Raw genomic sequence first — 288,358 nt, forward strand, 5'->3', positions numbered from 1 at the left:
CATACCATCACAAATGTTAAGTACCCGCTCTACATACAAGAGCAGTAAGAAAAGCAAGACTTACTGTGCTGAAGATAATTAAGGATAAAGTGAATCATAACTTTTTAATATATAAATCATCCAACTATTATCCAGATTTAAATCATCCACCTCAGCAATCCATAATAATTCTTTCTGGACACAAACACAATCTATTCACTAACACCAGACTTCCCTGGCAGTTCAGGGATTAAGATTCCATGCTCCCAATGTAGAGGGCATAGGTTTGATCCTTGGTCAGGGAACTAAGATCCTGTATACTAAATAGCATGGCCAAAAAAAGTGGATGAGCTATTCAGTAACACCATCTCTTATATTATAGTACTAACTTGAAAACAATACTCATTAAAAAAAATCCTTCAAGATGACTTTCAAACCTATCCACATTATCAGTAAATGTATAGTTTAAGTATTCAGATGAGCTTCTGGGGAAATGGTGCAAGTATCCTTTTGTCTTCATGGTTTCCCATGACTTACTGTGCGTGTGTGTGTTTAAGAAGTCAAAGAATAGACATTCTAGAATGTCACTACTTAATAAATATCTATCTATATTCTACAACTTACCACATTATGCTTCTTCCATTTTGGCTGAAAAAGACATATATGCTATAAAGTGGAAGTTTCTTCATTATGATGGCAAGATGTTTTTCTCCTCTCAGTATTTTCAACCACCTAGTCAGGAAGAGCATTTGACAATTCATCAATACAGTATTCAATTCTAATTCTAAAAAGTTAAATGAGAATGTTTCACTGGAACAATAATAAGTTAATGAGAATTGATAGAAAACATCATTTTTCTTTTTTTCTAGAAATTATTTTGGTTTACATAAGAAACAGTAATTCACAAGGGTGGACACTGTGAGACAGAAGGTAAAATTTCAGAGTGGGTAGCCATCCAATAATGCCATGAAATTCAAAGAAAACTAGAGTTCAGTGAAAAATGTATTTCTCATTTTATGCCTTGGTATATAAAGGCTAATACGAATCTTTCAAATATTCAGTGTTTATGCTTTTTATATTAAAATACAAGTGCCTCTTGAGACTTCATGTCCACTAACTATCACTTAATGTCATAAAATTTGCTAAGTATGGACTCGTGCTAATGGACCAAAGAAAACGTTCTGTGGAATGTGGGTAGGTAGTTGAGTGGGCACCAAGGGAAGGATGAGAATTGCTATGGAGAAGATGTAGGTCACTTAGAGACAAACCATATGTTTTGTAATTTCTTAGAGACACTTTCAACATCATACTACATCACAACTTTTTGGCATTAATGTATGGAATGCTGTATTGCCCCCAGACTGAAATGAGTGGTTTGTAACAAACAATGCTTGTGCAATTCTTTCTTGTTTTTCAAAGTGTAAAACATTTTGAAGGTCATCCTTTCCTCCCAGGATGATTATTTTTTATTTCACAAAAATCAGTTAATTTGGAGGAGAGCAAAGCTGTATGTCAATGAACTGGTTGCAATCTCATCAGGCAATCAGACGTGAGATCAACACAGCTGTTGGAACCAAAACAGCCAGGAAGATTATAGTTAGAGGACTATCAGGAACACAGAGGCAAAAAGCATTGTTGTCATATGGGGTGACACCAGCAAAGATTTATTAATATAGTCCTCCAAGAGATATTTAAAATAAGTGCTATGTTTTCAAAAATTATAAAACAGTATAGTAGTAATATGGGTAGAGTTTGGGTTGTTGTTTAATGTCTCCCTTCAAAAGCAAATACTACTTTCTTTTAAAATTAGGTGTATAAACTCTACCTTTGTCACTCTGAAGCCACAAACACCATATTACATGCTCAGATTTTGTGTATAATATATTTATTTGCATACAGAAATATGTATTTCTATTATACATTTTATTACTTTATTTATAGAATATGTATATTAAGCGTACAGCATATTCCAGGAAGATACATTAAATATGCACACAGTTCATGCTATAGCGTGCACCCTTTTAAGAGAAGCATATTTGAGAGGCAAGGTATTGTATATACATGCTGAAAATACACTTCGCACAATTCATCCAGCTTTGGGTGCTTCCCTAATCTATTTGCAACACCAGTGCTGTGGGTGTTGAAAGGGATACTATCAAACTGGGGGAAAGGCAACTACCAGTGAACTAGTAGGAGAAAATAAAAGTAGATTGCATTTCTAAGTATATGTTGCCATCATTTTGAACTCCCATCTCCCCCAATGTCATATCTTTAGGGTCAAAAAGCCATGAATGGACAAAGAGCCAGGAGTATGTGGAAACTCCAGCTTTAACATTCACCAAAAAGCATATCCTACATGACTTATTATATTGATGACTTTTTCCTACCACTTGGGGAGGTGGCGTTAAATTAATGATGAACTGGTAAAAAGGCAATCATTTCTTTTTTCAAGAAATGAACTGGCTTTTTCACATTCTTAAACTCTTCTTTTAAGACCACTCTGGGATATTTACATTATTGCTATGAGGAAAGAAGAAATTCTTGACAGATATTTACCTTTCCAGTGAAGACAAAGGAGATGAATCATGTTGTTTTTGAAAGAGGCTCTTAATGTTTTTGAGAGGAAAAACAGCAGCTCCGATAGAAAGTGACCATATTAATTGCAACCATTTTAATAGCCAGTTACTTCAATTAACTGGACTCCGTGCACTCCTAATTGGACATTAAAATGTTGGAAACAATGTGTTGTGTGCATGGTATGGTGATTTGTCCTGTGTTCCCAGTCTGTAAATTACAAATACACCAGACTCAACGGATGACAGTGTGTCTGGTATGTGGCTGGTGAAATTACTTTTTTCAAACAGATGAACAATTTGCACTGATGTCCTAATAGAGATACAGGATGATTTTTCCCACTTATATAAAGCAAGCTCTAGAATCCCTTAATACAGGATTTCCCAACTTTGACTCTACTGACATTTTGTACCAAAAAAATCCTTAGTTGTGGGGTCTATCCTGTGCATTGTAAGCTGTTCAGTAACATCCCCAGAGCCTAGTCACTAGATGCCAAGAGCCCTCCCTTGAGTTGTGACAACCAAAAACGTTTCCACACATTGTTAAATGTCCCCTGGGAGGCAAAATGGTCCCTGGCTGGGAGCCACTGAAATAAACAAATCCAGTAAATAGTTAATGCAAGCCTCTGGATACAGTCTCCACATCTTTCTAATCATCTACTATTTTCAGTATTCTTGTCACTTTTTCTGATTCCAGTTGACAAATCATCCATGATGTATCAGTCTATATTCAATTCCTTTCTTTAATTTTTGGTGATTTCTTTTTCAATAAGGTTGTGGTAGATATGGTGAAGATCAAGAACAGAAGAAAGAAAAGATGCAATGGCAATGGACAGTTAGAGGCAGTTTGATTCATGATGAGTTGGATTGTTAGAGCAGACAAAAAAAAACCCAAATCCAGAATCCTCAATCCTTGAATCCAAAGAGTTCAACCCAACTAAAGCTGAATCTCCATCATAACAGCACAAGTTAATATGTGAAATATTCAGCCAGTCAATTGTTTTGTATACAAGAAACCAAATAGCACATTTGCTTGATGTACTTTCCCCTCAATTGATGCATTTACTTGAAAAAACAAAAATAAATATGGATTTAAAATGTAAAAGTTTATATTAAGGTAGAAAAAAGATACCAGTATGAACTGACGCTGTATGTTTATAAATAGAAGATTTGGTTGGGAGGGATGACTGAAGTTATTGAAACAGAAAGTTATTTTTATAAAGGATAACTTATGTACAAAAATTATTGGCACTTTGCTTCTTACTAATTGTTCTTTTTTGTTGTTATTTGCTTTGTGCTTTTTTTTTTCAGCTCTCAAAATTGTTGAGATGCCATCAGTGAGGCAAGTCACACAAAAAAGTTCTAATTAAGGTGCTAAAGTCTAATACTGACAAATTCATCATGCAACTCATATGGATACTACTGATCAAGATATCGTAGAGCTCATAAACCTAAAATGAAAAATATGAAATTTGAAATGGGTTTTATAAATTTAATTTCTATTGATTGGACCATCTTAGAAAATCTGATTGGAAGACTATAGGAAATACCGTAAGAAAAAATGTTGAGGGGTAAAAATAACTAAGCTTGAATCAGTATAGCTGTATATTTATTTGGGATCCCAATAAAAATGTCTGTCTTAGATGGACAAGGGTAATTGTTCCTGATATAACTTTTCTATGGTCTAGAATTTTAAAATGGTGAGAAGTGGTATAGGTACAATAAGAAACTCATACACAGGTTAATTGTTCCTGATACGATTTTTTTGTGGTCTAGAATTAAAAAATGGTGAGAAGCAGCACAGGTGCAGCCACATACTCTCAGGTTCTGTTGTGCTTGCTTGGCCTGTTTAGTTATCCATGACTTTTCTTCCATAAAGATTACTACTTCTATCAACAGAATTTTGAAGTTAAAAAACTTTAAGGGGAATTGACAATTTGAGGAATACAAAACGTGTGGTTTCAGTAAGTGTTCTCTATTTTTTTTTCCTTCTACAGGTCATAAGACAGTTACAAATCTCACTTGACTATAAATTTAATATCATCCTTTATCAAGCATTGAAGAGAAAGTCTTATTTTCTTGGGATTGACCCCAAAGTCAGTGGTGTCATGTGAATAACTTAATCCTATTTAAGATTCCAGATGAATAAAGCAGCATTTTATTTCTGCTTGCAAAGGCCAAGAGTTCATGTTTTACAAGTTAGTATGTCATACATAGGTCAGGCAGATCAGGTTGAAACAGGATGCCCTTTCAACCTTCTATTTTCTTATCTCAAAATTCACCTGGCCTCAGTAAACTTTCTCTTAAAAAAAAAAAATGAACATTGTTGAATTTGATGAAACCTCATTTTAAAAAATTGACTTTGGTTTCTCAAGCATGTTTATATATTAGGTAGGCTATTCTATTAAAATAAGGGGCTTATTTAGTATAAAACCAGATTGATGAAAATATTTCACATAAAGAATCATAAGTGAATTAAATCTTCACAGTTTTATACCCCCAAAGAATGCAAAAGACACAGTGGGCAGGGGTGAAATTCGCTTTCTCCTGACTGTCTCTGCATTTAGTGAAAGTCCTGCAGATTTTGCACTTACACAGTGTAAAACATGGGAGTAAAAAATCCAATGCCATGTGACAAAAATAATGATGTAATCTAGCTAAGTTTTTGTTTGTTTGCTCTCTTTTTATGATGGGAAAGGGGAAAGATAAAAAAGATAAGCATTTATTATGTTGCAATTCTCCACATAAAATCGTAACAAAAGAATAATATATGTTTAACACTCTGGAGGCCATTTCTATATCCGGTTTTGATCTTGTTTCTTCACTTCCCCATCGTATAATGGCTTAAGTCTCCAGGTTAGTTTGTAACTGTGGCCTTTCACTTGGGAACACAAAAATGAAAAAACACAGCGAGGTTATTATTCTTTTTGTGCAGAGATAAAATTATAGATTCAGAAGCCCTTCTTCAAGAGAGTACAAGAAAGCATAGGTCACTTCTTAAATCCACAATTTCAACATGTCTCCTTTATGGTCTCATTGTTCCTCATCTGACAGGGTTTCTAAGGTACAAGTTTCTCAAACTGGAGCATAGGCACCAAAGAGTGTCACTGCTGGGCTCCTCAATTGCACATTCCACGATAAGACTATAAAGTGCAATGGCAGAGATTTGAGAACTAGGAGCTCTTTTATTCTTTCACGAGGCTCCCCTTGACTACCTTTCTTCTCTACAAAGATGCTTTACCTCGTAGCGCCTATGTTCTTATAATGACACATGAGAAGGTGTTTAAAGGTCTTCTTGAAGGTGGCATTACAAAGTGCATAGCAGGCAGGGTTGATAGTGCTATTGATGTAACAGAGCCAATAACCAATTGTCCACACTGTGTTGGGGATGCAGGGTGCACAAAAGGTGTTAATGAGCACCATGACATTGTATGGGGCCCAAGTGATGATGAAAGCCAACAGAATAGCCAAGATCGTCCGGGTCACCTTCTTTTCCCGGGAAGGAGGAGGCTTCTTTTTGGCAGGCTGCTTAGTCATTTTCACAATCTTGCGAGCAACGATGTTCTGTTTTTCATCTCCATTCTGACCTGAAGAACCAACTAGCTCCACAGTGGTATTAGTTGGGGTACATTGGTCACCTTTTGGGGTCTTGGTGACAATTTTGATGCATGTTTGCTTTGAGTTCTCATCTTTGGAATGGCCCACAGAAGTGGAAACTGTGTTTTCGTCCTGGGTTATTTCATCATCTCTCATATTAGAGGCAACAGCACTGACTGAGGTGGAATCATTGGAGCTCTCTTTCTCCTCCCCCTGGACACAGTTTTCAGTTACAGCATCTCTAGGAGTTTTGCCATTCTGGATTTTGTTGTGCTCCAAGCCATCATCACTCCCAGGCATGTTGTTGTTGTTTGGCTTCACTATCCTTCCTTGAACCAGACTTGGAGAAACTGGATCTTGATTGGCTACAGGCTCCTTCTTGTCCTTCTTGATCCTGCTCTTACTGGCCCGGGATATGTGCCAGTATAACACAGTCATGATGATCACAGGCAAATAGAAGGCTGCAATGGCCGTGCCAAAGGTGACAGCCGCATTGGAAAAAAACTGGATGTAGCATTCCCCATCCTCCACAGTTCTCACCCCTACGATGAACTGCCAGAAGAGAATGGCTGGAGCCCAGAGGATAAAGGAGAGGACCCAGGCAGCTGCGATCATCATACCTGCCATTTTTGTGGTCCGCTTGACGGGATAAGTGAGTGGTTTCGTGACGCAGAAGTATCTGTCGAAGCTGATGATGAGCAGATTCATTACTGAGGCATTGCTGACCACGTAGTCCAGGGCAAGCCAAAGGTCACACACCACAGGTCCCAAAGGCCAGTAGCCAATCACAGTGTAAAGGGTATACAAGTTCATGGAGAAAACACCAATGATGAGGTCAGCACAGGCCAAGCTGAACAAAAAGTAATTGTTGACGGTCTGGAGGTGGCGATTGACTTTAATGGAGACCATGACCAGGATGTTCCCAATAATAGTCACCAAACTGAGGGACCCAGCCACAAGGACAATAAAAACCACTTCAAATGTCTTATAAGGACTGGTCAGAGCCACATTGTTAGAGGAGTTTGTTGAGTTATTCATTTTGTGTTCTCTAATCAGTAGCCAAGTAGTCAAAAAACATTTAAACCTGTAGGGAAATAGAATAAAATTAACAAATACATAATATAAACACTGCTTTAAAATACATCAGTTTTCTCCTTTTTGAACCATATTTTTTTACTCCAAAATCTTCCTTATTTCTCCTACATGTTTATTGTGACTACCTACCTCAGTTCCCTGCATAAAAAGCAAAACTTTCAATGAAGGATTCAAAAGATCCTTTCCGGCTGGCAAAGTATTTGAAGTATGATAACATTTTGAATGTACTGTACTGTACTGTAAGTCACTTCAGTTGTGTCCGACTCTGTGCGACCCCATAGACGGCAGCCCACTAGGCTCCCCCATCCCTGGGATTCTCAAGGCAAGAACACTGGAGTGGGGTGCCGTTTCCTTCTCCAATGCATGAAAGTGAAAAGTGAAAGCGAAGTCGCTCAGTCGTGTCCGACTCTTAGCGACCCCACGGACTGCAGCCCACCAGGCGCCTCCGTCCATGGGATTTTCCAGGCAAGAGTACTGAAGTGGGGTGCCATTGCCTTCTCCGATTTTGCATGTGTTCATATCTAAAACTGAATATCTGTCATAAGTGAATTTAACTGAGCATAAGATTGATGAATTGAACTAAATAGGCCAAAATTGTACATAAAACTTTCCAAAGCTCCAAGGGCTTTCTGGTATAGACATAAAGAATAATAAACCAATAGGAGGACAAGATTGTGGAGGAAGCATAAAACAGGCATTGAGTGTATGATTTTTATAGTCAATATTGAGTGTGTGGCCTTTTCCACCTGATTGCTCTTTTTCATAATAATACTGATAATGATGATAATAAAGGAAAGATAATCATGATACTTTGTTAGCCAATGCATTACCCCAATGAGCATTATTTTTTCTGATCTTCATTTTACATTTGCAGTTAGTGTCCCATAGTTAGCATATTCTTTGTAGTTAGCAATATTCCATATCCTAAAAAAAGAAGTTATTTATTAAATGTATATTGATACGATTATATCAATTTTTTGAATTTTTTTCAAATCAGTGCCAAGTCTATCACCTTATTGTTCTTTCAGGCAAATCTTTGACACAGTCAGGCTAGAATTTAGATTTGTTTGGCAGAACAGGAAACTGAAGCCTGGAAAGACTGAGTAATTTATACAAGGTCACATATTAGATAGAGATAAGACTATGAACCTTAGTTTGTTCAACCATTCACTCATTCACTCTGTCCTCACATTCCTATTAAGCAACTCTGGATTAAGCACTGTACTATACTCTGGGTATTCCTTGATGATTAAGACAAGGTCCTTGCCTCTGAGAGGCATATGCTTTGGTGGCATGATGGGTTGATAAAGAAGCAGTTATTAAACTGGAGTGCACTTTCTGTTGCCCAACCCTATTGTGTTTAATAAACACACGTTCACCATTTTCAGATAATACTACTGAAGTCTGGGGACAATTGAGCAATCTTTCATAAGGGACACAGGAAAGAAAGCTGTTTATCAAATGAACTGTGACACGTTTCTGGAGACACAACATCTGAAGGAAAAAGTAGCTCATGTTGACAAAATCAACCAGTTGTGTGGATCAGAAAGTAAGCATTATTGAGAAATTATTTGTTGTCATTTTGAGATTCAGAAATCTCCACTCAGGTCCCACTACTTAAAAATAAATATGGATGGCACAGTGGTGTTCCCTGAAACTCATGTAGAAAATCAAGCTAAGCTAAGCACCTTCATAGTACAAATAGCATCTAAACAATTGGATTATTCTTAGAAAGCAAGTTATCTTCAAGTATTTTTTTTTTAAACAGTGACTTAGGAGGAGTTTGGCCTCAATAAATAAGACCCAGAACTCAGAGGCCATAAGGAAAATATATGTAAACATCATATAAATTACTTGAAATTTTTGCATGGAAGAGTAAAAATAAAAATTGGGAAACAATATTTGTAAAAGCACATGATTACAAAGTTACCTAATCTCCTTAATATAAAAAGCTGTGAAATGAAATAAGGAAAGATGAGAAGACTAACAGTCTAAAACATTGACATACAGTTAGATCAATAATAAATTAAATGTTAATATTTAATCATATGAAAAGATATTCAACCTCACAATTTAAAAATGCAAGCATGTTGTCATTAGGAGTCGGTTTAGTCATCCCTTGACCAACCGTTCTAATGCTAAGTCATCATTCTAAGTCTCCTTCAAAATCAAAGACACCCAAATCAGTCACCCAAAGACAAATTAATATAGACTAAGAAAAAATGCAAACACAAACATTGGAAAACATTTCTTCATCTGCCTTTCTTAAAATTATTGGATGTTACTGGTTGGACTATTGGGGTAATTTCCTTGGAGGGAAACATATAATATCTCTGAAAATGTAAATACATGTATTAAAATTTTAAATGGAGAAACACTTGTCTCATGAATACTACATATAGGAATTTATATTTCAGCTATAGTTATAAAAATGTGCAAGAGGTCTACTCAAGGATGTCTATTCAGAAATATTATAGCAAAAAAAAAAATACAATTAGAAACACTAAAAGAATTCATTGACAGAGGTCTCATCATAAATTTCTTAAGGAAGACATAAGGAATTTGAATTTAATCTCTAAGTCATGGAGAAACTTTGAAAAGTTTAACAAGGAAAATAGTTTTGATGGGATGGAACTTACTGCATTTTATTCCAAAATTCTCCATATTTTGCTTTACTCGTTTCTAGTGAATCCTATTACCATCAAGTTAAAAATCTGAGCCATCTCCTGGCCTCCTGCCTCCCCCGCACCTCTTGCAGCCATGACCTGTCAACTCTACCTCTTAAGTATCTTTTGCAATTGTACCTTGTTTGCATTTTCAGTCCCATTTCCTTATATTAGGTCCTACTTACTTGAATTCTTAAAATAATTAGGTCTTTGATAAAATTTATAGTCTTTCCCCCTTGCATCTTTCCAGAAGTATCTCAGAACCCCCCTAAATATCCCACATGTGTATGTGTGTGCTAAGTCCCTTCAGTCGTGTCTGACTCTTTGCGACGTTATGGACTGTAGCCCGCTAGGCTCCTCTGTCCATGGGATTCTCCAGGCAAGAATACTGGAGTGGGTTGCCATGCCCTCCTCCAGGTGATCTTCCCAATCCAGGGATCAAACCCACATCTCTTATGTCTCCTGTGTTGGCAGGCAGGTTATTTTTACCACTAGCACTACCTTTGAAGCCCTAAATATCCCACAGTAAAGGCAATTGCATGAGAAATTATCTAAACACAACATTGTATGTAACATCTTCATGTCATTTTCCATCCTGGTCTCCTATCTTGAAAGCATCTCCCCCGCATCCCCTTATCTTTACGGCCTCACATTTCTCACTTGTCTGCCTCCTATTCAGCCTTCAGGCATCATCAACTCTGTGAAACCCTTTTGATGGCTCTTGGACTATTAATAGTTGTGTTTTTCCCCATCTCTGCTTCCATATCATGCTTCATATCATTTTATTCTGTTGTTACTCTTATTTGCCTATTTGTCTAGAGCTATTTGAATGTCAAGTGGAAAGCTCAGTTGATTATATTCCTTAGACTTTACCCAACATCCTCATCAGTCTCTGCAAGGTCCTCATTTTAATTTTATCAATGTTTTCCTTCTTTTCATTTCTATTTCTCACATCCCATTTCTCCTTTAGAACTTGTTCAAAATTGTTCACGTTGCTTGTACTATTTCTTTGGCTAGATATGCAACTCTAGAAAATATACATTTCTCCCTTTATTATCTTAGTTTACTAAATGATACTGTGTTCTAGATGTTGTTTTGTTTCTTTTTATTTTTCACTCAATATCATGTTTTAATGTTGCTCCAGATATTTCAAATGGATTGCTCCTAATTCCATAGTAAGTAAATAATAGCGTCTTTTCTTTTACATTTCTCTAATGATGGGCATGCAGGTTGCAACCTCAAACTGCTTGAAATAGTGCTGAAATTAAAATTTTCCTATTGTGTCATGGACTTGAGTTGCAAATTTCACTATCATATAAGCCTAAGTTAGGGACCAAGGCACTGGACAAAGGAATGGGTATAAGCTTTCTTCTGACTAAGTCATATTATTCTCTTGGATAGCTGCAGGGGATCCTACTCTGACCAGGTAAGTTCCATTTCTTAATAAGCTTTAAGCAATTGTTATTATGCAGCGTCCTAATATTTGCCAATCCCAGAAAGCCAACATGTAGTTTGTTTGTTTTTCTCTTAATTTCTATTTCTCTGATTACTAGAAAGGCTGAGTACTTTGTTTCATACAGTTAGTAGCCTTTCGGGTTTCAATTTTTACAGATCCCTGTATATACCTTCGACCCTTACGGCACCGACTGATACACCATCTAATTATTTTTCTTTGTCGCTAAGAAAACAGTGAATTCTGACTTCTGAGTCTTTGTAGCTCTACTATCCAACTCACTGCCTCAAACATAACTGGTGCTCAAAGTGTTTGTTGAATTAATATAGGATCAACAACTGTTATTGTTAATTCAACCCCTGTTTACCTAATCAGTGGAATTGTTTCAATAGCACTGCTTTTGGTCATTATTCATACAGTTGTTTATTCATGTAATTTACTTGAACAAAATAATTTAACTAATCCAATCATTATTCTAATGAGTCCTTATTAGATAATATAACAGTAAGATCAGAATTCTGACTTGTTTATAAACTTGCTTTTGTCTATTCATTAGATAAATTCATGGACATTTTTGGAAATGAGTTATATGTACATTTCAAAATGTTCATTTTTTTAATACTCTGATTGAAAAGTAACAAATATTTATTGTCCCATAACTTTTTTGACACTTTATTCTTCACATTCATTCTAATAAAACATAGAGCAATATTTGTTTTACTTAAAATATTTTGGGTGGCTTCCTCTGGTGACTTCCTCTGGAGAATTTTATATATATATAAAATACTTAAAAATAAACTAGCTTGATCTCTTATTTTATGGAAATAAGAAACTATAAGAATGAATAAGGGATTTCTTTCTTGCCATAACTTGTGCTAATAACAATATCTATTATCATTCTAAAACTTTATAATAATGTAAAGCTGCAAGATTCTCACTCTACCTTTTTCATATTGTTTATTTGGTAATTTGTTCTCTCCTCTATTGTTTACCATGAGCATGCTTTACATTTTCAACTAAAAAAATATAACATTGATAAAAAAAATAATGCTAGGGTTCTAAACATATGTTATCTCACTTAGTATTAACATATAAACATATAAAATTACAGGACAGGTCTTATCCTCCCCTTTATCCTTAGAAGTAAACTCAGGCTATAAGAAGAGATTAGCAAATTGTCTCATTTTCAAGGCCAGTGAGTAAATGTCTGCAACTCAATTCAATGTCCTTACCCTTTGGTTGGATACTGTTTCTGTCCCATCTTGAGAACTATCCTTTATCCAATAAAGGATACTAAGACAAATTCCACTTGTGTGTCCTGGAATGCTTACCCAGGTAGAACATAGTAAATTTATACAGTGTTAGCATACTTAGTTGCTATCATATCCTCTAAACTTCCAGAGTTATTTGCTTGTTTATGACCCACTCCAGTATTCTTGCCTGGAAAATTCCATGGACAGAGGAGCCTGATGGGCTGTAGTCCATGAGGGTGCAAGAAGTTGGACATGACTGAGTGACTGCTGCTGCTGCGTCCCTTCAGTCCTGTCCAACTCTGTGTGACCTCAGAGACAGCAGCTCACCAGGCTCCCCCGTCCCTGGGATTCTCCAGGCAAGAACACTGGAGTGGGTTGCCATTTCCTTCTCCAATGCATGAAAGTGAAAAGTATCCAACTCTTAGCAACTCTATGGACTGCAGCCCACCAGGCTCCTCCGTCCATGGGATTTTCCAGGCAAGAGTACTGGAGTGGGGTGCCATTGCCTTCTGCAGACTGAGTAACTGAGCATGCACTAATGCTATATGTAAAAATGGAAAACATTTCACTCAGAAGCAAGCACAAGTATTTGAAGAACGGCATTCCTTTCTCCCCACATAATACACAAGCTAGCAAGTACTGCTTCTTTTCCATGAAAGAAAACAGCTTTCTTTTTTTGTAAAGCTCTAGGCATTTCTGTTATTTACATTTCTGTAAAAGTTTTTACCTCTGATGGGGCATCATAAGATTTTATTAAAGCAACAGTTTTTATATCATTGATGAAATAACATTATCACAACAGACTAAACAATGAAGAAGACTTTTAAAGGGCTCCATATCTTACTATGGCAAACATATAGTAATCCATTTGCATTTTACTATGTTAGTTTATGACTAAGTTCTGAAAGTACTACAAAACTTAGGAGAAGAAAATTTCTGTCCTTAGCTGCTTCACTACTTGAGTCCTCATACGTAGCAGTGAGGAATGTAGCACGGTTTAAGATTATCTTGGCAAAGCTGTGGGTGCTAATCTCTGCTCTTATTAGCTATGTGCTTTTTTGCCTTTTTTCCCTCAAACAAGAATAATAGCAACCCTATTTTTCTTCTAGACTTGTGGTAAAGGTCAAGTGAGACAATGTCTCTGAATTCTGATCTATAAATGTTAAACATTAAATAAACACTATTAATATTTACAATTGTTAAATGAGTTTAAATTAAACACATTTCTTAATAGTTAACAGAAAATTGTGTGTGTGTGTGTGGAATAGATTGAGAGAGAGGAGAAGTAGGTTATAGTGGTACTGGTAATACTTAATTATCATTATCAATGATATTGTTATTAGTCATATTAAATTCAGCATGATTACTCTTCACAGAAACTCCTAAGATAATTATTATTTTTATTATACATCTTTTCATAAATATTGAACTAAAGATCAAATAATTAAGAATTAAACCGACGTTCAAACCCAGAGAACCTGGCTGTAGCCTCAGCTACAAATATTCCTTGTTTGTCTGGGATTTACCTTTGGCCAGTGTGAAGGCGAAAGTGAAAGTGAGCTCAGTTGTGTCCCACAATCCATGGAGTTCTCCAGGCCAGAATACTGGAGTGGGTAGTAGCCTTTCCCTTCTCCAGGGGATCTTCCCAACCCAGGGATCAAATCCAGGTCTCCCGCACTGCAGGTGGATTCTTTACCAGCTGAGCCAAAAAGGAAGCCCGAGAATACTGGAGTGGGTAGCCTATCCCTTCTCCAGCGGATCTTGCTGACCCAGGAATCGAACTGGGGTCTCCTGCATTGCAGGCAGATTCTTTACCAACTGAGCTATGAGGCACCAGTGTGAGCCCCCAGATTTATCACTTTGACCTGCCATAACTGATCCAAGTTTAAGTTGGGTTGTTGGCTTAGACAACAGAGGATTATCATGTCCAGGCCAATACTGTGACTTTGGATAGATGTTCACAATAAGATAAACAGTTATTAAGCAAGATTCTGCACATGAAACTACATGATATTTAAGGTCTAGAGCATTTTTTTAAGTGCATCATCATAAAAACATATCACCAGGTAAACTGATATATAACTACTCACAAAAGTTTTCATGCCAATTATGTAGAAGTTCTAACACTGACAATCTTTTGGAACTCTTACAGAGAAAACGCTAATTTAAATGATTTTTAAAAAATTTCTAATGTATATTTGGATATGCAGTGGAAATTTTATTAAATAAATGGGGTTTTTCCCACACTGTGCTTGTCAGGCAAGATGCCTGATATGTAATGATTACTTCCATAGATGTATCCACAATGTGATAAGCTAACAAGAAACTTATTAATATATGAGCAACCTAAGCACTAAAATTTTCTGCACATTATTTTATTTAATTCTCACAATACTCTGAAAACAATAGTCATCTTTTCCAGCTTTACATCTGACAATGATCAGAGCTGGTAAGTACTAGGGCCAAGGTTCAAATTTTGGTATCTCCTATGGTCACATTCTTTCACTATGTCATACCAGGAAAGTGAGGCTGATTTATTTAAAAAGCCTCCTAGAAGAATTTTAAAAGTTGGAAAAAATGGAGCCTGTGATTGACAACAAGTGGAATCCAGGTAAAGAAAATACGCAATGCATAAAAATGCATAAAAAATTTCAGAACAAGAATTCACATAAACTTGAATTTACAATTGTTTATACTTATTTAGGGCTTCCCTGGTGGCTCAGAGGTTAAAACATCTGCCCTCAATGCGAGAGACCTGGGTTCGATCCCTGGGTCAGGAAGATCCCCTGGAGAAGGAAATGGCAACCCACTCCACTATTCTTTCCTGGAGAATCCCATGGACGGAGGAGCCTGGTGGGCTACAGGCAATGGGGTAGCAAAGAGTCAGATGTGACTGAGCGACTTCACTCATATACTTATTTAACTTTTAAAATGTAATCTTAACATATATACTTTTCACAGATTTCTAATTTCTTCTGCTATTTAAACACATTACCAAAAATGGCAAAGCTTTCTGGGTTTTCATTGTCCCTTTCTTTCAGACATTGATCTCTAAGAAGCGGCCTAATTACTGAGCAAACACGGGATAAATACATCAGCTTCAGTGGTTAGTGTGGCCTGAAATTCCCTCAAGTGAGTGCATAATAAGGCCCACTTTAGCTTTTTAAATTGCAAGTGTGCATGTGTGCTTGCTAAGTTGCTTCAGTCGTGTCTGACTCTTTGCGATCCCATGGACTGTAGCCTACCAGGCTCCTCTGTCCATGGGATTCTTCAGGCAAGAATACTGGAGTGGGTGGCCATGCCCTCCTCCAGGGGACCTTCCCGACCCAGAAATCAAACCCCCATCTCCTGCAGCTCCTACAGTGCAGGTAGATTCTTTACTGCTGAGCCACCAGGGAAGCCCTTTAAATTGTATACATGAGGGCTGAACACCACAATCCGTCCAGAGAGAATTAAAAGTTGACTTTGACAATATTGGGCTTACCTGGTGGCTCAGCTAGTGAAGAATATGCCTGCAATGTGGGAGACCTGGGTTCAGTCTCTGAGTTGAGAAGATCCCCTGGAGAAGGGAATGGCTACCCACTCCAGTATTCTGGCCTGGAGAATTCCATGGACTGTATAGTTCATGGGATCACAAAAAGTTGGACACTATTTGAGCGACTTTCATTTCATTTGACAATATTATGCCTAGATATCTAGCTGTCAATACAAAATAACCACTATTATTAAAAGATATGAACAAATATAAGGATGATAAAATATCAGACTGTCATCAGAAACAAGACTATACCAGGAACAAGGAACTAGTAGATAGTCTAGGAGTTGTTTTTGTTTAGTAAGTCATTTCTGACTCTTATGACCCCATGGACTGTAGCCTGCCAGGCTCCCCTGCCCATGGGACTTTCCAGGCTAGAATACAGGAATAAGTTGCAATTTCCTTCTCCAGGGTATCTTCTTGACCCAGGGATCAAACCTGTGTCTCCTGCATTGGCAAGTGGATTCTTTACTCTGAGCCACCCGGGATTCAAGGAGACTATTTAAACTATTTAAACTGATTATCTCTTCACTGCCTTAAGAACGAAATGCTAATATAATACCATGTTATCACCAGTTAGATTTAGAAAAGGATTTAGAAAAGGCAGAGGAACCAGAGATCAAATTGCCAACATCTGTTGGATCACTGAAAAAGCAAGAGAGTTCCAGAAAAACATCTACTTCTGCTTTATTGACTACGCTAAAGCCTTTGACTCTGTGGATCACAACAAACTGGAAAATTCTTCAAGAGATGGGAATACCAGACCACCTTACCTGCCTCCTGAGAAACCCATATGCAGGTCAAGAAGCAACAGTTAGAACTGGACACTGAACAACAGATTGGTTCCAAATCAGGAACGGAGTACCTTAAGGCTGTATATTGTCACCCGGTTTATTCAACTTCTATTCAGAGTATATCTTGTGAAATGCCTGAAGTATATAGTATATACTCTGTTTTAGATCTTCCACACTTTCCATTAGTCCCACTAATGTTTAAAACTTTTGGGATAGCAATTTAATAGGCCTGAAATTATTTATACATCAGTGAACAATCACACTGGCTAAAGATGGTGTTAGAGAGAAAAATAATGAAAAGAGAATTGGGGAGAGACTTTTTAAGGAAGTCTTGGGAAACAAAGTCCCTTTTCTCTAAAGAAAGGTTTCAACATACAGGGTTTTGATACTGATGCAATAGATGATAAAATTTGCGGATACTGTGATGATGCTTATGAATCTTGAAAGTCTTTCAATTTTACTTACAGGAAAAGAAGAGTTTTTTCCAGAGACAGTGCAGCTCTACTAGCTGATAATACTGACATTCCATACTCTGGTACTTTTTTGGCATCAGGGAGAAGTACAGTAAATTTCCACTTCTTTCCCTTTAATCGGGTTTTCTTTCAAGTGACACATCAGCAGTCAATACACATATTGAGAGCTTTTTAGGAGCTCCTGAATCTCACTACATGAGCAGCTATACTGGGAGTCGTGGCCTTAGAGAGTGATGGCAACCCTGCTAGGAAACCAGAGCTTTCTCTGTTTCTTTCTTGATTCTAAAACATCTTACTGAATTTCTGTTATGAACAGATCTTCATTTGCCTTCAAGGGCTGTGGAGGATCGCAGTGAAGGAGTAATGAGTGATGAAACAAAAAAATAGAACACATTCTTATCCACAAAGAGTTCATAATCTAGAGGACACACAAAATGCTGATGAAATATCCAGTTATGTAAAACAACCCTGGATTAAAACAATGACAAGTGTCAGGGCTAAGAATCCATGTAGTAAATTACAGAAGGCTTCCTGGAAACCTTTCCTAATATTTTGATTTCCCTTTTACTTCTCTTTTTTCTTTTCCTTCACCATTTGCTTTGCGTGACTTTTTGTTTTTTTTACTGTGTTCTCAAGATTGTACATAATATTTCTCAGGAAAGTACAATGTACTTTGGTGGAATCTACCCCAGTGCATTAGGCCTGACCACCTGCAGGTTCAGAAAGAGAAAATAAAACTTAGCCACTGGCTCACCTACACTGAGCTTTTAATTATATCTGAAAAGATGTGTTGAAAGTATTCTGAAAGCAATGTGTAGAGTTTTTCTCATTTAGAAAATTGCAGCACAGTATTGCAGATTTTACTGGATATGCATTACGTAAAACATTTTTAAAAAGAAAGTCTCACTTAAAACATTGCATTTATCAAGCCTTAAGGTTTATGCACTTCACTGAATGCAAGTTGAACTTTCATTTGAAAAAAGGAAAAAAAATGTAAAAGCAAATGGTAAATAAGCATGAAAGTAGCTGAAACAGCAATTTGATCCCCACATTAGTACAAATACAAAAGAATTCATGAGTTTTTTCAGTGTGAAAATCTTAAAGAATTTCTAAGTCCTTATTACAATGTAAACATGTTTGCAGTTTTGGCTGCCTGTCAAAAATAATACTATTCTTAGTGATGCTGGAACAAACTTCCATTCCCTGTTTGCCAAGCTATCTCCTGTCTTCTTCAAAACACATTCTAAACAGCACTTACTTTAGAAAAATGTCATGACTAAGAGGGAAAGAGAGCTAACAATGATTTAACTAGTACTCTTGTCCTTGTTTCTACGTCTATGCCTCCTTTTAGTTATCTTTTTTTTTTTTTTTTTAACACAACACACCTCCTGCCAAAAGGAAAAAGCAGTCTAGATAATTATAAACAAAGCACAATTTGGAATATATCATCCTGTTGACTTTTTAAAATGAAATTCCATCTGAATAAGTACTCCAGCCCCCATCCTTTTCTGTACCAGGAATTTGACTGAACTTCAACATTGATGATCAACATCATTCGGTAAATACGGCAGACAAAATAGTGTGTTCTAAACCAAACTTTAGCGAAAGTGGAGAAAGCCCTCTCTCTAAAGGTTGTTATGTCTTCACAAGGACAAGAAGTAAAAGGAAAAATGGAAGCAACTCTTGAAGAGCTACTGAAAGTTGTATATGATTAGGCAGCTGTATTTGAATTGATGTCTGTGTCTTTCTTACCATCTTGAGAAGCTGGAAATTTGTGTAGTCGGCTTTCTGTATTTTGTTTTGTCTTTTCCTAGTCGGCAGGCTGCTGGTTTAATAACTCTAAATTAGTTAATTCATTGCTTGAATTAAACATGCGAATCAGATTTTCAGAGGGATTGAGGCTTGTTATGACTCTGATAGAAGATTCTAGATTGAAAGCTGTTGTCCTAGAGAAGCTGAGCAATTTCAAACAATACATCCCTTCAGAGACTCTTTTCAATGGTGCACGTGCCTTCTGTTGAAAGCTGAGACTGAGCACAGCACAGGGCAATGTGGAACTTTGGACAGAACTCAAGGACAGCTTTGAAGAGAGGAATGACAATCAGTTTAGGCTCAGAGAAGTTAAAAAGTAAGTTAATAGTTTCCTCTGAAGAACAGACTGGAATTGTTAAGATAAATGGGATTAGAAAGGATTAGGAGGTACAGGAAGAAGTGAAATTTCTTCTGACTATAAATAAAATGCAAATTTAGATAAGACACATATAAAAGGTAAGTGGAGAAAAGGACACTTGGTTGTATTTAGGAATCTAGTATTTATTTTAAGCATATCTCTGCTTAAGGTTGCACTGCTTATGGAAAGAAAAAAAAAAGCTAATGCATGCATTGCTCTTTTCATAAAAATGCACATATGAAAAGTAAAGGTAAGTGGATTATATTTTACAGACAAAATTTTCTTGGCTATAACCTCCGAAGACAAATGCACCCACAGTGTAAGCTTAACTGACACCATCATTCCTCTGGTACTAAAACCTAGAACAGATAGAGTCCAAGAGAACAAAGGACTCCAAAAAGTTGACTCTTGAGTTTTCTAACTTTTCAATGACAGAAATGACACAGGCCTCATATACTGATGATTCACACCAGATTCAATAAAGCTGTAAAAATAAAGTAGTAACGAAGTATACAGAGTAATGGGCAGCAACTATTTTTATTGTTTCCAATCGAAATATAAAATGATTGTTTCCTCAGAGTCTGATTGCAGCCTATTTCTAGAACGGATCAAAATGACCACAGTATTATCCCACTAAAATGTGAAAAATGAGAGCATGAAGCAGATTAAAGTCTTTACTAAATGATCTAATGCCAATTGAGATGAGGAAACATAAAAAGCTACATCAACTCGGCAAGGATTTTTTGTATCCAAAGCACTAATTTAGAGTTAAAATAAAGCAAATTGGCCAGAGAGAATGAAGAACTTTATGTGGTAAATCAGGACAGTCAATTCTCCTACCTGATTAAAATGAAACCACTTTGTTCGTGATAACTACAGGCTAAATCATGACATAATTTACTATATGCGATACATGTGTCACATAGGTCATCACATGCGGTCTTAACTCTCTATTCCCCCAGTCCCACCCCCTTTCTTCTCCCAACACCATAAGTTCAAGCCCAACTATATATTTAAATTCCCTAACTCCCAATTCTTCAAGATAGGCTTCAACACTATGTGAACTGAGAACTTTTAAATGTTCAAGCTGGATTTAGAAAAGGCAGAGGAACCAGAAATCAAATTGCCAACATCTGTTGGATCATAGAAAAAGCAAGATAATTTCAGAAAAACATCTACCTCCACTTCATTGATTACGCTAAAGCCTTTGACTTTGTGGATCACAACAAACCGTGGAAAATTCTTAAAGAGATGGGAATACCAGACCACCTTAACTGCCTTCTGAGAAACCTGAATGCAGGTCAAGAGGTAACAGTTAGAACCAGACATGGAACAACCAACTGGTTCCAAACTGGGAAAGGAGTATGCCAAGACTGTATATTGTCACCCTGCTTATTTAGCTTCTATGCAGAGTACATCATGTAAAATTCCAGGCTGGATGAAGCATAAGCTAGAATAAAGATTCCCAGGGAAAATATCAATAACCTCAGATATGCAGATGACACCACCCTTATGGCAGAAAGCAAAGAGCCTGTTGATGAAAGTGAATGAAGAGAGTGAAAAGTTGGCTTAAAACTCAACATTCAAAAAATGAAGATCACAGCATCTGGTTCCAACCCTTCATGGCAAATAGATGGGTTAACAATGGAAAAAGTGAGAGACTTTATTTTCTTGGGCTCAAAATCACTGTAGATGGTGACCTCAGCCTTGAAATTAAGATACTTGCTCCTTGGAAGAAAAGCTATGACAAACCTAGACAGCATATTAAAAAGCACAGACATTACTTTGCCGACAAATGTCCATATAGTCAAAGCTATGGTTTTTGCAGTAGTCATGCATGGCTGTGAGAGTTGGACCATATATAAAGCTGAATGCCAAAGAATTGATGCTTTTAAACTGTGGTGTTGGAGAAGACTCTTGAGAGTCCCTTGGATAGAAAAGAGATCAAACTAGTCAATCCTAAAGGAAATCAATCCTGAATATTCATTGGAAGGACTGATGCTAAAGCTGAAGCTCCAAAACTTTGGCCAAAAATGTTGCAAAGAACTCACTCATTGAAAAAGACCCTGATGCTGGGAAAGACAGAAGGCAGGAGAAGGGGATGATGGAGGATGAGATGGTTGGATGGCATCACTGACTTGATGGACATGAATTTGATCAAGCTCCGGGAGTTGGTGATGGACAGGGAAGCGTGGCGTGCTGCAGTCCATGAGGTCGCAAAGAGTCAGACTGAGTGACTGAACTGAACTCCTCACCTTCAGACTCTCCAAACACTGAAAAATCAAAAGTCTCATTCAGAGGGAGCTAGAATTACAGGGCCTAACCATTTCTTTTCCCCAAGAAGCAATTTCCATATTGACCAAACCCAGTATGAAGTCTGACAAAAAATAACACCTGTTTTCTCAAACTATACCATCTTGGCTAATCATTACCCTCAACACAATTTATACGCCTTTATCCCTACTATGTTAGTGGAAAAAGTAGTTAACTTTGAGCGGTATATGTTATAGTGGTATTTACATACAATGCCTGGACCTAAATAATGCATGAGAAGGGAAGATTGTCAAATAAACTGCAAATGGATTGAGACTCATGCATAAATCTGCTAGGCAGGATGCTCTGTCCTTCAAGCACAATTGTACCATCAGCAAAGCAGTTTTAGTTTGTGCCATCTGCTAAGGTAGGATTACACATAGTTGGACCTTTAAGAGAACATGTTAGAAGAGGGTTCGGTAGGTAATTAACTCATTTCTGAAACATTGTAAAATCAGTGGAAACAGGAAGCTATGAGAAGCTGCCCTCGATTCCTTCATTTAACCAAGTATGTGCCAGTTGTCAGTGCCTTCACTGAAGAAGAATGGATATTGATCCCTTGAAAAACAAGTGAAAGAATGTCTCTGCTCTGAAAATGCTAATCGTCTGAGGAAATTTTCTCATAAAGTGTCACTTCCTCTTGAAGGAGAGAGCCGCAAAGACCCTCCGGGCCTAGATATCCCTCGAGGAGATGTGCTAGTGGAGGGCTGGCCTCTTTGCTCCGTCAGGGTGGGTCTAGCTTTTCTCTTTGTAGCTTTTATACTCAGATAACCATGATGGGCTTCTGGATGCAGGAGATAAACTTGAGGCTGAACTATGTCTGCTAGTTTCTAGCTGTCTGAACTTAAATGTGTAGAGCAACATGGTCATATGCTTTGTGAATATGTATAAAATGAATCTGTGACTTACATTTACCACATTCTCTAAATGCTGTTTGAAAAAAAAACAAACTATTTTTAAAATTTAACTCAGCAGTTCTGCTAATTGAATGAGAATACTTTCTAACAACAAAACAGAGTATTCATTCTGCCAAATGCTAGTTTTCTTGAGTTTTTCTAGGCCTTTTATTGTTTATCCATGCTATTTCTTGTGAGTTCTTAAGTGTTTATTCACTGTCCCTCATCCATCTTTTCTTCAGTGAGTATCCCAAGTAAGAGATAGCACAGGTTGTCTGAGGGATGATCACGAGGGGCCAATTCCTTAATCTCCAGTGTCATGCTATTCGTCTCCCATGACTGGCCAGAAATAAAGTGAAGTTGCTCAGTCGTGTCCAACTCTTTGCGACCCCTTGGACTGTAGCCTACCAGTCTCCTCTGTCCATAGAATTTTCCAGGCAAGAGTACTGGAGTGGGTTGCCATTTCCTTCTCCAGGGGATCTTCCCAACCCAGGAATTGAACCCGGGTCTCCTGCATTGCAAGCAGACGCTTTACCACCTGAGCCACCAGGGACTGGCCAGAAATAAGAATCTTTATTTATGTTATGGTTACTTTATACAAAGCATTTATTTAGAAATACTATTCCACAGACAGCAGACACAGCCTCATCATCTTAAAATCCAGAGGTCATGAATAGGTTAGAGCTGACCTCCAATAGCAAGATGAGGGGTTAGGACCCATTGCACGGACAGTCTTTGGGGAATGAGATGGCTCAACCCAACCTGCCGAGGAGGACCTCTCCAGGGTGCCATGGTGTACTTCCCATCCTTACTCTGGGTATGACGTCTATGCGTCTCTCAGTCCGTCTCCACTCTGGTTCATGCTTGGCTATCGGAATGGAAACATTTTGTCCAAGTGTTCCAAGGAAAGACTCATTTGTAGGCAGCCTCTCAGAGTCTGCTCTGCATAATAAAACATCCTCAGTTCTGTGTCTGCATTTAGGAATGTAACTTGTGAGCAGCCTGCCTCTGGCTCTTCCCTTGTTTGGTTCTTTCAAAGCCCACTATAAAGCTGAAAGGTGATCGCTTGACTCAATTTGCTACGTGTTGTGTTTTCTTTTTCTTTTTCGTATTGTTATTAAAATAACAAATGACGGTGCACAAAGCAGAACGTCACACTGGCATGGGCCTGTCTAAGGGAAAAGGGAGGGAAGATAAAGCGTCTAAACTACAGAAACACTCAAAAGAGGAATGTTGGGGGACAGGGACTGTGAGATGGAATGGGGTGAATTGTCAGTATTTTTGGCACAATGCCTAGTACACCCTCAGATTTCCAAACTGTTTTAAAATAAAGATTGGGAGCCACTTGAATAAAGTTTAATTTCTGTTTAAATATAATTCCAAGTTTGATAACCAAGTTTTCAAGAGCTGACTATAGTTAGCTTCATTTTTCTTACTATAAACTACAGACTCTTACTCAACTGAAAACAAACCTTTAAATGGCTACTTGAAAAGTTACTCAGTGGATTTACAGAACCCAAATAAAATTCTCACATGTTGAGGTTAAATACAAAAAATAAGAATCGTGTTCAAGAAAATGGTAATAAAATGGAAGTTGAATATAAAAGCCAGAAAATGAGAAATCATTAAATGTAGTATTGTACATGGTCAGGGTTTGGACAGATAAGAGCAACAAAATAGACAGACTCCTATTTTGTATCTCAACGGTAAAGCAAAGGGAAAAAAGGAAAGATGATTTCAAAGAAAGATTAGGGAAGTCTTCAAAAATATTTTGTTTAGATGCTTAAAAAAAGGATGACAAGGTGAAAAGAAGAAAATCCTAGTGATTGCGGGTCTAAACAATTAAGAACAATCAATTCCATTGGTGAAGCAGGAGCTTGCTGCTACTGCTGCTGCTAAGTCGATTCAGTCGTGTCCGACTCTGTGCGACCCCATAGACGGCAGCCCACCAGGCTCCCCTGTCCCTGGGATTCTCCAGGCAAGAACACTGGAGTGGGTTGCCATTTCCTTCTCCAATGCATGAAAATGAAAAGTGAAAGGGAAGTTGCTTAGTCATGTCCGACTCTTTGAGACCCCATGGACCGCAGGCCACCAGGCTCCTCCGTCCATGGGATTTTCCAGGTAAGAGTTCTCCAGCAAGAGCTTAAGAAAGCAGAAAAGAATGGTATATGGGCGATATGAGAGAACAGCCCCAGACTTAGTATTGTGAAAAGGAGAGAAGAGTTAAGGATCAGAGTAGATTCCATTAGTTTTGTGGATGTCGGGGAACTGGGTGTTTGGGAAACTTTCAAAAAGCTATCTATGGAGTATGGGAAAGGTGGGGTATGGCAGAGGACCCGAGGAGTATGGAGACTGATAAGTGGAGACTCCATAACAGTGAAGACCACTTATGTTAGATATTATAATAAACTATTGATAATGTTGATCAAGCTGGTATCATGAAATGTCATTGACCAGGATGTATAACTGGATTTCAATTTCAAGTTGATTTTTCTCATTGCCTCTGTCTCTGGCTTCAGCCTTGGCTGAGCCTATCCTTCCCATCATAATTTGAATACCTTCCCTTTGACAATCCAAAATTCCAATCTGGGCACATAAGCCCAATTTAAAGTTTTACTAAGCTTCTAAATTCTACAAGAGTAAGTTTTCTCAATGCTTATGTAGTGAAAATACCCTCTCAGCAGATCCAATTCAAGAATTAAATAACACAAAGGAATTTAAACCAAGCATACTAGCCAAGGATCCTCAACATTCATCTGCTGCTGCTGCTGCTGCTATGTCGCTTTAGTCGTGTTCGACTCTGTGCGACCCCATAGACGGCAGCCCACCAGGCTTCCCATCCCTGGGATTCTCCAGGCAAGAACACTGGAGTGGCTTGCCATTTCCTTTTCCAATGCATGAAAGTGAAAAGTGAAAGTGAAGTCGCTCAGTCATGTCCAACTCTAGTGACCCCATGGACTGCAGCCTACCAGGCTCCTCCGTCCATGGGATTTTCTAGGCAAGAGTACTGGAGTGGGGTGCCAACAACATTCATCTACAGGCATAAATAAAATCCTCCCTGGTGGCTCAGTGGTAAAGAATCCATTTGCAATGCAGGAGATATGTATTTGTTCCCTGGGTCAGGAAGATTCCCTGGAGAAGGAAATGGCAACCCATTCAAGTATTCTTGCCTGGGAAATCCCATGGACAGAGAAGCCTGGTGGGCTACAGTCCATGGGGTCACAAAAGAGTCAGACATGGTTTAGCTACTAAACAATGAAAATAATAATTAAAAGCTTAAAGTTAGCTTTGATTAGGTTGGGAGCAAAGGTGAAATGAGAATTACTTTCATAGTTTGCAAAATTGCCAACAGTACAATAGGTCTGTTGGAACTGTTGCTTAACTTCTTTCTGTTATTTAGAAAGTATATTCGTGAACTTTCTAAGCTCACATGAATTGCATAGCTTCCCTTGTGGCTCAGCTGGTAAAGAATCCGCCTGCAATGTGGGAGACCTAGGTTTGATCCCTGGATTGGGCGGATCCCCTGGAGAAGGGAAAGGCTACCCACTCCAGTATTCTGGCCTGGAGAATTCCATGGACTATAGGGGTCGCAAAGAGTCAGACATGACTGAGTGACTTTCATTTTCACTTTCTTTCCTCTACTTATCCATATGAGGACAATTTTCATGAAATCACAACCTCTCTCAAATAATCACCATTTATTACTGAATTCTACAAATTTGTTATAAGTAAATTTGCTAATAATTGTTTCTTGTTCACTAACATGAACCAGAAAATGATCTTAAGTTGCCAGATAGTATCAGTGTACCTATTAGAAAGGCAGTCTGTGCTATGTATTCTCTTTACATACCCTGTTATGTAGAGCAAATGGCATCAGATATGAATATCAGAGCAAAAATGTGCCGTGTGTTATGTATGACTGTGTGTGTGCTCACTTGCTTCAGTCATGTCTGATTCTTTGCAACCCTATGGACTGTAGCCCACCAGGCTCCTCTGTCCATGGGATTCTCTGGGCAAGAATACTGGAGTGGGTTCCCATGTATCCTGTGTCTCCTGCATTGCAGGTGGAGTCTTTACCTCGGAGCCACCTGTAAGCCCACAATTTACTATTAATGTATTTTTGAAGAATAATAAACAGTAAATGACTTTATTAATAATGACTCAAATGTTTTCCATTTTATGCTATATGATGAAAAATATATACATGACAAAGAAAAGAAGGATATAAGTACAAAATAGTGTGAATTGTACAGTTTAATGACCGAATTAAACAAACCTAACATGTGACATAAGCCTTGGCTCAAAATTATCAATTTATCTGAATAAGGGTTCCTCTAATTTTAAGATTTGATACTGTCTGATATTGGCAGCTGAATGACTCAGGAAACTCCCTTGCAGCCCTTACTTTCACCCCCAAACCCCCGTTTTACTTCCTTTTAGCTGGCTCTCTGCTGGTCCTATTGTATTCTCCTGAGTCACGGTGTGTGTGTTTTCTTATTTTAATTTAGGAACTTGGGGGATACTATCTGGGAGGGGTTTCTATTTTGAATCTGCTTCATCTCAAAAGAAAAATTTTCAGTTATGGATGATGACATCTATTTCAGGAATTCAAGCCAATCAACTGTAGACACATAACCACTTCACTCATGCCATTTCACATATTGATCTCTTTGTTTTTAAACAGCAGTGTGGGTCTACACTCATGACAAGAGCAGGGGTCTGGGATGTTAAATTATCTGCAGGCTCCTTCAGGAGATAGTACTTGCCTCCCTGGATTTGATTTTTGTCCTCTGTGCAGTGAGAATGTTCAACTCCAATGTCTCTTTCAGCTTAAATGCATTGTAGGACTCTAACTTTATGTTAATTTTCTTAGGATCCATATGGTGATGACTGGGAGGTCAGAAAGGATCATCAGTGGCTTTGGCCTTAGATCTATATTTTCCTTACTATTGTACTGCATGTAACTACAGGGAGAAAACTGCTCTGTCTTGAGTTTATCATATTTTGGTTTTGCTGTGCTTACTGAAGAGGCCTCTGCTCTGTGTCAGCTGGTTTTGTCACTGTCGCCATGCCTTCCACCCCCAACATCCTGGTGCATCTCAGCTTCCCTCTGTGACTTTTCATCCATGCAAGCCTGCAAATTAGATTCAAATTGCTATCTGTATCTTCATTTCACTCACAATATTGAAAAAGTACAAGCATGAACTAATTCTCTCAATCTAGCTCCATATTTACCTACCAACTCATTAAAAAAAATAGTGGCTTTAGCACTAGAGCAAGAGATCATGAATTAGGGAAGGAAAGTAATTTACTTGGCAAGTTTATTTGTGTATTCTCTCCAATGTCAGAGCAAAGGTTTGTCCTTGGGATAAGGGTATTTTCTCACAGTCTGGTCTCTCTAGCTGTCTGATTCCTCAATTAACTGACACCTCTGTGCTGGTGATTTCATCCTGGACTTACTTAGTGGACAGACTAGAAATGATCATTCAGTGACTTACATGCTGGTTTGATAGTATCATTATAATTATTGTCTAAATATCCCAGCAACAAAGGAGGGAAGTGAGAGGAAGGCTCTTGGAAAGGGTGTGTTTGAGATATGTAGCACTTTGCAGAGAGTAAGGAAGGGTATATTGGAGAAATCAAAACAAAAGTACAAAATCAGACAAGAATCAATTGGCTCTTGTATTGTGTTTTGTATTATACACAGCAGAATTCAGTGCCAAGGATTTCTGCATCATCTCAACTAATGATGCCGTTTTCTTTTTTACTTTATAAATACATGAGATTTATTTAATATATATTTTCCTTTGCTTACAGACTTCCTTCTGCCCTTGGATATTAAAAAAGTAAAAGTTATTGTGCATTTTCTTTCTTATTTTAAAATTACCACAGTAGAAATGTAATGCAAAAGAAAAAAAGATTCTGAATTATTCATACATGACAAATAAGAGCTATTATCTTCCTTACTTGACCATTCAACAATAATTTTCTTTTACCTAAATTCGAGAGATAAAATAGTGAATAATGTTGACTTGTTTCTTGTTACCAAAGACCTTACACAATGGTGCCTGTGAAGTTTTATTTCTATTGAAATTGTGTTGTATATCTTCCTATATGCACACACATGAGCATGCAATGAATATATTCACCTATGCACACATTTAATTTTAAAAGTTCCAGATCACATGGTAGAGATCAGTTCAGTATCTCAGTGGGGCAAGGTAGGGAACTGGAAGAGTGAGAAAAGTATGTTCCTGGCTGGTGGGCCTTGGGGGAAAGAGAGGAGAACTTCCACTGTCCAGTCCCAGTTGAGGTTGAAGTGTGGTCACAATATTGTTAGGTGTTCAGAACTGTAAAGATACACTGGAAATCTGGATTCCTATGTGTGTTCTCCTAATTTACAAATCTTGGCTCAGTGTTATAAAATACTGAGAAGCAAGCAAAACAAGTCTGTTGTGTGGACAGATTTGACCTCTAGGCCCCTACTTTATAACCTTTGACATTGACTCGCTGATAAAATTTTCAAATAAAGATAATAATGGACTTTAGGCAACTTTTAATGCATCATTCTAGTGGGTACCTAATATTTAGTTTTGTGATGATATCATGATTTAATTGAATAATCTTTTATTTGTGACATTTAGGTCCTTTTCAATTTTACACTCTAGTATACAATGGTGAAATGAGGTTTCATGTACATTTTTTTTCTTTTATAGATTGCTAATTGCTTTCTTAGGATAAACTCTTAAAACTTGGATCATTCGTCAAAATGATCTACACTTGCTGTTTTTGATAGTAAGATCCCACCAGCAATTGATGATTATGTTACTTTCCTACAGCTGTTTATAAAAATAAGAATTATCATTAAAATAACTTTGCAAACCAGGTAATAAAATATCCTATCAGTTTGAAGTTTTAGCTATGGACTATATGGAATATATACATGGCCTATACTTGAGAATAAGGTATGAAGATATGTAATCTTGATATTTTCCCCAAAGAGTTAAACAAATCACTCTAGGAACATTTATTAAATAACTTACACTTTCTCTGCAAATTTGAAAAGTTAATTCTGCAATCTACTAAATATTTCCAAAATTCAGATTTCTGGGCTTTCCATTCTATCCCATTATTTTATCCAGTTTATCTTTGTATCAATAATGTTAATTTTCCTATTTTAATTTTATATTTAGACACTCTAATTATAAGTAAATTCATTTATTAGTGAACTGTTTTAAATTATTTACTATATTTTCATGCTTTTAAATATAAACCTCAGAGTATTTTGTGAAATTTTCCTTATGGAATTTTTAGTGTGCTATTATAAATTAATTCGGAAAAAAATTAATGACTGTCTAGTAGTAAGTCTTTCCATCCAGTAATGTTTTCCTATTCAAGTTTTGCTTTTGTCCTTCTACAATGTCTTGCAGTTTTCTTCATATGTATTTGACACAAGTCATATTTATATATATCTTATTAAGAATGAACTTATTCTTAGTTGCACAATGAATATAATCTTGTCACCATATTTCTAACTGTGATATAATTCATATAGACTATGAGGGATATGTTAATGCAATTATTTTGTACTTGGCCATTTCTATATAATATAGATAGGATATATGCATATGGCAAAGCTATTGTTTTGCATCTGGCCACTTTCCACATACAGATAATTGATATTAAAAATCATGCTTATATATTTATTAAAGCTCATATTATTCCACAGCCTTCTCACCTTTGAATGAGGATTATTGAAATATCTTGTTGGCTAATCTCTTGCCTCCAAGTTTATTCTGCATAGAACTGAAGGTTTTCCAAAATAATGAATACAGTACATAAATCTGCACAGATCCTCTTTCCAATGAAACCAACTATTTCACCCTCTAATTAGCTGAGATTAAAGTTAAATTGCTTCTGTGTTAGGAGCAGAAAGTGACTGTTGTCTAATGACATCAGTTCAGTTCAGACGCTCAGTCGTGTCCGACTCTTTGTAGACATAAATACATCTATATTAAATAAGGTATTGATATGACTTATTTAGTGTGGCCCACCAGCAAGTTTGTAATAGTATATTTTAAGCTAAAGATATGATAGTGATTAAATTGCAATGCAATAGTACCTTTAAATAACTTTCATATGGAATAACCACCAAATGTCAATAAATGCAGACACAAAATACATTACTGACTCTTCTGAATTACCACTGATGTCTGAGCTCTGACACTTTTGACTATAAAAGTGACAGGATTATTTTTGTTTTAGAATGTCCCCTCATTTTCCCCGAGGTCTGTCAGATCGTGATGGGGAGGTCAGGGAAGGGGCTTGCACCCAGCAGCAGGTACACTCAGAGAGGCAGAAAGAGCATCTGGAACAGCAAAGTCCTGATTTCACCTTTCATTACTGAGTCCTCTGCATTTACATGACAGCACCACAGTCACAGAAATAAACAGCTTTTAAACAAAAGAGTGGAAACATGATCACAACAGTTTTTTAGCATTATGTTTATGAGCTAACCGATTGAATTTTTTGCTTTTCAGTGGGTGACTGTGACTTTTATGTGGACTGATTTTGTGAGCTCTTTCTTCTTCTGGGAAAAAAAACACACAACTATAGAAAGTATTTGGGGGTCTGTATTTCTCCTCATCTTACTTATGTCCTCTGCTTTTGGTTTCTATTTTCTTGATCACAGAACTTTGGAGTAAGAATTTGATGGCTAATGCATGTGAAAGTTTTTCTTTATTAGTGAAATATGGTCTAAATCTCACACTTACCCCATCTCCAAAATCACTGTAGATGGTGATTGCAGCCATGAAATTAAAAGATGCTTACTCCTTGGAAGGAAAGTTATGACCAACCTAGACAGCATATTAAAAAGCAGAGACATTACTTTGTCAACAAAGATCCATCTAGTCAAGGCTATGGTTTTTCCAGTGGTCATGTATGGATGTGAGAGTTGGACTGTGAAGAAAGCTGAGCACCGGAGAATTGATGCTTTTGAACTGTGGTGTTGGAGAAGACCCTTGAGAGTCCCTTGGACTGCAAGGAGATCCAACCAGTCCATCCTAAAGGAGATCAGTCCTGGGTGTTCATTGGAAGGACTGATGCTGAAGCTGAAACTTGAATACTTTGGCCACCTGATGTGAAGAGCTGACTCATTTGAAAAGACCCTGATGCTGGGAAAGATTGAGGGCAGGAGGAGAAGGGACGACGGAGGATGAGATGGGTGGGTGGCATCGCTGACTCAATGGACATGGGTTTGGGTGGACTTCGGGAGTTGGAGATGGACAGGGAGGCTTGGCGTGCTGTGGTTCATGGGGTCGCAAAGAGTCAGACACCACTGAGCGACTGAACTGAACTGATCCCATCTCCATGCTCTTCTTGGGCTTCCCTCATAGCTCAGTTGGTAAAGAATCTTCCTGCAATGCCGGAGACCTGGGTTCAATTCCTGGGTCAGGAAGATCCCCTGGAGAAGGAAATCCACTCCAGTATTCTTGCCTGGAGAATCCCATGGACAGAGGAGCCTGGTGGGCTACAGTCCATGGGGTCGCAAGAGTCGGATATGACTTAGTGATTAAACCACCAACCACCACCACCACCATGCTCTTCTTAGCCTGGGCTTATTTGGGTGATAAGTGGGAAGTCACTGGGCTAGAACTGGTTGCTTTCCCATCAGTTGCCATCCTTAACCCTTCACACACCTGTAAAGGGGCTGTGGCTTAACCTTCGAGGAAGTGTGTACATGTGCACAGCCTTCTGTCTCTCCACATTCCCCAGGGAGCTAGTACTGAGAAAAGCTGACATGTTTTTGGAATATCTAAAACAGGCCCGATGTCAAGGGTAATACTATTATTATCTTTTTAGATTTAAGAAAACTAAAGAACATACTGGAGAAGGAAATGGCAAAGGTAAGTAAATTTTCCAATGCCTGCTAGTAGTAGAGCTGACTTGAAACTAAGGGGCTCTAGTACGAAAAACTTTTTGCTTCTGATCAAGTAAACTTCCCACTTGTCAAAGCAGAAACATGCTTTATTTCTCTTTTTCTCTCTCTTTGTGTGTGTGTGTCTTTGTGAGAAGACGGTTATAACTCATCTTTAAACACCACTCAGTGAACTGGAATCATTATAAGTTCATCAGTATCAAATCTATAATGATTAATTTTATGTGTCAATTTGACTAGGCCATAGTATGTTATTTCACCAAATACAAATTTTTGGAGCTGCTGCTCTAAAACTATTTTGTAGATGTGATTAACATCTACAGTCAGTTGAGCTGAAGTAAAGGAGACTGTCCTCTATGATGTGACAGGCTTCATCCAATCAGTTGAAGTCTTAAGAGCAATAACAGGGTTGGAAAAGAAGAAATTCTGCCTCAGAACTGCAGCATCAACTCCTGTCTGAGTTTTTAACCCTCTGGCCTGCTCTACAGATTTCAGACCTTCTGGTCCCTATTAACTGTACCTCCAGTTCTTTAAAACCAATCTACATAGGTAGATAGATAGACATAGTACATCTTTGTTATTCTTGGTATCTAAAGTCTATAAAATCCACTTGACTACTAACCCTTGCTCCTAGGGGAAATATAGGGTTAGGTTTCTGCAAACCTCTGGTCACAACATTTTGTCACTTAATACATAATCTTGCTTTGTGTGTGTATGTGTTACTGTTTAAAGACAGCTTGCATTGTATGCCGCATGCATGCTAAGTCGCTTCAGTTGTGTCTGACTCTTTGTCACCCTATGGACTGTAGCCCACCAGGTTCCTCCTTCCTTGGGATTCTCCAGGCAAGAATACTGGAGTGGGTTGCCATGCCCTCCTCCAGGGGATCTTCCCAATCCAGGGATCGAACCGGGGTCTGTTGCATCTCCTGCATTGGCAGGCAGGTTCTTTACCACTAGTGCCACCTGGGAAATATCTAAAGACATCTTAGTCAACAAATACTGCTGATTCATTAACTATAAACTCACAGCCGACAGCACTAGAATTTATGTCTGAATGATGCTTATCTAACATATGTATTTTCCCCATAAGGTACATCACAGCTTTCTGGTGTCTAGGAATATTAGACAGCACTGCAGCACTATGCTTGAGGATCATTTTGAGCAGGAAGATAACCAAAAAACACAAAAATGAGACACTAAATGAACCAAGAAAAGGATACAAGAAGGCACAGTATCAATTTCTTTGACTTCAGCTGAGAACATATGTGTCAAGTGACTCAGATTTTCACTGCTCTGTGTGTGTCTGGAAATCACCATGAAATCACCAAGTGTTGAATTGAGGTTACAAAGAAATTTTAGCAAGTAGGTGCATTCACAAATACAGAATCCATTCATACTGCTACTGCTAAGTCACTTCAGTTGTGTCCGACTCTGTGCGACCCCATAGATGGCAGCCCACCAGGCTCCCCCGTCCCTGGGATTCTCCAGGCAAGAACACTGGAGTGGATCGCCATTTCCTTCTCCAATGCATGAAAGCAAAAAGTGAAAGTGAAGTCGCTCAGTCGTGTCCGACCATCAGCGATCCCAAGGACTGCAGCCTACCAGGCTCCTCCATCCATGGGGTTCTCCAGGTAAGAGTACTGGACTGGGGTGACAAGCATAGCCACCTCAATCTGAGTTTTAGAGGTCACAGCTAGGCGTGGAGAACCACTGAAAGAGCCGTGTGGCTTTCACTATCCAAGGCTGCCATGAGGTTGAATTGAGGTCTATTTCAGGTGAACAGGTGAACACTTTCTTGGAGGGTTTCCCAGAACCCTGCCCGGTGGCCCCACACACCTCAGCTGTGGTCTGGAACAGGTAACCCAGAGCCGTAGCGCTGAGCTGCTACAGTCCTGTCTGACTCTTTGTGACCCCAGGGGCTGAAGTCCACTAGGCTCCTCTGTCCATGGAGTTTTCCAGGCAAGAATACTGGAGTGTTGCCATTTCCTCCTCCAAGGGATCTTCCCCATTCTGGGATCGAACCAGTATCTCTTGCATCTCCTGCTTTGGCAGACACGTTCCCCATCACAGTCCTGGAATCCATTCATAATGAATATCAACTATATGTGCACGTGTGTGTGTGTATTCTCTTGGTTCTGCTTCTTTGGAAAACCTTGACTGACACAATGATGATACCAAAACAACCACAAATAAAGTGAAATATTTAATAATTATGAATAACAACATAGAAAATGAAACTAAAGCCTTGTGAAAAATATTAATATTATGCCCCATTTAACAGCAGAACTTACTAGAACTTATCTGATAATTTGCAAATGTACATCTGAATCAAGAAAACAAAAAAGAAAGATGTGAGAGACCTGGGTTTGATCCCTGAGTCGAGAAGATCCCCTGGAGAAGGAAATGGCAATCCACTCCAGTATTCTTGCCTGGAGAATCCCATGGAGGGAGGAGCCTGGTGGGCTACAGTCCATGGGGTCGCAAAGAGTCAGACACGACTGAGCGACTTCACTTATTATATTTCAACCATTGTATGGGGAAAACATCTCAAATTATTTGTTAGGTGCAAATTCAAAACCTCAGTTGTTAGGCTGCCGTTAATCATCGAGTATACTGAATCCACTTACACTAGCTTGTGCCTACGGACACTATATGTACTGATAAACTGAGCGGCATCGCTTCTTTCATTCCTCTTAGTTCTGTTGTTAGATAGTATCATCACATGTGAAATAAGCATTTACTGACTGGAAGGGTTTTTGCGGGTTTTTTTGGGCTTTATATGTGTGTTTGCAATATTATTATATATAAATTACAACCTAAACATATGCATATTGTTATATGTTTGTGATCTACATCTTTTGTAACCAACAATAGAATTTTGAAAATGATATTTCCTCAGCGTCAGTCTCACCCTCTTTATTTCCTCCTCTTTATGAACATGAAAGTCTCTGCTGCATGTTTCTCTGGCTTCCTCTTACCTCACAATTCTCTTTTCTTTGGTACTGAAATGAAGTTTATCTCTTTAGTAGTTAACAGATAAAGGTCAAGAGCCTATGCACTAATCAGAATGGAGGTTTGTTTGTTGATATCAAGACAAATATCCAAACTCAGAAAATTGTGATATATTAAGCAATGTGCTTAAAACAGTGTATGGACTCTCTTTCTGATAAGTAGAATCAGCTTGATTTGGAATAGCAGACACATCTTAATGAATAGGTTGTCTCTGGCGTGTGCTTAGTCACTTTAGGCTGCAGTTAATAAAATATCCTAACATGGCAACCTAGATTAATTGTTATTTTAAAAATCATAATAGTATCTGATGTTCAATTTGACCTGACATATCTATCTTTCCAAGGATTATTGTGACTTAATGCAGCTTAAAGTTGTGTCTATAAAATGTGTTCATTTTAGCAACTGAGGTTTGCTTTCATGATGAAGTGTATTCACCAAGTTCCCCTCACATAGCATCATTCAAAATTGATTATGCATATACTTCTATCAGGCATACATGTAGAAGAGTTTTCATCAGACAAAAAGAAAACCAGGAGAAGGCTATTAATTTGCATAAATATTCCCTCCAGACCTCTAGATGGTAGCTATAGAAAGCTAACCCAAGCCTGGCAATGTTCTGAAATGGAATAATTATGGAACCCAACTCAACAATTTGCTATAAGAACTAAATATGACCATGATCATGTGTTAGGGAGCAGACTGAGAATATTTAGAGTGACAAGAAATTACAGTACATAGATTCAGCAGTGAGGAAGTGCAAAATTGAGTCTGGGAAGGGTGAAAGGAGGTGGCCAAGAGTCAGAAAGAAATTAAATTATGGAACACTCTGGTGTCCTGCTAAGGAAACTCAGACTTTATATTGTAGACGATGGAGATCTGGCAACAGATTCTAAGCAATGAATAAATTTACATTTTAAGTAGATCTATGAGACCATCCTGAGGGGGTGGATTCGAAGACACAAGATCCCTAGTAGGGAGGACAGTACCTAGGTCACAGCAACAATCCATGATAAAGAATAGAGATAGGGCAGAAATGATGGGAAAGGAAAAGAGATGTTAGGTTTTAAAGTGTGTGACAATGCAGAGGACAAAGGAGAAGGAGTCAAAGATAATACACGCATTTCTATCATTAGTGCGAACTTGAATTAGCAGAGGGACTTAATCTCCCTACAAAAGGCTAATGAGACTACTGTGGAGATCACTGACGTGAATCTTTAGCAGTGAGCTTGCAGGACAAGGTAGATTTTATTCTCATTATATAAAATGCTTCTCAATTAAGCATCTGGCTTTGCATAGGTTTACATTTACCACATATCACACTGAGATAGAAAAAGTCCTTAGATCCTAATGACCTAAGTTGGAATTCTACTTCAGTCATTAATCATTGTGTGACCTTGAATAAGTGAAGTAACTACCTTAACCTTCATGTCTTTAAATATTAAATAAAGAAGATCCATTAAATGTGAGGAGATATATGAAGGCAAGATGCAAAAAGAAAAAAACATATAAGTAAATACTGAGTCCTTCACAGATCTTCCAGTAACATGCATAGAATAAATATGCAAAATACGGAGTCAGTGCAGCACTGTGATCAAGAGAAATGATTCCTAAAAGCAGACTAATGACGACTAGGTCCTGGCTCTATCATTTCTTAATCATGTGACTTTCAAAGCTGCAGAGCATCTCCATGTATTAAAAGTCCTCTTTTATAAAATGGGGAAAATGCTATCCAGCTAATTGGTGTGACAGAAAGACTATGGGAAATGATAAATATAAAGCATTGTGAATATTTGTTAAAATGCACAAAATAAGTGTTATGTATTATTATGAATGTGGAGATTTCTGTCTTTATATAACATACATGTATGTGTATATATATATAAAATATACATTTACATATGTAGACATTTATTTGGCTGTCCCATAGAAATTGCTAATATTAAATCATTTTGAAAGACAAAAATGGCAATGGCTTGTAGTTTAATCACATATATATGATAATATTAAATCATATTTTTGTATATATTTATATATTTAATTACTTTATTTCTTTTCTTGCTCATCTTCTCAGGCAAGCAATGGCTTCAGGACAGAGTTGAATTAACTGACCTCTAAATTATGGTTGCTTACTCTGTTACCACAGTTAGAAAAGCAGTAAAAAGCAGTAAAGAATGCAGGCTGAGGCAGACTGTATCCCTGGATTCTAACTCAGACATATATAACTTGATCAAGTTACCTAACCTCTCTAAGCCTCTGTTACCTCCTCTACAAAATGAATAAATTATAATATTGCCATAAGTATTAACTGAGCTAATTATGTAGAATGTATAGCATAGAAGCCAATAGAGTGAGCAAAGATGTTAGCTATTACTACACAAATTATTAATTATTCACTGCAATTCCATTTCAACAGATGACTACATTAATTGTTTCTGTCATGCAACTTATTTCTTCCCATGCCCCAGGGGTTCCTTTCATGACCTCACTTCCTCCTCTTCTCTCTTCTTCCCTTTAACTTCCTTTCCTTTTCAATGAGAAACCACTGTGATTACTACACCTGAATTTCTCTGGATATATCTGTCTATAAAACAAACTTTCCTAGAAGAAAATGCATTGATTTTTAATATATATTTTAATTTTTAGGGGGATGAGATGTTTGTGAATTTAAGTATGATATCCATACACATATTTCATCTTACACTAGAAGGGAAAAATACTAATACAAAACCAATCTATATGCCTTTGTTCCCTACCTACTGCTAAGTCGCTTCATTCGTGTCCGACTCTGTGTGACCCCATAGATGGCAGCCCACCAGGCTCCCCCGTCCCTGGGATTCTCCAGGCAAGAACACTGGAGTGGGTTGCCATTTCCTTCTCCAATGCATGAAAGTGAAAAGTGAGAGTGAAGTCGCTCAGTCGTGTCCGACTCTTCGCGACCCCATGGACTGCAGCCTACCAGGCTCCTCCATCCATGGGATTTTCTAGGCAAGAGTACTGGAGTGGGGTGCCATTGCCTTCTCCGGTTCCCTACCTAACTGCTTGTAAAAAATGTAATAAAATAAAAATGTTGGAACTCATGGGATCAGTAAAGCAAGTTACACACAGTCCCTGAAAGAAAGAAGGACATAACTAAAGCCTGAATGTATTTAAGAGAATATTTAAGTGTCCCCCTAGAGGACAATTTGGTTATGACTTCAGTTCAGTTGAGCTGCCCAGTTGTGTCCAACTCTTTGTATCCCCATGGACTGCAACACACCAGGCTACCCTGTCCATCACCAACTCCCAGAGCTTGTTCAAACTCATGTCCATCGAGTAGATGATGCCATACAGTTATCTCATCTCATCCTCTGTCATCCATTTCTCCTCCTGCCTTCAATTTTTCCCACCATCGGGGTCTTTCTAACGAGTTAGTTCTTGGCATCAGGTGGCCAAAGTATTGGAGATTCAGCTTTAGCATCAGTCCTTCCAATGAATAATCAGGATTGATTGGTTATGACTGGAGGGATGCAAATTTTGAGGTTGGTCTCCTGGAAATAGTCATTGGCACCCGTAACTGATTCACCCTTACCTGGGTACAGTTTATACACTTGCCCTACCTCAGCCCATTGGCACAGTTGTGGTCTCTGTGCAGAGCAGGGGCAAATGTACATACTTGAGAGGCCTTGAGGTCGTACTGCTAGGACCATGCTAAGTATATTCTGGGTATGCAATAAATGGTGTTCAGTTAATCTAATAACTAAAAGAAAACCTGGGTGTAGCTCTGAGAGAATTTTTCTCCAGACCCATCTTCTGACCTCTAATTCTGCATGGCAAGTCTCTGGTTTCAGAAAGCCCAAATGCAGGACACAATGAGTAAGCTATGAGACAGCCTCCATCTGGGGAAGAAAGAAGCAGAATCCTAGAGAGGATGGGGCTGAGGGTGAGTCTGAAGCAAAAGAGGGAACCCTCTGAGTGGTTGTCTGCAGCAAAAGAAAGACCTTCTGAAGGTGGGATGCTGCTGTTGTAACAATCCCCCTGTGCTACTCTGGAGGGGGGCCACTGAGAAAGGGGGGATGTGAGCCTGGACTTCAGGGAGAGGAGGAAAGGAGAAAGGAGACAATTAAAAAGAAAGAATACCTGAAGGCAGCAAGAAACTGTGTCAAGGACATTGGAGATATACTTACTCAAATAGAACAGCAAACCATTTTTGTTTGGTTTGTTCTGGTTTTACCTCCTTTGCTTTGGTTTAACTCAATACAGGGTATGGGATATTTTGCATAGGTTTACAGATAGAATTTAAGTTAATAAATGAAAGAATAAATACTAATAAAAAATTAAATCCAATATAGGATGTTTGCATCTCATAACAATCAGAGTGATTTTGAACAACATAAAACTGCCACTTTGCTACAATTGGAAAAGGTCCCTTTAGATAAAGGAGGCTCAGATAAGGTGTATATTATGCAGGTGGTGCTGACTGAACCTGATCAAGAATCTCTGGAGCTGCCCCAGAGATTGAGGGAAGCATTATTTGGCATTTTATTAGATGTAAGTCTTTGGACAGTCACATAAATTTTTAACAAGATAAACACTGTCAAAAAATTACGATGAGGCAAATCATGGAAGAGAAAATATAGCTGATTTAAACTGGCCCAATACATCTTAACAGATGAACCAGAGACATGAGAAGGAAGGAAGTCCATGTCTGGCAGACAGTTGCACGGTTTACAATGAATCGAACTAACCTATTTTCAGGACCTTGCAGAACCAGTATATATACTCTGCTCTTGTTGCATAAGAGCTTGTAGCTTAGGTTCTATTGATAGATACTAGGATAGAGTCCATATGCACATTGCTTAGATGTTTTTGGAGAATGAATGACACAGTAGGAAAGTATTAATATAAATAAAAAATGGATTACTTGGAGAAATAGAGTAGAATACTTTATACTTACGCCTTAAAAAAAAAAAAAAAACTGCCTAGATAAGGATGTGTTTTGGTTTGGTACTTACACAGACATTGTTGGTTCCACTTAAGAAATACTTATGGAGTGGGTTCAGAGGCTGCTGAGAAGGATAATTACTCCATTTCCACCACAGCCTAAATTAGTCATAAATCATCTGATTGTATCTGTTTTTAGAATGGTGGAAGGATGGGCCACTTGATGTGGTTATTGAAGATTCTTTATATCAAAGAGATGAAATACGAGGCACAATCCATACTCAAGATCCCTTACCCTCTAATCCTCTGTGCTATGGAAAAGGTATTAGATTTTGTTTGCCTCACTCATTGGTTAAAAAAAAATTACCTCATTGGGAAGCTGGTCTTTGCCAAATGAATAAGGAAAATATTGATGTAATCTTATATGTTCTTCATCCAAAATGGTTAGTAGAGTAATTGCTGCTGCTGCTGCTAAGCTGCTTCAGTTGAGTCCGACTCTGTGCGACCCCATAGACGGCAGCCCACCAGGCTCCCCTGTCCCTGGGATTCTCCAGGCAAGAACACTGGAGTGGGTTGCCATTTCCTTCTCCAATGCATGAAAGTGAAAAGTGAAAGTGAAGTCGCTCAGTCGTGTCCGACCCTTAGTGACCTCATGGACTACAGCCTACCAGGCTCCTCCGTCTATGGGATTTTCCAGGCAAGAGTACTGGAGTGGGTTGCTATTGCCTTCTCTGTAGAGTAATTGAGTCCCATATAAAGCAGCACATTTACTTTGATATAGGGACCTCTAGTGAAATACTACATAAGGAACTTATAGAAATGCTCACATTAAAATATGTCCTAAACACAAGATAAACAAGTTAGGCTACACTGGAACAATCTCTAAGTTGTTGATTTAGTTTCTCTTAGAGACATTCTTGGAGAAGGCAATGGCATCCCACTCTAGTACTCTTGCCTGGAAAACCCCATGGACGGAGGAGCCTGGTAGGCTGCAGTCCATGAGGTCGCTAAAGGTCGGACATGACTGAGCGACTTCACTTTCACTTTTCACTTTCATGTATTGGAGAAGGAAATGGCAACCCACTCCAGTGTTCTTGCCTGGAGAATCCCAGGGACGGGGAAAGCCTGATGGGCTGCCATCTCTGGGGTCGCACAGAGTTGGACACGACTGAAGCGACTTAGCAGCAGCAGCAGCAGAGACATTCTCGGGAGACAGAAATGTAACTTCACTGGTTTCTTAAAGATCATGACTCAGGATATTGAAGATATTAGAGGTGGCTTTCAAACTGAGTTCTAGCAATCTCTAAAATCCTAGTATCTGGTCAAAAATAATGTGGTTAAAATGCACATGTTTACCTTCAGATTTCATCTCAATATTGTGAGTTGAAAATTTGGAATCAGGGTCTCCAATACCTTCCATGATGCTAGACCAGCATTTACAAAGTATGGAGCACTAGTTTCAGGAGCTGTTAACAGATATTCTTTAGAATGACCGTTTATTTCATCATAAAATAAGTTTAGGAAAAGTTGCAGCCTCAATTCTTTTGGTGAGTCACTGTTTACACTGCTTTATTAAAAATGTTGCAGTCAAGAAAACATTAACTTAGCTTATTTCAATATTTCTCAAAATTATTTAACCAGAGAACAAACATTCTTATAAGATATATATAATTTATATAAATATATATACATATACACACAGACACATGAATATATGTTTATGGGCTTTCCCAGTTAACACTAGTGGTAAAGAACGTGCCTGCCAATGAAAGAGACATAAAGAGACAGATAATTCAATCCCTGGGTTGGGAAGATCCCCTGGAGGAGGGCATGGCAACCCACTCCAGTATTCTTGCCTGGAGAACCCCTTGGACAGAGAAGCCTGGTGGGCTACAGTCCATAGCATTGCAAAGAGCTGGACATGACTGAAGCAATGGGGCAAGCAAGCACATATATGTATATACACTATACCTACACACATACTGTATATACACATACATATTCCATGGTGGTGGTGGTTTAGTCACTAAGTCATGTCCGACTCTTGTGATCCCATGGACTGTAGCCCACCAGGCTCCTCTGTCCATGGGATTGTCCAGGCAAGAATGCTGGAGTGGGTTGCCATTTCCTTCTCCAAGGGATCTTCCCAACCCAGGAACTGAACCCATATTCCATAGAACACAGTTTAGGAGAACTATGCCAAATGAATCAATAAACTGATGGGACATCTGAATTGAAATAGTTGAAATTTCCTTGATATTCCCATAAATATTTTATCTCTTTGCATTTCTTTATACTGTTCCTTCTCCTTACAATGACTGTCTATCAACAGTAATCCACCCACTCCCCTGCCCTGTCCATATGTTGCATGAGACCTTTCAAGTTCCAGCTTAAAAATAATTTCTTGTGGAAAGCTTTTCCTAATACCTCAAGGCTACATGGGGTGCCCCTTCTCATATCTTTCCTAATACTGTGAACTAGCTCTGGATTAGTATTTACAACTGTTTTTACTTCTTTTATTTGAAGGAATTGGCTATAGCTTGTTCTTTATCATAAACTTGGTGCCTCTCATAAGACCCTGTATGTGGGAAATGATGAACAAACATTTGATAAATAGATGAGTGGGGGAAAAATCAGGGAGGCATTTCTTCAGACAGGTTTTGCTAATCAGGAAGAGATGTAATAAGATTTTAAGGAGAGAGGTTCAGGGAATCAGAGGAAACCACAGCTTCCCTTTAACATTAGAAACCTGTCCCAGAGGAATGGGTACCACACAACCAGTAAAATGATGGAATCAGTTCTAGGAGATGTTAAACTGTTAGTCGTGTGGACAAGAAAGCCCTTGGGAAGATTTATTCCGAAGTTGCTTACCAATCTGCTTTAGAAGGAAGCCATGTGGAGAGCTTCTTTTGGATTCCAAAGCAAACAGATGTTCTGTCTCCTACAATGATGCTGAGCTACTTATGTTTCTTTCCTTAAGAGCCAATAGTAGCACACATAGTACAATAGGAATTTTATGCATTTTCATGGAAAAGCAACTACACTATTTACATAGTCAATAGACTGAATCAGTTCCAGAAACAAAACTCTGTGAATGGAATTCAGAAAATGACTGTTCTTGAGGGAAATAAACTATTGCTGGTGGACACAGAGAATTAGAGGCATATTCTAGGGACCAAGTTAATTCGGGCCTGGGTGTGAGAGCAATCTCTGCAACAGGAAACAAGTCTCCTTCTTTCAATAAGCTTAAATTTGAATATTGCGCTCTGAAAAAAAGTAAAGCAAATGGCTCGTGGAGGGACCTCCTCTATAGTCACTAATGTTAAGTACCTCAAAATTTCAGACAATAGACTTGTCAGCTTTTCTTTTCCTTTTATTATATTTTACAAATAATAAACTTTATGCAGAGGTTAAGAGGCCAGCTTGTGCCCAATTCACACACCTGCTCTCCCATACATTGTCTGTGTTACTTGTGCAAATCCTCTGGTCACTTTCTCAGTCTACAAATCTGGAAAGTAGGGATGATAACACTATCACCTACATTATTAGGCTTGAGCAAGATTAAATTAGTTATTAGGTGTCTGGCATTTATAATAGTAAGCCCCCACTAAGTGTTATCTATTATAAATTTCACTTGTACTTATAATGCTAATGTTTATCATTTGTAAAGTGTTAATGTCACTCACCCTCTTTCTTATTCAAAATCTTCTAAGATATTTCCAAATCTAAACTTCTAACTTTGAAAATATTCTATCTTATATGCTGCTGCTGCTGCTAAGTCGCTTCAGTCGTGTCTGACTCTGTGTGGCCCCATAGATGGCAGCCCATCAGGCTCCCCCGTCCCTGGGATTCTCCAGGCAAGAACACTGGAGTGGGTTGCCATTTCCTTCTCCAATGCATGAAAGTGAAAAGTGAAAGTGAAGTCGCTCAGTCGTGTCCAACTCTTAGCGACCCCATGGACTGTAGCCCACCAGGCTCCTCCATCCATGGGATTTTCCAGGCCAGAGTACTGGAGTGGGGTGCTATTGCCTTCTCCATCTATCTTATATAGTACTTTATAAATCCCATTATTCCTTGCCATTCAGTCTAAAGCTCAGCCTGGAAGTTTCCTAAATATACTTCAGACATGCTTAGGCTTAGCCTAACCTTCAGGTTTTGTACATATGCCTCTTTTTTAAATAATATAATCCTTTTTTCTCTCTGACTGGTTAATATCTATCCATTCTTCAGGATCTAGTTCCAATGGAACTTCACTGGAAAGATTATTCTCTCATCTCTATAAACATGATACTTTATCTTCCAAACCAAATAAAACAACATTGTGTCACACACAGGTACTAATGTATCTTTCACATAGACATATCTCAATACACTCACCTTGAAAATATCAGTATAAACAAGAGCACCGTTACCATAGAGAGTATTGAAATTTCCTGATCTACCTACAGTGTGAGTGGAGAAGGTATTAAATTGCCCTACTCTATATTTTTGTTTTGTTTCTGTCAGTTGGCTCTTGTATTAAGAGCATTAATCATATTTTTTCCCAAACACTGCAACAACTTGCAAAAATGAGGCCAATAGGAAGAGATTAAATAAAGAAAAACATTATAGCATTTATAATGAAGCAGCAAATATTTGTTCCTTGATATTATAGATTTTGAAGGTAGTAAAAGAGAACATTTCAATATTTGAGAATGCCAATGTGATTACTTTATTGTTGAATTTTATCTTCTTTTATTGGGGACATTATAGGTTAGTTTTTTTCAAGCTAATCCCCAAACTGGGGCTTCCCAGATGGCATAGGAATCTTCCTGCAATGCAGGAGACATGAATATGATCCCTGGGTCAGGAAGATCTCTTGAAGGCGGAAATGACAACCTACTCCAGTATGCTTGCCTGAAAAATCCCATGGACAGAGGAGGCTGGCAGGTTACAGTCTAAAGGACAACAAAGAGTCGCACACTGCTGAATGACTAAACACAGCTCCTTTCTCTTTCCTTTCCTCCTGTCCTATTCTACTGGGATCTGTGATAGAGAAGGTATCAGTTCAGTTCAGTCACTCAGTCGTATCTGACTCTTTGCGACCCCATGAGCTGCAGCACTCCAGGCCTCCCTGTCCATCACCAACTCCCAGAGTTCACTCAAACTCACATCCATCGAGTTGGTGATGCCATCCAGCCATCTCATCCTCTGTCGTCCCCTTCTCCTCCTGCCCCCAATCCCTCCCGGCATCAGAGTCTTTTCCAATGAGTCAACTCTTTGCATGAGGTGACCAAAGTACTGGAGTTTCAGCTTTAGCATCATTCCTTCCAAACTGTACAAAAAAGATTTTCATGACCAAGACAATTATGATGGTGTGATCACTCACAGCCAGACATCCTGGAATGTGAAGTCAACCAGGCCTTAGAAAGCATCACTATGAACAAAGCTAGTGGAGGTGATGGAATTCCAGTTGAGCTATTTCAAATCCTGGAAGATGATGCTGTGAAAGTGCTGCACTCAAAATGCCAGCAAATTTGGAAAACTCAGCAGTGGTCACAGGACTGGAAAGGTCAATTTTCATTCCAATCCCAAAGAAAGGCAATGCCAAAGAATGCTCAAACTACCGCACAATTGCACTCATCTCACACGCTAGTAAAGTAATGCTCAAAATTCTCCAAGCCAGGCTTCAGCAATATGTGAACTGTGAACTTCCAGATGTTCAAGTTGGTTTTGTTAGGGGAAACCACCCACCCTGGCCAGGTAACCATTTGCATGAGTTATTTTATGACAGGAGATCCTGATAAGGAATACGGAACTAATAAGCCACCACCAACAGGAAGAGTTCGGGAAAGATCTAAAGGAGACACTACATGTCTGTCCACTTCCCAGAATCCCTCTTGCTAGCATCCACCTTGGCTGAGTGATGCGTGCACCACCAGGAAAGACTCTGAATTAGAAGGATTAGTCAAAGACCACCCGGAAATTAATCCTATCACCATAAAACCCAACATTGCAAGCCACGCAGCAGAGCAGTTCTCCTGGCGTCCCTTACCCTACTGGTCTCCACCTGGGTGCCCTTTCCCAATAAAGTCTCTTGCTTTGTCAGCACATGTGTCTCCTCAGACAATTCATTTCCAAGTGTTAGACAAGAGCCCAGTTTCAGGCCCTGGAAGGGGTCCTCCTTCCTGCAACAGTTTTAGAAAAGGCAGAGGAACCAGAGATCAAGTTGCTAACATCCACTGTATCATCGAAAAAGAGAAGGTATATATTTCTCTAATTAGAAATATAATTTTGTTTGGGAAAGGGCAGTGCACGATGTCTACACCCATTTACCCTACGTTTTCAGGGTAAGGAGAGTGAGGAGAACTTCTTCTGTGGGAGTCAAGTGACTCTCCGAAACATAAGCAGGAAAAAAGAAAGTGTGTCCTAAGTCACTTAGTAAAATTACTTTTCCAACAGAGTGTTATGTGTACCACTTCTCACATCATCTTACATCCTGACACATTCTGCGAGGAGTCTTCTTCAATTATTACTCACTCCTATAAGCTTTAAAGTACTTATTTTTGAAACTGCATAGTTTAGCAACTAATTATACACTGTCTTGCATTGTTCAGTCTGTGAACAAGCCAGAAGTCTGGAAATCATCCTTAAATTTTCCCACATTTAAGTTTTTCAACTCCTTAACATTCTATCTGCTTTATATTCTGTGCATTCGTCACCAACTTTTGTATGGTTACCGTCATTGTATTCATAGTCTCACCAGATCTCACCCTCAAAGGCCACCCAACTGATCTCTTGCTCTCAGGCTTACTGATTCAAATATATCCTCGACTCGGACCTCTCAAAGATCTTCCTAACTTACAAACCTAACTGTGCCAATCTGCTGTTGAAAAGTACTCGACAGAGAATGAAATCCCAACGTAGAATGGCCTACAAGGCTATTCAGGCAACCGTGCAATGGCTTCTGCCTGACTGCCAAGCCTTGTCTCAAGCCAGCACTGTATTCTCCCACACCACACTCTTACCTGAGTAATATACAATGGCGACATTAAGTTAACTACAGTGATTGCTATAAGGCAGATGTACTCAAGCCAGTGTGTTTTCATGCATTCTGTTTCTTCTAGTTGAATGCCTCACTGCTTAAATTTTCCTTCCAAGTCTTAGCTAAAGCATTCTCCCCTCAAATAAAGCCTTTTTTCACCACTCCAATAAAACTTAGATTTTTCTCCCTTATGATTTCCAGTACAATTTATGTATTTTCATTCTAACAAATTTCTTGCTGTGCAATGATGTTTGCAATTCTATGTACTCAGGGCTTGGGGTTAAGCACAGAATCTCCTCTTCTTAGCACAGTGTCTAGGGCCTAGAAGGTATTCAATATATGCATGCGTGCTGCTAAGTTACTTCAGTCGTGTCGGACTCTTTGCAACCCTATGGACTGTCATCCACCAGGCTCCTCTGTACATTGGCTTCTCCAGGCAAAAATACTGGAGTGGGTTGCATGCTTTCCTCCAAGGGATCTTCCCAACCCAGGGATTGGACCCATATTTCCTGCAGCTCCTGCACTGCAAGCGGACTCTTTCCCACTGAGCCACCAGGGAAGCCCATTCAATGTATGTTTATAGAATAAATGAATATCATATCTCTAGACTTAAAATATATTGACCTAAAATAAGGATCAAGATAATCTTCTCAGTGACAAAGTCAGCATTGTGTGTTTAGGAGAAGCTTAGATTGATTTACTCAAATGACATAAACACAAGCCACTCTCCAATTTTATTTCTTACATTTATCATGAAACACCCATAAAAATTAACAAAAACAGGAGACTGAAGCAGATGACATAAAAAATGTTTTCAAGGAAGGTAATTCAACTATTTTACTTTTTTGAGAATCAAATAGCATATTGATTATAAATTATTTGCTGACACATTAGACTATTAGACTATTGTTATATATTTTTTCCTCTATTATTCTATAATGTGATCAAATCATCCCAAGAATTAATTGGCTCTTTAGAAACAAAGGGCTTCCATGATAGCTCAATTGGTAAAGAATCCACCTGCAATGCAGGAGATCCTGGTTCAATTCCTGGGTTGGGAAGATCCACTGGAGAAGGGATAGGCTACCCACTCCAGTGTTCCTGGGCTTCCCTGGTAGCTCAGCTGGTAAAGAATCCACCTGCAATGTGGGAGACCTGGGTTCAATCCCTGGGTTGGGAAGATCCCCTGGAGAAGGGATAGGCTACCCACTCCAGTGTTCCTGGGCTTCCCTGGTAGCTCAGCTGGTAAAGAATCCACCTGCAATGTGGGAGACCTGGGTTCAATCCCTGGGTTGGGAAGATCCCCTGGAGAAGGGATAGGCTGTATTCTGGCCTGGAGAATTTCATGGACTGTATAGTCCGTGGGGTCGCAAAGAGTGGGACACAACTGAGTGACTTTCACTTTAGAAAGCAAGACAGACCAACAAATAGAGCATCATGAGCATCATCATCACAACCATTATTAATACTGCCAACACCACCATCTTACTTAAATCATCACTGTTACCACCATCATTAACACCACTATCACCATCACTGTTACCACCACCACTGTCACCATCATAACCACCACCATCGTTACCCACTACCATTACAACCACTGCTATACCTTCATCAGCAATAACATATATATGACATATAACATATATATATTGTCACAATATATATTAAATTCCAATCTAATTCATTCAAAGCTGAGTTCCATTTCGCAAAACTATCAGCCATAACTTTTTTTTTTCTTTTTTCTTTCTCAAGAAATTAAATCTGAGAAAATGCTAGGGGGAATGGAATCACTGGCCTGGAAAAGCAGAGTTCTTGGCAAGCGGCAGGCCATCATGTCACTGACAGAAGGAGAGAGAATAAATAATGGAAGTGCCACAGGCTATTGTTTCTGGAAACCAGATATATAAAGTATTAGATGCTGTTATCCTCCAGGTTGGACAAAACAAGGCAGAGATTCAAAGAAGGAGGACAGATGAGACAGGCTTAAAATGAACACAGATACCAGAAACATCCCCCAAGGCAGAAGGTAGAAGAGGCATTTAAGAAATAAATAAGGATTTTACTCTCACATAAAAAAATAAATCTTTTGGTTTTCTTTTAACTGTAAGTGGATTTATGTGCGTTTGAAAGATGGCCTTTATTGAACTTTAGGAGAAGAGCCAGGGTAAAAAAGAGTCATGCAGACATCCCCCAAACAACTGCAGTTCTATCCCTCTAAGGCTTACTATGAGTAGTGTCCAAATATCAGATCAATCAGGTACAAGACAGTCAAAGCGTTTTGCCCTTTTTAGAATCATGTAAACAAAGCCGCAGTTTTCAAATAGTTAAACATGCAGTTCAGAGTTTTTAATTACGCTTTCCTCCCTTTAGAGATAAACACCAAAAATACAGATAGTAGAGGATTCAAAAACAAAAAACATAAAAAGGATCTTGTAGCTTGTAAGGAACACAAGATTCATTTAGTTTGTTTTTAATGTAGAACTTCAGCAAACTCATAAAGAAAGCAATCACCAATTTCTTTTTCTTCTTTTCAAAGTACATCTATCCTCTTTCTTGTCATAGGTTTTCTTCCCGGTTCTTTTTATAACTATAGTTTTCTGTCATGTTTTCCCCAAACTTCTTCAGTGTATCTGTAACCTGTCAATCTACACTTATGGAAGTAGTGTGGTCTAAACAATGGGATGTAGTTAACAGAGTGTGGGAAGGGCAGAGTGAATCTGAGTCCCAAGCTATGCTGGCTTCTCTCTGTGTGAAAGTGTTAGTTGCTCAGTTGTGTCTGACTCTTGGTGACCTCATGAACTATAGTGCGCCAGGCTCCTCTGTCCATAGAATTCTCTGCAGTGGGTTTTCATACCCTCCTCCAGGGGATATTCCAGAACAAGGGATTGAACCCAGGTCTCCTGCGTTGCAAGCAGATTCTTTACCACTGAGCCACCACGGAAGCTTACGGTCAAACATTTTAGCTTCTGTGGACTTCTGGTCCATCATCAAGAAAATGAACAATTTGATGTAAATGATCTCTGAGATTTGGTCTTAATTCTAATTTCTGGTTTTTAGGCTGGGAAATTTCAGCAATTGTCTTGAGAATTCTTTTAGTCAACATTCAATCTATTTTTTCAGTGCTCATAATTGCCAGACACTGAACTAAATGTAATATTAATCAGGAAAATGGAGAAGAAGAATTAATTTATTTTGCCTAATTTTTCCACTATTTTCCTCAGATGTTTTGAAATTTGAGGAAATAAAAAAGAACATTTATTCACCTTCTCTGTTCACAATGAGGGAAAAAAATGGTGATCTTAGGCTTATGTCACCAGCAAAATCTCTGAAAGTCACCAGTGAGGCAGTGAGTAAAACAGTCTGTGTCAACCCATAAAGAAAAAAGTGAAGAGAGAAATACTTTTGTTTTTCCTCCAATATATTGGCAAGGGCATTTTTGGAGGGGTAAAATGTTTTGACAATCAGATGCCATGGTGGAGAATTATATTTAACCTGCTAGCAAAATATAGGTTTGTCATTAAATGCTGCTGGATGAATGAGGAACTTGAAGGCAAATCAAGCTGAAAATTACTTTCTGGAACCTAGGTATTCAGTGCAAGGAAGTCTATGACATGGTCTCTGCACTAAGGTAGAACTACAATGTAGTTTGGAAGAATTATGTGTTCCCTGCCCTGTGTAGTCATGTGCAAGTTAAGTAAAATACAGAATTGAAACAGTTTATAAGAATAATAGAAGAAATATACTAAGCTAAAGATGGGTAGGTTTGAAGAAGAGTGGAGGGATATAATTTGTAAGGGAGTCATGAAAGCAGAAAGCGTCATGAAGAAAGCATGAATAAACAGATTTAGTTGAAGAAGATGAAGTATGTAAAGAATTATAAGGAAATAAAGATAGAAATACAGTTTGGAACCAAACCATAAACACACTGTTATGGACTAAAGGTTTGTGTGTCTCCCATGATTTATACATTGAAGTCCTGGCCCCAGAGAGGTGGAATTTGGGATGGGACCTTTGGGAGTAATAAGGGTTAGATGAGGTCTTTAGGGAGAGACCTGCATGATGGGATTAGTACTCTTAGAGAAGAGATGGCAGACATTCCTCCACCTCTCTACCATGTGAGGACACAGTGAGAAATCTTCAACCTGAATGGGCCAACACCTTGATTGTGGACTTCCCAGCCTCCAGAATTCTGAGAAAAAACTTACATTGTTTAAGCTACCCAGTCAATGGCTGTCTGAGAGACCTTACAAATAGCTGTGAAAAGAAGAGAAGCAAAAAGCAAAGGAGAAAAGGAAAGATATACTCATTTGAATGCAGAGTTCCAAAGAATAGCAAGGAGAGATAAGAAAACCTTCCTCAGTGATCAGTGCAAAGAAATACAGGAAAAATAATAGAATGAGAAAGACTAGAGATCTCTTCAAGAAAATCAGAGATACCAAGGGAACATTTCATGCAAAGATGGGCATAATAAAGGACAGAAATGGTATGGACCTAACAGAAGCAGAAGAGATTAAGAAGAGGTGGCAAGAATACACAGAAGAACTGTACAAAAAGATCTTCACGACACAGATAATCACAATGGTATAATCACTCACCTAAAGCCAGACATCTGGAATGCAAAGTCAAGTGGGCCTTAGGAAGCATCACTATGAACAAAGCTTGTTGGAATGAAGCTTTGTTGGAATTCCAGTTGAGCTATTTCAAACCCTAAAAGATGATGCTGTGAAAGTGCTGCACTCAATAAGCCAACAAATTTGGAAAACTCAGCAGTGGCCGCAGGACTGGAAAAGATCAGTTTTCATTCCAATCCCAAAGAAAGGCAATGCCAAAGAATGTTCAAGCTATCACACAATTGCACTCATCTCACACGCCTGCAAAGTAAGTAATGATCAAACTTCTCCAAGCCAGGCATCACAGTACATGAACCATGAACTTCCAGATGTTCAAGCTGGATTTACAAAAGGCAGAGGAACAAGAGATCAAATTGCCAACATCCGTTGGATCATCAAAAAAGCAAGAGAGTTCCAGCAAAACATCTACTTCTGCTTTATTGACTATGTTAAAGCCTTTGACTGTGTGGATCACAATAAACTGTGGAAAATTCTGAAAGAGATGGGAATACCAGACCACCTGACCTTCCTCTTGAGAAACCTGTATGCAGGTCAGGAAGCAACAGTTAGAACTGGACATGGAACAACAGACTGGTTCCAAATTAGGAAAGGAGTACATTAAAGCTGTATGTTGTCACCCTGCTTATTTAACTTATATGCAGAGTACATCATGCAAAATTCCTGGCTGGATGAAGCACAAGCTAGAATCAAGACTGCCAGGAGAAATACCAATAACCTCATATATACAGATGACAGCACCCTTATGGCAGAAAGTGAAGAAGAAGTAAAGAGCCTCTTGATGAAAGTGAAAGAGGAGAGTGAAAAAGTTTGCTTAAAGCTTAATATTCAGAAAACGAAGATCATGGCATCCAGTCCCATCACTTCATGGCAAACAGATGGGGAAACAATGGACACAGTGAGAGACTTTATTATTTGGTGCTTTAAAATCACTGCAGATGGTGACTGCAGCCATGAAATTAAAACCTGCTTGTTCTTTGGAATAAAAGAACTTTGACCCACCTAGAGAGCATATTAAAAGCAGAGACATTACTTTGCCAACAAAAGTCTATCTAGTCAAAGCTACCGTTTTTCCAGTTGTTATTTATGGATGTGAGTGTTGGACTATAAAGAAAGCTGAGTGCTGAAGAATTGATGTTTTTGAACTGTGTTGTTGGAGAAGACTCTTGAGAGTCCATTGGACTGCAAGGAGATCCAACCAATCCATCCTAAAGGAAATCAGTGCTGAATATTCATTGGAAGGACTGATGCTGAAGCTGAAACTCCAATACTTTGGCCACCTGATGTGAAGAACTGACTCATTTGAAAAGACCCTGATGCTGGGAAAGATCGAAGGCAGCAGGAGACAAGGAATACAGAGGATGAGATGGTTGGATGGTATCACCATTGATGGACATGAGTTTGAGCAAGCTCCGGGAGTTGGTGATGGACAGGGAAGCCTGGTGTGTGGTAGTCCACGGGGTTGCAAAGAGCTGGACACAACTGTGCGACTGAACTGAACTGTCATCAGTGCATTGACAAAATTCTAATAGGGAAAACCTTGCAACAGTCTCACTGGGTAAGTTAGGCTTTATGGTCTTTTCAAGAAATAATTAGTCTTCTCTGGATAAAACATTTGAATCACTTTTGAGCTGTAGTTTATCCTCTTGCTATATTCTAGCCCAAACACAGATGCTGAAAAATATTGTCAATTGGCTATTTATAATGAAAATGTACAAGATATATGACATTCTTCAGTTTTATCCTTTCAAAAACTTAAGTTTTTATTTACACAGTGTTATGAATTCAAGATTGTTCCCTGTCATCACCAGATCCTAATTTTCAATCTGTGCCTAAGCCATCAACCTAAACATACAGTTTGCTCATAACTGAGGTCAAGTTCACCAGTATGTAGGTTCTTCAATTATTCTTTTTCTGCATTGTGAAATATCAAGTCAACATTTCATCCTCCCTGTGTTGTGACACTTCTTTCATCCTACAGCAATTTTAAGAACTTTTGACACTGATTTCACAAGTACATCAATATATTGTTTTTAATATCTAAATTTAGTTTCTACTCAAAATACAATTAAAAGTGGTTACCGTGTCCTGGAATGTTTATGGTCTATGCAAAAAAAGCAAGGCACAGATCAGTTGTGTATACTGTTATTTGTGTAAAAAGGGTAATTTTTACACAAATTCAAGAACCTGCGAAGAATTATGCACAGAATTCATTCCATTCATTGGCTTTCTGGGAGGAAACTTATAGGACTAGAATCTGGAGGCCAAGAGCAGGAAAAATTGTATGTGACTATATGTATCATGTCGATTTCTATCATGTGCATCTATTTTTCAGTCAACAAAACTTTAAAAATTGAAAAAACATCTAGCAACTCCCGAGTTGGATTTTAAGAACCAATACGACTTAAAAATAGGAACTATCATAACATTGCTAATGTTTAACTTCACTGTATAGAAACATTACAACTAACTTTATACGACACGTGAATGTGTATGCATACTTGCGTGCTCAGTCGTGTCCAACTCTGCAACCCAATGGACTGTAGCCCACCAGGCTCATCTGTTCATGGAATTCTCCTGGCAAGAATACTAGACTGGGTTGCTATTCCTTTCTTCAGGGATAGAACCTAGGTCTCCTGCATTGCAGGCAGATTCTTTACCACCTGAACTACCAGGGAAGCACATTATCAGACACAATCATTACATATACATTGCTTTTTATTTCATTATATAAAGACATTACAACTCACATCTACCACAACCATCATTTCATCAAAATAAAAACAAAAATATGTGAAATCTGCAAAAAAAAAATAAGGAAAATATCAGAATAAAGAGTGTCTTTTAAATTAGAGCTTTATTAAAAATTCATCTAAATTGTTTTTATTATTAATATTATTATGTTTTACTTTGCAGAAGACAAACACTTAGGAGTCAGTGATTCAAACCACCAAGACTCTTTTATGCTAACTTTTCCTTTTTTGGCATCGATTATTATTCTTCCCTTTCAAGTTTACAGTATATTCTCCTTCAGAGAAAAATGTAGAAGCAGAGCAATACTTTGTGTTCCATTTCCCTTTAGCAGTCTGTTAAAATTATACTGTATTCCACAAAGCAGGGGACCCAGGTTTTTCCTATAGCTCTTTCTCTAAATAAAATTTTGTGGTTATTTTTGCCATGTACTTTAGTCTTTCTCTCTCTCTTTTATTTTTAATAACATGTCTTAGATTTTTATGTATTTTACCTCTAAATACTATTCCCACATTCCGACATGTCATTTCTTTGTATTTATTTTTGTCTATATGCTTCACATCCCAATTTATATATGTACTCCTTTAATACATGAACTGATCATAATAATGGCTTCTGTAGCTGACCACTGTGAGCCTGGTTTATGGAACTGTGATATAGACTCACACAAAATCTCAGTTTAAATTAATTTTGTGTTTAGAGGAGCTTCTTTTTTTTCTTTATCGTGATGTTTTAATTATATGTATTCTTCTCATTTTATTTCCTGGGCCCTTCTATTTATTTTTGAGCTATTTTTTTTTTCTTTCAGACTATATGGTTTCTGCTGCTAAGTCACTTCAGTCATGTCCGACTCTGTGTGACCCTGTAGACGGCAGCCCTCCAGGCTCCACCATCCCTGGAATTCTCTAGGCAAGAATACTGGAGTGGGTTGCCATTTCCTTCTCCAATGCATGAAAGTGAAAAGTGAAAGTGAAGTCGCTCAATCATGTCCGACTCTTTGAGACCCCATGGACCGCAGCCCACCAGGCTCCTCCGTCCATGGGATTCTCCAGGCAAGAGTCCTGGAGTGGCGCGCCATTGCCTTCTCTGTCAGACTATATGGTATCTGGACATAAAAATTTTACTAATGCCTCCCCCTCTCTTTTGAAGTCTCCTTTGCAAAATATAATTCCTATTATGTATAATAAAATGGCTGAGTCACCCGGAGAAGAGAATGGCTATCCACTCCAGTATTCTTGCCTGAGATATCCACAGACAGAGGAACCTGGTGGGCTACAGTCCATGGGGTTGCAAATAGTCAGACATGATGGGAGTGACTAACTAACTAATTATAATAAAATAGCATGGCCATTCTTTCTGACAATTTCTTTTTGTTTTATTTCATCCATCAATTTGCTTTTGTCAATGAGAAGGAAATCCATAGTATCAATTCCATTTATTACTTCAATTTTGAGGTATGGAATTGACAGTGAAACATGACATTCCCTTTTAGATTGTTTCTATTTACAAAAAATTGACTCCTAACTAATATATAGATTTGAATTCCCTCACCCTTAATATATGTTGCTTCTGTATTTGGATACCTAAGAATGCATTTTGACAAGGCAGTCCGTATAAATCATCCTTAACACCATTGCTTCTGTTTCTCTATTCATTACAATGTTTCTCTGTATTAATTTATATATTTCTATCCTTTAATGTGGGCTTCCCTGGTAACTCAGTGGTGATGAATCTGCCTGCCAATGAAGGAGATGTGGGTTTGATCTCCTGAATTGGGAAGATCCCCTGGAGAAGGAAATGGCGACCTTCAGTACTCTTGTCTGGGGAATCCCATGGACAGAGGATTCAAACATGACTTAGCAACTGAAAGAACAGCAATAATTTGTTTCTAATTTTCTTTAAAATATAAATTATATATAGATATATTTATCCATTTCTTAGACATTGCAATTAACTGATATTTATAAATTATTTGAAAATTATAGTCTCATGAAAATATGATACTGTCAGAGTTTACTTTTGTTCACTAGATATACCTGGGGAAGAATTACTTGGTTTGCTGTGTTAAAATGTGTGGCCCAGCAGCAGACAGCCAAAGTTTCAAAATAAGAATATCTCACAAATGAAATCTATTTCAATGACCAAATGTCATACGGACTCAACCAAACAGTCCAGGATTCAAATGGGAAGTGCAATGAAAGGACATAAGTACCACCGCAAGAAGAGGCTCTTTATGTTTACAACATTTGGAACCAATCAGAAATCTTTGATAAACTTCTGCTATAGCAAGAGTCTATCCAAGTCTAGACAGATAGGTAGATAGGCTGTTCTCAATTCCAGAAGCACATTAGAATGACTTTAGAGAAGTTTTAAAATTAATGCTCTTGGCCAGTTTCCACCCAAGTGGTTTTGATTTAATCGTTCGAGCATGGGATCCCAGGCATTAGTACTAGGTAATCCTAGTGTGAAATCAAGGCTAAGATCCCTGGTAAGCAAAACCATGCCTCTAGGTGGGAACAGATGAGATGAACCACAGCTGACATATCTGAAGGAGATTATTGGGGAAGTATGTCTTAGACAAAGAAAAATCAACATCATACATTAATTTCAGCATATTTTTCCCTCTATATTCATCCTTAAAAACAAGATTTCTTAGATTCTGGGACATGCAGTAAATTAACTTCCTCTTGAGCTTCCATGAACACCTTTTTCTGGAGAAGCATCTATCACCCCCACCGCAAGGTAACTAATGTTTCCCCAGAATCACAAATTTTTCCAGGATAGGGCCTATGTGTTCTTTAATTCTATTTCTTCATTGCTCATCACCATGCATGGTGCTTATGAAATGAGTGATTGTTTAATAAATGTATTAGTTAATGGAAAATATAAAGAGAAGGGCAAGCATTCTGGCACTGACGTCGCCGTTATTTTGGCTACCCTCATTTCATCTTTGATTTCTTTTCTTCTGGTCTAAACCTTCTGAACTCTTCCCTTCTGTTTCTTTTTGTTTTGCTCTTCTTGAACTCTTGGACAATATTTTTACTCAAAAGTAATTCTCTTCCCTCTGATACACACTTTTGCTCCCTACTCCCACTCTCCCAGGTAATATCACAAATTCAGTTCTACTAAGTTTGGCTAGCATTCATTCTCTGTAAATACTAAGTTAGTAACAAATACTAACAAAGGTCCGTCTAGTCAAAGCTATGGTTTTTCCAGTAGTCATGTATGGATGTAAGTGTTGGACAATAAAGAAAGCTGAGCGCCGAAGAATTGATGCTTTTGAACTGTGGTGTTGAAGGAGACCCTTGAGAGTCCCTTGGACTGCAAGGAGATCAAAGTGAAAGTGAAAATGAAGTCACTCAGTCGTGTCCGTCTCTTAGCGACCTCATGGACTGCAGCCTACCAGGCTCCTCTGTCCATGGGATTTTCCAGGCAAGAGTACTGGAGTGGGGTGCCATTGCCTTCTCTGAAGGAGATCAAATCAGTCCATCCTAAAGTAGATCAGTGCTGAATATTCATTGGAAGGACTGATGCTGAAGCTGAAACTCCAATATTTTGGTCACCTGATGTGAAGAACTGACTTATTTGAAAAGACCCTGATGCTGGGAAAGAGTGAAGGTGGGAGGAGAAGGGGACAACAGAGGATGAGATGATTGGATGGCATCATCGACTCGATGGACACGAGTTTGAGTAAGCTCCGGGAGTTGGTGATGGACAGGGAAGCCTGGCGTGCTGCAGTCCACAGGGTCGCAGAGTCAGACGTGACTGAGCAACTGAACTGAACTGAACATAAGTTATAAGTTAACTCTGGTGGTTCAGATGGTAAAGAATCCGCCTGCAATGTGGGAGACCTGGGTTCGATCCCTGGGTTGAGAAGATCCCCTGAAGGAGGGCACAGCAACCCATTCCAGTATTCTTGTCTAGAGAATCCCCATGGACAGAGGAGCAAAGAGTTGGACATGACTGAGTGACTAAGCACACACACATATAAGTTAAACATCTAAGTTAATTATAATTTAATCATAACTATATAAGGAACTCTGCATGGGCTTCCCTGGCAGCTCAGGTGGTAAAGAATCTGCCTGCAATGTGGAAGAGCTAAGGAAGATCCCCTGGAGAAGGGAACGGCTATCCACTCCAGTCTTCTGGCCTGGAGAATTCCATGGACTGTATAGTCCATGGGCTCACAAAAAATTGGAAGTGACTGAGCCAATTTCACTTCACAAGGTACTCTGCATAAATGTATATTTTCATTAGCCCTCTACTGACTCTTGAAACAGAGATGCTGTTGTTTAGTCCTAACACAATGCCATTCTCTAGTATGCGAAGCATATCTTCTAAGTGTGTACTTTTTTTTTCCCCCAAACTGGTTCCAAGAAAATGAAATTCCTACTCTTTTCAAAAATTTTATTTGTCCATTAAGTTTGAATTGAAAGGATGTTTTCACATTTAAATATGAGAAGTCTAACAGATGGTCTGTTAACAGCGACCGGGGAAAGGCTTTCTGTTTTTATTTAGAGTTTACCTAATTTTTCCCTCCCCTCCCCTCTCTACCACCACTCTCCCTGCTACCACACATTCAGTTAACAATAACATTATTACTCTAGAGTTTTAAACATTTGTCAATATGCTCCTCAGTGTAGTCCATCCGAGGACCTCCAGCTGTTTCATTACCTTTTACAGATAGTGGGAAAAGTGGCTTAGTAGCTGGAACCTGAACCCTTTCTGGGACTGGCACTGATGCCTGGTGCTCAGTGGTGACCGAGTCTTCGTGCCTGTCTTCTGCTCACCCCCTTCCTCTTTTCTCCACATACAAATCCCTAGCTCTTCTTCTGTGAGCTCCTCTCCCCTTCTTTCTCTTCATATTCCTCTGCTTCTTCCTTCCTCTCAGCTTTCCATTTCTGGACCCCTTTCCCTACTTCTTTCCTCTAACAAAATTTATCTAGATACCTCTTTCAGTTAAAAAGAAAAATTTGAGAATTTACTCATCAATAAATTCACATAATTTTTAAATAAATGAGTAAAGGTAAATTTAATCCTGTCTTAATATTTACATTAAAATATACTCCAAAGTATAAATTTTAAAGAATGAGGAAAAACTAAAAGAAGTGATATTTTAAAATCTTACTTTTTAATTTGTTATTTGAATGGGAACTTTCATTAAAAAGGTAGAATTAGAAATATTTTCAGTGTGAGCAATTTGGTTGAAGACGTATCATCATAAAATTATCTTGGGGTAAATTTTAGAATACAGTAATTTAAAGGTTTAAAGTGTTTTACTTCTATACTTATGAGTCTGGTTTATTGAGTCTAACACAGTGAGCTATAAACATGAAATTGTAAATATTTTATTAAGCATCGGCTCAACCATGCTTGGTGAAAATCACTCTTTAAGGTTATTTGAAGGATATCCCAGCTGTTTTTGGTAACTACAATTTAGTCCATTCTACTTTAAGATATCCTCTGTCAGCAGGGACTAATTCTCTGGTTCCTGAGTGAGTTGGGTTGGCTCCTGATCTATTTGACTCCTCCCCCTACTTGAGCACTTCGGAATGAGTGAGTACAGTGTTTTGGCCCTAGGACATTGTTTCCTCTGTGTCCAGGACCTCGTTCCTCCGGTGGTGTTTGAATCATGAAGAGGGAAGAGAGAAGGAGGAGCTCCTCTCGCAGTTTTTTACACCGACACTAGGTAGAGGCAGCCCTAGGTCCTAGCTCATTCTGGGCTTCTGAAAACTTCTGTCAACATGGCAGTCTCCACAAGGATGACGGAAGCAGTTTTCTAGGTCAGTGAGCAGCCTTATTCCAGCCCTTTCTATCTCCTAACACCCAGTCACAGAGAAGCAGTTTTGTCCATCTTCAGCCACTGGCAATAGCTCACTCCTTCAATCCCCTCTCAGGTTGGAGCACAGTTTCTTGGTCACCTGGTTCTGGGACAGCCACTGAGTTCCTGCCTTCTGCTATCTGTTCTCCTTCACCTGGAGCCTCAGGAACCAATGGGGGTAGCATCTGTACCATATGAGGCTCCCAGAAATTGGGGTGGGATAGTCAGCCACCCTTATTTTATCTTCAGTGTATGCTCGCCCTTTATCACACACTTCAAAAATCTCTAGAACAGAAAGATGTGGGAGAGCTGCTTTCTGTCCAAGCACATCTTCCACATTCTGGGGACACTGTGAAGCTTCTCTAACAGCTCTCTCACCAGCATCCACTCTCCACTCTGATGGAGCTCAGTATGGGCCTGTTGGGTTGGCAATCTCAGAACTGGACATCAGTATCCATATGTCTCAGGCATCCTTATCTTAATAGACAAATTCCTTGTTACTCTCTCACCTGAGTCACTTATCTTGGGCAAAAGAGCACAGCTCCCTTTAAAAGGTATACACTGTGATATATTTTAATGTAAAAATTAGTTCAGTTTTAGATACACTATTTATTTATGTTATGCAAATTTACTGATGGATAAATTCTCAGCTTCTTATTGAAGTGAAAAGATGCTTAAAGTGATTTAGTCACTAAGTCATAACCAACTCTTGCAACCTCATGGACTATAGTCCACCAGGCTCCTCTGTCCATGGGATTTTCCAGGCAAGAGTACTGGAGTGGGTGCCATTTCCTTCTCCAGGGGATCTTCCCAACCCAGGGATCAAACTCAGGTCTCCTGAACTGGCAGGAGGATTCTTTAACGCTGAGCCACCAGGGATTCCCTAAAGATGCCTATAGAGAATGGCATTAGAGTTAAGAAGCAAGGAAAGGAGTGTGGGAAAGGATGGTGAGAGGAAGGTAGAATGAAGAGAATATGAAGAGAAGGAAAAGGAAAGAAGCAGGGAGGAGAGGAAGAACCAGTCAGCATACATGGGGAAAAAGGAAAGCAGAGGAGAGAGATGAAAGGAAAATAGGTGAGGAGGGTGACTCAGATCACTGTTGTTCACCTGACGTCAGAGGCGATTCAGGGTCTCCAGGGCACAAACGAAAAAAGTCTCTCAGCCTCTTTTTCCAGACATTTTCAAAGGCACGGGAATGAATGGTGAGCCTCAGACAGACCATAGTTAGAGGCATACAGTCAAACTCTTAAAACTCTGGAATAACAATTTACTGTAAAATTAAGAGGTGTTAAGGACAGAGCTGGTGTCCCATTTCTTTCCAATTTCCATTGTAGGGCTGCTTCATGTAAATACTTATGTCTCTTCCAAACCCTTGCACTTCCTTACCCTTCTAATCTCAGCAGATGACCTTGTTCCTTCTTCTTTCAGTAAAATATCAGAAGTGAATTAAAGAAAACATCCACATGTTCTCATTATGCCATTGACACAGTTACTAGCACCAAGGCCACGTACCCTGCCCAGTCTGCTGCCACCAGGCATGAAGTTTCTGCACTCCAGCTAGGGACATCTGCCTGGTTCAATAGGCTTCATCTTCTCATCTACTCCAAGATGTCTCTCCATTGTCTCTGTGCTTCCCTCTCACTGGGCTATTCTCAAGTCAAGTCAAGTGCTAGTGCTCAGCCGTGTCTGACTCTGTGCCCCCATGGACTGTAGCCTGCCTGGCTCCTCTGTCCATGGGATTTTCCCAGTGAGAATACTGGAGTGGGTTGCCATTTCCTACTCCAGGGGATCTTTCCAACCCAAGGATCAAACTCACATCTTCTGCACTGCAGACAGATTCTTTACCACTAAGCCACCAGGGAAGCCCTTCCATCCTCATACAAATGTGTCCTTAATTAATGATAACCAAATTTGTGTTAGAAAATTAGTAGAATTATTTAAAATGATACCAGTGTAAACAGGTCCAAAATTGTCTCCAAATTGTACAGACTGCATAACATCAAGCAACCACAGTGAGTGGCTGCTACTTTTCCAAATCAAGTGATCAAATTGCAAAGATTTAGTTGTTAAACCAGTTTGGTTCATAAAGTATCAAAAATTAATTTGATTTTCTTAGTGAATTTATAATTTTTTCCTGAATTGATACAATGTTACAAGATGTGGCTTCAATAAAATCCTTGTATTTTATTGTGAAGCAGTAAAGATATGAAAATTTCTTATGCAGTAACCAAAGTTACTGAGAGGTCATAATATTTTAAAATTGGTTTCAGAATTCTACAAAACATCTCATATTCAGTAAAGAAAACTTTTCAACTGACTGAGAAGTGGCTGGATGTTAGAAGTTTAATGCAATATAGAGACACATAGCCCTGGTATATGCCTGGTTTCTCAGATGTACATACCTTCCCATATATATTCGTCACTTGTCATAGGTCATAACTCTCTTCTGGTGTCACTGAACATTAGTCCAAAAGACAATCTGATATTTTTATAATATTAAGGATACTATAATATAATGTTTCTCTGACTTGAGTGTTTATCATTTTGTTTAATAATTTTGGCTCATTTGTAGGAGCAAATGAACTCAACTGGACCAGTAGTAAGTCAACAACCTTGAAATCAGAACCCACTGAATACTTTGTCAGTAATGAAACTACCTGGTTCCTTATTTAACAGAGATATTTTAGAGAAAACAACACGAAGACAGCTTTTGTACTGATAGAAGCGGGCTGCCTCCAAAAGATGTGCTCAACAAGGCACAGGAGAAACGGCCATTCAGAGAACTGGCTTCCTGCCCCAGGTGAGTTCCTCCATTATTTTGCTGCCTACCCAGAACAAATTGAAGTGGAGTTTTGGCACTTGGTCTACAGGGCTAGCCAAGATGGTTGACAACCCAGGCCAAAATACCTACTTTTTCCATCAGGCACTCCGGAGGAGAACTGGAGGTGGAAGAGTCTCCCCAGTTTTCTTGAGCAGTGGGTCCCGGGCTAACCTCACATTACCATTACATCACCTTCAACCAGCACGTGGCCAGTGTTTGCTGAGGGGGTCAGTGGGAAGAGGGGTCATCATCCTACTGCTTGCACGTATCCTGTGGTGCAAGGGGTATAATAACAATAAAAATAAAAGCAAAAAACAAACAACTTGCTATGGTCCCATTCCTTGTCTCTGTTCCCTGTCTATATTGATTTGCTACTTTAGTTTACATTAAACAGCCCTCTTAGCAACTGAATATATAGCCACAGGCAAAGGGACTGGAGTTGAGGCTCCTGTGTCAGCAGTCCTCATTAATTTAATAACAAAGGATAATATGATCTAACGACAGAAAAGAAGTATACTAGTAATTTTCAAACCCTGTGGGCAGAGGGGGAGTGGGAATGTGGGTAGAGGCTTCCTGCCATTTTGCAACTAATAAGCTCCACTTATATCTTTTTTATATATATTGGTATTCTGTAATGGAGAATTTTGAAGCCAGATATATTTCCAATCTGGGCTTCCTGTTACTATCTATACCCATTAATCTTAGGTCAGAGTCAAGCAGCTTTTCTAGATGACTAAGAGTTGGCACTTCCCCTTAAACAGTACATTTATATTAAGGATCATCTGAAAACAGTTCAAACTGAAAAGAAATAGTACATAAGAAAGAATACATAAAAACCAAGGAAGAATTAAAACAAAAAGCCACTGACTAACAATCCTTTCTCTTTTTTTCTCTCATAGAGGCCATATGCTACATTCTATGCCATTCCAGAATCTTGAAATAGAATTTATCCTTTCACAAGATCACCCTCCTTGTTCAAAACCCTTAAAATTCTACCCTCTGTGATGACAATTATAGTATCTCTTCTTTTCCCACCAAAAATCTACATCAGGGTGACTGAGAATCTAGACACTTTTCCTTTTATTTCTAACACCAAGAATGGTACAGGATGAGAAAAGACATTCAGTAAGTATCAGTTGATGCATTATCCCCACTTACTCAAGTAAAATAAACTATATAACAAAGAAATTAAAATTAAGTCATTATATATGCAGACAAGTATAGTGTTCATATGGTGATTTACAACACGTGGCAAAGATAATGTATGTTGAATATGCCACCTTGAAATTCAAGCATCAAGAGAACAAGTCCTCATTAAGTCCTCATTGTTATAAACTTAGTTTTATGACAGTATTTTTAAAAAAGAACTACCCTGGGGAATTCCCTGAAGTCCAATGGTTAGGGCTTTGCACTTTCACTGCTGAGGGTGTGGGTTCAATTCCCGGTTGCGGAACTGAGATCCCCCAAACTATGCAGTGCGGCCAAAAGTAAGTAAATAAGAACAGGCACCAAAGGGCATAAAGAACTCCTCACACTTTAGTGTGTGAGAGTAGTTAATCCAAAATTATGCAAAACCAACTGCTCAAACCACTACTTTCTAGGACTCCAACAGATTGACAGGACTAAATGTGTCTCTTTAAGAAAAGAACATGAAAAGAAAAAGGCCAAAGCATCCCTCGTGGGAATCAAACGGTGAACTAAGTTATGCTCCATCATGGTTGTGGATATACAGCTCATGGTTGGCATCTGATGAATAATATGCTGATAATGCATAGAGTAGAATGCATCTCATTCTATTTTGATATTGAAATTGAGAATTTGCCATTGTGGAAATAATAAACAGTTAAGCAGGGGAGACTGAGGGGGGAATATTCCAAAGAAGTAAACATGTACCAACTTGAAACATCAAAGGAATAGTTACTACAACTGCCATTTCCACTCACATTATTATTAATATTTGGATCAGCAACATAATTTATAAGAACTGAATTAATGCATTGATATGAATGGAGTATAAAATATCTTAGCTAGTAAAGGACAGTCAGGATACATTTTAGAATTTGGTCATGAGAAATAGACAGGAAAGGTGAAAGCTTTGCTCAAAAAATGAGTTACCTGGTATTAAAGGAAAACACAAATGTTTAAAACTCTTTTATTGCTAAATGAAAATTGGGACTACTGGAGCAATAAGGGAAATTGTGGAAAATGGTTTATCCTGCAGTTCCTTTACCTGTGAAAATAATTAACATCCAGCTAAATGAAAATTATCATACAGATCAAGACCTGCTCCTTTTAAATTAATGTGCCGTAAAGAGGAGAAAACAATTGAAGCAGCCAGTGAGAAATGCTATTAGTGAAAAGGGAATCTAACTAAAGCATTTCTTTCTGTAACACATAAAACATGTCAAGGAATTTATAATAAAGCTTATTATTCAGATCCAAATATGTCATGACTTGTTTATATATCAGAATTAAAAATTTTCGCTTATGTTTTTGCCCATTAAAGTATCACTCTATTTTCATGGCTATATATTTTTGAATGGAGGCAATACTCAATGGATAAAGAGAAAGGAAGAGGATAATATGATAAGAACACCAAGGGAAAACCCCTCTAGGGTATCTATAAGCACTTGCCAAGCTTTTTTTGGCCATTTTCCTTTCTTGTTCTGCAAACCATGCCCAACTTCAGCTAGCAATCTATACTTTTATCCTAGAACTTCTATTCTAAGCCTCAGGCTCATATATTCTACCACCTACACCAAAGAGCCTAAAGAAACCAAGAAAGCAAAGTCCAATAAAAGGAGGACTCATTAATATCTTTAGGCCTGAAGAGGGAAGAAAGTGGAGATTCCTGAAATTAGGCTGAAACTCCATAGTGAGGGCTGCCTGACAGCTACTTCAGTCTTCAGTAGAGGGATATATTAATAGCAATCTACACTGACCTAGCATAAGGAGAGATAAGGTAATAAATATCATTAATCTAACTATCCTCTTGCTGTATGACCTTCTGGTGCCTTCCATTTGTTGAACTCAATTGGCAGCTAAAGAGCAAGAGGACTCGTGCAATGAAGTCTTATATGGGTCAGCTTCCTGGGACATGAAGCATGATGAAAGAGTGGAGAATGAAATACGCCCAGCATAGCTACCTTTCAAAAAGTTTTTCATGTTTTTCCTATATTCTACTCTTCCTGTGTTGCTTGTAGTTCCATGAACTCATTGTCCCCAGGGGAGAAATAATCAGAAAGGGGACTCAGAGAATCCACTGAATGTGAAGAGGAAAACACAAGAGGGTTAGCCAAAAGAAATCAAATAAACAAAGTAAACATAGAGAATCCACTGAATGTGAAGAGGAAAACACAAGAGGGTTAGCCAAAAGAAATCAAATAAACAAAGTAAACATATGTAAACATAGACAATAAGATGTAAGTCCATGGGACGTTGTGGAATGACAAGTAATATGGAGGAAGAAGCTGGCAGAATTGTGGAATGATTTACCTCTTTTTTTTTTTTCCTCTATATTTTTCTTCTTTCTTTTTTTAAAATTTTATTTTATTTTTAAACTTTACAATATTGTATTAGTTTTGCCAAATATCAAAATGGATCCGCCACAGGTTACCCATCTTTTAGAATCAAAAGAGGGGATTCACCCTCTTTTGATTCTAAAAGATGAGCAACAAGTAAAAGAAAGAATGGTGAAAATTTGAGATTCCACACAAAGCTGAACATGTGCACCTGGTTTACTTGCTCAAGCAGTCACTAACTTTGAATAATGACATTTTGGGGGGAAATATACATATGCGTGTGCAATAAAGTAAAGAACAGGAGAGACAAATTGGTTGACCTTGGATCATGTCTGCTTCGATTTTGATAGCTTATATAGATGTCACTCAGTCTGTTAATACAAAGGAAGAACCCAAAGTTTTGACTGGTGTAAATAGCTGAGCTCTGAAGGCTCTATCATGTTTAAAAATCAATTTCTCCACCAAGATTCATTCTTCATTACATATTTAACTAGTTCAGCTTTGGCCCAAGCTCCCCTCTCATCATCATAGTCAGAGGATGGAGGTAAAGTGGATAGGAAAACAGCAGAATGCAGGTGCCTCTTTGAGGCAATAACCAGCTTCTTGGATAAGTCCACTGCAGGCTGCGGTGTTGATGGACCCACACTGAGGGGGATGGGAGGGTACAACCCTGAGCCCGCGGGCACCACCTTACTGATACTGCCATACTTTTCCCTGGCTGCGCTGTCTGCATGAAAAAATAATGACTACTTTTTTCAGGGCACACACCTGCTCTAGCATAGAATTAAAAATGATGGTTCCCATGTCTGTTTCCGCCACTGCCTATGAGCTCTCTGAAGACAGGAATCACATCTATCCTCTATATTTTCACTACCTGTCAGGTGAGTGCACATACCGGGTACTCAATAAACATTTGTCAAATTAATTAACATGCACATGGCATAATTAAATGTCCCATTTTATGTGATTTTTTTATGGGTTCCTAAGGATAGGTAAAATAAGTTAAACCACTCTTATAACCAAGATCTTTGTGATCTTGGAGAATCAGAGAAAAAAAGTGCACCAGAAAAGCTATTTCTATACTTGATTGATTTTGGTAACTTGAAATAGAGGATGGTGACCCCAAACGGCATCTGAAACGTCTATTTGTCAGTACCAGGAAGTCAGTGGTGTTGATAATGACAACTAACCTAGGGGAATGTGGAACACCTAGATATTCAGTCACTGAATATTTATTTAAAAGAAGAAAAGAAGAAAGTCCACAAGGCTGTCGGAAGATGTCTGAGAGGGAGTCTCCTAGAGTATAAATTCTACTCATAATGAGTAGAGGATACTAGTTGAGAAGTCAGAAGATGAGAGTTTAAGGATTTAAGAACTTAAGCAGGCTGAATAATGCCCCTGCTCTTCAATTCCTCTTCTGTAAAACAGCATGGTTGGATTATAAGATCTTCAATAATAGCTTAATTAATTCTATAAATCAATACAGTGAATATGGTAATAACAGTAGAAAGAAGGTAGAAAGAAAACAAATTAGGTAAGAGAGAAATTAATTTAAAATATTGCTTTGAAAGGAATGTTTTGCATTCTGTAATGATAGAACATAGTGTAATTACCAATATTATATTTTATACCATCCTATTAGAAAAAGAACTATTTGTCCTGTACCAAATATTGGAAAGAGACACTGGATGTCTTCAAAGGACTTTTCTCTTCTCACATCCCCATAAACCCATCCATCGACTTATGCACTTATGACAAGCAGCCCACTCGCCACGGCATTCACCTCACAGAACACAGTGGGACTGACTAATGGACCACATTCTGCTCCTACCAACCCTGAAGATCTGTGGTTTCAATGCAATATTGAAGGGGATAGAAAGCTAGATCCTGTGCATCTGATGGGGGACCCATCTGAGTTGCTTCATAAACATTATTTTCTCCTCAATCTGACAGCCACTGAAGAATAAGGAGAGAGAAAAGAGGAAGAAAGCAAGACAGGGTGACCGAATCTAGAAAACTGACAGTAGGTAAAGAGAAAGAATGCATAAGACCACAGGATACCTCTCAGTAGAAACATACGACTTTTCTCTAGTTGAACTCTAGTTCAAGGAAAATGATTCAGTGCTTAAAATGATGAATAACGGTGGTGGGAAGGAGGGAGGGAATGGATGGATCAATGAATGAGTGAATTCACTGTAATATTGCCCTTGTGCAGTATTCTTCCTTTCCAGATCTCACATTATTATTTTAGGATATTATTAGGAAATGACAGAAAATCACTTCCCCCGGTCTTCTCACATGCCAATCTCCTACTCCCTCTTTTCTCATATGCAATCAAAGAGGGATGAACGACAAATTATCAAGTGCATTATAAATACCATGAAACAAAGAAGAAGGAAGCTGCAGTGATAAAACCTAACTCTGATCAGCCAGCCAGACTCTCTAGCAAGTCACATTTTATTATTTTCTGCTCCAATTGTCATTCCTCTAATGCCTATCATATATCTTATACAAGGTTTCAAATCTTATCTACAATGACCCCCATCTTTCCCCAGACTGGGAGTTCTGTGCTAGTGGTAGCTTTACAACAAACTCCATGTATCATCAACATTGACAGGGTTCTCTTGTAATTGATGTATGTGTCTGGCACATTTTGTTACATTTCTGTTGGAAAAATAAAGCTGAAGTAACAAAAGCCATCCTAGCTGGATATCCCACACAATCCTGTGCAAACAGCCTCACCCAGGTGGTCCCTGTCTGACGAGGAGGAATCTCAGTGGAAAAGAGGCCATGACATAATACAAAAGTACTGGATTAGTTCAGTCCTAGCTTAGGCTCTTCTACCAATTTGTTGCGTGGTTTTGTATACCTTACATCCTTCTTCTTGATGCAAACTCGGCGTTTCTAGAGTGGGAGTGTCTAAATAGAAAAGGGCAATAACCACAACAGAAAAATGAATAAGAAGTATTGACAGACATTTCACAGAATAGGAAACATTCATGATCAATAGACAAAGCGATGCTCAGCCTCATCAGTAATCAAAGAAATGCAAGTGAAAATCACCATGAGATACCATCTTACTCCCAGTAGGCATGGGCAACAACAAAGAAGTATTACATTACCAAGTACCAGGGCTTCCCTGCTGCCTCAGATGGTAAAGAATCTGCCTGCAATGTGGGGGACCTGGGTTCAATCCCTGGGTTGGGACGATACCCTGGAAAGAGGGCACAGCAAACCACTCCAGTATTCTTGTCTGAAGAATCCCCATGGACGGAGGAGCCTGGTAGGCTACAGTCCATGGGGTCACAAAGAGTCGGATATGACTGAGTGACTTTCACACTAAGTGGTGAAAAGAACATGAATGAACACAATCCCTTCTACATTGTTGGAGAAAGTTTCTCTTCTAGAAAACAATTCAGTCTTATCTTAAATATTTCTACTTTCTGCATCTAGCCATTTCTCTTAGGATAGTGTTATAGAAACAAGATTACATTTAAAGTCTGAATGAGTAATTGATTGACCTGTATTTTTACTTGTATATTTACCTGGATTTAAAGGTACAAAAAAGAGACTCATGAATGAAGGGAGTGATATGTGTGTGTGTGTGTGTGTGTATAAAGTTTTATTTCAGACTGTTTCTACAAACATCTAAATTGTTTATTTAAAAAGTCAGTGATAGTGAAGTTGACATTATTGCTGTATTTTGAGATAAAGAATCAGACTCAGAAATTAATTGACTCATTAGAGAACGTGTGTATTCAGAGATAGACATCAGCTCTAAATTGGTACAAAGGAATGAAAGTTCAGACAAGCCTGGGTTTGGGTTTTGGATTAAGTCTTTGCTGACAATAGTAATTGTAGAAGAAATATTTCACCTCTTTGAGTTTCTATGTCTTCATCTCTTAAAAAAAGGTGCTAACTATGCCTACATTCTGAAGTTTTTATGAAGAGTAAATGAGATAATTTATCTATAGTGTAATAAATATTCCTTTCTGATCTCTCTACCTTCTGTAACACAGGCTACTTTGCAACGAGTCACAGACAGCAAGTGCCATCTTGCTGCACCCAGCGCCTCTGTGTGACTGAGCACAGACACATCTTTAAATCATTGTTTCAGTGACTACTGCTATCCTGTCACTTGTTCTTGATGTCCTTCATCACTGTCCCAGATCCTAGCCCCTCAAGTTACTGCCTCCTTTCATTCCATCTTGGTTGCCTCCATGGCTGCCCTGCCTTCCCTTCCTGCTCTGAACCTCTGTGGACTGACTGTGGACTGATGTGAATTTACTTTCCGTCCCCAAGGATGCCTCCTCCCTAGATTATCCATTGGAAACTACTCATTTTCCCACTCTCTGGGTACTACAGGGCTTGTGGAAGGAGAACCTTCTAACTTCATTTTATTGTTCAAACCTACTTTGTCTCTACACCAAATAAAAACAAGACATTCTTGACTGTAGAAACAGTCTGAAATAAATATATAAAACTTTACACACACACATACTTTCTCTGCCTTCTCTGCCACTTAGTCAAATCCATGCTCATCCAATCACTTTTTCAGGAGACTTTGGCTCTTTCATGATGTTATTCTGCATCTCTGATTCCACTAACAGCTTGGGTGACTTAAATGTCTATACCATTAACCCACGGAATGTCTTAGACTAACATTTCCTTGACATCTTCAACTCTGTCCTCACTTCCATTCCATTTTAGTGATCCATTTCCATTGGCAAAAGTTTGACTTTGTTATAGAATTATCCCATCTCTGAAATCTCAAGTATTATTACTCTCTGGCTACAACTTAGTATTCTTGCCCACTACTTTTTGTACTTCCAATATAATAATACTGTCTTCTTAACTGTAGAAAGACCTCCTATTAGGCCCTATACTTTTCTTCCAGTTAATAATTTTAATCCTAACCTCATCTTATTTCCAACCTAGACAACATTCCATTGTCCATTGTTTCACCCATTGCTGTACCTGCATCGACTGCTCCTTGTTTTTCTATAGAATCCTTCTTGTGAACTGTGTTATTCCAGCTGCTCCAGTGGCAGAGTTAACTATTGCCTTCTGCTGCAAAAACTCAACCAGCCCTGAGGACTGGAACCATGCTTAGGACAAGATCTCAATCTCACCAGTGTCCTCTCTAGTCATCTCTCCACCCAAACTCCCTCAACAACTATTTCAAATCTCCACTCCTCTTCACGAGTTTTCCCAGCTCACTATTGTCTCTTGTCTCCTACAGTATCCGGAGCTGCAGCTATCAAGAGAGAAAGCACTAATCGTCTACCTTGCCACATGCTGACTTCTCTCTAGTTGTTTCCAATCTTTTCTCTTGTCTCTCTGGAGGGCAATCTCCCTTAGCTGCATTTAACCCCACTGCCAGATCCCATCAACTCCAGCCTCCTTAAGGTCCTTAATCTCTCTGTCTCTTGATCTTTAAATTATAAATGATGATAATATTATTGGGGGAAATCATTTTCATGAAAGAAGAAGAGTTTCTTAGCAGCAATCCCAGACAGGAAGAATCCTATCAGGCTCAGAGGTACATGACAAGAGTGCAGAAGCCTCCTGGGCAGATGGCCAAACCAGCAAGGATGAAACAGCTGTAATACATTTCCATGGAGAAGACTGTGTTGTTACTTTAGTTGATAAAAGTTCATAATAATCACTTTACTGCATGTCTACACTGACCTTTGTGATTATCAAAGTAGATAAAAAAGCCAAATACCTCAATTACTCTATTGTTTATTCCTCAACTTCACGATCTCTTTGTAATATTATTTCTATCCTTCTAATACTCTCTTCATCCCTAGATATTAAGAAAATGGAAAAAATTAAGGAAAAGAGGTAAATTTCCCCCTAGATTTAATATCTGTCTTTCAATTTATTTCTTCCTTAGCCACCTCTATATCTGAAAAAAAAAAATCAATCTAAACTGTTGTTATAGTTGATAATTTCATGGTGCTTCAAGTGCTTGGTGGCCCTTATACATAAGATTGGTCAAACCCTTCCTCGATCTCTGAGACCATGATGGTTTGATCCAGTCTATCACCGAGGATGAGAAACTATGAGGATGAGAAATTGTTTAATTTGGTTGACATAAAATGGAGAATTTCATTGGGGCAGAAATTTCAATAGAATGAATCCAGTGGGTAAACTTCTTGCTATTCTGGGCATATGGTCCACCTAGGAAAGTAACTGTAATAATTTACTGATTGCCATTCTCTGTGTCTGTACCTGAGAATCTGGAAGCTAACAGGCTGAACCAGAGGTGTCTTACGGAGTCAAGAAGTGGTCTTTAAAGTCTTGTTTCTTAGAGGAAAATGCTTCCTCCAGAAATATTCCCATACTTTTCTGACTTCAATTTGGATAGAGATAATTATGTGAGCACCCAAAAATTGTGATATCTCTCCTGATTCAAGTGCTTTGTAACTATATTTACAAATGAGTGGAGGGAGGTGCCTGCTAGGCTGCAGTCCATGGGGTCGCTAAGAGTCCGACACAACTGAGCGACTTCACTTTCACTTTTCACTTTCATGCACTGGAGAAGGAAATGGCAACCCACTCCAGTGTTCTTGCCTGGAGAATCCCAGGGATGGGGGAGCCTGGTGGGCTGCCGTCTATGGGGTCACACAGAGTCGGACATGACTGAAGTGACTTAGCAGCAGCAGCAGCAGCATCATTCTACTTGAGGTAAGTTTGAACATATTATAGCATGGAAAATAGAGGTACCAAGCTAAAATGTACAATTCATACTGGGAATTTATAAATACAAAACAAAACAAAATAAAAATCTCATTTTTTCCCACTGTGCTTTTAGTCACAAAAGAAAATCCTAGAACAGTAATACAGTTTATTGTCACATAAATAAACATATGCTGAAAATAAAATTATTTTTTTCTGAAATATAGCAACTAAAACCATTAAAAACATTTTAGTTATAAACCTTTTGCAGGAAGAGCCATTTTACACATCCCTATATCTCCTAATACTCTGCACAATGTTCTGTAGGCACTCCACAAATGCTGTGCAAATTTATACATAAATGACTTAATATAATGTGATTAATTCATATTATGGATTCTGATATTGTTTCCAATATCAAAGTCCCTGAAGATCACCTGATTATATTATCCAAATAGTCTACATTCATATAATACTTCTAATTTTCAGAATGTTTTCACAGGCAGTATGTAATTGATTCACAGAATAACCCTTGAAATAGGTTATTATTTCCAGCTGCTGACCGAGGTAACTGATTCTGAGAGTTGAATGACTTGCATGATGTAGATTTAGCTAAGAGCCAAGCTGGGACAAGAATCTCTCCCTCGAAGTTCCCATGCTGGTTCTCTTTCCATTCTAAAATGCTGCTTTTTTTGTTCCATATAATACAATCTATACAAGATGGGAATCATTGAGATGACTCTTGGAGGTCATTTGGATCAACATGTTATGGAAAAATAACCACACACCATCATGCCATGGTGCTTGAATTCTTTGATATTATATCTATCTGAATTTGAGTCTTGCATTACTAGGAATGTAATCTTGAACAATTATTTAACCCTTTTGATCTTTGCCTTTTTTCCTTCACTAACAAGTGAATAATAATACCTACCTTATCAAGTTATGAAGAATTAGCTGAGATACTATATGAAATGCTTGGCAATTAGCCATCACATAGTAAGTGCCCAATAAATGATTCCCGAGATGTAATAGTAAATATAAGATCGAGATGAGAAAGTCTTCAGGAAGATTTTCCAAGCTATACATGACACTGATGTCAAATCAAGGTTTGATTTTTCTTTCCTACTATCGTTTCTCTTGTTTCTAGTTGGCCTCTTTCTCACCAAGCCCTCCATAATCACTCATACACCATTTCTGGCACTTTCCACCCTATGCATCTTTATCTTAGAGGTTTTCACTTTGCTTTTCTGCACCTGTGTATCCAGGCCTATAGGTAACTCCCAGGAGCCTGGCAGATGAGGCTGCTTCTCTCCTGGTTTTTTTTTCATTCTGTGCTGTCAGAGGCACTTGTTTCCAGGCACAAAACCAATTTGAAGTCATGTCAATCTATTACTGTGGCTGTGGCTGTGGCTGTGGCTGGCAAGTGTATATTCCCATATATGAGAGTACTTCTACCTGCCTCAGAGCTGTGCAGGATTTTCAGTTTGGTTCTGTCCTTATGTTTGAGTATGTGTGCAGACATCCCCTTTTGTATATATAGGAAAGTGGTGTCTATTAGCCCGTGTGTTTCTTTGTACTTATAGGTATGCACATTATTCTCCTTTTATGATGTTTAGTTTGAATTACTTTGTATTTTTCACAAGTGGGCTGATAGACCATCTTAATCTCTGTTCTATTCTCCTGCTGAGCATCTATAATAACACCTGACACTACATCATATAAAACATGATTCTACCTTCAAAAGCTTTTTGGCTTTTGTTTCTCTTTTGTGTGTGTGTGTGTGTGTTTGCAAGAACCTCTTTTTATCTTCGTCTTCACTTTCACTTTTTACTTTCATGCATTGGAGAAGGAAATGGCAACCCACTCCAAGTGTTCTTGCCTGGAGAATCCCAGGGAAGGGGGAGCCTGGCGGGCTGCCCTCTCTGGATTCACACAGAGTCGGACACGACTGAAGCGATCTAGCAGCAGCAGCAGCAAAGTACTCTTGCCTGGAAAATCCCATGGACGGAGGAGCCTGGTAGGCTGCAGTCCATGGGGTCGTGAAGAGTCAGATACGACTGAGAGACTTCACTTTCACTTTTTGCTTTCATGCATTGGAGAAGGAAATGGCAACCCACTCCAGTGTTCTTGCCTGGAGAATCCCAGGGACGGCGGAGCCTGGTGGGCTGCCATCTATGGGGTCGCACAGAGTCGGACACGACTGAAGTGACTTAGCAGCAGCAGCAGCAAATTGTTCCCAGATTATACCAAGTTAAGGAATCACCAATTCAGGGACAGGTTTTTGGTCAATGCAATATTAGCTTGGCATCTGTTACCAGCCTAATAGGAACAGTACTCATCAGAGGTGCATAAATTAGCATAATTAGAGAATTATGCAAAGGCACTATATATACATATACATATATATATATATATATAAGGGACTATTCCAGTGACAGAAAGTTATATTCCTAACATGCTTTTTGCTTCCAGTTTTGAGGAGCAAATAGCAATTGTAAACTAAATTGTTTCCACCAAAAACTAAAGAAACAAATGAGGAAGAAAACAGTTTCAGGAATAGTTAAAGGCATAGATAGAATAAAAGAAGCACAAAAGAAGAGATAACATGTCTAACAAGTGGTAGATTTATTCTGCACAGCATTACAGACAACCTCAGTAAGGGCTGGATGTCACTGGGAGACAGATGACAGTTCAAAATAAGGAAGATCCCTGATGTCAGGTGTGCTTGTGTAATGGAATGGGCTGCATTGCAAAACAGGGCCACTCCCTCCACTTCAAGTGTCCACAGAAAGGCTAAACGCTGTCTGTTACAGGAACTGAGGACAGAGCTCCTATGTGAGCTGAGACTGGTGACCTCTAAGTTCCCTTCCAAACCTCAGAGGCCGTGATTAAAATGGAAATGTGAATACTCTGCATCTCCTAGTATGGAATGAAGACTCTGACAGTAAGAGGTTAGACAATGATGTGAAGGACAAAGAGTAAAAAAGGAGAAGAAAAGAGTCAAATAAAAAAAATTATCTGGTGCATTGTCTGTGGCCGCCCTAGTGAATGCCTGCGAACCAGCAAAGCATGAGAAAAATCAAAGAGAATAAAAAGATTTGGGAAAATCTAAATTACTTCTCTGCATTCCTCTTCACCATAGAGGATGATAAGCAAAGGCTTGCCCTGGGGTTATTCTTCCCCGACAGTGAAGGTGAGCCTCTGTCAAGGAGTGATGTGTTAAATGAAAGGGTAAAGGGACAAGAACTAAAAATGTCAGACATCACAGAGAAAGGAGGTGAGTTCTGAGAGAATGAGAGAGCAGCACTTTGGGCTTCCCAGAAAAAAAAAAAAAATGTGTTTTATCTTTCAAAATAGGAACCTTGAAAACTGAGTCCTGCAGGGGGGCCCTGTCTGTCTTTTGGGTGTTAGTAATAGGACTGATGCTGATCCTCCAGGGCAGTGGCCAGGAGAACTTCCTAAGGGATGGAGAAGCATGAGTTTCTGGAAGCTGCCAGGACACGAAAGCCTGCTTTTCCCATTGCACAAAGAAGTGTAGAAACTACTGGCTGTGGTTTGCTCGGATGGGGAAAATTTCCAGCTCCATCAGAAGTTGGGAACCATTAGTGAAATGACACTCGATCCAAATGAGTGAAAACAGCAGACCTTATATATTGTATTTTTAATGTCTTTTTTTTTTTTTTTTAATAGTTGCTCAGTCATGTCTGACTCTTTGCGACCCCATGGACTATACAGTCCATGGAATTCTCCAGGCCAGAATACTGTAGTGGGAAGTCTTTCCCTTCTCCAGGGGATCTTCCCAACTCAGGGATTGAACCCAGGTCTCCTGCATTGCAGGCAGATTCTTTACCAGCTGAGCCACAGGGGAAGCCAAAGAATACTGGAGTGGGTAGCCTCTCCCTTCTCTAGGGGATCTTCCCAACCCAGGAATCAAACCAGGGTCTCCTGCACGGCAGGCGGATTCTTTACCAGCTGAGCTGCCAGGGAAGCCCAGTGTCTTTGTCCCACTAGGTTGATGTGTGAAGAACCACACTGGGTGTTTGAAAGACTGCTACTCAGCATAATCGGCCTCCTTATACCCCCACATCCTCCAGAGGCTTTGCTCAGCCTTTGAAGGCCGAACAAGTATTTTTCAATTCATTTTCTCGATAAAACTACAAGTATCAAAAAGTAAGATAAACTGGTCTCCTAGGAAATGGAGGCTCAGAGAGGTGTACTTATTAGCCCAAAGTCACACAGCTAGAAATGGACTAAGCCAAGTTGTTAAGCCTGGATTATTTGACTCTAGAACCTGCAGGAATGTATTTTGGTAACTACGCAGAAGCACTCACTGCTCCTAGGACCCCTGCTCATCCTTACACTGGGTTCATCCTCACACCAGGCTTGTACACTGTGCCATGTTATCCTCTCACAGACTTTAACATGCCATTTCACTTGACTTTGCCTAGAGTTACATTATAGGTTTTCAGCAAACCAGTCAAACAAAACTAGAGGAAGACACTAATGCCAGGTTGTAAGAAGACAAACATTTTCAAGCCATGAAAAAACACAGATTCTTTACTGACTGAGCCACCAGGGAAGCCTAAAAAAAACAAGTAGGAAACTTAAATGCCCATTATTCAGTGAAAGAAGCTAATCTGAAAAGACTATATGCTATATGATTCCAACCATATGACATTCCAGAAAAGGCAAAACTATGGAGCCAATAAAAGATCAGTGGTTTCCAGGGGTGGGAGTAGAGGGATGGATAGTCAGGAAGGGTCCAGAGGATATTGTGAGCAGTGAAAATGTAAGATACTATAATGATACACTCATGTCATTATTTTCTTGCTCAGGCCTATAAAATATACAAGTGTGAACCCTAGTATTCTAATACAAACTATGGACTTTCAGTGATTATGATGAATCACTGTGGGTACATCAACTGTAATTAATGTAACACTCCTGAAAGCGATGTGGACAATACAAGAAACTACACATGTGAGCAGGTAGGGAACATACTGTGAACCCAAAACTGCTATAAAAAATAAAGTTTTACAATTGGCTGTGGGGAGGGGATGGAGGATGAAGAAAAACCTCTCAGATGTGTGGAAGAAATGTATGTGGAAAACCTCCCATACTGTCCAGGACAAGGTGGTTTGCTTTGAATGTCCTTTTTGAAATCATAGTACAGAGACCTGGATATTCGTATGTATCTTTTTAGAGCTTAACTTTCCTCACTGATGATGAAGGGACAAAATGACATTATGCCTGAGGCCTCTTTTGGTCCTACAAGCTAATGATTCTAGATATTGGTTGCAACCAGGTCATAAAATCTTTTGAATGCTAATTTAAGGTATCTGGACTTTATCCTGCCTACCATGCAGGAAGCACAGAAGGGTTTTCGTTTGGAGGCTGATATAACAGTGGTAGTATTTTTGGAAGATTAATCTCATAACACGATGCAGGATGAATTGTACTAAGAAAAGCTTGGTGGTATGAAGTTCAGATAAGAGGTTAATGCAGTAAACCCAGGCCTGAGCAGATAAGGAGGCATACTAGAGCCCAGCCCTGGAATCCTTATGTAGGACTATATTATTAACTGGGCAGGGTCAAACCCCTGTTCTACTTGACAGCCCTTCAAATGTTAGGGGACGACATGCTTCTACTTAGTCCCTGATGGTCCAGGTTAAACTTCCTCAGTCGTGTTAGCTGATCCTCAAATGAACATTCCTTCATGGGTAAAGATATTTCAGTCAAGCAAAAATTAATCACATGTCAGTTGTGTTATATAATCTTTCTAACTCAGTTTTTGAATATGCACTACAAAAATAATGGTATTTAATTCTGAGTGTTTTTGAAAAAATTAAATAAGAATGTTTTAGCTCAGACTGAAAGTTTCATAAATGTTCAGTAAATACTATCTCCTACTTTCCCCTCTGGAAATATTCCAGATTGTGAGTGTCTCTCTTAGCTCCTGATTCAAAATTAACAGGGATAATCATAATGATTAACTGACTTTGTGCCAAGCTGTACTTTGAGCACGTGGGCTATTAAATCTCGTAAAAGCCCTCTAAGCCATGCATTCCTCTAAGCCATTAACTCCATCTTATAATTGGTGAAACTAAGACACAAGACAAGTAACTTTCCCAAAGTCACACAACTAGAAAACAGTCACAATGCCAGGGTTTAGCCAGGCTGTCTGGTTCCAGAGTCTATGTCCCTAACCACTATGGAAGGCTCCTTCTCCAGGAGGAGTCTGCCAAAGGGAGTGGTACTGTTAACTGTTCCTATTCAGGCATAACCTCAGATTGTATTCAAAGCTTTACAGCATCTGAATCATGCCATCGATATATTGATTTTGCCATTAAATAAAGTGACTCTTTCATAAAAAAAAAACAACTGTTCTATCTTCTATTTGGTTTATTTTTCAAATGTGTAATAGTGCACTTATTCTCTTAAATATCATCTAATCAGTTTTGGTTCATTAAACCTACTGCTACTGCTAAGTCACTTCAGTCATGTCCGACTCTGTGTGACCCCATAGACAGCAGCCTACCAGGCTCCCCCGTCCCTGGGATTCTCCAGGCAAGAACACTGGAGTGGGTTGCCATTTCCTTCTCCATTGCGTGAAAGTGAAAAGTGAAAGTGAAGTCGCTCAGTCGTGTCCGACTCTTAGCGACCCCATGGACTGCAGCCCACCAGGCTCCTCCACCCATGGGATTCTCCAGGCAAGAGTACTGGAATGGGGCTCATTAAACCTACTACTGATGCTTAGATTTCTGATTCTAAATCTTAAAACTATTCTGTTCAGCTTTTATTCTCCACATTTTTTCTGGACTTTATCTGAGCTACGAATAAATGCATTTTGGTACAGAACAAACCACAACTAGTGATCCTGCTCTTAAAACTGGAATAATTTAAACATTAAGCTTCTTCACAAGTGTTCTTCTTTAAAAACTTCTGAAGCCATTAGCCAAAGGCCCAATAACACAGTTATCCTGAGGGACAAACAACCTACCCAGCAACAGAATTTTCCAGGATAGTGTGTAGAGATGTTAAAAGTACTCAGATCCTGACAAGAACCAGAAGCAAGGGCCAGGACACCTAACTCCATCCCACCCAGCTGGCCAAAATCTCCCGATTCCAGAAATGCCTTCCACTCTCACAGAGTGAAATCCAGTGATCCACTTACACCTATAGCCTGGCCCATGACAATGTTGATGCTTCTATACTCACCATCACGAAGCCATTGGGCTCGATTCTTCTTTATTTTTGGGACAAACTCTCAACTAGAGAACAACCATAGGAGATTTCCTCCCCCTGAACTAGATACAAGAAATGTCATCATGGACAATGTGTATGGTAATGAAAGAAAATGGGATCTATCCCCCTTCCAAAGCAATACACAACAGTCATGTTTGACGTCAAGTGTGACTTCAGGACCTGAAATGCTGTCTTTTCAACCTCATGTCATGTATTTATGTCAATCAAAAGAAAAATTTTCAAGCTTCTCTATTTGGATAAGTGCATATGGCTCATTTTCTCATCAGCTTACTTGAAAACCTAATTATACTGAACCAGATGTTGTGTTTAACACCAATGGATGTGGCAAGCAGTTGGTTTTTGACAGTGACACAAATGTCAATTCAAACTGCTTAGACTCTACCCAGGGAGCTGGAATTCAACGCAATCACAATCATTGCCTCATCTCTTATTTTTATCTTGTTAAATAAAAGAAGAGTGACCAAGTGGTGAATGTACTGTAATAAAGTGAATCTACTTTATTGAATAGACCATAACAAAATCACTAATATCCAAAAAAAAAAAAAAAAACTGAAAAAGGAAATAGCTGCAGTACCTTCTGAAATTAATTCTTACATTCAATTTGGCTTCTTGCTCATAAATAGAATTAAAGTGAGGAAAGAAATTTTTTAAAAAGCCAAAATTCTCCCTAACACTAAAGTTATTATCCTGTCTTGAGCTTATATATTTGAGTCAATGAGGATGGAAACTTCATTTATGTAGCCATTTAAAACTGTAAGTATTCTCTGTATAAATCACTGAATAAATCAGAAAGAAATTACAAAAGTCTACCTATTTTCATTCTAGTCAAAACCTCTGTCTTTGGGCCAAGAGACAATAAGAAAAGCATAAGTATATTAGTATTCAGAATGTAATGAAGTGCAATGTACTAGTTTAAATCACTGGCTTGTAAGAAACTCTATTCATGTTGACTGGCTTGATAGAAATGGTTTGATCTTGGAACTTGAAGGCATGTATGACCTTGATCTGTTTGAAATAGAGCAGATTATAGGAGAGCATAACACAAAGTCTCCAGCTATATCTAGATACCTCGATTTAGAGCCTTTTCAGCTTAGAAAGCAAGTAGAGACATAAAGAGATAATATGGAAGAAAATGCCAAATGTACTATTAGAACCACTATAAAAATGTTACAGATATTTGAAAATTATAACTGATTTGGTCTCTGACTGCAAGGTAATACAAAATAATTATCAAAAAATTAGAAAATGCAGAGAAGCAAATCAAAATGATAATTGTACTTAAGGCCTGTATTACTTCATTCTTCATTTTTATGTGTACACAAAATTCAGACACACATATATACACATACATGAGGTTCTTAAAGCATTTAGCTATGATTGATTTGTCTCTGTGTTGACTGATTTATGAATTTTAAATTATGTTATTCATTTAAAGGCAATTTGTATATTAACATTCAATAAAATGATTAGTAAGTACATATTAATCACTTATTATAATCAATAAAATTACAATGCATTGTGACATTTGTAGTTTCCACCTTTGTTCCTAATTATGGGAAATTTAGAAGCTAAGTGACATTTAAAATATTCCCTTTTCTCTAGTTATCTCCATTTCAGTACGTACATATCTTAATCTAAAATATGTCATAGGCAAAGACACCATTCATATCATCAGCAATAATAAACTACTTACTTGATATTAGGGGAGTACATGGCCTTGGAAAGGGATGCTTTACATATGCTGATGTATTAAGCAGTCACTTGTTTCATGGGCTAGACAGATGACGGAAAATCTTCACCCTATCCAACCCTATCCAAACATGGATTTAAATCTTGAAAACAAGTTGTTTTTCTTTTTTTGTTGAGTTACAAATAAGAGGAGAGTGGAAATGCTGGCTTAAAATTCAATATTAAAAAAAAAAGAACAAAAACTAAGATCATGGCATCTGGCCCCATCACTTCATGACAAATAGAAAGGGAAAAGGTGGATATAGTGACAGATTTCCTCTTCTTGGGCTCTAAAATCACTGCAGATGGTGACTGCATCCATGAAATTAGAAGATGATCGATTCTTGAAAGGAAAGCTATGATAAACCTAAACAGTGTATTGAAAAGAAAACACATCACTTTGCCAACAAAGATTTGTATAGCCAAGGCTACGGTCTTTCCAGTATTCATGTATAGATGTGTGTTGAACCATAAAAGAAGGCAGAGTGCCGAAGAATTGATGCTTTTCGATTGTGGTGCTGGAGAAGACTCTTGAGAGTACCTTGGACTGCAAGGAGATCAAACAAGTCAGTTGTAGAGGAGATAAACCCTGAATATTCATTGGAAGGACTGATGCTAAAGCTGAAACTGCAATACTTGGGCCACCTTATATGAAGAACTGACTCCTTAGAAAAGACCCTGATGCTGGGAAGGATTGAAGGCAGAAAGAGAAGAGGGTGACAGAGGATGAGATGGTTGGACGGCATCACTGATTCAATGGACATGAACTTGGGCAAACTCTGGGAGATGGTGATGGAAAGGGGAGGCCTGACATGCTGCAGTCCATGGGATCGCAGAGTCAGACACAACTTGGCAACTGAACAACAACAACAAATAAGCCAGTATGAAGATGCAACATGCATTACCCCCATCCTCCTAGTAGAAGAGGGATGCTAAAGCAGAGACAGTTGTAGGGTAAATACTTTTAAATGAAATATCACTGAGGGTTAATGACTGAGGCTCTGAGTTAGATCCACTCTTCTTTCTCCAGAAAGACAAAGCTTTCAGACTGATGCTTAGGTAAAGAGGAAATGAGCTGTTCCCTGACCTAATCCAGCTAAATCCATCATATTCTCTGAGGATATGAACACTTTCATGGATAGCTGAGCCAATCTTAGAACAACAGTGCTTCTTTTTGATAAAAATAACAATAGATATGAGCTTGAAGATGGTTCCCTGCCTTCGATTTGATTTAACCTGATAAAAAGTAAAACATAATTGCAGAGTGTCATCACCTAAGTAAACAGTGCACTCTGGAACAGCACCCAAAGCACTTCAGACTCAATGGGAGCAGCTGCTCTCTGAAAGGACAATTCAGAGTCTAATATGAAGTCAATGTGTAAAGCTCAGCCCCTGTAGTTGAGTTTCTTCTTTATGTTTGTTTAAACCTCAACATTAAGGTTTCAGTTGCATGATACTACCTACTATCTTAATCAAATCCCATTTGATTTCAAGTTATCCAATCTACTGTTTTATATCAGGGCTACTATGCAGTCCATTCAGTTGAGTACCTTGTTTAACCCCTCATTCTGTAATTGATGCTATACATTATATGTAAGAGAACAGTTTTCCATGTATATATACATATATATAGGTCTGATTCTCAGGTCTCTATTTTATTCTTTGGGCCAATTTGCTTATCCTTGCATAGAGGTATAAGGCCTTAATCAATATAGAATCATGTCTTAATATTTGATAGAACAAAAATCTTCAGTTCTCTGATTCTCTATTTCTTTATGGAAATTTTAGAATTTGCTTATAAAGTTCCATAAAAATTCCTATTAGAGATTTTAATTAGAATTTCACTGAATCTAAAACACAATTAAGGGAGAAGTGATATCTTTAATAAAATTCTGTCTCAAACAGTGAATATAAATCTATGTCTATTTATTTAGATCATTAATACTTCTTACAGTTTTAGTGATTTTCCTGTTTAAGCCTTGTAATTATTTTTATATTTATTTCAAGATTACTTATAATTTCTGATACTATAGAAAATAATGTCCTTTGTGCAGTTATATTTTCTGATTATTTGTGACTAAGGCATAGAAAAGCAATTTCCTTTTTGCATATTAATCTTTTGCTCATCCACCTTACTATAAACTAGTCTATATTTCTAATAATTTACATGGATATTGATGCAAAGAGCTGACTCATTTGAAAAGACCCTGATGCTGGGAAAGATTGAGGGCAGGAGGAAAAGGGTATGACAGAGGATGAGATGGTTGGATGGCATCACTGACTCAATGGACATGGGTTTGGGTGGACTCCAGGAGTTGGTGATAGACAGGGAGGCCTGGCATGCTGCAGTTCATGGGGTCACAAAGAGTCAGAAACGACTAAGCGACTGAACTGAACTGAACTGAACATGGATATTGTCTTAGTTTTCTACATAAGAAAGTCAAATTTTGTGTAATAATGACCATTTTAATTACTCCTTTCCAAACTTTATTCTTCTAATTTCTGTTTTCTTGTTCAATGTGCTGCTTACAACCTCCATACATTGTCAAAACTACTGTGATATTAGTGGATATATGTTTTCATTCCTGATATTTAAAAATACTTCTATTATTAAGAATATCATTTCTGAAATAGGATGGCACCATTGACTCCTATCTGTTTTACTAGACTGCAGGTTCTTCAAAGAGAAGTGCTACTTCTGTGTGTTCCTATTACACTGCATAGCATGGGGCGGGGGTAAGTTTACAGGATCAGGCATGACCTCTAGGCCAGTAATGTCCAGTGGCAATGAAGATGTCTCCAGCCTGGATCATGTCACCAATGTCCAGTGGTGCCTCCAGTGTGGACAGAACTGTGGCTGTTCAGTTCTTCCTATTGATAGATTTGAGGAAGTAATAGAAGGCCAAAAGATCTGACCTTATTTTTTATCAACACAATTTTTTTCAAAAGTTTAATCATTTTTATTTCCTTGAGAAATAAATGTAGGAATAATATAGGATAAAGAATTGTAATATAAAGAACGCTTGCTTAGCATTAACTAAGCATCTTTTTCATTTTAGGTATTGTACTAAGTGCTGGGGATGTGATGAATCATAAAGCAAGTCTTAGGCATAAGGAATTTACTATTCACTTAGGATCAGTTTCTCAGACTTGATTGCATATGAAAATCACTTGGAGAACTTCTGGGATATGTTGATTCCCAGTGTGTATCCCATACCAATGAAATCAGAAGCTCAAAAGTGTGAGACCAAGGAGTAATTATTTTTAGCTTCTCTGTGATTCCAACATTCAAGCAAGGATGAGAACCAATGAATTAAGGAGTCTGGCATATAAACCTAAGACATCTCCCAACTCTAGACTATACATTTTATCATCATGCCAGCAGGATGATAGAGATAAGAAATAAATACTTGCATCTTGAGGAAATAGTAGGAGTGGATTTCTGTGTCTTATCTAAGACACTCTTGCCTACCCCAAGGTCACAAAAATGTACTCTCTTTTTGTTTTTTTATTGTCTTGGCTACTTTAGTTTTCTAGTACATTTTGAAAATGAAAAGAACAAATTTTTCAAATGTGCTTCATTTTCTAATATTGTTATGGCTATTCAAAACCCTCTTGAAATTCCACAGGAATTTAAAAATTACCTTATCAACTTCTGCCAAAAGAAGTTTTAATAAAAAGACATTTGGAATTTTGAAAGAGATTATTTTGAAGCAGTAGGTCAATTCGGAGAGTTTTGCTATCTTAACGATATCAAGTCTTCTGATCCATGACCATGGGCTATCTTCCCAATTACTAAGGTCTTCATTTATTTCAACTATGTTTTATAGTTTTCACAGTACAAATTTTGCCCTTTGGTTAAATTTCTGAGAGATTTGATAGTTTTGATCTTATTGTGAATGGATTATTTTAATTTTATCTCAGATTTTTCGTTTCTTGTGTACAGAAATACAATACTTGATATGTATTGACTGTGTGTCCTGCAACCTTGCTTAACTCATTTATTAGATATAATAGTTTTTCTTAGGATTTCCTATGTATAGATCATGTCATCTCTAAACAGATAGTTCTACTTCTTCTTTTACATCTGGATATCTTTTTTGTTTTCCTTGTCAGAACTTCTCATATGATATTGAATAGAAGGGAAAACCTTGTGCAGTTGCTGATCTTAGGGAGAAAACATTCAGTTTTTCACCAGTAAGTCTACACATGGTTTTCCATAGATAAAAACATGAGGTGTTTTTATCAGGTTGAGGGCATTCCCTTGTATTCTTTCTTTGTTAAGCGTTTATCGTGAAGGGATGTTGGACTTAGTCAAATGCTTTTTCTGTGTTTTCTGGGATGATCATGTGTGTTTTGTGTATTTCATTGGTTTTACAAGGTGTACTATCAATACACATTATCAAGCTGATTTTTTAGATGTTAAACAGGTCTTGCTAATTTGAAACAAATCTCACTCAGTCATGATGTGTGATCATTTTTATATGTTGTTAGATTCAGTTGCTAGTATACTATGGATAATTCTTACATCTATATTCATAATAGATATTAGTCCATAGTTTTCTTGTGATGTCCCTGTCTGGTTTTGGTATCAGGATAATACTGATCTCATAGAAAAGGTTGGACAGTATTCTTTCTACTTCTGTTTTTCTCAAAGTTGGCACAGAATTGGTGTTAATTGTCCTTCCTTTTAAACATTGGTAGAATTCACCAGTGAGACCATCTGGGCCTGGTTTTCTCTGTGGGGAGTTTTAAATCTACTAATTCAATCTCTTTACTTCTATTTCTTTTAGAGTCATTTTCATTAGTTTGTATTTCTAGGATTTTGTCCTTTTTACCTATGTTAACTATTACAACTTGTTAACATACAATTGTTCAGTGTATTCTTTTATAGTCTTTTTTACTTCTCTAATATCAAAATGTAAACTTTAAAGTAGCCTATCATTTTTATGGTTATTATTATTACTATTATTTTACTGAATGAAACCTACATAGAACATCAACATATACAATTGATAAGTAGGGAGCTCCCCTAAAATTTCAGCAGCTTGATCCCCTTGTCCTCTGTGGGAGCTTCTGAGGCAACTCTGAAAGAACCTGATGATACCACAGAAAACAATTTGAAAGTTTTGCATGTAGGCTAAGCATTATGTTTTTTGTTCGCTTCTGATCAATTTACTGAATTTTAGGTGTATCCAGGATGCTCTTGTTTAGGGATCTGAATGTCTGGACTTGAAACATATTTTTCAGTCACTTCTCTGGAAGTGAAAATTGAAGCAAGACATTTAAGTAGTTAAGCCAAAAAAAAAAAAAAAATCAGTCTTCAAAGGATCAGGTTAAGGAAGTAAGACAGGTCTGCAAAGTAAAAGGGGAAAAAAACAGGAGTATCCAGGAGTGTACAACATTATAGGGAAGTAGGAAGTAATTTCAAAAAGATCTTTGGATTTAGTATCTTAGTAGAACATGGTGCTTTGAATGATCTACAATCAACGGTCACCAATCGTAATTATCTGTCCCTTTAGGATATACCTCACTCAGCCTCCTCTCTGATGGTACCCAAAGGCACCATCATAACTCCAGGAGATTCATGCCATTTCTATTTGCTGCCTTAAGCTGCTCCCGCAGCTTTGATGCTCAGAGCTTGCCACTTCAGGAATCAAAATCTTTATCACTTAACTGCTATACTTAGTGCATTATCTCTCCCTGGGTTTCAGCTGTTCCTGCTGTGCATTTGCTGGAACAAAAATTCCTTTCTGTCTTTGTGCCCAAAGTAGTTCAACTGAATTGAAAGCTAAAGTATTGTCACTTCCCAACATACTTAAATTCTCTTATCAGAAAAGACACATTTTTGAATTTCCTATTTGTTATTTATACCAACTTCCAAAAGGGTTCTGAAGATGTTTATAAACATTAACTGTGTACATATCTAAGCCATTGAAACCAAGAAAAAATTAAAATAACTTATGTAATGAAAATAAAGACATAATTGTACCAGAAAATTTAGGATAAGACAGTTCTTAGGATAAGACAATTCTAAGACTGAATATTCTGTTAAATCTCAAGCCTTCTACAGATAAAATAAAGTCAAAATATTGAATAAAGGCCTTTCTGGACACTATTTTTTTAACTGTGTAACCAATAATAATTTTAGTTGAAGAACTCATATATTAGCCAAAAAAGAAAAAAACCTCCTAGAAAAGTGTTTCTCAAATTTAGTATGTGAACAAACCAGCCGAGATCCTATTAAAATGCAGATTATGATTCAGAAGTTCTGGGGCCTAAGCCTCTGAATTTCTAACTAGATCCTAGCCAAAGGTGAAACACAGTAAGATCCTTTTGGAAATTTTACTGGAAATTACAGTCCTAAAGTTAAAGGTGATATAAAGAACCCAACTAGCAAGTAATCTAGAATTTTAATTACTGAATTAATAATGCCTCTTCTCACTTAAAATGCATTTCAGACTCTTAACATACATTTAATATATAATTTTCAAGTATGGCTAGTGCAAAAATGAATAGGAAATAGGAATACTACATAAAAATTCAAATCAGCTCAAACAGATTGCAGCTCCACCTATCAGCCAGAGTAGTAGACAAGGAGGAAAGGTGCAGTGACTTGGGAACCAGACTAATCCCAAGAATCTTCCAGATTGATCAAATAAAGTTCTTTGATTAGCCGCAACACTCAGCTCTGTCACTGAATGTTGGGAGTCACTATTTATTTGCTGAATAAAATGACAATTAAATAGTGACTCCTACCAAATAAACTAACGCAAAATATGAAACATATAGTTCAGAAAACCTATAAACCAGAATGTCTACAGTTATATTCCTTTAAATCTATGGTATACAAGCAGAAATAACTTTTAAGAAATTAAGATTTGGCTAGATTATCACTCCCACAGGTGCCCACTTGCTATCACAAACCTTTGTTTCTCTGTTCTGTTTCTCATATGTAGCATATACTGAGCTTTCTCCTAAAATACAATTTGACAATCTCTGTCATTTAATGGAACATTCAGTCCATTTACATTTAATGCAATGACTAAGAGATTTGCTATTAATTTTCCCATGTAATATGATTATTATTTAATCCTCTTTGTGGTTTCTTCTTTATCCTCTTTCTTTTCACTACTTACTTAATGAATATTTCATTATTCTATATTTGTCTTTGTTAACTTGGAGGTTCATTACCTCTATCTCATCAGTAATCTTTTTTTAAGATGTATTCACCTATTTATTTTTTGCTGTGGTGGGTCTTTGTCGCTGCACATGGGCTTTCTCTAGTTTCTGTTGGAGGAGCTACTCTCTAATTGCAGGGCACAGTCTTCTCATTGTGGTGGCTTCTCTTACTGTGGATACACAGGCTCTAGGCATGCGAGCTTCAGCAGTAGTGGCTCGAGGGCTCTAGAGCATGGGCTCAGTGGTTCTAGCACACTGGCTTAGTTGCTCTGCATCATGTGGGATCTTCCCAGACCAGAGATTGAACTGGTGTCCTCTGCATTGCAAGATGGATTCTTAACCACCGGACCACCAGGGGAGCCCCAGTAATCTTTTTATCTCAATAAACAGACACATATATTTCTACTATTTGAAAGCAAAATACTAAATAGTCCACTCCTCTTCAACTTACTCTGTTCCTCAGTTCCACAATTATTTGCCTTCTCCATGGATACCTTTCTTTCATTTATGAGTCAGGGATTCCTTGTTCAATTATCTCCCGTCCACTTGGAAGCTCTGGTGTGAGAGATATTAAGTCTCAAAATGGCAAAAAGGAGAGAGGAAATAAAAGAGTGGTCAAAAGTGGGACTCCCTCCTCTTCCCAGGGCCTGAATTTCCTGAAGGAACCTGGAACCTGATAGAGGTGAGACCCCTCGAGCCTGGCAGAGGTGAGGAGGTGGCTGTTCATATGTCTTTATTTCTTCCAGCTCTTTGTGCTAGCAGTGAAAACATGGGTGGGATAAGGTAGGACAAATAAATTCCTTCTCAGGTAAACAGCTGTGTCAAAAATTAAGAGGCAAAATATACATTTCCTCAGGCGCTATTCAGAAAAACTATTGCGTCTCTGGAAGCACAGAGAGAGTTCCTATGGTTTTAATTTGGTTAAATAAGAAGTTTCGAGCCTTAGTATTCTTGTCCACAGTGCCTGCACCAATTTACATCCCCACCAATAGATGCACAGGTGTTTTCTTTCCTCCACACCCTCACCAATACTTGTTATACGCTCTTGTCTTGCTGATAGTAACCATTTTAAAAGGTATGAGGTGATATCTCAGTGTGATTTATTTTCATCTCAATAAAGCTCAAAAAATTGGCAAGTTGGGCTTAATTCAATTAGCAAATTTGAAGCTGTTTCCACAAAACAAGTTGGTAGTGGAAAAATGGTAAAATTACTAAAGACTTTATGTCTCTATTGGAGAAGGAAATGGCAGCCCACTCCAGTATTCTTGCCTGGAGAATTCCATGGACAGAGGAGCCTGGTGGGTAATGGTTCACGGGGTCGCAAAGACTTGGAAGCGACTGAGCAACAGCAGTATACCTCTAGTTGATCCTGGAAAACGCTACATTGCGATATAATAAACATAGTTTTGGTCTTTTTCTGGCCCTCAGAACAAGAATCCTAAAAACCTTGGAATTTTCTAAGTGATATAGGTGATAGAAGCATCTTTTGTCCTTAAGAGGCAAGCCTTGGTGGGTCCCTAGATATCTTCAGGCTGGGGGTTGGTACCAGAAAGATCAGTGAGTAGAAGCCCCACCCCTTAAATTCCAGAGGAAAGAGAGGGACCAGAAATTGAGTTAGTGTTTGATCATGCCTATGTGATGAAACCACCATTAACAACTCTAAAAGGCAGAGTAAAAGAAGCTTCTGGGTTGATGAGTACATGCTAGAAAGGTAACATACTTCAACTCTATAGGAACGGAAGCTTCTGTGCTTGGGATTCTTCTGTACCTCCTCCTGTGTGCCTCTTCATCTGGCTGTTCATTTGCATTCTTTATTATATACTTTATAATAAGCCAGTAATGGTAGGTAAACCTCTCTCTCAGTTCTGTGTAGCTATAGCAAATTATTGAACCTGTGGAAAGGGTCATGGGAACTCTGATTTACAGCCAGCTCAGAAGTACAGAAGATCAGGGACTTGAGACTGGCTTCTTAAGGAAAGGAAGTCTTGTGACACTAAGCCTTTAACCTGTGGAGTCTACACTAACTCTGGGTAGTTAGTATCAGATTTGACTTGACTTGTAGGGCACTCATTTGGTATCTGGAGAGCTGGAGAATTGGTTGGTGTGGCAATTTAACATTTAGTGTTACAAGTGTTAGGAGTAAAATCAGTTTATGAAAAAGAAAAAGATATGCTTCACCTCACCCTGTATAGCAGGTAAACAACAGAATCTAAGAGGAAAAGGAGTTCCTTTCCTTGTGGCCCCAGATCACACATAGCTAAGAACCAACATAAATGTTTACAGTGCTTTACTCCCTTGAGAAATACATCCACATACATCTGTATTTCATCCTCATAGCAGCCCTTTGAGATAGGTGCTATTTTTATTTCCATCCTCATCTCAAGTTACATAATCTTATTCTCAGAGGTTAAATGCTTTACCCCTGAAAAAGAAGTCAAAGAGAAGAGTGAAAAAGTTGGCTTAAAGCTCAACATTCAGAAAACTAAGATCATGGCATCCAGTCCCATCACTTCATGGCAGATAGATGGGGAAACATTGGAAACAGTGGCTGACTTTATTTTTCTGGGCTCCAAAATCACTGCAGGTGGTGACTGCAGCCATGAAATTAAAAGACGCTTACTCCTTGGAAGGAAAGTTATGACCAACCTAGACAGCATATTAAAAAGCAGAGACATTACTTTACCAACAAAGGTCCGTCTAGTCAAGGCTATGGTTTTTCCAGTGGTCATGTATGGACGTGAGAGTTGGACTATAAAGAAAGCTGAGCGTTGAAGAATTGGTGCTTTTGAACTGTGGTGTTGGAGAAGATTCTTGAGAGTCCCTTGGACTGCAAGGAGATCCAACCAGTCCATCCTAAAGAAGATCAGTCCTGGGTGTTCATTGGAAGGACTGATGCTAAAGCTGAAACTCCAATACTTCGGCCACCTGATGTGAAGAGCTGACTCATTGGAAAAGACCCTGATGCTGGGAAAGATTGAGGGTAGGAGGAGAAGGGGACGACAGAGGATGAGATGGTGGATGGCATCATTGACTCGATGGACATGGGTTTGTGTGAACTCTGGGAGTTGGTGATGGACAGGGAGGCCTGGCGTGCTGCGGTTCATGGGGTCGCAGAGTCGGACACGACTGAGCGACTGAACTGAAATGAAGTGGTTTAGCTGGCATTCAAACTAAATATCTGATTCAAAGTCATGGGCTCCTTCCAATGTATAACATTGTCAACAATATTATAGCTGTAGCTCCTTTGCTATACAGTCTTGAAATCATGAGTGAATTTTTCTCTGAAGAATATTTACTAAATAATCTCATTTAGAAAGAAATAGCAGCTGGAATAGCTGCACTGCTAACTCAGTCAATCAGTTTCATTATTTGCAATGAATACAAGTAAAGTGGGTGAATATTAGGAACATTGTTTTCTCTGATGTTTTGAAGAATTATGAAGCATGTGACCACGCTCCAGGATCAACATAGTATGGGATGTGCAAGTCGCCCTCAACATTCAGGAAATAATCCCTACCAACTATTGAATATCTACTGCTTTCCAGTCTCTAAGCTAGATACTTTACATATTTTCTTTACTTTAAAATCCAGCAAAGATATTACTCTCCTCAACCTACTCTTTGGAACCGTAAACTTAGAGTAAATAGACTGCCCAAGATCACACAGCCAGCAAACTGGGATTTGACCCCAGGTTTATTAACAATTATAGCAACTGAGGGGCTTCCCTGGTGGCTCAGATGGTAAAAACGAAGCTGCCTGCAATGCAGGAGACCCTGGTTCAATCCCAGGGTTGGGAAGATGCCCTGGAGAAGACAGTGGCTACCCACTCCAGAAGGCTTTCCTAGAGAATTCCATGCACAGAGGGGCCTGGCAGGCTACATAGTCCACAGGGTTGCAAGAGTTGGACAGGACTGAGCAACTAACACACACACACACACACACACACACACACACACACACACACACAGAGCAACTCAGAGGAACTTTTCTTTCTCCTCCTCCTTTTTCTTCCTTGGCTAAGGTTTTCTTGTTCTTACACATTTGTTTCTCCCTTTCCTGATCTGTTCTGTGGTATAAGGTTCTGCCTACCGACATGATAGAACAGGAAAGTTTTGTTTTTGGGAAAAGATCTGCAACACAAAACATAAACTCTGATTTCTACTTAGATGAATAGAAATTCTTTGTACCACAGACACTGTAGCATATCAGAAAAATATCACAACATTTATAATTCTGCTTTTGGAGTCTATATCATGAGCCTGACTTCTAGGATTAACCACCTTAAAGTAAGTTCCTGTGACATTGTGAAATTCTTTGTACAGAATTTAAGAATTTCCACTCTAATTCTTGTATTTAAATGTCCTACCAGTGATGAGAATGACAACGAGGGTGTCCTGAGTCCTCTGAGAAACACAGCTCTACTGCTCCTGTTTCCATGCTGACTTCAAACAGCTTGTCATTTCAGTGAAAACATTATTTTGGAAATGCTGTCTATAGCCGAGGCAGTACAGGGTTACTTATTCTATAATTTGTATATTCTGATATAACTGTTTCCTATAGGCCGTAATGCTCCTTTGAGGACTCTTTAAGAGTATAGTTTCCTCAATAATATTTATCTTCATTTTTTAAGCTGTATTATCAACAAATAGTGATGATGATCACTTTTGGTGCTAAAAAACCTTAGCGTTTAAAACACTGTAACATCCCCACCCTCCCCGCCACCCGCCCACAACACGCACCAACACACATGAAGAAACTGAGGTTTGGAGAAGTTCAGCGACTTGTCCAAGGTCCTACAGTCACATAGCACATCTGAGATCGTAACCCGGCTGTTTTGGCTCCTGGTCCGAAGCACTTTCTGGTACACCACTTATTCCTCTGTCTGAGTTACAGGTAAAATAGAAACAATAAGAATAAAAATAGCAACTAATTATGTGCTTACAGTGTATGTAGTCATTATTTAAGAGCTTTACACAATGCAGTTATTTAATCCTTACTACCAACACCATAAAATGGGTTGTGCAGTATTTGTCCCAATTATTATTCTCATTTTGCTCATGAAGTAGTTGATAAACTTCCTCAAGATTGATTGAAATTATATTCCTGAAAAGAGCCAAAATTTGAACTCACACTTTCTAACATCAGAAACTGCTCTCCTGTTACACTACTAGCATATTCAAAGGTATGAACCAATTAGTGACTTTAAGGCAAACAGAAAATGTGTATTGTTGTCATTTGGATGGTAGAGACTGCAGCAGCAATGGGATCCACTGAATTTGCTAGCTTAGGAGGCTTGGCGTGGTTTTCTAAGTTTATCCCTGGGTATAAATAGAATTTCATCAATTATGTCTCCATACATCTGACAGCTGCAGCAGGAACACCATCAGGAGGGATGGCAAAAGCTATAACCGCCTTGTTCTTGGATGCTCTCAGCAGAGTACAGACCAAAGTCTGCAGAGGAATGGAGGCAGATACAACAGATTCCTGGGACTTAATTCTTCTCCACAAATAGCTAAGCTTTTTCATACCATCCATTCCCATCACCTCCTTTGGAAGGTTTCATGCTAAAACTTTCATAAGCAATTTGAACCCCACGGTCTCAGTTAAGAGACATGGGATAATGGGGCTCTTTCTTTAACTTATTTACCTTAACAGCTAGTAAGAAAAACTCAAATGTGCAAAGTCCAATGTTTGACAGCTATAAAGCCAGGTTTATGTGATTGAATAGGGGCTTCCCTGATGGCTCAGATAGTAAAGAATCTGCTTGCAATGCAGGAGACCCAGGTTCAATCCTTGGGTAGGGAACATCCCCTAGAGGGGGACAGCTACCCACTCCAGTATTCTGGCCTGGAGAATCTCATGAACAGAGGAGCCTGGTGGGTTACAGTCCATGGGTCACAAAGAGTCTGACACGACTGAGTGACTGATACTTACTAATGTGATGGGATAGAAAGCATGAATTCTCACATTTGGACATATACTGCACAGCAACCCATGCCAGATACTGGCACCAAAGTATATATGACTTTACCTGTCCATGAACAGAGGTCCACTCCTGCCTGACACTTCAGTTCAGTTCAGTTCAGTTCAGTCACTCAGTCGTGTCCGACTCTTTGTGACCCCATGAATCACAGTGCACCAGGCCTTCTTGTCCATCACCAACTCCCGGAGTTTACCCAAACTCATGTCCATCAAGTCAGTGATATCATCCAGCCATCTCATCCTCTGTCGTCCCCTTCTCCTCTTGCCCTCAATCCCTCCCAGCATCAGGGTTCTTTTCCAATGAGTCAACTCTTCACATGAGGTGGCCAAAGTATTGGAGTTTCAGCTTCAGCATCAGTCCTTTCAATGAACATCCAGGACTGATCTCCTTTAGGATGGAATGGTTGGATCTCCTTGCAGTCCAAGGGACTCTCAAGAGTCTTCTCCAACACCACAGTTCAAAAGCCTAACACTTAGTAGTGCTCAAAAATACACATGAATAAATTACACTTGAATTGTAAATAGGGGGTAGAACAACCAGATCAAAGCCCAGAATCAGAATTTTAAAACGGCAGACAATTTCCTCCCAAAAGGCAAATAGAAAGTGTAACCATATCTGGCAGCAAGCAGCAGTATGGAGGAAGTCAGAAAAGGTTTTCAGTCACGATAAGGAAATATTCAATGTTGGGCACGTAATCAAGAGAGGAAAAAGATGCAATGAGCCAAAGACAAGGACACCTGCGAGTGAAGCAAGGGCTGCCTTATCTTTTTTTCTAAAAAGCCTTGTATATTTTTGCAGCTACAGGAAAGGCCAATGACTTGCTTCCTAACATCCAGTCAATGGAGGAATCCTATCATACTGAGAATCATAAAAGGCTACATCTCAAAACACCCCTATTTCCTATCATGGATCTACTAACAATAAACCTTTTTTTGAAGCTGTTTATGCTTTCAGATTATTCCACTTTGGGGGAAAAATAAGAATCATCAATTAATGTACTCACTAGGAAGTTAAATCTTCTTTTACTTATCACTTAATTGTTCTGTGACCTTGAGCATTATTACAAAACTATACCAAATCTTAAATTCCTCTAAGTAACATGGAGCTAATAACAAATGAGGAGTTAGACATAATTTATAAATAGCACATAGTTCAGCTAAGATAAAGACCTGAATTTTTATTTGAGCAGAAACCCAATATGATGCAGCTATGAAAAGGCCTACATAAACACAGACTTTATGAATAAAAGTATGGAGTTCAGATCATGAGGAATAGTAGTCTTACTGCAGTCTTTATTCCTTAGGACACTTCTAGAGAGTTATGTTGCATACAGCCTGTCACATTTTAAGATGAACATTAACAAATACCTGTGTATTGGTTACCTGAAAGAAGGGATCATGTCTTAAGTATCTTTCTATCCTTTATACTTTCACACACAATACTTTATATTTAACAAAAGCTTGATCAATGATAGCCGAAAGGATGAGCGAGCAAGTGATCATGAAACCATGATAGCGTAGGTACAATTACAGAAGCTTGTTTTAGAGAAGAATAATTGAACTTTTAATACTTTTCCTCAAATACTCTGTTACTCCAGAAAGCAGAATCATAAAAGATAGATGGAATCTACGGAAAACAAAATCGGCTTTCTGCAAAATGGAGCTTCATAACAGTTAGAGTTGTTTGGAGTGTGACATGAGCAGAAATGAAACTGCGTTGGAAGTGTCCAGCACAGTGAACCAAGCTGGAGCTGGCTGAAGGGATTTCCACATCACGAGGGGAGTCTGCTGATACAACGGATGGGTGAATTCCATCGGTCAGTCTATGATGTTATGATAACTGATCCCAACATGTAAAAGTAATTGCCAACCTAGAGCCTCTTGCTAGAGTACCACTGGGGCACAATTCCAAAAGATCTTAGAAATATATGTGTACACACCATACACCAACACAGTTTTCCCTTAGGATCATTGTATTCAGGTTAACAGATGGAAAATTATTTGTAACCTACCTATTTGTAGGAGATGAGAATACAAAAAAAAAAATGCAATTCCTTTTATTTTGTTTCTTAAATGATGAAAGCCTTTTTTAATTAAAAAAAATTAGAGAGTTGCTTGCAACACTAGTGAAAATATCACTAGGATACATGGTATATGTACATGCTCATTGAGATATTGGCACATAGGTCATACCATGTAGCTTTGGGGTTCTTTAATGCAATGCAAGTCTCTTTGTGTTGAGTCTGTATTCAAGAGTGGCTTTCTAAGAAGTCACTAATCTCTCAGAGCCTAAGTTTGGCTGAAAGAGGGTAAACAACAGATTAGATTGAAACAACTCATCAGTTGCTTGACCGACAAGGTATTTTCACCCCTGACTCATGCAATCATTTTGTGCAGACACAGCAAGGAACATATGCTTGAGACAGGTTGAAGGGCTTACAGTCTATGTCACAACCACAGTGATCACAATAACTCAAACTATGTCTTTGAAATTTCACACCTTTACTGATCGTAGTAGAAAGAAAATGGTAACCTTCTTAAGTGTTCTTTTAATCATTTATGCCCTCTGTTTTTGTTAGAAGCATTAGTTACTTTCCCTGCAGTGGCCATATATGTGGGTAGATCTCTGAAAGGAAACATCTTACATAAAATCTGGCATCATCTTTGCAACAATGACCTTAAAACCCTCTGCTCTAGTAAATTTACAAAATGCTATTGTGATTATAATTTATTTAAAGGTTAATATTTTCCAGACATTTAATATATGACATTTCATTTAATCACTTAATCATACATTACTCATTCTATGCATATCATATTATAATCTCCATTCAACAAATATATAAGTTGAGGCTCAGAGGATTTGGCAAGTGTTTGAGAGTTACTGTTTCTCATCCTTTTGTAAAGTGTATTTTTTCTAAAATGTCAAACAAACAAACAATCCCCAAATGGCCTTCTGTCAAGCTATATACCACAACATAAAACACAAGCAAAGAAGAAACAGCAATTCAACATAAAGGGTCTGTCTTCGGTAATGAGAATGGGGTGACAGTAAAACTCTAATTGCTGAAGAGGGAGGGAGTCAACTTTGCATCCCAGAGGAATGACGCCAAAACCAACAATTGAAAGATGAATTGCTGATATCCAAATCTGTCAGAGGGAATAACAGGAAGTAGGCAGGATACAGAGAAAGGCCAGATCATGATGGCTGTAGAGTTCATTAAGGGCAGGAATGTGAAGGAACTGTACATGGAGAGTGTCAGCAGATGGAGAGAGGGTGGAAAGACCTAAACTGGAATAAATCATCATGGAGAAGATCCCACAGGATGCTAAGTGTTACACAAAGGAGTTTTGATGTTTTGCTGAGAGGTATAAGAAGAATATCTTTAAATCAGTGGACAGATTTGCATTGTCAAGTAGTCACACTAGTTAGTATGTGAAGAAGAGCAAGACCAGAGAGGTAGCTTAGTTTTTGTTTTTTTTTTTAATATGTCTATAATAATCTAGAGGAAATACGATGTGGCACTGAACTAAGGTAGTGGCCTTGCCACATGCAGACATACTTGAGACAATTGTTTGTGAGGTAGAAACCAGGATATCTTTCTGATGAGACATGCTGCAGGAAAGAAAGCAGACATCAAAGTTGTTGCCCAAGCAGAAGAGGTTTAGCAGAGTATAGAACAAGTAGCACTGGTCTGGAAACAAGACCCTTGAGGATCTCCAAGGGCCTGGTGGAGGCTGGAGACCATGGCTTCTAGTGGCCCCAAACTTCATGGAGGGGATATTTCCAAAACAGAACGTGGAGGGCGGAATATAGCATTGGAGAAGGCAGACTTGCTTTTACTAGAAAAAGGAATTTTCTGAATGGGTGACGAGGAGGCAGTGGGGAAAGTTATTTGAAGTAATAATAAAGTATTGAAGGGATGGGTTGTGGAATTTAAACCACCTGAAGAGAGAAGGGAGCTGACAATGATGGGCAACATTGTTGAAGGTCTTTACAATATTGAGGAGTGCTGGTAACTGGAATAAGAGCTCTAGGGATGAGAAGTTGTAGAAAGTGAGTTGAATGCTTGAATTCAGAATTTAAAGAAGTCATGGGCCAGTTTCAGATGATGACAGTCTTCTGGGTAACTGTACGGGTGAAGGCAAAGTTCATTAGAGACGATGAGGAGCAGGGACGGATAGACTGTTCTGGATGGACATGAAAGTCACCCAGTATGTCAGGAAGATGAGGTGGAGGTAAAGACTGTGAGCCAGGTGTGAAAGCATCCTTAAAGGAGACAGGATGCCCCAGGGTTGGAGTTAAGATGTTAGTTAAGATCAGGAGGTTTTCAGGGAAGGAGCTGTGTGGAAGGAAATTTGTTCATGGCAAAAAAGAGCAGTGTGGAGGAGATGGTGGAAAGTTTTGGCAGAAGTGGGCAGACAAGATGTTTGTGTGTGGGAAGAGGAAGCAGCAAGTGCCATGAGTTTGAAGGCACAAGCAAAGCTGGGTCAGGAAGGGGGTATTCCAGCTTTCCAGCTTGGGCTTTGAGAAGCAATGACAGTGATCTACAGTGTGGTGGATTTAAGGGGACTGTAATTTTTTTCCCCCAAATGATTAATATGCAACTACAATTTGTGCATGCTCAGGGTTTAGGGTATGATGGGAGTGTGATCTAGTCCATTTGAGGGCAGCAGGTTCTGGAGAGCAGTGTGTACCCCAGAAATGTTCTAAGCTGAAGTTCTGAAATGCTATGGAGAGCTTCACAGATGTGGTCAGTATGGATTTACAATATGGAGAGGATGAGCTCCACTTACCATAGTGATTATGAATGCGCTATATCCTCAAGTTCTACAAATGGATGTGAAATCTCATTTAAGTCCAAAGTCTTTGCCACCTGCAAGCACTGGTGGTCAACCATTTAATCACCTTGTTTTCTCCCCCAAATTTACTAATAACTACAAAAGGAAGAAGGGGCTTTGCAGGTGGTGCCAGTGGTAAAGAAACTGCCTGTCAATGCAGGACATGTTAAGAGATGTAGCTTCAATCCCTGGGTTGGGAACACACCCTGAAGGAAGGCATGGCAACCGACTCCAGTATTCTTGCCTGGAGAATCCCATGGACAGAGGAGCCTGGTGGGCTATAATCCACAGAGTCGCACAGAGTCGGACTCCACAGCTGAAGTGGCTTAGCATGCACTCACATAAAAGGAAGACACTGAGGCACAGGTTTCAATATCTTACATAAGGGTACACAATTACTTAGCTTAAAGTATGTATTGATGGCAGCAAGAACTGACAATTCAGTTAAGTTCAGTGATGTTTGACTCTTTGTGACCCCATGGACTGCAGCACACCAGGCTTCCCTGTCCCTCACCAATTCCCAGAGTCTACTCAGACTCATGTCCATTGAGTCAGTGATGCCATCCAACCAACTCATCCCCTTTCATCCCCTTCTCCTCCTGTCCTCAATCCTTCCCACCATCAGGGTCTTTTCAAATGAGTCAGTTCTTCGCATCAGGTGGCCAAAGTATTGGAGTTTCAGCTTCAGCATCAGTCCTTGCAATGAATATTCAGGACTGATTTCCCTTAGGATGGACTGGTTGGATCTCTTTGCTGTTCAAGGGACTCTCAAGAGTCTTCTCCAACACCACAGTTCAAAAGCATCATGAATGTACTCATGATGTACTCTGCATATAAGTTAAATAAGCAAGGTGACAATATACAGCCTTATGTACTCCTTTCCCGATTTGGAACCACTCTGTTGTTCCATGTCCAGTTCTAACTGTTGCTTCCTGACCTGAATACATATTTCTCAAGAGGAAGGTCAGGTCTTCTGGTATTCCCATTTCTTGAAGAATTTTCCGCAGTTTGTTGTGATCTACACAGTCTAAGGCTTTGGCATAGTCAATAAAGCAGAAATAGATGTTCTTCTGGAACTCTCTTGCTTTTTTAATGATCCAGCAGATGTTGGCAATTTGATCTCTGGTTCCTCTGCCTTTTCTAAATTCAGCTTGAAGATCTGGAAGTTCACGGTTCACGTATTGCTGAAGCCTGGCTTGGAGAATTTTGAGCATTACTTTACTAGTGTGTGAGATGAGTGCAATTGTGTGGTAGTTTGAGCATTCTTTGGCATTGCCTTTCTTTGGGAGTGGAATGAAAACTGACCTTTGCCAGTCCTGTGGCCACTGCTGAGTTTTCCAAATTTGCTGGCATATTGAGTGCAGCACTCTCACTGCCTCATCCTTTAGGATTTGGAATAGCTCAACTGGAATTCCATCACCTCCACTAGCTTTGTTCGTAGTGATGCTTTCTAAGGCCCACTTGACTTCACATTCCAGGATGTCTGGCTCTCGGTGAGTGATACCATTGTGATTATTTCAGTCATGAAGATCTTTTTTGTATAGTTCTTCTGTGTATTCTTGCCACCTCTTCTTAATATCTTCTGCTTCTGTTAGATTCATACCATTTCTGACCTTTATCGAGCCCATCTTTGCATGAAATGTTCCCTTGGTATCTCTAATTTTCTTGACAAGATCTCTAGTCTTTCCCATTCTATTGTTTTCCTCTGTTTCTTTGCACTGATCACTGAGGAAGGCTTTCTTATCTCTCCTGCTATTCTTTGGAACTCTGCATTGAAATGGGTATATCTTTCCTTTTCTTCTTTGCCTTTCACTTATCTTCTTTTCTCAGTTATTTGTAAGGCCTCCTCAGACAGCCATTTTGCTTTTTTGCATTTCTTTCTCTTGGGGATGGTCTTGATCCCTGTCTCCTGTACAATGTCACGAACCTCGTCCATAGTTCTTCAGGTACTCTGACTATCAGACTAATCCCTTGAATCTATTTGTCACTTCCACTGTATAATCATAAGGGATTTGATTTAGGTCATACCTGAATGGTCTAGTGGTTTTCCCTAGTTTCTTCAATTTATGTCTGAATTTGGCAATAATGAGTTCATGATCTGAGCCACAGTCAGCTCCCGATCTTGTTTTTGCTGACTGTATAGAGCTTCTCCATCTTTGGCTGCAAAGAATATAATCAATCTGATTTCGTCATTGACCATCTGGTGATGTCCATAAGTAGAGTCTTCTCTTGTGTTGTTGGAAGAGGGTGTTTGCTATCACCAAACTGGAGCGGCCACTTCACATCCCTGGAGCGACTGTGAGGAGATACCCCATTTCCAGGGGCAAAGGAGAAGCCCCAGCAAGACAGTAGGAGGGGCAAATTCATGTTTAGAATCAAACCCCATTCCTGCCAGAGATGCTCAGAGGGCTCAAACAAACCTTGTGCACACCAGGACCCAGAGACCCCACAGATACTGAGACAGAACTGTGTTTTAGCATCTCCTCTGGAGGTACGGGTCAGCAGTGGACTGCCACAGGGCCAGGGGCTCTGGGTGCAGCAGACTTGGGTATGGCATAAGCCCTCTTGGACGAGGTCATCATTAACCCCACTATAGAGCTGCCAGAACTTACACAGGACTGGGAAGTAGACTCTTGGAGGGCATAAACAGAAACTTGTGTGCACCAGGACCCAGGAGAAAGGAGCAGGGACCCCACGAGAGACTGACCCAGACTTGCTGGGGGGTGTCTACTAGTCTCCAGTGGAGGCGTGTGTTGGTGGTGGCCTGCTGCAGGGTTGGAGGCACTGAGTGCAGCAGTGCATTCATGGGACCTTCTGAAGGAGGTCACTGTTATCTTCATTACCTCCACCATAGCTTGGCCTCAGGTAAATAACAGGGAGGGGGCACAGCTCCACCCATCAACAGAAAACTGGATTAATGATTTGCTGAGCATGGCCATGCCCATCAGAACAAGACCCAGTTGCCCCCTCAGTCAGTCTCTCCATCAGGAAGCTTCCATAAGCCTCTTATCCTTCTCCATCAGAGGGAAGACAGACTGAAAACCACAATCACAGAAAACTAACCAATCTGATCACATGGACCACAGCCTTGTCTAACTCAATGAAACTGTGAGCCGTGCTGTGTAGGGCCACCCAAGACAGACAGGCCATGGTGGAGAGTTCTGACAAAATGTGGTCCACTGGAGAAGGGAATGGCAAACCATTTCAGTATTCTTGCCTTGAGAACCCCATCAACAGTATGAAAAGGCAAAAAGATAGGATACTGAAAGATGAACTCCCCAGGTCTCTAGGTGCCCAATATGCTACTGGAGATGATCAGTGGAGAAATAACTCCAGAAAGAATGAAGAGATGGAGCCAAAGCAAAAACAACACCCAGTTGTGGATGTGACTGGTAATGAAAGTAAAGTCCGATACTGTAAAGAGCAATATTGCATAGGAACCTGGAATGTTAGGTCCATGAATTAAGGCAAATTTTAAGTGGTCAAACAGGAGATGGCAAGAGTGAATGTCGACATTTTAGGAATCAGTGAACTAAAATGGACTGGAATGGGTGAATTTAACTCAGATGACCATTGTATCTACTACTGTGGGCAAGAATCCCTTATAAGAAATGGAGTAGCCATTGTAGTCAACAAAAGAATCTGAAATGCAGTTCTTGGATACAATGTCAAAAATGACAGAACCATCTCTGTTCATTTCCAAGGCAAACCATTCAGTATCACAGTAATCCAAGTCTATGCCCTGACCAGTAATGCTGAAGAAGCTTAAGTTGAATGGTTCTATGAAGACCTACAAGACCTTTTAGAACTAACACCCCAAAAGATGTCCTTTTCATTATAGGGGACTGGAATGCAAAAGTAGGAAGTCAAGAAACACCTGGAGTAACAGGTAAATTTGGCCTTAGAGTACAGAATGAAGCAGGGCAAAGACTAATAGTTTTGCCAAGAGAAAACACTGGTCATAGCAAACACCCTCTTCCAAGAACTGACAAAGGCTTGATAAAATGGGAAAAGATGTAAAAAATCAAAAAAATCAGTCAAAAAGACACAACTCTCAGAATAGTTGGGGTTATTTACTTAGGGGCAAAGTGCCCCACATCTCTGAATCCCCTGGATGCTTCACTGCATTGATTTTACTGATCCTATAAGCATATATAAGTATTAGGAAACCCAGCTATTGAGGAAGTGAGGAATACAAAAAAGACAAGTAAGTCACCAGGAGTCTAATATCCAGACAAATAAGTAACTCAAAGATTGATGACTTCCATGACTGAAGTATATATAGGACACCATATGGCTGAAAGGGCTAAAGTAATGAGTGGAAGAAGACAAAGGGTCAGGATAAGTTTAGTACATGAGATGAAACAAAACAGGATCATGAAAGTTGAGTAATCACCAGCTAGAAATAGAGAGGGCTTTCTGGAAAAGTGTCAATGGCAACTCTGTGGTTCATTGAGGGAACTGTGTATTGTTGCACAGGGTTACAGAAATTAAGGGTGAGGAGAGAGAGAACAAACCCAAGTGGCAAGAAGAGACAGAGCGTCTTGAATCTATAATAATCCTGTCTCAAAATTTTAAATCTAAAGGCAGGTACTCCCATTGTTTGGAAATTCAGTTACAGAAACATCTGTCTAGCCCAGTAATGCTGGACAAATGACTGTTGTCATATGGTGCTTTGAACTGAGGACAGGCAAACTTAAGTGTTGTGACATTTCCTAGGGGTCTTCAAAGTTGTCCATTCAGCATAATAGAGAGGAAATGGCCAACTGTTTTATGCCACATCGCACTTTAGAAATAGCTGGCGGCACAAAAATTATGAATGTTCATTACGTGGGGAAAGTATTTGGACCATTAGTAATAGCTATTTCTCCAGATGCACCCAGATTTCCAGTTCGTAAGAAGCCATTCAGCATGATTTTCTCATATTCATATATAATTATGCAATGACATCAGGTGACCTCAGTGTGTGGCTCTCCCTAAGAGGAACCACCACCAATGAAACACTATCCATCACAGGAACAGCAGCGGCAATGAAGGGGGCTGTGAGTATTGCTAAGATACCTTTCCCATGGTATCAGCTCTAAGTAGTGAGTTCCCCCCTGACAGGAATGAAGCACGGGGTCATGAAGTTCCCACAGAAAGGTAAATCACTGGACTGCTGGAAATTTATTGCACCAGCCTTGAGAATCAACCCTCTCATTGACAATGCCAAAGCTTAGCTCAGGGACTTCCCTGGAGGTCCAGTGGTTAAGAATTGCTGCCTTCCATTGCAGGGGCCACAGGTTCAATCTCTGGTTGCGGATCTTAGTTTCCTTGGATGCTGTGTGGCACAGTCAAAAAATAAATTTAAGCATCTTTAATCAAAACTCACTTCAGGGGAAGATATTCATCACATGATTATAAACCCAACTTTATAAGCATGAAAATTTAAAGACAACAACAGTGAGATTGATGACTGTGGGGGTATAAATTCTAAAAGGTAGTATATACATTTTGGAATTTCAGTAAAATCTTAAAATTTAATAACAACATTTTATTGCTTTTTATTATTAAAAAGAATGAAACAAAACATAGTCGGTAGCAGTTTTTAGGTCAAAATTGTATCAAATATCTATATGTTACACAGAGAGCATAATGCATGAGCTGAAGTAGTAAATTTCAACTTTCTGTCTCTCCTGAGGTGTTAGTAATTATCATTTAATTCATTTGCTCATAAAGCCTTCCAAGACACTGAAGGACATAAAGCTTTAAGGTGAACAGTGCCCAGCTTCAGTGGTTTATAATTAGACTGGAAAGACAAGGCGTTTTATTCCCCAAGCACATGTTGGGTCTTTCTGTTTCCTGTTTCCTTCAATCACTTTCCCCATTCCTCAAAGCTTTTTCTGATACTTTCTCATTATAAATCACAGGTATTCTTAAACAAAGACTTCATATGTTGTATGTCCACTTCTAGTGAATTTTCAAGTTGACTGCCTCTGCTCTGTTCTGTGTTATCCACTAGGTACATATTTAGGACTCCAGGAGAAGAAACCAAAATGTGCACATCCAACATGACTCCACTTGCCTCTTTTCGGTTGGATCTCACCTACTCCCTAAGACTAATAACCCTGATCTTATTGGCTGATTTAGTTATTATGAGGGGAGTGAGTGAGTGAAAGTCACTCAGTCATGTCTCACTCTTTGTGACCCCATGGACTATACAGTCCATGGAATTCTCCAGGCCAGAACACTGGAGTAGGTAGCCTTTCCCTTCTCCAGGGGATCTTCTCAACCCAGGGATCAAACCCAGGTCTCCCACATTGAAGGCTGATTCTTTATCAGCTGAGCCACAAGGGAAGCCCAAGAATACTGGAGTAGGTAACCTATCCCTTCTCCAGTGGATCTTTCCAACCCAGGAATTGAACTGGGGTTTCCTGCATTGCAGGCAGATTCTTTATCAACTGAGCTATCAGGGAAGCCCCATTATGAGAGAAGACAGGTTCTAAATGGGAAAATGAGATGGAAAAAAATGTTTTAACCCCATATTGCAGCTTTTCCTAGGCTCTCCCTGTATTTTCTAGGAAGATAGTAACGCTGATTCACAATTGCTATTTATGATTAAGATTTTACATTGGCTCTGGTGAAAGCTATCAGCAATTTACTGCCCAAGCTTCTTTACCTCACTGTCCTTGTGAAGAGCTTCCCAAGTAGCACTAGTGGTAAAGAACCTGCCTGCCAATGCAGAAGATGTAAGAGACATGGGTTCGATCTCTGGGTTGGGAAGATCCCCTGGAGGAGGGCATGGCAATCCACTCCAATGTGCTTGCCTGGAGAATTCCATAGACAGAGGAGCTTGGCAGGTATAGTCCACAGGGTCACACAGAGTCAAACGTGACTGAAGCAACTTAGCATGCACGTACGCTCCTTGTGAAAGGTAGTAAATTGTGCAATAAAAAGCTCTGAGGATTTGATAATGCAGAGTAGAACCAGAGAGGGCATAACCAACTAATCTCCAAAGATCCTTTATGGCTCTGAGCCTGTGAACAGCCAGAAGCCAGTCTCTCCTTTCAATGGGGCTGCTGCTGCTGCTAAGTCACTTCAGTCATGTCTGACTCTGTGCGACCCCATAGACAGCAGCCCACCAGGCTCCCCCGTCCCTGGGATTCTCAAGGCAAGAACACTGGAGTGAGTTGCCATTTCCTTCTCCAATGCATGAAAGTAAAAAGTGAAAGTGAAATCACTCAGTCGTGTCCAACTCCTAGTGACCCCATGGACTGCAGCCTACCAGGCTCCTCCGTCCATGGGATTTTCCAGGCAAGAGTACTGGAGTGGGGTGCCATTAGGTTGGTGCAAAAGTAATTGCAGTTTTGCACTGTTGAATTTTGCTGTTTGCTATTAAAATACATTCTTAAATGTGCTTATGTTAAACATCATTTTAAGGCACATTTCTCATTTTATTTTATTATTTTTTTTTTTGCTAATGACTTATTATTTGTTGTTTATTTTATATTTATTTTAAACTAGGGAAATGATGTTAGACAAAAAGCAAATATGAGCAATTTTCTTATTCAAGTTACAAAGGGGTCATAAAGCAGTGGAGACAACTGGCCCAGGAACTGCTAATGAAGGTATAGTGCAGTGATGGTTCAAGAAGTTTTGCAAAGGAAATGAGAGCCTTGAATAAGAGGAGTGCAGTGGCTGGCCATTGAAAGTTGACAGTGACCAGTCGACAGGATCATCAAAGCTGATCCTCTTACAACTACATGAGAAGTTGCCCAAGAACTCAAGGTTGACCATTCTGTGGTCATGTGGCATTTAAAGCTAATTGGAAAAGTGAAAAAGCCCAGTAAATGGGTGCCTCATGAGCTGACTAAATTAAAAAAAATCATTATTTTGAAGTGCCATCTCTTATTCTATGCAACAACAATGAACCATTTCTCGATCAGATTGTGACATGCGACGAAAAGTGGATTTTATACAACAACTAGCAACAAACAGCTCAGTGGTTGGACTGAGAAGAAGCTCCGAAGTATTTCCCAAAGCTAAACTTGCACCAAAAAAAGGTGGTCTGCTGCTGGTCTGTTCCACCACAGCTTTCTGAATCCTGGTGAAAACATTATATCTGAGAAGTATGCTCAGCAAATTGTTGAGATGCATCAAAAACTGCAATGCCTACAGCTAGCATTGGTCAACAGAAAGGGCCCAATTCTTCTCCACAACAACACCTGACCACACAACCAAAACTTCAAAAGTTGAATGAATTGGGCTATGAAGATTTGCCTCATCTGCTGTATTCACCTGACCTCTTGCCAACTGACTACCACTTCTTCAAGCATCTCGACAACTTATTGCAGGGAAAATGCTTCCACAACCATCAGGAGGCAGAAAATGCTTTCCAAGAGTTTGTCAAATCCTGAAGCACGCAATTTTATACTACAGGAATAAACAAACTTATTTCTCATTGGCACAAATGTGTTGATTGTAATGGTTCCTATTTTGATTAGTAAAGATGTGTGTGAGCCTAGTTATAATGATTCAAAATTCACGGTCTGAAACTTCACTTATGTTTGCACCAACTTAATATGGTCTCACATTATTATGAAGCTATAAGAAGCAAAGAATTGCATAAAGTTGATTATTCACATATTATTTTTCCTTAACAGGTCACAGGATAAGAGAAGGAAATTAGTAACATGGTGACTGATGCTGAATAGAGAAAAGATTTGAACACTCAAGGCAGGAAAAGAGGAGAAAAGGGATGCAAGAAAAGAGGGAGATAAGCAGATGGTAAGTAGACAAACACATAAAATGTACACAAGAAAGCAAAGAAAACTGAGGAAAAGTTAAAAATAGTGAGTGTGATAGAGTTGTATGTAGAAGTTATCAAGTATTCTTTTAAAATTCATAATATACTTCTTTCTGAAAAGGCCTTGGTGAGGTTTATAATAAATTAAAGGCATATTATAGAACCATCAATACAAGGGTCAAAAGAATAGGAGTCATAAAAACAGAGGTAGAAGTGATACCCAGGAAATCTGTGATAGAGAAAATTTCTAAAATGGAAATCTCTCAAATTGAGCTTTATGAGAGCTAGAGAAACTACGCACATGTATGCACACAGTTACTGCCGTGGAGGGGGACAATACAATGAAATGCCAATTTTCCTTAATCCTCAGCTGCAATAGGAATCCAGATTATATGTCTTTATATAAAGATCCTTACATAATGTAATAAATATAATACAGTAAATGGTATCGTCAGTGGTTGTTTACAAAAACACAGATACATTATATGCTGTAATGTTAAAAGTGAGGAAAATCTTTAAAAAAGTGAACATCTAAGGAAAAAGCAGATAAATAATAAGAGGGGAAAAGTGAGGAAAAGATAAACATTAAAGTGGGATGTATGGAGAGAGGATAAATAGAAAAATAAAAGAAAATATTATGAGAACTCAAAATGTTACAATACTTACTTACAGAAAAGGACAGAAAGGAAATAACGATAAATCAAATCTTTAGATAATACTCTTTAAATATTTGAAAGGAAGCTTTTTCTTCAATGAATTCCAGGAGAGATCCATTATAGAGTGAATGAATGCTTCTCTACAAAGAACTGTAGAATGTCTAAAATGAGGATTAGAAAACAGATGAAGAAACATAAGCAAAAGTCTAACAAAATGTGTTCTTATTTTTGTTTATTATTCTAAGCTAAAATTTCATTTCAAAGTGATGCAGCTGTTTCTCCAACTGCAGTGCTAAAGAAGGCAAATCAGATCTAATTTATGTGTTTACTCCCAATAATAATAATTCTGATATGAAAACTAAGACAGCAATTATAGAGATGGTCTAAGAGGAAAATCAGAACAACATTCCTCCTAATTAGAGGCACCTATTGCAGATGAAATAGTGAAAATAATACAGCAATGTTTCCTTAAATAAGGTCTATACCTCATTGATTACATCATCCACTACCCTATTTTTTTAAAGGGTAAATCATTACTCAATTAATTCAACAACTATGCAAAAGAACCTACAACAGGCCAGGTTTGGAGGATGGACAGAACTCATACAAAGATGAATATGATATAGTCATTAGACTATAGCTAATTCTTCCTCGCTTCTAAGTAAACAAATGTGATTTCCCAGTACATGCTTCAGATTATCTCATGGGACTGAAAAAGAAAGGGTATTTCTTCTTTCCAAAATATCTCCTGATTTGGAAATCATAATTGTGCTTGCTGCATTTCCTATTGTTTGGTGTCATGCTGTACTGAATTCACTGAGGCTAGTCATTGGCAGTGTGGACAAGAATTTTGTCACAAAGAATAATAGTAGGCATTTCTCTGTCGGCCTACTTCCCTGAGCTCCTGAGAATTTTGCATAATTTTCTCCCTCAATTTATCAATTGTGACCAGCATTTGGAACTTGTTGACATATGTGGATCTAAAGAAGAAATTCCAGTTAAAAGTTATGAGATCCCCAATCTCCCTATTAAAAACAAACAAACAAATATATTCCAGTCTTTCAAAAGTCTTTGAGTTTCTTAAAAATATACATATGTGACACCAAATGCAATCAATATGCCCAAATTACTGATCACTTCAATTTAAAACCTATCATTCAATTCAGGGAAGGTAAATTAGTCATGTCAAAGATTCATTATAGTCTCAGTACTTGAAAATTGAACAGACTTTTCTTAGTGAATTATTCAGTAAATTAATCTTATGGTGTGCATGCATAGCCTTAATTAATTAATCCCATTGAACCTAAGATTCATAATGCATGGATGTACTTTGTGACTTTAAGCAAGTAATGTAACTTTACGAAGCCATTTCTCCTTGTATTCTCCTTTCCCTAAACTATAAAAAGGAGCCTTGCAATAGCAAACATCTCTTTTCCCAAATATGACTCTTTTCTCTCCAAGTGTATTTTAGAGGAATGATGTGAACATAGTAGTAGAAGTCTGTAAGTTAATTAATGATCTTGCTAACACAAAAGATCTGTAAGTCATGCCAGGGATTTTGCATGGATGTTTTGGTAGATGTATCAACCAATCCCTCCCTCTAGTCCACTAAGATATCACATAGGAGCCTAATTCTTTCTGTTCTGAAAAGAAATCGATGGTTCTCTAAAAAGACCTAAAAGTACCCATGGACTTAATTTTGCATTCACTCAGCCGAGTCTACTTCATTACAATAACAAACATTTAACTGTAACTTACAGCTTACCCAAAACCTGTTATTTGCATTATCTCTTCTGTTACCTTTCTGTATAGGAGATAAGGTAAGTTTTAGTATTCCTATTTTACAAATAAGGAAACTGAGGCTCAAAAGCCCACTGCTTATTAAAGCCGTCTAACACATTATCAAGGGAATGCTTGAATCAGCAAACCCCGTGTTCCTGCTCCTGTATAATTCTGCCTCTTCTTTCTGTATGTTACTGGGGTTTATCTGATTCCTTTCATGAGCTGCTCCAGGTGCAGGTCATGATGCTCCTACATGATTCTACTTTCAGACGTGGAAGAAGTGAAGTCATTTCCAGGTGGGGACACAATGCAAAAGCCTTCTAGCACCCTTCAAAGAACCCTGCTCTGCCTTTCTGAAACAAGCAGACTGACAGTGTTTATTCTTTTACTAACCACTATAATATGCAGTAACAAATGAAAGCTGTAATTGTTTTTCTCCCGAATATAACCTTTTCTTCGGTGCTGTTTTATGAATCCTTTGCAATCAGCTGGAAGGTAGATGAGTCTGAGGTTGCCACTTCAGTGATTGCGTAATCAGTCGAGAAAAATTGCATGAACCAGGAATGAGACTAACAATTGGTACAATAATGAAATGAAATAAAAGGAAGCAGAGGTAAGCAATTGAAAGAGTATTTTCGGAATCCCGATGCAAGGTAAGAGATTGAGTTAGGCATAAGAGGAAAGAAGTTCAAGTCATGTTTCATTTGTTTGTGTGATCTTCTGCCACAATGTCACCACTTTTCATTCAATACATCAAAATGGCACTGAAGGAAAGACCAGGTAATGAATGATCAGTAGGGCCTTGTTCTCGGTTCATTGAGCTACCAATCCAGATAGAAGTAGTTTCTGTATTTTGACATGAGTTTTGGGAAATAAGCCAAAAGTGGGTAGTATACTATATTGGAAAAAGAAAGGCATTTGCAGTCCGATTCCCAGATCTGCTATCCACATGTTTTGTCATTTCTCTTCAGCTTCATTATCTTTAAAAAGTAACACCTACTTCACAGCACTGTTTTGAAAATTAAATGTCACTAAAGTGAAAGCACTTAAATACACACATGGAAATAGTAGTTGGTTATCAAGTCTTCAGCAAAGTTACAGTATTAGGTCTCCAGTCTTGGAGGGTAGAGATAGCTCAGCTGTATTTGCTGTGGGCATAGGCTGAGAAGGAATATCTCTTCAAAAATAGATAAATGTGTTCCAGAGACCTCCTCCAGAAACTGAGAAATGACTTCAGCAAGATTTCCAGATTTATTTACTTATTTTTTTGCTTCGGAAAAGGATTCCTTTAAACAAATTCTTTTTGCATAAATAGAAAACTGATATTCTGCCACCTTGAATAATAAATGGGCTAATCCATAATTTATTTTTATTCTGAATCTTTCAATCAGAAATATGCCAGCCACACAGAAGGTTCTCAAAAACATTTATCATGTAAATTAATAGAATAGTTTTTTTAATATTATGAAAGTACTGGGATAGATATTGAATACTCATTAAGTTAGATATTTTATAAGTAGTTAAATGTGTTAAAATACATAAATTACACATTTATTTATTATAAATTAATATACAAAATCAATTTTCCACTTTCATTCCATGTTTTTTCTCTTTTATTTCTACCTAATAGTAATGAGCTAAATAAAAGCTTTGCTCCCTGTTGGTGAGAAAGAGGAGACCTGCATGTACTTAGCAGTTGTTCCCACCAATGTAGAGCGACAGTACTGCTAAGTGTGATGAAGAGACAGCCCTGAAAGGACAGGAAGAGGGTGTGGGGCTGAGTTCTTTCAGGATAGGGAGCAGGATTTATTTTCTTTTTATCTCTCAAAGCAACTTTTTTTTCCTTACTGTGGTATACATGGGTCAGTGAAGGGGCATTTCCTTGAGCACATTTAGAAAATAACAAATGAAAACTATAAATATAATTTCACTTATCTTTTGCGCTCAACTGAGTACTCTACATTGCAAGTGACTAAGATTAAAAACAGATCTACTCTCATTTATTAAAGAAGGAAACCATTCACAGATTTTCATCCTTTAATTATTGCCCATAAAATATTTGTAAAACATGTCAAAAATTCAGTGGTCCCCAACCTTTTTGGCACCAGGGGCCTATTCCATGGAAGACAATTTTCCATGGGCTGGGGTGGGGGGGATGGTTTCAGGATGATTCACACACATCACATTCATTGTGCACTTGATTTCTGGTCTAACGCTGCCGCTGATCTGACGGGCAGTCCTGGTCCCCATCCTGAGGGCCGGGGCCCCTGAAAAATTGACAGAAGCACAACAGGGAGTCTAAGCTACTTGTGGTATGTGCTCCATGAGTATTTGTCAAGCTGAATATATTTAGAAGGAGGGAATAAGTCAAATAATAACTAGTTTATTCTTTGATAGCATCCAATATTAAAGAAGAAAATATTTAAAACATAAAAAAACACCACTATGTTACTAAGGGAGAATGGGGTCAGAAATATTTAATTGTCTTTTCTGATATTAAAAAAGTGTTTTCCTATAAAGAGCCTTTCACACAAAGGAATAAAAATTAAAGTCTATGCTTTAATCACATTTTTATTGCAAAGACAAAGAAATTATTCTAAATAAAAAGGGAAATCACCACTAGCCCATTATTATTATTTTATTTTTTGAAAGCACTGTCTATAGAGATAGATATATACTATTAGAATGAAATGGGAGAATTTTATGGGTAACCATTTGAAAATTCAGGGGGAGCTATCGAAAAAGCAGATGCCTTTGTCCACAGAATATCTAAAAAGCTGCCTTAAGACTTTTTCTAATCTATGTTGACTAGGATACCATAATCTGTATAGAGGAGAAAAAGAAAAAACAAGTTAAATTCACCTGAATCATAAGACTGCATATTTTTATGTAGTAAATATTACCTATGCATTTTTGTTGTTGATTTTCCTGCTGTTATACTTAATAAACTATCAATCTAAGATATTATATAAGATATATTATTAGGTTTTATATGTTCAAGTATGATGTTAGTTATGTGAAGTGACAAAACATTAATATTTAATTCATACCACTGTGAAAATCCAACATTTCATTTGTTGAGTAAAAACAATTCACTTCCCAAATGAATAATTTAGCATCACTGTGCAGTAAGGTGGTTGATTCTGTTACTTAGTCTTAAACTAAGGCTATTTAGATGGGAGTGATCAAAATAGCTGATGTTTTCTCTGAAAGTGACAGAAATCTTGAAATGTCAGCTTCACTATTCAGGAATAGAATTTGTATACTTCAACAACTAAATTATTAAGAAAATCTAAATTAAAAACACATCAATCTAATTGACAACTGAGTGACTATAATTTGAATGATTTCATTTGTCATTTTCTGTCTCATTCACACACACACACACACACACACCCCACTTTAATTAACCACACCAAAACCTAAGTCAGTCAGAAGTTAGAAACAACTCATTACTACAAAACACCAGTAGCACAGAAAAACAGAAACAATAATAAAGAGCCAGGTACAGGTTTTCAAGGATGGCAACACGCTGTTGAATGGTGAGAGGAAAGACTGAAGGCAGACAGGTTTAGCTGTGAATAAGTACCCACACGCCTCCAATCATGTTTCTTTCTATGTCCTCCTTTAGTAAACACAAAAGACTTTATTCTGGGAATCTGTGATGAAAAGGAATTTGCCATCTTCACGTCTTACAGAGTTGACGGGTGTAGTAAACTAAGCCAATAAAGCATTTGATGCTTTCATATAAGGACCTTAAAGTTCTGAAAGATGATTAAAATCCTGTCTTATTTTGATATAATCACTTGGCTTCAATGCAAACTCTCAAGAAATAAGGAAGCAATAGGTCATGTGGACCTAGAATGTTACTGAAAGAAAGAATATGTTATATATATGTTTATTATGCTAGTCAAAATCATAACTGATTAATATTTACTGAGCATTTATTGAGCTATGACACTATATGCAGAACTGGGCAATACTTTAAATATGAAGAACAAATGAATAGAAGGGGAGCTCTTTGCTTGAATTGCCTTGATATTTGGAATGCAAGGTTCCATTTGTTTTTTCCTACTTACTTGCTCCCCTAGCCCAAGTCCCAACTCAACTCCTCAACTTGGCATATGTCATTACTCACCCAGCTATTCTTGGAGTATGTGTGATTTTTATTTTGAAGGTAAAATTTACTCATCCAATAACACTTCTTTCACCTGTTGTTAGTTATACTCTGCAAATGATCTAGAACATGACGATTTCAGTATCTTAAATTTAGCCTTTCCCTAACAAAAATGGTTGTTTATCCATGCATATTTGTATAGATTTGTGTCATTTACATGAGAAATAGGTATAAATGTGCATGTGAATTAAAGAAGAAAGCGTATCTAAAGGTACACACTCAGGTAGGTTTGTGTATAAAACTTTTGGTAGACATGCTTCAAGAATGTGAATTTCAAGAATGTGTTTATTCTGCATGCCTGTGTATATGTTTATATATGTGCTTGGCAGGCATATATACACATGGAGAAGATCTTGAGATGCAATTTAGCATACTTATCAACCTGAACTCTGTAGCTAAATCTTTTGCATTCCAATCTCAGGACCAATACTTATACGCTGTGTAACCCTGAGTTATTTATTTGAATTCTCTTTGCCTTATTTTATCATCTACAAAGTGGGCATAAAATTTTACCTACTTCCTGGAATTGTAATGAGGATTAAATAAAGTATCTTTTAAAAGTCTAAGCCCTGACACATAGTAATCAGTAAATATTATTGTCTTTTATTCTGTCTTCTTCCAAAAAGGACACATGCTCTGATTAATATAAATGTGCTTCCCATGTATGTCTCAGAGAACAACACTGTCTATGCCTTGTGTGTATTTATTATTTCCTCCTTTTCCTCACCCTCATAAAATGTCAACACCTTCCTCATCATTAGAATAAATAGTAGTAAGAATGGCTGGAAGCAATTATCGAGCCCAGAGTAATCACTGAGTCAATGAAATGAAAGTACAGTGAGGATCACATATGCCCCTGGCTGATAAGCATGTGCTGTCTGCTAAGTTGCTTCAGTCATGTCCCACACTATGCAATCCTATGGACTGTAGCTTGCCAGGCTCCTCCGTCCATGGGATTCTCCAGGAAGAATACTGGAGTGGGTTGCCATGCCCTTCTCCAGGGGATTTCCCTGAACCAGGGATCAAACCCATGTTTCTTACGTCTCCTGCATTGGCAGGTGGGTTCTTTACTAGCACGACAGCCAGATTCCATCTGATAAGCATAGTAAATGTATTAGCACAATCAGCACTTACAAAAATAAAGTGGAAAATCTAGGCAAAGACTTGTCAACTCTTTAAGAAAACAAACCTGCTGCTGCTGCTAAGACACTTCGGTCGTGTCTGACTCCGTGCGACCCCATAGACGGCAGCCCACCAGGCTCCACCATCCCTGGGATTCTCCAGGCAAGAGCACTGGAGTGGGTTGCCATTTTCTTCTCCAATGAATGAAAGTGAAAAGTGAAAGTGAAGTCGCTCAGTCGTGTCTGACTCTTGGCAACTCCATGGACTGCAGTCTACCAGGCTCCTCCATCCATGGGATTTTCCAGGCAAGAGTACTGGAGTGGGGTGCCATTGCCTTCTCCGATACTTTTAAACTTTCTTGCTGTTCAATGCCAGTATAAGTTGTTCTAGCATTTCAAATCTGTGCATATTAAGGCATTCTCACCTATATATTAGAGGTACAGGATTATCTTTTATCCTCCAAGTCTTCTCTCATATCTATTTCGCCTCTTCCTTTCACTGACATATGCAGATTTTTGGATAGTAAAAATAGATTTCCTGCTTGTGCTTTGCAGGATATACATCAACCAAGCAACTTAGATTTGCAGATAAACATTGATCCTGTCAAAAATTCCACTTTGAAAATCAGGATCAGTTTTGTTCTTTTGGAAAAATAATGATCATTCAAAATTTAATCACTACACATAAGCATATTGTTATGATCAAAGTGATGAAATAAAAATTCTTCAATAACTATTAATTAGTCAGAATGGTCAATTCTACCTAATGTATCAGGGTAAAGGGTTTCACCTCTGTTATCCAACTGCTTCAGTTTTCCAATTTACAGGTCTGTAAAATCTTTACCACCAGTTGTTTAAAAAAAAAAAACCAAAAATTTATAAAGGCTATCATAATGCAATCTGAAATTTATTTATAAATAAACACAATTTCTTATGCCCTATGCTCCTTTGCCTTTAATCCAAAACTGCTAAAGCACTGAAGTATTGTATCATATTTAAGAATAGGCACCATGTAACTGTACATTTCATCTCCTAGATGTTTGATCATGAGCAGATTACTAAAGGCTCAATTATCTTGTCCCCTAAAAAAAGGATGATGATTAAAACTGTAATCTTACACAGTTGTTCTGAGAATTAAATGAGATAATGAACTTAGAGTTTCAGGCATATATTGAGTCCTCAAGCATTTAGTAGCTGTTATTTTTCCAATTTTCTATGTCTAAGCTGCTCTTTTCCTATTTCCCAAGTAGAAACTGATATTCATGTTCAAAGGTAAACACAAGTTATTCCTTTGTAAATTCTCTGTGACATCTCCAAGGAAGTCAAGCAGATTTTTCCTTGTGGAGAAATACAGAAGCATCACTAAGGAAAGGCAGAATGTTACCAGCAGAAGAAATAAGAAAAACTGGATAAGGGAGGGACTCTGTCTTGCCTAGTGAACTCTCTTTGGTCTTTCCTGAATCCCTGATAGCACCTTCATAGTCTGAGGAGATGAAACTTTTAAAATGGAAAGCTAGAGGTTTACAAAACTTTTTAAAAAAAATGTAGGATTGAGATATTTTTGTTGGAAATTTTGGATTGTCTCTTCTCTTATTCTTTTCCTGGTAGTGCCTATTTCATAGGTACTTTTGGATGAAACAGAGTATAGAACACAAGCATGTGACAAGATTGGCTTGGAGACTCAAGAAAGAGGTCAAACAGGGCACTTTGAATTTCATTTTAAAAATATACTCCTTTGTCATATAATCCAGCAATTCACTGCTTGGCTTATATCCAGAGAAAACTCTAATTCCAAAAGATACATGCTCCCCAATGTTCATAGCAGCACTATTTACAATAGCCAAGACATGGAAGGAACTTAAATGTCCATCAACAGTTGAAAATATAAAGAAGATGTAGTACATATACAATGAAATGCTGCTGCTGCTGCTGCTGCTGCTAAGTCACTTCAGTCATGTCCGACTCTGTGTGACCCCATAGACGGTAGCCCACCGGGCTCCCCTGTCCCTGGGATTCTCCAGGCAAGAACACTGGAGTGGGTTGCCATTTCCTTCTCAAATGCATGAAAGTGAAAAATGAAAGTGAAGTCACTCAGTCATGTCCAACTCTTAGTGACCCCATGGACTGCAGCCTACCAGGCTCCTCCACCCATGGGATTTTCCAGGCAAGAGTACTGGAGTGGGGTGCCATTGCCTTCTCCAAATGAAATGCTACTCAGCCACAAAAAAGAATGAAATAATGCCATTTGCAGCAACATGGGTGAAAATAGAGATTATCATATTAAGTCAAACAGTGAAAGACAAATTTATGATATAATTTATATGTGGAATTTAAAGAAATGATTCAAATGAACTTATTTACAAAGTAGAAACAGACTCAAGGACATAGAAAACAAACTTATAGTTACTAAAAGAAAAAGTAGGTGGGGAGGGATAAATTAGGAGCTTGGGATTAGCAGAAATATACTACTATATATAAAATAGATAAACAACAAGGTCCTATTGTATATCACAGAATGATATTCAACATTCTGTAATAAATCATAATGGAAAACAGTCCAAAAAAGGTACTCTTTTCTGGATACAAAAGAAATAAGAGATCTACAGTGAAAAGTAGGAATATAAATATAACTAGAATATGCTAGAACATCACTGATTTTGTGTTTCTTAATAATTTGAATATCAAACAAATGAAGACCTTAGAAGATTTCGCACAAACACCCTCTAGTCAAGTGATAGTGATAGGTTCCCCAGATCTATGAAGACACAGCATTCTAGTTCTTTCCCAGAGAAGTGAACCAGCTTTTGGTCCTGGCTTCACATTATGGACTGGTTAAGAAGCACTTTCAATCTTGAAGAATAGAAAGCTTTGGATTTCAGATTTCTGTACTCATCTAAGATATCCATGTGTGAAAGCAATAGAAAATATACACATAGAGATGCACAGCCTCAAGAAATAGTAAGTTCATTAATACAAACTAAGTATTTAACATTTTTCAAGATGTTGAACAAAGAATTCAGAAATAGAGAGATCCTGCTATACAAGGACTAATAATCAAAGAAACCAGTGAAACAAGGAGTAGCAAAGTAGTGGTTAAACAGTACAAGGCAAATGATGGAAAATACTAGATAAGAGAAAACACGAATAGATGTATATGCATAAATAATAAAAATACCAAATTTTAATAGCAATAATTCTGTTCTAAATCTTCACATTATATCATGAAAGATATGAAAATAAGAGTGAAATAAATCTGTTAATTCAAAATGTATTACATTTAACTTTTAGCTTTTATAATTATCATAAATATAATAATAAGATATAGTTTTTCAAAGTAAAACTAAGAACAAATTAAAATTTGAAAACAGATACATATTCTCCAAATCACTATGTTGAGTGAGAGAAAGAGAGAGTTCAGAAAACCAAAGACAGAGAAGAAATGAAACACATAGGTAGTATAAAATGAAAGCAGAAAAAATGAGAGAAGAGAAAATATGAAAGAATTAAACTACCAATTTAAAAGTAAATACTAAAGGATCAAAAAATAAATAAAATCTAATTATATGCCACTTAAAAAACTGACCTGGACAAATGGTACACAGAATTCAAAGATAAATTATGACAAGTGTGTCTCAGACAAAGTAGAAAAAAAGGGTGGCAATATTAGTTTCATATAAATTAAAATTATAAGCAAAAATGTTTTAAATAGAAGAGAAAATAATAATAATTATGAATAAAGTTCAAAATGTGTAAAAATAAAACAAAATCTATTGGAATATAATCTAAATAAAGTAGGTATTAGAAATGCAAACACAAATGTAGATCAGGTAAAAATTTCTAAGCAAAAACAAAAGAAAATGAAAATATGATGAATGTGGAGAATAGAAAACATGTGAGTATGTGTGTGTGTAACTGGCCCTCGTCTATAAAGAATACAAACTTCTTTTCAATTATTAAAATAAAGATGGTAACAATAACCCGGTGTACGAGACAGCAAAAGAGACACTGATGTATAGAACAGTCTTATGGACTCTGTGGGAGAGGGAGAGGGTGGGAAGATTTGGGAGAATGGCAATGAAACATGTAAAATATCATGTAGGAAACGAGTTGCCAGTCCAGGTTCGATGCATGATGCTGGATGCTTGGGGCTGGTGCACTGGGACGGCCCAGAGGGATGGTATGGGGAGGGAGGAGGGAGGAGGGTTCGGGATGGGGAACACATGTATACCTGTGGCGGATTCATTTTGATATTTGGCAAAAAACTAATACAATTATGTAAAGTTTAAAAATAAAATAAAATTAGAGAAAAAAAAATAAAATCCCGAACTGCAAAAAAAAAAAAAAAAAAATTAAAAACTGAAAAACCAAGAAAAATTTCAGAAAATAGATATTATAAGGTCACATTTCTGACCAAAATTCATTAAAATTAGAAATGTGTAAGAAAGTTTTAATTAAGAACAACAAAAGCAAAAATACTCAACACTTTAGATATTAAAAATTAAAGTGATTATTGAGTTAAAACAAAAAATAAAGTACAGTTTCAACACATACTACTATCTGCATTGAACATTTGATTTTGCTGTCATTGTACTATACACTTACAAATGTATCATCTTACTTAATCTTGCTAAGCCCTATAATGTATTTTCACTATTCCTTTCACAATATGTGCATAAATAAAACCTAAGCCTGTCTCCTTCCAGGATTATGTTCCTATTAACTAGACTATATTTTAAACTTTTAGAGGAGAACAAAGCAATTATTAGAGACAAATCCATAAATTATAAATGATCTCTATACTAAATTAGAAGGATATTTTAAAAGAAAGAACCTAAGTGTTCAAAGTCAGAAAGTTATAAAAAGAAAGGAAATAAAAATCCTCATGGAATTAGAACTAAATAAATAAATCATAAAATAAAAATCAATAGAATTAAGAAAATTAAAGTTCACAAATCTCTAGAAAACTATAACAAAAAAGCTGAGAAAAATATAACTAAAATTATGAAAAGAAAATGAAAACTCCTAACAGATTTTAGAACTGCAAAGTTTAACAGAATCATATGTACAATTATTTGATAAAAATTATATGTATTTTCATTAAATATATATTCAATAGTGAATCCATAATTTATCAAAATTAATGAAATAAGATATATAAAATTTAAATAGGCAAATATCTTTGAAAATGTTATAATTAAACTTCAAATTTTTGTAAAAAATAATCTGAATTTTTTACTAAAAGTTTACAAGAGGGCCAGTTGAACATATGAAGAATTCATAATCTTCATGCTCCACTAATTAATTTCAATAATCAGTGTGACTTTAATATAAAATGAGCCAAATATAACTAAAAAAGGGTTTTCAAAACTTTATCAATCTCATTTTTTAAAGTAAATGCATAAATCTTTAGTAAAAGAGTAGCAAGTGTAATTCAACAGTACATTAAAAGAGCAACATATCATGACAAAACCACTGAATTTAGAAGTGCATTAATATTTGGAAAACTAAAATTTGATACATCATATAGTAGTCCCAATAAGAGTATATTTATATATGTATAATAATAATACCAATGCATATCATATAAACAAAACATTTGATAAAGCTAATTCCTTAATCTTTAATATATTGTTTAAATCAAACCCCAATATCATGTCACTGGTAAAAGACTAATCGAATTCTTATTAAAATAAGACAAGCATGAGTATTTCAATATGGATTTTGTGTTGTAACAATAGCATAGATATACTGGAAGTTTTATAACATTAATATAAAATATCTCCCAATTCAAAATAAAAAGAAGATATACACTTATTGCAAAGCAAGGAACACTTTTCATTATTTATGAATGACATATTTAAATACCAATTAAGCTCAATAAATGCAAATTTTAGAAAAAATGCATTATATATTATATTATATAAAATATATATATTTTAACTAGCTTTTATAAAAATTGTATCTTTTATGCTTATTTCCATCTTAGTAGAGTACATTCTGACACCATAGCTTTGTAATATCCACAAAAGTAACATTTTTTTTATGCAGAGATGGGAGACTTGTTCCCATTTGTGGAAAGGGGAAGAGTAAGATTTCTTTTCAAAGAAGATATGCATGTACATTATGGAAGACACCAATTTAATTCCTGAGAAGATGGGTTTAGAAGTGTCCGCTGCTTGTGAACAGCTCAACAGCATGGAGTCCTCCAGGTTGGTGTATCTCTAAACGTGACCCACCTGGAGATCCATGGTGTCGAACAATGAACTTTCCAAACCAGCAAGTCTCCAAAGAGTGAGGGGAGCTCCTCTTCACCTCCGTTGGTTGCAGAACACAGAACTACACCTACACTAGCCCAGTTTAGTTTCTGTCCTTTGCCTTATATATATCAGAATTTGCTCCATCCATTTCCCATTTCTGGCCCCATTTTAAAGCTCCTGGCCATGATGTATATCTTCCAGACTCCATATTAATCCTGGGCATGGACATTTGCCTTTAATCAATAAAAATAAATAAGGAAATGTATCTACCTTATCAAAAGGTCTGGAGAATACAAAATAGTAGTTTCCGTGCAACAAATATATTACAGTGTATTTGGTGGCAAAATATATACATGCATCTTGCCATGTGTTTCTGACTGCAGTTGTCATCTACATTCAGCACATAATATGGTGGAGAAGGGATGTCCAGTTAATAGTCATGTCCAAAGTCTGACATAGGGTTGGACCTGCAACTGGCTTTTAAGAACCTGTTAGTTTATGATGTGTAATTTCACACTCAGTGTTGTCCTACATTCCCCTCAATCTGAGATGTTCCATTATCCTGTAATTTGCTTCTGGTGCACCTGGAGCTGCATTTCACTGGAGCCTTGATGGTTTTCTTTTCTGCCTTGCTTCTGTGTGCCTCAGCTCCTCAAAGATGGGCATACCAGATGCTCCAGAGCCCTTCTCCAAACATAGCCACAAGCATCTTCTGCAAACACAGCCACTCTCCCTAGGCTGGACTGGGAATCCCTAGGTTGGAAAGATCCCCTGGAGAGGGAATAGCTACCCACTCCAGTATTCTTACCTGGAAAATTCCATGGACAGAGGAGCCTGGCGGGCTATAGTCCATGGGGTCACTAAGAGTCGGACATGACTGAGCAACTAATACTTTCACTTTTACTTTTCACTAGGCTGGAGTAAGGTGTAGGAAAAGAAAGTGCCTGCATGTGTGACATGAGTTCATTAGACCAGGGAAGGATTGTGTTTAAATACATGTATGCCATCTGCTTCCAATAATTAGAAGTATTTAATTGAGGTTATGTCCTTGATATTTCAATTAGGGAGTTAAAAAGTAAAACACTCATATCCTTTGAAGATACTATAGGTTAACCTCTAACTACTTATGAAGTTGTACATAAATCCAAACCCTTCTGAAATTTATCAGCATTATTAATTCTGAAAATGATTCTAACTACTGGCAATTGACTGCAAAATAGATGGATTGAAAGATAGATGGACAGATAGATAGCTGAGGTTAAAAGACACTGTGTGGATCACAACAAACTGTGGAAAATTCTTCAGGAGATGGGAAAACCAGACCACCTGACCTGCCTCCTGAGAAATCTGTATGCAGGTCAAGAAGCAAGAGTTAGAACTGGACATGGAACAACAGACTGGTTCCAAATTAGGAAAGGAGGACATCAAGGCTGTATATTGTCACCCTGCTTATTTAATTTATATGCAGAGTACATCATGCGAAATGCTGGGATGAATGAAGCACAAGCTGGAATCAAGATTGCCAGGAAAAATATCAATAACCTCGGATGTGCAGATGGAACCACCATTATGGCAGAAAGCAAAGAGGAACTAAAGAGCCTCTTCATGAAAGTGAAAAAGTGGAGAGTGGAAAAAGCTGGCTTAAAACTTAACATTCAATAAATGAAGACCATGGCATCCAGTCCCATCACTTCATGGCACATAGATGGGCAAACAATGGAAACAGTGACGGATTTCATTTTCTTGGGCTCCAAAATGACTGCAGATGGTCACTGCAGCCATGAAATTAAAAGATGCTTGCTCCTTGGAAGAAAAGCTATGGCCAACCTAGACAGCATATTAAAAAGCAGAGGCATTACTTTACTGACAAAGGTCTGCATAGTCAAAGCTATGTTTTTTTCAGTAGTCACATAGGGATGTTAGAGTTGGACCATAAAGAAAGCTGAGCACTGAAGAATTGATGCTTTTGAACTGTGGTGTTGGAGATTCTTGAGAGTCCCTTGGACTGCAAAGACATCAAACCAGTCATTTCTAAAAGAAATCAATCCTGAAAATTCATTAGAAGGACTGATGCTGAAGCTGCAATATTTTGGCCACCTGAGTTGAAGAACTGACTTATTAGAAAAGACCCTGATGCTGGGAAAGATTGAAGGCAGGAGAAGGGGATGACAGAGGATGAAATAGTTGGATGGCATCACTGACTCGATCGACATGAGTTTGAGTAAGCCTCGGGAGTTGGTGATGGAAAGGGGTACCTGGCATGCTGTAGTCCATGGTGTCACAAAGAGTCGGACATGACTGAGCGACTGAACTGAATTGTAAAGAAAGATCACAGTATGAATGTCAGTAGTAAATTATTTTCATGTTTTGATCTAAGAGTAGGCTTTGATGATATAGAGCTTGTTGAAAGCCATGAAAAGAGTCATCATCTGGTAAGGGGAAGCTGCTGTATTATAGACAGTTCTTCATTTATCTAATCAAGTTTAACTAAGAATATCATTTCATGATAGGATGAGAGAATGATCTAACCTATTGACAATTCTTCTTATCTAGGTATGTAATGGATTAATAAAATCAGACATATATACACACTCTTGTGTCATAAAGCCTCCAGTTAAAATAAATAAATTTATATTAAAATAAATAAATAAATAAATACAGGCTGCAGGATAATATTGTGAAAAAAAAAAAAAAAAAAACCTGAATTTCAGTCTCATCTCAGGACTCTAACAATTTGTAACCAGCAACCTCTTAGCAAGCCACTTAATCTGGATTCCATGCTCTCCGTGGAATTTGGAAATTTGAACATGACTTTTTGTGAGATGTGAATAAGATAATATGTGTGCAAGTTCTTTGTAAGTTGTCAAGCTTGCACATTTAAGAAATATTTAATACTGGTATTTACTAACTGCAGCTGATCAGGAAGGTAAATATTACAGGCTCCTGTGAACAGTTGCTGGTCCGTTTGAGTCACTCTACCACCATTTAGCCTGCTGCTGCTGCTAAGTCGCTTCAGTCGTGTCCGACTCTGTGCGACCCCAGAGACGGCAGCCCACCAGGCTCCCCCGTCCCTGGGATTCTCCAGGCAAGAACACTGGAGTGGGTTGCCATTTCCTTCTCCAATGCATGAAAGCGAAAAGTGAAAGTGAAGTCGCTCAGTTGTGTCCAACCCTCAGTGACCCCATGGACCGCAGCCTTCCAGGCTCCTCCATCCATGGGACTCTCCAGGCAAGAGTGATGGAGTGGGGTGCCATTGCCTTCTCCACCATTTAGCGTAGTGCCTAACAAATACTACATAAATATCTGTTGGATGAAGAAATACATGTGGTTTTTTTCCCTTTTGATCGTATTTAGTATGTCTGTTTCAAACCTATCTAGATGGCAAAACCACAGTAACACAAAACTTGCCTCTCAAGTGCCCGTGTGTCTGAATTGCCTAAATCTATTTCCATCTTAACTACAGATGCAAACCCACTGTACCTTTCTACTTTTCCAAATACCAGGGGTTACCACTCTGTGTCCTTAATTTTGTGTGACTCACAGGTGTTTGGATCCTGAAAGGATGTTTTTCTCTCCCAGTGCAGTGGTCTCCATATAGGGGTGTCTACACTTCAAGAGTTGTACAAGGTAATCCACTGGCTTGCAGGAAGAAACCAGTGAGATAATTTTTATCTCAGCCTTTTAAAAACCTGTGCATGTATACAATAATACACAGGGGCTTCCCTGGTGGCTCAGGTGGTAAAGAATCTGCCTGCAATGCAGGAGACCCAGGTTTGATCCCTTGGTTGGGAAGATACCCTGGAGAAGGGAATGACAACCCACTCCAGTATTCTTGCCTGGAGAACCCCATGGACAGAGGAGCCTGGCCGGCTACAGTCCGTGGTGTCACAAAGAGTTGGACATGACGAAGCAACTAACACACACATGCAGACATACATAAGCAAATGATAGCCCATCTTTATCTATAATTCATAAATAAAAAGTCATCACGTCTTTCAGTTTCCTCCTGCTGACTTCCATATACCTGTATCTGCTTCTCTGTGTCCAACAGCTCTTTCAGGTGCCTAGGATGTCTGTTTTACTCAACCCTTGTGCTAAGCTGAAAATGCCCCAGGAATTCATCCCTTCTAGGTACAAGTAATGGAGAAGGCAGTGGCACCCCACTCCAGGACTCTTGCCTGGAAAATCCCATGGATGGAGGAGCCTGGTAGGCTGCAGTCCATGGGGTCGCTGAGGGTTGGACACGACTGAGCAACTTCACTTTCACTTTTCACTTTCATGCATTGGAGAAGGAAATGGCAACCCATTCCAGTGTTCTTGCCTGGAGAATCCCAGGGACAGGGGAGCCTGGTGGGCTGCCGTCTATGGGGTTGCACAGAGTTGGACACGACTGAAGCAACTTAGCAGCAGCAGCAGCAGGTACAAGTAAGTAAGTAAGCAAAGTTGCTCAGTTGTGTCCGACTCTTTGCGACCCCGTGGACTGTAGCCTACCAGGCTTCTCCGTCCTTGGGATTCTCCAGGCAAGAATACTGGAGTGGGTTACCATTTCCTTCTCCAGTGCATCTTCCTGACCCAGGGATTGAACCCAGGTCTCCCACATTGGAGGCAGACACTTTAACTTCTGAGCCACCAGATTATTTCAGCCATTGGTTTATAAATATATCAGTTCCCTCAATCCTCAGGCAAGATAAGTATAAGGCTAGTGTAGGCACCATTTCATATAATTTTCCATGTGTTCAAGCGCCAGTCACCCTCTGGGGTGCCCAATACAATGGAAAACTTTTTGTTGGTTGCCTCTCCTTCTGACTGGTGATAGAAGCAAGGTCCGATGCTGTAAAGAGCAATATTGCATAAGAACCTGGAATGTCAGGTCCATGAATCAAGGCAAACTGGAAGTGGTCAAACAAGAGATGGCAAGGGTGAATGTCGACATTTTAGGAATCAGTGAACTGAAATGGACTGGAATGGGTGAATTTAACTCAGATGACCATTATATTTACTACTGTGGGCAGGAATCCCTCAGAAGAAATGGAGTGGCCATCATGGTCAACAAAAGAGTCCGAAATGCAGTACTTGGATGCAATCTCAAAAATGACAGAATGATCTCTGTTCATTTCCAAGGCAAACCATTCAATATTACAGTAATCCAAGTCTATGCCCCAATCAGTAACGCTGAAGAAGCTGAAGTTGAACGGTTCTATGAAGACCTACAAGACCTTTTAGAACTAACACCCAAAAAAGATGTCCTTTTCATTATAGGGGACTGGAATGCAAAAGTAGGAAGTCAAGAAACACCTGGAGTAATAGGCAAATTAGGCCTTGGAATACGGAATGAAGCAGGGCAAAGACTGATAGAGTTTTGCCAAGAAAATGCACTGGTCATAGCGAACACCCTCTTCCAACAACACAAGAGAAGACTCTATACATGGACATCACCAGATGGTCAACAACAAAATCAGATTGATTATATTCTTTGCAGCCAAAGATGGAGAAGCTCTATACAGTCAGCAAAAACAAGACCAGGAGCTGACTGTGGCTCAGACCATGAACTCTTTAGTGCCAAATTCAGATTTAAATTGAAGAAAGTAGGGAAAACCACTAGACCATTCAGGTATGACCTAAATCAAATCCCTTATGATTATACAGTGGAAGTGAGAAATAGATTTAAGGGCCTAGATCTGATAGATAGAGTGCCTGATGAACTATGGAATGAGGTTCATGACATTGTACAGGAGACAGGGATCAAGACCATTCCCATAGAAAAGAAATGCAAAAAAGCAAAATGGCTGTCTGGGGAGGCCTTACAAATAGCTGTGAAAAGAAGAGAAGCAAAAAGCAAAGGAGAAAAGGAAAGATATAAACATCTGAATGCAGAGTTCCAAAGAATAGCAAGAAGAGATAAGAAAGCCTTCTTCAGCGATCAATGCAAAGAAATAGAGGAAAACAACAGAATGGGAAAGACTAGGGATCTCTTCAAGAAAATCAGAGATACCAAAGGAACAGTTCATGCAAAGATGAGCTCGATAAAGGACAGAAATGGTATGGACCTAACAGAAGCAGAAGATATTAAGAAGAGATGGCAAGAATACACGGAAGAACTGGACAAAAAAGATCTTCACGACCCAGATAATCATGATGGTGTGATCACTGACTTAGAGCCAGACATCCTGGAATGTGAAGTCAAGTGGGCCTTAGAAAGCATCACTACGAACAAAGCTAGTGGAGGTGATGGAATTCCAGTTGAGCTATTCCAAATCCTGAAAGATGAAGCTGTGAAAGTGCTGCATTCAATATGCCAGCAAATTTGGAAAACTCAGCAGTGGCCACAGGACTGGAAAAGGTCAGTTTTCATTCCAATCCCAAAGAAAGGCAATGCCAAAGAATGCTCAAACTATCACACAATTGTACTCATCTCACATGCTAGTAAAGTAATGCTCAACATTCTCCAAGCCAGGCTTCAGCAATATGTGAACCGTGAACTTCCTGATGTTCAAGCTGGTTTTATTTTTTATTTTTTAAATTTTATTTTTAAACTTTACAAATTGTATTAGTTTTGCCAAATATCACAATGAATCCGCCACAGGTATACATGTGTTCCCCATCCTGAACCCTCCTCCCTCCTCCCTCCCCATACCATCCCTCTGGGTCATCCCAGTGCACTAGCCCCAAGCATCCAGTTAAAGAAAAGGCAGAGGAACCAGAGATCAAATTGCCAACATCTGCTGGATCATCGAAAAAGCAAGAGAGTTTCAGAAAAGCATCTATTTCTGCTTTATTGACTATGCCAAAGCCTTTGACTGTGTGGATCACAATAAACTGTGGAAAATTCTTCAAGAGATGGGAATACCAGACCACCTGACCTACCTCTTGAGAAATCTGTATGCAGGTCAGGAAGCAACAGTTAGAACTGGACATGGAACAACAGACTGGTTCCAAATAGGAAAAGGAGTTCATCAAGGCTGTATGTTGTCACCCTGTTTATTTAACTTATATGCAGAGTACATCATGAGAAACGCCGGACTGGAAGAAACACAAGCTGGAATCCAGATTGCCGGGAGAAGTATCAATAACCTCAGATATGCAGATGACACCACCCTTATGGCAGAAAGTGAAGAGGAACTCAAAAGCCTCTTGATGAAAGTGAAAGTGGAGAGTGAAAAAGTTGGCTTTAAGCTCAACATTCAGAAAATGAAGATCATGGCATCCGGTCCCCCCACTTCATGGGAAATAGGTGGGGAAACAGTGGAAACAGTGTCAGACTTTATTTTTCTGGGCTCAAAATCGCTGCAGATGGTGACTGCAGCCATGAAATTAAAAGACGCTTACTCCTTGGAAGGAAAGTTATGACCAACCTAGATAGCATATTCAAAAGCAGAGACATTACTTTGCCAACAAAGGTCCGTCTAGTCAAGGCTATGGTTTTTCCAGTGGTCATGTATGGATGTGAGAGTTGGACTGTGAAGAAGGCTGAGCACCAAAGAATTGATGCTTTTGAACTGTGGTGTTAGAGAAGACTCTTGAGAGTCCCTTGGACTGCAAGGAGATCCAACCAGTCCATTCTGAAGGAGATCAGCCCTGGGATTTCTTTGGAAGGAATGATGCTGAAACTGAAACTCCAGTACTTTGGCCACTTCATGCGAAGAGTTGACTCATTGGAAAAGACTCTGATGCTGGGAGGGATTGGGGGCAGGAGGAGAAGGGGACGATAGAGGATGAGATGGCTGGATGGCATCACTGACTCAATGGACGTGAGTCTGGGTGAACTCCGGGAGTTGGTGATGGACAGGGAGGCCTGGCGTGCTGCGATTCATGGGGTCACAAAGAGTTGGACATGACTGAGTGACTGATCTGATCTTATCTCATCTCATCTCCTTCCCTGTTTCACGTTCCCTCTTCCCTCCATAGCTCCTTGCACTTACTTCACAATCAAAAGTAGGGTTTTGTTTCTGGGAGAACTCAAATGAAATCATGGATCATTAGGTTTCTGTATTTGTTTTTATTTATTTAAACAGCTTTTAAACCTCCTGGAAAACAAAAGGAAAAATAATGACAATAATGAAAACTAACCACTCCTGTTTAAAGGTTATTCTTCTTGATCAAATATTTTTAAGTACTTATCTTCCCTCAGGAGTTTGCTAGATATTTGCATGAAAATATTCTTTAGTAAGCTATGAATTGCACCCATATCTACTGTTTCTCACCTAATCCATAATACTCTCTTTGCATCTTTCCTTCCAAATTTTAACTCTGGAGATTTTGAAGTTCTCAAAAACAGCTCTTTGAGTTCAAGGAATTGTAAAACAAGAGTGGATTACTACATTTTCTATTTTACAATGCACATAAGCACATTGGAGAGGAGTTTGCAGAATTTAATATTCTGCAAATACTGTGGTGTTGGAGAAGACTCTTGAGAGTCCCTTGGAATGCAAGGAGATCCAACCAGTCAATCCTAAAGGAAATCAGTCCTGAATATTCATTGGAAGGACTGATGCTGAAACTAAAATTCTAATACTTTGGCCACCTGATGCGAAGAACCGACTTATTGGAAAAGACCCTGGATGCTAGGAAAAGATCAAAGGTGGGAGAAGGGGATGACAGAGGATGAAATTGTTGGATGGCATCATCGACTCAATGGACATGAGTCTGAGTAAGCTCTGGGAGTTGGTGATGGACAGGGAAGCCTGGCATGCTTCAGTCCATGGGGTTGTAAAGTGTTGGACACGAATGAGCGACTGAACTGAACTGAACTGACATACATTCGCTGCTTTGTTTCTAAAGGGAGTAGTGGAATATTTCACAAGCTTCTTATATTAATGCTGCCTTAATTTCTTAATTTGATTGAGGGACATGTATTCTGGCTTTCAGTGACATGAATTAGATGCTTAAATGTCACATTTCTTAACCAACAGATACGCAAGATGTGACATATCTTAGAAAAAGTGCTCATATTGTTTATCTTATTGGGTACTAGATGGAGGTCAGGCAGGTTAATAACTAACTCACTACCAAAACCCACTGTGTTTAAAATCAGTAGCTTAGGTTCTTCTTGGGGTGAAGCCAATTGTTGGCATAAAAATGTTAATGAGTAGTCATTTGTGGTCTATGCTGTAACAAAATGTTCTCTCAGATGCCCAGTTGTGGGGTCATTTCAGTTTGCCAAATGATGAAATTTCAATACAGAAGCAGCTTTTCTTTTTAAATAATGAATAAGAGCAACATGTGCATAAGAACTCCCTAAAATAAAATTGTTCATTTTTGAGAGCAATAGTCTATGCTTACTAGCCTAATGTTAAAATTACACAGATTATAAAGTTTGAGAAATTACTAGAAATATATTCAAGATATTGAAATTCAGAATTGCATACTATTCCCTGGTGGTAAGCTTCCTGAGAATAAAAACTGTGGTATTTTGAAATAGCGCAACAAACTCACCATGAACCATAAATCAGCCAACTCCACTTTAGCACATAAGGCATGCTCAACATATAAATTATGACTTCATTATTAATTTCTTAGATTTTTCTATTCTTCTGTAAATATTTTATTTCTGTTTTCATATTAGCAAATAGATTTGAAGTTCTTTGAAATATTTCACTACTTTGTCCATCTTTATAATTATGGACACTCAGTCGTGTCCAACTCTTTGCGACCTCATGGACTATACAGTCCGTGGAATTCTCTAGGCCAGAGTACTGGAGTGGGTAGCTGTTCCCTTCCCCAGGGGACCTTCCCAACCCAAGGATCAAACCCAGGTCTCTGGCATTGCAGGCAGGTTCTTTACCAGCTGAGCCACCAGAGAAGCCCTTATAATTAATAGTATTAGCTTTCTTTAACAAATAAAAACAATGCTCATTTTAGCCTTTTAATTTACCACTCTGTATAGACATGTCACAGCATCAATTTCTCTACCTTTGGGTCTACTTCACTCAATAAATATTGAATAAATCCTTAACCTTCTTTTGATTTATATCAAATCATATATATTATGTCAAAATATGTTTCTTTCTCTAACCTTGAGAGTGAATTAGTCACTGGAACAGTCTCATCCTTTCTCTAACTGGATCACAGGAAAGCCTCTATATAATCTATTAATCTCTAATAATTAACACACAACTGAATACTGAATAATAGTCTTATAGATTTAACAATGTGAAAGAATTAGCTGCATGAATGATAAAATCAATGTACCAGAGACTTGGTTATTGATGTGATCTAACAGGGCTTCCCTGGTAGCTCAGCTGGTAAAGAATCGGCCTGCAGTTTGATTCCTGGGTTGGGAAGATCTGCTGGAGAAGGGAACAGCTACCCACTCCAGTAGTCTGGCCTGGAGAATTCCATGGATTGTATGGTCCGTGGGGTCGCAAAGAGTTGGATACAAATGAGCGACTTTCACTTCACTTATGACCTAACAATCTCTTCTACTAGTTGTGTTTAATGTTTGTCATTGGAGATAGCTTGTCATCAAGTTAAGATTATTTCCTAGATTTAACACTGAACTGAAAACATTTAACTGATAAATTTTTGTTTTTATTTCAACAAGCATATGATGCTAACATGAGCTTACCAGACAAGTATTCTAAAAAGCATTAGTTTGGACTATGAGAAATACATTATCTTTGAAAAAATATTTCATAATCTTCTATATTAATTCAATGTTAATTCATTCTGTTCTTCTATTAAATTCATTTTCAAGTCTTCAGGTGAAGTATCTAATGACCAGAAATAAGATCATATAGAATTTTCAAATAGCCTTTGCAATGTGGCCATTGCTGACATCAGTAGCATCCAGAAGTATTTAAGAGAGGAATGTATATCCTAGCATAAGCCACATTTTGTGATACCATTACAGAAATGGGCACAAAAATTAGGATGTTGATTTTAGAGATGACATTTAGAATTTTATTTTCTTTTGGTCAGCATTCTTATTAGAAAAGAAAACAGAAAAAAACACATTGAGGGGAGATAAAAATGAAGGATAAAAGTGGGGAGATAGTGATTACGTTTACACAAAAGTAAAAATGAAGACAGGCAGATATACAAATATGAGCTCTTTCCTGTGAAATGCCACAAAAGCCATGTCTGTTTCACTTTTTATGACAAATGTTAATGTTCGCTATAAATTGCTCTAACAGTTGTGTGGCCTGGATCCTTTATACTCTGAGTTACACCTAGATATCAAAGTCGAACAAAGAAAACAAAAAGACAGAAACGAATAAAAGATAAACTTCTTTCAATTAAGAAAAATGACCTAAAAATAGCTTTCCAGTTCAGGAGCTCATTTATTATAAATCTGCTTCTGTTCATCACTACTTGGCAAGTTTACTTCCTAAAGAGATATAGGGTGAGAATTTTTGATTGGGAACAAACGTAAGCTAAAAATAAACTGTATATATGAGTACATATACATAATAGCAGTTTGCTATGAATATGCCAGTAAATCCTAAGCATGTACCTTTGGTTTTCAGATCTCTCTACTACGGCTTGTATATCCAATAGCTTATCCTAACACTCCTGTATGTATTGCTTTCCATAAACTAAAAAATCATTCTTCTTACTAAAACTGGCCCCAGTTCTATCAGTCTCATTGCCTACCTTACATAACTGCTCTTCAGGCTTTATTATTATTATTATTTTTGTCCAATCTACCACTACCACCACCACCACTTACCCAACCACCCAGGCCAACCTACCCTTTCTCTTTAGCATTTTTCCAATCCATCACCTCTTTGTATTGATTTAATTTGGGTATCATCACCCTTTTTAACTTTGGTTACTTACCTGTCCTCCAAATTTTCAATCTTTCTTCTGTTTAAATCACTTTGCATACTTCAACCACAGTCATTTTTCTTAAATATCAAGCATTTCTCTTCCTTGATTAACCATCTAATAATGCCTCGCTTCCCTGAACTCAGCCTTGGTAAGGGAATAGTAAAGGCTCTTGGCGGTGGGTCATTGCCAATCTTTGTAGCCACATTTTCACCTCTCACTCTCCATCCCTCTTTAGTCTAGTTGTTCTGGACATACATCAGCTTCTATCCTCTGGTGATTCTTCAGCTTCATTTGAGGTTCCACAACCCTAAAGATGTTCTTGTGTACTTTTCCTTTTTAGCTAGAACCACTATGGATACACAGATATGAGTGTACACATGAACACACACACACACAAGGCAGAATTACAAACTCTAAAAGCACTGGAGCCTTATCTCTCTGGGTTACGTGCGCTTACACCTGAGTGAATAATATTCCAGCCTGGAGAGTCATTCTCCCACTCTATTGACTAGAAAAATAATCCCTCCTAGCGAGAAAATTAATGTTGCTTTAGATACATTGGAAGATTTCATTACGATGCTAGACAAGATTAGGGAATTCAGAGAAGTCATGAGACTTGAGAAAAGCAACACTTGCTTTAGCCTCTCATAACCACTGAGAAATCATGTCCCGTGTCTCAGAGAATTGTGGGACAGGGCTTTTCTTTATAACAGAAAACTGAAACTGATTTTCTGATGAATATTATCTCAGATCTTCCAAGGTCACCTAGTTCAGCCCTCTTGCTTTCAAATGAAAAGACTGAAGCCCAGATGAATGTGACCCTCTCTCTCAACAGTTACACTATTACTGTTGATTTTTTTTCTTTTAGAAAGATTTAGAGGTAATTTTCCCACTGCTCATACATTTTCATTTCCCTCCTGCATTCTCTGTGAAGAAACAGAAAGATGAGTCTTTATTATACTGTTGAAGCCCTAGACTATATGAAAAATGGAACAAGTAACAGAAATTTTGTATTCAAGACAGTCTACCCAAGAAGTCCCTCCAGGACAGGTGTATCAAATTAACTGATCTCACTGATGGTCTAAGGCCTCATGATTTGCATGGTCAGAAGCAGAGTTTTATATTCCCAAGACAACTAGAACCCAATCCATGTTTTATATGACAGAAACTATGTTTTTCTTCCCATTAAATTCTTTATTTGAACATCAAATATACTGAATAAATTGTTTATAGGTGCTTGAATATCTCACTGGATTCTTTCCTTTTTAAAGGTGTGAATGAGGTTTACAAGTGTGTTGCATTAAACACAGCAAAGATGTGACAGATAGGATCACTGCAGTAATCATATACATTAATGAAAGGGAATATTAATCCATCAAACACAATTTGGCATTTGAGTCCTTTGTCATAAAAAAGGAAAAAATGGTTTACCGAAGGAATGCCATTTTGGGGGCCGGGGCAGACTGTGGAGGGTATTGTAGTAGGGAAGTTTAGACTGGGTGACTCCTGCTATTGCAACGGAGAGAGATAGAGGGGAATCAGCAAATTAAGACAAAAACTCCAATTGTTTACTAAGAGAGTTATTAATTTTAATTTCAGAGAATACATACTAAGAAATGCAAACTGAATCATAGAAACAGTATAGCTAGAAGAGCAGAAACATCAGAAAATGTTCATAGAACTTACCTATCAATGCTGCATTTTACATATAACTCTTGACTAATGGAGAGATGGGAATGGAATGAGGGACAAGAGGCTATAGTTCCAAGTGTATACCAGGAAGAAAAACTGGGGGACTGGATTGCTAAAAAATGAAAGCTGTCAGATTGTATTTTATTTTAAGAGGGTTCTGCAAAGTTGTTAGGGCTTAGATTCTTGTTATACATATTCGTAAGTATGTATTACAGGACACATACAAACTATATCAAACTGGAAAAATGAGATCTATCCTAAGCACACAGCTTTATATTTCTACTCACAGGCACATTGTGAAGATCAAATGAGAGCAACACTGTGAAAATATTTGGTATAATTTTATAACGTTGTGAAAATATTGTTCCCAGGAATATTTGAATCCATAATAGTAAAATATTCTTCCCTAATTTTCTTGGCTTAGCCTAGAAAAAATATACCAATCTAGGATGAGAAGAGATACTTAGATATTCCAAAGCACTGTGAGTTATGGAATACTGACTCAGGAGAAAAAGCATTTAAAATAAGCTAAAGTGTAAATGTAAAGCCCATTCAACAGCCTTCAGTTTGTTAGCTTTGTTCTGTCCCAGCAACAATGACCATCGAGCCCTAGTGAAAAAATACTTGTCCTTTATGAAGAATTCTTGGGGGTTGGTTGAAGGTCACAGCTAAGTGTTGCACGACTATGGAATATATAATAGCTTACACACTGTTTATAATCTAAAGACACTAAGAACATTTTTCCATTTGAAAAATAAAGGCATACACACTGTACAAATTAAAATAGAATTCCAAAAATACATAAAGTGAAAGTCCACTATGTTTTTTTCTGAGAGATAACATTATATTTTCTGTATACCCTTTGGGATTGTTATAAATCTATTAAGATGATCATGATGCTATCACTAAATCCTATATAAAGAGTAAACAGGGTATTCTGAGATCAGATACTTTTGTTTTTATCATTAAAAAATAATTTGTAATCTCCTATGGTTTTGTATTCCAATTTTTTGTATTCCAGTTTTCATTCCAATCCCAAAGAAAGGCAATGCCAAAGAATGCTCAAACTACCGCACAGTTGCACTCATCTCACACGCTAGTAAAGTAATGCTCAAAATTCTCCAAGCCAGGCTTCAGCAATACGTGAACCGTGAACTTCCAGATGTTCAAGCTGGTTTTAGAAAAGGCAGAGGAACAAGAGATCAAATTGCCAACATCCACTGGATCATTGAAAAAGCAAGAGACTTCCAGAAAAACATCTATTTCTGCTTTATTGACTATGCCAAAGCCTTTGACTGTTTGGATCACAATCAACTGTGGAAAATTCTTCAAGAGATGGGAATACCAGACCACCTGACCTGCCTCTTGAGAAATTTGTATGCAGGTCAGGAAGCAACAGTTAGAACTGGACATGGAACAACAGACTGGTTCCAAATAGGAAAAGGAGTACATCAAGGCTGTATATTATCACCCTGCTTATTTAACTTCTATGCAGAATACATTATGAGAAACACTGGGCTGGAAGAAGCACAAGCTGGAATCAAGATTGTGGGGAGAAATATCAATAACCTCAAATATGCAGATGACACCACCCTTATGGCAGAAAGTGAAGAGGAACTAAAAAGCCTCTTGATGAAAGTGAAAGAGGAGAGTGAAAAAGTTGGCTTAAAGCTCAACATTCAGAAAACGAAGATCATGGCATCTGGTCCCATCACTTCATGGCAAATAGATGGGGAAACAGTGGAAACAGTGTCAGACTTTAATTTTGGGGGCTCCAAAATCACTGCAGATGGTGATTGCAGCCATGAAATAAAAAGACGCTTACTGCTTGGAAGGAAAGTTATGACCAACCTAGACAGCATGTTGAAAAGCAGAGACATTACTTTGCCAACAAAGGTCCATTTAGTCAAGGCTATGGTTTTTCCAGTGGTCATGTGTGGATGTGAAAGTTGGATTGTGAAGACAGCTGAGCGCTGAAGAATTGATGCTTTTGAACTGTGGTGTTGGAGAAGACTCTTGAGAGTCCGTTGGACTGCAAGGAGATCCAACCAGTCCATCCTAAAGGAGATCAGTCCTGGATGTTCATTGGAAGGAGTGATACTAAAGCTGAAACTCCAATACTTTGGCCACCTCACGCGAAGAGTTGACTCATTGGAAAAGACCCTGATGCTGGGAGGGATTGGGGGCAGGAAGAAAAGGGGACAACAGAGGATGAGATGGCTGGATGGCATCACTGACTTGATGGACATGAGTTTGAGTAAACTGCGGGAGTTGGTGATGGACAAGGAGGCCTGGTGTACTGCGATTCATGGGGTTGCAAAGAGTCGGACACGACTGAGTGACTGAACTGAACTGAAATGAATGGTTTTGTATAAAGATTCACAAGAAGGAATGTCACCCCCAAGCTGAGCATAGTTCAATGGTGATAGAGCCAAGAGGGCTTTTTCATGGGGAAAACTATAGCTTTAGGCTAAGAAAAAAGATAGAATAAATTAATTAAGACTCAAGAACAGGGAGCATACAGCCAGAAAAAAAGAATAGCATTCGACTAGAAATAGAAGTGAAGAATAAAATAGGACTATCTATGGAGAAGAGTGCTCCAGATCAGTCATCAATTACAATCACTTCATTGTACTACCAAGAGTTCTTTCCTCCCTATCTACCATCTTCCTTCATTTTAGGAAGGAGGGAGCTTCCAGGTCAACACAACTCCTCAGCCCATTCCCTATTTCCCTTAGGGAAAAATGTAGTCTATCTGTATGAGCAGAGTTTGGAAATTAAGCTGAGGTGGTCCTATTGGCAAGTAAAAGGCTTCTTTGAAATGCCCATGCTTCAGTCTATGAAAAACTGCAGGACAGGAGAGATGCACCCACCTGGCTTCAAGGTTGGATGTATAAACTACAACCTTCAGTGGTTTCAAGGAGGAACAATGTCTAGAAGCTAAAACCATATCAGGGAGCAACCCAGGAAGGAGGAAGTTAGCCCTGGTAACCTTGTCCTAACTGGTAAGTCAATGGCCCTAAATGGTGCCCCAATGGTAGAAAGAAAGAGAGAACTGCACCATTATTTTGACTCAATGCCATTATAATCAATCAACAGTATTGTTTTAATTAAGATAATTGATTGTTTCAGAAGCCCTGGGGCATAATGGAATTTTGCTTCCTCCCTTCTCAGAAAAGTCTTTGGGGCAATTCTTTGCAACACCTCTCCTCAGTCTAAAAGGATCAGCGCTAGAAAGATGACAGGGTTAAGGCAAATGTGGGTGCAACTGTCAGTAAAGTGGAGGAGGATAGAGGGCAGACTATAAGATGGTGGTGAGCAGACCTTTCCCAGAAGTCTGATGATAATTTTCAAGGAGGTTAATGGAATGGCATCTTTAAGAAGAGAGAAGAGCAAACGATGGACTTTTATTTGTTTCATAGGATGGAAGATAGAAGAGATAGAAATCCTTAATCTAATTTCAATATTAAAAAAAAAAAAACTTCAGTAAAAATTCCTTATTATTTTTCCTTCCTTGGCCACTCTTAGATATCTTCAAATACATACAACTTTTCTCCATCTTGGTCCTTAAGCCTTAGCAGATTTATATGCAAATGAACTCATTGACACTGATTTGTCTGTTTTCTTATTTGTTTTTAAGTGTAGGCCTTAATTCTCCATTCTGCCCATGCCATGAATCTTCCCCCTGCCCTTGATCTTTCCCTACTGGTTTGCACATTCTTAATATTCAGGGACCATTAACCATAAGAATGCAGCTAGAGTCTTACAACACCAATATCATATCACTGAAGAGCTAGACGATAATTTTCCTTTATTTGGCACAGAAAGTAAATCTTGTTCTTCCAATCTTCTTAAAGTATATTCTCAATTTATGTATCAAAGCAAGAAATATAACTGACATTAGATAAATTTAATGAAGCACAATGTACCAACTATCAGTAATTTAAGAAAACAGTAATTTAAAATTCTTTAAATATAAATTATCATCAGAATTACCCAATGCAATTGATATCTGGCAAAAAACATCACAATATTGTAAAGTAATTATCCTCCAATTAAAATAAATTAATTAAAAAATATGTGGCACATTAAAGGCAGTGTTTTGTCATTAGAATATTATTACATTGTATTAATTGGCATCTTCCATTAATTATAAGTGTCACGGCCCAATCTGAGTTTGGTGAGTCTGAATCTGAACCTTTATTTTTGATATCGGGGTATAACTGATTAACAATATCGTGATAGATTCAGGTGCATACAGAAGAGACTCAGCCATACACATACATGTATCCATTCTCCCCCAAACTCACCTCCCATCTAGGTTAACATTGAGCAGTGTTCCATTCAGTAGGTCCTTGTTGGTTATCCATTTTAAATACAGCAGTGTGTACATGCTCATCCCAAACTCCTTACTATCCCTTCTCCCTGGCAACCATAAGTTCCTTCCCTAAGTCTGTCTCTTTTTTAACTTACATCATGTGTCTTAAAGAAACACACATCAGAGTAAGAACTGCTGTTACTCACCTAACTGTAGGCTCTCACCTAAGCCTCGGGCTGAGGTTCTAAGGACCTTTCCAACAACTCTCAGCAACTGTGTGTTGTTGAGCCCAGCAAGCTTTTCTCCATGAGGAATTCCTTCCTCAGAAAAACCTGGATGAACAAATTTCCCCCTGAACCTATACGATTCTGGGATGTCCAAAGATACAGGAATGAAAAGATGACATAACTAGCAATCATAAAAAAAAAACAACAGAAATTACAATAAATTCTCCCAAAGGAATAAGCAATAAAAAAGAATTATCCAATATATGTGCCTTTCGCCTCATCTTTCAAAGTCAAGCTTGGCATTTACCTAACAAACATTAATATCTACTATATAGCAGATAATGTTTTAGGCCCTGATGATTCAGTGGCAAACTAGAGAGTTCTTGCTCCTGCCTTCTAGTAAGATATTAAAGACATAAAAGTTACATAAACAACTGCATCAAATTCTAGGAAGAAAATAGACCGAGTACTAAGACTGCTTATAAATCAAGCCATTACTTTAGACTGACTCACAGGCAAAGGCTTTCTAAGGAGTAGCAATCAGACTGAACATGAGAAGATGCTTCCCATGCTTAAGTGAGAGTCCTACATGAAGAAAACAATAAATGGTGTATACTCTACACAGCAACTTTCAAGCTGAAATGGGCATATCATGTTCAAGAAACTGAAAGACAAACCAGTGTGGCCAATATCTCATGGCGAAGTTCTAGATCATCCACTGAAAATTGTAATAGGGAGTATAAAGAGGGGAGGGAGGGCAGAAAAAAATGAGGCATCACAGACTTTCCCTCATGCGGATGATAAGTCTTAATATTATCAATAATAAGCCATGTTGATAGCAGATACCCTTGGTCTTTTGTGATCTTGTTACTCAGTTTAGTGCGTAGGCTATCAGCCTTGGCATTACCTGGGAGCTTGCTTGAAAGATGGAATCTGAAACTTACTTACTGAAGCATAACCTGCATTGTAACAAGTTCCCTCAGGTGATTCATAATTATACTAAAGTTTGAGAAATACTGCTCTATAACATAGGTGACCAACATAGATGACTCAGACATAACTGGTGGGATTAGAGGTGGCCTTACAGCTAGGATGGGCTTCCCAGATGGTCTAGTGGTAAAGAATCTACTTTTACACGACTTAGTGACTGAACAACAATGTAAAATCTTAACAACAGGGAAAACTGGGTGGAGGGGGGTATATGAGAACTCTGTGTACAATTTTTGTAACTTTTCTATTAGCTCTGAAACGATACTAAATTTTTAGAAGTTTATTTTAAAAACAACGAGTACTGAGTTTCTAGATTTATCTAGTTTGTTGATGGTAGTGCCATTTCCTGAAGTAAAAAAGACAAGGAGACAAGTGGATAAATGCAGGAGGAAGGTTGCTAAAATACCTCCTAAAATACATTTTAGGAGGTAGCAACATTTTATTTTGGAGATGTTAGTGAAACATCCAAAGAGAGATGCTGGCAGGTGAGAATGGATATATAGATGATACCTAAAAAGGAAACGAGAAAGGAGAATAGTGGTTGCCAGGAGCTTGTTGAAGGTATACAAAAATGGGTACAGAGTTTCAGTCCAGGATGGCAAAAATCTCTAGAGATGGATAATGGTAATGATTGTACAACAATGAGAATATACTTTATGCCACTGAACTGTACACTTTAAAATGATTAAAATGGTAAGTCTTATAATGTATACTTTGTCACAATTAAAAAAATAAAATTACTCTGGGTGGCAGGAATATAAGGACTTATTTCATTATCCCTTTCTACATTACAAATTTAATAAAGAACACCAAACTACACACTAAAAGTGCTTTAAAAAAGGATGAAGTTTGAGAGGAAAATCTATTCTAGGTAGAAGGTCATCTTTTTCTATCTGTCCTTTCAAGAACCTCCTTTCTTTAAACATTATTGCCCCTTTAGGACAATTGCCCCTTTAAACATTATTGCCCCTTCTAAGGATGATAGTGTTACCTAGAGACAAAGATACTGGTTTGCATTTGAATCCTAGCTTCAGCTCCTACTGGCACGATGGCCTTGTTTATGTTATTCAACCTTTCTAAACCTCTATTTCCTTATCTGTAAAATGGAGATAAAATTTACCTGAAGTTTGGTGGAGACCGAGTGTGTGTGTGTGTATATATGTATATACATATATATACAGGGTTAAATTCCTGGGCCAGGAAAGATGCCCTGGAGGAGGCAGTGTCAACCCTCTCCAGTATTCTTGCCTGGGAAATTTCATGGACAGAGGAACCTGGGAGACTACAGTCCAGCGGGGGTCTCAAAAGAGTCCAAAACAACTTAGCAACTAAACAACTACAGCAATGATATACACACACACAGCAATTGGATCTTAAGATGTACTCAACAAAAGACAGCTTTAACGCAGACAGCATATTTGAAGAGAGACATCTGTTGTAGTTTACTTCGAGTGGACACAGCCAGAGTGGCAAACCCTGCACTCTCTTCAGGCTGGAAAGATTACTCACTAGAGGAGAACCCATGGTTTCTGGCTATCAGAATGAAGGCAAGTCCTCTGAGGCTTCTCCCTAGAACAACCCTGATAAACAGACTGTTTCTATTCATGATCTTTCTGCCTCTGAGTCACAAGTTCTCACTACTGCAGAACATGGCAATTTTCTACTGAGTACTGACATCCTTTTGGGATTCTGCAAAAAAAAAAAAAAAATTATTGAATTTGAAAGGAAGCCAATGATCATAAAAAATACTCAGTTCAGAACCTATATTTTTTCTCAGAATATATGATCAATATCATTGGTTAGTCTTAGCTATGCTGTCACAGCAGTACACCGCCTTGTACTAAAGGCAGTGACATAAAAGGCCATTGAGCTGATATCATGGTTCTGATTACATGTGACCACACCTTTCCTTAGATTACAATTCATTTACTTCCTTCCCAATCTATCTTAGCAGGATACAAGGCAGCACTTCCAGAAATTTTACTTAAGTGCAAACCAGACACTTCATAACTCTCCTCAAGGTTAGAAATATATTATTTTAGTTTGGAGGGAATTTCTTTAAAAATTTGGCAACTTTAACCTATGACTTGCAGTTTAAAAAAAAAAAAAAAAGACCTACAGAACAATTAATTGTGAGGTCAATGCTGAACTTTGGTGGAAAACAATGTGGAACAGCTGAGTATGCATAAGGTATGCTAGGGCAGAGAGAATTCTTTATATTCTTTCCATATTCTTCACTGGCTAATCCTAGTCAATTGAGAAGATATCCAAGGTCTCACGTCTGCCTTATGTTTGTGAGATATCTCTGGGTCCAAAAGGAGTGAGTCAGTCTAAAAATACAAGACGCATAATTTAAAAATATGTTCAACATAAAAAAAAAAGCATCCTGGAAACAGTACTATACAGATAAACTAAATAAATACAGTTGGAGATAACAATAATAATTTTAGTATACTTCAGTTGTATAGCATTTTAAGTGGTCATAAAAGGCTTCCAAATGTATTTATTTTGATTCTTGAATAACATTATGAAGTCAGAAGTACAGGTATTAGTAATATCCATTACAGAAATGAAGAAGCTGCAGAATTGGATGATGTCCTGAGAGTCACATTTTGGAAAAAAAGATAAATTGTACTTGAGTTGGAAAAACTGCTTTATTTCCTGATTCCGCCATTACTTAAAGTTGAGATTGAGAAAACTCTTAAATACTCATATTCCTCACCTGGAAATCAATGATAACACTACCTCACAGAATCAGGTGGCTCAGTGGTAATCTGTCTACCAATCCAGGAGATTCAGATTTGAAAGATCCCCTGGAGGAGGAAATGGCAACCCACTCCAGTATTCTTGCTGGGAAAATCCCATGGACGGAGGAGCCCAGAGGGCTACAATACATGGGGTCACAAAGATAGGACATGACTGATTGACTGAGCACATAGCGTATACACAGGATTATAAATGTAACAATAGAAGCAAAAATAAAAATGTGAAGGCAATACATGTTAAACAGGCATGTAATGCTTATTCTCTTCCTTAGCTCTAGAAGAACTAGACATGCTCCAAAGTCATCATCTCTGCATGAAAAGAAGGGGTTCCCCTGTGCACTCAAAGTTACCTGCAAAGGGCTAGCACTCGACAATGGCTGGGCATTCAATCTCACACCATCAGCTAGTCTCCTCGGAATACATCCAGCCACTAGCACTGAATATTGTAACAGTATTCAAGATCAATACTTCTGAAGGAAATGAGGACAGACAAATTGGGCCATGAGACAAAAAAGTTCTTTTTTGAATAGGTCATCACTTTAAATTGGAATAATCACACTAACATTTCTTTGAAGCTCCCAAGTCACTTTATTAACAGGAATAACTATTCTTATGATTTTCCCATTGGAGGAAATAAAACAGATCCTAGCCCCAAGTTAAACTAAGGAAAACTGTGAGGCAAGCGGCTCATCAACAAACAGTCTGACCAGGAAATGCTAATCCCTCATTTCTCAAAATTCATTCCCTAGTAGACAAGGCTTTTGCCCTGAGGATTGAGGGCTGATGATTGGTGTGATTTGAAAAATGTTATTCTTACTCATCTATGTAATTTCTTTCTGAAAACCTGCTAAAATATTTCTCACTAAATTCCCATAGCTTCCAACACCAGAGGTCTACTGTTTGCTTTAGGCTGAAGCAAGGATTAAACCAGGAAGGTTCTCAGAGATTCTCACATCTCTCCTTTCCCCAGTACATGAATGTATACATTTATCAGACATCATGGGAAGAGGGTTTAAATACAGCAAGGCAAAGCAACACACCCAGCAGAGCCAGGGTAAGGAAGAAGAGTAAGTGCTCAGTCTTCTCTGATTCTTTTGTGATCCCACGGACTGTAGTCCTGCCAGGCTCCTTTGTCCATGGGATTTTCCAGGCAAGAATGCTGGAGTGGGTTGTCATTCCCCACTCCAGGGATCTTTCTGACCCAGGATTTGAACCCAAGTCTACTGCATCTCCTGCACTGGCAGGGGGATTTCTTACCACTAGCACCACCTGGGAAACCCAAGGAAGAAAGAGAGCTACAACTGTTCATCTTCTTAATCTGTCCCTGAGGTAACTGTAGTATATCCGGAGAGTGCTCCTTAGGACTCCCAGGGGGAACCTTATGTTCCCCCCAGAGGATTCAAAAATCCTATAGGTATCTTTACCTCAAATTCCCTTTCCATAGACTCTCCAGCTAAGGTTGTCTCTGTGAATCAAAAAAGGCCATCCAAGTGCCTCTCAGGACACAGAACTTTTCTCTACATCTATGTCTTCTAATGTATCATAGAGACAGTCATAATGAGATGTTTCCGGGTAAAATTTAAAAGCTATATTCCAAAGTATCTCACAAAGAGGAGCTTCACAGAGATCAAGCATCAGAGACTTCCTCATCTTCCCTGAGTGGACACTTGGTTTCCTCAGGAAGGAGACAGAATTCTTCCTGTGAGGCAGGGTTAGAGGGGTTCTGAATTCTGTAACAAATTCTCTGTTTTTTGAAGGTGAGGTAATTCAAGAGAAAAGGATGGACCCATCATTCTTAATTTATGTTTCTATAGGATTTATCACATAATCCATCTAGAGGATTTACCACAACCAAGTTCCCAATTGACTTTTGTACACTCAAGGGCATTTCTGGCAATGGTGTAGTGGGTTTTCTGTGAGGAAGGATGGAAAACACACCCTGAAAACAGCTGGGCTTTCTGAACTCTCATCCAAGCTATATCACCCTAGACAAATCATCTGAGATTGCTAATTTTGAAGTTTCTCAATTTGTACTTATCCCCCTTTTAGTGTTTTAAGGAAAATGAATGAGGTGATGGATTTAATTCATTGTAAATTGAAAAGTGTTTTTTAAACAGTATTGTTTATTTTAGATTATCATTAAATAACCCACAAATATGACTTCAAGAGAGTAGGAGTCAAGCACAAAGATGAAGAGGTGGAATGAGTTCTAAAAGACAAGCTCAGAGATCTGATCCACTACATGCATATACATGGGATAATGGAATACAGAATTTATCAGTTAGAACCACTACAACAAATCGAGTTCCCTTAACACAAACTACATGATGTTAGGTTCTTAGGCTTCAGCCATTTTGCCTTTTCCAACTAAGTGGAAGTATAGTAGTTACACTTTGAGAAGCAATATAAGTGTCTGTGAAGCTTCTTCTAAAAGAAGGGACTTTTTTGTAAAGTGCCAGACACTAAGTATTAGAGACATGGGAAGTCACATTTGGTTTCTGTTGCTCATGTTTCTGCTTTTTTAAACAACTCTTTAACAATTCAAAAATCATTCTTGGCTAGAGGCCATACAGAAACAGATAGAGGCTGTACTTGGCACCAAACCCAGGCTCTAAAACAATGCAATGACGAGCTTTGGGAACTCTAAAGCAACACGCAAATAAAAGGGATCATTTGCTCAAATCCACACTATTTTTTTTCTGACCTCCCAATGCGTACTTCACTTATTTTGATACTTTTTTTTATTCTGTTGTGATAGTCATTGCTTGATAAGCTAGAGTATAGTTATTCTCTTCATACCTTACATACACATATTTAGAATCATTTTATATAAATGTATATATTCAAAATACTTTATATACAATAAGTGCTCAATTACAATGTTTGTTGTTGAAGCCATCTAGTCTATGACATATATTTGTTCCAGGAGTCTGAGCTGACAAAGACATGCCCCATCAATCCAGAAAAAACCTCTTATTTTTAAACGCCCTGTTAACCCAGACTTCAGTTGAGTTAGTCCCACCCTTCTCCTCTATTGTTGCAGGAGTCTTAACACCTCTATCATAGCACCTATATATCATGTGTTCTTCACCACATCTCCAAGGAAAATTTGTCAGGGCTAGGATTATGGTTATTCATCTTTGCATCCTAGATGGCCAACAGAGTACCTGGTTGTACCTAATTTTACAGTAATGTTGAAGAACAAATGAATAAGCAAGTATTACCACTGTATCAGGGGCTTCCCAGGTAGCGCAGTGGTAAAAGAATCTGCCTGCCAATACAGGGGATGCAAGAGACATGCGTTGGGAAGATCCCCTGGAGGAGGAAATGGCAACCCACTCCAGTATTCTTGAGAGGAGCCTGGTGAGCTACAGTCCACTGGTTGCCAAACATTGGACATGACTAAGTACACAGTGCTCACCACTGTGTCAGTATCTGTCCCTTACACAGCACTTACATGCACTTTCCATATAATAACTGATAATATGGGAGGAAGATAGAAAAGTAAGCTCTAAATACAGAATGAAAGTGATACTGACATGAGTAACAGATTTTTTCCTCAGTTTGAAATATGAATAATGTTCCCTTTATATGAATACGTACATATGTACATATACATGCATACACACACACACACACACACACACACACACATGGGCTTCCCTGGTGGCTCAGACCATAAAGAATCCACCTGCAGTGTGGAAGACCTGGGTTCAACCCCTGGTTTGGGAAGATCCTCTGGTGGAGGGCATGACAACCCACTGCAGTATTCTTGCCTGGAGAATCCCCATGGACAGAGGAACCTGGTGGGCTACAATTCCTGGGGTCACAAAGAGTCGGACACAACTGAGTGACTAAGCATATATATCTCCTTGGATTTGGGATTTTTTTTCCTGAGAAGGATGGAGTCAAAGGGAATTCCTAGTCATGTTCATCTGTTTCAGCAAGCTGTATTCCAGCCCTCTCTGAAATCCACAGGGGTTCCACAGACAAAGGTAGAAAGCAGTGGAGTCCAATCTGATTCTCCCTTTCCTCCATCATTAAAGAGGTGCAATCTGCCAAAGAAGGATTGCCATCCCTATCTAAATCTTTTTCTTTGAATCTATATGAAGACGAATGAAACATTTTCTAAAATTGGAGGCAAATTAGCTTTCGGTCTCCTCAAATACAATTTCTCTGAGAACAAAGTCTCATCCGTCTTCTGATGTGATTAATCTTACTAGTACCAACTACTTGGGAGTTCACACTGGAGAAACATAATGATAAAACACAAAACGACTTCCTGAGGTTTTTGTTAAGATGTTCCATTTAATTTAAGGTCATCATTTATGTGGAATTCTCTGCTAGTGAGGCAAGATAAGCAGCTTTATTTCTTGGCAAAAAAACACTCTTTTGATTTTTGCCACTCAGTAACCCATAAAGAGAACACAGTATTTACAAACAAGGCTCTGACATGTTCTCCTGTAACTTTCTTGTGCTTTCACAGTTTCAAACGCCTCTTAAAATAGCTCTGCAAGTGCCCTCCCAACATTCCCCAGGAGCACATCATGTTCCGGTGTAAGTGACAGTGGTCTGAGAGAGCATTCTGTCACCTCATTGTGAATTTCTCTGGACCATGAAATACCCAGTGTCCCAGACAACACCAATTTTCAACTTATCGCCAACTGCTTCTCCTCTCCATTTTACTCTGATATAAAACAAAGCAAAAAGACAACCAAAAAAAATGGGCATTTCATTTTGAAAATATTTGTGGCCAAGTTGATTACATTTATGGTTATCAAGACTTCAGGATGAAGTAATCTGCTATTTGGAAGAAAAGTACATGGACAGAATTAGGAGAGATGACATCAAACTACAGCTTTCCAATTTGTCTCTTTTTTTTATGCTAAAGATGGACAATTTTTGCCAATTTGGAAGTAGATATGACAACAAAGTTTCCTAATGACCTCATGAAGTGGAGAAACAGAATAAAGAGGTAGATTTTGGTGTCATTTTGGAGAAGGAAATGGCAACCCACTCCAGTATTCTTGCCTGGAGAATCCCACGGACAGAGGAGGCTGGCAGGCTTCAGCCCATGGGGTCACAAGAGTTGGACACAACTTAGTGACTAAACCACCACCATTGGTGACATTTATAAAAGGCTTCATCCATAATATTTCTCTCTGCTTTTAGCATTTGTCATATATCTCCAGGGAAAAAAACATTGCAGAACTTGTTTTCAATTATCTTTTATTATGTCAAGTTAAAAGGTTGAATTGATATCTTTTGATGAGCATCAACATTGTTAAAAAAAAATACTGGTCCAAATAGATAACTGAAAGGATTAATGAAAACTCTATTTATATTCTGTTTCAGTAGCAAAAATGAATAGATGAAATTTCCAAAGCTTCTGGAAAGCAGAATAGTTGATTCTTGCAAGATTGTAGTATCTCACTGAATCAGGGTTGATTCGCAGCAAGAACTCAGAAGAATGACATAATGATCAATCTGTATTATGAAAGGTTGACCCCCGTGTCATACCTGTTGTTAAAGTTTTGATTTTCACTCTTACTTAAACCTCAGCATTTCCAACAAAATGTTACCACTAAATCATGAGAAAGTGTTAGTCACGAAGTCATGTCCAACTCTTTGTGACCCCATGGACTGTAGCCTGCCAGGATCCTCAGTCCGTGGAATTCTCTAGGCAAGAATACTGGAGTGGGTAGCCCTTCCCTTCTCCAGGAGATCTTTCCTACCCAAAACACCCATGTCTCCTGCATTGCAGGCAGACTCTTTACATCTGAGCCACCAGGGAAGCTCCACTTTGAAAACATCAGGGAAACAGAAGAGGGGAGATGGAAAAAAGAATCAGAAGTCCCACAGAACTAAAAAAGACTAGCAAGGGGGTTGTATAGCTCAAGATTTTTTTTAGAAAGAAACTCAAGAAGTAAGAATAATCATATAGAGCATTTCATAGGGGTAGACATGATGGGGTAATGCAACTGAAAATGCACTGGGTATCAAGATGTTCAGGCCCCAGTCCTGGCTCTGTCACCTTAAACATCGTCACCGACAGAGCAACTCACTTCCATTTCTTGCTCAGTTTCCTTAACTGTAAAATAAGTGCATGAGACTATATAACTTTGAACACTTCACTAAAGACTTGACTCTGTGAAGTCAAAGGAACTAAAGACAAACTGGCAACAATACAATGGTATCCAAAACGCAAATTCTTAACCACTATTTTACACTGCCTGACAGTGGAGTATACCTTTTGTGAGATACTGGAACCTCAAGTTAGAGAAAAAGGTTAAAACCTTTTCTTTCTAAGCTCTCTAGTCAATAGTGAAGGCCAGTGGAAGTTTCTGGCTGCCAAAGAGCACAGCTCCACTATAACTAACAAGGCCGCAGAGTGCTATTATGACAGAATGCTAAGCCTGAGTAAAGAAGGGGGTGAAATTGGGCATGTGAGTATAGTATCTCCACTTCCCCAGGAATATTTCTGCGGGATGATAGACAGGGGTCAGGTAGGAGGGATAGCTAGGGATAGCAAAGCAATGTGATTTGCATAAAGTAAGTGCTAAGTAAATATTTGTTGAATTAATGAATAAAAGAACAAATAAATTCTTATTCCAATTCTATGCATAAGACTAAGACTACATAGTATGGCAAGGTATGCAGAATGTTACTCCATTTCATGATGTAAATCATTCTCCATCTTTTTAGATAATTCTCCATATTATCTTGTAGATGGAATGAAATACAGTCCATTGTTTTTGATGTATTGAAAGTCCATCCTAGTATGAAAAAAAAAGTGGTATATTTAAATCCTATGTGATCTGTGCTAACTAAAATTTGTTTCAACATACCCTACATATAATAACAATCAAAATGAGTTACTTTAAAAGTTCATGTGATGGTTATTAATTACATTCAGCTTAAACAAAGTAATAATAATACCATATACCTACAAAGGTACCCCACAGAAAATTTTGCTCAAGCTTAGACGAAGTGTTGGTTTCAAAAGTGGGAAAACTTATCAGAAGAAAAGGGTTATTTTGAAAGGAAAATTTTACCTAGAAAGAGAATTTCTTTGAGCTATTTCAGAAAATGGTGACTTCTTGTTATGAAACCAATAGAAGAAGATTAGGGTAGTAAGAAATTTTGGATGTTCAGCAGAGGCAACAGAGGAAAAGATGGTTGGATAGCATCATTGACTCAATGATGTTTGAGCAAACTCCAGGAGATAGTGAAGGACAGGGAAGCCTAGTGTGCTACAGTCCATGGGGTTGCAAAGAGTTGGACACGACTTAGTGACTGAACAACAGAAAGCAGACTAAGGGCATAAAATCATCATTAAAAATATTTATTGACTTCTGCTATGTGTCAAGCATAGAACTAGGCATAAGATGCTGAGCAAAACTTTAAAAACCACAAAATGCACATCTTCCCTTTATGGAGTGTGTCTCTTCTTATGAAACCAGAGAATATCAATGACAACTTCATTCACTGTGTAAAGGACTTGAATAGAAGGTACATGTTTAAGCCAAAGAGTGAGCCCAAGCAGAGATACTAAAAGTCAAATTTTAAAAGCCTCTTAGGATTTGTCTTACTTTTCAAATAAATTAAGAATACTCTGTCTGCTACTGATAAAACAAGTTAAGTTTATGCTCCATTTAAAGGTCAGTAAAAGTATCTTAGGTAAGTTCTCAGGTTTTATTCTTAGCTTCATTATAAGTGATCTGCTGAGACTTGGAAGATCTTGGAAAAGAGAAACAGAAAAAAAAAAAAAGATTTGCAATGTCCATTCTTCATCTTCTCATAATTACAGACTCCAAGGAGCTGAAGAGTTGCCCACACTGGATAAACACACTATCTAAGTCTTTCAGCAAAGAGGCAAAATATTTTTGTTGTCTGATTTACTATATACATATATATAGATAGATAGATATATATAACTATCTATATAAATAGTGAGATTCCAATATATACAGTGAAAAATATAATAATGAGAAATAAAAATAGTTAAATAAAAACCACAAGATGGCAAGTATTGAATGAGCCATCAAGCTAAGAAAAAACATGAAGGAAACATAAATGCATATTACTAAGTTTAAGAAGCCAATCTGAAGAGTCTACATACTATATGATTCCAGCTGTATAACATTCTGGAAAATGCAAAACTCTGGAGACAGTAAAAGGATCAGTGGCTGTGCCCGGTTAGGAGGGAAAGAGGTGTACATAAGGGGGAGTACAGAGGATTTTGTGGGGCAATGAAATTACCCTTTATGATACTATATTGGTGGATACATGTTATTACCTTTACATTTGTCAAAACTCTTGGAAAATACAACACCAAGAGTGAACCCTACTGTAAACTAGGAACTGTGAGTTCATCCATTGTAACCAGGGCCCCTCTCTAGTGGCTGATGTCGACTGTGGAAGAAGCCATCCCTGTATGCGGGCAGGAAGCATACGAGAATTCATTGTACTTTCTAGTCAGTTCTGCTGTGAACCTAAAACTTCTTTTTAACACACACACACACACACACACAAAGACGAGCAGCAAGGAAGTTATCTTTCAGTAATTATACAGAGTAATGAAAAATCATTTTGAATTTTAGATAACTGATCTATTGATATCATCTCATATTCAATTTATTGGGAAATTAAAATAAGAGCACATGGAGTTTGGGAGAAAAAATTTTTTAAAGTAGTCAAATATTTCCAGCAACTGGGATGAATAACCAACTCTAATTTAATTAAAAGAAGCAAATGCAGAAAATGACCTTTAGAAACTCTGGCCAGTATATGGCACAGTGATTTCAATGATCTGCTGTTCCTAAGTATTAGGGAAATCAGCTAACAGTCACCATCGAATATTTCTAAAAGTGCATCTCACACCATAAGGTGCCAAAATATAAGAACTGGAGCAATACCTAATAAAGGAGAAGACAGCAGGGCTGCCAGTTAGAGCCTACACTCTAGATTCAATATCTTCTAAAATCACGGGACTGAATCAGAGGGGGAAATGTCACAAACTTTTGTGTACTGAAAAAGCTGCCGAGAGGCAGGAGCAATTAAGCAGCTGAGGGTTGAGAAACCAAAGAATGATCCAAGAGAAGTGGATCATGGGAATTCGCATTGCGATACAGAAGCTAAAATAAGCCGGTGAACATCAAAGGGGAGACATTTGACAACATCCTTCTCCCTTGAAAATGACTCCTGAGATTCGATCTGAACACTTAAATGATAGAAACGATGTCATTTTATTTTGTTTGAATATGGAAACGCTGGAAAATAAATATGACCTCCTTTCTATATCACTTCTTGAAAATAAAAGTAATGTGAATTTTTAGTAAATTCCTACAGAGATAGAAGCCAAGGAATCTTCTTTTAAATGAGAGAGGTTTAAAGAGGAATGCTAAGGATGTGAATTTCTTGAAGAATGTGTTATGTAACTAACTGCAAGGGAGAATAATTATCACTTTAATTAATGAGGGCCTTGCTGTTGCTCCCTTGTGAAAGATACTCCTTGATTAAAAGTGTCAGTATGTAAAAATATTGACTGATATTGAAATGTAAGAGTGTGAAATTTCAATTAATTATAAAAAAAATTAGCTGGTATTATCATTTACCAATAGACACTAATGATTCCTGGAGACTTAGGACACACAAACGAATAGTTAAGAGTTGACAGTGGGCATGTAAACAGGAATAGAATTAATCCACTGATGCTTTATCCCTCAGAATAATTAGCTGCTTTGGCCTTTTACATATGCAACGTGGAGGTTAATGTTAAGTCATAGCAATTGTCTTGCAAAGAAAAGGAATAGGTAGCACAATAAGAAACAGAAGATCAAATAATATTTTAACAACACATAGTGTTTTCATAGTCAACAAAAGTGTTCCTATATATATTTGTATATGTTTTATAAATACTCACAGAGTCATGTTTTATGTCTTGGCAATTCCATACCTAGAAGCTATATTAAGACTTTTGTCCCCTCTGTACCTAGAGAGAGCTCCCAGGGGGCTAAGAAGGATAAAGCATCTTCAAACATGAAGCCTACTATCAGACTAAACCAGGAGGTGAGTGGCCAAGGTAGATTCTAAATATATCTAAGACTGATTCCTCAAGTATAAACTGTGTTTTCATGTTTCCATATTCTTAAGTCAGTGTGATGTGCCCCTTTTTCTTCCCTCTTTTTCCTTGACTTTATCAGAATTAGATGGCAAATAATACAATTGGATATTCTTTTAAAGAAACTCCTTATGGTAGTAAAACAAAATAAACAAACAAACAAAAATTTAATACTCATCTTTGATTTTAGATGTGAGACTGATGCCCAAAGCAATGAACTTACTCTTAGGTCTTAACAAGTTATTTTGTGTCCACTGGCAAGAATTTCTGCACTTACTTAGAAAGAAAAAACAACCCTCTATCACATCGGATTGGTGTAAGCTATAGGAATAGTATACATAAAGAAAATGGCACAGGGTCTAAACTGTGGTAGACACTCAAGAAAGAGTGGCTATGATTTCACTGTTTTTATTGTCTTTATTCAGAAAACGAAGATCATGGCATCTGGTCCCATCACTTCATGGGAAATAGATGGGGAAACAGTGGAAACAGTGTCAGACTTTATTTTTTGGGCTCCAAAATCACTGCAGATGGTGACTGCAGCCATGAAATTAAAAGATGCTTACTCCTTGGAAGGAAAGTTATGACCAATCTAGATAGCATATTCAAAAGCAGAGACATTTCTTTGCCAACAAAGGTTCATCTAGTCAAGGCTATGGTTTTTCCTGTGGTCATGTATGGATGTGAGAGTTGGACTGTGAAGAAGGCTGAGCACCAAAGAATTGATGCTTTTGAACTGTGGTGTTGGAGAAGACTCTTGCGAGTCCCTTGGACTGCAAGGAGATCCAACCAGTCCATTCTGAAGGAGATCAGCCCTGGGATTTCTTTGGAAGGAATGATGCTAAAGCTGAAACTCCAGTACTTTGGCTACCTCATGCAAAGAGTTGACACATTGGAAAAGACTCATGCTGGGAGGGATTGGGGGCAAGAGGAGAAGGGGACGACAGAGGATGAGATGGCTGGATGGCATCACTAACTCAGTGGACATGAGTCTGAGTGAACTCTGGGAGTTGGTGATGGACAGGGAGGCCTGGCATGCTTCGATTCATGGGGTTGCAAAGAGTTGGACACGACTGAGTGACTGATCTGATCTGATTTGATCTGATTGTCTTTATTGTTGTCACAGAAGAGTATCTCATTCAAAATTCTGAAATTTTCCCTAACACGGAAACATTCAGTCATGAAAAATATCCAGTCATGCTCACTTTAAAGTAAATGCAAAAGTGTGACCCCTTGCTTGGCACCCATCAGCCAGAGACAACAGAAGCTAAACCTACATCGTCCACTGTTCTCCCTGCCTTCAGTACTCCCAGGACACAATACAAAAGGAGAGAAAAGTCTGTAATATTTAAGCTTACATGTGAAGACAAAACGGCCCACACCACTGATAAAATCTGGTAGCAAAGTAATTTTGAGGATGAAGCAAGAAAACAGCAGGCAGATTTGGGAAGCACTTTGCCTTTGGGGCTGCTCTTTATTTTCTTCCTAAAATGAAACCAAATGTCCTGATGGTCTCCAAAGAATACAATTAAATAGAGTTTCCCTATCATTTCCTATTTTTACTCTGGCTATATGGTAGCAGAGCAGAGTATTAGAAAATCTTCATTATGTTCAACAATATGAAATTGTATGAAATTTATGTTCTTCTCTTGACAATCAAATTATTCCATGCTTAGCTTTTATAGAGAGTAGGAAAAATTAGCCTTTAGGTAATTCTTTAGCTTCTCATTGCATTCCTTCTAAAGAGTTCCTTAGTAGTTAATTAAATAATCAAGAAATTATAGGCTTTTCTTCCAATATTATTTCATCTTGTTTACTGACTTGGCATAGTTGATGAGGTAGGGGAAGGCAATTCTTTGCTTATTAAAGTGGAAGACAACTTCAGGACCGATGGTGAGCAATAACATCAGGAAAAACCACCATAACATTCCTTTCCTGGAGGAGGTTTTATATCAGTCTGCTACTGGGGTTCATTACAGTGCACCAACATTTTGTAACAGTAACAGTGAAATGTATCCCCATTAACATTTGTGACAATTTCTCCACTCTCCTCCACTAGAACTCCTGCATTAGAGCTCCAAGAGAGGAAGGGGAAGAGGGCCAGGTGCTTGGTCTGCTAGATTAGGAACAGAAATCTAGACAGAACCCCAGACAGGAGAGTGCACAGAGCAGCTCTGGAACCATGAAGACATCTTCCCAAGGAAGTATCAGAGAGAATGAGTAATTTTGGACAGAGAAAATGGAAAGACATCAAGTGCTTATTTCTTCAATAACCAGGACTGATTTAACTCTGTGGACATAAGGTATACGTAAGGACTATACTCCATCTAGACAAATAAGTGTCAGAGTCATATGACATAGAAGAGAATCATCTTTATCTTTGGATATTCTCCTGAGTTGTTACTCATCACATGTAACTGAAAGATCGAATAGTCTCTGACCACAAACAAGCTCTCAGTCTCAGTGCCTCATACAAGGAAGACTCTTGATGATATTGGTAGCAGCCTTTGGGTTGGTTATCCAACCTTTGTTATCCAACCTTTGTACTTCTCCATTGCCCTTTAGATGCCAGTTCTTCCATCTGATCTTATTTTAAAATGTAGTCCTGTGTTTACCCACCTCAGTATCACATGAGGTGCTAAACACACAGATTCTTGGGTCTGGCCCCAAATCTGCCGACCCAGAATCTCTTCAAGAAGAATAGGGTATTTCAAGGACTCAACCAGTGAATGAAACTCTTTGAAAGACTTCTTAGAAGACAGAGGTGATTTGATTCAAATAATTCAGAATCTGGTTGATGATGAATGTGGACTGCTGAAAAAGATCCATTTCTTCCATGAGATAAACATTTGAAGGGATCTAGGAGCCTCAACTTCAGAAACAAGAAGTTCTGCTCTACTGAACCCTGTAAATCCAGATGACTTCAAAATAATGCTCTGCTTCCACACAGTTTGCTGTTTATTTTCACTGATCTTAAAAACATAGATCTTCAGTTTTGTTTTTGCTGCACATTAGCCACGGGTTGGAAATTTGACTCTAAACTAGTTATTTGACCTATGGAGATGCCTATAATTTCCTTGATACAATAAAATGGAATGGGGGATTATGCACATTAATAGAGTTACCTATTATCTACTCAAAACATTGGGGAAAAATAATGCTCTGTAAAGCTCTGATTCTAACACAGTTGAAATGTATATCACTGTCATGTATGCAAATATGGCCTCTGTTCTCAATACAGACATTATCAGCATCCCTAACAAATTCTGGTTAGTGCCCCATTACCAGTACCAGGTAAAAATCATTCAACTTGCCTAGAACTCTTGCAGGCTAACCATTCTGTAAACAGTTCATTTTAATATCCAAGAAAACAATTCTGCCAATCCCATACAGCAATGTACCTGATTGTGAGAAATTAAATGAAATTATAGGATGCTAAATATTCGGCAAAATATCTGCCACACCATAGCTTTTCTTACCTATTATTATTAGTTAGGGAAATGACTAGTTTAAGTATTATATTTATTACTGCTTATTAGTTTTATACTAATAGTAAATTAAATGAAGAGAAGGAGGAAAAAGAGAAGAATGAAGAGAAAACAAATTTGACCAATATTTACTTTGCATTTACTCTATGTCAGTCATTACACTAAGCTATTTATATATATGTATTATTTCCTTGTGTAGAAGGGGAATGGAGAAGTGGCTAACAGAGCTTGGAATAAAGGCTTTGGTCATCTATGGAAGATCTCATGTGGATTTGATTTTTAGTTTATCCTAGACAGTTGAGACAGTGAAGAATTTTTAACAAGAGAATAACATGTTCAGATTTGCATTTTAGAAAGGTTATTCCAGCAATGCGAGGCATAGATTGTACTAGAGAAAGACTGAAGGTGGGAGACCATAGAAACACAAGGCTCTGGTGATAGTTCAAGTAAGAGATGCTGAGGATCTAAAAAGATGTGTGGATGGAGAAGAGAGGATGAACCAGACAAATCTAAGAGATGTTTGATTTGATGACTCAGTTAGATGGTGACAGTGGAGCTGGAGTGAGGAAGAAAGAAGATACTTCTAGCATGTCAACCTTACTTCTAATGTGTCATGTGATTTGTAAATAATAATAATATGCATATTATATATTCACACAATAATAAAGACAAAACTTTCAAGTTTCTCCAATAACAAAACAACAAATTACACATGCAAATATTATTTTATCATCATCATCATCATCATCAACACTATTATATATCCTATCCAGCAAAAACAATGTTCCCATTCTAAAGACAGAACACTTCCATTTTGAAATTTTAAAGACTTAAACATATGAAACAATCCATTAGCTTAGATATCTCATCCAGAGATATCTCAATATCTCCCATAACAAAACTCTCTTTGTAAATCCCACAGAAAAATTTTCACAATAATGTTAAACACATAAGGATCATAAATATCCATTTCCCATAACTTTCTAGAACTCTACACAGCAAACAGTACTTAATATGTTCAGGCAATGAATGTTTTCTACTAATATTTTTACTTAGAAACATACTAATTAATAAGTCTTTCTTGCTTTTGTCCACCTCAAATTATTGAAACAAAAATTCTCTCAATTTTAAAAAATGTTTCTTGCCCAATCCACAGTAGTGTGCTTCCTGTTACTGGACACCAGAGGGCGCCATTCAGTGAAAGCTTGGATTGGGGAGAGGGGGGCGAAAAACAAAGAAGGAATTCCATTGCTAATGAAAGAGACTGATTTTTTAGTGTGTACCCTTATCTACCATGAAACATTACCATGGTAACAGCACCAGTTAAGATGACTGTATATTTAGGTCACAGTATAAAAGAAGGAGCTTGAACATGTGTGCAGAAAAAGGGAAATGAAATAAAGACAAGAATATATCAAGTGTAGAAGGAGGCAAACCAGTCAGAACAAGCCTCACACACTTTGCTAATCGTATGTTCACAAAGTCACACTATGCTTTTCAAAGCAAAGGTGGATGATCAGTTTTAACTAAAATCAAAACCTGCCATTCAAACTCAGAACTTCAAGCACAAACAATCTTAATATAAAGAAAGAGGAACTCATGTGGAGAGACAACTAGAGGAAAGTGGGAATGTGTATACTCTGAGGCAGTTCTTGGTTAACTGCATCACAATGGAAAACCTCTTTACTCACTTAAACACTTAAGGTGAGTTGAATTGGGTACTATCAAAAACTCTTTCATCCTCCTGCACCAGACAAAAGGAAATCTTGGTGTTGCTACAGGTGAAAATAGCATCTGCCAAAATACCAGGTAATTTCTGTGCCCTTACTTTCCTCTGCCAGAGGCAATCACTGGGTCAAGCAGGTTATGCCAACAGAAGAATCTAGTTGGCAATGAATCTTTCTTGCTTAGGCTTTAGGGAATACAACCAGAATACACAGTTTAACTGAAGGAGTGGGGAGAACACTGTTGGACTCTAAACACCAGAGTTGTGATTTCCTCAAACATAGGGGAACACGTACACTGTATCTCCACAGAGTAAGACAAAGCCTGGATTCCAACACGAGTCCAAAGACTAGAGTCCAACAGCCCTTGTTTGAATCCAGGGACTGCGACTTACTAGCTGTGTGATCTTGGGTCATTACCCGACCCCTCTGAAAGCCAGTTTCCTCATTTGTAAAATGGGGACACTAACATCTAATTCATAGGATTGTGGCTGTGATACAATAAGAAACTGGTTCATCAATTCACTCATTCAACAAATAGTTAATAAACTCCTAGAAGACAGACACTCTTTTAAACGCTGGGGATAAAGCCCTGACAGAAAGATGATATCATACATGTGAAGTGCTTAGGACAGTTTCAGAGACTTAGAACACACTATATGAAAATGCATTTCCAAGGGAAAATGACCTGCTTCCTTTGTTCCACACAAAACACACACTACCGTCCCCATGATCGCCATGTGGCCCTGCTGAGCTTTGGGGTGTGCGGTCAGTACCCTTGCTCTGATACCTTTTAAGGAAAGCAGTCCCCACATCTGCTGAGTGAACCGAAGGTAGACAAAATGGGAACAGGAGACAGGGAATAAACCAGGGGGTCACCAGGGGAATACAGATGGTTTTGATATAGAGAAGTCCACTGAGGAACACAACACAGGCTCACATTGCAAAATGCCAACTCAACTCCAATACAAAGTTAAAAGAAGAAAACCAGGTCCCTCAAGGAGACTGTGTGACAAAGTGTTTCTGTCAGTCTCTTGATCCTACTGAGTAAACTAAAGAAAGATTAAGATAAGAGTAAGAGTGGGTTTGAGTGGTCATATTTAGGCAGTTGCTCATGGGCATTCTCTCACAGGCATGCCCCAAGGACTGACATCAGTGATGGAGATTATTATGGGGCTCGTAATGGCATGCTCACAGATTCTTGTCCTCATTTTTTCCTTCCCATTCTCTCTTCAACTCCTTTATTAGAATAAGTGGCCTCCTCTTCTTCCTCTCTTACACTGGCTTCACCTTTGTTCACTGCTGTGGGTTAGAGTGACGTGTCTCCTGTTGGTCTTTCTCCAGGAAAGCGGGTTCCCTGCCCTCCCTCCCTTCTCTGTGGTCTGCTGTTTTCCCCAAAACTCTGAGACTTCGCTTCCCTCCTCCTGTGCTCAGAGGGTTGGCTACTCTGAAATTAGAAATGTAAAACTGCCACTGAAGTACATAGAAGTTCAGATAACCCCAGATGTTAGGGGTTATCTGGGCAAAGAAGGGGATAGGATCGTGTTTGGAGCAATGTGGGTTTTTAAATGTGAAGATGTCCTCCCCATATTGACAGACTGTGGGGGCTCATTCCAAAGAGACTTTTACCTACATTTGACTGCTGGCTTTCCTACATATGGCTTCCCAGGTGGCTCAGTGGTAAAGAACCCACCTGCCAATGCAGGAGACTCAGGAGACATGGGTTCGATCCCTGGGTTGGAAAAAATTCCCTGGAGTAGGAAATGGCAATCCATCCAGTATTCTTGCCAGGAAATCCCATGAACAGAGGAGCCTGGCAGGCAACAGTATGTGTGGTCGCAAAGAGTCGGACACGACTGAGTGACTGAGCACACAGCACAGTCTCCTACACTTATCTCTGAAGTCAGCTGAGTTACAAACACATTCTGTGGGTTCTTTTAAACTGAAACTAGGATAGGGATATTCAAATTGACCTATTTTCTCCCTACAATCCCCCCAGACAACCTCAAACACACTTATATAAACAAACACACTTTTCTTTTACAGGAAGACCAAGCATTTTCAGGAAGCCCACCCTGAATTTTGGGATCCAAGGACTTTACCCCACTCCTGCCCCATCTCATTCACAGAGTTTTAAAATAGTCAGCTGAGTTGGTTGGTACTTCCATGCCTTTTTAGGGTCAAGTTTTACTTTTCAGCTTTAATTGGCATAATTGTTTAGCCTAATAAAGCATGTAGAGTCAATAGAAGTTGCTTATAGTACTGCCACAGCTAGACATTTACTAATAATAGTCATAACAAAAATTCATCTGATAATAGCATTACTTCTTGAATCCTTAGCCGTCAAATCCTGCAAAGCTGCTACATTGTTGGCACAAAATTCTTCCATCCATTTGCCAAGAGTCTCAAAAAGTCCACTTTCTGAATTGTAGCCTAATATAGTTCTTAGTATGATCTACGGATTTAATTCTATGATTATCCCCTTGTGGTTACCACCCCAAAGACCCCACATACACACACCTAATTGCAGTTTCTTAACTGTGTCATCATCCTTATTATTTGCTTATCAATGAAAGTGTACTCTCTCTATATATCCTTCTATATATTTTCAGTATAATGCATATATTATATTTGATTGCCAACAAAATACAGTAGGAGGATCCTGTGGCCCAAGGTTGGGTGAATAGCTGCAGTGTACGAGGTGCCACATTTCAGAGCCCTCTCAAGGCAGGTAAACCGGAAAGGTCTGGAGCAAAGTGAGCTGCTGGTCCACCCCAGGACCTGGCTCTCTGAACTTCCCCAGAGAGAGGTTGCTTTCCTAAGGGTGGGCTCTCCTCTACGCAGGCGCTGAGGGGGCCAGAGCCTCAGGGTCCCCTCAGAGCAGCTGCAGCCGAGCTACAGTGCTGGGGGCCTCTGCCCTCAGAGTCTCCCCCTACACCACTCTCAACCCAAATTCAAGTTTTCCCCAGGCCTTTCCCATTGCCCCACTGTTTCTCTCTGGAATCTGGGCCGGCTCAGCCCTCCTCGGAGCCAAGGCCACCGCCGCCGTGACTGTGATCCTGGTCAAGGAGGTGGTCCTTGCCGCAGGCGCTTGGGGTTGTGGAATTGGGGGGCGGGGGCTGCGTGCGGGAGCGCGGGCGGGTGTGCGGTACAGCAGGGAGATGCGTGTTGTGTCGCTTGCTGCGTGTACTAGGGGATGGGCAAACTACACGAACCCACTGCCACCCAGCGCTAAGAAGAGCAAGAAAGGCAACACAAACCAGAAAAAGGCAAGATGAAAGGGAAATAGAAAGTCAGTGCGGGGGATTCCGGAGCTTGAGGACTTGAAGGCTCCGTGCTCTTGCTGCGCTCCCCGCGATTGGGCGGGCCGACTTGGAGCCCTAGGTGGCCTCCGTCACAGGCGGGCCGTGGCCGTGAACCGACTAAGGACACAGGAGGGCGGCTCGGGTGAGATGTCGGTCGACAGCTCTGCTTGACTTAGGCATTTACCTCCGTTTCTCCTCTCTCCTCCCTCCCCTCCATCCCGAGGGACTCCCCAGAGATATTTCCTTACAGGCAACCCTGGTCTCAAGGCGTGGGTCTGGCGAGCCCAGTGGACCCTCTTTTTCACGATTTTGTGGCTTAGAGCAGCCTGGAGGAACGCGACAAGCAGGGGGCTAGAGAAGGTTGGGGACGCTGTCGGGAGGCTGAGGCAGTGGGTGTGCGCTGCTTTCTGAGTCAGTGATTCCGGGGAATCTCGAGTCTTGACCTCTTCAGAGCTCTCCCAGGCAAGCAGCGTCCGGCCCCGCCGGGGACGCCCCAGGGGCGCGGGGCAGAGCGCACAGGTGGAATTGCTGCGCGATCTCCCCTGCGCGGGCTTGGACCGTCCGTACCTCGCAGGTTCCGAGAGCTACAAGTTATCTGTGATCGCCCGAGTCCGCAGGTGCGGACGGCAAAGGGATATTGTGGGTGCAGTCGTTCCCAATCTACAACCCCGAAGCCCGCCGGGGTGGCTCAGAGCTCATTGTGAGGTGGCTGTCGGCGCAGCCCTGGCACGGTCCGGGACCCCGCGGGCTTGGGGCTGAGACCCTGTCCTCTAGCCGAGGCGGACGGCCGACCTCATGTTCGGGCCGAAATGGGACGAGGTTGCAGAAGGCTTCCTCCTGCTCGGTCCTGGGACCCTCTCCCCATTCGTGTCCCCCCCGCCCTTGGCCACGCTCCTAGGACCACAGCGCGAAGCCTCCCTCCGGCCACCTGGCGCTGGCGCTCACAGAGCGGAACCCGCGGATCGTGCGGGGCCGGGGAGCCAGGCCTCCACCCTAAACGCCTGGGAGACGTGGCCAGACCCCAGGCTGGAAGAAACGTGAGGGGCAGGAGAGGGCGAAGCTCCCCGGTCTTGCGGACACCGCAAGGAAGGGGGAGTTGGTGACAGTGGAAGGGGTGGCGGGCTGGAAGAGGGCGCGACGCGCCGGCCGGCTCGGGCCCCCAGGCTGCCATCGCCACATTCCTCCGGACTCGGTGACCCGCGGAATGGCATCCCTTCCCGCGCTCTGCCTCTTCTGCTCCTGCTTTCCAGACCCGCCATCGCTGCCCTCAGTTCTCCAAGCCCCAGAAATCAAAGTTTCCGTTTGAGGATCTGGACTTGTGGAAGAATTTGCCAATTCCCTCACCCCAGTCCCCTCCGCGCCCGTTCCGGAGAATCGGGAGGTGCCAGGGTCCCTGGCGCTGGCCAGCGGAGGGCTGAGCAGCTGGCTGTCCTTACCTGCCGCCGGATTAGCTCCAGTTGCCTCCCCGGGCTGCAGTATCCCTGGCGTGGGCTGGCTGGCAGGAGCGTGGAGCCCTTCACAGGTTCGGGGCTGACCCGCCGCGGAGCTAGCGGCGCGCGGCTCAGAGTCCAAGGCCGGGCGCCGGCTTGCTCTCTCCCTTGATCTTGCAAACGAAAAGGAGAAGATTAGTTGGTGCCGCGACACTCGGAGGGGTGGGGCGGGGGGAGGCGGGGAGAGAGCGGACCCAAAGGCTCGGGCAAGAGCCGCGGGGCTCGGGCGCGCGCTAGCAGAGTCGCGCACCCCACATGCGTCCCAGGCACTTTACGAGTCTGGAGGCCCTTGGCGGTGTAGACTGGAGTTAAAGTGACACTGCCCCCGCCCGCCACACCAAAACACCAAAGGCGAAGAAGCAAAAAGGACTTTCAAACCTGGCTTTCACGAAGAAGAGGAGTCTGGAGAGCAAGACAGAACGGAGACCCGGCTGGACTGACGAGCTGGGCGGGATTCATTTCTTCACCAAAGTGATTGGGGAAGTAGTTATTAGTGTAGGGGCAACTAATTACTAATTAGTTCGGTGCCTCTGGCGATCTCCGAGTGGAATCTGCAGTTTCAAGGCTCTGGCCAACCCGCAGGCTGGCGTGTGTGCGTTCGTGTGTGTATGCGTGTCCGTGTGTGTCACGCGCACTCGCTGGAGCGGGTCTCTGCGTCCGGGCACCTTTGGTATAAAAAGAGAGTGTGTGTGTATTCGTCAGTGTGTGTTCGATTAGCTGCGATGGGCAGACAATTTCTGGAGAAAACATTTACAATTTTCTTTCAATATGACGGGATTAGTTGCTGTTGAAGGCGCTCCTCCAATGAAATCTTCTCTGCTCTCTGATTTGGCGGTTCTTCTGAGCAAATATGACAGCCTTTTCTCCAGGCTCCTTTCTGCTCCTTTCCACGTCCATCCCCAGAGCCAAGCTCTCCATCTGCAATTTCTACATCAGAACGTTCACAGTTACCACCATTGCCCAGTCCCATTCCTGCAAGTATGATTGCTATAAAAGTGACATGACATATTGGGAAGAACTCGGTGTTGCTTTCTGATTGCCGAAGACGCTTAAGCCCAGTTTTTCCAGGTGGGAAAATATTAGAATAAATCCTCTATGCTTTGTAAACATATAATCGTGCTGAACTATTCACAGATTGTTTATTTCTTTGGGACACTGGCAAAAGTATAAGAGGAAGAGGTAACTGTTTTCTTTCTTCTTTTACACTGGGGTGAATGCCCATGTTTTCTTTGACTAATAGGCATTAGATTACAAAGTATTTATGATCCTTTATGAAATTTGGGATCTCCATGAAAAAAAATCAGTATATAATTTTTTTTTCTGTTAAAACAATCTTAGCTTTTTATTTTTTAATTTTAATGAGAAATCCATTCCAAGAAGAATATTATTTTTAGGCTGTAGTCCCAATTGATAAAGATAAAATGATACAAAACAATATGATTCTAAAGTATAGTTGAGGACAAGACTTGCTTTTGTGAAAGTATGTGTATATAAGCATAGCATCAGTGTATGATATGCTATAAGGCTGCATTTTCTTTCATCTACCTTTGGCAATCAAATGAAAACAGCTTGAAACCTTAATTGATGTATCCAATTAAGTTCAGTTCAAATCTTGATGCCTAGGCCTTTGCTAGTTGTCAAAGGGAATACAGAATAGCAATAGTCACTGCCCCTGTCTTTTATAAGCTCCCCATTTTATTAGCTTCCCTGGTGGCTCAGTGGTAAAGAATTTGCTTGCAATACAGGAGCCACAGGAGATGAGGGTTCGATTCCTGTGTTGGGAAGATCCCCTGAGGAGGAAATGGCAACCCCCTCCAGGATTCTTGCCTGGAGAATCCCTTGGACAGAAGAGCCTGGTAGGTTACAGTCCATGGTGTCGCAAAGAGTTGGACAGGACTAAAGCGACTTAGTACACATGCGAGCATCTTATTGGCAGGGAAAGACATTCAGATGACACTCAAGATGAATAAATATGCAGCAATATAAATTCATCAATAAATAAAAATTGTGTGTATAAAAAGGTCTACCCTTTCTGTTAACTCATAGCCATCACCAGATAGGATATGGCACAAACTATTGTGGTTGATATAAGTCATCCTGAAATAATGCACTACATACTGCATGTGGCTTTACCTTCAGCCTCCGTACCCTCACCTCCCATCATCACTGGGAGAGTATAAGATACTTGTTAGAAAATCAAGACAGTTCTGTCCAGTCTTGACCTCAGCCTCCCCTAGCATTTGACCCATTACATCAAACATCTGATTTTGTCATTTCATCAGGGTATCTTTTGAAAATGAATTCAGATTTTCCTTTCTCTCTTCATTATTTCTGACTATTAAGCTTCCATAAGCTCAGGGAGTTGGCTTGGATGTTTAAAACAAAACAAAACCACATACACATCCCAAAGCAGAGAAGTAAAGGGGAAAGAATCCCTAGCCAGCAAAAGAGAAGAAAACCCAGTGATCTGTTGTTAATTCTGTTCTTTCAAATCATTAATGCCTTCTAACAAATGGGGTTTTGTTGTTATTTAGTCACTAAGTCGTGACTCTTGTGGCCCTATGGACTGCAGCCCACCAGGCTCCTCTGTCCATGGGATTTCACAGGCAAAGAGTACTGGAATAGGTTGCTATTTTCTTCTCCAGGGGATCTTCCCAACAAAGGATTGAACCCGCATCTTCTGCAATGGCAGGCAGATTCTTTACTGCTGAGCCACCAGGGAAGCCCACAATTAGGGCTACACATTCCAAACAGAGCAATAAAGCAAAAAGCCAATGAAATCTAATGACTATTTTCTTAGACTTGAATAAAATAGAGTCCATGAATCACTGAACAGTCATGTTTAATAGAAGTCCTGATAGTTATGGCCTTTCGGAGAACAGCTGCAAATGGAAACAGCATTTTTATCAAACAATCAACAAAAATGTCCATTTTTTTTCTTTTAGGTCATAACTGAAAACACTTTTTAAAAAACATATACTTGTATCTATGCCAGTTATTGTGTGTTTCTGAAGAATTATTTAACCCTTATGTGCCTCATTTTCTCAATCTGTAAAAGGGATATAGTAATAGTAACATTCCCATTTTTAGAAGGAATAATGAGTTTTTATATAGAATAATGAGTGCATTCAGGTAATATTTTCAGAAGAAGGTCTCACATACAGCAAATTAGCTATAAGACTGTCAGTAAGGATTTAAAAACAGATTCTTGGGTCATTCCTCTGACCTACTAAATCAAAATATCTAGGAGTGAGTCTTGTGATTGGAAACTACTGCTCCTCAATTTCATGCAACAAGCATGTTAAACATAATCCATCAAAACACGGACCAGAAGAAATACCATTTTCCCCTTTCTAGTTTCTCTTTCTATACAAGAAAATATTAAGTATACTCAGAGCATTTTATTTTTATTTCATAAGCCAGTTCACTTTCTGAGATAAAAGAGTACGGCCCCCTCCCAGGAATACAGCTTTTACATTTATTAGTAACCCACAGTGTGGGACACTTTCAAAAGTGCTTTCTACAGACTTTATGAAACACATATCTATGGGTTTCCCTTATCTACATGCCTATTTTCCACCTCAAAGAACACTGAGAAATTAGTAATTTCCACTTGTGAGGCCAACCTTGTTACCTGTGACCTCAAAAACTTACTTTCAGGCATGTGCTCAAAAGAGATGACTTAGAATATTTGACAAAGCTCCTTTTTGAATATGACTGTCAATAAGATTACCACCAACATGAGGAAAAGGGGGATGAAGAATCTCATGCCTGGGAATGTGGTGCATATTTTTTTTGTGCTGTGCTGATCTCAGTGTGGCAATAATTAGGCTTCAGTAATTAGATGCACAAATCAGCACTCTGTCATCATAAGTACATTAAGAGGGTGACGAGTTCAGCTCAAGTGGTTTCCCACCAGGTATAGTGGCCATAACATTTTCTTGATTCTCTGCTTTCAAAGAACCAAGAAAAGGAAGGTGAGATCTTTGACTATATGGGGAAAATGAGCGGAGAGCAAGGAGACCTTGCCATGTCTTCATCTCCCACTCACACAAACTGTTCAGGATTCGAACTAGGAAAGTACAGCATTTATCAGCAGGAGGTTTGGGAAAGGCAGGCTGATTTTTCTGATGTTTGCCAAAGAAACCTATCTTTTCCTCGACCTCAGTTTGAAATATAACAATTCTGGGTTAAAAGTGAACCTCCACTAGCGACAGTCATCGCTAAAATGGGTGCTACAATTGCCCTCACTGTTTTGAAATCTTAATAACAGTCCGATAATAGACACACTATTCTTCTTAGAGTTACTTGTTGTTTGTAGTTATTGCCCCTACAAATCTTAGAGAGTAATTTTAAATGCTCCTATTCTTTATCTAGAAAAAGATGATCTCTTTCCTAGAAAATCCTAAGCTTTTCTTTTTCAGTCCCTGCAGTAGGAGTTTCCATATACAAACGAGACTGATTCTGAGTGACGATGCTTAGTGACAGTTTAACAAACAATGCTTTGCTATTTTTCCCTTCTTCTTTTTCTTGAAGTTTGGTGTCACAGCTGTTTTAAACTCTTCCTTTCCTAGCAGTGTTGGTGTTATCCAAAGCCTGAAAACGTTTACTGCTGCTAATTCTAAAATATTTAAAACACAAAGCTCATTTCAAACAGGGTATATGAACAAGGGGGACAAAATGAAACACCACCTTGCAAGATGTTAAGCGGTTGCAATGGCAATAAATCAGTATTAAGAATGCAGGAGGAAAAGGCCGCATGGGACATGTGTTTCCTAGAGAAGCATTAGTGTCTGGGCATTCCTCCTTCCAAGATGTAGTGCCCACTTCCTCTTTGGAGGTAAACCTCTAAGATAGAGAACTGAAACATTTCAACTACATCAACCTCATGGGAGACTGTGACAAATAGCTTAAATTTCCCCTTTTCACAGCCTGAGTGAGATGCCATAATCTCAGATGGAGATAAGATTCTAGCAAGTTCAAAGTGAAAGTCTTATCAGATTCTTCTCTGTGTGGGGAGTCCTGAGTTATTTGAATCAATGCCTGCATGGTAGAGAGTAGGTTGTGTGTATGTGAAAGTCACTCAGTCATGTCCAACTCTTTGCAACCCCATGGTCCATACAGTCCATGGAATTCTCTAGGGCAGAATACTGGAGTGGGTAGCCTTTCCCTTCTCCAGGGCATCTTCCCAATCCAGGGATTGAACCCAGGTCTCCCACATTAGAGGCAAATTCTTGACCAGCTGAGCCACAAGGGAAGTCCAAAGAGTAGGCTAGGAATTCTCAAAATCTTTCTAGTCTGTAAGGAAACTTAATTTCTTAAAATTTAGAATCAACCAATCACATCACTGTGGACAGTGACTGCAGCCACAAAATTAAAAGATAATTACTACTTGGAAGAAAAGCTATGGCAAACCTAGACAGTATATTAAATAGCAGAGACAAAGGTCCGTATTGTCAAAGCTATGATTTTTCCAATAGTAATGTACCAATGTAGGAGTTGGATCATAAAGAAGGCTGAGCGCCAAAGAACTAATACTTTCCAATTGTGGGGCTGGAGAAGACTCTTGAGAATACCTTGAAGAACAAGGAGATCAAACCATTCAATCCTAAAGGAAATCAGCCCTGAATATTCATTGGAAGGACTGATGCTGAAACTCCAATACTTTGGCCACCTGATCTGAAGAGCCAACTCACTGGAAAAAACCCTGGAGCTGGGAAAGATTCAGGGCAAGAAGAGAAGGAGGTGACAGAGGAGAAGGGGGTGACAGAGGATGAGATGGTTGGATGGCATCATGGACTCAATGGACATGAGTCTGAGCAAACTCTGGGAGATGGTGAAGGATGGGAAGCCTGGTGTGCTGAGGTCCATAGGGTCGCAAGGAGTCAGACACAACTCTGTGACTGAACAACAACAAAAATCACATACTCATGGGAATTCACATAATTCCTCAGGTTACATAGTCACTTGGTTCTTAAGCTAAATAAAATGGTCCTTCGAGGGACAGGTGGAATTGAAAACCTTTCAAAGATATCCTGGGAGGCAGCATCACAGAGGACAGCATCTTCACTAAATCTGACTTACTCTCTATTTCTTAAGAGTGACTGAGATAGTTGTGATGCATAAAGTTGCCTTCTACCAAGCAAGACTCAGCTGAATGTATCTGATATCCCCCGATACAGACTTTTCACTTTAAAAACAAGCCTTCTCCTACTAGTGCTCCCAAAGAAGAGTTCCCTAAAGCATTCCCTGATTTACTGTGCCTAATAAGACAGACCCTGAACACCTCCTTTCTTCTTCATTTACTCAGCAAGGTGACTGGTTTCCAGTTTAAGGGCCTCATTTAGAAAATCTCATGAACTGTATTCTAAACATCCCTGCAAAAAGGAATGAGGCAAGCCTTCAGATGAAGTCAATGTATATGCTACATTCCTACAAAGCTTTTATTGACAAACATTTTCTTAGAAAGCAAGCTCATTTTAAAAGGATGCCCAATAAGCATGCACTGGTAATCACTGAACATTTGCAATAACAACCACTCAAAACCTACCCATAAATCTCCACAGCTGACACAGTGCGCTCTCCTGTTATTGATGCCAGGATATGGAGCAGACAGATTCCCTTGCATGACTGTAATCCCATGGAAATGTTTCTTGAGCAAGTCTCCTGTAAACAAGCTGCCATTGCTTTCCTTCCTTCTACAGCATTGTGAATCGCAGGAGACACTTCTGAGAGTCGAGTGTTTCTCAGAAGCCTATCATAAACTAAACATGAAGTATTGAAATTGGCTCAACAGAATTAGTATATCATGCAATATTCTCTTAAATATTAGTGCAACAGAAATAAATAAGATTCCTGCCCTTCTGAAAGCTAACGCATTTGGAAAGAACAACAGAAACAGAAATACTGCTCTTAGACACTTGTGATAAAACTTTTGATGCCATAATCCATGGGGGATTTGGGAAAGGGCCTGACACTTTCCTATCAGAGAGCTGATTCCAGAGGTGGACTTTACATAAGGTATACTCTATCTGGGATTAGGGAGCTATGACAAGATAGATCTTGGGAGAGACGATGGATGATAGAACAATATTTAATATACTTAAAGCTATTGTTAAAACCGAAGATGTATATTAATGACCATTATTAATAAACAGAATTTTTGTTCAGTCGCTCAGTGGTGTCTGATTCTTTGTGACCCCGTGGACTCTAGCTCACCAGGCTCCTCTGTCCATGGGATTTTCCAGGCAAGAATACTGGAGTGGGGTGCCATTTATATTCCACCCCAAAATATGCCTCTTTGATTATTTTGAGCTGGTTATTTTTGAGAAAAGGCAGACATGGGAGAAGTTCTGAAAACGGAGTAGAAGTCACTCTTTTGTAAGAGACCTTTTTACATTTGTAAGGGAAATCTCCATTTGGAAGGGTATCTCCCTCTCCAAGAGAAGGATGACTAAAACTCTAGAAATGTCTCATCTAAGGTGAAAGACAGGAGAAAAACGTACTCCATCATGTCTAGCTCTTTGCAACCCATAAACTGTAGCCTACTAGGCTCCTTAGTCCACGGGATTTCCTAGGCAAGAATACTGGAGTGGGTTCCCGTTTCCTTCTAAAGGGGATCTTCCTGACCCAGGAATCAAACCCAGGTATCCTGTACTGCAGGCAGTCTCCTGCCCTGCAAGCAGATTCTTTACCAACTGATCCACCAGGGAAGCCCATCAAAGGTGAAATGAAAGCTTAAATTGGAATAACAACTTTATCATTATTTACTGTGCTTTTTTTCTGGTAACCTCCCACAACTGGTCTCTTCTCTCACCACACACAACACCTGCTTTTGCCTTTACCTGGAGATGTTATTTAAGATGATGGCTTAGGCCAGTTCAGAGAGTTTCCCAGTTTTCCTGGGTCTCTCTTCTGCGTACTGAATGTACCAGTGGCTCAGCAGTAAAGAATTCGCCTGCAGTGCAAGGAGACACAGGAGACCTGGGTTCGATCCCTGGATCAGGAAGATGTCTTGGAGAAGTAAATGGCAGCCCACTCCAGTATTCGTGCCTGAAAAATCCCATGGACAGAGGAGCTTGGTGGGCCACAGTCCACAGGGTCACAAAGAATCAGACATGACTGAGTGACTGAACACACACACAACACATACACGGTATTAAAATTTTGTTATTCTCATATTAATCTTTTATTTTAAGGGGATCTCAGCTCAGAACCTAGAAGGACAGAGGGGAAATTATTTTTCCTTCCCAATACCACCTACCAAAACTTGGGCTTGTGCTTTTGTAGTATCCAGGGTAGACAAAGGTAGTGAAAGTGAAAGTGAAGTCGCTCAGTCGTGTCCGACTCTTTGCAACCCGTGGACTATAGCCCACCAAGCTCCTCTGTCCATGGGATTCTCCAAGCAAGAATACTGGAGTGGGTTGCTAATATCTAATTTGCACAGAGAAAGACAGGGGCACCCCTACATACTCTTTGTCCAGGGCACTATGCTCTAGGGTGGAAGTTCATTGAATCTTTCATGGCCCTAATTCTGTCTTGTTCTGTGTTTTGGAAGTCATAAGGTGACTGAAGTTACTTAGCAGTGAGTGTCTCTGGCACACGGACATTTGTGTAATTTCTTGAGAAGAAAACTTTTGGGCACAGCTGTTAAGCTTATTCTAATTATATAATGGCATTGGGGATGAGGGTAATGTTACTAAGAGCTGGAATGCAGTCCTTGTTTATGGAATAAACTTAAAGCAATGGAAATCTTTTTGAGTCATAGTTTATACTTTCAGTTTGCAGAATAATACTAGGCTTAGCCCTGGGAATGTTCTCTTCAGTTTCTGTATGTCTTGCCCTAGCGTTGGTGCAGAGTAATGAGGGAGAGAATTAAAATGAGGCACAGAGATAAATTTTCAAGGTGAAAGTTGGGAGTATGCCACCCAGTATCTAAGAAGAGTGGGGCTTCCCTGGTGGCTCAGTGGTAAAGCATCCACCTGACAATGCAGGAGACACAGGTTTGATCTCTGGGTTGGGAAGATCCCCTGGAGAAGAAAATGGCAACCCGCTCCAGTATTCTTGCCTGGAAATCCCATGGACTGAGGAACCTGGCGGTGTACAGTCCATGTGGTCACAAAAGAGTTGGACACAACTTAGCAACTAAACAACAATCTAAGAAGAGCAATGGTGTGTAGAAATTTTTTTTCATCATCTCAGAAGTAGGGGTTACCTGAACAATACTAGGAAAATGAAGAAGATGAAAAATTGCTAAATTATAAACAGTAGACTTGCTTTTAAGGCCAAAACATGGGAAAGATGGGATCCAAAACTCTCCACAGAACAAAGCAGGGATCAGGTTTAAACTTCACTACTTATTAGATGTGACCTGGGACAAAATGCTTAAATCCTTTACACTTATGAAAGAAAGTCAAAGTGGAGCTGATAACATGAAGAGAACTCTCTAAAAAGGAGCCAGAAGCCCACTGCAGAAGTGTGACTCGTGCATGTCTCAACCCGGATAGAACCTGACCTTTTGACTGCTTACTGTCTTAGCAGGCATCTAGAATGTCTGCCAGAAACTCAAGATATTTATCAGACTCTTCCCCTAAAATAACTCATGATGGTCTATCCACTTATCAGACCCTTCCCCTAAAATAACTCATGATGGTCTATCTACTTATCAGACCCTTCCCCTAAAATAACTCATGATGGTCTATCCACTTATCAGACCCTTCCCCTAAAATAACTCATGATGGTCTATCCACTTATCAGACCCTTCCCCTAAAATAACTCATGATGGTCGATCTACTTATCAGACCCTTCCCCTAAAATAACTCATGATGGTCTATCTACTTATCAGACCCTTCCCCTAATAGAACTCATGATGGTCTATCTACTTGATAGACCCTTCCCCTAAAATAACTCATGATGGTCTATCTACTTATCAGACCCTTCCCCTAAAATAACTCATGATGGTCTATCTACTTATCAAACCCTTCCCCTAATAGAACTCAGGACAGCCTATTCGTCAAAGACAAGTATTTGCTATCCTGCATCATAGTCAATCCCAGCTCCCACCAGACAACTTATGAACCTAATGGTGTTTGTCTTAATAAGCCCCTGACACATTTCTTCTCTGGTTTTACCCAAATCTGTGTTTCCTGAATTGCAGTTTTTAAGACTCAAATAAAGCTCTTTGTCCCTTGTAATCTCAATAGTGATTATTATTCGACATACCTCAGTTCTCCCACATGTAAGTAACGTGCAGAATCTGCCCCAGAGTCGTCATGTTGATTAAATGAAATTGTATTTGTGGAAAGTATTTTGTAAAATGTGAACTGTTATTGACTATGGTGGTGCTTGTGGTAAAGAATCTGCCTGTCAATGCAGGAGATGTAAGAGGTGTGGGTTCAATTCCTAGGTTGGGATGAGACTCCCACGGACAGAGGAGCCTGGCGGGCTACAGTCCATAGGGTCACAAGGAGCGGGAAACGACTGAAGGGACTGAGCACATACATGTAATTAAACTGTGATGTGAATGACTGCTTTCTTTTATCCTTGCCCATTCTAAGTTATCCCAGGCAGGTGTTTCCTTCTTAATTAAAAATAATGTCTACTTAGGAGAATATTACCTATTATGTGGCTGGGGGACAGGGAAGGTTTGGGGCAGGGTGTTATTCACTCATGTTATATAAGGAAAGAATCCATGTGTAATGTTACTAGAAAGGTGAAACCATCACTGGTTTCTCCTTTCCTTTACTTATTGATATTACTCATATCACTTATCAACTCCTGGTATGGAATGTCAAATCAAGGAACCCCTGTCCTTATATATATCCTAATGAAGAAATGAAATTTCTGCTCCAAAACAAAGCTGCCTGTCCACCCTGTGTCAAACACAGAACTTCCCACAGTTGCTTTGCTCTAGCTTCTAAAACCATGAGTAGTCATATCTGTTGGCTATAGGAACTAGTTTCCAATTCTTTGGACCATAAGTACCTTCTGACAGCCATAAGAGTGTAAACTAACTCTTTATGGGGCTTCCCTGGTGGCTCAGCAGTAGAGAATCTGCCAGACATTGCAGGAGATGTGCATTTGATTTCTGGGTTGGGAAGATCCCCTGGAGAAGGAAATGGAAACTCTCTCCAGTAATCTTGCCTGGAAAATCCCATGGGTAGAGGAGTCTGGTGGGCTACAGTCCATAGTGTCGCAAAACAGTCAGCCACAATCTAGCAACTAAACAACAACTCCTTTTAAATCTAAGGTTTCATTCAAGGGCTTTTTTTCTGACCACCTAAATTCACAAATGTTCTCTTATATCTCTTATATCTTTTTGCCTTGAACATTTTCTCAGTTGCTACCCTGTTTTTATGCATCCTACTGATTGGCTTGGGATTCACTAGATAATTTTAACCCCTACTTTCTACTTCCCAGAGATTCTGTATAAGTTTAGATTTGAACTCTTTGTTCTTAAAAAAAAAAAAAAAAAAGTGTGAACCATGTTTCTGCTGTCTCTTTTAAACCTAACAACATCTATTACAAGTCAGGATGTATTCCCTGCAGCTGGGCTGTAGGCATGGTAAATCTTCCCCAATCACCAAGTCAGTTTTCTTTAAGTATATTCAATCTCAAATTTATTTTGAAGTGGTTAATTGTTTAGAACTTGAACACCTAAAAGGAACATTTCTCAGTATACTATTATATGATTTTATATGAGTATGATGATAATTCTCATGGAAAAATTTTAAAACTTGTATTAAAATATGAGTTATCTTTGGCACTGGCTTATTACCTTTAGCCAGAACATTAATAGGCTGATAACATAAATACATTATTTCTATATCATTAAAAACAATCCCAATACATTAGACATTTTTTTACTATGACTGCTTAGTCACAACGACTTATTCTGCAATGTTAGAATTGGCAGAGTTTCTTATTTTATTTTCTCTCCTTTCCAGAACTTCTAATTGTTTTAACTATTTCTAATCTGGAGACATTCCTGGTCAAGTTAAGTTGTAAACTAAGAAAAAATCATTGAATTAACAAAGTAATTAAGACAGAAAAATAGGAATAAATTATAAAAATGATGGCAGTAGATGGGAAGAGATTAGGGTGGGAGAGGGAATGTGGGAAAACATTGTGAGAAAGGCACTTATCAAGTGAAATTGAAACCCACCTCCTATAAATCTGAGTTCCTTGCCAAATTAACCGTTAAGTCTTTACCTGAAACTTTACTGCCTTTCTTGTCCTGCTCCTGTTACCCATGGGATTGAGGCATATCAGACAAAAGGGGGAATTGAAACTAAGCAGGACCCTGCATGGTCATCACAAGTACAAACGCTTTCCTGTCCCTCATTTCTTGTTTGTAGAAAAAAAGGCTTTAGTCTCCTAGGCCTTCACTAAATCCCAAAGAGCAGACTCAAGCAGTTACCAGTTAGGGAAGTGAGAGAACACAGAAACAAAGGAAAAAGAGAAGAGCAAGAAAGGTAATGAGAGTCTAAACAACAGTTCCAGAATAAAACAGTCCTCGTCCCTCCTCCAGGGACACACACAATCTCAAATACATCTAACACATGTATCTTAAGTTGTTCTGCAGAAAATGAGACCCTCACCCAAGTGGCGATGTATACATGCTGACCCGCACAGTAGATCCCACACTGGGTGGAACCAGAAGGTTGATGATTCAGTTCAGTTCAGTTCACTAGCTCAGTCCTTTCCGACTCTTCGAGAACCTATGAATCGCAGCATGCCAGGCCTCCCTGTCCATCATCAACTCCCGGAGTTCACTCAGACTCACATCCATCGAGTCAGTGATGCCATCCAGCCATCTCATCCTCTGTCGTCCCCTTCTCCTCCTGCCCCCAATCCCTCCCAGTATCAGAGTCTTTTCCAATGAGTCAACTCTTCGCATGAGGTGGCCAAAGTACTGGAGTTTCAGCTTCAGCATCAGTCCTTCCAAGGAACACCCAGGGCTGATCTCCTTTAGAATGGACTGGTTGGATCTCCTGTAGTCCAAGGGACTCTCAAGAGTCTTATCCAACACCACAGTTCAAATGCATCAATTCTTCGGCACTCAGCTTTCTTCACAGTCCAACTCTCACATCCATACATGACCACTGGAAAAACCATAGCCTTGACTGCTGCTGCTACTGCTAAGTCGCTTCATTAGTGTACGACTCTGTGCGACCCCATAGACGTCAGCCCACCAGGCTCCTCTGTCCATGGGATTTTCCAGGCAAGAGTACTGGAGTGGGGTGCCATTGCCTTCTAAGAGCCTTGACTAGATGGACCTTTGTTGGCAAAGTAATGTCTCTGCTTTTCAACATGCTGTCTAGGTTGGTCATAACTTTCCTTTCAAGGAGTAAGTGTCTTTTAATTTAATGGCTGCAGTCACCATCTGCAGTGATTTTGGAGCCCAGAAAAATAAAGTCTGACACTGTTTCTACTGTTTCCCCATCTATTTCCCATGAAGTGGTGGGACCAGATGCCGTGATCTTCATTTTCTGAATGTTGAGCTTTAAGCCAACTTTTTCACTCTCCACTTCCACTTTCATCAAGAGGTTTTGAGTTCCTCTTCATTTTCTGCCATAAGGGTGGTGTCATTTGCATATCTGAGGTTATTGATATTTCTCCCAGCAATCTTGATTCCAGCTTGTGCTTCTTCCAGCCCAGCATTTCTCATGATGTACTCTGCATATAAGTTAAATAAGCACGGTGACAATATACAGCCTTGACGTACTCCTTTTCCTATTTGGAACCAGTCTGTTGTTCCATGTCCAGTACTAACTGTTGCTTCCTGATCTGCATATAGGTTTCTCAAGAGGCAGGTCAGGTGGTCTGGTATTCCCATCTCTTTCAGAATTTTCCACAGTTGATTGTGATCCACACAGTCAAAGGCTTTGGCATAGTCAATAAAGCAGAAATAGAAGTTTTTCTGGAACTCTCTTGCTTTTTCCATGATTCAGTGGATGTTGGCAATTTGATCTCTTGTTCCTCTGCCTTTTCTAAAACCAGCTTGCACATCTGGAAGTTCACAGTTCATGTATTGCTAGAGCCTGGCTTGGAGAATTTTGAGCATTACTTTACTAGCATGTGAGATGAGTGCAATTGTGCGGTAGTTTGAGCATTCTTTGGCATTGCCTTCCTTTGGGAGTGGAATGAAAAATGACCTTTTCCAGTCCTGTGGCCACTGCTGAGTTTTCCAAATTTGCTGGCATATTGAGTGCAACACTGTTACAGCATCATCTTTCAGGATTTGGAATAGCTCAACTGGAATTCCATCACCTCCACTAGCTTTGTTCATATTATGCTTTCTAAGGCCCACTTGACTTCACATTCCAGGATGTCTGGCTCTAGGTGAGTGATCATACCATTGTATCTTGGCCATGAAGATCTTTTTTGTACAGTTCTTCTGTGTATTCTTGCCACCTCTTCTTAATATCTTCTGCTTCTGTTAGGTCCATACCATTTCTATCCTTTATCAAGTCCATCTTTGCATGATATGTTCCCTTGGTATCTCTAATTTTTTTGAAGAGATCTCTAGTCTTTCCCATCATGTTATTTTGCTCTATTTCTTTGCATTTATCACTGAGGAAGGCTTTCTTATCTCTTCTTGCTATTCTTTGGAACTCTGCATTTAGGTGCTTATATCTCCTTTTCTCCTTTGCTTTTCGCTTCTCTTCTTTTCACAGCTATTTGTAAGTCCTCCACAGACAGCCATTTTGCTTTTTTGCATTTCTTTTCCATGGGGACGGTCTTGATCCCTGTCTCCTGTACAATGTCACTAATCTCAGTCCATAGTTCATCAGGCACTCTATCAGATCTAGTCCCTTAAATCTATTTCTCACTTCCACTGTATAATCATAAGGGATTTGATTTAGGTCATACCTGAATGGTCTAGTGGTTTTCCCTACTTTCTTCACTTGCAGTCTGAATTTGGCACTAAAGAGTTCATGATCTGAGCCACAGTCAGCTCCTGGTCTTGTTTTTGCTGACTGTATAGAGCTTCTCCATCTTTGGCTGCAAAGAATATAATCAATCTGATTTTGGTGTTGACCATCTGGTGATGTCCATATGCAGAGTCTTCTCTTGTGTTGTTGGAAGAGGGTGTTTGCTATGACCAGTGCATTCTCCTTGCAAAATTCTATTAGCCTTTGCCCTGCTTCATTCCGTATTCCAAGGCCTAATTTGCCTGTTACTCCAGGTGTTTCTTGACTTCCTACTTTTGCATTCCAGTCCCCTATAATGAAAAGGACATCTTTTTGGGGTATTAGTTCTAAAAGATTAAGATTAAGATTCCTAAAACATCACCCTGTCACCTCACCATCAGCCAAACAGAAGAAAGTTCATGAGCTGCAACCCTCACCCTGAATGTCGTCTTTGAAAATCCTTCCCTGAAAGCCACTGGGGAGCTTCACCCTGAATGTTGTCTTTGAAAATCCTTCCCTGAAAGGTCTTTTGAGCATGAGCAGCCCATTCTCCTTGCTTGGCAACCTGAAATTAACACTGTAATTTCCTTTACCACAACCCAGTGTCAGTACACTGGCTTTGCTGTTGGCAAGTGAGCAGAACCGAATGCAGTTTGGTAACAAAATTAGATGTCCTACTGGAGTCATTATTCATGATCTAAAAAAGACAACTAGAAAGAACTCCTGGTGTCTAACACCAAGTGCATCCGTGGGAAGATGGAAAACTAAAACAAGCACCGAAAAGGCAATGCACCATTGTTTGTTTTGTGCTCCTTTGTTAAACTGCTAGAAACTACAGCATGGCTCTTATACTAAGGTGAAAGTTCTCAGCTCCTCCAGTTCAGTTCAGTCACTCAGTTGTGTCCAACTCTTTGCCACCCCATAGACTGCAGCATGCCAGGCTTCCCTATTCATCACCAGCTCCCAGAACTCCCAGACTCATTTCCATCGAGTCAGTGATGCCATCCAGCCATCTCATCCTCTGTCGTCCCCTTCTCCTGCCTTCAATCTTTCCCAGCATCAGGGTCTTTTCCAGTGAGTCAGTTCTTTGCATCAGGTGGCCAAAGTATTCAAGTTTCAGCTTCAGCATCAGTCCTTCCAATGAATATTCAGGACTGATTTCCTTTAAAATGAACTGGTGGGATTTCCTGGCAGTCCAAGGGACTCTCAAGAGTCTTCTCCAACACCACAGTTCAAAAGCATCAATTCTTCAGTGCTCAGCTTTCTTTATAGTCCAACTCTCACATCCATACATGACTACTGGAAAAACCATAGCTTTGACCAGATGGACCTCCAATGTATCTTAAAATCCATTCCATTGAACTCTAATGGTAAACAAGTAGCAGAAATAAAAATAGTCTTGCAAAAGCTTCTATTTCTTTTTGCTTGCTTCCTCCCTTCTGTGATGACAGTTTTCTCTGTAAACTGCTTTAAAAACTTGGTGGCACAGACAAAGAGAACTTACTCCAAAGAGCCTAGAGGTGTGTTGACAGGGTGGAGGAGAAACTTGGAATATATAGCAATCAAATTGCTAAAGGGTCACAGTATAGTACCCCAAACCAGCTTGCCATTCTATTTCTCAAAATAGATCCGTTGTGAACCAGAAAAATTAATCTAAATGTTTTATTAAAGATATAAATAGCATCTTCTCTGCCAGTTTTACAAAGCACAGCAGTACTAGGGAGACAGCATTTTAAGCATTTCCATGTGTGTATAAACACGCAGAGCATTTATTTGGCTTTCATTTAGCCCTGAAGAATAAAAGTGACTGTATAGTATAGATAATACTTCATAACACAATTCCAAGGAACATGAATTTGTAGATGTATGGGTGGCTATTTTGGAGTAAGCCTAGAGTCTCCATTCACCCTCTCCTAAGTCTGCTCCCATCATTGCAAATGCTTCCATTTTTCTTTAATAGTGACCATCTTGATTCACTTAAAAATAACTTGTTAAGCACTTATTTATGTGCACACTTTTGTGTCATAAGATCAACAAATGGCAAGCTTCAGATTCTCATATAAAGAATGTTCCTTGTACACAATAGTGCCCTATTACAATGGGATGAATTTGGTGAAAATGCACAGGGCCACATCTGGGAGCACCAATCAGCTTCTCATAACTAGGTCCTTTGAGCACTGGAAAGCCTCATGCATCATGCACATAAAGGAATGATCATGTGGCCAACATCAAAGGATTAACACATCCTACATTGCTGAATTGTAAATTTTTAATTTTAGGCTTCATAAATTTAAAAACAAATGTTAACTACGTGATAGATTTGTTCTGGAAAGTATTTCAATATAACCCGGCTTCCAACTGTAATGCAAAAGTGATGGCTTAGTAAAAAGTGCCCTGAATCCTAATCCCAACTCTTTCAAATTATATGGCCTTGGATAAGTAATTTATATCATTCATTTTTTACTGTCTTCATCTGCAAAATGGCAGCATGTTCATCCTAAGTAATTCCAGATTATTTTTTAAATAGTTTAGCCCCTCAAGATTTATTATATTTTGAGAAATCAGTTATTTATAATACTCCTTTGGCTAATTTTAAGATGATTTTTATAATCTTCAGTGTTTTAATATGTACTAAGTTTACTAGGCAGAATAATGCCTCCCCTTCCAAAGATGTCCACATCCTAATCTCTGAAACGTCTGACTATGTTACCATAAATGGCAAAAAAAAGAGAGAATTCAGATGGTGAAAGGAATTAAAGCTGCTAATAAAGTTGACCTTAAGGGGAGAATATCCTGAATTGTTCTGTCTGGTCCAGCGCTGTACAAGCCTTCTTAAAAGTAGGTAACCAAGATAGAAGATGCAGTATCTGAATAATGTGATATGAAAAGAGTTTCACTGGCCATTACTAACTTTGAAGATGGAAAGAACCATGAGCCAAGGGATGCAGACAGTCTGTAGAAGCTGGAAAATTAAAACAAACAAACAACAAGTACAGCAAAAAAGAAAAGAAAAAAGATTGTCTCCTGGAGTCTCCAACAGGAATGAAGCCCTGCTGACATGTTGATTTTAGCCCAGTGAGAGCTGTATTGAACTTCTGAACCACTGAATTATAAGATAGTAAACTTACATTGTTTGTTTTAAGCCACAAATTTTATGATATTTTGATACAGCATCCATAGGGAACTATGTACCAAGTTTCCACTTGTGTGGAAAGTGATAAAAGTATTGTATGCTTAACACCAATTTCAGGAGTCCAAAATTTCAGGTGAATTCTTATGTTAGTGGTAATTTATCTGTGCCAACTATTGTGCCCCAAAGTCTCAGCCAAATATACTGGCTACAATAACTCTCCCATAGTAGGAGTGAGGTGGGGGCTGCAAAAGCTTTGAAGAAGCATTTTATTGCTGCTTAATGTTCAGCACTTAGGACAGTTCAGCCATATTTACCAGTTTTGAATCAGTACCTTGGAGAGAGAACAGGATGCATTCTTTCATAATAGATTATTGAGATAGACCCAAATGATTATTCTGTGGTGCCAGCCTCTCATCATCAAATGCCCATACCTGAGTTTTAGCAAAGCCAACTGGAGCCAAAATATCAGATTTTCTCTGATCCAATGCAGCATACCACATGAAGCTTCTGTGAACTTTCTCAGTCTGAATTTCCTTCCTATGTCTCCCCATGGGCTAATGTCAATATCTGATTTGAACATCATAGTCCTTGTTGATAATCCATCTTCACAGTCCAGAAATCCTCTTGCCTTAGAATAAAGGTAAACTGAGCTCCCTTGGATAGAAGATGATATGGGTTAAAAAAATCCAGTGTGTATCATTCATTCACTCATTCACTTATTTAATAAACAGCATTTATTTATTGTCTATCATAAGCCACATATGGTTTTATGTGCTAGAGATAAATTAGGATGACTAAGACAAAATTTTGCTTTCACGGGTAACTTGTAGTAAGAATAAGCAATAAACAGATAACTAGATATAATATCATTATAAAATGCAGAAGCAAGTAGAGAGACTAGTCTAGATTAGATAGTATGCTGTTTGTCAAATATTTATTGTTCTTCCTCCACATAGGAACAAGTCCAGACTGCAGTGGTTGGGGAATGGGGTCTTATGATTCAGTTCAGTTCAGTTCATGTCCAACTCTTTGTGACCCTATGGACTGCAGCACACCAGGCCTCCCTGTCCATCACCAACCCCCGGAGCCTACTCAAACTCACGTCCATCGAGTCAGTGATGCCATCCAACCATCTCATCCTCTGTCATCCCCTTCTCCTACCGTCTTCAATCTTTCCCGGCATCAAGGTCTTTTCCATTGAGTCAGTTCTTCTGATCAGGTGGCCAAAGTATTGGAGTTTCAGCTTCAGCATCAGTCCTTCCAATGAATATTCAGGACTGATTTCCTTTAGGATTGACTGGTTGGATCTCCTTGCAGTCCAAGGGACTCTCAAGAGTTTTCTCCAACACTGTAGTTCAAAAGCATCAATTCTTCAGCACTCAGTTTTCTTTATAGTCCAACTCTCACATCCATACAGGGCTATTGGAAAAACCATAGCTTTGATTAGATGGAACTTGGCTGTCTAGTTATAAGATCTGAGTGGAACTGATGCAATGGAACTGAGCATTTAATTATCAACATGAGAACCACCAGGGCTCTCCTTCTCTCTAGTATAGCAACTGCAGTTTTCAAGATGGCAGAAGCTTCATAGTCTGGGTCCTTGAATGATTTCCACTAACTACTGTGGATATATATAGTGGGCTGTAAAATAAAACTTTGTTTTTTTATGCCACAAATATTTGTCTTTCCCTTCACAATATAATCTGACATTCAGACAGAGGAAATAGCCAGTGTAAAAGGCTTTGAGATAGGCACAAGCCAGGCTAAAGAAAGTGCTGCACAACTCTGAACCAAGTTTGGACATGGGTCATAAATTTGGACAGTGCCAGCTTTTTTTCCCCTCATGCATAATAAGTTTTATTTCTTCATATGCTAGTATTTATTTTCAAAAAGTGGTAGATATTTAAACCAATATCTTTAAGTCTTAGAAATCCAACATAGAAATATATCTTAGAACCTAACATCTTTCTTATCTATACAATTATGTTAATCAGGTACAATGACTACTTTTGCCACTGTCTTTATATCCTAGCCTAATTTCTTCTCATTATTTTCTTCGTAACCTTGGGGCAATGCTTAGGAACTCATGTAACCTCTGAGTTACTGCAATGCTATAATTTTTAATTTTTAATGTTTATTTATATAAATATTTATTAAAAAACTACAATATGCCAGATATTGGGCAAACCACTTGGGATAAAATAGTATAAAAAATAGAAAATTCAGTGTAGCAAAGAGACAAATATTAAGCACATAATCACACAAATACATGAAAAATAACAACTATGATAAATGCAATGGATAAAGATCTTATTGTTCTGAGAGTACATAATAAGGGGATCTGAATCTGCCAGGAAGGTCAGAGATTTGCCTGAGAAAGTGAAGACTGGGCTTACTTACATCTCATAGATAAGGAAAAATTAGTCAGTTGAAGAGTGGATGAAAATATTTGTTAAGAAAAGGGAACTTCAGCCCAAACCTTTTGTGGTGAGAGAGCTCTGCGGGTAGAAAAAAAACTAAAAAAAAAGATTCAGAATGGGTAAAATAAAGAGATTTGTGGAATGCCTTTCCTGAGAGCAGACAGGTAGGGCAAGCATGGAGGAAGAAAACCTTGCATGTAGTGTTAGGGAACACGGCTTTTACAATAAAAGTAGTGGGAAGCCACTGGAGGATTAAAGTGAGTAAGAAGAAAATTGATCAAAATTTGACATTATTTAAAAAATAATTCAGGTCACAGTGATAAAAATGGATGAGAAGAAAGAATGAGCAAATGTGGATGGGTAAATATGGCAGTGGCCTAAGACCAATGAACAGATGGTGATAATGTTGCTTGGGGCACTGTGATGGGAATAGAGAAAAGTGATGAGTTTCAAAGTGTCTTGATGAGGTAAATTTTATGAGATTTGGTAAAGAGTGAATATGATGGAGGAAGAGGGAGTTTTGAGGATGATACTTTGCAATCTAAATGATGATGTCATTGACTAAAACTGGAAGCACAGGAAGAGAACAAAGCTCTGAGGAGGTTTCATGTTGACATATGGAATTTCACAAACTTTACAGACAAACAGGATGATAAAGAGACAGTTGAAAATACAGATTCAGAACTCCAATAAAAGTCTAAGCTAGATATATAACTTTGTGATTCATTTGCTCCTAGGTGGTAATTGAAGCCAAAGCAAGCTGAGATGCCTAGGGAAAGATCTTAGAAAGAGGAGGAGAAAGGGTGGGAAGCAAGGGCCATTAATGGAACATTACCAGAGCAAGTAGAGAAGAAGCAGAAAGGGCAGGATTGAAACCAGAGCTGGATCAGGACAAATACCAGGAAATCTGGATTCTATCCACCATGGTCTAGGATGAAGGTTTTAGAAGGTTTGTGTTGCAGCACATAAGTTCTCAGTAAGAGAATTTACTTAACAAATTCATGATTTAGATTATCTGAATTCAAGAATGAAGGACAGTTCCCTTTTCCAAAGTTTGCTATTGTTTTTTTCCCACATGCTGTCCCAAAGTTGAGCTTTTATATACCACAGACTAACTTATATGCAGAGTACCTCATGAGAAATGCTGGGCTGGAAGAAGCACAAGCTGGAATCAAGATTGCCAGGAGAAATATCAATAACCCCAGATATGCAGATGACACCACCCTTATGGCAGAAAGTGAAGAACTAAAGAGCCTCTTGATGAAAGTGAAAGAGGAGAGTGAAAAAGTTGGCTTAAAGCTCAACATTCAGAAAACAAAGATCATGGCATCTGGTGTCATCACTTCATAGGAAATAGATGGGGAAACAGTGGAAACAGTGTCAGACTTTATTTTTTGGGGCTCCAAAATCAGTGCAGATGGTGATTGCAGCCATGAAATTAAAAGAGGCTTACTCCTTGGAAGGAAAGTTATGACCAACCTAGACAGCATATTAAAAAACAGAGACATTACTTTGCCAACAAAGGTCCGTCTAGTCAAGGCTATGGTTTTTCCAGTGGTCATGTATGGATGTGAGAGTTGGACTATAAAGAAAGCTGAGTGCTGAAGAATTGATGCTTTTGAACTGTGGTGTTGGAGAAGACTCTTGAGAGTTCCTTGGACTGCAAGGAGATCCAACCAGTCCCTCCTAAAGGAGATGAGTCCTGGGTGTTCATTGGAAGGACTGATACTGAAGCTGAAACTCCAATACTTTGGCCACCTCATGCAAAGGGTTGACTCAATGTAAAAGTCAATCCCTCCCCTGGGGATTGGGGGCAGGAGGAGAAGGGGAAGACAGAGGATGAGATGGTTGGATGGCATCACCGACTCAATGGACATGGGTTTGGGTAAACTCCGGGAGTTGGTGATGGACAGGGAGGCCTGGTGTGCTGAGATTCATGGGGTCGCAAAGAGTCAGACATGACTGAGCGACTGAACTGAACTGAACTGAACCCATTCTAAGAACATGACCACTATCATACAGTGCACTCAGGGACATGCAGGTGATTAACATACCTATGGGAAGAGAAGACCATGTAGCCTTATGTTTTAGGACTGAAATAAAGCAATAACTCACTTAGACAGAAGACAGACTCCCATCAGATGCAGTACTTAGAACATATCTACATGTTCCAAGCTAACAAACAGATATCTCCTTTGCTTTAAAGATAGACATTTAAAAAAAGACCACAATACATATTTGTAGGGGAATTTCTCAGACACTTACAGAGCTTTAGTAGACTCTGCTATCTGATTTCTTAACTAATAGAAGGTTAATTGCATCCAGTTATAAAAATTAAAGAATGGGCATATAGACACTAAAAAGAACGAATGACTAGAAACCAGGCAAAAGTGAAAAAAAAAAAAAAGGAAAATCAAGAGACCTTTCCGAGATCTCAAGAAATAGAGCTCTTTGGGGGCTATAGTAAGAACACACAACCTTTCTTACCACAATTGCCTGTACAACCTTTGCTGTATTATATATTGGCTAAATACTTTTACATCATCCTGGTGATCTTGAGGTTGAATTATGTCAAATCTATTCCTTAGAAGGACAGAAAAATTTGTACACATTGAAGATTAATTTCTATAAAGAAAAACAAATAATGACACTTGGAGTAAGCTTTAGTCATTTTGAAAATAAATCTATTTTGATGTGTCATTTTGAAAATAATGGAGTAAATTTTACTCATTTTTAAAATAAATCTTTTCAAAATAAGAAATAAATAAGTCATTTTGAAAATCTATTTTGACGTGAGCTATAAATACATATGCATGTTCTAATCAATGCATTAGCTAATAGCATATTAGTACTTTCTGCTTTTAGACTGCTAGTGAGTTTGCTAGGACCACCATAACAAAATAATACAAATGGTGGCTTAAGAAATGAAGTAATATTGTGTCAAAATTCTGGTGGACAGAAATCTGAAGTCAAGGTGTTGGCAGGGTTATTTTGTTCTGAGAATTTCAAGAAAAGGATCTGTTCCAGGATTTTTTCTTTGGCTTGTAAAACATTGTCTTCATGTTCAATGGCATTCTCCAAATTTGGTAATTCTGTCTTCAAATTTAGGGCCCCAAAGCCTTTAACTTGTAAAAACCCTATTTCCAAAAAAGGTAACATTCTGAGGTACTGGGGTAAGGATTTCAACATATGAATTTTGGAAGGACACAGTATAATCTATTGCGCTGATAACAAAGCAAAATGAATAAATTATGAGACCAGTGCTCTAACCCCTGAGCAACAGAGCCCCAGTTGAATAAATAAATTAAAACAATATATTTTCTATCACCGTTAATGTTGTTCAAAGGCATGCTTTTCAATGTTTATTTTAGTAGTGCTGATGGGTTACTTTAAATTCACTTGTTTTACCAGTTTCATGATCAAAAGAAGTATTTAATAATTAATGATTAACCACTGTGCTTCCATAATACTTATCACAGTCACCCTAGTGCTCTATTCTTCCATAAACATCTCTTTTTCTAATCCTATAGGGTCACAAAGAGTCGGGGACAACTGAAGCAACTTAGCACGCATGCATGCACGATTTTCTGGTAATCTTCTTGGGGATGTGGGCCCTGTATTATCTATGTATACCTCCTGGATCTAGCATTGTGCTTGATACATGATATCATTGTACATGATAAGTTATTAGTAAAGCATTTTTTGAGGTGAACTGAATTGAAATGTTAGTTGAGATAAGTTTTCTAAGGGCCTATGGAACTGTTTGAGGCTAATTGATGCACACGAAAGACTGCCTTAGTCTCACTTACCAGGGTCTAATTTAACAAGGTAATAAAAAATTAACATATAGTGGTTTATTTAGACCAATTCTATTTTGTTTCTTGGACATTCATTGGCTCTGCACTTCAGGAGTGATTTTAATGATCTAGGATGATCTGGTCTCATGTCTAAAACAATGAACCCAAAGATTTGGTGGCCCAACTGTCCTCAAGAGTCAATCCAGTAGCATCTAGTACCTGGCAAATGAGTTTGGCACATTTAAAATTAATCATACTTGACATAATTTTCTCAAAAGCTAATGAAATGAGAGGAAAAAGTGTGAATGCATATGAATTGTATATAGTTTCTACATTATTCAGTAATTTACATATCGATCCTGATGTCATTTTAAGGTGATACAGGTCTCAGCTCTAACATCACCTTTTTCAAAGACTTTCCTGATCACACAATTTAAAGATACCTCTCCATCTCATTCATTTTCTACCACTTTATCCTTTAGAAATTTTCTTTTTCATGCTGACCACTGTTGAATATAATCTTTTGCATTTTTGTTTATCGCCTTCTGATCCATGCTCCCCAACTCTCTACTTGAATATAAACTCCACAATAGCAGATACCTAGCCATTCTTACTCACTGATATCTTGTTCATTAACCCTGGCTATAGTAGAAACTCAATTAATATTTGGTGACTAAGAATACATAGAACTGTACAAAAAGATCTTCATGACCCAGATAATCACGATGGTTATTATGATGGTAATCTAGGTGATCACTCACCTAGAGCCAGACATCCTGGAATGTGAAGTCAAGTGGGCCTTAGAAAGCATCACTATGAACAAAGCTAGTGGAGGTGATGGAATTCCAGTTGAGCTATTTCAAATCCTGAAAGATGACGCTGTAAAAGTGCTGCACTCAATATGCCACCAAATTTGGAAAACTCAGCAGTGGCCACAGGACTGGAAAAAGTCCGTTTTCATTCCAATCCCAAAGAAAGACAATGCCAAAGAATGTTCAAACTACCACACAATTGCACTCATCTCACATGCTAGTAAAGTGATGCTTAAAATTCTCCAAGCCAGGCTTCAGCAATATGTGAACCGTGAACTTCCAGATGTTTAAGCTGGTTTTAGAAAAGGCAGAGGAACCAGAGATCAAATTGCTAACATCTGCTGGATCATGGAAAAAGCAAGAGAGTTCCAGAAAAACTTCTATTTCTGCTTTATTGACTATGCCAAAGCCTTTGACTGTGTGGATCACAATAAACTGTGGAAAATTCTGAAAGAGATGGGAATAGCAGACCACCTGATCTGCTTCTTAAGAAACCTGTCAATGCAGGTCAGGAAACAACAGTTAGAACTGGACATGGAACAACAGACTGGTTCCAAATAGGAAAAGGAGTACATCAAGGCTGTATACTGTCACCCTGCTTATTTAACTTATATGCAGAGTACATCATGAGAAACGCTGGGCTGGAAGAAGCACAAGCTGGAATCAAGATTGCTGGGGAAAATAGCAGTAACCTCAGATATGCAGATGACACCACCTTAGGGCAGAAAGTGAAGAGGAACTAAAAAGCCTCTTGATGAAAGTGAAAGAGGAGAGTGAAAAAGTTGGCTTAAAGCTCAACATTCAGAAAACTAATATCATGGCATCTGGTCCCATCACTTCATGGGAAATAGATGGGGAAACAGTGGAAACAGTGGCTCACTTTATTTTTCTGGGCTCAAAAATCACTGCAGATGGTGACTGCAGCCATGAAATTAAAAGACGCTTGCTCCTTGGAAGGAAAGTTATGGACCAACCTAGACAGTATATTAAAAAACAGAGACATTACTTTGCCAACAAAGGTCCATCTAGTCAAGGCTATGGTTTTTCCAGTAGTCATGTATGGATGTGAGAGTTGGACTATAAAGAAAACTGAGTGCTGAAGAATTGATGCTTTTGAACTGTGGTGTTGGAGAAGACTCTTGAGAGTCCCTTGGACTGCAAGGAGATCCAACCAGTCCATCCTAAAGGAAATCAGTCCTGAATATTCTTTGGAAGGACTGATGTTGAAGCTGAAACTCCAATACTTTGGCCACCTGATGCGAAGAGCTGACTCATTTGAAAAGACCCTGATGCTGGGAAAGATTGAGGGCAGGAGGAGAAGGGGACAACAGAAGATAAGATGGTTGGATGGCATCACCGACTCAATGGACATGGGTTTGGGTGCACTCCAGGAGTTGGTGACCAACAGGAAAGCCTGGTGTGCTGCAGTTCACGGGGTCGCAAAGAGTCGGACACAACTGAGAGACTGAACTGAACTGATGACTCTATATGATTCCCCATGCCCCTAAACCAACTCTCTGACCTCATGTCTTACGAATCTCCCCACTATTCATGCCACTTAAAGCCCTAATAGTTTCCTTGCTCTTCTTCAAATATATCAACTACCATGTCCTACCTCAGAGCTTCAAGGTTCTTAGGGTTCTGAGGTCCAACAAACCTCAGAGGGTTGCTGTTGTTCAGTCAGTATGTTGTGTCTGACTCTTTGCAACCCCATGGACTTTAGCACGCCAGGTTCCCCTTTCCTTCATTATTTCCCAGAGTTTGCTCAAATTCATGTCCATAGAGTCAGTGAGGCTATCTAACCATCTCATCCTCTGTCACCCCTTCTCCTTTTGCTTTCAGTCTTTTCCAGCATCAGGGTCTTTTTCAATGAGTTGACTCTTCCCAACAGGTAGCCAAAGTATTTCAGCTTCAGTTTCAGCATTAGTCCTTCCAATGAATATTCAGGGTTGATTTCCTTTAGAATTGAGAGGTTTGAACTCCAGAAACACAATTCAAAAGCATCCATTCTTTGGATTCAGTCTTCTTTATGGTCCAACTCTTCATCTATACATGACTACTGGAAAAACTATAGCTTTGACTAAGAAAGGACATTTGTCTGCAAAATGATGTCTCTGCTTTTTAATACCCTGTCTAGGTTTGTCATAAGTTTCCTTCCAAGGAGCAAGCATCTTTTAATTTCATGGCTGCAGTCACTATCCATAGTGATTTTGGAGCCCAAGAAAATCCAGTCTGTCACTTCTTCCACATTCTCCTCTTCTGTTTGTCATGGTGATGGGACCGGATGTGATCTTAGTTTTTTAATGCTGAATTTTAAGCCAGCTTTTCATTTTACTCTTTTATTCTCAAAAATAGGCTCTTTACTTCCTTTTCACTTTCTGCCATTAGAGTGGTATCATCTGCATATCTGAGGATATAGGTCATGCATATCCTCAGGTATGCATCAGTCGACTCATTAGAAAAGATTCTGACACTGGGAAAGATTGAAGGCAGAAGGAGAAGAGGGCGACAGAGAATGAGATGGGTGGATGGCATTACCAATTCAATGGAAATGAACTTGGGAAAACTCCAGAAGATGGTGAGGGACAGGGAGGCCTGGTGTGCTGCAATCCATGGGATCGCAGAGTTGGACATGACTTGGTGACTTAACAACAAACAGCAAGTACATGGTCAGTGCCAACACCATCCCGACTCTAGAAATGCCTCTGGGTTTTTCTGAGTCCCTTGTTGCAACTAAGTCTCAGTTTAGTCTTTCTCTCCACCCAAACTTGCTAAACTTACTTCCACATGTGTTGATCCCTAATATACTTCCTGTACCCAATCTCCATTTTAGAGTCTGTGCTCCTTGGATTTACATGAAGTGCAAGTTCCATGAGAACAGGAACTTTGTCTGTCACTCACTCTTATTTCCTGCTGCATCCCTCAGTGTCTAGAGCATGGCCTGAAAGGAGCTTGATTAATATCTATTGAACAAATAAATGAATGGGAAGACAGTCATCTCTTCTCCCAAAGAAGAATTTATGAACATGGATGAATTCTGTATTTTTTCACTGTAAGGAATTACAGAGGAACTATCAGGAAGGTTATTCAATGCCTTTGAAGCAAGAATGCTGCCAAACTATGAACAACCCCTACAGATAATCTATCTCGCATGCCACAATTCCAGTTTTTAGTGTTTTCACAGAAACAACCAGAGTTACTCAAGTGTGATTTCAGCTCATTGTGACCTTCCTACAAACTACATGAAGAAGGCATATGAGCAATTATCTTTATTTTCTAAATGATAAAACTGAAGATAAAAAAGGTTAAATTCACTCATCTTAAGACCACTTGTTAGCACATACCAGAACACCCAAACTCAGGTCTTCTGAATATTTTTGACATGTTCTTTTTCATTCTTTTGCTAACAATAAGCCCACCTATTAATGACTGTGTTAATTTCATGTAACTACAAGCATATACACATTTCTGACTTGCCCAACTTTTACCTAAAACTTAATGTCCTTTTTTAAGTGACCAGGCATCCTTCTTTGATTAAGACTCACAAATTACACTGTAGAGTTGAAACAAGTAGAAAATTAAATAAAAATATGCTATTGCTTTTAAGATTCATTTGTGAAGTTCTTAACACACACTGCAGGAAATAGAAATCATTATGCCATTGATCTTCAGAAGTCTTCTAAGAGCCAACAATTAGTCCTGTTACTATAGAAATGTCAATATGGCTTGTCAATATAACTTTATTTGTGTAAGTCTAAATTTAAACAGAAGATATACACGACATATTCATTATGCTACAAACGTATTTTATATTCATATAGAGATCTATCTTTATGCAGCCATGTATAAATATACAAAACAAAACATAAATTTAACCAAGACATATATAATAATTCTGGATAAACAGTCTTTAAATTACATTCAGTATTTTTGACTTCATTAAGGGTCACTTGAATCTTATGGCAGATCAAACTGAGAACATCTAATGATATTAAAACACCAAAGCTGTTTTAGAGAAACATCTTTCAGAGGAATGAATAATACAATGGTGGGCAGCCATGAAAATGCACTGCTCAGACCTTCTGCGCTGCTTGTGAGCACAGGTGACTGGTGACCCGAGCTGCTGTCCTGGGTCCACAGAAGTCATGCTTCCCATGCACTGCTCTGATGAATGGCTGAGTCTGGCAGAGGTGCCAGGGCAAGCCAAAGCTAGTGACATGTAGGACTACTGCTTTGACTCAAGGACTCCATACTGACCTGGATGAACCATTCTTGGAATCGTGCAACTGTCCAAGATTCTTTCACCCTAACCCTCCTTCCTTGCTTCTTAACATCCCAAAATATTAGAGGTGTGAAAGGGAACGTGTTAGTCACTCAGTCATGTCCAACTCTTCATGATCCCATGGACTATAGCCTGACAGGTTCCTCTGTCCATCGAACTTTCCAGGCAAGAATAATGGAGTGGGTAGCCATTCCCTTCGCCAGCGGATCTTCCCAAACCAGGGATCAAATCTGTGTCTCCTGCATTGCGGGCTGATTCATTACCACCTGAGCCACCAGGGAAGCCCATTAGATGTATATTGCTGCCTAAAGGATCTCCGTGCCTTGCCGGCTTCTTCCTCCAATAAATAAATCTCCTGGATGCAATCTAAACCCATGTAGGCATCTGTTCCTCAGCAGATCCACAGTAATGCAAATTATAACTGTATATCAGCAGAATGCTCCACTTCTACCTCTCCATTTCCTATACTCAAACACAAGACTCAACATACCTTTCAAAATGACCAGCATTTTGACTATCCCTCATTAAGTATCAAGAAACATTCAGAAATCACTCCAGTATTATATTTCAACCATCATACAGACCACATCCATCCTCATGATGTGCAAAAAGACTTTTCCTAATGTGACAATTTTTCATGGTTAATTTTTGGTATGGTTATAATAGGAAAAATAACTGTGGTTGATATTTCTAGAAATTGTTGCATGATATAGGTCCACCTGGGAAAAAGCAGTATAATAATTTCTTTTTAGCCTTGGAGGAAAAAAAATTATATTCAGTTCTAAATAAAGGAAGAAAGACTTGGGAAAATGTTGAGACCATGCTCATCATGATAGTCCATAAGAATGCCATGGCCAGCAGGCAGCTTGTCCCTGCTGGGCATGCTGGATGGAGAAACATATCTTCTGAGTGACAAGCTTCACCTTCAGTGATGGACACATGCAGCAGCTTTATTCCCTGATATATAGATAGTAACATCATAAACCTTATAATGTGATTATAAACGATTTTTTCTTCTGAAAACTATTTACATTTACTCAGATGTTCTATGTAAGAGTGTATGAGAGAGTACTTTTTAGTAATAATTGAAGCTTGGAACATATTTTTATCAGAGTAAATACACTGAGAGAGATATGGGCATTTACTCTAATGCCAGCAGCCTTTGGATAAATTACCATAGGACCTCTGAGTTAAAGTTCCTTCATGCAAAACAATGTTGTAATTCCTAGAGTCTTTCCTTCAAAGAGTTGTGTATATTCAGCTGAGCTAAAGTATTTACAAGGGCTGTATTAATTTTTAAAATGTCCAAAAATAAAAAATATTTTTCTCTTTACAAAAGAAATCTATGTCACAAATTTGACAAAATTTCAGTAAAGAATCTGCCTGAAGTGCAGGAGACCTAGGTTCAGTCCCTGGGTCGGGAAGATCCCCTGGAGAAGGAAATGGCAACACAATCCAGTACTTTTGCCTGGAAAATGCCATGGACAAGAGGCTGGTGGGCTATAGTCCACGGGGGTCACAAAAGTCGGTCATGAGTTGGTGACTAAACCACCACCAACCCTTCCAGTACTTCACTTGTTAAAAGAAAAATTGAGTTTAAATATAGGGGAAGGGAGAAGCTCCTCATCACCTTTCTTGCGAGTTGTTCATGTATGTTGTAGTTTTCTAGTCTTAATGCAAGAATTCTTAATGCAATTAAGAATTCTTAATTCTTTGCATTAGATCATCCCATTTTCATTTTCAGGCCAGAAAAAAGTTTTTTTTAGATATACCCTTTTAGTTTATAAATAAATGACAAGGCTCTAATAGATATCACCTAGAGCTTAAATGTGAATGCTCCCCCTTTTTCCCAGAACAGGATCCCATAGTGACATTAACATTTCCATTTCAATATATTTTATTCCACAAACTGAAATATCAGCAACAAAATTATATCTTCCAACCCCCTAGCCTCTGTTATCTACCCCACCTTTGATGGCTGACAAGACCTCCAAATAATCTTTCCCCTACTTCTAGCCCCTATTCCTTCATATCACTGCCAAATTACAGTTCCTAAAGCATCTGTTTGGCAGGGGAAGTCTCCTACTCAGAAATCATCAGTGATTTCCCATCAGATAAAGCTCATCTTCTTTAGCCTGACATTCAAAGCTATCTACCTTCTGAGTCATACTTGCCATTTCAGCAATATTTGCCATTATACACCTCTATGAATCTTTTTCTGTGGGGGGAAAAAAGGGTTTACTCACCAGTTTCCGAGCTAAGGTTGTACCATTCCACCTTCGTATTCCTTCACCAGAAATGTCATTCCTCCTCAAATATTACTTAATTATTATACTGAAAGGGTCTTGGGAAATACTGACTGAAGTCCTTTATTTTAAACTGAGATACAGAAAGATTGCTGCTGCTGCTGCTGAGTCGCTTCAGTCGTGTCCGACTCTGTGCAACCCATAGACGGAAGCCCACCAGGCGCCCCCGTCCCTGGGATTCTCCAGGCAAGAACCCTGGAGTGGGTTGCCATTGTCTTCTCCAATGCATGAAAGTGAAAAGTGAAAAGTGAAAGTGAAGTCGCTCAGTCGTGTTCGACTCTTCGCGATCCCATGGACTGCAGCCTTTCAGGCTCCTCCGTCCATGGGATTTTCCAGGCAAGAGTACTGGCGTGGGTTGCCATTGCCTTCTCCGACAGAAAGATTAAGCAGACATAATTCCTTTAATGGGTGAAAGTCGCACATTCTAGACCCACTGCTTAGAAATGTGATGTCTATGTTATTTTCACTGTGCTGGACAACTTGCAATGAGTTGGCAACTAAAATGAGGCTAATACCCAGATCCTAAGGACTGCAGTATCCCATGCAGTATTCTCTGAGACCTAACTTAAATGTGACCCCTGTCATAAATCCTTCATGACTAAGCCAGTTGGGAATTCACTCCAGCTTTTCTGAATCCCTATATCACTTTTATTGTCTCTATAATTCACTTGAATAATAACTATGTAGATTGTGATGTCTCCTAAATTTTCCTATTGATTTTTAAATTACAAGAGCACTACCTACTTGCTGTAATAAGTTGAAATTGCAAGGAGATGTATAAATTTAAAAAAAAATGGAAAGAGCATTAGCTTCTCAATAAGCTCCCCACCAAAGTAACAACTGCTAGAATTTATTTTTGTTTAGACTTATTTTTCTATCTATCTACTAACGTATGTGATTAGTGTACCTAGAAAAAGAACGAGTCTATGCTTCACAGAGCTCATATTCAAGCTTTCCTGTGCACACTCTCTCTCTTTTGTTATCTCCCTCAGTGCACACACGTGCATGTGTGTTCACACACACAGGCTCATGTACACATATTTTAATATGATCATAATATATGTAATTTTTTGATTGTTTCAATGTTTTGCTATAATAAGCAATTTGATGATGACTATTTCTGCTCTTTTGTAGAATACTTATATAACACTGTAGGAGAGATTTATCGGAAAGTGGTCATGTCAAATGTACAGACACTTAAAATGTAGATAACACTCTACAAGTTCCCCTCCAAAACTCATCAACAATTCATATAAGGATTTATTTTTCCTCATACTCAACTAGATGGCTCTAGTTTTTGACAAAAAAAATTCTAACACGTTATTATAATATATATTGTGTACATATATTGCATTTGTTTATCTTTTTAGCTGTTTTTAACTCATGCTTCTTTGTCTGTACATTTTCCTACCTTTTTATCATTTTCAACATTTTTTCCATCCTTTGAGCATTCTTTTGCATATTTCCCTATGAATTAGCTTTGTTAGTTGTTTCTTCCCTTATTTAAAGCTGAAGTGAAAACTTACAATGGAAATTTTCTTTTCACTTTTGTTTGTTCAGGAATTTTTAACAAAGAACTTGCACAGAGTAGGTGTTCATTACGTACGTATAGCCCGGCTTTTTATGGCATATTGTCTAGCTGTTAATTTTGAGAGCTAAATTGAACAGAAATGAGATAACTGAGGACAGGTACATTTGATTTATGGGGTTTAGAGGATTGGCTGCAACCGTGACAAATTATTTAATTTAGCATGGTGTCCATAGAGCCAGGGTGCAGAGCCAGTTGACTGGATACTAAATTTGTATACACAATGGGCTGTAGAAGGAGGTCAGCTTTAAAAAGTTCACGGTATTATGGATATTCCTTTTTTTCACTGACCTATGGAGGCACTGCCACTTAGGAAACAATAACCTTCTTCATTACTTATTCCGCTGCCTACATCCCTCTTTACATGCACACTTCAAGGCTCCTTCCTATTTTGTTTTCTCACATTTGAAATTGATATGTTTTTAGTAGAAAACATGAACTACACTTCACATCAATTTGGGAGAGCTAAAGGCATATGCCCAATCCATTTCCTCTCTCTTAATCATCCAGGTGAATGAAAAATAATAATAAAATGAATATGCATTGTGGGTGGGACAAGAAGGAAAAACATAACTTGTATCCTTCTTCTGTGAAGCTTGCATCTATCTCAAGAAGGGACTTAGTCTCCAGGTGCCAGCTGCCTCTGCAGCACAGGGCAAACCTACTTTATATAGTTTAAGAAAGTAGCTAACCATTAGCTACCCAAGGGAAAAAAATCCATGAAATCGAACTCAAGTGTCTGTCAAACTGCATATTCTATCTGTTCTGTCACTGAACTCTTTTCCTTTCAATGAAAAGTATAGGAAGAACTTGGAGACATTTCCATCATTTCTTAACATCCAGAGCTTTCTCTAACACTGTCAAGAAGAGTTCCTGAGTCGGTTGCTGTTTCTCAATGTCCCCAGATAGTACAGATGCACATCACTGCTCTTCTTCCCCATCATTTCCTTTGTGTCCCTACTCCCACGTGACTAATTCCTCCCATTTTATAATACGAGCCACTACCCAATTACTACACTCCACTCATTACTTTGCCCTGCTGTCCCTTTCCTGTCAGAGAGTCCAACAACCCAAGGATAGAAATCAGTAGTTGTGTGCGTGATTCTACACGCTTTATTTATTTCTCAAGAATATTGGGGGAAAGCTCACAGCCTTTCAGCTCACTGGAAGAGGGAACACAGTTCTACTTCTGCAGTTTAAACTTGCTCCTTCCTTTGTGTTACAATCTCTCACTCTTTTCTTTTGTGATGTTTTTACCACCCACTTGAAATAATAGCATCTCATTTTAACCCTGCACTACTATTATACTTTCCTCTGTGTTTCACTACAGCTCACCCTTTGGTCCAATTATCTGAATATTTCCCTCTGCTATACTTCCCCTTTTCTCCTTTTCTCAGTGTTTTTTTTTGTTTGTTTGTTTGTTTGTTTGTTTTTTAAGAATTATACATTCTTACCTCTCTTCCCAAAGTCCCTTTAGGCAACAGCCCTTGATATTTCTTATGCTGGTTTGTTACATAAAGGTTTCTAAAAGAGTTGTTAGAGAGCCAGTGAGCTCTGTGATTTATGACTGTTGCTCAAGCAGTGGCATAACTGGAAGAACTGAACAAAACACAAAAATCTCAAGGGAAACAAAAGCTAATGTAAAATGCCATAAGCCTCTAGTTTCAAAGGCTCTTTACAATAATTTAGTCAAGCCTCAGTATTTTATATAAGGATACTGCAGCTCAAAGATGATAAGAAATTTACCTAAGGTCACACAACTAACGGGTAGCGAATTGAGAAAAAGGTAACTACACCCAAGTCTCCTGCTTACCACTCAGGATTCTTTCTCTATTTCTTTCATTACAATCACTTCACCCTTTTTCAAGGTCCAGAATCAAACACAAGCAATGTGAACCCTCTCTCATTAATCTGGGGGTGCACAGATCTCTGGCACACATCAAGGGAGCTATTTTCCACAGAAGGGATGTCGGTCTGACAGCAGCTCAGGAGCTCGCAGTTGCATTGTTTTAAGAGCAAACTGCCTCTCTGTTCTGCCTTCTAAATTATAGGGGAGGAAGAATCCAAGCTCCTAATAGTTTTAAATAGACTGCATAGAATGGCATGCTAACTTTGAATAACTGTGCCATCCAGGAGAGCCTCATCATCATTCTGGCAGACAAGAACTTGAGGCCAGAGCCAGAAGGGAGCTGATGGCTCTCAGGGTCCTTACCCAACTCTAAGCCAGAGAAGGTAACAGAGTTTCAAATCACCTTCCTTTAATATCATTAGTGTTTTATACCTGGAAAAAGGAGAAGACACTCCCTACTCTGGGCAGTTCATGAGAGTTGCGTGCAAGCATTTTCATTGGATTTGCAAAGCTGCTGTCTCCAGATTTGTTTCAAGATTGCAAGACAATGGGAAGGGAAGTGGGTGAAGAGGGTGCCTCCTCAACTATGAATAACATCCATTTCAGGAATGTTGGCCCATACTCATGGATGCTTACTTCCATGAGGGCACCCTTCCTTGGATGTAAAGTGGACCCTACTTATTTTAAGCTACCTGATATCATTCTATGACTGGTGCCATGCTTTTTGTTTTCCCTCTGTGTGTTTGTGGGCTTAGTAAGGAAGACTTCTGAGGGAGGGAAGTTGTTGTTTAGTCACTAAGTCATGTTCGACAGGATGGGAGCATTTTTAACTGTAGACTCTAGACATTCTTTTTATATAAACAAACCAAGTAAGGAACATTTGTAAAAGTGGCATATGTTTTTATTTGCTTGACACACAGGATTCTCTCTCATCAGGGGGAAAAAAAATCTCAAAAATTATATTGCTTTAGTTTAGACTTGCCAGATGAAATACAGAACGTCTAGTTAAATTTGGATTTAAGATGAACAATAAATAAATTTTTAGTATCAATTGTCCCCAAAGTTTCATGGGGTCCTAAGTCCATTTTTAACCATTTTAAAAAACTGAAGTACAGTTAGTCTATAATACTGTGTTAGTTTCTAGTGTACAGCAAAGTGATTCCTATATCTTTTTTTGGATTCTTTTCCATTATACATTGTGACAAGTTGTTAAATATAGTTTCCTGTGCTATACAGTAGGATCTGATTGTATATCTGTTTTATATATGGTAGTTTGTATTTGCTGATCCAAACACAATTTGTCCCTCCCTTACCCTTTCTCATTTGGTAACCATAAGTTTGAATTCTATGACTGTGAATCTCTGTCTTGTAAAAAGTTCATTTGTATCATTTTTTAAATTATTTTTTATTGAAGGATAATTGCTTTACAGAATTTTGCTGTTTTCTGCCAAACCTCAACATGAATTAGCCATAGGTATACGTATGTCCCCTTCCTTTTGAAGCTCCGTCCCATCTCTCTCCCCATCCCACCCCTCTAGGTTGATACAGAGCCCATTTGTATCATTTTGTTTACATTCCACATATAACTAACATCATACGATATTTGTCTTTGTCAAGTTTAGTTCACTTAATATGATCATTTCTAGGTCCATCCATGTTGGTATAAATGGCATTATTTCATTCTTTTTATGGCCGAGTAATATTTTATTATGTATATATGTACATACCATATCTTTTTATCCATTCATCTATGGATAGACATTTAGGCTGCTTCTATGTCTTGACTGTTGTAAATAGTATGCTATGAATACTAGAGTGCAAGTATCTTTTGGAATTAGAGTTTTCTCTGGATAAATGTCCAGGAGTGGGATTGCAGAATCATATGTAACTCTATATTTAGTTTCTAAGGAACTTTCAGACTGCACCAATTTACCTTTCCACAAACATTGTGGGAGGGTTCCTTTTTCTCCACACACTCAGCATTTATTATTTGTAGACTTCTTGATGATGGGCATTCTGTTTGGTGAGCGGTAACTCACTGTAGTTATGACCAACCTAGACAGCATATTAAAAAGCAGAGACATCACTTTGCCAACAAAGGTCTGTCTAGTCAAGGCTATGGTTTTTCCAGTGGTCATGTATGGATGTGAGAGTTGGACTATAAAGAAAGCTGAGCACCAAAGAACTGATGCTTTTGAACTGCGGTGCTGGAGAAGACTCTTGAGAGTTCCTTGGACTGCAAGAAGATCCAACCAGTTCATTTTAAAGGAGACGAGTCTTGGGTATTCATTAGAAGGACTGATGCTGAGGCTGAAACTCCAATACTTTGGCCACCTCATGTGAAGAGTTGACTCGTTGGAAAAGACCTTGATGCTGGGAGGGATCGGGGCAGGAGGATGACAGAGGATGAGATGGCTGGATGGCATCACTGACTCGATGCACATGAGTTTGGGTGAACTCTGGGAGTTGGTGATGGACAGGGAGGCCTGGTATGCTGCGATTCATGGGGTCGCAAAGAGTCGGACACGACTGAGGGACTGAACTGAACTGAATAATTATTGATGTTGAGCATCTTTTCATGTGCCTATTGGCCATCTGTATGTCTTCTTTGGAGAAATGTCTATTTAGATACTCTGTCTTTTTTTTATTTTCTTTTTTCTTGCTTGGGTTGTTTCTTTGATATTAAGCTGTATGAGCTGCTTGTGTATTCTGGAAATTACTCTATTGTTGGTTCCATCATTTGCAAATGTTTTCTCCCATTCTGTAAGTTGTCTTTTCATTTTGTTTATGGTTTTCTTTTCTGTGCAAAAGCTTTTAAGTTCAATTAGGTCCCATTTGTTTATTTTTGTTTTTATTTCCATTACTCCAGGAGACAAATTTTAAAAGATGTTCCTGTAATTTATGTCAAAGAGAGTGTTCTGCCTATGTTATTCTCTAGGAATTTTATGATATCTGGTCTTACATTTTATAGTATCTGGTCTTATATTTACATTTGAGTTTACTTTTGTGTATAGTGTTAGAGAATGTTCTAATTTCATTCTTTCACATGTAGTTCTCAGTTTTCTCCATTGTATAGTCTTCCCGCCCTTGTTGCAGTTGAATTGACCATAAGTATGTGGGTTTATTTCTGCGATTTCTATCCTATTCTTTTGATCCATATGTCTAGTTTTGCGCCAGTACCATACTGTTTTGATTTCTGCAGCACTGTAGTATAATCTGAAGTCAGGGAGCCTGATTCCTCCAGCTCTGTTTCTCTTTCTCACGATTGCTTTGGCTATTTAGAGTCTTTTGTGTTTTCATACAAATTTTAAAAATTGCTTTTTTAGTTATGTGAAAAGTGACATTGATAATTTCATAGGGATTGCTTTGAATCTGTAGATTGCTTTGGGTACAATGGTTATTTTAACAATATTGATTCTTCTAATTCAACAACTTGGTATATCTTTCCATCTGTTTGTGTCTTTCAATTTTTTGCACCAGTATATTATAGTTTTCACAGTACAGGCCTTTTGCCTTCATAGGTAGGTTTATTCCAGGCTATCTTATTTTATTTATTTATTTTTTTGATGTGAGGGTAAATGGGATTGTTTCCTTAATTTCTCTTTATGACATATTATTCTCAGTTTATGATCTGTAATGCAGCAGATTTATATATGTTAATTTTGTATTTAGCAACTTTATCAAATTCATTGATGAGCTCTAGTAGTCTTTAGGATTTTCTATGTATAACATCTTGTCATCTGCAAACAAACAGTGGCAATTTTGCTTCTTTTTCCAATTTGGATTCCTTGTATTTCTTTTTTTTCTCTGATTTCTGTGGCTGGGATTTCTAGAACTATGTTGAATAAAAGTGGTGAGAATGGGCATCCTTGTCTTATTTCTGATCTCAGAGGAAAGGCTTTCAGGTTTTACCACTAAGTATGATGCTAGCTGTGCATTTGTCATATACTGCCTTTATTATGTTGTAGTATATTTCCTCTCATAAGTACATTTTAAAAGTCTTCACTGTTTATCTGAAATTCTAATTTAACTGAATATTCTTGTATTTTTATTATAATTCTGATAACCCTCATTTAGATATCAGAATTGAACTAATTGTGGATTATTCTGCCTCTGGAATTTTGAGAAGTTGTAAGAAGCATGGAGCTGTTGATTCAAACTGACATGATCGATTCCATGGGAGGATTAAGTTGGTGTAATTCATGTAAGTTGCAAGTACAGTTTTTGGCAAATAAATGCTCAGTAAGTAGCAATGGCTTTTCCTCCCCCTTCTCTTCATTCTTCAAAAATATTTATCAAAATATTAATTGCAATATAAAGAATTATGGAATATCCAACAATGGAATCCTCCTCAGCATTATGAAGAAATAAACTCTGATATACATTACAGCATTATTGAATCTCCCAAATATAATTTTGAGCAAAAATAGCTAGATAAATGAGAAAACATTATATATTTATGGCATTATGATATCTAAGTGGATCATTTTGGATGTATCACTGCTATACAACAAAAATATTTTCAGTAATAATCAAAAAATTAAATGAAAGATAACAATTGAGGAAAAAACAAGGCAAACAGCAAAAATAAATGAACTATAAACTATTAGTAAAATAATTATTAAAAATAAATAAATAAAAGAATACCATATATATATCTGATTTTAGTTTTATAGAATATTCCTTATATGTTTTCATAATTGTATGTGAAAATGTCTGAAAAACTATACCAAAATAGTGACTGTGATTATGCTTTTTTGGTGACATGGTTGGGTGTTTTCTCTTTGTTTAATATACTTAATTTCAAGAAAGTATAATAATTAAAATAAATAATTCTCAGAAAGAAATTTGGTTTAGTTCTGCATACGCTTTTTTTTTTTAACTTGAGTATATATTTTTATTTTCAGTAATGTGTGTTAAAACTACTTTTCAAAAAAGAGAACACTATCTTCCCTATTCACCTGTTTGAAATCAGAATTCACTTATAACTGGTAAACTCCAATACTTTTATAATGGCCTCATGGTGGTGCATGTGACCATACTCCTATTGATGATGCCTGGTGTGTTTTACTGAGTGAGAGACAGGAGTCTGGAGTATAGGATAAAGGAGATAAAATATAGAGAGAAAGAAGAAAAAATTCCATTTGGTTAAGATTTTGAATATCTCTTCAATAAACAGCACAAACATTATGGTGAAATAATCACATAAAATGAGATTAATATGCATGTCAAGCTAAAATACGTTATCCTTTTCCAAATATTTAAATATTAGCGATTAATTTCCATCCAGAATTGAGTAGCTTGTATCTCTTTACTTAGAGTTAAAAATTTTCTATACTGTCTTGAAGGCTCCAGTAGGAATGGCTATTTTCAGACAAATAACACAGGTCAAGTTGACTTTTGGTCCTTGATCTGTCAAGGACAATGACCATCAACCATTGATGGAACATGCTAATACTCCAATGGAGTACTTTAAAAATGTAACTATTTAGGCAGAGTGCCAGTCCTATTGATTCAAAAACTCTGTGAGTGAATCTCTCAAATTTTATTTTTTAAAATTCTACAGTTTATGTTGATGAATAGCCAGGGTTAAGCATTACTGCTCTAAGCATAGAGATCTACATTGTAAAAGAAGGAAAACCAAAAAGATGGCATTATGTTTTCTTCTCATAATTCTACAATGTAGCACTGGGTTCCTGGTAATTTTCTTTTATTGGAATAAGCTAGAAGAAGGTTAATTATCCTCATGATGTCTTTGTATCAGCAAAATAACATGCTGTTCTATAAGCTTTAGGGATCATACACTTTATTTTTCTCTTCATGTGTAGATATGGTGATTTGAAAGGAAAAATTTTTTTCAAATACTGAATCAACATTGAATTCTCATAGAAAAATGCTATTTGCTCCATTTGTTTCTTGTTCTTTTATTCTTCTTATTTTCTGGCAGTTATTGAGCTACTTATATATTCATAAGAATCAATTTAATTCATTATTGGATTATTATTTATACCACTCTATAAATTTCACAGTTGCTCTAAAGTTTACAATATGCATATTTAATTAATCACAACCTACCTTCAAATATTATTATATGGTTTTACATGTAACATACAAATCTTAGAAATGACAGTAGATTGTTACTTCCTGTTTTTGCATGATAATTTTCACCAGTGTTATTTCTTCATACTTATCAATTCAAATACATTGCTATTACTTACACAGGTGACCATAAATTACCTTTTAGAGCAACTAAAACTTTAAAATATTGCATTTTTTACTTTTATATTTATGCTAGCCATTTCTAGGAATTTTTATATCTTTGTGCAAACCTAAGATATTAATCTTGTATCATATTTGGTCTTCCTGAAAACCATTTTAAAAAATCATCTTGTTAGTATAGGTGTGCAATAATGAATTCTCTATTTTTAACTAAAAATGTTCATTTCTATTTTATTTATTAAAGATATTTCACTATTAATACGTGTGTGGAGTTGATAGCATTTTACTTTTAGCACATTAAATATGGTGATAACTTTTCTTTGGTTTTGCAAAATTTCTGATAATATGTCTGCTGCAAATCTGCCAGTTTTTCCTGTATACATCGTATGTACTTCTGTCCTCTGTCCTCAAGGTATTTTCTTTATCTTTGATTTTGAGCTGTAGATGATAAATAACACACATATGACATATGTGTCTTTCAATTCCCTTGATGTTCATCACATTGGAATTCTCAAAATTTCTTGTATCTGTAGTTTGATGTATTTTGCTATTTTTAGAAATTCTCAACCATTATCTCTTAAAATATGCATTGCTTCATTTTTATTAGGGTATGTATTACATTTATGTTAAGCCATTTGACATTGTTTCAGAATTTGGGATGTTCTGTTTTTATTTTTTTCCTCATTTGTTTTTCTTTGTGTTTTAGTTTGGGCAATTAATGTTGAAAAAATCTTCAACTTCACTGACACTTCCCTCAAGTGTTTTGACTCTACTGCTGGGTATGTAAAAGTGATTTTTCACCTCTGTTACTATGGTTTTTCATTTCTACATTTTCTTTTTATTTTCTTATGGTTTTCATCTCCCTGTTGAAATGTCACATTTCAATTTCGTCCTCTTGAGACTTGACTGTATTAGTCATGCTGCTAAGTGGCTTCAGTCATGTCCAACTCTGTGTGACCCCATAGATGGCAGCCCACCAGGCTCCCTCGTCCCTGGGATTCTCCAGGCAAGAACACTGGAGTGGGGTGCCATTTCCTTCTCCAATGCATGAAAGTGAAAAGTGAAAGTGAAGTTGCTCAGTTGTGTCCGACTCTCAGCGACCCCATGGACCACAGCCTACCATGTTCCTCCGTCCATGGGACCTTCCAGGAGAGAGCACTGGAATCGGGTGCCATTGCCTTCTCCAATATTAGTCATAGTTGTTTTCAAATGCTTGTCTGAAATTTCAAAATCTTGATCATTTCTGAGTCTGATTGTGTTGACTGCTTTGTCTCTTGGTGGTGGAGATGGTTTGGTCACTAAGTTGTGTGCAACTCTTGTGACCTAATGGACTGTAGCCTGCCAGGCTTCTCTATCCATGGGATTCTCCTGGCAAGAACCCTGAAGTGGATTGCCATTTCATTCTCCAGCTTTGTCTCTTGATTATATGTTTTCAATCTGCAATTTTTTCATGTCTCACAACCTTTGATTAATCAGTTTGTAGGATAGTAGAATTGAGATAAATAGTGTCTATGCCTGAAGTGCACATACTTCGTCTACTGCTAGACCTTCAGACTGGAGAGTTGAGTTAGTCTTAAAATATGCAGAACTGTTTGGGGGTTTTGTGGTTGTTATATTTTCAGACAATCATTGGCTTCAAATTTCTTTGGTGTCATCTAGTGCTTAATGTGGAAATTGATGTGAAATTGGATTTTTCTCAGGTTTCATTGGATAGAAGACTACTCTAGTTACATCCAACATATTCTGAGATGTGGGCTTTCCTGATAGCTCAGTTGGTAAAGAATCCACCTGCAATGCAGGACACCCTGGTTCAACTCCTGGGTTGGGAAGATCCCCTGGAGAAGGGCTAGGCTACCCACACCAGTATTCTTGGACTTCCCTTGTGGCTCAGCTGGTAAAGAATCTGCCTGCAATATGGGAGACCTGGGTTCGATCCCTGGGTTGGGAAGATCCTGTGGAGAAGGGAAAGGCTACCCAATCTACTATTCTGGCCTGGAGAATTCCATGGACTGTATAGTCCATGGGGTAAAAAAGAGTCGGATACTACTGAGTGACTTTCACTTTCATCCTAAGATGTTAGGTTGTTGCTTTTATTGCATTGATAATCTTTTTAATTTATGAAACTTTTAATTTTTTTTTTTACTTACTCAGTTCAGTTCAGTTGCTCAGTCGTGTCCGACTCTTTGCGACCCCATGAATCCCAGCACGCCAGGCCTCCCTGTCCATCATCAACTCCCAGAGTTCACCCAGACTCACGTCCATCGAGTCAGTGATGCCATCCAGCCATCTCATCCTCTGTCATCCCCTTCTCCTCCTGCCCCCAATCCCTCCCAGCATCAGAGTCTTTTCCAATGAGTCAACTCTTCGCATGAGGTGGCCAAAGTACTGGAGTTTCAGCTTTAGCATCATTCCTTCCAAAGAAATCCCAGGGCTGATCTCCTTCAGAATGGACTGGTTGGATCTCCTTGCAGTCCAAGGGACTCTCAAGAGTCTTCTCCAACACCACAGTTTAAAAGCATCAATTCTTCAGTGCTCAGCCTTCTTCACAGTCCAACTCTCATCCATACATGACCACAGGAAAAACCATAGCCTTGACTAGATGGACCTCTATTGGCAAAGTAATGTCTCTGCTTTTGATATGCTATCTAGGTTGGTCATAACTTTCCTTCCAAGGAGTAAGCGTCTTTTAATTTCATGGCTGAAGTCACCATCTGCAGTGATTTTGGAGCCCAGAAAAATAAAGTCTGACACTGTTTCCACTGTTTCCCCATCTATTTCCCATGAAGTGATGGGACCAGATGCCATGATCTTCATTTTCTGAATGTTGAGCTTTAAGCCAACTTTTTCACTCTCCACTTTCACTTTCATCAAGAGGCTTTTTAGTTCCTCTTCACTTTTGTTGTTTAGCTTCTAAATATTTGTGGTATTCCAGATAGCTATCTGTTATTAACTTGTAATTTAATCATATTGTGGTTAGACAACACACCTGGTATGATTTCAGTCAATTCATATTTATTTAGCTTTGTCTGTGGCCAAGATCAATTTAGTAAGTTTTCCCTGTGTACTTGTAAATAACATGATGTAATGTTGTACAGCATATTAAAAAGCAGAGACATTACTTTGCCAACAAAGGTCCATTTAGTCAAAGCTATGGTTTTTCCAGTAGTCATGTATGGACATGAGAGTTGGACTATAAAGAAAACTGAGTGCTGAAGAATTGGTACTTTTGAACTGTGGTGTTGGAGAAGACTCTTGAGAGTCCCTTGGACTGCAAGGAGATCCAACCAGTCCATCCTAAAGGAAATCAGTCCTGGGTGTTCATTGGAAGGACTGATGCTAAAGCTGAAACTCCAATACTTTGGCAACCTGATGTGAAGAAATGACTCACTGGAAAAGACCTTGATGCTGGAAAAGATTGAATGCAGAAGAAGGAGGAAACAGAGGATGAGATGGTTGAATGGCATCACTGACTGGATGGACATGAATTTGAGTAAGCCCCAGGAGTTGGTGATGGACAGGGAAGCCTGGCGTGCTGCAATCCATGGGGTTGCAAAGAGTCAGACACGACTAAGCAACTAAATTGACTGAATGTTGTACAAGTCTCCATCAGGTCGATTTTCTTGAACATTTGTAATTGTCTTGTCTTTATCTCTACTGTTTCCTTTTTTTAAATTTTATTTTATTTTTCAACTTTACATAATTGTATTAGTTTTGCCAAATATCAAAATGAATCCGCCACAGGTATACATGTGTTCCCCATCCTGAACCCTCCTCCCTCCTCCCTCCCCATACCATCCCTCTAGGTCGTCCCAGTGCACTAGCCCCAAGCATCCAGTATCGTGCATCGAACCTGGACTGGCATCTTGTTTCATACATGATATTTTACATGTTTCAATGCCATTCTCCCAAATCTTCCCACTCTCTCCCTCTCCCACAGAGTCCATAAGACTGTTCTATACATCAGTGTCTCTTTTGCTGTCTCATACACAGGGTTATTGTTATCCTTTATTCATCAATTTTTTAGAACTGTTGAAATCTCCAAATATAATTATAGATATGTCTATTTCTCCTTTCAGATCTATACATTTTGCTTCATATGTTTCAAAGGTTTGTATTAGGTGCATAAACATTTGATTGTTATATCCTACTCATAAATAGATGGTTCTGTTATTACAAAATTATATCCTTTATCACTGGTAATGTTCCCTGTTCTGAACTGGACTTTGGAATTAACAAAACTGGATCATTTTATTTTTAATAATATTTTAAAGTATTTTAAACTTCTATTTTATTCACAAAAGTGAAAAGTTAATCATTTAGTCATGTCTGACTTTTTGTGATCCCATGGACTGGGGCCTGCCAGGCCCCTCTGTCCATGGGATTCTCCAGGCACGAATACTGGAGTGGGTCAGGACTTCCTTCTCCAGGATCATCCCAACCAAGGGACTGACCCCTAGCCTCCTGCATTACAGACAGATGCTTTATCGTCTGAGCCACCATATACTTACAAATTTAAAATACTATTTACACTTATATCTAAATGGACTTTTTGTAGATTATGGTGAAATCTAGCTTGTTTATTCAGTCTAAAACTCTTTGCCTTTTGATTACTGAGTATATACAATGTTAATGATTTATTTTCAAGGTTAAATTCTAGCAACATGACAACTGCTTTTTATTTTTCTAGCTGTTTCTCATTTCCTCTTCCTCACTTCCTTTTTAATTGATTATACTTTATTAATTAATTCATTTCATGTCTTTATTGGAGATGTGTGTGTGTGTGTGTGTGTGTGTGTGTATGCATGTATGCATGCTAAGACTCTTCAGCCGTGTCTGACTCTGTGCAACCCCATGGACAGCAGCCCACCAGACTCCTCTGTCCATGGAATTCTCTAGGCAAGAGTACTGGAGTGGGTTGCCATTTCCTTCTCTTTTATATATATATATATATATATTCTCCAGTATTCTTGCCTGGAGAATCCCATGGACAGAGGAGCCTGGTGGGCTACAGTCCATAGATTTTCAAAGAGTAAGACACGACTGAAGTGACTGAACATGCATATGTACACTTGTTATATTTTCTCAGTGGATTTTTTTAAGGTATACAGTATACTTTTCTAATGTGTATCAGTTCAGATATAGTGCAAGGATTCTACAATATGGTATATTTCTATTGTTCTTCCATCTGTCATTGTACAATTGTCATATTTTTTAATAAAAATTTTCATTTTGAGATAACTGTAGATTTATATGCCATTTAAGAAATATTACAGATAGGTCCTGTGTAACACTACTTGGCTTCCCCAAAAGAAAGTATCTTACAAAACTGTGATACAATATCCCAACTAGGACATTGGCTTTGATACAGTTAAGACACAGAACTGGTCATCAACTCAAGGATACCTCGTTACCATTTACAGCTACACCCACTTCTTTCCACTTTAAAATATTAGAAAGTAAAATCTAGAAATATATAAAAAAGCTAATATGCCACAAACAAGCGGAGTTCGTCTCAGCAATATAATGTTGGTTCAACATTTCTGGTTTTAAACAGCAAGGAATTACTCAAAAATCAACACCAGTGCATGTCAAAAGTCGTAGGAACCACACTGAAAGAACTCTCCAAATCTACAAGCTAGAATAGTTTAAACAACAAAATAAGCAATTATAGTATTGGCTTATAATCCTCTCAAACAATATAAATATCCATGAGTCCACATTGATATAAGCCAATGAACGGATAAGTAAATGAATGGAGAATGGTCAATCTTTATTATAGGAGAATTCCAAATGTTAAACAGAAGGAATGAGAGAAGTAAAACTTCTCTTCAGTAATAATTGCTCCAGGCATGTTCCACCAAGTCATGTTAAAATGTATAAATGAAACTTCAAGAAGCAACAGGATATTTGCACAAATTCAGAGTATTTCTCCCCAAAACACATTATTGCTAAGATGGTTCTAACAGATTTCCCCAAATTATTTGATATCCCTGCCTCCAAGAGGTAGAGATTCATACACCTCCCTTTGCTTGGACATAAGGACTCACTTTTAATAAATAAGAGTATCAGTTCAGTTCAGTTCAGTCACTCAGTTGTGTCTGACTCTTTGTGACCCCATGGACTGCAGCATGCCAGGCTTCCCTGTCCATCACCAACTCCCAGAGCTTCCTCAAACTCATGTCCATAGAGTTGGTGATGCCATTCAACCATCTCATCCTCTGTCGTCCCCTTTTCCTGCCTTCAGTCTTTCCCAGCATCAGGGACTTCTCCAATGAGTCAGTTTTTTGCATCAGGTGGCCAAAGTATTGGAGTTTCAGTTTCAGCATCAGTCCTTCAAATGAACACTCAGGACTGATCTCCTTTCGGATGGACTGGTTGGATCTCCTTGCAGTCCAAGGGACTCTCAAGAATCTTTTTCAACACCACAGTTCAAAAGCATCAATTCTTTGGCACTCAGTTTTCTGTATAGTCCAACTCTCACATCCATACATGACTACTGGAAAAACCATACAGTATAAAAAAGGGAAAAAAAAATAAAACCCAGTAACTTTAAAAAGAAGAAATCTCATAGATCTATATGAGATCTATGAGATTATCATTACTAAGTTCTGATACTTAGTATCAAACTATCAGTACTAAGGTCTAATGCTAACATGTACCTCTTGATATGTGATAATGATCAGGACATTATCCTTCTGTAGTAGGTTTCTCCCAAATCCATAATCTCATTCCAATTATAAGGAAACAACAGACAAAACTAACAGAGGGAACACTCCACAAGATACTTACAGAATACTTTCTTAAAGTGTCAAGATCATGAAAGAAAAGGAAAAGCTAAGAAACTCACAGATTGTAGGATATTGAGAATACATGATGATTAAAAGCAACATGGTGGAGGAATCAACCTACCTGATTTCAGACTATACTACAAAGCTACAGTCATCAAGACATTATGGTACTGGCAAAAAATCCAAAAGTATAGACCAATAGGGCTGGACAGAAAGCCTGGAGATAAACCCATGAACAAATGGGCACCTTATCTTTGACAAAGAAGGAAAGAATATACGATGGGAAAAAAGATAGTCTCTTCAATAAGTAGTGCTAGGAACAACTGGACACTTACATGTAAAAGAATGAAATTAAAACACTTCCTAACATCATACACAAAGATAAACTCAAAATGGAGTGGGTAGACGTTCCATTCTCCAGGGGATCTTCCCAGCCCCACGTTGCATCTGGATTCTTTACCAGCTGAGCTACAAGGGAAGGATAAAAGCTACAAAAACAAAATTCCTTATCATTTGTTTACATGGCAAAAATATGTACAGACATATTTGACATAAATCACAGCAATATATTTTTGAATCCATCTCCAGGAGTAATGGAAATAAAAACAAAATAAACAAATAAGACCTAATTAAATTTAAAAGCTTTTGCCACAACAAAGAAAGCCATAAACAAAATGAAAAGACAACTTACAGAATTGGAGAAAATATTTGCAAATAATGTGACTGACAAGAGATTAATTTCTGGAATATAAAAATGACACATACCACTTAATATCAAACAATCAAGCAAATTAAAGAGGCAGAATATCTAAATCAGTTCAGTTCAGTTGCTCAGTCGTGTCTATTTGCGACCCCACGAATCGCAGCATGCCAGGCCTCCCTGTCCATCACCAATTCACAGAGTTCAATCAAACTCATGTCCATCGAGTCGGTGATGCCATCCAGTCATCTCATCCTCTGTCGTTCCCTTCTCCTCCTGCCTCCAATCCCTCCCAGCATCAGAGTCTTTTCCAATGAGTCAACTCTTTGCATGAGGTGGCCAAAGTATTGGAGTTTCAGCTTCAGCATCAGTCCTTCCAATGAACACCCAGGACTGATTTCCTTTAGAATGGACTGGTACAATCTCCTTGCAGTCCAAGGGACTCTGAAGAGTCTTCTCCAACACCACAGTTCAAAAGCATCAATTCTTCAGCGCTCAGCTTTCTTCACAGTCCAACTCTCACATCCATACACGCCCACTGGAAGAACCATAGCCTTGACTAGACGGACCTTTGTTGGCAAAGTAATGTCTCTGCTTTTCAATATGCTATCTAGGTTGGTCATAACTTTCCTTCCAAGGAGTAAGCATCTTTTAATTTCATGGCTGCAATCACCATCTGCACTGATTTTGGAGCCCCCCAAAATAGTCTGACACTGTTTCCACTGTTTTCCCATCTATTTGCCATGAAGTGATGGGACCAGATGCCATGATCTTCGTTTTCTGAATGCTGAGCTTTAAGCCAACTTTTTCACTCTCCTCTTTCACTTTCATCCAGAGGCTTTTTAGTTCCTCTTCACTTTCTGCCATAAGGATGGTGTCATCTGCATATTTGAGGTTATTGCTATTTCTCCTGGCAATCTTGATTCCAGCTTGTGCTTCTTCCAGCCCAGCATTTCTTATGATGTACAGGTAGAGTGCCTGATGAACTATGGACAGAGGTTCGTGACATTGTACAGGGGACAGGGATCAAGACCTTCCCCATGGAAAAAAAAATGCAAAAAAGAAAAATGGCTGTCTGGGGAGGCTTTACAAAGAGTTGTGAAAAGAAGAGAAGTGAAAAGTAAAGGAGAAAAGGAAAGATATAAACATCTGAATGCAGAGTTCCAAAGAATAGCAAGGAGAGATCAACGATCAATGCAAAGAAATAGAGGAAAACAGCAAAATGGGAAAGACTAGAGATCTCTTATACCAAGTAACATTTCATGCAAAGATGGGCTCGATAAAGGACAGAAATGGTATGGACCTTACAGAAGCAGAAGTTATTAAGAAGAGGTGGCAAGAATACACAGAAGAACTGTACAAAAAAGATCTTCACGATCACGATAATCACTATGGTGTGATCACTCACCTAGAGCCAGACATCCTGGAATGTGAAGTCAAGTGGGCCTTAGAAAGCATCACTACGAACAAAGCTAGTGGAGGTGATGGAATTCCAGTTGAGCTATTTCAAATCCTGAAAGATAATGCTGTGAAAGTGCTGCACTCAATATGCCAGCAAATTTGGAAAACTCAGCAGTGGTCACAGGACTGGAAAGGGTCCGTTTTCATTCCAATCCCAAAGAAAGGCAATGCCAAAGAATGCTCAAACTACTGCACAGTTGCACTTATCTCATATGCTAGTAAAGTAATGCTCAAAATTCTCCAAGCCAGGCTTCAGCAATACATGAACCATGAACTTCCAGATGTTCAAGCTGGTTTTAGAAAAGGCAGAGGAACCAGAGATCAAATTGCCAACATCCGCTGGATCATGGAAAAAAGCAAGAGAGTTCCAGAAAAACATCTATTTCTGCTTTATTGACTATGCCAAAGCCTTTGACTGTGTGGATCACAGTAAACTGTGGAAAATTCTGAAAGAGATGGGAATACCAGACCACCTGACCTGCCTCTTGAGAAACCTATATGCACGTCAGGAAGCAACAGTTAGAACTGGACATGGAACAACAGACTGGTTCCAAATAGGAAAAGGAGTATGTCAAGGCTGTATATTGTCACCCTGCTTATTTACCTTATATGCAGACTCTAAACAGACATTTCTATTTAGACATACAGATGGCCAACAGGCACATGAAAAGATTGTTAATATCACTAATTATTAGAGAAATGTAAGTCAAAACTACAATGAGGTATCACCCCACACCAGTCAGAATGCCCATCATCAAAAAGAAGTTTACAAATAATAAATGCTGAAAATGGTGTAGAGAAAAGAAACCCTCATACACTGTGGTAGGAATGTAAATTAGTATAGCCACTATGGAGAACAGTATGGAGGTTCCTTAAAAAGCTAAGAATAGAATTACCATATGATCCTGGAATCCTACTCCTGGGCAAAAATCTGGAGAAAACTCTAATTTCAAAAGATATTTGCACCCAACTCTTCATAGCAGCACTATTTACAATAGCTAAGACATGAAAGCAACCTGGATGTTCACTGATAGATGAATGGATAAAGAAGATATGGTATACACGTACGTATATAGGCACACACACACACACCCCCATACCCCTACACACACACACACACACACACACACACACACACACACACACTGGAATATTACTCAGTCACAGAAAAGAATGAATAGTGCCTTCTGCAGCAACCTTGATGCACCTAGAGATTATCATATTAGGTGAAGTAAGCCAGACAGAAAAAGAGAAATATATGTAGAATCTTAAAAATTAAGAAACACATTAATATATTTACAAAACAGAAACAGACTCATAGACATAGATAACTCATCCAGTGCTTAGCAGAGGCTCTGGCACATGGTAGGCATTCAATAAATAGTTGAATAAATGATTTCGTCTTTCCATACCTGAAGTATTCAAAGTTGTTTTACTACTTTCCCACACAAAGGGAGGGAGTACCTTCCTTTCTATCAAGCAAGTTGGCAGGCAAAACATCTAGTTATAAATATTGTAAAAAGAAAAAATTTAAATGGGGGAGCTTTCAGGTACTCTGAGATTCTTCATTATAGGAAGCAGAAATGTGTCAGCTCCCTTATGTTTCTTTCTGCCCAACCCCCCAGCCCAGCAAAATTTCAAGCAACTCCACTATCGGTGTTAAGTATTGTGGCTGCTTCAAGGGCTCCCTTCCCCTCAATGGATAGAGAATAAGGGGATTCAGACATGCCTGCAATGCAATCTGAGCAAGCCATTGTGTCCTCCTTTTCTTCCTTCTTCTTCCTCGATGTTTTGGTTGTTGATGTTGTTGCCCTTGTTAATTGAAGCAAGTTAAAATCCATTTTGCAATTTGCTGTTTATCAGGCAAATGATTCTTTTAGGCAATTCCCAGTGGGATTGAGTCTACATTTACATTTTGAGACAGTCCAGTTCAGTAACAGCAGATGGAACATCATAGTTAAAATTTTAAAAAGAGAGACAATGAAATGCATTCTGGAAAGTTAACAAGGCATCCATTGCACAAGCAAGAAAAAAATTACTAGAAATATTGCTGTTTAAAACTAAAAGCTGTACCCAGGGAATTGGGAGAGGCAGGGATGTGAAGAGAGGGAATGTTAAATCTCTCTTGGTCTGGATTTGTAAGTCTGCTTGTCACGGAGCCAGCTTATTGAGAATGGGACTCCTCTATGTGGATTTAATTTCTCGTAGTATCTAAAGTTCTTTTCTAGGGGTTGAGAAAGGAGTAAGTGGGACACAATTCCTTCTGGCTCTAAGAACACATTGTTTATACCTCATTATACATATATTAAGAGTATTTACTATTTGACTCTTTGTGGGATTATTACTGGACATCAGTTGCTCTAAACAGAGAACTTAATAACTGGCTCTTTATTAAAAATATGTCAGGTATTAAGGAGTTGATAGGAAAAAATTTAAATGACAAATGTTTCTCTGATTTGTAAGGCTCAGGCCATTTCTTGTATGACTAATTTTGACTTATTTTATAAGTCTTTTTATAGATTATGAAGAGCCTATGATCAGGGATTTTATAATCTTTTCATAATTGCATGAAGATATTTTTCAACAATAAAGACATATTTATACATGCATACTGTATCAGTGTTTAGAAACAACACTCACCTATAATCACACCATTCAGAGATGATTCCTGTTCCTCCAGCATGTTTTTAAGTTATGATCACAGACAACAATTTCAACACTGTTTTTATTAATTCATTTACTATATACTAAGTATTTTCTCATATCATGAATACTCATGAGTCTTTCTAAATCAAATATGATTGGATGTACAGTATTATATCAGCTGAATGTACAATTTTCAAAGAAGACTTCTAAGAGGTTTTTAAGCACAGGCTAATTGCCAAAGAAGGGCAATGTCAAAGAATGTTCAAACTACTACACAATTGTGCTCTTTCATAAGGTAGCAAGGTAAGGCTCAAAATCCTTTAAGTTAGGCTTCAATAGTAATGTGAACCAACAACTTCCAGATGTACAAGCTGGATTTAGAAAAGGCAGATGAACCAGAGATCAAATTGTCAACATTTGCTAGGTCATAGAAAAAGTAAGAGGATTCCAGAAAAACATTTACTTCTGCTTCATTGGCTATACTAAAACCTTTGACTCTGTGGATCACAACAAACTGTGGGAAATTCTTAAAGAGATGGGAATGACAGGCCCCCTTACCTGCCTGCGGGGAAACCTGTATGCAAGTCAAGAAGCAGTATGTTAGAGCAAGACATGGGACAACACACTGGTTCAAAATTGGGAAAGGGGTATGTCAAAGCTATACATTGTCACCCTGCTTATTTAACTTATATGCAGAGTACATCGTGAGTAATGCCAGGCTGGATGAAGCACAAGCTGGAATCCAAGACTGCCAGGAGAAATATCAATAACCTCAGATATACAGATGACACCACCCTTTTGGCAGAAAGCGAAGAGGAACTAAAGAGACTCTTGATGAAGGTGAAAGAGGAGAGTGAAAAAGCTGATTACAGCTCACCAAAAAAAAAAACAAAACTAAGATCATGGCATCTGGTCCCATAACTTCATGGCAAATAGATTGGGAAACAATGGAAACAGTGACAGACTTTATCTTCCTGGGCTCCAAAATTACTGTGCATGGTGACTGCAGCCATGAAATTAAAAGACACCTGCTCCTTGGAAGAAAAGCTATGATGAACCCAGACAGAGTGTTAAAAGCAGAGATACCACTTCACTGACAAAGGTCCATATAGTCAAAGCTATCGTTTTTCCAATAGTCATGTATGGATGTGAGAATTGGAACATAAAGAAGGCTGAGCACCAAAGAATTGATGCTTCGAACTGTGGTTCTGGAGTAGACTCTTGCGAGTCCCTTGGGCAGCAAGGAGATCAAACCAGTGAATCCAAAAGGAAATCCACCCTGAATATTCACTGGAAGGATTGATGCTGAAGCTCTAATACTTTGGCCACCTGATGCAAAGAGCCGACTCACTGGAAAAGACCCTGATGCTGGGAAAGATTGAGAGCAGGAGGAGAAGTGGGCAACAGAGAATGAGATGGTTGGATGTCTCAATGGACATGAGTTTGAGCAAACTCCAGGAGATAGTGAAGGACAAGGAAGCCTGGTGTGCTGCTGTTCATGGAGTTGCAAAGACTCAGACATGACTCAGTGACTGAACAACAACAATACCTGTGCTGAGTGGGAACTGACTGAGGTCACCTAACAAAATTCCAGTTTCTCTCTCCTATTACCTGCCAAACTCAAGACTTGAATATATTGTTACTGATGCAGTTAGATAAACTGGCAAAAATATTTACAGGCAAGAGTTAATCTTAATAAAGATCCTGTCATTTCAGTTGGAGCTTACCAATAATTTCCCTTAGAGATAGGTGAAGAGGGCTTTTTCCACTTTGGATATGATTTTATGAGTACTGTCAAATGACTATTCACCTTCAAATTGCTCCAACATTCTCCTACAATTTTGTTTGAAGTTCCCAGTGCTCAGATGGGTGTTTTGGATGAGACACTGACTGTTCCATGAAGTCCTCAGTTAGAAAAGTAGGGAGCACAGAGTAAGTCCTTGAAGGAATAGGGAGTCTCAGGAATGATGCACTTTAGTGTGGGTGGAAAGTGGAATAAAGGATATAGAGGTACAGTTCATAATGGAGTCCTGGATCACAGAGCACTAGTCAACAAGAGCGGGTCAGGAAAGTGGGGATCACTGAGTAGCCTTGAAAACTTAACATAGGAGACATGTAGAAACGGAAGGAGTAGGTTTGCAATACAGAGAGGAAGATGTAGGTGGGAGGACATGAGCAGAGCAGCTGCCTGAAGTTTGTTGGATGTGGGAAACCATAGGAGTTACGAGGCATTCAAGTTTAATAAAGTCAAGGTCAGGATATTTATTTATTTATTTATGGCTCTTTGGTTTTGTTGCGTGTTTGTGTAAATTAACACAAGTTTATGTTTTAAGTTTATTTGATGGAAGAGAAAATACTGAATAAGAGTAGATTTTAAAAACCCAGCTATCTCAGGACGCTTCCAGCATAATCATTCATTGTGCTTCACCTTCTGTGTGTGACAGTGACATGTTCTTGCAAAGCAATAGGATCTTGCATAAATTATTTTCCCCTTATAAAGAATTTTTTCCTCTACAGAGAAGAGATGCTATTTATAAAAATATAATTTGCCAAAACTACCTAACACATCTCCACATCAAAATCTAGACGAATTAACATGGTATTTAGGAAAAAAAAAAAAAAAAAGAACAACACTGCTTCCTTGAACATAGGTTTAAAAAACATATAAGTTGGATATTACTTAGTAAGGCTGAACTGTTGCAAGAGCACCAATTAACTTTAATAAGTTGAGAAACACCTACAGTGTATTTCTATCTTTAATGATAAATATACTTTGTTAGATCTACATAAGGAAACACATAGTTTATTAGAATCAATTTCAGTTCATGCACTCCTACAAAATCTTATCAAGATGGTAATTTCTATCTAATTTGATGAGGCAAAGAACCATAAAGCTGCTATGCCTCCTACCCCTTTGCCCTGAACTTCAAATTAAGGACAGGGTTTGAGAAGCACTTTTTCTGTACTCATGTCCATGCTTTGATGGAAAGATATTTGACAGTTAATTCTCTGTAGGGAGGAAAAGAGGGAACCCTGATTTGTAGCGTTTGCTGATGTCTACAGTGTAAATGTTCCCATCCTGGCCAAATTCAAGCTACCAGTGGGACAAAACTGGCTCCTCAAGTTCCCGAGAATCTAACAATTGTCTCTTGAGTTGTGAAGACCTGGCTCCAGCATACATCTGTTTTTTTTTGTTTGTTTGTTTGTTTTTTGTTGTTGTTCTTAACACAGCTCAGATAGGAAATACATTCATATCCCATTAGCAAATAGTCAGAAAAATTAATCTAGTTTCCCTCCTTCCTCTTCTCTTGCAGGGGTCAGAAACAAACCTCCAAGTGAAAAGGGAGAAGCACCAGGAGCCAAGTAGCTGGGCTCCTTTGCTCTCTGTTCATTTACACTTATGTATTTTATGAACCATGGACCATGGATCATGGATCACCCTGGTTGAGGAGGTCAAGAGAAAAGCCAGAAGCATTTAAGAAAGAAGTAGCTGACCCTTCCTCTAAGGATATAGAAAGATTGAATGAAGATTAGCTCTGAGTGGCATCCCAGTTTTGAGAGCTTACAGCAGCAGTTCTCAACTCTAAATGCAAATTAGAATCAGCTAGGAAGCTTTTATAAAGGCCTAAGACTAATTTCAATCACCAGAGATTCTCCTTTAATTGGTCTAGGGTGGATGCCTGGGTACTAGCATATTTTAAAGGCTCCCCAGTTTTGAGAACCACTGGTTTTTACATTGCTTGTAGTTATATTTCTAGGTAGATGATAATGAGCAGAAACAGATCTAAGGACAGGCAATGGGTAATGTGTGAAGAGGTAGAGATGTATATTTATGTTTTTAAAAGATAGTTGCATTATTATACTGAAACACCTAATATTGAATAGAGTCATTTGTCAAATTGATGTAAACAGAACCAGGCTAACATATTTCACTTTTGTTGAGAGGTGTCTTTGAGTTTACTGCTTTCCCTGGAATACTTTCTAAAATCTCTGACTTGGAACTCCATAGGTGCTACATTGTTAAGTCTTCAGTTGAACTTCTAAATAGCAGAAAAAAATACAGGTTTTTTCTGTCTAGATTCTATAATGGCCCCAAAGTCATAAAGAAAACAATAAAAGCCAATTAATTATATAACTCAAAAACCAATTCATTAGACCACATATGCAGGACTGTAAAAATGATGCACAATAGTTTTGTTATACTCATTACTTCTAGGCTAGGAGACGAGAGGAGTCATGTTCTTAGAGAGGGCTTTTTAGGGGTCAAATTTTGAACAGGTTGAGGTATTTCCTTCATATCTTCTGGAGAGAGGGGAAGGGGTATTTTGTTTTCACTTCGAATCAGTCAAGTAGTATTTAAATAGGGTCACTCAGAGAACTAAAATCACTGTAGATGGTGACTGCAGCCATGAAATTAAAAGACTTACTCCTTGGAAGGAAAGTTATGACCAACCTAGACAGCATATTAAAAAGCTGAGACATTACTTTGTCAACAAAGGTCCATTTGGTCAAGGCTACAGTTTTTCCAGTAGTCATGTATGGATGTGAGAGTTGGACTATAAAGAAAGCTGAGTGCCGAAGAATTGATGCTCTTGAACTGTGGTATTAGAGAAGACCCTTGAGAGTCCCTTGGACTGCAAGGCGATCCAACCAGTCCATCCTAAAGGAAATCAGTCCTGGGTGTTCATTGGAAGGACTGATGTTGAAGCTGAAACTCCAATATTTTGGCCACCTGATGCAAAGAGCTGACTCATTTGAAAAGACCCTGATGTTGGGAAAGATTGAGGGCAGGAGGAGAAGGGGACAACAGAGGATGAGATGGTTGGATGGTATCACCGACTCAATGGACATGAGTTTGGGTGGACTCCGGGAGCTGGTGATGGACAGGGAGGCCTGGCGTGCTGCAGTTCATGGGGTTGCAAAGAGTCAGACATGGCTGAGCAACTGAACTGAACTGAACTCAGAGAACTTGAGATGTCCCTTGCAGTTTGAGGGAACACCAGGGATAGTTGTTTGTCTCGTAGCACAGAAATTTAAAGGCAAAAGTTGTGGCTGGAGCTGATGGGAGAGAGAAAGAGAAGTTTCCATGGAAATCAGCTCAGCTTCCACTAGAAGCTAGGCAAGACCCAACTTTGGTTTGGATAATGAGGGCCACGAAGGAGGAAGTAGTCTGTGGGCCATTTGAAAGGGACCAAGAGAGCTTCCTTCCAGAGAGAGGCTGCCTCATTAAAAAGAAGCTGAAGAGGTACTCTTGGATGTAGAAGTAGAGAGCACTACCTTCAGTGGCTCATCATTGTCTGGCTAGAGCCATTGGCCGTTTGGAGAGAGGCACAACCAGATATTTGCAAGGGAAATTCTCTGGGGTGTTATAAAGTCCCATGCATGAAAGTCAGCTTTAAACCCTTCTAAACCCAGAGAACACCAACACCAGACTGTAGTTCAACATGCTAAGTTAAATCTTTTCTGCCCACATTTTATTCAACACTCCCTCACATATACCTCCAGTCAGGGATCAGCAAGAACACTCTTCGAGCGGGGAAGCAAGGAGGGTAGCATAAAAGCAAATGACAAGCAATAGGAAAACTCTATTTCTTCACTGAATGCTGCCTAACTTGAAGTAACATCACATGTGACAGTGGGGATGGGTGGGGACAAATACTTAATGTGTAGAGCAGTATTGAACTGAGCATTTTAATTATGAAAATGGAGACCTTCCTAGTAATTAATGGGACTAGAAGCCTTTTTTTAATATCCAAGAAAGTGAAAGTTATTAGATATGCCCAAGAACAGTGAAAACAAAAAACTGAGTCCAAATATAGGATTTAAAAGAACAAATGACAGGAAATAGTAAAGTTATATTTTGCAACACCCTATGGAAGCTTAGTCTTTCAATATACTAACTGTTCTATTCCACCAAAACACAGTGATTCCAGGAGACTGAAGTCTAAAAGCTCGTTAGAATATAATCCTTAACATAGTAACTATAATTTCCCCCAAAGTAATATAATCAAGATGAACATTAACAAAGGCCACTTGCACTTCAAGGTGTAGTGGAAAGAGAATTATAGGAAGAAAACCAAGGTTCTAGTCTGCACTGTGCCATTTTTAAAGTATGCATGTAGGGGAAAGTGATGTAACTTCTCTTAACCCACACCGGCTCTGAAACTGGAAATAATGATAGCTGATCTTCCTGCCTCCCGGAGTTGTGGGGAGAATGATGGAAGGAAATGTTTCAAAACCCAGCAAATTTCTATAAATGTATAATGTTTCTGTGACTATAGCAAGACTCACAATGTAATAAACAATTTAGAAGCCATGTACTTTTTTAGACGACTCCCATTGCCTTTTCATATCACAGGAATAAAATCTTTTCTTCACAGGATAATATTTTCTTTGTTGGTTCTACTCAAACATTAGTTCTCTGTCTTTTGATATAGTTGATATACTTGATATAGTTCCCTTGAGAGGTAGAAATCAGAAATAAATCTTGGAGAATATACACGTCTACATTTTAAACTAAAATTAAAGCACAAAAAAGGACGGAAATGGTATGGACCTAACAGAAGCAGAAGATATTAAATAAAGGTGGTGAGAATATACAGATGGTGGTGGTTTAGTTGCTAAATCATCTCCAACTCTTGCGACCCCATATTCAGTGGAGCCTGACAGGCTACAGTTCATGGGATTCTCCAGAGGAACTATACAAAAAAGGTTTTCATGATTTGGATAACCATGATCATGCGATCACTCACCTAGAGCCAGACATCCAGGAGTGTGAAGTCAAGTGGGCCTCAGAAAACATTATTACAAACAAAGTTAGTGGAGGTGATGGAATTCCAGCTAAATTATTTCAAATCCTATAAGATGGTGCTGTTAAAGTGCTGCACTCAATATGCCAGCAAATATAGAAATCTCACCAGTGGCCACAGGACTGGAAAAGGTCAGTTTTTGTTCCAATCCCAAAGAAAGGCAATGCCAAAAATGTTCAAATTACCACACAATTGCACTCATTTCCCATGCTAGCAAAGTAATGCTCAAAATTCTCCAAACTAGGCTTCAACAGTAAGTGAACTGAGAACTTCCAGATGTTCAAGATGATTTAGAAAAAGCAGAGGAACCAGAGATCAAATTGGGAACATCTGCTAGATCACAGAAAAAGCATGAGAATTCCAGAAAAACATCTACTTCTGCTTCATTGACTACATCAAAGCCTTTGTGTGGATCACAACAAACTGTGGAAAATTCTTAAAGAGATGGTAATATCAGACCACCTGACTTGCTTCTTGCGAAGTCTGTATGCATGCCAAGAAGCAACAGTTAGAACTGGACATGGAACAATGAACTGCTTCCAAGTTGGGAAAGGAGTATGTCAAGGCTGTTTATTGTCACCCTGCTTATTTAACTTGTATGCAGAGTATATCATGAGAAAAGCCGGGCTTGATAAAGTACAAGCTGGAATTTAAGATTGCCAAGAGAAATATCGATAACCTCAGATATGCAGATGACACCACCATTTTGGCAGAAAGTGAAGAGGAACTAAACAGCCTCTTGATAAAGGTAAAAGAGGAGAGTGAAAAAACTGGCTTAACATTCAAAAAACGAATATCATGGGATCTGGTCCCATCACTTCATGGCAAATAGATGGGGAAACAATGGAAATAGTGACAGACTTTACTTTCTTGGGCTCCAAAATCTCTGCAGATGGGGACTCCAGCCATAACGTTAAAAGATGCTTGTTCTGGAAGAAAAGCTATGACCAACCTAGACAGCGTATTAAAAAGCAGAGACAAATATTACTTAGCCAACAAAGGTCTATGTAGTCAAAGCTATGGTTTTTCCAGTAGTCATGTATGGATGTGAGAGTTGGGCCATAAAGATGGATGAGCACTAAATAATTGATGCTTTTGAGCTGTGGTGTTGGAGAAGACTCTTGAGAGTCCCTTGGACTACAAAGAGATCAAACCAGTCAATCCTAAAGGAAATCAATCCTGAATATTCTTTGGAAGGACTGATGCTGAAGCTGAAACTCCAATACTTTGGCCACCCGATGTGAAGAGCCAAGTGATTATAAGAGACCCTGATGCTGGGAAAGATTGAGGGCAGGAGTAGAAGGGGATGACAGAGGATGAGATGGTTGGATGGAATCACCAACTCGATGGACATGAGTTTGAGCAAGCTCCAGGAGTTGGTGATGGACATGGAAGCCTGGCTTGCTGCAGTCACAAAGAGAGACCCTGGGGTCACAAAGAGTTGGACATGACCGAGAGACTGAACAACAACAATTTAAAACTAACATAGATTTTTGATTAAAAATGTGATTGTAGGAAACTTAGAAATATATAAAAGAGTATAAAACAATTTAAAAAATCTCCCATAATCTCAACATTCAGAGAACAGTTACTGTCAGAATCCCACCATGATGCCAGCTCTAGGAAGGCAAGTGTTTGATTCTCATTGCCATCTTCCTGTGCTTGGGGCTGTGTCAGGCCCTCTGTAAGCACTCAATATGTATTTGAATAAACATGTGTTAATATTCTGCTATATTTCATTTTAGTTAATCTTCAATGTCTGCATAGATACATCAGCCAAAAGTGACAATTACAAGCTTGGGATAGTGCAGTACTGCACCAGTTAGGCTCTTTGGTTTCAAAGAGAACAGAGTAACTTCAGGTAATGTAACATTGCACACATACTTGGGAACAGTAATATAATTTGTCCTTATAGAGACAGGCATACAAATTAAGAAAGTCGTCTAGATGCCAGATGAGGTCTGCCTATCAGGTTGCAGTAGCAAAGCTTTGGCTTCATGATCTGGTGCTCTATCGCTGCTGTGATGTGGGTGATTTCCATATCAAGTCTGTCTTCCAGATGTTTTGTCTGGTTTACTTTTTGAGTAACATACCTACTAAAAACTGCTCAACTCTCTGTTTAAATTCTGTTTAAATTCCCTAACAGAGAAAAATCCAACTGTTCTGAATGGTCCCTATTATCCTTGAGTGACCGTAAAGTGTACTCAAGTACTTCCTGAGCCACTGGCTAGCACAGAACTTGGCAAGGTTAAAAGGTCAATATGGTTTTAACTGGAGAAGGCAATGGCATCCCACTCCAGTACTCTTGCCTGGAAAATCCCATGGACAGAGGAGCCTGGTAGGCTGCTGTCTATGGGGTCGCATAGAGTCGGACACGACTGAGCGACTTCACTTTCACTCTTCACTTTTCATGCATTGGAGAAGGATATGGCATTCCATATCCAGTGTTCTTGGCATTCCCATTCCAGTGTTCTTGCCTGGAGAATCCCAGGGAAGGCGGAGCCTGGTGGGCTGCCGTCTATGGGGGTCGCACAGAGTCGGACACGAATGAAGCGTCTTAGCAGCAGCAGCAGCATGGTCTTAACTATTGTATCCAGGTCATCATGGGGACTTAGGTGGGAAAAAAAAAAAAAACCCTCTAAATAGACATGTCAGACATTCTGAGACCAGTCCAGATACAGACATTTTGCTGTATGTTGTTTCATAACCTACTTTCTTCTTTGGTATATTCTTATCTCATTTAATTCATAATGTCATAAGCTTGACTAAATAGCTGAATAGTGCCTCATAATAGGCACATATCAGATTTTTTAAAACTATCTTCTTATCACTCAATATTTAGATTGTTTCATATTCCCAATTATTATGAATAGTGTTGAAATGCAGAATTATGTTTGATAATCTTTTTCACATCTTTGATTATCACTCAGGATTAAGGCTCTTTGTGGCCATGACAGTTTTTCAGATGTTCCTTACTTTTGATTACCCTGACAGCTTTGAGGAATATCTTATTTTTAGGGCACAGATGACATTCCTGGGATAGTTATAGCCAAATCTAAACATTTTCTTATTATTGGTCACTTGAATTGCTTCCATTTTTCACTATTACAATTTTAATTCTGTTTAAAAATTGTTTCATTGTCTTCCTGAATTTATTTTTGTAGAGGATAAACCTAAAGTCACCCTTCTCATTCTTTCTATTAGTAATCTGCTACATTTCTTATTCATTTTCCTACCTTGGAGTGTCTGGATAGACATATAACCCTTTCTCCCTCATTTATTAAAAAATGAATAAAAGTTGTATCATCCAGAATTGAATTCTTCTTTCTTTGTAAGTAACCTGCTATTTTTAATTTTTGTTTTATTTTATTTTTTAGTCTTTAAGTTTCTGTAATTGCTTACTGGAGCATACTTTAATAGAAAACATTACTATATTTTATTTTCAATGATTTTAATTGACTTGAGTTTTTTTCAGATCTGAATTTTTTTGGGTTACTGCTCCATTTCCATTTGTTATTTTCTCATCTTTAGAAAGTCAAACTATCAGTAATTTATATCCAAAATGAAAGAGATATGTCAACTGTTCTTTTATATGTATATATTTTAAATATTTTAATATAATGGCTGACATGCAGAAAAAAAAAAAAAGCTATAGATAACATACATGGAGGGCTTCCCTGGTGGCTCAGTGCCAAATAAACCACCTGCCAATGCAAGAGATGCAGGTTCAACCCCTGGGTTGTGAAGATGCCCTGGAGAAAAAAATGGCAACCCACTCCAGTACTCTTGCCTTGGAAATCCCATGGCAGAGGAGCCTGGAGGGCTATAGTCCATGGAGTCACAAAAGAGTTGGGCATGATTTAGTGACTAAACAAAAACATAAATATAAGTTATAAAGCATAATATGAAATGCTAACAATCCTATCAGACTCCACAATCAAAGCATCATGAACATGGCAACACCAGTGTCTGACACTGCACCCTCCTCCTTATTCCATTCCACACTTTTCTCCAAGGAGGTGAAAGAGGAAGTTCAGCTCAGTTCAGTCACTCAGTCATGTCCAACTCTTTGCAACTCCATGGACTGTAGCACACCAGGCTTCCATGTCCATCACCAACTCCCAGAGCTTGCTCAAACTCATGTCCATCAAGTCGGTGATGCCTTCCAACCACCTTATCCTCTGTATTCCTTGTCTCTTCCTGCCTTCAATCTTTCCCATCATCAGGGTCTTTTCCAATGAGTCCCTTCTTCGCATCAGGTGGCCAAAGTATTGGAGTTTCAGCTTCAGCATCAGTCCTTCCAATGAATATTTAGCACTCATTTCCTTCAGAATTGACTGGTTTGATCTCTTTGTAGTCCAAGGGACTCTCAGGAGTCTTCTTCAACACCACAGTTCAAAAGCATCCAGTCTTTGGTGCTCAGCTTTCTTTATGGTTCAACTCTCACATCCATACATGATTACTGGAAAAGCCATAGCTTTGACTAGACAGACTTTTGTTGGCAACGTAGTGTCTCTGCTTTTTAATACACTGTCTAGGTTGGTCATATCTTTTCTTCCAAAGAGCAAGTGTCTTTTAATTTCATGGCTGCAGTTACCATCTGCAATCATTTTGGAGCCCAGGAAAATAAAGTCTCTCACTGTTTCCATTGTTTCCCCATTTATTTGCCATGAAGTGATGGGACCAGATGCCATGATTTTAGTTTTTTGAATGTTGAGTTTTAAGCCAGCTTTTCACTCTCCTCTTCCACTTTCATCAAGCGCCTCCTTCATCACTTTCATCAAGAGCTGTGGCATAGGTAATGTGAATATTCATGTTGATAAAGCAATATCAAATTGTTTTTAATCTGCTTAACACATTTATACTCCCACTCTCAGTTTATAAAAATCCAAGCTGATCCATGACTATTTTGACATTTTTAGAAGTTGTCATTTTTGTCAATTTAATTGGTTTAAGACTCATGGTTCTCTTAATTTACATATCTCTGATACTAATTTTGCTCGTTTCCATATCATTTATGTATCCTCATCAGTAAAAAGTCTATTCATGTTTTAACCCATTTTTCTGTTGGAGTGATTTCTTATTGATATGTAGAAGTTTCTTAAGAGAACTTGATGACTTGGCAAACTCATTTTTGTTTCACTTAAAATGTTCTTATTTTCCCATTGTTTTGAAAGGTTGTTTTTCTAGGTATGCGTTTGCACTTGACAGTCTCTTTATTAAAATACTGTGAGTCTAATTCACTGTCATCTGGCTTCACTGTTGCTTTTGAGTCCACTATCTGCGTAACTGGCATTCTTTCATTTCTCTTTGCCTGCTTTTAATACCTTCTTTTTGCTTTTATTTTTCTTTGTTTTATCATGATATATAGAAGGTTTTCTTTTAATCCTCTTAGGGGTCTGTGTGTGTGTGATGTTCCAAATATCACTGGGGTTCTAGATTTCACAATTATATTTCATTTTGTGAAGTTTTTTTTTTAAAGAGTGCTGTTTGTTTCTTTTATTTCTTTAAATATTTTATATATCACTAGTCTATAATTTATAACTGACAATTACAGCATCTGTTTTTTATTGTTTTTGCTGATTCTTACTTAATATGTTCTATCTCTTTGAGTGGTTTATGTCTTTGATAAGATATTTTTGTTTGATTCTTATCTGTGGGACCCTTGTGGGTCTAAATTCAGGATGCCTCTTCTCCAGGGAAAATTTGCTTCTGCTTCTGTCAGGAGACAGTGTCTACTACGTGGGAAGTCTGGGGTCAGTACAGGCCATCGGTTCAAACTTACGCCTTTCAGCTGCCTCAAAGCTTGGTATCCCCACGGTAATACTGCTACAGACAATGTCCTCGAACTTTCTGTTGCTTACCAAAACCATCCTATTACTCTTTGGAGGGCTGAGTAGAATTGTGAACCTAGAAATAAGTCTTTCAAATGTGTCCTATTCAAATCTAATTCCATTTTTAGGGGGAGTAGGAAGAGGTTCTCAGAGCATCTACTGTCTATCAGTCATAATACCAAAACTTATTAATACTATGTTTCATCTCCTCCATTTCCTCTGCATTTCCTTAAGGAATATCTCAAGTTCATCTTGCTCACTAATTTTATGTAGTGCCTCTCTGACTTTATTTGTACTCATACATATTTTATTTCTGCCCTTTATTTAAAAAATTTTATGACAAGCTACTGTGACATTTTCATCAACTTTTTATTTATATCTGCCCCTCATAACTTTTTCTCATTTAAAACTGTAGTCTTATCAATTCTTTGTTCATTTCTCATATCTTAGAGGTCATATTCTCTTAAATTTTATTGAGAACACAAGAACTGTTTCAGTCTAAATTAGATATCTGTATTTGGAAATACTGCCTCAGAAGTATGTTAAACCTACGTACTATTTTCCGCTAATGCTGCAGATATTATTAGTTATCCCTCTATCATTTATCCCTGAAATAAAAGCTACCTTTTAGCAAAGCATAATACTCATGAAGAGCGAGATAAAGATGAAGATAAAGCTTTTTCTTCTCAACTGTTATCACTGTACCTTAATTGTTGTTAGAATCCTCTTGCCAGATATTAAACTAGAGAACTAGTATATAAATGTACTGACTAGTCAGATTTTACTGGAGTACAAAGTGTTCTGAAACAGAGAAATCTTGGACCTGGCATGTATTAGTCAGAATTCTCCAGAGGAATAGAACCAATAGGATATATATAGATACATAAGAGAAGAATTATTATGGGAATTGGCACACACAATTATAGAGACTATGAAGATCCACTATTGGCTGATATGCCATCTGCAGGCTGGAGAGACAGGAAAGCTAATGGTATATTTTGGTATGAATCTAAAGACCTGAGAACCAGGTGAGCCTATGGTGTAACATGAAATCCAGGGCCTGAAGCCTGAGAATGAGGAGAGGGATGGCACTGGTGTAAGTTCTAGAGTCCAGAGGCCTGGAAGCCAGGAGTTTCAGTATCTGTGAGCAGTAGAGGATGGATGTCGCAGCTCTAGAAAAGACTGTAAGACAGAAGTAATTCACCCTTCCTTTGCCATTTATCCTATGTGAATGATGCCCACTCACACTGGTGAAGGCATGGCTCCTTTACTCAGACTACTGATTCAAATGCCAGTTTCTTCTGGAAAATATTCTAACAGACACATCCAGAAATAAAGTTTTAGCAGCTATCTGGGCATCTCTTAGTTGACACATACAATTAACCATCACAAAGTGTATTTGTTTTTAATATAAAGGAAAGAATTTTTCTTGTGAATGATCTAAAGTTTTTTGTTTGTTTGTTTTTCTTCTTTCTAGAAATTGTTGTTTTAGACAATGCCCCCTTCCAAAGGGGCATTTCTTACTCAGTTTCTCCAGTCCTAATCCTTTTGTGTCCTATTTGCTGCTAATTCAATATCTTAATGCTCTGCAACACTTGCCCACTTCAACACTTCTTTGTGTTCTGATACTGGAAATTCTCTATTGGAATGGGTACGGGAAGAGAGAATGATGTAAAGATAGAAGGTGAGGAATAAAACTAACTCAGTAAGTAAATAAGTCCATGGAGTCACAGAGAGTCAGATATGACTGAGCAGCTAACACACATACAAGGATACAAGGTAGAAGAGGGACCACTGCCTGGATTTCTGGCTGGTATCCATTCTGGGGCTTCTAATCTAGATAGAAGAGTACACTGTGGGAAACAGCATCCCCCTGCAGTACTTTAAACCAGTCAGGAGATTTTCCTTTGAGCAGCATTGCTGTCAATATAAACTGCAGATTACTGGTTTCTTATTGCACTTTATGGATCTTAAATTACTATTAATTCTTTTCAGATTCTCCTGGTAACTTGTACCGCTTTACATACCCACCAGTAATGCACATGGATTACATTTTTCCATATAATTGCCAATACTTGTTATCTTTTTTAAAATTATAACCATCCTGGTAGATGTGAAATGATACACTGTTATGAAGCAAAGCATATTTGATTTGAATTTCTTTAATGACTAATCATGTCGAGCAGATTTTCACATAGGTGTGCGCCATTATTATATCTTCTCCATAGGGATGCATATTTAAGTTCTTGATCCTGCCCCACTTTTTTTGGCTGCACTGCACAACTTTTTGCACTACAGATCAGACCTGGGCTCTCTGCAGTAAACGCACAGGGTCCTAACCACTGGACTGCCAGGGAATTCCTTTGACCCATTTCTACCTTGAAGTGTTTGTCTTTTGCTGTTGAATTGTGAGAGTTCTTGAATATTAAACCCTCATCAAATATGTTGCTTGCAAATACTGTCTCATTCTGTAGGCCGTCTTTTCACTTTGTTAATAATATCCTTTGATGCATAAAAGTTTGTAGTATTGGTGAAGCCCAATTTACCTACATTGTTGTTGCTGTTGTTTGTGCTTTCGCTGTCAAATCTAAGAATCTATTGCCAAATTTAAGGTCATGAGAATATCCTCATGCTTTCTTCTAAGAGGTTTATGATTTTAGCTCTTATATTTACATTTCTGAACCATTTTGAGTTACATTTTGTATATTTTGTGAGGCTGAGGTACACCAATTCTTTGCATGTGGAAATTTATCCTAGTACCATTTGTTGAAGAAACTATTCTTTTCCTTCATTAAAAGGACTTGGCACCCTTGTCTGAAATCGATTAGCCATAAATGTATGGGTGTATGTCTGGACTCTCAATTTTACTCCACAGTTCTATTTCTATCTTTATGCCATTACCACATTCTTTTGATTATTGTAGTTCTGTGGTAACTTTTGAAAGTGGAAAGTATTACTATTCCAACTGTGTTCTTTTTTCAAGATTGTTTTGGCCATTCAGAGTACCATGCAACTCCATATGAATCTGAGGATCAGTTTTTCTATTTCTGTGGAAGAGGCTGCTGGGAATTTGACCAGAATTAAATTGACTCTGTAGATCACTTTGGGCAATATTCAGTTCAGTTCAGTTCAGTCGCTCAGTCGTGCCCGACTCTCTGCGACCCCATGAATTGCAGCACGCCAGGCCTCCCTGTCCATCACCAACTCCCGGAGTTCACCCAGACTCATGTCCATTGAGTCAGTGATGCCATCCAGCCATTTCATCCTCTGTCGTCCCCTTCTCCTCTTGCCCCCAATCCCTCCCAGCATCAGAGTCTTTTCCAATGAGTCAACTCTTCGCATGAGGTGGCCAAACTACTGGAGTTTCAGCTTTAGCATCATTCCTTCCTAAGAAATATTGGGCAATATTGCCACCTTAATAATATTAAGACTTTCAGTCCATACAAGTGGAATGTCTTTCCTATGTTTGTCTTCTTTAATTTTTTATAGACATGTTTTGTAGCTGTCAGTGTTCAAATATTTCACTAATTTGAATAAATAGGTTTCTAGGTATTTTATTCTTCATATACTATTGTAAATAGAATTGCTTTAATTTTTTTTCAGGTTGTAATTTCTTGGTAATATAATAGGCTTGTTTGTGTTAATACTGTACCCTGAAATTTTGGTAAATGTGTTTATTATCTTGAGTAGCTTTCCTACGGATTCCTTAGAGTTTTCTATGTATAGGCATACCTCAGAAATATTGCAGATTCAGTTCCAGATGGCCACAATAAAATGATTATTACAATAAAGCAAGTCACATGTACTTTTTTTGAATTCTCAGTAAGTAAAAACTTATGTATTATATTATCCTGTAGTCTATTAAGTGTGCAATAGCATTATGTCTAAAACACCAATGTGCATTACTTAATTTAAAAATACTTTATTGCTAAAAAATACTAATCATCATCTGAGCCTTCAGTGAGACATGATCTTATCTAGTGATGATCTTGCCTCAATGCTGATGGTTGCTGACTAATCAGAGTGGTGGTTCCTGAAAGCTGGAGTGACTATGTCTAATCCTTAAAATAAGACGTAGATTGACTCTACATTTCGCAGGTGATTTCTCTGTAGCATCAATGCTGTTTAGTAGCATTTTACTCACAGTAGATCTTTCAAAGTTAAAGTCAATCTTAAACCCTGCAGCTGCTTTTTGACTAAGTTTATATAATATTCTAAATCATTTGTTGTTATTTTAGCAATCTTAACAGTATCTTCACCAGGAATAGATTCCATCTCAAGAAACCACTTTTTTTTTTGGCTCATCCATAAAAAGCAACTCCCCTACTGAAGTCCTGAACTCTTCTAAGTCATCGATAAAGGTTGGAATCTTGTTTACGTTGATATTGTCATGAGTCACAAGTGTCCTTAATGGCATCTAGAATGGTGATTCCTTTCCAGGTTTACAGTTTCCCCAGATCCATTAGAGGGATGGCAGGTAGGTGGCGCAGTGGTAAAGAATCTACCTGCCAATGCAGGGGACGCAAGTCCCACCTCTGGGTGAGGAAGATCCCCTGAAGTAGGAAATGGCAACCCACTCCAGGATTTTTGCCTGGAAAAATTCATAGACAGAGGAGCCTGGCGGGCTACAGTCCACGGGGTTGCACAGAATCAGACACAATTGAGCACACACGTGACAGAAATAATTAGAGGAATAAATATCTATGGCAATTAAAGCTTGACAAAATGCATTTCTTACACAATACGACTTGAAAATCAAAAGTGCTCCTCAATCCATGGCCTAGAGAGTGAATTTTGTGTCTGTAAACATGTACATCTCCATCAGAGCTCTTGGGTGACAAGGTGCATTGTCAATGAGCAGTAATATATTAAAGGAATTTTTTTTCTGAACAACAGTTCCCAACAGTAGGTTTAAAATATTCAATAAACCATGTTGTAAACATGTTTAAGAGTATTTTGTTTAATTTCTACAGATGGTGGCTGGGACTGAGGTCACCCGAGGCATTATTCCCTCTTATATTTTACACTTGAGCTGGGAAATGCAAAAGCTAGAACAGCAATTGAGAATTTCTGTCTCTTTGTAACCTCTCCAAGTGGTCTCTCTAGCATAGCAACTTCAGGAAAGTCAGACTTCTTTGGGGCTTCTGAGATCTAAGGATGTATATAACAAGAAAGAATGAGGAAGAAACTATATCCCTTTGATGTCATAGATTCAGAAGTCATATAGCATCACTCTTTCCCTCTAAGTGTCAGAGCAGTCACAAGCTCTGATCAAATTCAAGGGTAAGAACATAGTCTTTATCAGTGTCCCACGTAAGAAGAGCTAGTAATATGAGAGATATTTTTGTGGTCATCTACTTAGTTAAATGCAATATGAGACTGTGATAATAGTAACATCATTCTGAACTCCAAATTCTTTTAGTGTATGTAATAGTTTTTGATATGTAAAATAATAAACTTTTGGCATAGAACAATACAACCAATCATTTCTGGAGCATTATTAATCTTTTTTGTGTCTATCTCAAATCATGTGGAGAAGGCAATGGCACCCCACTCCAGTACTCTTGCCTGGAAAATCCCATGGATGGAGGAGCCTAGTAGGCTGCATTCCATGGGGTCGCGAAGAGTCAGATACAACTGAGCGACTTCATTTTCACTTTTCCCTTTCATGCATTGGAGAAGGAAATGGCAACCCACTCCAGTGTTCTTGCCTGGAGAATCCCAGGGATGGGGGAGCCTGGTGGGCTGCTGTCTATGGGGTCGCACAGAGTCGGACACGACTGAAGTGACTTAGCAGCAGCACACAAAGATAAACAGAATTAAGAATGGAGATACAGAAATTCAAATGTATAGTTAGGTTTACTTATGTATGAATTTATAATTTACCTGGTCCTAACTAATTCCGGCCTTCCTTTCTTCAGACAAAGTTTACTGGTTGTAGCTATAACTATTGAGGAATAAACATATGAAAGGAGAACATGGAAACACAAAAACATCAAATAAAACAAATGGTCATGTAACTCATATATGGATGCATACTTTGCCTCATTCCATGTTATGGACCTGAGTTTTCAAAAAGATATATAAATGAAAAGATATCAATATTGAGCATTCACAGATTTACATCCTCATTTATTCTGTTTGAATACAATAACAAAAAACAAAGCACAAAATGCTTTTATCATTATGTGTTGGTTTCTGAACTTGTGCAAAGTGGTATAAGAGGTAGTACCAGCTGGATGGATTTACACTGGGAATGGCATGGTAACTCTCTGTAGAAGAAAGGACCATAAGGCAAGAGAGAAGTGATGAGAAGTACAAAAATCCTTGTGTGCTGGATTTTAAAGTGGAGGATGGTTAACTGATGGATGAAACAATTCACAACTGAGTTCTACTGAGGGGAACTTTGGTGAGACAGATGGGTGAAAAGAAGAGTTAAGAAATGTTACACTGTGAGGGAATGGAACTCTAAGGAGGACTTTCGTTTGAACTCCATTAGAATTTAAATAACTGTTCAATCTTTGTCTATTAGATTGTCTTTCCTTTTGAATAGGATACCATGTTAAAATAGATCAGTAGATTAAAGAAACAATTTCTTTATTGTCTGATCAGTCTGGATTTTCAAGAAAGAGAAGCAATAACTCATGCTGCTGCTAAGTCGCTTCAGTCGTGTCCGACTCTGTGCGACCCCATAGACAGCAGCCCAACAGGCTCCCCCGTCCTGGGAATCTCCAGGCAAGGATACTGGAGTGGGTTGCCATTTCCTTCTCCAATGCATGAAAGTGAAAACTGAAAGTGAAGTCGCTCAGTCGTGTCCGACTCCTAGCGACCCCATGGACTACAGACTACCAGGCTCCTCCATCCATAGGATTTTCCAGGCAAGAGTACTAGAGTGGGGTGCCATTGCCTACTCATAGAAGACACTGAAAAGAGCACTTAGCTGGGAATGATGAGATAGGAGTTCTCATCTGGGTTCAGGCAGAACAAAGGTTCTTTCTGCCTTTAAATTGTTAAGATTCTGTCTTATTTTAATTATAAAACAAAACCACCACAATATTGTACAGAAATTAGCCTCCAATAAAAATAGATAAATTAATTAAAAAAGAAAGATATATAAAACTTATCTATTTTGCCTTATGCACTTATCACTTCAAACACAAATTGCTTATAAATAAATATGCAAGATTAATTATAAATACATTTCTCCAGTTGGCAATCAATCATAAAATCTTCATTTTTCAAAGAAGTTCAGAATATACAGATATATATTATATACATGTATTATATATATAATAAGACATATATGATGCCTATAAATATTGGTCTTTGAATACCGGAAGTTTCAGGGAACTCAAGTTGACTTACAAAAGACTGTCTTTTCACCATGTCCATGTCTATAAGTGAATCCATTCCTCAGGCAAATTATCTGGCTCTCTTCAGCAATTCATCTTCACTTAACTGATCAGGAAAACTGAACACGGGTAGTTATTGTAGTTATCTGAGGGACCAATTCAACTGAATTTTAATTTGGTGTGTTTTAGGTCAATAGACACAGTTTAAGATGTCTGGGAGATTCACAGGGCAATTGTCCAAAGAGTTTGTAAGTTATTATAGTCTTATTTGTTATGAATTATTTCTCATGAAAGAAAATCTATTTGGAGCTAATTTTTTTTTTTCAGTAATTGATTTACTGTGCCTTTTAAACAGCTTTAAAATAATACTTGGGTCTACAGTTGTTGCTAGCCTTTAGAAGCACAATGTGGCAAAACTCTCAATGAGGTAAGAATCAAATAACTGGGTTGTAGTCCTGCCTAAACTAACTTCAAAAAAATTTCACTATTACTCACAGTCTGGTTTCCTCATCAGTAAAATGAGAAGATTAAACAAGAGGACTGCTACATTTCTTTATACCTACAGTATTTGATTATCATGCCCTCTTTTAATATGCTTGTTTTAAAAGATATAAGTTGGCTCTGGAGGTAAAATTGATGCCAAAGTTGTGGTTACTGTCTACCTGCTCCATTCTTATTCTCCCTGAACTTCCCAAATGAATCAGAAAACAACACCATAGTTGTCATATCAGGGCCCAGCCCACAGATCCAGCCTGTTTTTCACTATATAATATGCACAAATAGCTCTTTGGAAACTAAGTGCAATATTTATTGCTGATCTTAAAAGAGAGGTAATGCCAAAGAATGCTCAAACTACCTCATAATTTCACTCATTTCACACGCTAGAAAAGTAATGCTCAAAATTCTCCAAGCCAGGTTGCAGCAGTGTGTGAACCCCGAACTTTCAGATGTTCAAGCTGGATTTAGAAAAGGCAGAGGAGCCAGAGATCAAATTGACAACATCCATGGATCATTGAAAAAGCAAGACAGTTCCAAAAACACATCTATTGCTGCTTTATTGAATATGCCAAGCCTTTGACTGTCTGGATCACAATAAACTGTGGAAAATTCTGAAGGAAATGGGAATACCAGACCACCTGACATGCCTCTAGAGAAATCTATATGCAGGTCAGGAAGCAACAGTTAAAACTGGACATGGAACAACAGACTGGTTCCAAATAGGAAAAGAAGTATGTCAAGGCTGTAGATTGTCACCCTGCTTATTTAACTTATATGCAGAGTACATCTTGAGAAACCCTGGACTGGAGGAAGCACAAGCTGGAATCAAGATTGCTGGGAGAAATATCAATGACCTCAGATATGCAGATGACACCACCCTTATGGCAGGAAGCAAAGAAGAACTAAAGAGCCTCTTGATGAAAGTGAAAGAGGAGAGTGAAAAAGTTGGCTTAAAGTTCAACATTCAGAAAACTAAGATCATGGCATCCAGTCCCATCCCTTCATGGCGAATAGATGGAGAAACAGTGGAAACAGTGGCTGAGTTTATTTTTTTGGGCCCCAAAATCACTGCAGATGGTGATTGTAGCCATGAAATTAAAAGACACTTGCTCCTTGGAAGAAAAGTTATGACCAACCTAGACAGCATATTAAAAAGCCGAGACATTACTTTGCCAACAAAGTTCTGCTTAGTCAAAGCTATGGTTTTTCCCATAGTCATGTATGGATGTGAGAGTTGGACTACAAAGAAAGCTGAGCACCAAAGAATTGATGCTTTTGAACTGTGATGTTGGAGAACACTCTTGAGAGTCCCTTGGACTGCAAGAAGATCTAACCAGTCCATCCTAAAGGAAATCAGTCCTGAATATTCATTGGAAGGACTGATGTTGAAGCTGAAACTCCAATACTTTGGCCACCTGATGTGAAGAACTGACTCATTGGAAAAGACTCTGATGCTGGGAAAGATTGAAGGCAGGAAGAGAAGAGATGACAGAGGATGAGATGGTTGGATGGTATCCCCGACTCAATGGACATGAGTTTGAGTAAACTCCGGGAGCTGGTGATGGACAAGGAGGCCTGGTGTGCTGCAGTCCATGGAGGTGCAGAGTCAGACATGACTGAGCGACCAAACTGAACTGATTGAAAAGAGTAGGAAACTGATTCAAAAACAATACATTTGAATCAGTTCTAATGAGGTGGATGAGACTGGAGCCTATTATACAGAGTGAAGTAAGCCAGAAAGAAAAACACCAATATAGTATACTAACGCATATATATGGAATTTAGAAAGATGGTAACGACAACCCTGTATGCGAGACAGCAAAAGAGACACAGATATATAGAACAGTCTTTTGGACTTTGTGGGAGAGGGAGGGGGGATGATTTGGGAGAATGGCATTAAAACATGTATAATATCATATAAGAAATGAATCGCCAGTCCAGGTTCGATGCAGGATACAGGAAGCCTGGGGCTGGTGCACTGGGATGACCCAGAGGGATGGTATGGGGAGGGTAGGAGGGAGGGGGGTTCAGGATGGGGAACACATGTACACCCGTGGCAGATGCATGTTGATGTATGGCAAAACCAATACAATATTGTAAAGTAAAATAATAATAATAATAATTAAAAAAAAAAAAAAAAAGAGGAAAAATATCTAGATCAAAGTATAGAAGATCTGCACAGACAATAAGAGAAAAAATCATAGAATATGGAATCTATTTTTCAAAATGCAAGTCTACAAAAAAGCCTTCATTTTTACATTTAAAAGAATCATATGTGCATTCTGACCATTTTTTCCCTTTCTTTTACTTAAACTATAGATATATTTTCTCTTATATTGGGTATAAGTTTACTTTGGTTCTCCCTGGAAACCTGTGTACCTAGTAAGAACAATAAAAATGAATTAAAATGTATACATTTAAGTATATTGTAAGTACTACAGGCTTCCCTGGTGGTTCAGTACAAAAGAATCTGCTTGCCAATGCAGGGGCCGTGGGGTTCGATCCCAGGTCAGAAAGATTCCCCTGGAGAAGGAAATGGAAACCACTCCAGTATTCTTGCCTGGGAAATTCCATGGACAGAGGAGCCTGGTAGGCTATAGTCCATGGGGTTGCAAAGGGTTGGGCATGACTTCCATGACTAAACAACAGCAACAAAAATAAGTAATATACTATTATGAAAAAAAAAATCAATGTTGCATGTGGAGCGTGAACTGATATATTAGACATATGCAATTAACATCAGTGTGTTCTCAAAATAACTATTCTGTTTGTTGTTGGAAAAAGTGGATGAATGATTTTGAATGTTAATACCAAGATCTACACATCTCTTGTTACTAATAATATCTACCCCTTATTACTCCCCTTACACTACCCTTACCGTAGTACCCTTACTACCCTTACCCCTTATTACTACCCCTTATTACTACCTTGTCCCAACAGTTTATTCCCACCTGACCTGACCCATTAGCAGTGCTATTTAATTGAGTTTAGGTAGAGGAAATGTTTTTCCTCCAAAAAATATTCAATAGCAGATACAGCCAAGGAGTATGAACTCTTAACTTACATTAAACAAAGAAGCGTCTCAACCAGCATTTCTACATTGGTCCATTACATAGGAACTTCATTTCTTTAGTTTTTAAGAAAATAGTTTTACTCCACCTTTATGTTTCCTCCATCGTTTTTTCAAACACATACAGAATTAGAAGTAATTTCACAAAGAAGGAGGAGAAACCCATTGATGGCTGATGTGGTCAGAAATGTATTTACATCAAACAGACATTCAGAAGTTACACAACCAGAACATTTATGTTGCTAAGATTCCATGGTTTAGTTAAGCAATATCAGCCTCCTGTTACTATGGTCTATTAACTCTAAGGAATTACATAAAGTACCAACTACGCTACTAGCTCTTAAGTCCAGAAATCAGTATGCAAATAACAAGTGCACATTATCATTGGTGACCAATCACATCACTGCTTTTAAAATATGTTGGTGATTGGTCACTGTGCATCTGTTTTCGGCTCACACACAGACAACAAAGCACTTAGTGGTGCTGTGTCCTTGTCTCTCAGTTGTGTTGGGAGACACATCTCCTCTGAGTTGTTGAGAGACACACTCCTCCAAGTTGTTGTCTCCCTGTCTCCCAGATATTATACAAAAATGGCCAAAGACAAAAGTGCAGCAAAGTGAAAGGGGATGATGTTAGACACAGACCTTCAATTTAGCATAAATGGAGTCATACAAGAAACAGCAGATCATGAGAACATTGACACTGCAGCCCTCTGAGAGCCTCTAGACATGCAGTCAAAGGAACTTAGTGAAGGTCAACTTTTAATCATAAAAGAGGAATATGGTTGTGCCAAAAAGTACGCAGATGTCTCAGAGAAAGCGGCACCTGCAAAAAACCTCCCGTTAAAGATTCTGTCACAAATTTCATAATATTGAAAGGATAAAATGTTAGAAGTTGATCCAAAATTAAAATGGAATATGACAATTTACTTAGGCATTGAAAGGTACTTGCTCTATAACGTAAGTTACATGATGAGAAGAAAAAGGCAAGCACTGCTCGAATTAAGGGCATTCAAATTAATCTTTGTAAGAATTAATTCTCAAGATTTCTAATATCTTAAATCATAGTGTACTAAATAAATACATGTCTAGTGTAATATTTAGATATATAATTAATGAATATTTTATTATTTATTTAAATTTATAAAAGTTAAAATTTAAATTTTTATAGTTATAACATAACTGCAATACATAACAAATTTTCATTTAAAATTTAATTAAAAATCTAAAATTTTATAAAGTTATAGGCAACAAACACATTTATTTACTAAATAAATATTTACTTTTTTCACTTTCCTATACATGTATGACTAACAGAGTTTTTTAATGTGTTGACAAATATTTTTTAAGGTTAAACAATTATGATTTTTCCCATTGGTTCACACTGTTTTGCACAGTTTTGAATTGCACGGTCACTTTTGTGGTCCTAACCTACTGTACAAGGTGAAGAGAGCCTGTGTTTAAAATTGTAATTGCTGCTTCACGCCTTCCCCTCCTTTAGTCCCAATTCCTTCAGGCAACGACATTTACTTCTACTTGTGGCTTCTGATATTTATTTCTACATTTTCAAAAATGTGCTATAAATGCTTTTTCTTGACTCATTTCCACCTTTGCTTATTTTTTACCACCTTCTTTTGGGTTCTTTTTTATAACACTGTAGTATATCACGGCTGTGTAGTAATTTTTTCATTGAGTAAAATACAGCTTGTTTATTTGTTCTACACTTGATGGGCAGTTGGGTATAGACCTATTTTTATGTATATAAATAAAGCTTTTCAGAACTTTCTTTTATATGTCTTTTAATATGATTTGACATTGACAAATGAAGCATCAATATTTTATTGCACAGCCATAAATTTATTTTTTTCTAAATTTACTTCAGAAACCTTACACACATTTTTTTTACTGTACATAAAATTAAATTCATATAGTGAATTCCAGCATACATATCAGCTTTATACAACATATGGAATATAACCACTTTGTGCCTTAATGTTTGTTGGTAACAGTTTGTTTCTAAAATTACATATAAAAGAGTGATATTTATCTTTACTAGTCTTTTCTTTTTTTTTATCATATCATGGACCTGATTTCTTGGTCCTTCCTGGTTCTGCTTTACAAAGTGACAACAGAAAGTCCATCTGACAAGTTAGCATTTGGCTTTGGCTGACATGGTGTTCAAAATTATTTTTTAATACCCAATTGAAACTTTCAGAGCTTTTAATTATCTCCTAATATTAAAAATCTAAATATATATTAATGATTAATATATATATTATATGTGAATTTTCCCTTACAAGCTATCTCTTATGGAATATAAAAAATTATGAGTAGAATATTAAATGAACATGTTATTGAAGACTGAGGTAGGATGACAAACCACACTCCTTCTCCATGCTACTCCACCACCAAGAGCAGCATTAGTTGAGAGATACTGATGTCAAACAGAGGGATCATCGAAGTATATAGCTCTGTATTGGTAAAACTGAGTTGGAGAACATAGGTTGTCCTGTGGACAGTTATTATTTCCCCTGGAATTAATTTTATCCTCCTAGAACAGCATTTCCCACCACACCCAGGGTACAGTGTGCCACAGGAAGTGAAATAGAATACTTGCATCCTAAGGACAGGCTGGGAGAAGGCAATGGCACCCCACTCCAGTGCTCTTGCCTGGAAAATCCCATGGGTGGAGGAGCCTGATAGGCTGCGGTCCATGGGGTCGCTAGGAGTCAGACATGACTGAGCGACTTCACTTTCACTTTTCACTTTCATGCATTGGAGAAGGAAATGGCACCCCACTCCAGTGCTCTTGCCTGGAAAATTCCATGGACGGAGGAGCCTGGTGGGCTGCCGTCTATGGGGTCACACAGAGTTGGACACGACTGAGCGACTTCACTTTCACTTTTCACTTTCCTGCATTGGAGAAGGAAATGGCAACCCACTCCAGTGTTCTTGACTGGAGAATCCCAGGGACGGGGGAGCCTGGTGGGCTGCCGTCTATGGGGTCACACAGAGTTGGACACGACTGAGCGACTTTACTTTCACTTTTCACTTTCCTGCATTGGAGAAGGAAATGGCACCTCACTCCAGTGTTCTTGCCTGGAGAATCCCAGGGACGGGGGAGCCTGGTGGGCTGCCGTCTATGGGGTCGCACAGAGTCAGACACGACTGAAGTGACTTAGCAGCAGCAGCAGAGGTTATGAAATGAACACAAATGACTCCATAAAATTACCATAAATTTTTTCATAAAAATTCCAATTTTGAGAAATATTAAATTATCAGGGAAGAATTAAGGACCCCAAATTAGAGCAATTTTAAATCCTGAGAAATTAAAACCCTTAAACTCTCTTTTCCAGTTCTTTATTCTGGTTAGTTTCAGCCTTGGGAAACTTTCTCAGTTTCTGCTGAAGCTGAGGGTTCTGAGCAGAAGCAGCCTGAACTTTCTTCCATGTAAAATGTGTGGAATGTCACCCAAATATAAATCAATCAAATCTATGTTTCTCATGGGTCTAGATTTTTAAGGGTTCTAATTAATTTATAGATCAAATATACATCGTCTCTCCTTGTCAAATTCCACTGAAACATAACTACAAAATAATCTATACACACATATATGTGTATATGCATGTGTGTGTAGCAGGTTGCTTCAGTTGTGTCTGACTACACTTTTCTATCTATTCATTTCATGATGCAGAAGTCAGGACACAAAATTTAAGCATATATCTCTATCAAGTTTTATAACAGACTGACAAGTTAGCTCATCCAGAACTATCCTATAGAACATTTCCAACATGCTTCAGAAGGCTCAGGATGCCCAGTCAATAACTACTGCCTGTGTTGACCACCAATCTGACTTCTGCTATTACAGATTAATATTGCCAATTGTAAATCGAGTCCTACAAACTTTGGTGTGTGACTTCTTTTACTCTTTCATATCTGTGAGAGTCATCAGTGTTGGTGCATGGAACCCAGTAATCGAATCTTTGTCATTATTACATAGTATTCCATTTATAAACATAGTTCTTTTTCATTTTCAATTATTTTGATATATTGCACTTGTTTCTGGCTTTTAGCTATTATGAATAGAACTTCCATGAACAATCTTGTATATGTATTTCACTAGGCACACACATTTCTTTTTTTTTAATTTTAAAAAATTTATTTATTTTAATTGGAGGCTAATTACTTTTCAGCTTCCAGATGTTCAAGCTGGTTTTAGAAAAGGCAGAGGAACCAGAGATCAAATTGCCAACATCTGCTGAATTATGGAAAAAGCAAGAGCATTCCAGGAAAACATCTATTTCTGCTTTATTGACTATGCCAAAGCCTTTGACTGTGTGGATCACAATGAACTGTGGAAAATGCTGAAAGAGATGGGAATACCAGACCACCTGAACTGCCTCTTGAGAAACCTATATGCAGGTCAGGAAGCAACAGTTACAACTGGACATGGAACAACAGACTGGTTCCAAATAGGAAAAGGAATATGGCAAGGCTGTATATTGTCACCCTGCTTATTTAACTTCTATGCAGAGTACATCATGAGAAACGCTGGGCTGGAGGAAACACAAGCTGGAATCAAGATTTCTGGGAGAAATATCAATAACCCCAGATATGCAGATGACACCACCCTTATGGCAGAAAGTGAAGAACTAAAGAGCCTCTTGATGAAAGTGAAAGAGGAGAGTGAAAAAGTTGGCTTAAAGTTCAACATTCAGAAAACTAAGATCATGGCATCTGGTCCCATCACTTCATGGCAAGTAGATGGGGAAACAGTGGAAACAGTAGCTGACTTTATTTTTCTGGGCTCCAAAATCACTGCAGATGGTGACTGCAGCCATGAAATTAAAAGACACTTACTCCTTGGAAGGAAGGTTATGGCCAACCTAGAAAGCATGTTAAAAAGCAGACATTACTTTGTCAACAAAGGTCTGTCTAGTCAAGGCTATGGTTTTTCCAGTAGTCATGTATGGATGTGAGAGTTGGACTGTGAAGAAGGCTGAGTGCCGAAGAACTGATGCTTTTGAACTGTGGTGTTGGAGAACACTCTTGAGAGTCCCTTGGACTGCAAGGAGATCCAACCAGTCCATCCTAAAGGGGATCAGTCCTGGGTGTTCATTGGAAGGACTGATGTTGAAGCTGAAACTTCAATACTTTGGCCACCTGATGTGAAGAGCTGACTCATTTGAAAAGACCCTGATGCTGGGAAAGATTGAGGGCAGGAGGAGAAGGGGACGACAGAGGATGAGATGGCTGGATGGCATCACCGACTCAATGGACATGAGTTTGAGTGAATTCCGGGAGTTGGTGATGGACAGGGAGGCCTGGTGTGCTGCGATTCATGGAGTCGCAAAGAGTTAGAGACGACTGAGCGACTGAAGTGAACTGAATACATTCTCTGGAATAACTCCAAGTATCTTAGATAATTTATTGTATAATTTCCAATTTTAAAGATATTTTGACCATTCTTACTAAACTTAGTAGTTTAACCTGAAAAGCAATATTTTGGTGTAAAGAGATCAGATTCTAATGTTAGACCAATCTGTGATCTAAAACTCACCTTTGTTGTTTTCTAATTGTGTGAACTTGGGCAAGATTAATTTCTCCATGCTTCAGTTTTTATTTGTTAATAGAGATGACAATGACTATCTAATTTCCAGTACTTGGGTAGTTTTATTGAGATAATGAATATAAACTTTATAATATGAATCTGGTATGGAGTTGATAGTCAGTATGTGTTAGTTGCAGTGTTTGTTTATCCCACATTTGTGAGATTTTATCCTAAAATGCAAATGTGACAATTATGTGCTTCTTCTTACTTAATTCTTTATGAGTAAGATTATGCTTACCAGTTCTTGGACCCCTTAATGTCAGAACAACAAAAGCTGGATCACAAATAGATGATACTTCCTTATGTGTGCATACGTATTTCCATTTCTTATTTCAGCTTTGAATAAAGGGGGGGGTGGTATTTTTAAGATAAGAGCTTGTAGGAAACAATACATTTATTCAGTCATTCTGAAAGATGGCCCAGGAGGTATTGTTCTGCTTACATAGGCTCTACAAATATATAATAATGCCAAAATGAATATTTGTTCCAAGGAGATATTTTATACCTCAAACATATTAAACATAACAAATGCCAAATGGAATTAAAGAGATGGAACAAAACTCAGTACATTCGTTTCTAATCTAAACTCGTCCCTGAGGTACTTCAGGACAGAATCAGAGGTATTCTGCCAAAAGAAAGTCTCCTTCTTTTAGTCCCACAAACACCATGTTATGAGGTGCTTCTCTGTGAGCACATCATCATTTATTTTGCAAATACAAATCAAGTAGAGAATGCTTGAGCAGGAAATACTGAAGGTATTATTCTAATGCCAATTATTTAGGATGGGAATTTGCAAAAAATTGTCCTCTAGGAAAATATACACATATACACAAACTTGAAGCAAAAAGACCTGGATTCAAATTCAAGCTTTAACTTTTCTACTAATATGACCATGAACAAAATTCAGTTTCATTACTTCTAAAATACATAATTTTTACAGTATAACTTTATATGCCACATAGATAGTAAATACCAAAACATATAGATTACTCTCCTCTGTTCCTTATTAAGGTAATTTTATACCTCCCAAAGAAAATCCTTGGGCAGTTTCTATGATCAATGCAAGAATTCAAATTTCAAAATATCAACAATAGGTTTTTGTTCACACATGTGACTCCTGCTTCTAACATTTATATTACCTAATAATCAGATCAGTTGAAAATAATAAATTAAATATGGAATTAAATGATATCATCAAAGTAATATTTTGATTTGGTTTAATCTTGATTTTCATTTTCAAGGAAGTTAGAAAAACATATAAAATTTGAAGGTGTAGTATACAATTCAATAAATATTTGTTACCATATGATCCAGAAATTCTGCTTCTAGTTATATGCCCAGGAAAAATGAAAATCTATGTACACACAAAAACTTGTACATGAATATTCAGTGACATATTATTCACAACAGCCCCCAAATAGATATAATCCAAATATCCATCAACTGATGAATGAATAAATAAAAAGGGTATATCCATAAATGTTGTATTTTCAGTCACTCATTCATATCTGATTCTTTGTGACTCCATGGACTATAGCCCACTAGGCTTCTCTGCCCATGGGATTCTCCAGGCAAGAATACTGGAGTGGGTTGCCATTCCCTTCTCCAGGGGATCATACTGACCCAGGGATCAAACCTGGGTCCCCCAAGTGCAGGCAGATTCTTTACCATCTGAGCCACAGGGAAGCCCCTACAATGTTATATTATTCAGCAATAAAAAGAAATTGAGTGCTGATATGGGCTACGTGGACAAATCTTGAAACATTCTTCTAAATGAAAGAAGCCAATCACAAAGGACCATAGATTGTACTATTTCACTTACATGAAATGTCCAGAACAGGAAAGACTATGTAGACAGAAACTATATTTCATAGGGTAAGGTGGGACAGTTAGAATTGTGAGATTGCCGTGAAGGGGTGAAGGCTAAAGGGGTATGGTGGGATTTTGGTGGGGAGTGTAACAAAACTGTTTTAAAATGGTGGTGATGAATGATCAACTCTTTGATTATATAAAAGCCATTGAATTATACACTAAATGGGTGATTCATGTGTGAATTATGTCTCAATAAAGCTGTTAAATAAATAAAACATGATCTCTGCTTTAGGTGAAGCAGACACATTAATAAATAAACTCTGATGGCTTCTGTTACAAAGATCCATTTCATTCACTCACTGATTCTTTCATCATTCAGCTATTCAGTGAGCCTCTACTCTATGTGAGGCACCATGCTGGGAACAGAACACATACACAGTGGTGAGAAAAATAGATAAGGTTTCTGTTCTCATGGAGACAGTCATTAATAGCACAGTGACTGCTGTTCCATTGATTTTTGTTTGTTTGTTTGTTTAAATAAATGAGAGTATGAACCTATTAATTTATGGGAGTTAGTTCCCAGTTCCTGTGTTCTTAATGGAATTAATTTAATTAAGTTTCATATAAAATATAATAGTTCCTAATAACAGTATCTTTAGAAAGACAGATATAGTCAAAAAAAGAAAAAAAGAAATAAGGAGCTTCACCTTAGAAAGACATTGATGCTGGCTTGAAATGCAATCATCTTGGACCAGCTATACAGATTTTTTTTTTATGTTAAACAGTCAAAAATAGTAACAATTTGGAGTTCATGTGCAAAAATAGGGATTTACATGATCAAGTAAACAGCGTACATGCCACAATTTACGAAAACACTGAGTCTTTCACCACCTCTGTGCTGCAAAAACCTCCTCCATTAGGAAGAGGTGGATCAGTGTATTTGCAGTTCTGTGTTTAGTTGCTCAGTCTGTCCAACTGTTGTGACCCCATGGATTGTAGCCTACCAGACTCCTCTGTCCATGGGGATTCTCCAGTCAAGAATACTAGAATGGGTTACCATGCTCTCCTCCAGGGTACCTTCCCAACCCAGGGATCAAACCCAGGTCTCCCACACTACACGCAGGTTGTTTACCATCTGAGCCAGCAGGGAAGCCCAAGAATACTGGAGTGGGTAGCCTATCCCTTCTCCAGGGGATCCTCCTAACCAGGAATTGAACTGGGGTCTCCTGCATTGCAGGTGGATTCTTTACCAGCTGAGCTACCAGGGAAGCCCAGATTAGTGTTTATTATGGTCCAAAGGACATCCTGGCAAGAAATGAAGAGTTAGTGGGAGAGTCAACTCAAAATCTTGACTTTTCCTTTTCTCTATGTTAATTAGTTTATCCCAGTCAGAATCTGTACCTTCTTCCAAGATGGACAGATCTGTTAATGTTTTATTTGTCCCATCCAGCTCTCCCTTCTACCATTCCAATTCACTCAGAAAACTAAGGGGAAATTAGAATGAATCTCAGTAAGAAAAGGGCATGGGACAAGGACTTATTTTAGTTTAAACTAAAAGGGATTTTACTGATGCTACATAAATAGGCTTATGAGAATATACTCTGCGGATGTTTGGAATCAATGTACATCAAAGGAAACAATGATCCAGTTGACAGTATAATCTTGAAATTTCAGAGAACTTGGTGTTCTGACCCCTGCTTTGCCTCAGCTGTGTGATGTTAGGCAAATTAACTCCTCAATACATTAGCTTTTCTCTTTTGTTAATTGAAGGAATTGATCCAGAAGATTTTTCAGTTTGTTTTAGAACCAAATTTAGTATTTCCTTCATTATGTTACAGTTGACTTACAAATCCTTCTTATATATTTTGGAGTATAGATGAGGATTAAGAGAATAGGGTTTGTAACAGATAGAACTGGAAATGAATTCATATTCTATTACTTATTAGAAAGCTGTTTGTGCCCTGGAAAATGTATTTATATGCCCCATCATCTCATCTATAGAGGAAGAAAAGAGAATGACCTCATAAAGTTATTTTGAGGATTTTAAATGATACCGCATGCAAAAAGCACCTGGACTACACTATGTACTCAATAAATGAAAGCTATTACTATAATTGATCTAGACTAGATGAAAATTCATTTTATGTAAAGTATTCTGCTTGGCATCTTTGCTTTTATATTTCTCTTATATGCAAGGTGTCCATCTGATAGATTATAATATTTTATACATTATACATTATAATATTTTCTTAATATGCTGTCTGTCTCTAGTATAGGCTAGCCAGAAATGACTTCTAAACTATAGGACAATCTTTGAACCAATGAGTTGCTCCAATTATTTGACTGTTACCTCCTCTCTGTCACAATCTTGAGATGTCTGTACTGACAATGTGGAAATATCACGGGGGAGGTGCAATGTGGAGAGGGAGAAGATAATAAGCTATGTAAAGAATACTAATCTAGAAGTTGGAAGAGAAAAAATTAAAGAACGGAAATAGTGTAAAAAGGAATGCCTTAGTTTTAATGCTTTATGTTATTGTGTTTTTCAAGTCTTTTACAGAGAGCAAAATTATTTTTATCATCGGAAAAATTATATAACATATATATAAAAATATATCACTGTATGAACACAATATTTTAAAAATTCAAAGTAGCTCCCAAAGAGAGAAGAGCAGAGGCTAAGCAGATTTCTTCTCCTTTGTTTAATATCAGACCTAAGGCATGCACACATATACATATACTTCACCACCATGCATATATTTAGAGAGATCAAATCAGCCAATCCTAAAGGAAATCAACTCTGAATATTCATTGGAAGGACTGATGCTGAAACTTCAATACTCTGGCCACTTGATGCAAAGGGCTGACTCACTGGAAAAGACCCTGATGCTGGGAAAGATTGAAGACAGGAGGAGAAGGGGCCACAGGGAATGAGAGATTGGATGGCATCACCAACTCAATGAACGTGAGTTTAAGCAAGCTCCAGGAGAGGGCGAAGGACAGGGAGGCCTGGTGCACTGCAGTCCATGGGGTTGCAGAGTTGGATATGACTTAGCAACTGAACAACAATGCTCCCAAAAAAGAGGCACATATCTACATCTATTTACAGTTGAACATAGGTTTGTATTCACTAAACATAAAAATCCTTTCAATCAAATAAACACATACACAAACTCTTATTGGTGTTCATCCAAATGCACAGGCATGCAAAGGCTGATGCCCATACTTGGAGAAAGCATCTGCAGCAGCTGAAACGAATGCTTCAGTGTTAGTGAAAGGGAGAGGGGGATTGTTCTCACAACAATCTTTAAGTCTTTGTACAGTGTTTGTTATAAAATCTGGATGTGTAAGGTAACCTAACTCGCCACTAAAACGCTTAGGATTTTCAAACTAAAAAAATTAACATTATATAGTGAAATCAGTGTTTTCATCTCCTTCCTAACTTTATATGCAATGACTTTCTAAGTGCTCTGGGACAGTGTAAAGTAATGAGCTTTTGGCCTCATTACAGCGGTTTGATGGGCTGGGCCTCTGGGAAGCAGCAAGGGGAACTTCCTGGGGTCCACAGAGAATGCTGAGGAAACAATGTCCTCTTTGGAATGAAGTCTATAAGCTTTGATTCTACAGACTTGTTTAAGAGTTCAAATGAGCAAGTTTCAGACATGCTAATGAAAGGTCCAAGAAAAATACCTGCTGGGCATAAACATGATTTTAACCCAGCTGTTGCAATGAGTTAAAATAGCATTGATAGCAGTGGTACTCAAAAATGAGGTTCTTCAAATCACTTGAGGGGCTCCACAGATGGTGCACTGGTAAAGAAACTACCTTCCAAGGCAGAAGATGCAAGAGACTGAGCGGGAGATGGAACAGAGGCGGATTTGATCTGTGGGTTGGGAAGATCCCCTGGAGTAGAAAATGTCAACCCACTCCAGTATTCTTACCTGCAAAATTCCATGAACAGAGGAGCCTGGTGGGTGACAGTCCATGAGGTCACAAAGAGTCAGACACGACTAAGCACAGCATACACACACACACACCCATAGAGCCTCTAATTTACTAGATCTGTAGTTGGGGCTGAAGAATTTGTCTTTCTATCAAATCCCTAAGTAGTAATGATGATGCTGGTCTGTGGACCACACTTGAGAATTATGCCTTAGAGAGAGCAATTAAAGGAAAAACGATATATCAGAATCTTTCTGGGAGTGGAGCTGTGATCTGAGCAGAAATATGTAATTTTGCAAAGTTCTATAGAGGATTCAAATTCATTCCTCTCTCATTCCCAACCCAAACCCTCCAATCCTCCTTACCACTGGACTGACAACTAAATCCTGGACTAGGTCAATTAAGTGGTTTCACAGAAGCAGATAATGCCTAAAAACCTTCAGAAAATCATAAGCATGTATTATAGACAAAAATTTATTATGAAGTGATACATAAAATGGACAGAAGCCCATGGCAGCTGCTCATCATTGCCAAGCTAGCATAGACTTTGGAAATAAATACTGATTTCTTTTTTATGCTAATGTGAAATAAAAGTATTAAGTGATGTGAAAGTCATAAAGCAAAAGAAGGACATTTATGGAAAATTAGTGGCCAAGACTTGCTCTCTGGTAATGTTGGTAAGTTGTGTAGTCTTGGCTAATTACATTGGCTTCCATACCACAGTTAGTAAAGGATAGTTGTAGGTGTCTTTAAGCGTGGAGAGAATGCATAGAGAAATTAGGACAAATTAAGGAAAAATCCAAATAACAGCAAAATGCCTTCCATTAAAGGCGAGAGAAAGAAACATCCAGAGGAAAAAGCTTAGGCTTCAGTGTCTGAAATCAAAGAAAACAGTTTTAGCTCCCAAAGCTGTAGCTATGGAGCAGCTAGTCCTCTAGGCACTGAGTCAATGATGTGGCTGATTGCTTCTATGCACAGAGTCATTATGACTGATACTGGGCAAGTTGCTTAACCTCTTTTGGTCCCAGTTTCCTCATCTGTAAAATGAGGAAGTTGGAATAGATGATTTCTAAAGTCACTTACAGGCCTAACATTTTATGATATAGTGCTTGACTGGGAATGGATCCTCTCACAGGCTACTGTGTACAGCCGTGCATGACTTAAAACACTCCTGTGCAGGGTGCCAGCTTGTCTTCACGATGCAAAGTAAAAACAGCTAGCTTTAAACAAAACAGTGAAGTCATCCAAGTTTTATTTAACCTTTTTAAAGTCTTTTTTAAACTGACTATCAAGCCCTTTTAAAGTCCCTTTCAGGCAACCTGGGTTTCTTTGAATTCTCTTGTTGCCCTTTCTTCACACTTTGCTTTCAAGGGCATACTGGGCACTGGTAAGGATGCAGGCATCGTTTATTGATAATTGACAACCTCTTTAAGGTATGAGTGGTTGTAGTTTGATTTGAAAGAAAAAAAAATGTTTAAAGTTAGATGATGACACTGAGACTTAGTGCAGACAACAATTAAAAATCCAGGGGAAGTGCCTGGGTAATCAGCTTTGGAAATGCAAGCAAAACATTGGAAACGAATCTGAGAACTAACCCAAAAGACTAGCGATACTCTTGGTAAACCTGATCCTCAAACACATTCTCACATGATCCAGAAGAATATCAGACTATGTTATCACAAAGGACTAAAAAAGTCCAAGCTTAGTTTTGGGCAAAAAATATTGAAACAATTGTAACTACCTTGTCAAGGGGGTATACTGGCATATAACCAGAGGAAATCCTAACAGGATCCTGCCCACTGCTCTTAAAGTCTTACCTAATATTACCGTGAAATCTTCCTCTAAGGCTGACCACAGAGGAAAACCTGATCAGTTGGTCTAGAATCCCTGAAGGCTTAGCTGTATTTTTCTGAACTTCTTTCCAAACTTCCTTCTATCTCCTTAGGCAGAACAATTTGAAAGACCCTGAGCTGGTGAGGAGAGATGAAGGAGCATATGGCGGGACTTACTGGCTTTAACTTGGAGCCGTCCTTGCTGAGCACTGGTTTGCCTCCACACCTATGTGACTTTCCTGTATCTCTGGCTCTTCTCATCCACTTTGTAACCACACACAAGCACATGGCTATGTTCCTATGTTGTTAACTGGCCACCCAAAGCTGAATGACTTAGAGTTATTATAGCCACAGTCCTATCACCTACAGCATATAGTATCAGGACTTCAAGACAGAGAATAGTTGAAAAGGCTCCCAGATAATTCAAATTAGAGGCAAAGATAAAGAATAGGAGAGAATCCTAGTAATAGGCTGTAGTGGGTAACATGAGGTGGTTCAAAATTCAGAACTAGAACAGTGCCTCTGAATACATATATTATTGAATATATATAATACAATTGTATAGTTGATATAGTTTAAAGATACTATAAGTAATAATAAAGGAGAGAGTTTTTAAACTTGGCTTTACTATGAAAGAATAATAGTAACTTCAAAAATTTACATATATTTTCCCAATTCCTAATTATGATATAAAAATCACATTGTGTAGCAATTAAGCTACCATATTACTAATGACTGACAGCAGTTTGTTCTAAGTTTTATATGATTACAACATTAAATTCTGGTCAAATATCCTATGATTCTATGTCTTTATTATTCATTTTCGCAGAAAGTATAGTTATCTGTTTGTAACTCAAAAAGAAATTAAAGGAAAAAGTGAATGATTAAACTGTTTTGTTTATAGATTCAGTCTTAAAGATAAATGAATATTGGCCTCTTTAAGATCGCCACTCAGAGTAAAAGATAAAACTACTGCTTTTATCCATTTTCAAAACATTAGAAATAAGCTCTTTTTGTGTGAACTGGGATGCAGCTCAGTAGTTCAAGTTTTGCCCTTAATTGTTTCCTTCATGTACACATGGCTTGGAAGAGAACCAACAACCTGATCCTTTTACTTCTACATCAACTGGCTGGAATAAACCCAGACTGAATATTTTAAAATAATGACAACTAATTTTTCTTTACTCTTCAATGCTTTTATATTGACTATAGAATTCAAGACTCCCTTATAAAACTATCAAGGGGCCTTTGAAGAGATTCAGATGAGTTAATTGATTAATTTTAGCTCCAAATCATTCTTCATATTTTAGCCAAGTGTGAAAACGCACACTACTTTCCACCTGTCCTTGGCTTATTATAGACTAGCTGCTGATCAGAGATAACACACAGCATATCTAGATGGACAGGAAAGCCTGGTGTGCTGCAGTCCATGAAGGTCACAAAGACACAACTGAGTGACTGAACTGAAGTGATATCTAGATGTGGTGGGATACAGTTAAGAAGCTGGGCATGGTACATCTAACTTAATTAATGCAGGGCTCAATCAGAATACCACACTACCATGAAGAACAGAGTAGGCCACACATTTTCAAAAAAAATGCCCTTCTTCAAGTAGAAGTGGCCATTGGAACAATTGAAGATAGTTTATGAGGACAATGACAAAGGGATGCTATAAAAGTGAAAATAATGTGAGAGTAGAAAAGTGTTTTCAAACTTTAACAATTCATATTACAACCTCATACTTCTGCCACATCCACACACCACTTTCAATATTATTCACTAAATAATTTTACTTAAATGTAATTAAATAGACTCATTTTTTAAAATTAGCCTCTTACTCTGAGTTATTGTCCCTGGTCACAGTGCTTCCTTTCCTTATATCCATATCTCTTGAGGTCTTCCAATCAAGAAATAGAGTCTACTTCTCTGTCCTTTGAATCTGGGCAAGCCCTGTGATTTACTTTGGCCAATTAATGTGGTAGAAGCAATGCGATGCCATTCCTGAGATGTTAGGCCATAAGAGATTTTATGTACCTCTGCTGGGAATCCTACCTCTATCATGGAATACTTTGCTGTACTAATGCCTAATGGATGCAACCATCTACACTCATTGGAAAAGACCCTGATGCTGGGGAAGATTGAGGGCAAGAGGAGATGGGGGCAACAGAGGATGAGAGGGTTGGATGGCATCACTGACTCAATGGACATGAGTTGAGCAACTCCTGGAGATAGTGAAGGACAAGGAAGCCTGGCGCGCTGCAGTCCATGGGGTCACAAAGAGTCAGACGTGACCTAGCGACTGAACAACACCACCTTTTGTAGTTCTCCTTCCTCAGTTGAAGACAATCTTGGATGGGGGAAGATTGAACCTTGGCAGAAACAGTAACAAACATTTATTCTCCTTTCACTGCTGATCATTTGTTTCTTTATAGAGAGGTCAGACTCCTCCTTAAGCTGTTTTTAAGGAAATTGATTTTGAGGTGCATTTGGCTCTGGAGGAATGAAGAGGAGACAAAGCAGCACTGTGAGAAAATGGAGACTTGCCACTGGATTGACCCAGATAAAGGTCTAAATTAATAGGGGTCAAGATGACCTTCATCAATGCTCAGCTCAGCTAAACGGAAAACAGATCTGGATAAAGAACAGAAATACTGTTCAAGAACATGGTATGCACTTGGCTAATGTGTCTTTAGAGATGTGTGTTAACACAGCTAATTTTCGTTTGCTTGGAACCTTAAATGAGAACAATACTAGAGTTAGGTGGCAGAATATCTATGCTAGGGCTTTCCAATATGACGGACATATACAACACGACAAAAATTACTGCATCCTCCAAGTCTAGAGTGTAGATAACAATGCTAGAAAACTAACTTAGAGGAAGTACTGATAAGTGAAGGTTCTAAGAGAGTTTTCAGAGTGCTGTGAGTTTCCTTTATACCCACAAAGGAGTAGGAGATACTTCCTCCAAATAAACCCAGGTGATATGAGAGATTTAAAGCAAAATTTGAGTGTGTATGTGTATAGACATGTGCTTAATTTGCTTCTCTGGAAAAAGTTAATAGTGATTATCCAGTTAAAGCTGCCTATGACAGACAAATGAGGAAATGATTAAAATGAGAGCAAAAAAAAAACAAACCTATGGAGAAGACTATCAGTACCTTGGTCAAGTGACCAGGTTAGCATCGATGACTAGAAATAATGTCAGTAATTGGGTATTTTTGATATTCTGTGATAAAATTGGCACTTTACTTCTTGGTCTTCCTCCTCAAAAATTCATAACCCCAATTCATTATGAGAGAAACATCAGACTAATTGCAATGGTTGGACATCCTACGATATCCTACCAGACCAGTACTAAACATTTTCAAGGTTATCAGAAACAAGAAAAGTCTGAAAAACTTTCACAGCCAAGAGAAGCCTAGAAGATATAAGAATTAAATGCAATGCAATTTCTTGGATGGATCCTGAAACAGTAAAAGATTAGGTAAAAACAAGAAAAATACAGACAAACTATGGATCTTAATTAATTATATTGATATAATTAATTAGTCACTATGTCATGTCCAACTCTTTTGCAACCCCATAGACTGTAGCCTGTGAGGTTCCTCTGTCCATGGGATTTCCCAGATGAGAATACTGGGGTAGGTCGCCATTTCCTTCTCCAGGGGATCTTCTTGACCCAGGTATCAAACCTGCAGCTTCTGCATTGGAAGGCAAATTCTTCACCACCGAGCCACCACGGAAGCCCTTTTGGTTCATTAACTGCAGCAAATATGCTATTACTAGTATATGAGATTATTATTATGGGAAACTGTATATGTGGTAAAAGGGATGATATGAGAATTCTGTACTACTTGCTTAATTTTTCTGTAAATTTCTAACTGTTCTAAAAGATAGAGTCTATTCAAAAAAGTAATAACAGGTGGATGAGCAGCAGAGCCCATCAGATGAGTGGTGAATTTACCATGATTTCATTCCATTACCTCCAAGGTTAAATTCAACTCAACCTAAATCCTCGAAGTGGACATTAGATCAGGTAGAGAGGATTTTAGAATAAGCTTTCTAGTTCTGGCCTAAGTATCAATAAAAGTCTTCTAAGATTCAGATGCAATGGAGGAATTATCCATTTTTATTTCTCTTTTCTTTCCTTTGTTCTTTTACATTCTAGCCTCCAAACAATCCAATAATATAATAGCAACAGGGTGTTGGGAACCAACAGAAAACTAAAACTCTGAAAGAAAGCCAACTTAATCTCATTACCAGAGGAATTATGGCCCCAAGAGTCAAGGGGAAAGCTCTAGTACTTCTCTGTGTCTCTGTCATTCTGTCCCTTGACCCCAGATACAGGCACAGTACAAAAAATGACACAGCACAATAAGGCACATAAAGCTTGACTTCCTTAATGGAGCAGTCAAAAGGGAGTACTATGAAGATTGCAAAGAGGGAGGAACTTGGGAATGTGACCTCCTAAAGTCAATGTTCAAACTACTGCACAGTTGCACTCATCTTACACGCTAGTAAAGTAATACTCAAAATTCTCCAGGCCAGGCTTCAACAGTACATGAACTTTGAACTTCCAGATGTTCAGGCTGGTCTTAGAAAAGGCAGAGGAACCAGAGATCAAATTGCCAACATCTGTTGGATCATAGAAAAAGCAAGAGAGTGCCAGAAAAACATCTACTTCTGCGTTATTAACTATGCCAAAGTCTTTGACTGTGTGGATCACAACAAACTGCGAAAAATTCTGAAAGAGATTGGAATACCACACCACCTCACCTACCTCCTGAGAAATCTGTATGCAGGTCAGGAAGCAACAGTTAGAACTGGACATGGGACAACGGACTGGTTCCAAATCAGAAAAGGAGTACATCAAGGCTATATATTGTCACCCTGCTTGTTTGACTTATATGCAGAGTACATCGTGAGAAATGCTGGGCTGGAAGAAGCACAAGCTGGAATCAAGATTGCAGGGAGAAATATCAATAGCCTCAGATATGCAGATGACACCACCCTTATGGCAAGAAGCAAAGAACTAAAGAGCCTCTTGATGAATGCGCAAGAGGAGAGTGAAAAAGTTGGCTTAAAGCTCAACATTCAGAAAACGAAGATCATGTCATCTGGTCCCATCATTTAATAGCAAATAGATGGGGAAACAATGTAAATGGTGACACTTTATTTTCTTGGGCTCCAAAATCACTGCAGATGGTGACTGCAGCCATGAAATTAAAAGATGCTTGCTCCTTGGAAGAAAAGCTATGACCAACCTAGACAGCATATGAAAAAGCAGAGACATTATTTGCCAACAAAGGTCCATCTAGTCAAAGCTATGGTTTCTCCAGTAGTCATGTACAGGTGTGACAGTTGGATTATAAAGAAAGCTGAGCACCAAAGAATTGATGCCTTTGAACTGTGGTGTTGGAGAAGACTCTTGAGAGTCCCTTGGACTGCAAGGAGATCCAACCAGTCCATCCTAAAGGAAATCAGTCCTGAATATTCACTGGAAGGACTGATGTTGAAGTTGAAACTCTAATACTTTGACCACTTGATGTGAAAAGCTGACTCATTGGAAAAGACCCTGATGCTGGGAAAGATTGAAGGTGGAAGGAGAAGGGGATGACAGATGAGGAGATGGTTGAATGGCATCACTGACTCCATGGACATGAGTTTGAGTAAGCCCCGGGAATTGGTGACGGACAGGGAAACCTGGTTTGCTGCAGTCTATGGGGTAGCAAAGAGTCAGACACGACTGAGTGACTGAACTGAACTGAACTTCAAGTCCTACATTAACTCCTGGTCTCCTCCTAAGCTGAACATATGTGAAATTGACCTTTTACAGAGTACCTAGACTCTGATAACCAAACTGTAGAATGGACCACCATTCAAGACCCAGGCTGTTCACAGGGTGGTGCACACATGGCATAGATCCTAGAAGTAGGGATAAGGCTTTGAAAACTGAGCTGATACTGGAATCACAACCCACAGAAGGTAGGTCAGGACTTTCAGACTGAACCCAATCAGGATGACTGCCCACGTAAAAGAATAATTAGTGTTATCTACAGGAATTATAGAGGAGCCTGATGGGCTAGAATCCATGGGATCACAAAGAGTTGGACACGACTTAGAGACTAAACCACCATGACAACATATATTAAGGCAAACAGTCCTATAACACAAAATTCAAAATGTCTACAATATAGTCCAAATGTACTCTAGTCTATGAAGAAGAAAAAAAAAATTTCAACTTGGCTGAGAAAGAACAATTAGACTTAAATACTGAGATGCCAAGGATGTATCATTTTCTATCTAAAGACAAACCAAACGGAAATTTTAGAACTGAAAAATATAATAACCAGAAATTTAAAAAAATTAACAAATGAGCTCAATAGCACAATAGGGAAGACAGAGAAAAATTCAGTGAATTGGAAAATACATCAGTAGAAATTATTAAGAACAACGAAATGTAAATTTATGGAAAAAATTAAACAGAGCCCCAGACACATTTGAAAATACCAAAATGTCTAACATTCTTGCTATGAGTGCACGAGAGAAAAAAAAAGAATGCAGAGGGGGAAAAAATTAAAGAAATAGAGATTGAAAACATCTCAAATTTGGCAAAAGATTTTGAAGAAGCTCAGGAAATCTCAACAAAGATAGCCCCCCCGCTAATCCACATCTATACATATCATAGTTAAATTGCTTATGACCAAAAATAAAGAAAAAAACCTGAAGTGCACCCAGGGAAAAATGATGTATATTTTTACTGGAATGATGACTCACATGACTGTGGATGTCTCATCAAAAATCATGGGGCCAGAAAAATGAACAAAAATATTTCTGAAATGTTGAGTGTAAAGAAGTATAATGCAGAATTCTACATCCAGTCGAATTAACCCTCAGGAATAAAAATCAAATAAATATTCTTAGATAAACAAAACTAAGAGGATTTGTTAGTAGCAGACATGCTGTGATAGAATTGCAAAAAAAAAAAAAGAAATCTTAAAACAGAGGAAAACTGATACCAAAAGGAAACTTAAAACATCAGGAATGAAGGAAGAGCAACAGAAATGGTCAATATCAGGGTGAATATAACAGACTGTTCTCCTCCTAGTTGTACAAGATATGTTTGACAGTTGAAATCAAGAACCATAACGCTGGCTGGTGACGTATTTTCAGTGTTTGTGGATATAATGTGCACAGATGACTACAACACAGAGCAGCGCGGAGGGTAAAGGGATCTACGTGATAGAAAGATTCTTGAAATGTAAAACCATCAGTAAAATTATAATATGTGCATTCAATTATTAGAGAAACTTCTAAAAAGTGTACAAAGGGAAATGTAAATTAAAACTACCATGAGATACTTCTGTCTACTTATTAGAATGGCTAAAATAAAATATCCTAAAAATACCAAGTGTTAAAGAGGAAGAGAACCAATTGGAACATTGCTGGAGGGAATGAAAAATGGGCCAGCTATGCTGGAAAATAGGTTTTTGCCATTTTTTTTTTATCAAGTTAAACTCCTACTTATCATGTAACCTAACAATCTCACTTTTAGATATTTACACTAGAGAAATGAAAATTCTTACTCATGCAACTGCACACAAAAGTTTGTAGCAACCAAAATGGCCTTTGGTGGGTGAAAGGATGAGCAAATTATAGTATAATACATTTATACAATGGAATACCACTCAGCAGTTGAAAGAAGCAAGGAGCTATTGATATATGCAACATCTTGGAAGGATCTCAAGACCATTTTTTGCTGAAAGCACCCATTCTCAGAAAGCTGCATTCTATTATATTTACATAACATTCTTATAAAGACAAAACTACAGATCAGATCAGCAAGTTGCCAGGTTTAAGGGTGGGAGAGAGTATTACTACAAAAGGAAAGCAAAAGAAAGTCTTTTAAGGTGATAGAACTGTTTTGTATCCTGATTATGGTGATAGATGAGCAAATCTAAATTTGTTAAAAGCCACAGAACTGTATAGATACACATTAGTTTTATTGTGTGTTAATATAAAAATATATTTTATAAGGCATTCACAGAAATGAAAACAAGATTAAAATGAGAGGAACCAAATGAAATCTATACCTCTATAAGCACCAAAGATAATAATACAGAATATTCTGTCATAAAAATGTCTTTTGAACTTGAGAGGTCAGAGAAAGCAACCTAATAGTGTTAAATTCACAGAATGTTCTCCATTTATTGGGTAAGTCAAATAAAAAAATCACCAGGACAGATGGCATTCAGGCCAAATGTTTTGAAGGAACTCTTTTAATGAGGATGTTCATAGCCTTTCATTTTTTTGAGTCATAATCTGTTTCACCTTTGAATTTCCAGCTACTGCAACACATGTAGTCTTTTATATTTTCTGGCCATTTACTGACAATCATGAGTACTTATAAATGTGAAATATAAATTAATGATATTTGAGTCCAAAACAGAGGGATAAATTTAGATTTCTCCTATAGTATTCAGTGAATGTTTGTTCATGAAATTATCCTAAAATAGTTCTATCAGATGTGCTGTGGAGGGGAGAGACATACATGAGCTTTATACAGAAAACTTATTTCTTGGAAGACAATCTCCTAGACCTTGTGAAACTATAAAGCAGAGGAGGAAATCACCTGCAATCATGAAGTGAATTCAAGATAATATGGTGTACACACATAACTCATACAAATAATAGGAGGAAAAGAGAAAGGCATTCTGTTGCTGTTGTTGTCCAGTTGCTATATCGTGTCCGACACTGCAAACCCATGGACTGTAGCATGCCAGACTCCCCTGTCCTTCACTGTCTCCCAGAGTTTGCTGAAATTCTTGTCTATTGAGTCAGTGATGCCATCCAACCATTTAATCCTCTGTCATCCCCTTCTCCTCCCGCCCTCAATAGTTCCCCATATCAGGGTCTTTTCTAGAGTCAGCTCTTTGCATCAGGTGGCCAAAATATTGGAGATTCAGCATCTGACCTTCCAATGAATATTCAGGATTGATTTCCTTTAGGATTGACTGGTTGGATCTCCTGCAGTCCAAGAAACTCTCAAGAATCTTCTCCAGCACCACAATTTGAAAGCATCAATTCTTGGGTGCTCAGCCTTCTTTAGAACTCTTGCCTGGAAAATCCCTTGGATGGAGGAGCCTGGTGGGCTGCAGTCCACGGGGTTGCGAAGAATTGGACACGATTGAGAGACTTTACTTTCACTTTTCACTTTCATGCATTGGAGAAGGAAATGGCAACCCACTCCAGTATTCTTGCCTGGAGAATCCCAGGGACGGGGGAGCCTGGTGGGCTGCCGTCTATGGGGTCGCACAGAGTCGAACACAACTGAAGTGACTTAGCATCAGCAGCAGCAGCCTTCTTTATGGCCCAACTCCCACATTCATACATTAATTACTACAGGAAAAACCATAGCTTTGACTATACAGACCTTTGTTAACAAAGTAATGTCTCTGCTTTTTAATATGCTGCCTAGGTTTGTCACAGATTTTCTTCCAAGGAGCAAGCACCTTTTAATTTCATGACTGCAGTCACTGTCTGCAGTGATTTTACAGCCCAAGAAATTAAAATCTGTCACTGCTTCCACTTTTTCCCTTTCTATTTGCCATGAAGTAATGGGACTAGTATTCTGGGTAACTTAGAAATGAGAAACTGATGAAAAATTTTAAAAATCTTCCCTTCTAATTATGCCTTCTATTCATATTTATTCATTCCCTTCAGTGGAGAGAGGAAATGAAATGAATAAATATAAGATAAAGTTTTGTTTAAAGTAAACACAGCTCTTTTTGTGTAATTATCTAGCAGGATTATTAAAGTAATCTTCAAAGAGGCAACTCCATCCTCCATTGTTACCAAAGGCTGACATTTTTATAATTCTCTTTCCTGTACTCTTTGACACTTTTATGAAAATCCTGAAATGACCTACTCTGGAAGAAAATGGATTAATCAGACTTTAAAGGAAGTCCTTTTATGAATGTGAATGATTCTCCTCATTTACTTGAGGGCTAGATTGCTAACAGGGTAGCTGTTTCTCTCTCAAATGTGGGAAGATCTTGAGGCAGAAATTGACCATGCTCCTTTAGGACTTTATTTTAGAAAGGAGATGCAAAGTTTCTAGGTCTGGAAATGAGAAGAAGTGGGTATGGGAAGAGAGGAATTTTGACAGCTCAATCTAAAGAAAATGGATCCCCTAAACAAATGGTAATTTATAAAAAGTGATCATAGATTATGAGTTCCAGGTTCTAGCTACATGATAGACACTTCATATATATAATATACATAAATATATATATAGTTGTTGTTTAGTCACTAAGTCATGTCTGACTCTTGTGATCCCATGGACTAGAGCCTGCCAGACTCCTCTGTTCATGGGATTTCCCAGCCAAGTACTGGAGTGGGTAGCCATTCCCTCCTCCAGGGGATCTTTCCAACACAGGGATGGAACCAGGTCTCCTGCATTGCAGGCATATTCTTTACCATCTGAACCAACAGTGGACATGAGTTTGAGAAAACTCCAGAAGACAGTAAAAGGGAAGCCTGGCATGCTGAAGTCCATGGGGTAGCAAAGAGTTGGACATGACTTAGCGACTGAACAAAAACAACATGAAGTAGACACTAGCATTATCCACCTTATGTAGATGAGGAAAATAAGGCACTAAGAATTAAGAAAAGCCTTTAAGAACACACCACAAGTACATGGAGAGGCATGATTCACACTTAAGGTCTATTTTTTTTAACTTCTTAGCATCCGGTCCCATTACTTCATGGCAAACAGATAGAGAAACAGTGGAAACAGTGGCAGGCTTTATTTTTGGAGGCTCCAAAATCACTGCAGATGGTGATTGCAGCCATGAAATTAAAAGATGCTTACTCCTTGGAAGGAAAGTTATGACCAACCTAGACAGTATATTAAAAAGCAGAGACATTACTTTGCCAACAAAGGTCCTTCTAGTCAAGGCTATGGTTTTTCCAGTAGTCATGTATGGATATGAGAGTTGGACTGTGAAGAAAGCTGAGCACCAAAGAATTGATGCTTTTGAACTGTGGTGTTGGAGAAGACTCTTGAGAGTCCCTTGGACTGCAAAGAGATCTAACCAGTCCATCCTAAAGGAGATCAGTCCTGGGTGTTCATTGGAAGGAGGGATGTTGAAGCTGAAATTCCAAGGCTTTGGCCACCCCATGCCAAGAGCTGACTCATTGGAAAAGACCCTGATGCTGGGAAAGATTGAGGGCAGGAGGAGAAGGGGACGACAGAGGATGAGATGGTTGGATAGCATTACTGACTCAATGGACCCATGTTTGGGTGTACTCCAGAAGTTGGTGATGGACAGGGAGGCCTGGCATGCTGCGGTTCATGGGGTCACAAAGAGTTGGACACGACTGAGCGACTGAACTGAACTAGCCTCCATTTTCCATAGTCTATACTCATTTATTGACTAGTTGAAAATGAGACTCTATAGTTAGAAAGCAAAAGATAGTGGTCAAGGAGAGTTAAGGGGAAATGAGGAAGAAAGAGCGAAATGAAGCAGAAAGAACCAGTTACAGAGGGGTGATTCAGTCCTGATATGAGAGATGAGAAAGGGTGGTGAAAAACTCCACTTTATAAAACAAAATGCTCCCTAAGTATTTTCATTTATATTAACACTTATACTACTTTCAATAGGTACAATTTGGTGGGCCAATGTGAAACTTCTTGTAGTAAATAAGAAAATTTGAAAGCTATGGCCTTATCTCCAGAAAAATTCAAACATACATAATATACATTATTTTGAGGATTTTCAGTCCTAGAAGTCATCTTTGAAGACGGCGGTCTCAGGGACCTTCCTTTTGTTATTGTCTTAACTGTATTGAAATGATTTTCTCAAAATGCTCAAGCCAGGAAAAGAATCTGTCAGCAGTATCTAAAGTTTACAACAAAGTTAATTAGAAGGTTCTAAAAATGCTAATGATCAGGGAAGCAATCGAGAAGAAGAATAAATCATTGTAATGTTAACGAATAATTGTTCTTCCTTTGTAGCCCTCACTCCTGCTACCTATAAGCAGATGGCCAGGTCATTATATTTTTCATTTTATGTGCTTGATTGAGTAGGAAGTAGAATTTACATTTAAAAATATTTATAGTGATTTTTTTTTAAAATCCCAAAGTCTTGCAATTTTTATGCTGGATTTCTAGAAGAGGAAAGAGAAAGAAAATTTTTGAGGGAAGGAAAAGGGGAAAATAAATATAATTATAGCTGAGTGGGCTCTATTTTATGGCATTTTGCAAGAAGGTGATCTTAGTGCTGGCGACTTCTGGGAGCTTATGGAAAGACAGGACCCTAAGCACTTCTTAGGCATGGAAAACTTTATGTACTGCCAAGCTCCTGTCTCCATGGAATTCCCCAGGCAAGAATACTGGAGTGGCCATTCACTTCTCCAGGGGATCTTTCTGAACCAGGGATGAAACTTGGGTCTCCTGCATTGCAGATTCTTTACCATCTGAGCCATCAGGGAAGCCCTAAGTATGTCACCAAATAGAGAGTTGCCAGAGAGTAATGACTATTGCAGTTTTGGAAAATACCGTGGTTAGTGGAAACCCATTTGGGCCTAAGTCTTAAAGAACTTTCTAGAATATTTTATTCAAAACAAGAGAGCAAGACCTTTGTATGATTGGTGAATAGAAAATCAACCTTTTCAATAACTTAAACTAATAGTCCCTGGGGGTACAAGAGTCAGACATGACTTAATGACTAAACCACTAGCACCACCAAGTTTCCAGATGGGGCTTTACATCCAATTTAATTTGATTTAATGAAAAAAGTAACATTTTTATAATGTATTTTGACATACTTTATTACAAAGTGAATATTGATTTTATGTAAGGGATTTCACTTTTGGTGAAGTAATATATTTCAAAATTGTATCCAGATAGTCAAGTCAAATTTCAACTCCAATCAGGTAAAACTAGTACTAAGGTGAGCATAATCATTTGTAGAAAAACCCCTCCCACCTACAATCCCATCTCAGAAATACCCACTAGCCCTCACATAGTCCCCTCTAAAAGCAAGAAGTTAGATACAGATGCATTTTACATTCTAGTAGAAATTAGACTACAGAAAAGAGGAACTAATAATAGTGGGCCTTTCTGTTTTCTAGTGTTCAAACTTGCTTCTAACTGAGAAACATGTCCTGGAGCTTGAAATGAAAATCGAATTGGAGAAACTATCATGTTTTCTGAACATAGTCTGGGCTGCCCTTTGGCATGGTTTTCTTTGATTCTTTCCAGCTCCCCTTTGTCTGCTGTTATCTTCCAATGCACCAAATGTGCCTTCTGCAATTAGCATGCCAAGCTTTCTGGCTGACCCACTGTCCTGGAATGAAATCAATGTTAATGGTTCCTGTGATTCTGGTTCCTTTTGCTTTTATTGATGTTTCCTTCTCCCTTCATTCCACCTCCAAACTAATTTTCATTCTATTTCAAAACAACCCAAAATGATGAATTATTTTGTGCTTTTCTGCAGTGGTAGGATTTAATTGGGTTTCCCTGGCTGAGTTCAGTTCCTGGCACAAATAAGTCAACTCCTTGAACAGGAGGGACAAAAGGTAAGAAGGTGAATAATGTGCCCTGAGCAGTTTGAAAGTCTGCTGAAAACAATTATGTCACCCACATATCTCCTTTCACCTTTCTTTTTCTTCCTTTTTTTTTTTTTACTTTTTTGTTTTGGAAAAACATTTCCAGTATTACATGGAATAACATTAAGATACAGAAATGTTGCAATGGCATTAATAGCAAAAGAAATTAATTACTTTAATTTTCTGTTTACAGAAAAATAAAATAGTATAACATTCTTTGCAACTTTATGAAAGTAGTATTGATAATATCTGGTCCTTCTTTCTATTGAATAAAGAAAAGTTAAAAGGAAATACCAAGCACACCATTTATCTACAGAAGTGTAACAAGTTACTGCCATTCTGTGGCTGTTGGTGCAGTTCTGTTGGCTTTTTTCTGGGTTTATCACATGGCAGCAGCCAGCCAGCATCTTCCTTGGGGCTGCAGGATCCAAGATGATCTCACTCCTATGCCTGGGCTTTGTTGCTGACTGTCAACTGGGGATCCTCTCTCTCACTTGCTCAAAGGTCTTTCTATCATTCATGGGCTAGGTAAACTTCTTACGCTGGAAACATTCCAAGGGCTCAGAAATGAAATCTGTACATTTTATTGAGCCTTCAGAAACTTACACAATTTTATTCTATAGGTCAAAGAGAGTCTTGATGCCAGCTCAAATTCAAGGATTAGGGGAAGAGACTCTGCCTTTTGATTGGAAGAATTTTAACAAATGTCTGATCATATTTTATTTTCCACAGTGAGCAAGTAAAAATTGATATCAAAATTATATGTCAAAAAGCCAAGTTCAGCTTCTTGAAGGAAGTGATTATGTTTTATATTTATTTTCACATTTCAAGCTCAGAGTGCAACCACATAGTCGATCCCATTATCTGTCTATTGAACAAGTAATGATGCCTATGGATGGAGAAAATATAACAAAAATAAAACAGTGATAATTCCTTATGATTGACTAAGTAATGTAGGTTTTTTATGTTTTTTTGTATGTGAAGTCATTTGTTATGTAAGATTAATTTGGGCAGACCTGCAAGTCGAAAGATTCTATGAAGACCTACAAGACCTTCTAGAACTAACACCAAAAAAATGTCCTTTTCTTCATAGGGGACTGGAATGCAAAAGTAGAAAGTCAAGAGATACCTGGAGTAACAGGCAAATTTGGCCTTGGAATACAAAATGAAGCAGGGCAAAGGCTAATAGAGTTTTGCCAAGAGAACTCACTGGTCATAGCAAACACCCTCTTCCAACACACAAAAGACTCTACACATGGACATCACCAGATGGCCAATGCTGAAATCAGATTGATTATATTATTTGCAGCCAAAGTAGGAGAAGCTCTATACAGTCAGCAAAAACAAGACTGGGAGCTGACTGTGGCTCAGATCATGAACTCCTTATTGCCAAATTCAAACTTAAATTGAAGAAAGTAGGGAAAACCACTAGACCATTCAGGTATGACCTAAATCAAATCCCTTACAATTTTACAGCGGAAGTGACAAATAGATTCAAGGGATTAGATCTGATAAACAGAGTGCCTGAAGACCTGAGGTTTGTGCCTGGACAGAGGTTTGTGACATTGTACAGGAGGCAGTGATCAAGACCATTCCCAAGAAAAAGAAATGCAAAAAGACAAAATGGTGTGTGAAGAGGCCTTGCAAATAGCTGAGATGAGAAGCAAAAGGAAAAGGAGAAAAGGAAATTCACGCCAGTCAGAATGGCTGCGATCCAAAAGTCTACAAATAATAAATGCTGGAAAGGGTGTGGAGAAAAGGGAACCCTCTTACACTGTTGGTGGGAATGCAAAATAGTACAGCCCCTATGGAGAACAGTGTGGAGATTCCTTAAAAAACTGGAAATAGAACTGCTTTATGACCCAGAAATCCCACTGCTGGGCATACACACTGAGGAAACCAGAAGGGAAAGAGACACGTGTACCCCAATGTTCATCACAGCACTGTTTATAATAGCCAGGACATGGAAGCAACCTAGATGTCCATCAGCAGATGAATGGATAAGAAAGCTCTGGTACATATACACAATGGAGTATTACTCACCCATTAAAAAGAATACATTTGAATCAGTTCTAATGAGGTGGATGAAACTGGAACCTATTATACAGAGTGAAGTAAGCCAGAAAGAAAAACACCAATACAGTATACTAATGCATATATATGGAATTTAGAAAGATGGTAACAATAACCCTGTATACAAGACAGCAAAAGAGACACTGATGTATAGAACAGTCTTATGGACTCTGTGGGAGAGGGAGAGGGTGGGAAGATTTGGGAGAACGACAGTGAAACATGTATAATATCATGTATGAAACAAGTCGCCAGTCCAGGTCCAATGCACGATACTGGATGCTTGGGGCTAGTGCACTGGGACTACCCAGAGGGATGGTATGGGGAGGGAGGAGGGAGGAGGGTTCAGGATGGGGAACACATGTATACCTGTGGCAGATTCATTTCAATATTTGGCAAAACCAATACAATATTGTAAAGTTTAAAAAATAAAATTAAATTAAAAAAAATCATCTTAATGCAGAGTTTCAAAGAATAGCAAGGAGAGATAAGAAAGCCTTCCTCAGTGATCAAGGCAAAGAAATAGAGGAAAACTATAGAATGGGAAAGGAAAGAGATCTGTTCAATAAAATTAGAGATATCAAGGAACATTTATGCAAAGATGGGCACAATGAAGGACAGAAATGGTATGGACCTAACAGAAGCAGAAGATATTAAGAAGAGGTGGTAAGAATACACAGAAAAACCATACAAAAAACAACTAAATGACCCAGATAACCATGATAGTATGATCACTCACCTAGAGCCAGATATCCTGGAATGCAAAGTCAAGTGGGCCTTAGGAAGCATCACTCCGAACAAAGCTAGTGGAGGCAATGGAATTCCAGCAGAGCTATTTCAAGTCCTAAAAGATGATGCTGTGAAAGTGCTGCACTCAGTATGTCAGCAAATTTGGAAAACTCATCAGTGTCCACAGGACTGGAAAAGGTCGGTTGTCATTACAATTCCAAAGAAAGGCAATGCCCAATAATGTTCAAACTACCATACAATTGCACTCATCTCACATGCTAGCAAAGTAATGCTCAAAAGTCTCCAAGCCAGGCCTCAACAGTATGTGAATTGTGAACTTCCAGATGTTCAAGCTGGACTTAGAAAAGGCAGAGGAAGCAGAGATCAAATTGCCAACATACGTTGGATCATAGAAAAAGCAAGGGAGTTCCAGAAAAACATCTACTTCTGCTTTATTGACTATGCCAAAGCCTTTGACCGTGTGGAACACAACAAACTATGGAAAATTCTTAAAGAGATGGGAATACCAGACCACCTGACCTGCCTCGTGAGAAATCTGTATGCAGGTCAGGAAGCAACAGTTAGAACTGAACATGGGACAACAGACTGGTTCCAAATAGGAAAAGGAGTATGTCAAGGCTGTATATTGTCACCCTGCTTATTTAACTTATGTACAGAGTACATCATGAGAAATGCAGGGCTGGATGAAACACAAGCTGGAATCAAGATTGCTGGGAGAAATATCAATAACCTCAGATATGCAGATGACACCATTGTTATGGGAGAAAGTGAAGAAGAACAAAAGAGCCTTTTGATGAAAGTGAAAGAGGAGAGTGAAAAAGTTGGCTTAAAGCTCAACATTCAGAAAACTAAGATCATGGCATCTGGTCCCAGCACTTCATTGAAAATAGATGGGGAAACAGTGGCAGACTTTATTTTCTTGGGCTCCAAAATCACTGCAGATGGTGACTGCAGCCATGAAATTAAAAGATGCTTGCTCCTTGGAAGAAAAGCTATGACAAACCTAGACAGCATATTAAAAAGCAGAGACATTACTTTGCCAACAAAGGTCTTTCTAGTCAAGGCTATGGTTTTTCTAGTGGTCATGTATGAATGTGAGAGTTGGACTATAAAGAAAGCTGAGTGCCAAAGAATTGATGCTTTTGAACTGTGGTGTTGGAAAAGACTCTTGAGCATCCCTTGGACTGCAAGGAGATCCAACCAGTCCACCCTAAAGTAGATCCGTCCTGGGTGTTCATTGGAAGGACTGATGTTGAAGCTGAAACTCCAATACTTTGGCCACCTGATGTGAAGAGCTGACTCATTTGAAAAGACCCTGATGCTGGGAAAGATTGAGGGCAGGAGGAGAAGGGGACAACAGAGGATGAGATGGTTGGATGGCATCACTCAGTGGACTCAATGGACATGAGTTTGAGTAATCTCCAGGAGTTGGTGATGGACAGGGAGGCCTGGCATGCTGCAGTCCATGGGATCTCAAAGAGTCGGACATGACTGAGTGACTGCATTCAACTGAACTGACTCTACATATAAGTTAAATAAGAAGGTTGACAATATATAGCCTTGACGCACTCCTTTCTGAATTTGGAACCGTTGGTTGTTCCACGTCCAGTTCTAACTATTGCTTATTGACCTACATGCAGATTTCTCAGGAGGTAGGTAAGGTGGTCCAGTATTCCCATTTTTTGAAGAGTTTTCCACAGTTTATTGTGGTCCACACAGTCAAAGGCTTTGGCATAGTCAATAAGGCAGAAGTAGATATTTTTCTGGAACGCTCTTGCTTTTTTGATGATCCAGTGGATGTTGGCAATTTGATCTCTGGTTCCTCTGCCTTTTCTAAAACCAGCTTGAACATCTGGAAGTTCATGGTTCATGTAGTGTTGGAGAATTTTGAGCATTACTTTACTAGCGTGTGAGATGAGTGCAATTGTGCTGTAGTTTGAACATTCTTTGGCATATATATATATATATATATATATATATGTAGAGTACATCATGCAAAATTCAGATCTGGATGAAGCACAAGCTGGAATCAAGATTGCTGGGAGAAATATCAATAACCTCAGAAATGCATATGACACCACCCTTATGGCAGAAAGCAAAGAAGAACTAAAGGGCCTCTTGATGAAAGTGAAAGAGGAGAGTGAAAAATCTGGCTTAAAACAACATTCAGAAAACTAAGATCATGGCATCCAGTCCCATCACTTCATTGCAAATAGATGGGGAAAAAATGGAAACAGTGACAGACTTTATTTTGGGGGGCTCCAAAATCACGACAGATGGTAACTGCAGCCATGAAATTAAAAGACACTTGCTCCTTGAGAGAAAAGCTTTGACAAACCTAGACAGTGTATTAAAAAGCAAAGACAGGAGTTTGCCGACAGAGGTCCATCTGGTCAAAGGTATGGTTTTTCCAGTAGTCACGTATGGATGTGAGATCTGGACCATAAATAAAGCTGAGCACTGAAGAATTGATGCTTTTGAGTTGTGGTATTAGAGAAGAGTCTTGAGAGTCCATGGACTGCAAGGAGATTAAACCAGCCAATCCTAAAGGAAATCAGTCCTGAATATTCATTGGAAGGACTGATGCTGAAGCTCTAATAATTTGGCCACCTGATGTGAAGAGCCGACTCATTGGCAAAGACCCTGATGCTGGGAAAAATTGGAGGCAGGAGGAGAAGGGGATGACAGATGATGAGATGGTTGGATGGCATCACCAACTCAATGGACATGAGTGTAAGCAAGCTCCATGAGACAGAGAAGAACAGGGAAGCGTGGTGTGCTGCAGTTTATTGGGTTGCAAAGAGTCAGACACAACTGAGTGACTGAACAACAACAACTACCATTATCAGTATTATTTCCATGTAACTTATAAGGTGATCAGATGAAGACAATACCTCTCCTTGTAGACACTCTATAAACCAGGGGAAACTGGCCACCTGTATTAGTTGATTTAGGTGGCAAATATTTATTACACTATTATACATTTCATAGGTGCTAAGTTTGTATGTTCAGTGCTAAGAAACCTAGACATGGTTCTTCCCTCCTGAGAGCTTACAGTCTGGGTTTGTGGTTGGGGTAGCACATATTAGACTAGTGAAGGAAAAAGTTACAAACCTTTATAAGTGGTATCAATGGAAAGGACAAGGTGCTATGAATAAGTACATGGGACAGAAGGCAACATTCTAGACCAGATGGTCAAAGGATACCTTTCTTAAGTTATATTTAAGATGAAATTAAAAAAAAAAAAAATAATTCAAGCCCAGTAAACAGTGGCAGAAGAACAGTATAAGCAGAAGGGGAAGCAGGGGATCAAATGCATATGATGAAACAAGAGCATAGCAACCTGTGAAGTAGAAGAATTTCCTTTTCTTGGTTTCCTAAGCTGATTATCTAGCCTTTTCCTTTGCTAGCTATGTGATTCCAAGAAGTTTACTCTCTGTGACTTAGTCTCTTCATTGACAGAGAGAGGTAATAGTAATTACTTTATAGGATATTATGAGGGTTAACATGAAAGTGCTTAGCACATGATAAATGCTTTGTCAGTATTACTGGAGAAAATTGGGCAGGCTGACTCAGTCAACAAATATGTGTTGAAAATCTACTACACACAGGCCTGCTAGTGATACTCCGGGATCACTGGCTCCTGTATCTCTGCTACAAACCTCTTTTTGTTTTTTAAGCCCGTAGCACAGTGTATATTTGTCATGCAGTCATGTCTGACTCTTTGCAACAGGCTCCTCTGTCCATGGAATTCTACAGGCAAGAATACTGGAGTGGGTTGCCATTTCCTTCTCTGGGCACAACGTAACTTAAAATGTCCAGCTTTTTGGGCAAGAGTTCCTCGATGGGCCTGTTTGGTTTCTTAATGATAAAGGCTTACATTTTCCATTCATAACGTAGCCCTCTCTTTCCCAAAGCTCGGAACTCTGTAGCTGGAGCTTGGAAGCAGGGAGTCCCTGAGAGGGGCTGGATCAGCGGGCTTTCGTGTGATCTCACATTGCACCCCCAGGAATCTTGCACTGCTCCCCTTTATTCACTGCTGCCAGCCTGTGATTTTATCTTCACACAGTTTCTCACTGCTTGCCCTTTATCCCTCCAGTCCTCTTCACGTGTCTCAGAAATCTCAGCTCTCAGACACACAAGCTGCAAGTCCTTCTCCTCTGGCCCTGGAATTGTCGCCTATGCCCTCAGTGGGAGAAGCAGTGGGTGAGAGTTCAGGAGAGTTAATGCTTCTGGGGTAATCTTGGACCAAAGGCAGATGCAGCCAATGAACAAAGCCTTCTCTTTCTTCCCCGGCCCTTCTTTTATAATTATGACACTCGTAAGAATTTCATCCATTTCTCCCAGCAGCCCTAGTAGAAACCCCCACCAAACAGCCTGATGTTGGCTTTTTCTCCTTCCCAGAGTGGTCTTCACAATGGCTTCCAGTGGTAGCCCTTCAAATTACTACTTACACTCCAGCCCCCCAAACAATGGTCACCTCAGGACCTCACAGTACTTTTTGTCTTTCTTTTCTTTTTTAAAATATATTATATGATTTTAGAAGCTATCTAATGAGTCATTTGGAAATTCAAAATAAAATAAAATAGAAGACATGTATATATATTTTTTTCTGTAGCACATTTTATTGTCTATCCATATAGGTTCACACAGACACACACACATGTATGGATGTGTGTGTATGTATATATATCTTTCCACATATGCATATGTACACAAACATATATTCTTCCATGAATCCTTATGTTTAAAGGGAAGAAATTATTTTCTTTAAAAGTTTCAGAATATTAAGAAGTACATATTTTAGAAATACAAAGCAGGTAACGTTGATGTTTCCTCTCTCTGTAGCATTGATTATAGTGAATGCACACATGGAAATCTGAGAACAGTATCATAAGATTATATTCATTCAGTGTTTCTGATATGCCACCTTGGGAATCCAACTTTGTGTCCGTTGCTTAGGAAATATTTTTGAAAAATATCACAGTCCCTCTATAACTAATAGTACATTTTCCCCCTTTCTTTCCTTTTGAAAGTATAAATATTGTGAAATTCTAGGAACTATAAGAGTCATTTGTAAAACTCAAAATAAAATTTAATCAGAAAATATTTATAGATCAGCTATGTAGAGAGACAACTAATTTTAAATTTTTTGAAATGCACACAGTTTCAAATAGTCTTTCTTTTTTTTAATTATTATTATTATTATTTTTTACTTTACAATATTGTATTGGTTTTGCCATACATCAACATGCATCCGCCAAGGGTGTACACGTGTTCTCCATCCTGAACCCCCCTCCCACCTCCCTCCTTATACCATCCCTCTGGGTCATCCCAGTGCACCAGCCCCAAACGACAACCCTGTATGTGAGACAGCAAAAGAGACGCAGATGTATAGTCTGTCTTTCTATCAATGCATTTGTAAATACATGTTTAAGCTTAAATACATTCACCATTTTAAATATGTAAACTATTGGTCGCTATCTTATCTTCATCTGTTCTCTTATCTTCTTCTGTTCTCTTGCTGTAAGATCTTCTCTCTGATTATCAAAGGTTCTATAATTTTGATACAATGAAAAGGTGAATATTATTGATAGGAAAAGCATACCCCAATGTGAGAGAGAAAAAGAAGCAGAGTGATGGTGATGATGATGGGAAAATTGAGAAGAGAACCAGAAAGCATACACTAAGGCATTAACGCTGAGTATGTATTTTTACTGTTGTTTATGGTTAGTAGTATCTGTACCTCTTAATTTTTATTATCTGTACCTATTACGATGCTTATATATAGACAGCTTCTACTGAAAATACATACTTGTATATGACAACTTTTATGTCATCATGTGTATTATATAACAAATATTGCAATATATATGTATATGTGCATTTGCTTACAGAAACTTGAAAAAAGCACTGATCTAGTTCTTATCTGAGGCAAAAAATTTTTACTCTACTGAAAAACAAAAGAAACACTTCGTCTCTCGCCAAGGATAAATCAACTCAGATGCCAACAAAAGATTTCAAGATTGCCTGGAATTTCCAAGTTCATGAATGCTGAGTGGTCTCTAAATTTGGAAATCTGTTTTTTCCCGTTGCTAATAATAAATCTTATGAAGTATCCTACACAAAGCATTAGGTTCCCTAAATAAAAACTATAAAAGTCGCCTCTTTTATTTATGGTCATGCTGTTTCAGATGCCCACAACCAATTGTCTCCCCTCCTTTGGAGACTGGAATTCTTTTTGTCTCTCTTCAGTTTCACCTTTGCCACTGTTAATTCTCTGGCAAATTTGGTAATAGTGAAAATAAAACAGGCAATATAATGAAAGATGGTAAGCAAGTAAAATATGTAATTTAATACCTTCAAATCCTCCTCAATGTGTTCTTTGAGTTAGTTTTCCAGTCTGTGGGATCAAGGATTTTTCCTTCTTCATATTTTACTAAGTATTCACCCTTAAAAAAAAAAAGAAAAGAAAGGAAGTTGAGAATCAAGGGTATGTCACTGTTAATGGAATGATGGCATCCAGACTATGAAACACATTTCCTGGGATTCCCATCAGCCTTTGCAACATCTTTATAAAATGTAAAGGGAGAGAAGGTTGAGGGCACAGATTGCTTACTTAAGACCTCTTCCTTCAACCTGCCCTACCCTATTACACTCTGTGGAAGGTCTTTTTTAGGGGTGCCATTCTTTATTTTTATACAGAGCAAATGACCTCTATGGTAAGTTTTGTAGGGAACAGACAGATCCACAGCCTGCTCTGAAAAAGAAGAAAAGAACACAATTTCTATCTTTCTATCTGTCTCTCTCCAGCCCGGGGTAGCTCCTCTCGGCCGTGCTCCTATGCAGTCGCTTAAAGCTCAACATTCAGAAAACTAAGATCATGGCATCCGGTCCCATCACTTCATGGCAGATAGAAAGGGAAACAGTGGAAACAGTGGCTGACTTTATTTTTCTGGGCTCCAAAATCACTGCAGATGGTGACTGCAGCCATGAAATTAAAAGACGCTTACTCCTTGGAAGGAAAGTTATGACCAACATAGACAGCATATTAAAAAGCAGAGACATTACTTTGCCAACAAAGGTCCATCTAGTCAAGGCTATGGTTTTTCCAGTGGTCATGTATGGAGGTGAGAGTTGGACTATAAAGCTGAGTGCCAAAGAATTGATGCTTTTGAACTGTGGTGTTGGAGAAGACTCTTGAGCATCCCTTGGACTGCAAGGAGATCCAACCAGTCCATCCTAAAGGGGATCAGTCCTGGGTGTTCATTGGAAGGGCTTATGTTGAAGCTGAAACTCCAATACTTTGGCCACCTGATGTGAAGAGCTGACTCATTGGAAAAAACCCTGATGCTGGGAAAGATTGAGGGCAGGAGGAGAAGGGGACGACAGAGGATGAGATGGTTGGATGGCATCATCGACTCGATGGACATGGGTTTGGGTGGACTCTGGGAGTTGGTGATGGACAGGGAGGCCTGGCGTGCTGCGGTTCATGGGGTCACAGAGTCGGACACGACTGAGCAACTAAACTGAACTGAACTGATCTGTCTCTCTCTCTCTCTCCATTTTCCTCTTTCACTACTGAGCATAATTTTCTTTCTGCAACTGAGGAGAGTCAGGCAGAGGGCTGGGTTTCCTGAGAATAAGTGTGTGGGCACTCTAACTCTGTTCTTTGTAATGGCTGAGAGCCTTGCCAGACTGCTATAATGTATTGATACCTCCGAGAAGCAAGGAAAAGTGTGAGATTTTATTTGCTAGATGGCTTACAGATTAATTGAGTTCCATTCAGCCTTGAATATTGTACAGTTTTTCTTATCCTGTACTATTTTTTAAAACTGTATAAGTGATTCTTTCTTAAATATAATATTTTTTTCTTCTTTTGAATTAATTAGTCCAGCTGGCCCATCACATCAAAATCACATGCAGAAATTTTAGGCTGAAAAGAATGAAAATATATTACTCCTCTAACTTCAACAATAAGCAAGATTTTATCATACTGATTTCTCCAGTAATATAACCCAAACACAGAGGTTGGCTCTCAGATGGCCCAGTAGTAAAGAATCTGCCTGCCAATGCAGAAGACACAAGAGACCTAGGTTTGATTCCTTGGTGGGGAAGATCACCTGGAGTAGGAAATAGCAACCTGCTCTGGTATCCTTGCCTGGAAAACTGCATGGACAGAGGAGCCTGGCAGGCTACAGTCCATGCGGCCAGAAAAAGCTTGCAAGTGTACTTCAATTATTTTAACAATAAAATGTCTTATTTTTGTTATTCTTTTCTTTACCTGAGAATGAGGAAAAAAATTGTTTGACTTACTTTGGTCTTTAGAAAATTCAGTTTTATTTGAGTTGTACATCAATGAATGATAGGATGAAGTGAAGTCAAAAAATTTGTCAAGAACTTCCACCCCTAATGGAACAAAAGCACTTCAAAGAATTGTTTTTATTAAATGAGAAGTTAAACTAATGTCATCTGATCAGATGGTGGCTCAGATGGTAAAGCATCTGCCTATAATACGGGTGATCCAGGATCAATCCCTGGGTCGGGAAGGTCTCCTGGAGGAGGAAATGGCGACCCACTCCAGTATTCTTGCCTGGAGAATCCCATGGACGGAGGAGCCTGGTAGGCTACAGTCCATGGGGTCACGAAGAGTCGGACACAACTGAGTGACTTCACTTTCACTTAAGCTAATGCCACACACACTTATATCATTCAGAAAACAAAATTACTGGTAGTCATATAAGGGTTTTCAAAATTCAGAGAAGTAAGCAATCCACACAAGCCAGAGGAAGAATTGTCACTGATGAGATAAAGTGTGCTTTTAAAAACCACTACAATATTGTAAAGTAATTAGCCTCCAATTAAAATTTAAAAAAAACTATATGTAAACTCCAAAAAAAAAAAAAATGTGCTTTGAGTGATGGACTTTATTTGGTTATACGGAGGGAATGTCTTATTACCAAAGCGCAGGTGGAGGGTATCAGGGAACAGCTGTGACAAGGCAGAAACCATCCTGCCTAGAACAGGAATTTCATGTGAAAGAAAGGTGGGGAAGTTGGATACGTTTGGAATATAGGCTGAGGAAGTAGACAGGAAAGGTGGTGAGATAAAAATTAGAGCAAATTCTTAAGTACTCAATTGAGAGGTTCAGATTTGAACATTCAAACACTAAAAAATCATCGACATTTTCTGAAAAAATAAGGATTTTCATCTCTGCAAAGGAGAGAGAGAACTAAGACATGAAATATAGGAAAAGGAAGGGATAGATAGCTATTTGCAGTTTTCTTTGCTGGTGATGAAGATGAAAGTGAAAGACCCTGAAATGGAAGCATATAAACCATAGTAGCAGCGAAAAAAAAAAAAAAGCCACAAATCACTAGAGAATAGAGTCAGAATGATATAGACCTGACTTTGACCATGGCTGAGCTTTTTACACCACTAAATGGCCTCATGGTAGTTGGAACAATACAGGAGAAAAAAGTTCAGGCAAAGAAGACTATAAGAGAGCCTCAAAGCATAGGAAATACTCTTATTTTTTTACTATTATAAATGGCTGAGAAGATGAGGGAAATTTTTGTCTATTTTAAACTAATCTGTCTTAAATCAATCAAGTTAATTTATTAGCTAACTAAATTAATTTTAAATTAACAGTCACCAGCTTACCTTATTTCCCCAGTTCCCTGTAATCACCTCATTAGTCCTCTTACTGCCAGATTAGACACCGTGCTTATGTCGCATGGTCGTCTATAGTGTGCTCTTTCTCACGCTATGGATTTCCTACCTCCCTCAACTTTTTGAGCACTTGCTGTGATATTTTCATATTCAGTGTTTCTATCTCTCTCACTGCAGCACACTGTACATTATAAATGCCTTACCATTCTCATAATTCTACTCTTATTTAGATAAAAATTCCTCCAAAAAATTATTTCAGATCTTTTCCATTCCCAACTTTTTCATTTTTCTCCTCCAAGCTCTTTATATCATTGAATTGAGAAGATGAAAGTAGAAACAACCTACACGAGCTTTATTATGCACTTGTCTTCACTAAAGTTAAATGAATGTCTCTAAAGTTATCCTTTCAATTTCCAGAGAATTAATGTTTTACACTTCTTTAGGCTGAATTCCCTCCCCTAAATGCTGGAACCAATTACTTCATGCCTCTTCTGGGGTTTTGTTTCTATCACAGATATTCATCTGCTCTTAAGTAAAATTTGGCTTATTATTTACCTTTGGGGAAAAAAATACACACAATTTACTGAGAGAAAATATTTGTTCTATCAATCAGTAGAATTTTAAATGTTTGGCTTCCATTTTCCAAATTCCTATCAGGAGTCTTTGCAGGATGATTGACTAACCATCCATGACTACCTCTTCTCCTGCTTGAAATCTCATTCAAATGTGAGGAAACTCTAAAAACAAGTTTGTACCACTAAATCCATTGTACCACTGCAAGACCCAGAAGGGTATATGATTAAAGTATCAGAACATCAAGGATTATCCTGACAGCATAGAAGAGAGAGTTTTTGAAACCTAACCAAGCTTATTCACCTGCAATTTATGACAGATTAAAAATAAAAGGGTGACCAAGTAAGTGAGTTTACTCCTCAGAACTTCCAAAGTTTTCCAGTTCCAAGCAGCTGGAATTGGGAGTAGGACCAGCCCTGTCAAGTAGCCGATTAATTCAAGATCTGTGGAACAGTTGGAGTAGACTCCCAGAAAGGAATTTTCCTAGAAGATAAAACCAAGTAAAGAGCTTGCCAAGTAAAATGGAAGTTCTCCCCTAGGAGACACTGCGTGGAAATTGGGCCAAGAAGGAGATACTAAAGTGAGTGAAAATAAATAAATAAATAAAACCCCAAACAAACCAAAAAAAAAGTTGTGCCTATAAATTCCCTTCTCCTTCTAAAGAAAACCCAATCACATACAAACTTTCTCCCCATTTTAATCCTCCCTTCTACCTTTTCTCTTACCTTCACAATCAGGGTCAGAATTCACTGTGGGATAAAAAGCATATTAACCTGTGATTTAAAAACACCTGATATGTGCATGGTATGTTCCTTCTATTCCCAGAGATAAGAAATAGAAAGCCCAGAGATAAAACCACGCACATATGGACACCTTATCTTTGACAAAGGAGGCAAGAATATACAATGGATTAAAGACAATCTCTTTAACAAGTGGTGCTGGGAAATCTGGTCAACCACTTGTAAAAGAATGAAACTAGAACACTTTCTAACACCATATACAAAAATAAACTCAAAATGGATTAAAGATCTCAATGTAAGACCAGAAACTATAAAACTCCTAGAGGAGAACATAGGCAAAACACTCTCTGACATACATTACAGTAGGATCCTCTATGACCCACCTCCCAGAATATTGGAAATAAAAGCAAAAATAAACAAATGGGACCTAATTAAACTTAAAAGCTTCTGCACATCAAAGGAAACTATTAGCAAAGTGAAAAGACAGCCTTCAGAATGGGAGAAAATAATAGCAAATGAAGCAACCGACAAACAACTAATCTCAAAAATATACAAGCAACTCCTTCAGCTCAACTCCAGAAACATAAATGACCCAATCAAAAAATGGGCCAAAGATCTAAATAGACATTTCTTCAAAGAAGACATACAGATGGCTAACAAACACATGAAAAGATGCTCAACATCACTCATTATCAGAGAAATGCAAATCAAAACCATTATGAGATATCATTTCACACCAGTCAGAATGGCTGCGACCCAAAAGTCTACAAATAATAAATGTTGGAGAGGGTGTGGAGAAAAGGGAACCCTCTTACACTGTTGGTGGGAATGCAAACTAGTACAGCCACTATGGAGAACAGTGTGGAGATTCCTTAAAAAACTGGAAATAGAACTGCCTTATGATCCAGCAATCCCACTGCTGGGCATACACACTGAGGAAACCAGAAGGGAAAGAGACGCATGTACCCCAATGTTCATCGCAGCACTGTTTATAATAGCCAGGACATGGAAGCAACCTAGATGTCCATCAGCAGATGAATGGATAAGAAAGCTGTGGTACATATACACAATGGAGTATTACTCAGCCATTAAAAAGAATACATTTGAATCAGTTCTAATGAGGTGGATGAAACTGGAGCCTATTATACAGAGTGAAGTAAGCCGGAAGGAAAAACACCAATACAGTATACTAACACATATATATGGAATTTAGAAAGATGGTAACGATAACCCTGTATACGAGACAGCAAAAGAGACACTGATGTATAGAACAGGCTTATGGACTCTGTGGGAGAGGGAGGGGGTGGGAGGATTTGGGAGAATGGCATTGAAACACGTGAAATGTCATGTATGAAACGAGATGCCAGTCCAGGTTCAATGCACGATACTGGATGCTTGGGGCTGGTGCACTGGGACGACCCAGGGGGATGGTATGGGGAGGGAGGAGGGAGGAGGGTTCAGGATGGGGAACACATGTTTTAAAATTATTAAATTAAAATAAAATAAAATAAAATAGTCAAAAAAAAAAAAAAAAAAAGGAAATAAAAAGAAAAAAAAAAAAGATTAGGGTTTTGAATCCAGGACTTTCTGTTTGAATCCAGGCTCTTCATGATAATGGGTAGTTACTTCATCTCTCTAATTTGTACATAGGAATAATAACTTACTACAGTAAACACACACACACACACAAATACTTAACCAAAAAAAAAAAAAAATAAAAAATAAAAAAATAAAAACACCTGAATGTAACATGTTGCTACATCTGGGCTGTTAGTTATAATTGGGAACATACTAAAATCTCAAAAACCTGAGAGGAAACATAGGTAAGAAAGAGAAACAACAGACTGAATACATATAGTCCCAGGAAAAACTAAAGCAATAAAGGAAATAGCAGATAACATCCAATACAGGATGTTTAATCATGTCAAAGATACTAAAGGATTGCATATCTTTAAAACAAGAATGGGCTACAGTGGCTGACTTTATTTTGGGGGGCTCCAAAATCATTGCGGATGGTGAATGCAGCCATGAAATTAAAAGATGCTTACTCCTTGGAAGGAAAGTTATGACCAACCTAGCTGCTGCTGCTACTGCTAAGTCGCTTCAATTGTGTCCAACTCTGTGCGACTCCATAGACGGCAGCCCACCAGGCTCCCCCGTTCCTGGGATTCTCCAGGCAAGAACACTGGAGTGGGTTGCCATTTCCTTCTCCAATGCATGAAAGTGAAAAGTGAAAGTGAAGTCACTCAGTCGTGTCTGACTCTTAGTGACCCCATGGACTGCAGCCTACCAGGCTCCTCCATCCAAGGGATTTGCCAGGCAAAAGTACTGGAGTGGGTTGCCATTGCCTTCTCCAATGACCAACCTAGACTGCATATTAAAAAGCGGAGACATTACTTTGCCAACAAAGGTCCATCTAGTCAAGGCTATGGTCATGTATGGATGTGAGAGTTGGACTATAAAGAAAGCTGAGCACTGATGAATTGATGCTTTTGATGTGGTGTTGGAGAAGATTCTTGAGAGTCCCTTGGACTGCAAGGAGATCCAACCAGTCCATCCTAAAGGAAATCAGTCCTAAATATTCTTTGGAAGGACTGATGTTGAAGCTAAAACTCCAATATTTTGGCCACCTGATGCAAAGAGCTGACTCATTTGAAAAGACCCTGATGCTTGGAAAGATTGAGGGCAGGAGGAGAAGGGGACGGCAGAGGATGAGATGGTTGGATGGCATCACGGACTCAATGGACATGAGTTTGGGTAGTTGGTGATGGACAGGGAGGCCTGGCGTGCTGTGGTTCATGGGGTCACAAAGAGTCAGACACAACTGAGCAACTGAACTGACAATAAAATTGAAGTAACTAAGTTAACTGAGTTTTTGAGAATTATAATGAAACAGAGAAAAAACTCCCCTTAACTCCAGTGTCAACAGAGCAAAATAAGAAACAGCTGCACAGTGACATTGGTCTTAAAGAGTATATACAGAGGCATGCCTCAAAATTAAAGAGATGAAAATTATGAATAAAATTATGAGAATGCAGTTAAGAAACATGGGAAACGAATCCAGGAAATCAAATGATCATTTCAGTAGGAATTATTAAAAAGAGAAGAAAAGTTATTTTCCAGAAGAAATATTTGGTGCAATGATTATTATTAATTTTTTTTACTTTACAGTATTGTATTGGTTTTGCCATACATCAACATGAAAAAAAATTTGGTGCAATGAGCAGAATTGTCTAAATGTCACCCTAAGAATTCACTGGCAAACCAGTAGTTAGTACTTCATACTTCCACTGAAGAGGGCACAAGATTGATCCTGGTCAAGGAACTAAGATCCTGTAATCTGTGCTGAACAACCAAAAATAAATAAAAATAAAAATGACCCTAGGGCTTCCCTGGTGGCTCAGTGTTGACAAATCCACCTGTGATGCAGGAGACACAGGTTCAATCCCTGATCTGGGAAAATGTTACATGCTGCAGAGCAGCTAAGCCTGTGACCCACAGCTACTGAGACTGTGCTTCAGAGCCTGGGATGCACAGCTACTGAGCAATGTGCCACAGCTACTGAGGAGTGTATGCTCTAGAGCCTGTGCTCTGCAATGAGAAGCCACTGCAATGAGAAGCAAGTACACTGCAACTAGAGAGTCCCCCTGCTCTCTGCAACTAGAGAGAAAGACCATGCAGCAAAGAAGACTCAGCTCAGTGAAAAATAAATAATAAATAAATACAATTTTAAATAATAAAAATAAAAGCAGCAAGCTTAAAACTATTTTTTTTTCTTTTCTCAAAACATTAATTTTAATCGGAGGATAATTATAATATTGTGGTGGCTTTTGCCATACATTGACATGAATCGGCCACAGGTGCAAATGTGTCCCCCCCCATCCTGAAAAAAGTAACTCCGGATGTTATTGTAGGTTCCCCAGACAAATTGGCTTCTTCCACCAACCTTGGCTTCCTATAATGGGCTCAATGCCACCCTGTGCCAGGCAGCTGGTTTCTTAGACAACTCTCCTAAACAACTAGAATCCTGACTCCAGACTACTCCGCATCAAAAAATATTTTATTTCCCTGAAAACACTGCCCTTCTGCTTGCACCATAACAAAAGAGAAACACAGGGGAAAGTGGCCTTCAACAGGAGCCCAGCGCTACATTGTGGGTCAGCAGTACCCAGGACTCAGGACATTCTTCTGCAGGCAGTGGGAGAATGGGAAGCCTGTGCCTTTGCTTGCTTCTATTCTTGTTGGGCCTGGACCTGTGTGTTATCCCCTTTCTCACTAAATCCTGTTCCTTACACCACACAAAGAGATACTGTGAGGTATCATAGATGGAGACCTAGAAGGGACTCACCATGCACAGCAAATTATTATTGAATCTTCAGAGAAAAGGGCCTACAATGTTTTACAAGATAATTAGTTATTGAAACATATTTTTGAAAACATATATGATCTTCAAGGGTGGAAGAAAATGCCTGTATTTTCATATTCTTGGGTCAATTACAATTACAGAACCAGTTAATCTTGAATTTAATGGAGTTCCAAATGTATTTCAAACAGAAATTAAAAAGGAACTCAATAGGTCAATTTCCAAGTTCATGTGGAAGACACAGTGTAACTAAATAATGAAAATATTTTGTGTAAAACTATAATGTGTAGTGTAGTGGACACTGTGCTTTTCGTGGACACATTCCTCCTGCTGCTACAAGTTCTGCTAGCCCCCAGTAGCCTGTCCTCTCTAGGAATGTCTCTTGGCCAAAGAAATCACTTCACCCAGGATTTGTGTTCCTTCGAACAGGTAGCCTGCATCCAATTACTAGCTGATGCAGCAGTATAATCGTTCAGCCCTCCCATTTTAACTCCAGACATTTCTGGGGTGGCTCAGATGGTAAAGCATCTGCCTACATTGCGGAAGATCTGTGTTAAATCCCTGGGTCGGGAAGATCCTCTGGAGAAGGAAATGGCAACCCACTCCAGTACTCTTGCCTGGAAAATCCCCTGGACAGAGGAGCCTGGTAGGCTACAGTCCATGGGGTCACAAAGAGTCGGACACGACTGAGTGATGTCACTCACTTGTCACTCATCCTTTCTTCAGAGCTCCCTATGGGCTCAAGAGTGGCTTAATGTGACATTTCAAGCACATTTTCTCCCTCAGTCCATTCCTGCACCAGTCTCCTCCCCACAGATGCTAATCACCAGAGCACTCACTAATCAACTTCCTACATACTGATCTCCCTCTCAGAGTCTTTCCAGAGAACCAGACTTGTCCCATCAGATGTAGATAAAGGATGGTTGAACAGTGATACCAATATTTCAATAGGCAACTGAATCAGGAAGAAAATAGAAGGGCAAGAAACAGACACATGCATATACTATAGTGATTTGGCATATCACAAAGGCTTTTTGTGTGTGTGTGTGTGTTTTACAGAAAATAATGGATTTTTATAGACATGGTTGGGGACAATGACTGTCTACACATCAAAGGAAAACATAGTCAATTCTTTATCTTATATAATAAGTAAATTAAAATTGCATATAAATTAAAGATGTAGACATAAAAATCAAAGTGTGAAAACACCTAGAATTAAGTATCAGACAACATTTTATAAGCTTGAATGGGAACAGGATGTTAGCATAAGGCTTCCCAAACAAAACATGAAATTCAAGTATCAATT

General features: G+C 38.6%; 1 protein-coding gene and 1 non-coding gene across 2 annotated transcripts; both read right to left on the reverse strand.

Annotated features, from left to right (window-relative positions):
* Positions 1-1,863: 1,863 nt before the first annotated feature.
* Positions 1,864-166,590, reverse strand: CHRM2 (cholinergic receptor muscarinic 2). Its single transcript, XM_005897681.3, has 3 exons — positions 165,974-166,590; positions 165,542-165,708; positions 1,864-7,233 (listed from the first exon to the last, which is right to left on the reverse strand). The coding sequence occupies exon 3, from the start codon at positions 7,185-7,187 to the stop codon at positions 5,790-5,792; it is 1,398 nt and encodes a 465-aa protein (XP_005897743.1). The 5' UTR covers positions 7,188-7,233; positions 165,542-165,708; positions 165,974-166,590; the 3' UTR covers positions 1,864-5,789.
* Positions 23,279-23,350, reverse strand: TRNAC-GCA (transfer RNA cysteine (anticodon GCA)). The gene has a single exon. It is a non-coding gene; the product is annotated as a tRNA-Cys (tRNA).
* Positions 166,591-288,358: the final 121,768 nt, after the last annotated feature.

Source organism: Bos mutus, chromosome 4 (assembly GCF_027580195.1).
Source record: "Bos mutus isolate GX-2022 chromosome 4, NWIPB_WYAK_1.1, whole genome shotgun sequence".
Lineage (NCBI taxonomy): Eukaryota > Metazoa > Chordata > Mammalia > Artiodactyla > Bovidae > Bos > Bos mutus.

Bases quoted from the DNA above. Each gene is read 5' to 3' on its own strand.
- CHRM2 (XM_005897681.3), bottom strand. From the start codon at position 7,187: ATGAATAACTCAACAAACTCCTCTAACAATGTGGCTCTGACCAGTCCT.